The sequence below is a fragment of the Lepidothrix coronata genome, unplaced genomic scaffold, assembly GCF_001604755.1.
Source record: "Lepidothrix coronata isolate B3197 unplaced genomic scaffold, Lepidothrix_coronata-1.0 Scaffold53, whole genome shotgun sequence".
Taxonomy (NCBI): domain Eukaryota; kingdom Metazoa; phylum Chordata; class Aves; order Passeriformes; family Pipridae; genus Lepidothrix; species Lepidothrix coronata.
This window is the reverse complement of record NW_016690233.1, coordinates 2,387,804-2,636,727: the sequence shown is the minus strand read 5'-3', so window position 1 is coordinate 2,636,727 and position 248,924 is coordinate 2,387,804. Positions and strand designations below refer to the sequence as shown.

At 38.8% G+C, this 248,924-nt stretch overlaps 5 protein-coding genes across 15 annotated transcripts in view; 4 read left to right on the top strand and 1 right to left on the bottom strand.

Moving 5' to 3' along the window:
• Positions 1-26,496, top strand: part of CEP126 (centrosomal protein 126) — a 39,531-nt gene extending 13,035 nt beyond the window's left edge. The window contains exons 5-11 of one of the 4 annotated variants that reach the window (XM_017816060.1): positions 2,597-2,792; positions 11,144-13,265; positions 19,308-19,432; positions 19,720-19,807; positions 20,321-20,530; positions 22,772-22,835; positions 25,914-26,496. In XM_017816060.1, coding sequence (XP_017671549.1) covers positions 2,597-2,792; positions 11,144-13,265; positions 19,308-19,432; positions 19,720-19,807; positions 20,321-20,530; positions 22,772-22,835; position 25,914 — 2,806 coding nt within the window. In that variant the 3' untranslated portion in view covers positions 25,915-26,496. Of the gene's footprint in view, positions 1-2,596; positions 2,793-11,143; positions 13,266-14,457; positions 14,563-19,307; positions 19,433-19,719; positions 19,808-20,240; positions 20,531-22,771; positions 22,837-25,913 lie in introns of those variants that run through there. The other 3 variants (XM_017816061.1, XM_017816062.1, XM_017816063.1) reach the window with 3 other exon arrangements.
• A 27,439-nt stretch (positions 26,497-53,935) lies between these two features.
• Positions 53,936-75,320, top strand: CUNH11orf70 (chromosome unknown C11orf70 homolog). Of its 3 annotated transcripts, none has more exons than XM_017816057.1 (7): positions 53,936-54,079; positions 54,622-54,703; positions 56,320-56,392; positions 61,561-61,727; positions 63,904-64,076; positions 70,600-70,666; positions 74,948-75,320. In XM_017816057.1, the coding sequence occupies exons 1-7, from the start codon at positions 53,970-53,972 to the stop codon at positions 75,077-75,079; spliced, it is 804 nt and encodes a 267-aa protein (XP_017671546.1). In that variant the 5' UTR covers positions 53,936-53,969; the 3' UTR covers positions 75,080-75,320. The 3 variants fall into 3 exon arrangements, with proteins under 3 accessions (XP_017671546.1, XP_017671547.1, XP_017671548.1); XM_017816058.1 differs by lacking the exon at positions 74,948-75,320 and adding an exon at positions 73,484-74,792 and having other exon boundaries at positions 53,946-54,079; XM_017816059.1 differs by lacking the exon at positions 70,600-70,666 and having other exon boundaries at positions 53,946-54,079; positions 74,948-75,317.
• A 543-nt stretch (positions 75,321-75,863) lies between these two features.
• Positions 75,864-169,620, top strand: YAP1 (Yes associated protein 1). Of its 5 annotated transcripts, none has more exons than XM_017816049.1 (9): positions 76,284-76,457; positions 79,480-79,727; positions 126,844-126,959; positions 135,212-135,325; positions 152,794-152,975; positions 154,492-154,539; positions 164,416-164,546; positions 168,557-168,669; positions 169,315-169,620. In XM_017816049.1, exons 1-9 carry the CDS (start codon positions 76,353-76,355, stop codon positions 169,551-169,553), a joined length of 1,296 nt encoding a protein of 431 aa, XP_017671538.1. In that variant the 5' UTR covers positions 76,284-76,352; the 3' UTR covers positions 169,554-169,620. The 5 variants fall into 5 exon arrangements, with proteins under 5 accessions (XP_017671536.1, XP_017671538.1, XP_017671537.1 ...); XM_017816048.1 differs by having other exon boundaries at positions 152,794-152,987; XM_017816051.1 differs by lacking the exon at positions 154,492-154,539 and having other exon boundaries at positions 76,285-76,457.
• Positions 169,621-207,644: 38,024 nt separating this feature from the next.
• On the top strand, positions 207,645-217,778 carry BIRC2 (baculoviral IAP repeat containing 2). The gene is made up of 10 exons (XM_017816055.1): positions 207,645-207,774; positions 209,118-209,184; positions 210,241-211,198; positions 211,309-211,408; positions 212,587-212,665; positions 213,239-213,287; positions 214,251-214,493; positions 215,669-215,923; positions 216,077-216,118; positions 216,889-217,778. Exons 2-10 carry the CDS (start codon positions 209,143-209,145, stop codon positions 217,080-217,082), a joined length of 1,962 nt encoding a protein of 653 aa, XP_017671544.1. The 5' UTR covers positions 207,645-207,774; positions 209,118-209,142; the 3' UTR covers positions 217,083-217,778.
• Positions 217,779-223,025: 5,247 nt separating this feature from the next.
• TMEM123 (transmembrane protein 123) lies at positions 223,026-240,428 on the bottom strand. 2 transcript variants are annotated; one of them, XR_001875006.1, is made up of 7 exons: positions 240,322-240,428; positions 234,841-234,900; positions 232,717-232,782; positions 229,497-229,524; positions 227,752-227,943; positions 226,141-226,294; positions 223,026-225,047 (listed from the first exon to the last, which is right to left on the bottom strand). XR_001875006.1 is itself a non-coding variant. In XM_017816071.1 (6 exons), exons 1-6 carry the CDS (start codon positions 240,380-240,382, stop codon positions 225,023-225,025), a joined length of 558 nt encoding a protein of 185 aa, XP_017671560.1. In that variant the 5' UTR covers positions 240,383-240,428; the 3' UTR covers positions 223,030-225,022. The 2 variants fall into 2 exon arrangements, 1 of the variants encoding a protein (XP_017671560.1); XM_017816071.1 differs by lacking the exon at positions 229,497-229,524 and having other exon boundaries at positions 223,030-225,047.
• Positions 240,429-248,924: the final 8,496 nt, after the last annotated feature.

Genomic DNA, 248,924 nt, shown 5'->3' with positions numbered 1-248,924 from the left:
ATAACCTTGGCTTTCTAATCAATTGCAAGGATTATGGCTCTATTAAACATAGGTGAAAACATAAAGGATGGTTCTGTTGACAAATAACTGTATGTGCCACTTTGGATACACCAGACTAAGGGCATTTAAGGCCCTTGAACGAAGCTGGAGCCAAAAGACAGGATCAGTGTCCTTCACTAACTGTTCCACCTAGACAGTCTAGCATAGCTGGCAACCTGGCAATAGTTATACTTCAGAATACTAAAGCTTGATCTAGAACAAAGGTCTCTTTGTAACCTTTCAATACTGTGAGCAGAAAAGGTCTATGGCAGATTTTGGAACCCTTAGGTTGTCCCTCCAAGTTCCTCAAAATGATCATCTCACTCCATGAGGATCAACATGGCCAAGTCAGATATGACAATGCACTTTCCGAGCCCTTTCTAATAACCAGTGGTGTGAAACAAGGCTGCGTTCTCGCACCAACCCTATTCACAGTCTTTTTCAGCATGATGCTCCAAAGGGCCACAGCAGACCTCGATGATCAGGACGATATCTACATTCGATGGAAGTCTATTCAATCTAAGGCGACTGAAGGCCCACACCAAGACCTTAAATCATTTTGTCCAGGAGCTGCTTTATGCTGATGACGCCACCCTTGTCGCCCACACAGAAGCAGCTCTGCAGCGTTTAACATCCTGCTTTGCAGACACTGCTGAGCTTTTTGGTCTGCAAGTCAGCTTAAAGAAGACAGAAGTTCTCTATCAACCTGCACCTCAGGAAGTCTTCCATCATCCCCATATCACCATTGGCCAATCAGTGCTCAAATCAGTCCAGCAGTTTAATTACCTAGGCAGCCTCCTCTCCTCAGATGGTAAGATTGAGGGAGAGATAGACAACAGGTTAGCAAAGGCATAGAGTGCCTTTGGAAAGCTTCATAAAAGAGTTTGGTGAAATAAACACCTGAAGAAAAGTACCAAGATCAGTGTTTACAGAGCCATAGAGCTGTCTGCTCTCTTATATGATTCCAAATCATGGGTCATCTACCGCCACCACCTGTGACTCCTAGAACGCTTCCATCAACACTGCCTCCGTACAACCCTAAACATCCACTGGTCAGATTATGTGACCAACACATCTGTTCTAGAATAAGCAGCAATCACAAGTATTGAGGCCATGTTACTGAGAACACAGCTCCGTTGGGCAGAGTATGTCTCCAGGATGAAGGACCACCGCCTCCCTAAGATCCTGCTTTATGGTGAACTTGCCACCGGCTGCCACACGAGAGGAGCCCCAAAGAGAAGATACAAGGACTCCCTGAAACAACATCTCAGCCTTGGCCATATTGAACATAACTGGTCTACTCTGGCCTCCAGTCGGTAGGTCTGGAGACACACCATCTATAACGCAGCTGATGCCTTTAAGAACGCACGCAGGATCACTCTCAAGGAGAAAAGACAACACAGAAAGAATCGTGCCTTGCAGAATATACCACCTAAGGAGTCCTTCTGCCGTGTCTTTTGCAACCGGACGTGCCTCTCTCGTATTGGCATTTTTAGCCACCAGCATGCTTGTAACAAATGTGGTTAGAGCCCTCCCCAAATCTTCGTTCGCGAAGCCCAGCCATGACTAAAGCTTGATCTACCCACAAGCTGTGGGGTTTGGCATCTGGGTTATTTTTGCCTTTTTTTTTTTTTTTAGGCCTTCTTTTCTTATTGCTTAAAGCTACTTGTTTCTTGATTTTGTCATCCTTGATATCAACCCAGTTCTTGCTTCTTGTTTTCCAAAGCTTGGTTCTTATTCCTAGTGATCTTACCCAGCTTTGTTCCAGTTCTATCTGCTTTTTGTTCTTGAACATACCTTTTTACAAACTCCCTGCCTTCCTGGTCACCAATTGCACTTTCCTTGTCATTTGGCTTTGCATGTTTCTTGACTTCTTTCATTCCTGGGTGTCAACCTGTCCCATGGTTCTTGTTAATTCTCATCTTGTAGAAACCTGTGGTTTCCTCTGCCTTAATTTTGGCCCACCCTGGTCACAGAAGCCAGCTACACTAGCTACTCCAAAGGTGGGGTTTTTTCAGGCATCAAATACGTGTACTTTAACATACCACAATACTGACATTACACATCATCATTAGATTTGGGGTCTCTACATACACAAAGCTTTCTTGCTCTTTGAAGTAAGGGAACACCTGACAGCATGCTCTATATAAGCCAATTTTATGAAAAAACAAAGCCCATTTTCCTTGTTTTTTTATTTTCCTTGGGTTTTTTTTCTTCTTTTTTTTAAAAAAAACACAACCCTCCGTGTTCCATTTCTGCAAATTACCAAACTGTTGGCTGACATCTTCCATAATAATTCAGCCTGAGGCAGTCACCCAACAACCTAATCAGAAAAGTCTGACTATTTATAAATAACAGAAGAGAGGTCTTAAAATGGAAAGTGTTGGACACTTTTAGATACTACTAACAGCACCACCTGTAGTTACATGTAGTATGACTATCCTTCACTTGCCAGGCATTTATTGGTGGTATATACTTTCGGAAAGGGACGTATATAAAAGTGTACTGTTGACACATAAATATAAGATAAAGTAATAAGTTGCTTGTCTGCATCAAGCACCACAGATGATACATCCTCATCAGCATCTAGAAATGATTCTTTCCATCAGAAGCAGATGTCAACAATGTTTGGCTGTGATAAACCAATACAAGAGAGCAGTAGAACAAACATGGATAGTCACCAACTTCCCTTCCAGAAAAATCTGAAAGAAATGCAGCAGCTCCTTGAAAAACAGCATCTGAACAACTTGGAGGTATGCTATTTTCCTGTGATTCATTACATGATGCTTTTTAAGTGTGACAAAAAGTTTCTTGAGTGTGACAAAAATGAAAGGTCTGTTAAGCAGTCTTTACCAAGCAGACAACACAGCTGTACTATGCCTTACCAATAGATTATTTATAGTAAAATTATACATCTTTTGCAGTAAGAAGTCAGAGATCTTTAAAAATATTTGTAAGAATATTTTCATACATTCTTCAAAGATATATGTCATGTTGACTTTTTTCTCTTTGAATGTAAGATTTGTGTGTCAGACTTCTTGGCTCTGAAGTTGCAAGTCATTAGTCTCTCACAGGAGTCTTGTGCTACCTCCAAATTTAAATTGGTGGTTTTCAGTGCACAGTGAAGTTTCTGCTTTTCTATTGCTACAGCTCAGCTACTGCTATAGCAGTATAGTGATAGTAGGTCAAATGTTGGGGGATTTCTTTTTCTTGATTTTTTTTTCCCAGTGCATGGTGATTTGTTAAGAGATTGACTTCTAGTCTCTTGAGGCCCTTTTTTTGTCATCTTTGGAATAGCTGCAGGTGTTCCAGCAACAAGCTTTCTGTAATTTCTTCAGAATTACATTTTGCGGAAAGAAGAGGACATACTTTTATGTTTCTTTTATATATATAACATCTACTGATATCCAGAGTCGTGGTACCTGAAATGACCTGGACTCTGTGAAGCACCATCCCTCTATACTTGTGATGGGTAGAGACATGAGATCATTGGTGGCCATAAAGTAAGAGCTTTTTCTTTAAATACATGTGTATGGATAACTTTTGAAAGACTGTATAGAGTTCGAATCTACTTTGATATGGATGTTTTCAGGAACATTCATCTCTGCCTTTGTATCTACTTTGTTCTGATGGTTATTTATGAAAATCTTGAGCAGCTGTTGGCTAACACAGAAAACCTCACTCAGTTGAAGTGAGATTCAAAAAGGTTGAGAAGACAGAAAGTATAGTTGTACTGGCAATGATTAGTTTCCTTTCTTTTTTCCAAGCATAAAAAAAGGAAGAGCAAATGATAATTTATAGAAAAGAGATAATAAAACTGAATTCTAGATAACCACTTTAAAACAAAATACAAAGATGTCTAAGCTTTTTTTTTTTTTTTAATTAATATCACATTGTGCATTTCATTGGTATAGTGCTTGCAAATCCCTCTCTAAATGATGATACTGAATTTGGCAGTAATTGCATTAGGATATCTTAGAATTAGAAAACAAAATGCATTCTCTTTGAGAGAAAATGTATAAAAAGATTATTCTTAATATATTGTAAGATGTATATTGTAGTGTATTTTATCAAACACAGTTATCACTTTCTAATTGAATATTTGGAAAAATCTGCTATGAGTCATGAATAATTTTTTACTTGCAGTTTTTTCTAAATGTTATAGCAACTTCGGACACTGCATATATCTTGTGTTCACAAATTAATGTGTTTTTGAAAATATCTTGGTCCTGTAGAAAATTTAGCTTTTTTTTCCAGAATGTGTTTTTCTACTGCCACTAGGGGTTGCTCAGCTTCTTTCCTCTGATAAATAGTTTCAAAACGTAAATATTTATACTTAAGGCATTTGGACTTTCTTTCTTTCTTGAAATGGCATGTTTTGGAGTCTGTTAAGAAGAAAAGTCAAGAAAGCTATTGTCCTTGTTCCATGACCTGAGTTTGGGAAGTTTAATATTTAGATTCTGCTGGTGTGCATGTGCATTGAGAATTCCTGTGTTGTGAAATAGTATTTATAGTACTCTTACTAATAAGATTTATAATTTATAATTATTTGTAATACTCTTACTGAAATGAATAGATTTCATTAGTCTTGCTCCTACCTGTTGTCCAAAGTCATTTCAACAGTGCTTGCCTCTCTGAAAGTAAAGTATTTCCTTGTGCACATGCTTTGCAATCTAACTATCCACTGAGATCCTTTGACCTCTCTTTATTTCTGTTTTTACAGGCCCAGCAGGATTATAGAGATTCCTAAAATTCTTTACTTTCCTACAAGGGAATAAAGTTCTATGTAAACCTTTACTAGTAGATTTGCTGTGTTCCCTGCTTTACATCCCTAAAAATTTGTATAGATTCATCAGTAAGCCAAGGTTTTTAGTGACCCTTCTACCATTTTCAAAAAATTATTTTGCTTAAAATATTGAGAGCAGTAGATTTTGTTCTGTGCAACAGTTGCATCTGAGCCAGTATATCAAATTATTATTAGTTATATGTTCATGAGTATGTTCTGTTTTGAAGAATTTGATATTGTTAACTTCATTCACAAAAAAAGGATTTGTTGCACAATCTTTTCCTGGTTTTATTGTATGCATAAACAAAATCTTTAAGATGGAGATGATAGTATAGTCTTTGGCTAAACCTGCAGGCAGCTTTTTGCCAAAAGACATTAGACCCAAGTGCTTATCATTTTTCAAAATTATTAACTGATTATGTCCAAATTTTTCATTTCTGGTGCCTGCCTTGAACTGAATAATTTAGAAAATTCCCATTAAAATGGCTCAACTGTGACTAGTAATAATATTGTTCAGGTATCTTTTGTCTTTTTCTTTTGGCCACCTCTTTAATTTGGTGGCCATACAACATTGTTTGGGTCAGTACAATGTTTCTAGGCTCCTCCAGAAGAATACATTATGTTGGAATCAAAGTGATTGGCATAACGTTTTACCTCTTTGTTTCACTTTTTAAACAAAATACTTGAAGTAAGAGCTAATTCACAGACAAAATAGGTATGGATTATCACATGGAGGTTGTATTTTCCTCTTCCACCCTTTATGCGCCCATAATTAGGTTACTCAAGTGATATCCATGAAATCTAAATTTAAATCCCTTTCTGCTTGATTTGAAGCAGGATTTTTAGCTTGGCTCTCCTTTTCTTCCAAGCATATTGTCCAGCCATTGAAGTACTGAGTATCAGTCTTTCTATGGATTCCATTCCCCTTGGAAGAAAATACTTCAATATTTATTGAAATAGAGATGGAACATGGAACTTGCAATGCAAACCATGAACTCAGAAGGTTATTCTTATACTATCTCTAATACAAGAAGAATTTGTATCTTATTGTACTGTGTGTTCATGTGTGTGATGTGTAAAATCACATAAGTATCTGAGAAATAATGAAAAGTGTTTTCTAAGTGATGTTTCACTGAGTGGAAGCAGCATAGGTATGAACATGGCCTTCCTTGCCTGAGTTGACCTGTATGACTGTCAGCTGTTTGTGTTACTGTGCTTTTGAGGTTGGACAGTGTCTATGAGATGGAGATGTTTCAGGTAACTGATGGAAAAACTGTAGTATGACTGGAATGACTTAAACAAAGGTTCCTTATGCAAGGAATGTGGTATCAGTCTAATTCTTCAGAGGCAGAGACAAGACCAGCATGGAAAAAAGGAGGGCCTGTGTACAGAGTCTCTGCCGAGTATCAGGAACTTGTAGAATGCTCAGGGCTGGTTATTGGGAAAACAGATTCTGAAGGGGAGGGTTGTGATAAAATGGCATTGAAACAGAAGTCAGACTAGATTTTGTGGACACCAGTCAACAACTTGAAATAGGTTTCTATGGTCACCTTAAATCTAGAAACGTTGGCCACTTTTTACTTATAAATGGGAGTGTTAACATTTTTATGTTGATCACTTAAATTTTGTGATGGACTTAAATTATTTCTCTCCTTATTTTCCTTTTGGCAAGATCAGAGGGGTTCAGTTTTCATTGGCTTTCAACCAATATTGTGATATACAGCTATCTTCCACATTATTTCACTAATCCAAAATTCACATATGCTATAAAAACAATTTGAAATGTATCTCCAGACTAAATTATTTTTCCCATTTATTTTACTTTTAGATTGCCCTGTATGGAGTCAGGCTTTGGACTCAGTGATCTCTGCGGGTCCCTTTCAACTCAGGGTATTCTATGATTCTAAAAGGATTTCTGTATCTGACTTTTAGGAGTTCGTTATATAAATCCACGTTCTGCCTTGGTTGCTGCTGTGCAGTGCATAAGATAGAGTGGGAACATGTTAAAAACTGTTCCATCTTTACAATCTATTTACATTGTTATAATAAAAAATCATGTTTTGTCATAGACTACTAAAATAAATACAAGTGTTTTAGCGAATTAGATAGTTCTGGTAGGATAGTCTCTCAGTTGACCTAGAGATTATTTTAAAAGTTATATTCACACACTGTGATTCTTTCAGGAAGTGTGTACTAGTCAAACAGTATTAATTTATTCTTTCTTACTGATGCTACAGCTCCAGTTCATTCAAATCTGTTAACTTAATCATTAAAATGTTTATTAGTTAAGCACTTAAGAACTTCTACAATTAATATTTCATATGCATGCCAAATTTTTCTCCATGGCTATTTGCCTTATGATGGTTTTCATTTATGCAGTCCCATAATATTTTTACATGGCAAATTTGCGGGGTAGATGGTGCCTGCTCACCAGGTGCATAAATTTTTTAATGGGTTAGAAACAAAAAAAGAGACTAATTCATTATGGTGCACAGTGCCTCAACATTTAATGATTTACAAATTTTCATAGTATTTAAACCTAGCATTATGAGTTCTACTCCTGGAGCTGAATGACCAGGTTAGTCTGTGAGGGTTAGATACCTGGGACAGGGTACCTGAGAAACAGCACTCTGAGTATGGAGGTGCTAAAACAAGAGAGGGACAAGTTTAGCTGAAAATCTGTTTCCTACACAATTACGTACATTTACCTCAGGACTTAATAAAAACTGGAAGTCAGACTGGCACCCTGGCATTCAGTGTTCAGATCACTTTTCTTTTAAACTTCTCTACCAGTATGGTTTACTGAATTGCCCAAGTGCCCATGAAATTAGAAACATTAATTCTTTTTATCCGTAGAAGTTTGAACCTGCATTTCTAATATCCCGTGATAATTTTCAAACAAGTGAATCAGATCCCTTTAAATATTCATAGAATCATAGATATCTAGTTTCTGTATTCCAGGAAGCTTGGGGGAAGATCAGGCACCTAGGAGTTAGACTAGGAAAGACAGGAGTGTTGATAGTAAGATTTTCTTTGGTAATCTTACAGCTCCATAGCTTCTTTGGTGGGTCTGGCACAATAGAATGGATCTCTTGTGTAATGTAAGCATTAGAATGCTTTCTTAGTGGAATTTGCTCTCTTGAGTCTGCCCAAGTCTTCTGAGAAAGTAGTGCCAAACTCATATGGAAAAGAGATTATTAATTTTAATGGACTTTCCTATTCTGTAGTTGGTAAATTCAAAACTAATGAAGGTGTTTAGGTACTTCACTGGCTTTGAGAAGTAGTTTTGTATCTATATTGGTGTCTTTTACCTCAGAATCAGTTAGGTGTATAACTTTATATATATATGTATATATGTATGTATGTATAACAAGCAAAGAATATCTGTAAAAATAAACCACTTGAAATTATCAAAATAGTAAGTAGTGTGAGAGGTGAGGGGCCTGGGTTTTCAGAGTAGGTAGCATTTTTTCCAGCATTTATCTTCAGAAGAGTGTTCCCATTCACTTCCTGGAATTATGAACAGTCAAAACTTCTTTTGCAGAACATGTCAAATACACATATAGCAGCTCTTTGGTGTAATAGTGTTCTGACAGAGTCAGAACACTTTGGCAGAAAATTCACTTGTCGGGTTCCCTTAAAATTTCACTTGTTACAATGTTTCATTGGCCTCATGAAAGATTTATTAGGCTCATGTTTTCTCTTTGTTTTAGTGCTTTACTAAATTGAAATTTTTTGACACAGCTGTTCTAAGTCTTAAGGCATACAAGTGACCTCTTTAACTCCTCGGAAGTGTTCCCTTTCCTAGAATACCACATATGTGGACAGAGGGGGGGTAGATTTCAAACGTTAGAACATAAGATAATGCAGGCCACAGGCAAGGCAATACATCGTACTTATATAACAGAAACAGTATGCAAATACAGAAAATAACAAAATAGTACACTCTATGAACATTTTGTTTCCTTGTCATCCTATAGTATTCTCACAGATTAAATCAAATTAAATGATTGGGATTTCCAGGTTTATTTCTCTGCACTTATTGATCACAAAAATGGGTAATTGTTGAATGCTTTTTCTTTTGTCTGCAGAAGTAGTTCTAGTTACACATTTCTATGAGGAAACATGACATTCAGTTGCATTACGTGGTAGGTTAAAATGGGGAATGAAATATGTGAATATTTCAGTAAGAATGTTAAACATTATTGTGTGAAAGGATGAAATTGTATGCTGAAACAAAATAAACGTAAAACTAAAAAAAAATGAACTAAATTTGCATAAACTATGTAAAAGTAAGTATGTGTTTAAAGGAGGACTCTATTCTTTAGTTCCTAACATTTCTGGATGTTACCTCAACTGGGATTTTGGGTTTTTTACAAGGAGAGTAAAATTATATATATAATGAAGGATGAAGTCTTTTGTGCTCTGGAGCACAACCAGGTAGAATTTTTCTTAATCTTAATTTTTAAAAGTTGCAGATTTTCTTGCATCCTCCAGATTTATCAGTTTAAGCTGACCTGCTATCAGAAAGAGTGCTTTTTAAAACAATCCTTAGAAAATTTTTCTGCTGTCTAACTTTGTCATTTTAGAAACATGTATTTTGCCATACAGTTGCAGTTTCCAAATTAGACAAGGACTAAGCCCTAATTTCTTTTTACTGTTTTTTCTTTCCATCTGAAAATTTCAAAGCTAGTTCTTAAATTTGGCCTGGTATTGAAAACTCTGAGTAAATGCCTTTTCCTTGTTTGGTGAAGTTCAAGCAGAGGTTAACAATATAATTTAGCCAAACATAAAAGTTAATAAATAACTAAAAAAGTGTTATTTCTTTTTTTCTGTTAGAAAGGCACTGGTTTATATAGCTTTAGTTTGAAAATTTTCCCTAAAGGGATCTTTCCCTACACTTTGTTCTTTGTTCTTCTATTTAGTTTCAGTATCTCAGATCGTAACTATAATGGAAGACTGTACCAACCTCTGAACATACAGTGCAAGATAAGATTTAATTCAACCATAAAAATCTTTCAGGACTTACTAAGCTTTTTATTCTGCAATTTAATACATTTGTACAACTATAAAACATGCAATATTAAGGTATAACAATTTTATTAGAATAAAAAATGTTTACTACAAAAATATATTATTATTATTCACTAAAGAATTTTATGTATCCTTTGGTGAGTTTTCAAAATGCTAATTCTATGTTATTGCTAGGGGATATATATTCACTTGCCTAGGTTAACAGATTTTGCTACTTGAAACATTTTCCATTTGAAGTCACTAATAAAAAAAAAATCTTCATTGCATAAGTTGCATATCTAATTCAGCTTCTCTTAGTTTATCACACCAGTTTCTTCCAACATAAGTTTAACAATCACTTTGCTGCTAAGTTGTGTGAAAGTGAGTGTACGAGATTGTGAAAATAGTTGACATGCTTGTTATCCTTTATGCTTATGGGTATTTTGAAGTCTTGTACTTACAAAAGTATATATTGTCAATGATGTCAGCATCTCAGTGCTTGGATAGAGAAGTAAGAGTGAGGAAAATGCTTGTACAGTGCATACATTAAGTTGTCCCACTAATGTTTCAGATGGTACCAGTTCCTCTTATTCATCACTCCATTAAAATCTGATGAGAAGGTTGGGGGAGTAGATGGGACTCCCTTAGGCTCTTATACCTGATCTGTCCTCATAGATCAGATGATACTTTCTTCTTTCTGAAAGACACAAACAGAACAGGGAATTTCACTGGGGGGTCGGGAGCTGTTAGTCACTGTGGTTATGATAGTTAAGAGATTTTTCTGTTTGCCATGACAAGGCTTCACTCCTTATCACTTGTGGCTCGTTGTATGAAAAGAAACATATTCAGTCTAATATTATGGAAAAGTTCCAGTTTGGGGCAGATCCGCTATCAAATCTGCATTTTCATGGATTATCTTTCAATTTGTAAACTCACTTAGAAGCCTTACAGAGTATGAAAGTCATCCTGTATCATAGGGAAATCCATAAACAGTATTATTGTTTAGATAAATCTAGTTCCTTTTTTGATATTGCAGAATTCATATATAACTAAGGATTAAATTTGTTGAACTATGCAGCTCTCTCCTCTAAATTTCTTCCCAAATTACACCATTTTCTTTTGCAACTTCATACAGGTAAATTTTGACTTGGTGGAAACACTCATGGTGATGTGAACCCAAGTCATAAAAACATCAGGCTTAATATTGTTTGTATTTTAGTCTAGGCTCTCATTAATGAAAAATTAGTATCAGCAAAACCACATTTCTGATAAATCTAACAGTCTGATTCTTTGCCTGTATTTCAGAATTTTCATCAGGAACTCAATGAAACAGATGATTCAGAAAGCCTGACAAGCCTTGACAGTCTTGAGGCTGGAGGACAAAGTGGAGATTACATAACACCGAATGAATCATCTTTGACTGCACAGTGTGACTGTGCCCTGTATGATCCAAAAAAATCCCAGACTAGGAATAGTGGTTTACTTCATATAGATCAAAGTACTTCTAAAAATGCGCATCTAAATAATTGCTTGAGAAATGCAGATCCACACTACCACAACATACCTATTCATGATCTTTTAGCTAAACATAATGTTCTAACTCCTGCTGAACATGTGAACGCTTCAGAAGAGGAATCATCTGCTTCTCAGAGATCTGGAAAAAAACTTCCAGAGTTCTCTACCTCTGATAAGCAAAAGAGCTCTGTAATTAATACATTTAGTTTTCTGCAAAATATAGAAGAAGACAGAAGCAAGCCATTTTCTGGAATGGCTAGCACATTAGCCATTGGTCATCCTGTTTTCAATCCTAGCAAAGCCTGGGACAGCCCTGATTCTATTCCAGGAGAAAGAGTTCAGGATCTGATGCAAGATCAGAGTTTTAAAATGACTCCACAGAAGAGAACTATATCTGTGCAAGCATCCAGTCAACCTATTGCAACATCTATAATCTTATTTCCTAATCGGGGATGTTCCACTGGCATTCCCAGCACAGCTGATACATTACCAAAGGACAAAAATATCAGTACAAAGTTTTTAAAAAATACCTCAGGAAAAATGACTGAAACAAAAGAAGAAAATATTAAATGTATTAATGATACTATTCCAGGAACATCTTTATTTCAAGACATACCAAATGCCTCAGTTTGGTTGGAAGTTAAGCAACAGAATACCAAAGAGAAAGGAAAGGGAAATATAATTGACACTATGTCACTGGTGTCAGATACAGAGTTCAATTCTGGAATTCCTGCACAGGACAAAACCCTGAAAAGTAATATTCTTGAAAGAAAAAGAGCAAAGTTATTCAGAAGTATCCTAAAGAAGGATTCTAAATATGAAGCCAGTCCTTTCAAAACTGTGGTTATGAACCATGGGATCAGTTTTGGAACTCGATCCATGTCATCTATCAGAGACAGTTTAGAACTGGCAAAAATAAAAAAGAAAAGTGCAGAAAATGAAAAATACAATAGGAAGCTAAGATGGTGTGATCAAATTGACCAGATAATAACAGAAAATAATGAAAAATGCTATGAAAAAAGCACCAGTGAAATATCTTCTTCAAAGCTGCAATATGTTCAAACTGCAAATAATTCTCCTAAGAATAATTTAAGTATTGTTGCTCAACCTTCAAACCCCACGTTCATGAAAAATCATCAGGAAAATTCTCATATATCAAAACCAAATGTTAATACTGAACAATCAAATAAAGAATGCACATCTCAGAATATATTTATGTCTACTGAATACTTTTCTGCTAAAAAAGCTTGGATGGTGTCAAAAGATGAAGCAAGTAAACCCTCAGTATATAGCAATAATTCTAAAATTAATGAAGGTAATCAAAATAAGGCAAAAATAACTGGAAGAGAAACATTTGTAAGAGCCCAGTCAAGTTTTATGCCCAAGAGAAGAGGCACTATACTCCAACTGCAGTCAGCCACTGGAGCCAACGACACTCAAAAAGCTCCAGGGAAATTGCTAACACCTCACCTGCCTTCCCCACCTCTGCTGGGAAACAGAAGTGTCAAAAACGAAGCCAGCCCTGGGTGTCAGTCGCTGCCGCCTTCAAGCCTCCAAGCTACCACTACTAGCAGGAATGATTTAAATGACAAGCATGTTGTGCTAGCAAATTGGGGTTTAAATAGGAACGGTAGAGAAAACAGTGAGAACATTGCTTGTTGTTCTGGCTTGGCCGCTGTGATCTCTCCACCCGACTGCAGCATGGCCAAATATGAACCTTGGGCAAAAAATACTTGTTCTGTAAGTGGTGTTCAGGCAAGAGCCTGTCAAAATCATTCAGTAACCTGCACTGAGAGAAGACCTGTTAATGCAGAAAATGGATTACATCTCCATCATATCCCAGCAGCTGGAAAAACAAGCACCTCCTGGCGTGGAGCACATTCTGCCCGAGCTGCAAAGGAGTCTGCTACTGGTAAGAGTCATGTTTCTGGGTCTGGGGTGGGGGGATGTTCAGACAAAAGTCTTCTTCAATTACATCATGAATTTGTTTTCAGTTGAAACGTCCAACCTTTCATCCATCCACACAGTACAACCAGTTTTAACAAGCTTTCACCATTTGTCATTGTCATTTCTATTCTACTGGTGCCCAGAGGCCTCTCAAACATTGATCCTCATTTTTAATAGCTCTCTACAATATTAAATGAAAAGGAAGTATTTTCCCTGAGATTATATTCATGACTAATGAGCAGATGTGACAGGTGGTCTAAATAATGATATAGGAGGAAGTGACTAAGTTTATACAAGCAAGTTTTACAAGGTAACTGAGAGTCACAGCTTGTTGTTCAACAGTCACTGCCACATGACAGTGAAAGAAGTATAGATCTACTGTGTTTTTAAAATGTTGACGCTGAAAATGCCTAAAATTATTAAGACTTATTCCCAGTAATACAATTAAAGCTTAAAAAAAAAATTAAAGGTAGGTTAAAATTAAAGAGCTTCTGCCAAGCAAACTTTGCTCTGCTGCAAAGTATGTCTGATTTATGAAGAATTTTAAGGAATTTGATAAACAATCCTGCATTTCATTAAAAATTAACCTTGATGAAGAGATTGATTGGTAAGATAGAGGAAAGATGCATAAGAAATTTTTGGGTGAATAAACTTTCATCTCCCAGTTTTTACATTTCAAATTACATTTCATGCTTTTTGATTTGCCTTGTTTCTCCTGTGCAGCCTATCTATATTCTGTGCCTTGGGCACTGATGACATCCTTGTGCTTATAATTTCTATGTAGTTTGTTGGTTTGCTTCCTATTGAGGGCTACGGCAGGAGTTCCTGCAACTGTAGACCCTGTTTCAAGTATAAGCAGCATTTCAAACTGCTTCATGTACCAAGATCACCCCAAGGATTGGCCATGCAACTCAAAAATACTTTCTAGCAAAATAATTAATTCAGATAACTTAACCCCCCCCTACATTTCTAGTTTTATCTACATATATCTAGTATTTATCTACATTTATCTACATTTATCTACATTTATCTAGTAATATATAGTTTTAACTATGGAGTGATTCAAAACAGCTCTGTTATGTAAGGCAGGCAGGTGAATATTCTTGGCCTTAAGTAGGGCTGGGAAATGAAAAATGCTATCTGTTTGTCTATTCCAGTTCAAAGTCAAACAGATGAATTTAAGATCCGGGTGACTTAACCTATTTGATTTTACATTGGAAATAAATGAAGACTTGCATTACCATGCCTCGCCTCCAGCAGAGATTCTTGCCTTTTGATGTCCTTATCTGCACATCAGATCAATCAATCAGGAAATGTACTGGGTCAAAGTTGTGTGCACTACTAACACTGTCTTCACTGCAACTTTTAATGCCACATTCCCAATGTCACATACCTCCAGCTCTTTCAGGGGAAGAGCTGAGGAATAAATTTGGGTGGGTTGCCCTTTCTCAGTATCTGCTTAGATTTTGTGTTTTAAAAGTCTTCTTTATTTTAAATACTCTAGATAACTCTTACTGACTTGCTGTTATTTGTTCAATTGCCTACCAATTCACAAAGACACCATAGTCTTTGTCCTGAAGTGTTTGCTGTGAGATTGAATACTGCATTGCTCTCAAGTAAAATATCTGCAGAGTTCCATGAGGTTTGTGAAGACACTGTAGAAAATGTGATTTGTTGCAATGCTTGGCCAAATGTACCTAAAGTATAAGTGAGAAGAAAATGAACAAATAAAATTATCATCCATGAGGATCTTAATTTAATTTGGCTTCCAGGCTTCAAGTTGTATATCTTCTGCTGACACATACTATATTGTAGCTGGATATTAGAATTATTTTAAGACCTTTCTAGTTTAGTCAGTAAAAGGCTTTAAAAATGTGTTTGACCTTTAGCCTGTCACAAATATGGGGCTAATTACATGCTTGTAGTTGAACAGCTGTAGACTGCTTAGTATCTTGTTCCCTTAAAGATACTATTGCTTATTATAATTTTGTCTTACACGTCTCAAAGGAATCTTTCCCCTGGCATATATGTAGCATGTCTTGCAAACTAATTAAATTAAGTATTGATGCATCTGCATAGAGCAAGTTTGAATTTTATTTTTTTCTGAAAAACATCATGTGATCACTGATATAATCAGGGGTCTCTTGTTTTCTTTTCGTTTTCTTTTTTTTTTTTTTAACTTTCTGCCATATTCAATATAATGTTTCTTTTCAGGTGCTATTCAGCACCATGCATCATATTACAATAATTTGCACTTAACTAAATGGCAACCTTTTAAATCTAATGTGTCCCATGTTACTATTGATGGCAGCAGCCTGTTACAACCCGCCCCAGAGAAAGGGGAGGGGGGTAACCCAAGTTCTTAACAATAATTCCCTTGGGGTGGATTAGAGTGAAACAACACTGAATAATCAGTGTCTGAAAACATATTATTAAGGTTTATTTTAACAATTTTGTATCAACAGGTATGCTAGCATTTTGGGTGTTGTCATATAACAATGTGACATAAAGATAACCTTTGGGGGAGGGAGAAAATGCATAGGGGAGAGAAAGACAGGATAAGAGTAAGGGACAGTAAGGAAAAAGAAAAGCTGAGAGTGGACAAAATGTATAAAGTCACCGCCCACGGGGTCCAGCAATGACACTTGGTAGTTGCCGCTTCCATGTCTGTCAGTTGAAGCGGTGGCCTTGATCTGCTGGGGGTGAAGGAGGGAAGTCCCTACACTCCAAGAAGTTATGAGTTATTATACCCATGGTTAGTGTCATGGGCCACACCTCGAGCCTCCAAACTCTCCCTGGGCCTGCGCAGAGTTTCTGTGTCTGGCCTGGTTCCTGCCTTTCAAGATTGGCAGAGGGGGGGATGGGCTTTGATGGGCCATCAGAGGTATAAACTCGGCTCTTTCTGCCTTTTCAGGGCTTGACACTTAGTCAGGGCTTCAGCACTGGAGGGACCGATGGGCCCAACTGCCCATCAGAGGTCAAAAGCCTGCAAAAGTCTCCTGGAATGCATAAATCATTAACCGTTTCAGTCTCTGACACCTCGTGATTTATGCATTCAATAATTTTTCTTCTTTCATTGTTCTCTGTGAATCTTCTTTGTGGGCGGCGCTTTTTGTATACTGGACAGGAAGATAGGAGAGTAAAGGAAAGGAAGAGATAGGCCCAATGCACTGCAATCCCCCCCCCAAAAAAACCCCCAACTTTATAATAAAATAGTAAGCTAATTTTCATTAGCTACTCTCTCCACCCCATGAGTAGTCATAGGGGATGTAATATGATCTCAATAGCTACAATCAAATTTCCCAATATTAACAAAGGTACAAACATCAGGATTTAATACTGACACAAATCTAATTTTCACTAGCCACTGTCTCCACCCTGTGAGTAATCAGGGTATCCTTTAATGCGTAGTGGGTGTGAGGGATTCTATAATAATGTGTCTGTTAGAGGGGGGGGCAGTGTGTCTTGAAATTGTACTTGAAATTACACATCAGTTCTTATGCAAACACATTGAGTTACTTGGGAGTTGGTAAAAGGTTTTCTTATATTCTCTTCAGGTAACATTTTCTTTTGTTTTGTTTAGATTTAGTTTCATTTGTCAATATTTTGTAAAATTTAGCCAAATATAAAATTTGATGCCTTCCAAGGCAGAGGGTTAATGCATATAATACATATTTGTATGATTCCAAATATGCGTAAATTCTTGTACTAACTCCTAGGCTAAATTTGATTGAGTTTTTTGATTCTCAGTTGATTGAGACAGAACTATACACATCCAAAAGCCTCTCCTAAGCCAACTCGCCCCCCAACAAAAAGACAAAACAAACTTGGTAAAAACTAAACTAGCAGTACATAAAATGGCTTGTCTTACACAATCTTATCAGCGAGTTGTTCATGATAAAAACACAAATTTTGGGAGTAGAGGGGACACAAACACAATGTTCGTGGTAAACTGTTACATATTGCAAACTTACTGAGACAAAAATACATACAGACATGCATATTACAAAGTTATTAAGATAAAACCACAAACACATGTCAAAGAAGAGTATAAGTCTTCAGTCCTGTTGCTACTTCATTTTCTCATGGGATACTTGTAAGCTGATAATAGAAGCAGTTGTGGGGGCAGTTATCTTTTCTGCCCATTGCTGCAGTTGAAAGCTTTATTGGTCTCACGCAGTTTGATCTCATCTGCTGGCAGGTTCCTGCGGAAAAAAAAAAGAAATCTGGCCCACTACGGACCCATTATTAAAAAGAAGGAACTATCTATTTATCCAACTCATAGAATGCATAAATCATTAACCATTTCAGTCTCTGACACAGCCAGATGACTAGTTTCAAATATGCTTCAAGTATCAATTAATTGTTTTCTTTTTCTGGGAATGGTAGGAATTCTGCTTTGTTAATGTCACTGTAATAACCACAAAAGAAATAAAATTCTGTTAGAATCAGTAAAAGATCTGTTGGTGAAATCATGAAGTGTACATTAAACAGCACATGTAAATATTTATTAGGTAAATAAAGAGGTAATTTATCTTCCCAAGTATAAATCAAGTAACTGCATTTACAAGTCTAGTAACTGTGTTTACAAATGAGAATATAATATCTCCTTGGGTATGTAGATTCCTGAGTTGCCCATGAAAATGCTAATTTGCATCTCCGGTTTGTACACATAAACATTTAATTAAGAGCATAATTTTAATTTTGAAACTTGATGCTTTAATTTTGAAAATGTATTGCTACACCAGACAAAACTGAAATAGATTTTGGGGTACATTGTCTAGGTTAGACCTCTCTGACTGAGGGAAAATTCTATACAACAGTACTGTCATTACAATTAGTATACAGATGTATGAATTAGTAAGATTAACTACAAAATCCCAAGCTATAGAAATAAGGTTTAAAACCATGACTTTTAAACCTTACAACACTTGTGAGGCCCCACCTGGAGTACTGTGTTAGTTCTGGACTCCTCAGTACAAGAGACATGGATGTGCTGGAGAGAGTCTAGTGACTGGCTATGAAAATGGTAAAGGAACTGGAGCATCTCTTCTAGGAGAAAAGGCTGAGAGCTTGGACTGTTCATCCCAGAGAAGAGAAGGTCATGGGGAATCTTATCGATATCTATAAATGCCTGGAAGGAAGCTGCAAAGGGGACAGTGCCAGGCTCTCTTCTGCAGTGCCCACTGAAAGTACCAGAGGCAAAGGGCACAAACTGAAACAAAGGAGTTTCCTTCTGAATATCAAGAAACATTTTTTTTTTACTTTGTGACTGAGCACTGGCACAAATTGCCCCAGAGATTTTATTGAGTCTGAATCCTTGAAGATGCTCAAAAGCCATCTGAACATGGTCCTGGGCAAGGAGCTGTATGTGGACCTGTTTGAGTGGAGGTACCTGTTTGAGTGGAGGTACTGGAGACCTCCAAAGGTCTCTTCCCACCTCTACCATTCTTTGATTCTGTGAATCAAATAAAGTGTGAACTACCCCGTTTTCTGCAAACTGCTATGTAATCTTCACAGAAGTTGAATCCATTAAGATATACATTACAGCAACTTGTCAACAGGCATTTACTGTCTTAGGCAGTTAGACTTCAAGATTATTCTTTAAATACAATTTATTTTCTAAAACATTACTTTTTGGCACATTATTTGTTATTTTTATATCATAGCTCACCTTTCATTCTCCTTTTTGTTTGGTAAGACCACCTTGTATCTTTCTACTTACCATTTTTATTATCTGGGATTCAAAGTGGGGCTTCACTTAGCATGCTTATGTCCACATAGAATCCACACCTGTGTCTCATAGTCCTATACTAACATGAGGTAAAAAACACCTTAAAAGTACCTGTTTCTCTCTTTTCATTTTAAGAAAATATATTTAATGATATCAGATGTAAACATCTGAATGTGGGCAGAGATGTTTACTCATCATTATTAGTTTTGCTACTACTATCTTTATCATGGTTTTACACATTTTTGGTTTATTTTTGTCTGCATGTTATTTAAGGTTTTGTTCCTGTTACAAGACAAAATCACGTTCTTGGCAACTATGAAAATAAACACAGAGCTGTTTCGGAACACAGAAGACAAAATGTAGCATCTAAAGGATGGGAGCCTACTCATCATGCACAGGTTAATATAAAATACTACAAAAAATAAAAAGCTTGTTTATCTTCAAAATGGAAAGAGCTTTAGAAATATCAAAGATTTGTTCAGTGTCATGCAATTTTGAATCAGTATGTTTGCTGTCACTGCTAATGACAAGAATAAAACCAACCAGAATACCTCACTGAATTAGTATACACTAATACTTTGGCACTTCAAAACATTTGGTAATATGAAATAATAAATAAAACATGTTCAGAAGGTAGTGGTTACCTTAAATTATACTTAAAATATTCTTATAATATTTTTTATAGAATTCGTTATGTACTGTCCAGCTGAGTCCTGCTCCATCCACATTTGATCCAGTACAAAAGATGAAAAACATCTATAAATCTGAGGAAGGTATAGTAACACAACTCACTTCAATTCTTGGTTGTACATAAAGTAGAATGACCTAATACATCCACTGTGTAACATGGCTTGTGCCTTTTGACATCAGTGATTCTAAGCAGAAAAGGGTAGTTTATCTAGACCTAATTTTTTTTTCCTGGAAATGCAATATATAACCCTATCATGGTATGGGTGATTTTATAAATGCATTACAACACGTATTTAATTTTCATTCCGTGCCCGTTTGTAACTGTACATGTCATACATAACTGTATGATAGGGACAGGTATTGCTTGCTACCATTACATATTTCCAAACTCATTAGGACTTGCTCTGGTGCCAATTATAAGATGAATTAGTGTTCTTAATTATTTTATTTTCTAATGTATCAAGTTTCTTGATTTTGCCAATTGATCTGTCAATGTCTGTTTTATGTGTTTCACAGACATATAGTCATGAAAACAAGCAGTTTACTTAAATGTAAAGAGCTCTTCTCATTTGAAGTTCCCCCTGTAATCTCTTCAGTTTCAGAAAGCACTGTTCAGTTTCTAATGGCAGAAAAACTAGCAAATACACACATGGTGGAGGGTGAAATCCTGGCAGCTATGGACAGTGTGCAGCCAGCCAGCCAGCCCTCACTGCTTAACAGGGCTCCGTGTCCAGGCATGAGTGCACTCTCAGTAGAAGAACAGAGGATTTTCCAGTCTCTTAATTATCTCAGTCAGAGGCTACAAAGTAAGTTGGATAATAAATGATACATCAAATGATTAAATAGCTTTATATTTTGTTGCCATAGATTTATTTGGGTTAAAACTAGAAATCTCGTGATAGAAATTATTATTGTTGTTGTTGTTGTTGTTGTTGTTGTTGTTGTTGTTATTTACTGAATTTAGCAAACAGTAGATCAAAATCATGAGACCTTTCTTGAAGTCAGTGAGATTAATTTAAAATAACGGTGACCTTTTCTTGGTCAAAAATATGATTCAAAATATGACTGGAGGACATCTTCAGCCCAACTGTAGATGTTGTTTGCAACAGATGTTTGTCAAAAATGTTCTTTCAAGACGCATCAGGTGCATCAGCCTCACTTGGGAATCTGCTTTTATCCATCTTGATTTTTTTGCAATTATTTTTGCAAATAATTGCCTTTTATATGATATATCATATATTTTTTGCAAATATATCCCTTTATAATGAACAGCTTAACTTACTTAAGTATTATCTAACTTGTTCTTTCTCTATGCCAGGCTGATTTCTTACCTGCTTTATACTGGTGCTTTTTGTATGAACTCTCCAATCACAGCTTCCATTTTGCTGAAGAATGTGGGGAAAATGTCTATACTTGTTCTCGATAATTTTTTCCCCAGTGATTAATTAGCTAACATTTTCATTAGTCGTCTTATGATAACTAACACAGTTGTAGAATAAACTTACTTCTTGGGTCTGTTCCTTTATCTAATGGTTCGGATTTGCTTTGACCTATGTGGTCATACATGTCTTCCATAAAAGCTGTCATTAGTTTGGCATAGTTTTGGTATTTTGTGTGCTCCATCTTATATTTGAAATCAGTGGGGAACTTGTGACTTAGTCTACGTGATCTCTTCACTGTTTGACTTCTCATATGATTGAAATAACTTCTGCTTGCCATTTGTGCTGTTTGTGGAATTGCCAACTCTCTTGAATTTTACATTTTCCTTGGACTTTTTTCATACAAGATTTTACGTGTCAATTATTTGAGTTTATAAGAGTTTCTTGAAGTCCATTGATTTCATTCCACTACTTTTCCTTCTGCACTGCACCATTTCATGATCAGGTTACCCAAGTATACCTCCTTATTGCCTGGAGTCAAACTAACCAGGGCTTATTAAGCTTCTGCACACTATCCATACATTTTTACATCACATGGTGGATTGCATGACTTTGAGGAAAAAGGCTTCAGTTTCCTATAAACTGCACAGCAGAACAATAGATCTTTGCAACTGTTTAGAAATTTTCTGCAGCTGTAGCTTACAATTCCTGCTCCATCAAACAGTGGTTCCGAATTTCATTATATCATAACTTGTGGTTATTGCTTCCAGGCAAATGGAAATGAAGAATTCCATTTTTTACCAGAGAGGTGTTTTAGTATGGTGTGCTCAGGTTAGGAAAGTAGATATGAAAAGAGAAATACATGAATATAGAAACTAAATTGCTGTATAAGAGGGAAATTACAAAGAAATATAGGGAAAGGTAAATTCAGCAAAAGAACTGGGAGACAGAATGCTGAAGTTTGCAAACTGTGAACAGGAAAACTGTAAGAAAAGTATGTTAGTAATATGAAAGAAACAAAGAGTCATAGGAGTTAACAGATTGCAAATGAAGTAACTGTGAAAATTAATGTAATACATAGAGATACTTATGTACCTGGGAAACTTAATTAGCTTGCCTAATTATTTAGGGATTAAAATTGGTAATAGGAAGCTGGGAAATTTTACAGGTAGACTTACACGTAAGTAGGTACCTGTAAATCAGTAAGTAAATGGTTGTCTGCACTTATGTGTCATAAAAGTGCATTGCTTTTTTAAACTGTGACCTTTCTGCACACGTTTTTTTTTCTTTGTTTTCACATGTTAAAAAATTAAGTGACTAAAACTGTGTACCTTCATAGTGGTCTTTTTAATAATGGTCACTAACTAGTCTACACCTGGAATATTTGTTGCCAGCTTAGAGTAGCTGGCATTCTTTTCTCTAGCTTTAGATTTCTTTATTGACACTAAATCTTTTGTTCATATAATATCTAGATACAAGTTTTAAAAATAGATATATGGCCTATTACAGCAGCAGTTAATAGGGGAAATAAAACTAGTGTAGTGCTATTAAACTACATTTCCACAATCTTCAGAAAGTTCTGTCTTGAATATTTGACTGTGAATCTTATTTTTATTAAAGTATTTGGTTTACATAATATTTATTATATACTTTCATGCTTTTTTTTAGATGTTCAAGAAGCCATTACCAGAAACCCATTTGCTTCACATGTTTTACAGATAAGCACTCCTTAGTAAGTATTTAATTTAAATGTGTTCAGTTTTTTAATACCTACAAAGTGAACTTACGGCTTATATTGTAAAAATAGAATTGAAATATTGACATCAATCTGTTCATCTGGATTGCCATATTTTCACATTTCTATTATGCAAAACAAAGCCCCCAAAAATATGAACTTTATAGTACTGTAAACAGGCTTTAACAGACTGCCTCATCCTCTGGTTTCATTTTCATTTTGGGATCTGAAGACACTTGCCAAGTGTCTCTAGTGTCTTCAGGAAGTTCTAAGAACTTTTAAGGAACAGTAATTTAGTAGGGTCTATTTGAAGTATATATAATTAATAAATAATTTATATTTCTTAATAACACAGAGGAAAGGGGTAATTATGCATGGCAATGCATAAAATAATTGTTACTGCACTGAATTCTTACTTTGACCTGAAGATATACCATTTTCTATAAGTGACGGGTATTACCTTTCTTCAATAAGTGTTTGTATTTTGTTTCGTATATTCTAGATCTTGTCAGTTTGAAACAAATATGATACCTGGAATGCAAAGAAATGAATAGGCAGATGAGTGTCTGAAGTACAACATTTACATTTCAAATGTTCAGTTTATGATGCAGGAGTTAGTATTTATAATTCTGTATTATTGATCTTCTCCTTTACTATGTATTTATACTGAAGAAAAATTATAGACACATGACCATATACTTAGAATCATAGAACTGTTTAAGTTGAAAAAGATCTGTAAGATTAAGTCCAGCCATGAGCCCAGCACTGCCCGGTCCCTCCCTAAACCATGTCCGTAAGTGCCACATCTACACTACTCCAGGGGTGGTGACTCCACCACTTCCTTGGACAGCCTGTTCCAATGCTTGACAACATTTTCCATGAAGATAATCTTCCTAATGGCCAATATAAACTTTCCTGACACAATTTGAGGCCATTTCCTCTTGTCCTTGTCACTTGTTAGCTGTGAGAAGAGACCAACCCCTGCCTGGCTACAACCTCCTTTCAGGTAGTTGTAGAGAGCAATAAGGTCCCCCCTAACCCTCCTTTACTCCAGGCTAAACAACTGCACTCCCTCAGCCACTCCTCATAGGATTTATGTTCCAGACCCTTCACCAGCTCCATTGCCCTTCTCTGGACATGCTCCAGCATCTCAATGTCTTTCTTATCGTGGGGTGCCCAAAACTGAACAAAGGATTTGAGGTGCAACCTCACCAGTGCTGAGTACAAGGGGACAATAACTTCCCTGGCCACACTATTGTTGATACAGGGCAGGATGCTGTTGGCCTCCTTGGCCACCTGGGCACACTGCTGGCTCATGTTCAGCTGCTGTTGGCCAGCACACCCAAGGTCCTTTTCGGTTGGACAGCTTTCCAGCCACTCTGCCCCCAGACCATAGCACTGCCTGGGGTTGTTGTGAGCCAGGTGCACCTGGCACTTGGCCTTGTTGGACCTCATATAAATGGTCTTGACCCATCAATCCAGCCTGTCCAGATCCCTCTGCAGAGCCTTCCTGCCCTCCAGCATATCAACACTCCCGCCCGACTTGGTGCCAGCTGTAAAGTGACTGAGGGTGCACTTGATCCCCTCATCCAGGTATCAATAAAGATATTAAACAGAACTGGCCCCAGTACTGAGCCCTGGGGAACCCCACTTGTGACAGGCCACCAGCTGGATGTAACACCAGTCACCATGACTCTGTGGGTCCAGCCATCCAGGTAGTTTTTTACCCAGTGAAGAGTGCATCCATTCACACCATGAGCAGCCAGTTTCTCCAGGAGAATGCTGCGGGAAACTGTGCCAAAGGCTTTACTAAAGTCCAGGTAGACAACATCCACAGCCTTTTCTGCATCCACTAAATGGGTCATATGGACATAGAAGAAGATCAGATCAGTGGAACAGGAGCTGTCTTTCCTAAACCCATGCTGGCTGGGCCTGATCCCCTAGTCTTGTACATGCTGTATGATCGCACTCAAGATGATCGTCACATACTTCATATACTTTACTGGATAAACTGTTACCAAAAATGTTAGAGAAAATATTCTTTATTCATAAGGCTTTTGCAACTTACTGAATTTGAGACTGAAACACCTCAGGAATTATCCCAGCTCATAAAATCAAAATGGTTGCCTGGTTTTGAGGTGGAACTGTGAAAAGACCACAGGGTACATCATTACCTCTCTTGTGAACCTCAGTAATAGGTGTGACTTAGAATATCAGCTGCCTTTCTTCTGCCTCCTGTCTTATAAATTTAGTGGTTTATGGCTAAACATCTTTTAAATTTTGCATTTTTCAGCAGTTACCTTTATTAGATCTAACTGTGTTTTACTAACATATGTTTGATTTTGCTCTCTGGTCCTTTCTTCATAGTCTGTTCTACATTAAAACAAAACAAAACAAAACAAAAACAAACAAACAAACAAACAAACAAAAATCCCAGGAAACAAATCTGTTCCTCTCAGCAATGTGTTTTTCCTTGGCTGGCTGGTCTGTGACAAAGCTTCCTCCCACTAATTCTTCATCTACAAAATTTTTGTTTCGCAAATAAGATATAAACACTACATATTACTCAGGCTGTCCAGTCTCTGGAACTGTAAGTTCTCTGATGGACATTTAAGACCTTTCTTTCCCTACAAATATATACTTAAACATTTAAACAGGTGTCCAATTGCAGATAAACATTCAGATCTCAGCCACTCATTTAGAATTCTTCTTAGTGATAAGAGTGAACTGTTGAACAAGTAGCCATCTTCAGGAAAAGTACAGATGAATGAGATTTCATCAACTATGATAGGAGAAAGAAACACTGGGATTTTAAATTTTTGCTTACTGAGAGAACACCCTGCTTCAGCTCTTCTAGTTTCAGAGCACTGTAATAAAGTATGGATATTCACTCAGTAATTTCTGTGAAGGACATTGTACTCTGTAATACCAACCTCTAAATCCAGGTGAAGGTACACAATTGTTTATATAATGGAAAACATATCACATAATACCATCAAATGATGTTTCTTGAATGTTGTACATAATCACATTTCGATTTAAATTTATATCTCATTATTCTCCATTTCATTATAGAGTATTCAGCAATGCATGTTCTCCCTTTTGGTGAGCCCTGCAGTGACCTCAGAGCAGTGCCAGAGTGCCTCAGCTAGCAATCCATTGCAAATGTACAGAAGACACTGACATTATCTGCTACAGGATCTTGCAGCTTTTTGTGCTTTATATGCAGTGTCTATACTGTTTGACACTACAAAATTAGCAACAAAATAAAGAAGAAAGCAAAACTCAAATAACAAATTTAAATTGACTGGTAAGCATTTTTAGGATAATTGTCTGTTTTATTCTGCACTTGTCAAATTAATTTTAAAAAACCTGCCTGAGTTGTTATGCCAGTTCTAGATTAAAGGCCCTTTGTTAGTTAACCAGCATGATACCTAAATCTGTGAAGTTTGTTAAGTGCAAAGAAATGGTGACTTTTTAACTTCCTCTGTTTGCTCTTTCTCTGCTCTTTCAGTACAAAGTAGATAAACATTCACAGAATCATCGAATCACAGAATCATTTAGGTTGGAAAAAACCTCTAAGATCATTGAGTCCAATCTGACACCACCATGTTTACCATAAACCAAGTCCCCATGTGCCATATCCACACTTTTTTTAAAAAAAAAAGTTCTAGACTGGTAATTAGCTGCAAGAAGCAATAAAAGCAATTTACTAAATCTCTGGATTTATAACTTCCTCTTAGATGCCTGATTGTCTGCTCATATAAGTATACAGTAAGAATTGGGTAGAGTAGAGTAGGGTTTGTCTGGGGAATTAAGTCCTATACTTCCACCAGAGCTGTGGTGGAAGTATGGGACTTCCACACCACACAGTGTCATTGCTAGCCTTTGAAACAAAGAGTATGGAAACTTAGGAGAGCTTTATTTAAGGAGCTCCAGAACAGTGCAACCATGGGAACATGCCCCCTGAGGAACACTGGTATTCTCTAAGTGGAATGCATCTTCCCAAAAGAAGCTATTAAATGATTATTTGGCAGAAGTATTTTAAAAACTTTATTGTTCCCCATCATACTACCAAGATCATCATGCCATTATCTGTAAAAAGTGCTGCCATTGCTTAGGAGGGAACCAACCTGTAAGAAAAAGAGAAGAGGAGAACATGCCATCGTAACAATGGACAGTTTATCAGGGATTAGAGCTACCTGCTGGTATGTTGTGTCAACCAAGCCTAAGGTGAGCTACATATGCAAATAATAGTTAGCAGCTGAAATTTTACAAAGAAAGTTTAGGGAAAGATTGATTTCTTTTTTGATGCAATGTTTTGAAGAATGGAATAATAAATAACCTTTCTCCTCTAGATAGGCATTCCAACATCTTTGGAGGAAAAATCTGACAGGCTTAAAGGGGCTGACTTCGGTCTGAAGCCTCTTAAGATAAACTGTATTTAATCATAAAAATTTGAGAAACTTGGTGTCTTTTAATCACTGTTGCCATCTGTACTGACACTGCTGCCGGAAAAGGGAAAGTATAGCTGAAGTCCACATGTCTAAAAATTCTGATGTATGGCAGGACTTACAGTGTCTTGTGTGATCAAATACATGTAGAATTTCCAGCAAAAGACATGAAACAAATAAACAAAGGGCCTTCTGATTTGGAACTCAACATTTGTTCGCACTGAAATACTGAGCCCTGACATCTCTGTTTGTAAGCAGTATCCTGCAACATTCCAGTATGGTGAGGATTTCGTATTTAAATAGCAGAGGAAGGTTTCCCCACAGAGATTAAGAGAGGGGAGAGCAAATAATCCAAATACCAGAGACCATGTATCAAAAGCCTTCCTGATAGTCAGCAAGCCAGAGCACCAGCTTTACCAGGTTTCTACTCCTGTTAATCGGTTTAGGTGGCAGAAGTAAAGCCCATGAGTCAGCTTCCTCAATTACATGGAGACATTCTTTCAAAAACAATTTACATTTCTAGGAAAAGATTTTCAATTTAGTTTTTTTATTTAGGGTTACAGGCTTCAACTCAAAGATAATAGCCTTGTTTCTGAGGGGACTTTGGCTCTTTTGACAATAGTGAATTATAGGTTTTTGTTTAGGTGACCGAACAGTGTGACTCTCGGGCATCATGAATTTGCACTATGAGAGTGGGCCCAGGGGCAGCAGCTGGATTCTGAGCACTTGTGAAAAGCCAACAAGGTCTTTTGTTCCAATTAGTTGATGGTTATTCTTCTGATTGGTGTTCCCGGGCTTTTCTATGCAACACACAAAATTTAAAAAAAAAAAAAAAAAAGGCTTAACTATATTTTTCAAGTATAAAGAAAACTAACTATGGTAAAATCAACAAGCTCGATTTAGAAGTGAACATACAAAATGTGGGTACCTTCACTCCGCCTACCATTTTAACTGCTTTTTTAAATAAATTAATCTATATTGTTCCTGTGATAAAAATTTAGTATGAAAACCAATTTGACATTATGGTTTCCAGTACAAGCCTAAATTCAAAACACCCACAAAGTTTCTTTAAATTTGTACCTATGTACAAACTTGATTGAACACCCATGGTTTCAGGTGCAAGCACACCTTGGTACTTTTACAGAGAATGACATGGAAAGGGTCCCAAAAAATAATCACGTGCAAGCAAGCAGTAAGGCTCCCGGGTCAAATAAAGGCAAGATTTCAGCACGAGATGGCAGCTCCACAGCTCTTCTGTGGCACTATGTGGTGTGTGATGACACATCCATTACAGCTTAACTCAGGAAAAGTTACAGTAGTGGTGTACACACAGCATTGTCTTTTGCCATCAGCTCATACAAGGCAGTAGCCTGGGAGAATGTCCCAAATGGGTTGCAAATGGCAGCAGAGCAGAGCTTGATTAGAGTATGATTGACAAGCAGCTTCCTGAGTGCAGACATTGCCAGGAAAAGGCCAGGGTTAGAAGAAAGAGGTCAATGTTAACACAACCTTTATGCCCCATCAGGGGTTTGCAGGGTGTGAAAGTGCCTCTGACACGGTCCACCTTCTCCTCCATCGCCTGTGCAGCAGCCTCCAATGCCAGGAATAATATTATCTCCCTCCACATCTGGGAGGGCACCACAGCCAATAGCCATCATCCACTCCAGCACTTGCAGCTAGGTTCTAGGATGGAAGGAGTCAACAGACCTGAGGCCTGCTGCTGGCATGGGAGGCAGTAGTGACAGGCATAATAGTGCTGTGAATGTGAGGGCTAGGTGCAGCTGCAGACACATGGGGACTATGACAAGTCCTCCATGCTGGCAGGGACAGGCAGTGAGACAGGGATAGGCTGAGCTGCAGCCCCAGCCACAGCAGCCTGGGGATTGTGAACAAGGCTCTGGTTCTCCATTCTCTTCTGGAACTTTCTGCCAGCCAGGATCATAAGGCAGCAGGGTCCTTGCCTATGCTCATTGGTAAGGTCTTGGTGGTGGCAAGAGCTGCAGTGGTAATGGGAGGGAAGAGGGGGGCTGGGAGAAGCCAGAGACCTTCCTTCTCCAGCCACTGCTCCTGGCCAGTTTGCTTTCCTGGGGAAAAAGCATTTTCTGTAGCTACAAAATTCACAGACTAACAGAACTGTAGCCTTGTGAAGGGCTGAAGGCCTTTGCAGAGCCACTACTGACACCTGTAATTGATGCTTCAAGAATTTTAAACACTATTTTTTGCAGCCAAAACAGGCACAAGTAAACCTTTATGACATTGTTTAGGGGCAGCTAAAGTGTGTGTAGAATTTTTATTTTTTTTTTATTATTATGGCCAGTCTTCGCAAGCGAAGATTTGGGAAAGGTCATTAACCCTTCGAGCCTGCGCAGTGGATTTTTTAGGTGAGACCCAGCGTGCGCTGAACTGAGCCCACCCTTTAATCCTGAGGTTCATCTGCCGGGGCCAAGCAAGCTTGGACGGTGGCACTGAGGGTCTCAGGACGTAGGTTTGTTTAGAGTGACCTTCTCTTAGATGGATTGCCTCACAGGGCTGACAAGCTCCATCTGCCCGGGGGGCTGGGAATCAAACCCGGGTCGCAGCGGTGAGAGTCCTGCACCCTAACCACTAGACCACCAGGGGCCCCGTGTGTAGAATTGCAGCAGTGAATACTGCTGTGTTGTACAACCACAGGCTGTTAGGACTGAGGGTGCTTCAAAGCATTTGAGACTAAAGTGCACCCTCAAAATATGCATTTGCCTGTATTAGGCCAGTATATAGTACACAAGTCTTGAGTTGTGTGGCAGCAGCTGTGGTAAAGTGCTGCTGCTGGGAGGAGAACATGACTGATACTGTCAAATTCCGTAGACAAAATGGGAATGACAATGCACATTACAAAAGAAACTAAAGATGACTCCACAATGTTTTTGGAATTGTATTTCAAATCATAGCTGCAGGATTCCTTCAATATTGAATATAAATCCCAAGCCAGCAACAATGGTGGCCATGATCCAGACAACAGAAGTCGCTGTGGGTGACATGAATCTACATATAAAGTCTCTATTATTGTATATATTAATTTTGTTCTTGTTTGGAGAAGGAAGCAATTGTTCAACATTTTTATTTAATCTGTATCCAATAGTTTGTGCTCTTTCAGAGAAAAAGAAACAAAGAAGAAAATAAAAACAGAAAGGAAAAAGAAAAAAAATAGAAAAAAACAAGGGGGGGGAGGGAAGGGAGGGGAAGGGAAGGGAAGGGAAAAAGGGAAAAAGGGAAAAAGGGAAAAAGGAAAAAAGGAAAAAAATTACTTTCTTATGCCGTTTATCCAATTTTTAGCAATGTCTGTTCATATTTAATCTTCCTACCTGGGCCATGATGAGAATCTAAAAGATCCTGAATTTCTTTAAGGTTGTGCCATGCTGTAGTCAGGTAAAAATGCTGATAGAATGGACTGTTGTCTGCTATTTGATGGTCATTGAAGAGCTGTGACATTAAGCAAACAGAATAAATGAAAACATATATTTCTAAAGAAGGAAATGCTCCTGAAATAATTCATATTCAGAGTTTTGATCAAAGAAAAGAAATCAGAAAAGTTGAAATATTTCTGTTTGTATATAAAAATGTGACTTTTCACTTCAAGGTAAGGTTTTGAGACCAGCTTAATCCAATTAGTCAAAAGCTATGTGAAATGTTTAGTTTCAGGTCCACTTTTACCAATTTGGTAATTTCTTGCTTGTGGAAATTATTTCCCCTTCTGATTTCTCAGTTTGACTGTCTAATAAAAAGCAAAATTTGCACAATCAAGCAGCCTGAATTCTGTTCTCAGCTGTAGGCAAAGGGTTTGGCACTAGGGAACATGGCCTTTAGAGGTCATATGGTCAGTGTGCAGGAGTTATTTTCTCTTGGTTATTCATACTGCAGCACTGATCTCTGTGTTGTCCAGTGAACCCATGCCCATGGTCTGCCTTTGGAGAACAGAGCTATGTGGTGCTGCTTTGCACAGCTGCTGAGGCAATACCAACACAGATGTTTTCAGTAGCTGAGAACAGCACAGGGAGGTTTCAGCTAGTGGGGATTTGATGGGAAGGATGAGTATTTACACAGACTTTTCATGATATTGCTCTGAATAGCAGGAAGAAGTAGGGAAACAGAGCACAGGGTACTAAGAGAGAACCTCTTTCCCCTTCCTGTAGACTGAGTCCTACCAAAGACAAAAGGTGACTTGGCTGAAAGGTTGTGCATTTAGGTTAAGTATTTAATGAGTTACATTTGATGGAGCTGATGAGTGAGCTTGGGATCTTCTATACAGCTTCTGAGCCAGTAATAAATATAGTAGGTCTTTCCCCATTTTCTTGGATTGCTAGAAAGCTGGATGAAAATGTGGAAGCAATTATGTCCTTCAGAGCTCTTGAAATTACTGCACCATCCACACCCTGTGACTAAGTCCCTCTCTCTGACTGAGATCGTTAGAGGGGATCTTTCTTTCTGAAGCAGAATGTGCTGTGAGGTCTCATGGGATGGCAGAGGCTTCGCACACACAATGAGCCTTTGCAGACAGAACTAAACCTTTCAATTCTATGATCTTATTACACGTATGTGTGTTTGTTTTCTAGAGGGATGGAGATATATAGAATATACATAAACATATTCTTAATCTTTAGCAATGAGCACTGCTTCTGACAGTGCTTTTTTCTTTTGTTTCTAGATTCCAAGATGTGGCACACTATAATGCATGCTTCTGTATCTTTACTACAAAAAATACCCTCCTGCAAGTGGGGGGGATTTGTCTTCATTCAAGGGGGGGGGTTTTAGACCAAATATGGCCCAAGCCTGTTAGATAGTTCTCTCGTAACTGAAATGATGACAATCCTCTTGTGACTAGGAAACATTCCAGAGCCAGGGTGTAGGGTTACACAATGGTACAGTGTCTTGCCTCTGATTTATAATTTGAGAAGCAGATTGCGTTCAGACAGAATGTGAGTTGAACAATGAGGTTTCTAGTCCTGATCTCATTAACAGAGATTTATACCAAGGGGCTATTGTATCTTGTTCCTTTGGTTTGCCATGCCAGCAAACATTCATAAAGTTATTTAAAAAAGAAAGCTTCTGTCACACACTTAGGTCAGAAAGTTCTCAGGAAAATAGCTAGTCAAATACAGAGCAGTCTCAATCTGCACTTAACTAATGCTTATGTTTCTGGCCTTAGTAAGTCTCAGAATGATTAGTGGATCAAACATCACATTCAAGCTTATTACATGTAAAGGTTTATGGGGACATGGCTTAAAATGCCTTTTCACATATTTATGTTTGTTCATGGTTGAGTCACTCTAAGATGCTTACTATTTGCAAATCATACATAATCACCAAAAGAATGTTCTTCCAGTACAGAAGAACCATTAGAGGGTGGAATAACAATAACATCCTGAGAGCTACTTTCCCTCCTGTGGCCCTAGAGCCTCTGTGCTAAATGAAAGGTTAGAAAGACATGGCCTGGAACCTGCTCTTCATCAACAGCCTAGCAGTCATTGCACATCCCATTAATCAATATTTCAATAATCCTGCCAGGCAATTTGGACTGACCACCAGTAAAAAGAAAATGGAGGTTCTTTTCCAGACTCACCACTCACAGTGCTAGAAAATAGACTGGCCCGTCCACGTGTATTGACAACATAGCTCTGAAGCCTGCAGACCAATTCTGCTTCCGCAGCAGGAGGCTGTCTCGGACTGTCACAGCAAGAGACGAAGTCACCCAGAGCACAGCAAAATCCAGCACAACTCTTAGGAGATTAAAGGACAGCGTATCTGGAATACAGGAGGCATCTGGCTTCAAAGTGTCACACAGCTGTCATCACCACTTTCTCATACTCCTGTGAAACATGGACAGCTTGTCATTATCAAGGCATGTGACTTCCCAATTTCACCTGCACCAACTACTGTGTTGTTGCTGGTATAAATAAGCACACAGTGCAATTAGCCTGTTATTCACAGTCCCATCAAATGTTGAGTGCTGTAGTAATACTCCTGTGAGCTGTGTTCTCCGAGGCAGCTGATGCACATGTCGGATGAGAGGCCACTCAAAGCCAAATTTGATAGTCAGTTTCCACATATGAAACACCTGAGAGTATGTCAGGAGACAGGGCAGCAAAAATGTCAGGCAAACCTTCAGATGGCAGCCAGCTCCACATCATGGAAAATTGCTGCTAAATAACATCTCCTGTTGCAAAGAACTTGGATCGGCCAGATTACATATAGAAAGAGGGAGAGTAATGCTGTGCAGTGCAAGGGCATGGAGGAAAGTGGGTGTTGTAAAGATTAACAATAACTACCTTTGGTAGGTTCAAATTGTGCTGTGACAATGGGACACATTTATCCCTAGAAAAGACAAAACAACTGAGTCTTTGCATGTTGAGTGAACAGCCACAATCATCCTTAAATCCTGTGGTGGAACTGTACCTAGACCTTCTATTGGTCTCTGCCTGAACTCCTAGTAGAGTTTAAAAGAAGTGATACAACACACTCTCAACTCCTGGCCTCAGTATTACAGAAGAGTTGAACTGAATTTTTTACCTTAATTTTAAACCACATTTTGAAATGGATTCAGGTTATCTTAGCTTCGTATCATGTACCTTTGCTGTCTGGTGAGCCTGGGGAAATTGGAACATGTTGCTCATGTTTTCTGTACCCTTCATTGTTTTGCAAACTTTTTCCAGAGGAGTTCAGATTGTACTGCAATAGCAGCTTGTCTATCTTGCTAATGACTTGTTACTGAATGCCAGACAGCCCAAATATGGAATAATTAGGATAGGAATGAATGACATTTTCTAGGCAATATGTGAACGATAAACTTTAACTAACTTTGGTAGTCTTCTGCTTAATCCATATCTTTTTTCCTTGGGCTGAACATTTCGTGTTAAGTGACAGAAAAATGTGAACATTTCATTCTTTTTTTCCCCCAAATGTATTAACTATTCTTTATCTCCCACAACAGCCACACTTTCTGTAAAACTTATTCTCGATCAAGAAAGTTCTTTACAAGTTTCCTATCTAAGTGCAATTGATTTCTAGCATTTTTCACTTCCTTTATTATGAAAAACTGAAAGACACAATCCAGACAGTTTGTTTAACTCCAGTTACTAAAGCTCTGTCAAAGGGCAATGATCTGACAAGGCAATGCTTAAAGCAATGAAACCTATGTTAAATCTTTGCAGCAAAAAAACAGTTTTCAATTCCTTTCTGAGTTTCCCCTCTTGCTACCATCGCCATTCACACATTTCAACTGCAGCACTTACAGCAGGATCACCCAGTTTCCTGCTGCCCTTTCCATGTTTCTGAGGGCCTAGACCCAGAGTGGAAAAAGCAGGGCTGAGGCTGTGCAGGAGGAGGTTATGCTAGAGCTTCTAGCCTCAGCTTTTGAATCAAACTCCACAATGTGTCTTCTTAAATCATATTTTGTATTGATGAAATCAATATGAGAAAAGCCACTTTATTAGATTCCCACACTTTGATTTTTAAAAAGGTATATTTGACAGAAAGGGTCCTACTGTTAAGAGCAAACTCCCTGTCTGAGGGACTGTTCTGGGTATTAGACCCCTACACATGTCATGGAATTATTTATCCACTTAGATACATGCACATCCTGCTGAATCTTTCCAGAGGTTAATATCCTTCAGAGAACTAAATAGTTATTTCTTGCTTCTAGTCACTGTAACATGTATCTCTAAGATATACCAATAGTCATAGCAGTTGTGCTTTCTCATTATTCAACGAATTAGGACAGAGAAAAGGAATATAAAAGACGTCTCCAATCTTACTGAGCTTATGTCCTACTCTAATACATACAGCTGTCTCCTGAGTCTGCCTCCTGTCTTTGCAATGGTCCAGCCACATGGTTCCAATCTCAGTGCCATTGAACCCCTATTAAGCCCGTTGCTCACAAGGTCTGATAGCACATTTAAATCATAGGGTCATTTAGGTTGAAAAAGACCCCTCAGATTACCAAGTTAAACCATGGCCCAACATTGGGCCACTTGAGTCACAGACCTCATCTCTCCATCCTCCCCGTCTCTGGAGATTTGCATCCCCATGGTTCAGCTCTACTTCATGAACAGAACATGTTAATGAACACCCAGGGCTGGGACCTGGGACACCTCAGGGCTCTGACTCACAAACCTTGTCATGGACAGCACTGGAAGTAAAACACAAGTGTTTTCCAGGCTATCCTCAAGTCCTGTTATATGGGAGACATTCAAAGAAGGAGAAATTGGATAGAAAACATCTACTTGCAAAAGAGAAGAGCTCCGGGATGCTCTCAATACCCATTCACCTTCTCGTCTTGTCAGGAGTCTGGTAGATATTTTCTGCTCTTCTGACCATGACTGTATGACAGGAAAGGAGAGGAAATGACACTATAATAAGCACTGACATGTACCATTTCCAACAAGAAAACTGTACCTGGCACTGCATGTCAAGACAGTGGCTACACAGATGGGTCAATGGTGGCTACATAGATTAATATCTCCAGAATTTCTGACTGCAGGTAAAATAAGCTTGTTTTACTTTCGATTTAGGCCTATTTTTTATTTTTTTTTCCAATATTGTCATTAAAACCATTGCCATATCAATACCTATGGAAAATGGTTGCAAAGCCAGAGGCAGAAACCTCTGGATTCAAGTTTTGGCAGGCAGGGAAGAAGAGGACAAGTTTGAAACTGAGCTAGCTATGGCAGTACCATTCCTAGGAGACCCTGCAGCAAGGTGCAAAGCTTGCCACAAACCATTTGGGTACACGTGGTAATTTCAACAGCAAGATCTACTGAACTGTCTTCAGCACAGCTGTGATCTAAATGTACTACTTTATTGACTATGTTCAATGCAACTGTTCCTCATGCATATTAGTTGGACAGAGTATATTGCCCCTAATTTTGTATTATTTTTTATCGGCATTTGTAGCAGACTTAGTCCCTTCTCTTCTTTCACCTGAGAATGCTATGGGATACATATTTTTTGAGAGATTCTGTACCAGTGTGATAGAATCATAGAATGGTTTGGATTGGAAGAGACCTTAAAGACCACCTAGCTCCAAACCTCCTGCCATGGTCTGAGACCAGGTTACTCAGAGCCCCATCTAGACTGGCCTTGAACACTTTCAGAGATAGGGAGTCCAAAACCTCTCTGGACAACCAGTGCAAGGGCCTCACCACCCTCACAGTAAACCTGTCTAATCTAAACCTTACCCTTCTTCAGCTTAAGGCCATTCCCTTTTGTCTTATGGCTGCCTGTGGCTGGATATCCTTGTGAAAAGTCCCTCTCTGGCCTTCTTGTAAGCCACCACAGTTTTGCATTATGGTAACCTATATGATGAGAACATCATCAGGACAAACTTTGCCCGAATAATGTACAGAAAACTGTGCTTAAATTGTTTTAAGAGTGGTTCATCTCCATTCGTCATCCAATATACAAAAAAATGTTAAGATTGGTTCTAAGTTGCTCTGCATCTGCCATTAATGGAGTAACAGAGACCCCACACAAAAGACAACTCTGTACTTTCAACCCAACACCAGCACAGCAGGAAGAAAGTCAGTACCATCTTTCTGCAGAACACCTCAAGGGTCTATTTTCTGAGGTCCTGTCATCTGCGCTCAGTTATTCCAAGAGCAGTAAATACTAAAATTCTTTCATCTCTCTTTGCAAGTGACCCTTTGTGTATCCCATAGGATTTACACAAACAGGCCCCTCTGGGAAAGCACATTTCAAGTTTCCTATTGGTCATGCCAAAGATTTTCAAATAAAACTGTACACTGGACAAAATTTCTTGATTTAAAGTTTAGATGAAGCAGATTGTTGTGAGACACTATATCCAAATGGCCATTTGTGTAAGTATGATTACATTCTAGAATAGATTAGGTGTAATAGATCAGATGCCATGTGGGGAGTCAGATGGCCCTAGTAACTCAGCATGCTCATATCTCAGAATCTGTTACTCACATGTTTTTAAAATCTTGGGGGTGTACACCATGAGGAGGGGAGCATTATGCAATCTATTTTTCAATATTCTTACATTAGTATATAAAAATATGTAATAAGGACTATAGTGTATATATACTACATTGCATACATCTATTATTATATGTTGCTAATATTATCATTACATACCTAGTTTTATATTGGTGTCTTCTGCAAATGGGAAGCCAAGAAAAAGCTTGAGTTTTGTGGCTTACTGAATGGAGCTAGGAAAGTAGAAAACATAGCAGGAGACTACTTTTGTTTTGAATGTAAAAGCAAGATGATTCTGAAAAGTAGCACTAGTCTCTGCAAAATACTTTAATTTGACTTTTGTGCTATTGATAAAAATCAAAAATCAAAACAAATATGTTGCCATGAAATTCTCATCAGAAGTGCTTTTTTTTATCATATTTTTTTCTTCATTTTGCAAGGAAAGAAGGTGAAATAAAGTATTCAATATACTGAGATCAATAATTATTTGTACAATATTATAATAGTCCAAATCAGCTTCAGAAATTTTAGTGCCAGTTGAAGGCATAGGGTTCAAAGTTCCTGTTCATTTTAATGGAAATTCTGTGTCCACATTTTTTGGAAAGGTTTTTAAATCTCAGGTACTATTTATAAACCAAGTACAAAAGCATCTGAACAGCACCCAAAAAGAACAATAAATGTACAGAGCACATTGCAGCAAATCAAGGTGAATCCAATTGAAATGCGTAGTTCAGTTCCTGAATACCAAAGTGTAAATCCTTTACAGAAGTTTTGCAGAAAATACTTTAACAGATAACATAACTCTTAAAATCATACAGATATTCTCAGGGTGTCTGGGTCCAAGTTCTCATTCAGTGGTACGTAGCCACATTACCCTTCCTCTGAGAACTGACTACAAACACACAACTTCGTGGCACAGCGCTTATAGCCCTGAACAGTCCTATCAATTTAGCTTGGCCCTGCATACAACATCTGGCCCATAATTAATACAGCATTTTAAAATCTTTCCGGTACTATTAAATGGAAGATATGTTAAACAAAAGAAGTCTCAAAGTTACTCTTTTTTTTTCTTCTGAAGAATTAAAAAACTGAAGGGTTAGGGAAGACAGAGTTATTATATATTTTAAAAAGCCAGAGTACTAGATCTGACAGTTCCTCAGATCTCTTTTATCCTTAATAAGACAATACTCGCACATTGGCCTGTGGGGTATCAGATGGCCTTTTTGTGCTTATTCATTTCCTATAAAGAACATAACTACTGTGGCCGCTCATGTTTCCTTTGGCAGCTGAGTAGCCAGAGATTTAACATGCCATAAAGCTGCAGCTGTAGCAGAGCCCAGGACCCACCAGATCCATGGCCACTGTGTTTTCCATGTGCTGAGGAGGGCCCCCAAGGTACCCCCCTTCCCCGGGCCACCATGTGTCACCTACATCCCACTCAGGTCTGCGGCCCTACCCTTCACTGCCTGACCACCATGGGGGGACTGCACGTAAGCAAAAGCTATGCCTTGACTGACTACTGCTGCTGCTGTGTATGGATTTATTCAGAAAGTTCGAGGAAAATATTAAAAATTATTGTATGGCACCATTGTAGACTGAGGAATTAGAAGCTATGTATGTCTTCTGTAAATGTGCAGAAATTACGTGTGAGATGATTGCCATGTGATTCCTTTATAACAACTGGAGAGAAAGAGACAATTTTAAGGTATGTTTCACCTGTTCCTATGTATCTAAAATAGGACAGATTAATCAGTCCCTAAAACTACTTGTTCATTTCTAATGACTTGAAAGAGAGCTTACGGATGAGCTCAGATATAAAGCTGTGTAGAAGTTAGATGATATGCACGCCATTTTAGGCAGACTCAGAAGAGGTCTACTGACTTCTTTGCTTTCTCTCTTGGTGTATTGTGATGTGTTTTGAAAAACTAGATCTCAAGCTGAGATAACCAAAAATAGCTACAAAAGGATGTATAACATGCAGACATGATGCTCACCAATGTGTAGGCACCTATGGCATATTTTGGCCAAAATGGTTGTGTTCCTGTAGATACAACTTTGTTCGCTTGCAGCTAATTCTCCTTTATCCGAGTAACTGAAGTGTTGGGATTCCACAAGTAAATGAAAAAATGTGTTTCCAAACCTAAAATGAGGAAATTTGAAATCTCTGCATCCTAATTCCTAATGTGCAACGGCACACTGAGTGTTCAGAAGCTAAGCTGGCTCTGCATAGATCAGTTTGGCTACATCTCTATCAGTAAATAAAATGGATAAGAGCCAATTGTCTGCCCCCCAAAGCAAATGGCACACTACAGTTTGCAACCACACAGTGAAACTCTCACCTAGAGCAGGTGGCTCTGTTCATGTTGCATTTGGGAAAAGTCCCAGGACTACACCAAGCCCTGAGCTGGGCCTGGACTTTTTTTGGGAAAGCACTAGCTGGAACGTGCCATACCATGACAGGGACTATGCCACCAGTTAAACTTTACAGACCATTAACAGGTCAGTGCCTAAACACATCCTCTCTAATACCACGTTTCCAGCGTAGTTATAGAGGTTGTTTAGGAGTCTAATAAAATACACAGGCACAGACCTACTGCTCTGTGAATGGGAGTTAGGGTTTCCATCATGCAGACAGATCATATGCCTAGAACACAGTTTAACTTCAACAAAGATAATCTGGCCATCAATATGGGATGATTAGCTGTATTTTCAATATCATATCACCTTGTGAGCATATCAAGGGAAATCAATATATTGGAGTAGCATGTTCAATATTTAACAGGAGTGGAATTTTGATACTACACCTTTCTAGTCATTGGACTTAACATTTCAAGGCAGAAATTCAGTATTACCTAAGTAAGTTTTCCAATCCAACCTAACCAACTCCACTACAAAGGTCTGAGTTACTCTAGATGGAAGTTTTAACACAGGAAAAATGTGATTTCAAATTTAGTAAACACACAGTTCATCTATACTGTCTTGTTGGTGTCTGCTGGATTTTTGTGCTTAAGTGTTATCTCCTGATTGTCCATGCTACTTAAGTGTTAGTTCACCCTCAAGCTTAATTCTGGAGCAAGCTCAGTTGTTTATGGGCTGGGAAGAACTAGGCAGAGAGTAAGAGATAGTGTGTGCCAGTGTCCCACCCCCACACTGCATGAAGATACAGTACAAGTGTGACTCATGTAGGGCTTGGCTTCTGCCAGACTAACCAGTATTTCAGATGGCCTCATGTCCTAAGCCACCCTTGGTGTTACACAACAAAAAGATATATCTTGCAGCCTGCAAAGCAGCTTTCCAACAGCAGCCCAGGGCAACATCTTAAAATGACCATACTCAAATCAATGGCTCCATTGTTGGGAAGATTTCTTAGCAGTAATTTAAAATTATACTGAGTGCCATAGCACAATGTGGTTTTATTTTATATAAACAAGAGAAGTGCTAGTTGTATTTCATAAATCTATCTGTATATCTATGCATATAAATTTTGTCTCCCATATGTATGTGTGTGTGTGTACATACACGCAGAAGGGGTAACCAACCCTTGGGTGCAGGCAGGCACAGCTGCCTAGGCTATACCAAGGTGCATGTGATTCTTGTAAGCTCAGCTTTCAGCAGAATTCTTTGTGATCCATGACTGCTGTGACCATGATCTTGAGAGGCAGGTCTCTGCTTTGCTTCTCCAGACATGAATGTTACTGAGAGTGCTAGAGAGGAGGCCTCTTCCTAGGCTGCAACACATACCCCTAGAGACTCACACATCTAATGGATGCATTGTCACTGGTGCTCCAATCGCTTGTTTTTAAGTTTTCACAGCAACTGGATATCTTTTCTTTAGGGAGTATCTATACTGCTAAACCAAAGAGGACCAAGTAATGAGCTCAGGTATTCACACTTACTGTCACACTGCTTAATTCTTAGTGCTCTCCTTCACTCTGTTTTGGAGCACTTCAGCTGTCACTGAGAGAAGTCAGTTGTAGAGGGAGTTGACCTTGTGGAGTGTGGACACAAGCCAGCCAGTGCTATTCAGCCTCAAGGCTTGAATCAACTCAGCAGTATAAACACAGCCAAACAGTCTGTATGTTCAATGAGATGAAAAGGAGCAAACAATTCTGATTCCATTTAATGCCAATTTACGGCTCTTAACATTGCCTTTCCCACAAATCAAGCAGTTGTATTGTCTAGCTGAGGGCTTTTGTCCAATGACAGGATGAGAGTCTGAGAAATCTGTCTGCTCTGATAATGTTGCAGGGAGTGTTCACGTTTACTATCAAGGCTTCACTAAGACATAGTCAACATGTTGATTTTGCTAAAATAAATGTCTGGAATAAAGGACAGTACTAAAAATAAACATGATCCTAGGAAGGACATTCACTTTGTTTTTCCCCTGATGGGAAGAGGTACAGCATGCCAGCTTCCAAGTTGGTTGCTAACTGAATAATGAACAGGGATAGCTAACTCTATGTTTTCAGTTTCCTTAGGGAACTTGAAGCCAATGAGTTTGAAGGTTTTCTGTTAATGTCTGAATACTTCTGTGCAGTGGGGCCCTTTATGCAGCCCAGGATATGATTGACTTTCTGGACAGTGAGCACACATTGCTGGCTCATTGCATTTGGCCTTGTTGATCTTCATGAGGTTCATATGGGCCCACTTCTTGATCTTGTTGAGGTCCCTCTGGACAGAATCCCCTTCCTCAGGCATGTCAACCACACCACTCAGCTTGGTATCATCTGCAAACTTGCTGAGGATGTACTTGATCCCACTGTCTATGTTATTGTCCCTCAGTAGTTGGAGCAAGACGGCTTCATCAATAGGTTTCCCTTGATCAGGCGGTCTGAAGTAGAGACCAACCACAAGGTGTCCTTTGTTGTCTCAGTCTCTAATTCTTACCCATAAGCTTTCAAGCTGCTCATGGCTATTCTTCAGAGAGATCTCTTCACAGTCTATCACATCCAAAGCACTTGGTGTAGAGGGCAACCCCTTTGCCCCTCCTTCCTTGCCTGCCCCTCTTGAACAGCCTGCACTCATCAGTAGCTGCACTCCAGCCATAGGATTTGACCCACCAAATTTCAGTAATAGCAACAGTAATAGCACCTTACAGCCAGATAATTTGATAGAATTATGGTTCACAGGACATTTGGCATCATAGATCTAATTTATGACAAATAAATAGATATAAATATATCATTATGAAAATTTCTTCCTGAGATCCCTTGTTTATTCCTTGAATACTCTGCTGTTCCCTTAATAACTCTCAGTGCATTCTAAATCTAACTTTTAAAAGTATATTCTGTAAAATTCTGTATTAATATTGTAAACCTAATTATACAAAAAGAGTGATAAGTTTGCAGCTCGAGATACTCACATATGAATAAGATGGATGTCTCCAGTCCTTCTGCTGTTGAAACAAAGGCAGACATCAATAACTTTAGTGGAAGTAGCATATGAAACATTTTCAGGGACCTAAAATGGGGAAGACAAATGGCTAGGAAGGAAAGAAAAAAATAAACCTCAAAAAACCCACAAGCAGAACCAAAACCAAACAAAAACTGCACAGTAGCAAAGCTTGTTAATGCATCACTTAAATTTACCTTTAAGTAAACTAAAACAATCAAACAAGAAGTCTATAGCCAATTCCAGGCTTATCAGGCATCAGAAATTCTGCTAAAAGTCTTTTGGAAAAATCTTTGTATCTCTTTGTGCTTATGAAATAAGGAAATGCTGACAAGCCCTCTAGAAAATTAAATAATGCTTTCTGAAATGTGTGGAGATCTCTAGGTAGAACTGTAAAGCATCAGATTGTGTACAATTCTGAGTGCATTTAAGAGATGACTTTGTAAGCTCTGAAGGATTTTATGGGTTTATTAAGAGCACCTTAACCTTTCCCTACTTGTTTCTTGGATACAGGCTTGAAACCCCTTTACACTTCTCCTTCAAATTACAAACTCTTTTATTGTATGCACATGTCTGGCACAATTAATCTATATTTTGGCAAGGATCTCTTGGTCTATTGTTATATAAATAATTTCTCCAAATGTTATTTCTCTAAATGTTCTCTAAATGTCCCTTATCCATTTTTTTTTTCCTAAGAGGGTCTTAACACTCAAACATTTACCACTCTAGTCTAAATATTCCTCAGCTGAACTACAACATGAGTAGGAAGAGAACTGCAACATTAGAGAAAATAGCAAAACGTTCCCTCCATGAGCCAGATCAGGCATTGTAAATCATGCAACCTTGAGAAGAAAAGCTCACATCCTTCTGCCAGGACTTCTGACTATGAAGTTTGTAAATTGAAAACTTTAACAAATCACTTCTTAGCTGAAGCTCTAGGAAGGATAATTTTAATTTAAACATTGAAATACAGAAAATATTAAAATCAAAAGCAAAATATTGCCATTTCTCTTTCAGACTCATTGCTAGGGAATAAAAGCAGATTATTCATTCTTCATCTAACAGTTAAACAGAAAAGAAAAATCAGTTTCTTTTCCAGGAGATGGAATGGATTGGGTTCCATCAGTTTACATAGTTTGTAGCTCAGTTTGGCTTCTTCTTATTGCAAGTTAAAGGTATATATTCTCAGAAACACTTTAAGAAAGCACTTACATATCACTGTATTCAAATGAAACTGTGCAGAATAATAAATAAGTGAGACTCTTAACTGGCCCAATACTCAGAATGAGTTTGTAATTTCCTCATTGGGACAGCATTGCTTTAGTAACTGAGCCATACGCACTCATTTGGGAAGCTAAGAGTAAGATCTCTTTCATGCTTTCAGAATTCTTTCAGAATGGAGTCAGAGGGAAGCCAGAATTGATGCTGACATTCTAACTACACAGCACGATTTGCAGACCTGAGGACTGAAAGGAGATGAAAACACCTTGCGCAGAAGGATGGATTCTAGAAGAATATTTTGCACTTGCAAGAATACTATCCTGCTCTACTTGCTCCAGATCAGAGATAGGTTTTTATTCACTTTGCAGGTGCAAATTTATTCTCATAAGATAAAGAAGTAAACTAGTGTGCATATCCTCTTATCTTCGGGCATCTGTAGACAAAGTGATGAGCTCTCTGATTTGGTTTCCTACTGGAGGACACACACAATATTTAGGCCACACATTTCATGCCCATAAACAAGAGCTCCACACTTTCCTTGCAGTCTTGGACCTTCATCTGGGGAGAGGAATTTCTTCCTTCAACATGGATCCTACATGATATTACATACTACTGTCAGGAGATCACTATTTAACATTGAACAGCAAACCACACAGAAGCTTAGAAGAGAAAATAGAGAAGAAAATCACCAGCTGATCAAAGAGGAAGAGTTTGCAAAGATAACGTAGCAATCACATTCTCTGATATGTAATTTCATTCTGTAGTATAACTGGAAGTTTTGGAAAAGCAGGTTTTCATTAGATAATCTCAATTTGTATGAATCAAAACCAATTTCACCAAAACTCATGCAAAATTCTGCATAAAAGCCCTCCTAGTTTCCTGTCATCAAAAGAACTACTGCTTGGTAGAATAATCAGGAGCTTGGTCTTCCTTGATTTGTGAATTCAAGATAGATCTATTGTGCAGGTAGATCTGGATTCCTAAATTCTATATTGTTGTTCTCAGAGCCTAAAATTCCTAACTCTAATGATAACTTCACCTTGGCACTGAGGGAGAAACCTGGACACTTGGTGACCTCCATCATAACCTGTGGAATCAAAGTTTTGGATTTTTAGCTCTGCCCTGGGAGAGCTAAACTCCATTGGGTTTTCCTGACCAATGGAAACCCTGTAGACTTCTGCAACACTGACAAAAAGCCCTAGATTCACCAGTGGCCTTGAATTAACCACAGAAATCCTGGAACTTAAACCAAAATGGTTACCTATTTCCTGTTTCTTTGTTAGAAAATGTAGAAATGTCAAGTTTTTGTTCAAACCGAGCAACAGTTTTGTTTTGACACCACCAGTGTTTCCTAAATTGACCCTATATTTGACTTCAGGCTGTGCTGCTTTAATACACCCAAAATAGATATCCTTGACAGTCTACCCTCACTCTTCAATTAGTCCTGATTGCTATTATCTGTCTCATATGATGAGTAGAATAACAAGAACCCTTTGCTTCACACATTTACATGGGTGCCATTCTGCTCCCATGTACTTATTATCCTTAGGTCCCTAGAGATGTTTGTCTGTCCTAGTGTTGAATCTGTAGAGGTGAACTAGGACAGTCACAGTGCCTGGTGCTTAGCAAGGAACGCATTATCACCAGCTCTCTGGCAGAACCTTTATCTTACATTGAGCATGTCAAATTGCATGAAACATCTCTGCCTTTCCCATGGCAGGAGGTACAGGCACCACCTTGAGAAATAAATGTCTTGGCTGATAGTTTACTGGCTGCTGTGGATATCGTAATTGTGGAGGAAAACAGCAAAGTAGTTGGCTGGGAAATTCAAAAGAAAAAAAATCTCCCCCAAAACCCCTTTTCTTGGTATTTTCTTTATTTTTGTGAATAAGCCTACAACAACCTTGAACTTGACTTCATAGAGTATCTGTCCTACACCTAAATAGCATCAGGATTCAAAACATAGACTTTCCTCTTTCATGCGAATTCCCAAGCTCAATTCAGTAAGCATTCCCTGAGGTGTCCCGGCAGATAGAATCCTACATTAAACAAGAGAGACATAGGTTGTGTCACCCTTTTCCTTTCGTCTGTGTGGGTAAAGCTGGATTTTGCCCATAGAGGAAATGTGTATTCATGTATCACCTTTTATAACTTCCAGATCAGAGGGCAATATAGGACAGGACTCCATCAGTCTCACTGTTGAAAGTGTCTCTGCTTGGGTAGAAGTGTAATACTAGTTGGGCTGAAGAGCATAAAAATTACTGTAAAATTAGCAGCCAGAATATTTAATTGAAATCAGGGAAGCTTAAATTCAAGAGCATGCCATAGTTCTCACAGTTCATATGGAACCTCTCCTTTTGTCAAGTACTGGTTCCTTATGGCTAGTTTAGGTATCTTTTTGCTTAAAGTGAGGCTTTTTGAAGAGGTTGCTCAGACACATAACTTAGAATCTGGATTTTGATGGGCATCTCAGCCCAACAACACTACCTTCTATGCCTTTTGTGGATCTAGTGTTAAATGACTTGCTTAAATTCCAGTAAAAGCTTTGTGGTCACATTGGGAACTGATTTCAGTTCTGCAAAGCCCAAAACAAGCAATTCACAGTGGAGTTCATCTTTTCCTCACCTTTCTAGAAAGAATATAATAAACTAGGTTTCCTTACACGATTGAAAACAACAGCAAGAAAAAATCTGCATGGGAATTCAGACCAGTTTAATGGTTTCAAATAAGCTCCCAAACAAATAAGGTGTTCTATAAAGGTCAAAGAACAGTTGCAGTTCAGCATAAACCTCATAATTTTAGTAAACAAATCCAAAACCAGAGCAGTTTCTCCATCCTCCCAGACTGAATCAGGGTTTAGATCGCCACTCTCTCAGGTGGCCTAGATTAAGATTCATGATTATGCAATGAAGGATGGTTGTCAGACTGAATGGAAGATGACATTTGGGTACCTTATCTTATAACACTTCATAAGCTTTGTTTAAACAGTAAAAACAGCAGAAAAGGTAAGTTGATTTTGCAATAAAAGTTATTTTTATGAAAGCAAAAGTCACATGACCTCTTACCCAGCTTTTAAGAGAGCAACAGAACTTGCTTTGCCTGCCAGCCCTGAAAAAACCTGAATTTAATGTCAAAGACAGAGGTCTTATTAGGCAAAAGTGGTAAATTCCAAATCTTACACATTTATAACTTCCCTCCTTGTCTTAACCTCCCCCTCTGGATGAAAAAAAACCCCAATGGAGTTAGGCTTAGTGCCTCATAGCTCTCGACTTTACAGCAGCTGTGATCACCTTGATTTTTCACTCAGTGAATTTTTCAAAGTGAAGTATAATGATGCGTAGTTCACATACATGGCACATGTTAGTAAACATGCACTGCAGGAGGGAAATCAAGGTCTCTGTGGGTCCTAAATATCCTAATTCCAAACCACACGTGTCAAGCTACATTGAGATTTGTCACTGCTGTATCCATCTCAAAGTAAAATCAATATTGCAGGCAAGTCTTTGCTTGTTGCTTGCTAATTTCAACACATACACATTTCTCCAAAGTCTCCTTAACAATATTTTTGGTAAATATATCATGCTGGATAACCACACCCAGTTTCCTTCTGAAACGAAGCTTTCTTTTTCCTTCCCTGAAACCTTTAATAAACACCTCAAATGGAAACCCTGTAAAATCCCATGCAATAATAAGAAGAGCCAAGAAAAATCAAGGTGAATAATTAGCAGAATAAGCACCCAAGGAGTATACACTAGTGATCTGCTTAGAACCCATCTGTACTTCAGCAGACTGATATAAAATAAACAAAAAGAAGCTGTTTAAATACCAGAATAGTATTTAGCCCTTTTCAGAGAAGAAAAGGGGGTGAAAAATATAGTGGTGATATTTCTGCCCTCCCTTTGTAATGAAAGTGCCTTTGGTATGTACAGTGAAGGACTTGTGAGTGAGACACCAACGCCATGGCACAGGTAGCACCATAAGATGCAAAGAACCTGGAGGGTCAGTGCAGCAGAAGGGACAAAGTAACTCAAGGCTAGATATAATGTGCCAGAGTCAGGAGGGGGGGAGGAAGATGGGATCCTGTAGATAGCTGTAATCTGCTCATAGGTATGGGGGAGTGGGGCTAAACTGGGATGTACAAAATACTGCTGGGAAGGTAACAGTCAAGAGTGGAGAGTAAGGTGTACAAAGCTGAGAGGGATAATAAGTTTTAGATAGTAAATTTACAATAGAAGGAACAGTTGTGCTTTTTCAGCCACTCAGTCAGCACCTCCCCAGCTGGAATTCATCCCTGTTTTCCTAACTTTAGGTGCCTTATGGGTAGATGTGTACATGTAACATGTACTTCAGGTACACATGCAATCATACATTCAATGGACTTCGATTATGGAGCTTAGGATGTTTTGAGCTCACCTTATGGTAGACATCTCATCAACTGAATAAATCTGTTGCCTCTAAGGACAGTACTGACTTGGGACTCATTAGTCTTTCCAGTGCTAAAATACTATAAGTTAAGTCTGATGGAGAGCAAATTAAAGTCCACATCCCGCACCTTTTCTGTAATGAGGACTAGAACTACCCAGCATAGAAGGCACTCTACACTACAGTGAAGTTCAGCTCCCGCAGAAGATTTATGGGGTGTCAGTGTCCAATTCTAGGCACTTGCACTGATAAAAGACTCCAGATTCAAGTCTGTGAGAGAGACAGAAGCCAGTTAGAAGCCAAATACAAATATATCTAAACCAGTAAATTCCTCAGATGCTTCTACGTGGCCACTTAGATCCATCTGAGACGAAGTAGAGTATGGCCTTTATGGAGCTGGCAGATATCACTACTTAAGAGTAGACTAAGCCTTTAGCTGCCATTCCAGAAAAACAGAAAAGAGGTATCTGGGACAATCTGAAAGATACCCTGGGCATCTGAAATGCCTCTCTATGCAAATAAATTTACATCTTGATCTCCCTTGATGACAATGGAACTTGGCTGACCTGTAAAGACCTACAAGTAGACATCTAAAATTAAGTCTCTGAAGCTGAAACACACCCCAAGGTCTCAGGTCTCACCTCTATGTCTAGTGCTATTTGAAATACCCACCTGACCTCCAGCCACCAGTCTGGAGGAGCATAGGTCTCCTCTAGGTGGTGTGTCATATCTGACAGCCCCATGAAGATCTTCCAGCCCCTTGAGGGATTTTAAAGTTCAAGCAACTGAATTAAGCTTCTGGCACCTAGACCTTCAGTCACTCCTAAACGTACCCAGATCACTGTACAGAGAAAAACAGCACATCCAGTGGCTGGGTAGCCTGTATTCATGCACACAGAGGGAGAGGAACTGTTACACTTTAAAGGAATTTGTAACAGGACACCTTGCAGTATGGCTACACAGTTGTCTAAAAATAATAAGGAAAAAATTTAACTAGAATAAGTAAAAAACATTTAAAAAAAATTTCTAAAGAATTTGCATGCCTAAATCCAACATTACTTCAGTATTTCATATTAGCCAGGTAGTCACTGGATAAAAGTAATAAACAGCATTTGGAACTTGAACAGGCCAAGAGTTGGTTGTCCCTTCCTTCCTAAAGTCCCTAATCAAGAAGTTAGAGATACAAATTCATGTTTATGTTCTCCAACTACTATAATAAAACTTTAGTTTTTTCACAGGGAAACAGTTTCTGTGACACAAATACCCAGACACCTTGTAAGCTTGTGTAGGTAAACTGTGTAGGAAAACTATGTGTGCAAGTGCATGTTTGGCTTGTGGTCCTAGAACAAAGGGGGTATAGCACTGAAATCTCAAAGCATAAGGTGAAAAGCTTAACTTTGAAAATGGGCATCTCAAATGCTGTTTGCGTATATGAACAACTCCTGTATTGCTTGAAAACAGGATTAGTAGCTCAGAAACCCTTTTTTTTCTTCTGCTGGGTTTAAAATTAACAGCAATCCATATCTGATTTAGAGAAAGGGTGTTTAGCTACCAGCCTTCAGAGGAGAGCTTTAAGGCAGTGAATCTCCAGGGGAGAACGTAAATTGTAATGGCAAGATGAGACTTTAGTGTGTGAATCCTCTTTGTTTCCCTCTTAGATGGGGCTGGATGGTTTCACACACACTGTGTTGAGTTTCCTAGGCCTCACTCTAATTCTAGCTGTGCATCTCCATCATCTCATGTTTCTTTTTGGAAATCTAGGCATTGCAAAGCTTGTTGCTTTGATACCTAAGCTCATTTCAGTTAATTATCCTCATGTATTTCCTTACTACTTATCTCTAAATACTTTAAAAACTTGCAAATTGTAAATTACCTATATTTGCCTCACTTTTTGAATTAAGCCTCATAATAGTGCAACATACCACACTTCCTTTGGAAACAGAGGTTATTAATGGAACAGTCACTCATATATATATGAAGTTGATTAAACTTAAACAGACAATATGGACAAATCTGCCATAAACACAACCACCTTTTAACCAGTTGCTGTGTGTCAGGCAGCTGCAAGAGAGGGTTGCTCTGTAAAATTGGCTGAGCTGGCAGCCAAGGGTCACAGCAAAGTTGGTGGGGCAGTGCTGTCCCTGACACAGCCCCATCCCACAGCACCCTAACCAGCAAAGCAGGTCTGGTGACAGTGACCACATTCAACCACAAGTCCAGATCACCAGACCAGTCCAAACAGATGAGACAGGTTGAGTCTAAGGGCAGACTCAGGACCAAAAGGTTCATGGCCAGGCACGAGCATGCTGGCCACACAACTACAACAAGAAGCTGAGACAACAGCTGGGCCTGAAATGCAGCTCCAGAGCCAAGATGAGGATCCCATTGAGTGTCCTTGCAGCTCTGTCCCACCCTGCTGTCTGATCCAAGGTCACAGTAGAGCTGGCCTCGAGTACAGCAGCCCTACCACTAGGAAAAAGTGGTTGCTGAGTCTCTGCAGGATCCTGACACTGTGATCCAGAAATACACTTGCTGGGACAATGGCAGGTTAACTCAAAGGATGTGACAACAGCCCTAGTAGTTGAGGCACTTCAGATGTAAAAGCTCTGAGCTTGGACTTCCTCATGCCTAAAAATATTAAAATCCAGATTTTCCTCTTCCTGGGTGAGGCCTCCAGTTGCATGGTATGAAGGTGGTCATCTCAAGCCTGTTGTTTGTGTTTTAAAAGAAAAAAAGTTCTCTGCAAACAGAGGTGTTAATGCCTGCCCTCGCCTGAGGTGACTTCTGCTTTGCAACCTTCAGTTGCTGAAGAGTAACGTTAGAGGTGGCAGTGGAGAAAGGGGGAAATTCAGACATTCTACAGACTTTTCTATTTACTGATTTAGATATATTTGTATTTGGCATCTAATTGGCTTCTGTCTCTCTCACAGACTTGAACCTGGAGTCTTTTATCAGTGCAAGTGCCTAGAACTGGATATTGATACCCCATGAATCTTCTGCAGGACCTAAACTTCACAGTGCCTTCTATGCTGGGTAGTTCTAGCCTTCACTACAGATAAGATGCAGGATGTGGACTTTAATTTACTCTCCATCAGACTTATCTTATAGTATTTTAACACTGGACAGGCTAATTTATATCACAGATGAATATATATAGTGATAATTTTCCCTTTCCTCCTCCATTTGGCTAATTCACGTGGCTTAACTATCCCTCAGCTATGCTGAAGACTTCTGCAGGAGGGAGGGAGGGAGGAGCTGCCATTCAGGTTCTTCACTACCTCCCCCGACTGGAATGGGCTGCTGCTCTGTCACCAGCTGACCTTTGCCTTAAAGACTGATGCACTTCGAAAAGGTGCAACAGGGCTGGTCCTCTGTAATTTGATTTTTGTTTGCCATGGAAAGGCTGGCTTGTTTACTTTGCACTTAAGGCCTACAGATTATTCAGGACTTTAAAACTCTTCAAAATCACACATAAGTAAATACGTGAAAAACAAACAATGCTGAAAATCAGTCTGCTCAAAAGGAAGGGACTACTATTGCTTAATAATATATACCTACCAGACTTCATTCTATGGCAGAAAAATATGTTTTCCACCCTTCAAATGTCTTCTGTGAAAAGACAAAATCCTTAACATTTTAAAAAACAAGTTTAGTGTCTGTGTTTAAAAGAGTACTGTGCCTGACTTTTTACTTCAGGCTGTTGTTCATGACATCAGAGGATAATGAGGTCAGTGTTTAAACTGAAAGTCCCAGTTTAACTTTTATTGTTGTGTACTGCTTAAACTGGAACTATTGAATCATAAACTATGATAGGTAAATGGCACAGCTTTAAAGAAATTAATTCCACAGTTTAGAGTTTCCTGCCCTGATCCCTCTGGGCCAATCCTGAAGTCCTTGCTCATTTCCTTTCTCCTGATTCATCAAAGTGTTTAAACACTCTAGATTTCAGTGGGGTTTAAGCATGTGCTAGTTGATTCAACACTTTAACCAGAGCAAATCCCTACTAAAGTCAGTAGAATTTTTTGCCCACAAAGACCTAAAGTTTTGGTTGTTTTTTGTTTTCTGGTGTTTTTTTTAAATCTGTATTCGAAATTAAGAATTTATGTGTTTGGCAGTTGTTGCTACACATCACTCCCTGCCCAAACCAGTTCTTTCACTTTGGCTATTTAATCTCTGGCTAGCAGTATTAGTGGCAAGAGGAATTTAACAGATGGGGTAGTGCTGGAGTAGGTGGAGATGTGTTGAGAATAAGGTTATAGTAATTAGTTTCTGGTGCCACCACTCTATATCATATTTAAAAACTGAGAAGAAAGGCACACTTTTTCTTCATCCCTTCTTGAACTATCTCTACCATTTAAACATCCTGAAGTATAGCGTAGCTTTATTTTCTATCATTGCTTAGGTGTAAGCAAAAATTATCAGGTGAAAAAAATGGAACTTGGAAAAATGGGAAAAATGGGAAAAATGGGAACTTGGAAAAAACAGAATGGAGAAGATAGAGAGGAATGGCTCCTTAAATCTCACATACATAACTGCTACACAGCAATGTGATCTGCTGAACTACAGCTCGCTGCACTGTTAGAAAATGTAGTGAGTATGAAGTGAGCAATGAATTCTACTGAAACTATGTTAAAACAGGGCTCCTTCATAGGCTTATTATATCAATTTCTTCTGGATTGCTTTGGTACAAGCCTGTTTGATGAACATGTCTTACAAATTAAATCTGTGGGACATCTTTTAGAGGGCAATGAGACCAGGGTGTGTGTGGCAGCAGTTTCATCTTGGCTCCCCACTGTCGTGGCATGCTGCACCTTTCTCTTCTGCTTTCTAATCAAATTGAATGTGATTAAGTTTTTTTTTATTAGAAACCAACAGAACCACTCCTAGAGGTGGCGGGGGAACAGGCAGAGGGTGCTGAGGGCTGGAGTCATCACCACACCCTCAAGGCTCCTGCTCTGGTGATGGCGGGTCCGTGTTTCTCTCTATTCTGCTTTTTCTTTTTTTCCTTAGAAATGGGGCTGCTGTTCAGCCTGAGCAGTAGGTTAATGGGAAAACGCCATTTTTTGGAAATCTGCAGTAAAGCAAGGGCGGGTTTGGGAGTGGGTGAGCTGCTGAAGGATATAGCATGAGATGTGCAGCAACCTTAAACTCTCACTGCTTTCCCTGCAAAGGCCAGGAAATTGCCCAAACTTTGCAAGGTGTCCCTTGCTTTACTACACTTTAAGAAATATTTTCCTTAAGTAAGAATATGCTCTCCTTTAATTTCGACTGGGAAGAGTTCAAATGCACAGCTCTGCTATTCCCAAGCTGCTCAGCATCCTGGGAAGCAAGAAGCAACGCTGATTCATTAGAGGTTCATAATGCATAACTTTGGGCTTTTCCTAATAGGTTTTGGTCTTACGTTACTGAGGTGGCTTTGGCAGAGGCAGCAATGGCAGCCCCCGCCCCTGCCTGTTGGGCTCTCCCTTGGCAAGCCTTTCCTGGCGCAAAGACAGGAACAGAGGGGAGGGGGGAGAAGGCTGGTGTTGAACTAGTGGGTTTTATAGGTAAAAGCCAAAGAAAAGGGGGACGGCCGCGTCCGGCGGCCCTCGCGGGTGGCGGAACGCTTGTGAGCGGGATCGAGCTCCGCGCCGGAGCGGCGCCGTCTCCACGGCAACCGCCAGGCCGCGGGAAGATGTCGGCCGCGGGTCGGCGCGGCGGGGCGGGCTTCGTGTTCCGGGCCCTGTCACAGAAATCCTTCTCTTGCCTGCAGGACAGGGACATCGAGGATCGCCTCCTCAAATGGTGGGAGGAGGAAAGCCCGCTGCGAGAGGCGTCTGGCTAGGGGCAGCAGGGAGCGGCGGGCGGCGGGGAACAGGCAGGCGGTGCTGAGGGCTGGAGTCCTCACCTCGCCTTCAGGGCTCCCGCTCCAGTGGCGTGGATCCGTGTCTCTCTGTTTTCCTTTTTTGTTCTTTGAATTTCTCCTCCCGTTTATTCCCCCACTTCTTAATCTGAAGTCTTCTTGATATTTTCCAGGCACGCAAACCACTCCTTCTGAGGTGCGAGGCATCTGTCCTCGCCTTCCAGAGTGAGCCAAGATCTATTTCAGCTTCGCAGCGTTGCTCTGATGCAGCCTGAGCCCTCCAAAGTGTGGGGGCGGAGGGGATGGGAAACTCCTATAACTGAGAATGAAAAGCAAAACCAAAACAAACAAACCCCTACAATTATTGGTCAGAATAGGGCTTTATGTGGTTAACTTAACAAATTTGCAGAGTAGAGTTCTTAGTATTTGCAGAATGAGTTCTTAGTGTGTCTGCAGAATATTTAATCTCATTTTTCCATTTCAGGTCCATGCAAGGCAGGATCACAGCACAAGCATTCGGTTTTGACCAGCAGTTTAAGCCCTATCAAAAGGATGAATTTGTTATGGTAGCTCTAAGTCCTTTGTATTTTAAATTGACTTTTTTTTCCTTCCATGAAATTATAGCTAATGGAAAACTGCATAACAGGAAACAGTACCAGTGTTGCATGCTTTTGGCCTGCTCACTGTCTCCTTGAAAATAGGTGTAGTGCTCAAGTCTTACTTTGTGAGTTAACTGTATTGTCCAGTAAAAATATTTTAGTCTGTACTACTGTTACTCTGCTATAAGAGGGAACAATTTAGTCATTCAGGTTTCCCAAGAATGCAAATCTGAACTGGAGCTGATCTTGGCCACAGCATTTAATATTGGGAAGTCCACCCAGGGTGTGACTTTAAACAGTATATACACAGGTGGTACCCTTGCTCTCAGCTGCTATGGCTTTGTCACAGTAACTACACTGGGCAATTAGATGTGCATGTGCACCACATATCTGGAGATATAATTTTTTGAAAATTAATGGGTACCATTGCTTTATACTGGAAGTTTGAACTTTTAGCTTTTTTGAGACTCAAGTCTCATACTGATTTTGTGTCCTTCACTTCTCTTGTCTGCAAAATCAAATCTGTGTATCTATTTGCAGACAGAAAAAAAACCCTCAAAAGCACTTGTGGTTTTAATTTATTATACTTCTACTTTATATTGTTATCGTGAATAAAGAATTTAGCCTTTTTGTATTTTAAAGAAAGTCACACAGAAATGCACCAATATTTCATCTCCCACTGATAAAAATTTCAATTTATTGAACCTCAAATTATTGAAGTTTTCAAAATACACATTTGCCTTCTCAATGCTTGAATCTTTTTAATTAAAATGTAAAGATATCACTATGAATGGATGAAATCTGAATAGCTGTGAAGTAATTGGGGGGAAAAAGGATCATTACATTATATTGTCTGATCTCTCTGTATCCCTGAGGGGTGGTAAAGAGATTTGGTGATGCAGAGACTGAAAAATCCATCATTTTCATAGCAGCTTCTTCAACGATTATTCCCACTGCTTGTATACATGTATGTAAGTGTGGTTTTCTCAGTTGCCTTATCTGTCATTTAAACTTGCCAGCTACCAACATTTCTATGCATGTCTCCTTTCTTAAGTGATAATAAGATTGAATACTTCAAATCTTAATGTGGAACATCTTCTCCACACTATCAATAACTTATAGATCTCTTCTGTATCTGTTTAATAATTTTTGTGTCTCTACACTTCTCCAAGATTTGAATTTATTTGAAAAGTGCAAATTTTAAAATCCTACTTAGCATTTAATTTTTAACTTCAATGACATTGCATAAAGAGGTAGAACTGTCTCATCTCTTCCTCACTTTTCTGTACCTCTGAGAATTTCATACAGCTTTTTTGTGTATTCCTGGACTAAAAGTGCTTTACTGTAAAACTTTAATACTGCATATATAAATGTGCACCTGAATATATCTTGAATGTATAAAAGACACTGGCTACACAAAGTTACAAAAGCATGGATTTGGTGGCATCCAAACTGAAAGATCATACAGAATCTACTGTTGGAATTGGAGCCTTATAATTTGCTTTGAAAATGTTCAAGCCACTATAAATGATGATTTTATGTTTCATTTCATTAACTGGTATTCTCTTATTTGAATATTGTAGGCATTTTTTAATGATCAAAACGTGAACTCCAATTTAAAGTTGCTGTCAGCTTCAGGACAGTGGACTACATTGGGTAAATTTAGAATAAATTAGTCTTAACTAAAAAAGTCTGTGTTGTAACTATTTTGCTCTAATTTGCCATTTTCTAATAACAACAGTTCATATATGTGTATTCTCACCTGGTTCAAATACCTTAAAGAATGACTTTTTTACTAAAAGAAAAGATTGGTGTCTTGTCTGTTACTAAATTGTCACATTTTACTCTTTTTTTTCCCTCGTTCCCTGCATCATTCATAAACCAAGCACCTAGAACTGTTTCTGAATGGTCTGTGACATCTGGTTGACCTGACCACGTATCCAGACAAAATCAACTGCATTAATTATTCAGATAATGTTTGGAGAAAGGCATTTTTCTATAGATGCAACAACCTTACTGGACAGATCTGAGAGTATTGCTCTGTTACAAATTAAAGTTGAGAGAGGAGCGGGTTAGGTAGAGCACACCTCCGAGCTCGTGTAAATCTGCTGTCTGCACAACAGAGGTGATCAAGGCGCAGAAGAGCCCCATGTCATAGGTTGCTCCAGGTGCAGTCATGCCATGAGGTTGACTTCTAGTTTGTTGCCATATCAGAAACTACTTAAAACACTCAGTTACGTCTATAGATATAGATGAGACACTAAAGCAGAAAGGCTAAAATCAAATAGCAAATTTATGGCACCACTGTGAAATGTGTTCTTCGTTGTGTAAATAACACTTAAAATTTCACAGCAATTGCATGTGATAATGTAGTGAGATTTTGTGCATAATGTGATCTCTGGTATTGCCGAAGCAGTTTTCCATAATAAGAATATTTTAAAAGGGGATAGTGGGAAGTCCTAATTTCTTTTGGTTTGTCTGCAAATACTTTACTGTGTGTAAATATTTAATGGAGCTTTGGGAATTTTCTAACTTTTCCATTTCAGCTCTCTGAAATTGGCATAGATTTTTCCCACTATATACAATAACACTAGACATTGCCACCCTTTTGTTCAGTTAAAATCCATTTTCCAAACACTACATCCAACTGTTAAAAAATTGAAATAAAAAGATGCAAAAAATATCTCAAGTACCCCTTCAGGTACCTCTTTCTCACTCTGGCAAGCAGGAAAAAAATAGATATATTTCAAACTGTTGGGTAAACCTTTTCCTGCTTTAGGCAAGAATTTTTTTAGGCTATCTGTCTAGCCTATGACTTGCCAGTCCCTGCAGTGAAGGTCAGTAGGTTACATACCTTATGTTAAGAGGGTCACTTGCCAAGTATCTCAGCTTAACTCCCAATTCTGCTCAGTCTTCCTCTGCAGAAGTAGTGCATTTTGTTCTAAGGACTGGAAGGGTTCCCTTTCTAAATCCTGAACAGCTGGTATACCCCATTTGCTCTTAAAATTTCATCTTCCCATTCTTTGCCTATTTTTGGTGAGGAATGTTGGCTCATTCTTCTATACTTAGTCTTCATGTGCATTTTTTGAAAATATAGTAAGAATTTACTGTGAGTGGGAGGAGGTAAAAATCATCTTCTAGTATTTTCTTCTTCAAACATGCTGATATATTAATGCAGATTTATCATTTACTTATCACTGTGGAGTAACTCTTTTAAAAACACATTCCTGTTCCTGAAAAATGCTGGAAATGGGCTTATTTTGCTTTTTAGAATATCTGAGGAAAAATTACATAATCTAGGTTAATTGAGATACTGTATTTATTCTCTTGCAAACAAAAATGTTAGGGTTTTTTTTCAGAGGGGAAGTAGTTTGGATGCATAATATAAGTCAGGTCTAGATAGATCCTTAGAAACTTCCCTTCTCTCCTCCATGAGCTTGAGCAGCAAGTATTTATGGACCCACAGAAAGATGTCAGCATTATATAAATCATCAATATAACAGTAGTGTTTGTTTTCATAATAACTTTGTCTTTTTTGAGGATGTAGTCCCCTTGCACCTTCTCACTAAGAATGTGTTTTTTCCTGGTAGAATCCATAATTATACATTGTCTCAAGGACTCCAGCTTTAACATTGCTTGAAATAAAGCATTTTAGGTAAATTATACACAAGGATGTACTCTAGTCTGCTTGATCTGATCAGAAAGATACTGTCCTATTCTCACACCACACTTTTTGCCTCTTGTAGTAGGGATATTTTTCCCCTCCTCCTGGCTGCATGGCACAGTACCTGATCGTTCTGACATGTGCTTTAAGCCACCTCTTCATGGGCTACTGTGATATTTCAAAAATAGAAGCAGCTAAAGGAACAAATTTGATGCATACCAATTTATGTCTTGAGTCTTGTGTGTTTGAAATAGCTGCAGTGAGAACTAAATAGTAGTTTTTCCTTGGACGCATTGCTGGCCTTGCACCTGTCAGCAGTCTTGGGGAGGCAGGACTGTGTCTGCTTAAGCTCAATTAACACTTGAAAACTTATCTTCAAAGGGGTAGGGTTATGGTCTTTTTGTGTAAATAAAAATTTAGTATTTGCCTAAAAAAAGATTCTTGAGTTCCCATATGTACTTGAAGCTTCAACGATTTCTGTCTTTGGAATGGCTTTTTAAAATCTGAATTATAATCTTAAATCAGCAATATTTTAGACTACAGTTATAGGTTATAACTTGCCAACAAAATGTAGATGTCATTTGAACCTATAAATCATCAACCTGCACCTTTTACTTTTGAAATAGCCTATTTTTAATTCTAAGCACTGAACTTGCAGTATATATAACCTGTTTTGTAAACAGTAAATTGCAAGATGTTTTTCTGAAGTAAAAACCCGAGTTAGATTTTGGAGGAATTCTAAATATACCTAGTCCAGGGTTTGTCTGCCCCCTACTAGATATGCAGCATGTTCATTTAAAATTATATTGGCAACACTTTATAGATGCTCCAGAGCTGGCTGTTATAAGAAGCTTAAATGACTTCAGGACTTCTCAGCTCTTTGTTTTCCACTTGCAGAGTTGTCAAGGCATTTCTTCTTCCTATTTTATTGCTCACTTTTACAGCATTATTAAAACTAGTCACTCTTTTCTAGGAAATTTGGAATCTCCAATTTCAAATCTCACCTCTCAAATGGAGACTAGGTAGCTTCCAGTGTATTTAAACTTTTCCATTTATAGTTCAGTTTTCTGAATTACTGAACAGATTACAAAGCTCTGGATTTTTTTTTACCTGATCAAAGTTTTCATAAAATCTTTTTTCAGAAAAATCCTTACAATTCGAGGCCTATAAATAGTTCAGTTTCTTATACTTTTAGCTCAATAACTGGGAAAATGTAAGATTTTTCATTTTTCTCAAGTCATTTAACATCTGATTTTTATTAGTTGACTCAGTTTTTAATTCATAGGTATTTACAAAATCAGCCTGTTAAGGGCTGATTTGGCTCATATTAAATCCCTTATAAAATAAAAATTCTATCCCTGTGAAAGGAAGCTGGATAATTAAAAGTTAGAGGAAGCTGGAACTGAGGGGGTGGGAAGAAGGATGAATAAGTAAATATAAATCAGTTTGGTTGTTTTCTTAGGTTGTGAGGCTGTAATTAATATTTTTTTCTGACTTGTGTTTTTGGTTACATAATTTCATTATTGTTTGATAGTCACTACGTGGACAGGTAGGAGAATGTCCTAAACTTTTTTTCTTTAATAAAAGGTACTCTTTTTCATAATCTGTACATGTGAAGCCAAGCAATTAAATGTCTATAGCTGATTTTCTTTACATCACATTGGTATGGTAAAATAATTATAAAATTTCATGTCAGTATTTTAGCTTAAGTAGGCACATTTTCAAGCCATCAGCTTTTAACTTCTCTCTAATTTTTTTCCTAGTGTTGATCAGGTAGGTGGTACAGTTTACCTGGGTTTAGATATTAAAATGCCAGTCCTACTTAACCTATGAATAAATAGTCTCCATGTAAGTATATGGCAGAAATCCCAAGGGCTTTCTGGAACTGTGTGAGCAAGAGAAATTTTAGGTTATGCTATGCTTGCAAAGATGAGGGTCGAAATGAAATGGTAGGTGCTCTTGGAAGCATCCTGGTTCATACACCCCTTTTTGGCATGTTTCTTTTCCTGAAATACTGTCATCTAGAGGGAAATCTGGACATTTCCCAAATAGTAGTCCTTAGTGATCCTTTAGGTCAGTTTGTCAGGACACAACTGAATTTTATCTTTAATTGTATGGTAAAAAGCCTTTTGATACTGTGATGTTGTTGACCAGTCTCCAATGAAGGGAACCTACAGAGGAGAATAGATAAGAGTAAACTCATGGACAGCTGGAATGCTGTGAATATTCTGTCTGCTCAGACACACTGCCCTTGTGTTGCACCTCACTCACGCGCTCCTCCCCTCTCCTGTTCAGAAGCACTTTGCAGGGTGTTCAGGTGGACTTACGAGATGGATAGAGAATATGTTCTGAACACTTGGACTGTAGAGAGCACACAGAACTGGACTGAGTCCAAAGCTTCTCAAACATGGGGTCTAATGCTATTTAAGGTGCCATAAGTTATCCAACACCATGCATACAGATTTGTAGATGTAACACTGTATGTAGAGATGTGCCCTTCTAGACTGATACCTCATTAAGGAAAATACTGTAGGGCATCTCAAATGGTTCAGATGTCTATGAGCAACAGGACTGGCCTTGGATGACTTGCAAGCAAAGGGAAAAAAAATATAGAAAAATATATACCCTGCATTTAATGATTACAGAGATAATACTTCAGATTCATACGGGAAACATTGAGAGTACCTTTTTCATTTTCTGAAATAGCTGGTTAATAAAGCTTTTCACAAAGTTCAGATATAATACTTAACAAATAAAAAATTTGTTGGGGCTGTGTTCATTTTGGTTTTTACATTGTGGGGTGCTGTTAGCAGCTGTTGACTTTTGTACCTCATCATGCCAAATTTGGCAGCTGTCCTTAGATTCTTTAAGGGTTAAGCTGTGGAATATGATTTTTCTAAGGGTGTGATCTAACATGATGTTGAGTTCACAGTGTTCCATCTATTCCTAGTTTCGATTGATAGTATTTACCGACAGAGGGAGCAAACACATGAGCCTTAATGGAAGGTGGTATTCAGATGAATTTAATGTTTTCTTTACACTTGTTTTTTTCTTACCTTTCTTTGGCTTTTTGGAGGGTCTGTGTGATTGAGTCATACTTATGTGATCTGTGTTTTTTTAAAGCATATGAAACATGCAACCAGCTTCCTATATATTCCAGGTTCTAAAGTGACAAAAATTGAAGCTACAGTGGTACCTTGTACACAGATTTCCATGTCATTTTTTGATCGGCTGTACTGTGAAGGAGTTGTTAGAGAAACTGGAGATATTGTGAAATGTTACGATGACTATTATGATGATATTCTTATCTCTGATGAATTAAGGAAGGTCAGTATAGTAATGAATAATTTATTATAATTTTTCATACTCTGTTAGGTACCATAAGGTCACATTGATAGCCATGTTTTTGAAACAATTGAGGCAGTACATTGCCTAAATGTGTGAAAGCAGGGACTGTTTTCCAGGTGGGCCCTCTTTCCTTCTTATTTGGGAGAAAAAGGGAAAACCTGCCCACCTGTGTCTCAAGTAGTCAGTCCTTGGGTGTGTGTGTATGTGGGGAAATGTAGATATTCATTTGCTTAGGAGGGGGAAACAAGGGATGCCAAAGGGAAGGTTCTCTGATATTCAAAGCTGTAGGTTCACCCAGCCTTCCAGGTAGTTGATGAGATTGAGTGTATTTGATAGTTACATCCTGAAGCATTCTTGGCCAGGGGTGTTGACCATATCATATGTGAAGACATTTAAAGAAAGTCATCTTCATAAATTTTCACTAAAACGAAGAGGAAACTGTGAAAAAGGAAATTATTTTTCAGTGTAACACTGGAGGGGGACTAAATATAACTCCTGAACAGGCCTGCAATGTAAAAACTTTGTTATACTGTAGTGGAGGTGTCAGAAAGCAGATTATTCTGGAAAAGAATCTAGCAGTGGCATCAATGTATGTCTTTATTGTGTTTCTTTTGACTTCATAAACTAAGCTAAACCAATTTTTTAAACTTTAGTTTGTTTAGCATTAGCAAAGCATAGTGTGGGAGAACTGGATTTTGCTCTTCCTTGTATATATAATCAGCATAAGTACTTAATAATTATAGAGTTGCACTCATTTGCACTTGGCAAATCCTTTGAAGGCAATGTATTTGAACCAGTGACACTGGTTACAGGATGTGGCCTGAAATACTGGTCTGTCTTGTAAAGTTCTGGGAAAAGGTGAGAACTCAAGCTCATGTTTAAATTTCAGATGTGGTTTGTAGCCTAGCAGTTCAAAATACTATGTATTTACTTATAAGCTGGGTACATGTGAAATATTTTCTGAAAATTAAGTATATTGTATGTAGGAAAGTTAGAGGCAACATTTAAAATTAGAAATCATTGGGGTTTCAATGTCTTCCCATTTTCCTTCCCATGGAAGGGATGTGTGTGTCAGCATTTGCAAATTGAGGTTTTCACATTGGTTTGAAACAAATGAGATTCCTACTTGTAGTAAGACAGCAGAAAGAATAAGAGTAAAAATCTTCCAGGAATGACATCAAAACTTCAAATTAAATTAGCCAGGGCTCTAAGACAGAAGACTGTAGGGGGCACCAAACTGTCTCCTGGTGTCAGAGGGTGGCCCTCAGCTGCAAGGCTCCATGTTTCTTTCCTACCTGCCTTGTCTTCTCTTGCTTCAGCCAAGAAGGGGGTTGGGATATATATGAAGTGGCCATCCAGAACAGTTGTTACCCTGACCCCTTTTTACTCAGACTGTGTTATAAAGAGGGCCAGAGAGCAGTAGGCTCATGTCTAGCTTTGACCAGTTTGCCTGGGCTGGCATCTGCAGTTTGGCTGACATGACTCAAATGTCTTGTAGCCATTGGGATTGTCCTGTCCACATTTACAGTGTGCAGTGTTGGGACTAATTTAGCAAGTCCTCTGTGTTCACATAATATCTCAGCAAAAGGCAGGTGAGACACATAGAGGCAGGTGGAGAGCATGTCTGGTTAATCCAGCCTACAGATTAAGGCTCACTGGAGTCTGCAGTAAAGCATGATGTGAGTTTAAGTGATCTCCTCTGGGAGATCCTCAGGATTCTTTTACAAATATGAAATAACTGTGTCAATCTAAGAGTGAAAATGCAAGTGTTGGCAAAGTTACCAAAACCTAACTGTTTGGCAGTGGTTCACACCCCAAATATAGTTAGATTGTTTTCAGATTATTGATTGTTTCACTAGCATGACAAATAAATAATCAGTGAAGCAACAAGACGTGAAAAATATTCCCTTATGTCTTTTGGACACAAATCTGACAGTGATTCTGGTTTATATTTTATGTGAGAATTTTGAACATAATTGCATCACCGGAAGAAGCATTTATAGAGAAATATGTATTTCCATCCCTAGTTCCTATATTTTATATGGCCATAATTTCTGTGTGCCATACAGCAAAATAGTTGCATTGTTTATAAAATTAATCTCAAATAAGCAATTTTTATCAATTTGACTTCCTTGGTTTTTTCTTGTTCTACAAGGTCTTGCTTCTGGAGGATTCTGACCATTATGACTTATTCAGTCAATTGGATCGCGAGGAATTTCTGTTCTGTCTTTTTAAGCATTTTTGCATCGGAGGAACTCTTTGCCAGTTTGAAGATGTAGTTGACCCATACTTAGAAACTACGAAAGCTTTTTATAAAGACTTGGTGAGGTAAGTGTTATTCTGTTTTATACAACCGTGTATGTATGTGCTGTGCAGAGATACTTTGTGTCGATTTGTGTAAATTTATTGTGCACTGCTGCTTCAAAAATGGAGCTGTTATTTAATCCACCTGTAAGCTTATTTGGCTTCGACCATCAAAATACCATGTAACAACAGGATTAGTTCAGTGCAAAATATATGCAATTTTAATCACATCTGTCCCACATAAAAACTCTTTTTATATAACAGTTATGGACATAGATGGTTTATAATTCGCTGCCATTTTAAGGATACTTTTTTTTTGCAATCATCTATTGAAAACATGGCATGGTACTGGAAACAGATTGTATTCCCACTGTCATTGATAAAATATCAACAATTAAGTCTTGGCTGTCTAGTTTTAGACTACTTTCCATTGGACTGCTTTTGATTTAGAATTTAGAAATTGAAATAATTAGTTGAAAATTTTGTTTCTGTATATATTTTATTCCTGCTGATTTTTTTTTGAAATTTTTTTGTAATACACTTGGATTTTGGCCTTCCTAATTTGGCAAATACACTTCTCCCAGTGTAATGCTAAGGGTGATAGAATCTGGCTGTTAACATGACACAGTGGACTAACATATATTTTTTGCCAGGTCTGGTGTATGGAATTGTTTGGAATTTTACGTGAGGGTTTCTTTTCCTTGAAATTAAGGGTGGTTGTTCAGACATTCAGATTCAGAATAAAAAGGCAATTTTGTTTTCATATATCCATATGCTGACTTCTCCGATGGACAAAACTTGTTATTCCCTGGTTAGTGGGATACGGAATGTAGTTATAGGTTATGCAGACTCATTCCTAGTTAAGCAATGGGAATATAGAGATTGTCAAAGATATTACTAAATTTTTTATTAGTATGATTAGTTTTTGTATTTTCATATCATATATAGATGGAAATCAAGTGGGTTCTTCAGAAGTACTGCATGTGACAGAAAAATCATCCATGAATGCTTAAACGCTACCCTCCCTTTTCTTTTAAATTGCTCACTCTGCACTTGAATGAAGCTGCTTGTTACTTTAATCGTGGGCCTTAGTTGACTCTGCATTGCCTGCAGCTGTTTCTGCTCAGGTGTTGTTGAACTGATCTAGGACAAACTGCAAATCCAATCAGTTCCTTCCCTTTACTGCTTCCCTTTGCTGTTGAATTGTTTTATCCTAAACATGTTCAAGTTCTGTTCTAAGCCACTCATTTTCTTTACCTTCCTATCTCCTTAAATATCTTCCCATTCTTTTTCTTTTTTATGCTGTAAAATTTGATAAGGATGTCAAGTAGGTCTTGTTACTTAAAACAAAAAAAAGCATCTGCCAAGATCTTCCCACAGTTTCATCCTGCTTTCAAGGTGTACTTTTTCTGTATCCTCAACCTATTGACCCTTTATATATTTCTGTGATTTTCCTCTTGTGTGCTACTTCTGTCCTTTATACAATATTAGGAGAAAATATTTCAAGATCCATTCCTCTGCTGTTTGTTTTTGTCTTTTTTTTTTCTCAGTTGGCAGATTGCTTTCTATCCTCTGAAGTTTTGAAATACATCTACTCAGTTCATGTGAGATAACTGATCTTCAGTATTTATCTACCATGTGCCTCTCCATTTCTGTGCCTATAAATGTCTGCTGGTTTCTCACTGCCAGAGGAGCTGGTGTTAACACTCAATACCAGTTGAAAAAGAAATTTAAAATTTAACTAAATCTTTTTTCTTTGTCCTTTGATATTAAGTTCTCTGTCACTACCATGAGAGAAGTTTTTGATCTTGACATTTCAGACCTTCCCTCCCCCTTCACAATCATGGTTGTCTTTTTTTTGGTCTTATTTCTCCCTGTCCCCAGGTTACCAAAATGATGCTACTGTTTTATTTCCACCATCTTAAGAGAGAAAAAGCCACTGAAAGGCTGTGAAGATGACCACTAATGACAGTCTTGACTTAATTTCTAATTTCTAGTCCATGCTAGGCGCTGTGTTACTTCATTTTTGTACAAATTCACCAGAAAATAATGCAATGAAAATTACCTGCTCATAGCCTTTTATTTTCAGTAAACAACTGCTAATGACAGTAGTAATTGCTTAAATTGTTTTCCAAAGAGTTCACCTTCAAATTCCTGTTGAATACTAACTGTCCTTTAAATTCCTTTTTGACTGCTGTCCTCTGTCTGGTTTCTTTTCATCTTAGATTATGGTCACATTGGATACTTTCTACTCTTTTAAAGTGATATTAAAAACCTTTTGTGGTATTAAAAATTCTGTAAACTGTGCTCTCCTTAAGGTTTAATTTTGAATTTTTATATTTGAAAGCTAAGAAGGCTTGGTAAAAAACAAATGGATACTAAAATAATTATTAGCTGCTAGGTGATGTGCACTGAAAAATTAGCTGCCACAGATGAACTCAGACCAATAACAATAAGCTTATAGAGGTATAAACTACCACTGTTCAGTCCTGTAACAGTATTCCTTATGGAAAAGAGCCTTGGCATGAAGAGTTACACAAGTGTCTTTACTGCTAGGAGCAGCAGGCCTATGAGCTTTTCCTTACTTATCTTTATTACAACAGTTTTTTCTGGCCTTTCCTAAGTTCTAACTCCAAGGCACTGGCATTCGAAATAGTATCAAAAGGTTTGAGATTTTGTTTTATTAAAGCATTTCCATGTGTATAGCTTTATTATGAGAAAATGCAATAATCTTTTTGAAATTAGGAGATCTAGATATTTTACAAGTACTGCTAGGGACTTCCAGATACAATTATTAAATGGCAGATATTTTCTTCTTTGCAAAAAAAGTGATATTTTCTTACTAATGAATTAATGCACAACTTGTAGTCTGTTACTAATCCATTCATAAATAGTCTGTGACCAGTTGAATCCATCCAAAATTCTAGTGTTTAGTGTAATATCCTGTGTAACCTAAATGGTTCAGAATTTCTTGTAGTATTTTGATTTGGTTAAAGAATATACTTACACAACAAAAATTTGTTAATTTAAATAATGAATCTTTGTTGATAAATCTTGTCTTCTGTACTTAACCCCAGATTTTTCTGACAGTGTCTGTCAATGGTGACAGCTGCTGTGATATCTTGTAGTCAGTGTTTTCTTCTCCTTGCTTCATCTCCATCTCCATGCCCTTTCCCCCATAATGAATGAATGTATTTGAAGGCATTAAGTTGTTCTTTTATTATTTGGAGAGCCTAATAAAATACTGCTGGTAAGCTTAGGGTATTAATAAATCCCAAAGGGTATTGAGAAACCATGAAGATGTTTGCTCTTCATAAAAATAGAATAGATGCACATTAAAGTGATGAACTACCATATTCAATGAATAGTTTAGACGTTTAAATTTGGAAGAACGTGGGACTATTAATACTGTCCTCTTCAAGAAGACAACATGGTTTTTTCTAAAACCTTTTAGGGGAAAAAAAAAAGAAATGGGGCAAACGGGCTCATTAAAGGCAATGTCCTGGTTTCTTTCAAGTCAACAAATGAAGAATCTATCTGATTTTCACAGACACAATTTTTTGCCTTAAAAAAATAACCAAAGTGCTAGAAATAAACACTCATCCTGAAAAATTACTTACAGGAAGCTAACCACAAGGGGAAGATTTCTCAAGGCAGTGGAATAAATAGAAAAACTTATTCTTTGTCACCTCGTACTTTGATATCCTACATATATGAAACCAGAAAGTGGTAGCCTGATTTTCAGAGAAGAATCTGAAGACAGAGTAACTTAGAACTGTAGCTTTTGGGGGTGGTAATATATGGTAGAAAGCGATAACCCCACTAACTCTCTATATCTTGTTCTGAAAGTTGTCACTCTTTCCACAGAGATGGTTAAACAGTTTCTGAAATGCTGTAGCTTCCAGCCTAGTATGTTAGCATAAACTGACATCTATGTTAGTTTGTCTTAATATGCTGGTCTGTAAACTGCAGTGGTTCAGAAGCTGAGCTGTCCCTGCGAGGGACAGTCATCTCTGAAGGGCTGGGAAGGCAGACAGCTGGGGTCAGTACCAATTTCAGCAATGCTTTTCAATCCACTGTTGAGTATATCAACATAACAGATGCAACAGAAAGTTCTGAGAAAGCCTTGTTACTGACTCCCCACAAGGAAGATGATCTTCACAGTATGGGTTCAAACATGACAAAGTACTCCACAGGGGTCAGTTAATTGCAGAGTCAATTTCTTTTATTGGCTGGAGGGACTGAATCAACAAAGGTGATGTTGGTTGATGTTGCTCTTATAAAAAAAAGCTTTGCCGAAGCACTGGTAATAGGGGACTGCTGTCACAGCTTGGACCTGGTGTGGTGATTTCACTGGCCTGTGTTTAACATACATTCTAGTAACTTGTTTATATTGGGACCTTTCCCAGGGATGGAATCTGTTTGTGACAAGGCAGGTATTGAGCTATGCATTTCTTGGAAGTGTGTAAGTATGGAAGTTATAAGCCTCAACTATTCCATAGTGAGTTAATGTAAATAAGAACCTGCAAAATTAGATAAATTAATAGCAGTCACATGATCTAATTTCTGAAGAAATGTAAACATCACTTAAAGCAGAGCTGAGGAAAAATAACAAATTAAAAATACTTAAATTGAAAATATGTTGAGATGCCTGGATTCTTCGCAATGATATCTCAGTGTTTTTTGTAAACATGATGAAAGAAATAGCAGTCTTCATAACACAGACTAGAAATATAAAAATTCGGAACTAATCCCATCCTAAATTGCATAGCTGACTATGTATACAAAATTCCAAAGGAAGAAAAATGATCCTAAACTATACATACTAGTTAAAAATGAGCTAAAGACTGCATTTCTTCACCAGTACTGCTGCTATTTCTTGTGGTCTGTACTAAGATGCATTTCACTTTGCAGGTTTCTTACCTCAAAGAATATGTGAAAAGATTTTTACAAAATATTTAGCTGCATAATTTTTCATAGCTATCAAAATGCAAACTATACTGGAGTCATCAACATCTGGGTAATATTGCTGTGATTTATTAGTTGAAAACTGTGAAAAGTAGTGGGGTTCCACAGAGCTGCATTTTGGGCCCCGTGTTCTTCAACCTCTTCATAAATGACTTGGACGCAAGACTGGAAGGGATGCTAAGCAAGTTTGCAGATGACACAAAATTCAAAGGAGCTGTTGACTCCCTCCAAGTCAGGGAGGCCCTGCAGAGCAACCTTGACAAATTAGAGGACTGGGCAATCACCAACCACATGAAGTTCAACAAGGGAAAGTACTGGATTTTGCACCTGAGACAGGGCAACCCTGTATGTACGTACAGACTGGGGAATGAGATGCTGGAAAGCAGTGCCACGGTGAGGGACCTGGGGGGCCTGGTCGATGGCAAGTTGAATATGAGTCAGCAGTGCCCTGGCAGCCAGGAGGGCCAAGCATGTCCTGGGGGGGGCATGAGTCCCTCTCTGCTCTGCACTGGCCTCACTCATATTGTGTGCAGTTTTGGGCACCACAATATAAGAAAGATATTAACCTCTTAGAGAGTGTCCAAAGGAGGGCAACAAAGATGGTGAAGGACCTTGAGGGGAAGCCATATGAGGAGCAGCTGAGGTCACTTGGTCTGTTCAGCCTGGAGAAGAGATTGAGGGGAGACCTCATCACAGTTTACAACTTCCTCATGAAGGGAAGAGGAAGGGCAGGCACTGATCTCATCTCTGTGGTGGCCAGTGACAGGACCCAAGGGAATGGCCTGAAGTTGTCTCAGGGGAGGTTTAGGTTGTAATATTAGAAAAAGGTTCTTCACCCAGAGGATGCTTAGGCACTGGAACAGGCTCCCCAGGGAAGTAGTCACAGCCCCAAGCATGACAGAGTTCAAGAAATATTTGGATGATACTCTCAGTCACATGATGTGGCTCTTGGGGATGGTCCTGTGCAGGGTTAAGAGTTGAACTTAATGATCCCTGTGGGTCCCTTCCAACGTGGCATATTCTGTGATTCTGTGATTCTATGTCTAAAACCAGGTCAGTTTCAGACTAGATATACTCAATATTTTTCAGTAAAATGTCATAATAGCCACATTATCTAGCAATGGCCACATACCTTTCCATGGTCAATGTGACATAAGTTGATTTTAACTGTGGCACTAAACCTGCATTATATGGGAAAAACTGTTGTTTAAACATGTCTTAAAATGGCCTTTTGTGGTCTCTTTGCAAACACGTGTTTCGTGTTTCTTCTTCCCAACACCCCCAGGACAGGTTATCTCCCATGCAGGAATGTCCTGGGAAAGGTGTCCTGAGGTGTTTCCCATTGGTCCTTGTTAACCCCTTCCTGTGATTGGGTGTTCCTGTAAGCCCCTTGAGACTTCTAATTGGTTACTCTGTGATTCCTCCTAACCCTATAAATGTAACATCCCCCAACGATGAGTTTGACCTTCATAAAATTTGAGTGAGGACGCAGTGTTTAAAATGTATTTAATAAATGAAAGATTCTAATCATCAGTACTTACAGTGTATAGTAAGTACATATTATTCCCCTGTATTTCAGTGTTCAAAAGAATCCTGAAACAAAAGAAATACGTATTATTTCTACAGTCTTCAGAGTGTCTGCATATGTAAGTATTAATAATGTTTTGATACAGGATTTTACTGGAAGCTGCATGCACAGCATGAAAATAATGAATTGAAATTAAGACAAAGAAAACATAATATTCCATTGTAATGGGTTATTTTCCCATAGTTGTAATTTTTTTATTCATGAACTCTCTCCCTGATCTCATCCTGCTTTCTCATCCTCTAGACTAATTCTTCATCAGTAACTACTAACTAAAGGTTTGTTTGGTAGCTCACTAAAAATAGGCTTACTGGATTACATTTGAAGTCATAATAGTCATCCAGAAACTAGTTTATGGAAAAAAAAAATCTGAGTAATTCTGGGCTTAGATAATAATAAAACTTGAGATAGCAGTAAGGATTAAGAATGCACTCTTGACTTCATATATTCTGTTTTCAGAAATGTTGCTAGAGCTTTCTGAATAGCTTGCATTGCATCTGTTTCTCTAGAGACTGCAAGGAAGTGTAGTATACAAAAAGGCTGGACATGACTGCTAACCTCTTTTGCCCTCTCTTGTCAAGTCTCATTCCTCTTTGTTTCCCTTGCAAAATCATATATTTACCATCAAGATAAGTTTGAGAACTGGCTGCACGTTTACCAGTTTCAGCATATCTGTTATTTGTTACAGTAGAATTAACTACTTCAAATTCTTCTTGAGTAACCAGAATATGTAATAATTAAATGTCAGATAATGTACCCCCTTTCAACAGCAGTAACTGATGTCATTTCAGACTGCACAAACTTCCCTGTAGGTTGCCAGTAACCCAGTTGTTCATCTGTGGGTCGTCACCTTTAAGTACTAAATGTGATTCATAAAGACTTTCGAAAATAAACACTTTTTGGGTGTATTAAAATTTATCTTTCTACTAGGTTGCAGACTGTAATAAAAATAAAATAAAAAAAACAAACCCCTGATAACTTAATGTTCTTCTGTTATTACTGTTTTTTACCCACCTCTGAATCAAGTGCATTGATGTGAACTTTGCAGATTTCTATGTTTAGGTAGATGGGTGACATTAAAGAGTTCCCCTAACTGTCTTAGACATACATTAAATACCACTAGGGAAGAAAAAAAAGCAACTTTTTGTAAACAAAAATGTGTATGGACAGAAGAAAATCCAGTGTAAATGCAGAGCAGGCTATCCTCTTTGTAGCCTTGGAGGAAAATTGGGCATTGCTGTGCATTCTGAAAATTTGTGAGGTGAAGAATTCTGAAATTATGGTTTGTATTAAAGAACATCCTGAAGAATTTTCTCTTGGAATACAGAAAGGCTTAAACAGTATGTCTAGACTGTTTGATGGCTGTGTGGATCAAAACTATTCAAGTCAGCACTTACAGGAAAGACACTTACTGGAGCACAAATGTCTTATGCTTGTGATGAAAAGTTTCTTTCAAGGAGATAACTACATTTCTGCAGTAGATTTAGTTTGAGTTCATTTGCTAAGTAACTGTAGAGTGTGTTATTATAATCCTTATGCTGAGCTGACAGTTTTTAAGCCATGTTTTCTTGTTTTGTATCTGGAAGAAGGGGACTTATCCTCTTAGCCTGATATAAATAAATAAATAACTTTTAAAAAGCTGTTCTGGTAAAAGTGACTTCTGCAGACAAGAAGTTAGAAGAACACACATTTTTGCAAGATGGATTAACAAATGAACAAATAAATATATATGTGTATTTGCACTAGTATAAATGGAATGAGGAATTAAGAACTTTACATAACACCATCCGGACACCGTCCCTTCCTCTTTGTTTGGTTTTTAAGATGTGGCTAAGAAGCCCTTGTTTTGGAAACAATATCTAAAAAAGCACACTATTAGAGATGTAAATAGTTCAAGGTATTAAGGTGTAGTTATAAATGTCTGTAGAGCCGTGATTAGCAGCTGTGATGTTTAGCATCAAAACCTGATAGACGTAGACCTGGGCACCACAAGAGAAATAATTTTAGATCTTGTGACAAAGTACTCTCTTGAACTCCAAATACCCTTGAAAGCTTTGGGGCTTTGCATATAATGAAACACTGTTACAGCTAAAGTATTGGGATGCTCACTGATATTTTTGAACTTTCTTTACCTGAACCCAAACTGTGGCAGTGTTAAGAAATCAGCATAATGCAGAATTTATTCAAGAAGTATTTTTTAAAAAAACTTGATTAAATTATGCAGTTTTGAGAATGTTCAGCAGTATTTTTATTTCTGTATTATGCTGTGCATATGTATTCTTAAATCATCAGCTGATTATCTGTGTTGCTACAAAGAAAAAATACAGTACATCAATAAATCAATCATTACACCCCCTGGATGTCTGAACCAAAGTCCACACTGCAGATGGAATTGGTATGGTTCTTAATTTGTGTACATGCATGAATGTAAATTTCAGAGTCTTTGTGCTCAAGTATTTTAGGGTTTTTATGACCTCTTTTACTAATTAAAATAAATTTTAAAACCCTTTTCATTTAATTAAGTTATATTTATTATTTTCCTCATACCAAGTTTGGTATATTCTGGAGTTTCTTGAAATGCCTTATCACCAGAACTTAATTAGTTTTTGTTCTTGTTGAAAAAATTTTTAGTGGGCTAACACTGCCTTTAAACAGCCAAAACGTCAACTGGCATCAGTTGATTCCATAAGGAGTGCAGGAGTGGGATCCTTGGTAGCAATGGGAAAAGATTTTAGCTAGCAATCAGATCTTCATGTTGGTCTTCTCTTACTTTTTCTTCTTCAGTTCTGTGCATGAGCTTAGGTTATTTTTGGATCAAACTCCAAAGGCATTGTGATGAGCACTGTAAAATCTTAAAACTTTCTCCCCTTACTTGCAGATGAGAGTCCAGTGTTTGTTACATATGTATCCCTAAAAAACACCTGAAGAGAGCTAGGCATCTTACAATTGGAGCTACAGAGCTTGTATGCTGCGTTGGCTTAAAAATAGAATACTATTTTTAGCTTGTGGCATTTGACTACCATTGGAAAATGCTGTGAATAAACGTTATCAAATCTCTACCTGTCTTAAACAGTGCTTTTATGGTGGTGCTTAGCTTAACTTAAGGTTCAGGAGTTTGAATAGTCCCCCAAAGGAAGACACCAGAACATCTAGTAGGAGGTTCATCCTCTTTGAAATAGCAGGAGAAAATGAGGTGCCAGTAACAGCTAATGGATAAAATTCACAAATGGTCCTTGGAGCAGAAACAGGGACCCAAAACTTTTCCTTCTAACTTGACTGCCTTAACCACTGAGATGGATTATTTTATGCAAAGGAAGACAACTTCAACAAAAGAATGTGAGACATGTGACCCTAATCTGGAATACTCTGGGAGTTTAAAATTTTCCTGGACAAAATGGGCAATATATGCAATATAGCAATTTCCCTCAGGCAAAAAAGTGGAACAGAACTTACATCTCTTCAGCTCTTTCATAAAGATGTTGGGGAGCAGGAGGGAACTGTTACATGTTTTAAAAGAAAAGAGGTGTCCCTACATATTTATTGGTCTTTCAGATGTTCAATTACCACGTTGACTGAATAAAAAAAATCAACTCTTCAAAAATCCTCCCCATCTAGCTTCTGGATCCCTGCTGGGTTTGAAGTATGTGTCAAACTGTGCTGCTCTGTCAACACTGAAGCTTTTATTGACATGTGCAGACGTAGGATGTTAAACTGAAGAGCCCAGTTCCTGTGCTGATTGTCAGCTGAAAGTGTTTTTTCAGAATGAGTATTTTGAAGCTAGGTGCCTAGACTCCCTTCAAACCCTTTCTGAGGACTGGCACACAAAATGTTTTCAATAACAGTCCTAAATTGTTAAAAAGAGCTGTAATGCGGGTTTTGCTTAAATGCAAATATTTGAACCTGAACAGATGCATTAGCAAATGTTAAATGAAAAAAAAATTATAACAATGGAACAGTTTTATGTGTTAATATAGAGTCTATGATTTTTTTCTCTTTCACAGGAAACGTGATGGGGCTGTTGTAAATTTAATCATTTGTAATTTGTATAATTGTGTAAACACATGCTTACATGTTTATTTTTACATTTTATATTAATATCACATTTACCTCAAGGTTATTTGAAACATTCAGCTAGAACTACTGTGCATTTTGTAGTGTTGGGATTCTCATGGAGACATAATGCTGTTTCAATAAACTACGGTGTATTTGTTCTGTTTTGCTATGCAATAAGCTATCAATTGGAACAAATTATCAGTTTCATTCAGATTTTCTTAATTTTCTCATGGGTATCCATATTGTCCCTAATACTGCTTTGTTTTTTCTTTTTTTTACTTCCTCGCAGGATGCTAATGGCCTATGTTACCCTTCAAGCAAAAGCCACGAACAGACTTTTGCCTACTTGATTGTGGATCCCTGCAAGCGACACGTGAATACGCTGTATCACTGTTTCGGTGGAGGCGTATTTGCTAACTAGTTACGAACCCCAGTTTTACAATGGAGGTGGCCTTCTCTCTGCATGGATTCAGGTAGAAAATGCATACTTTTCTGACGAGGAACGATGTGCTCCTTGATTACAGGCTCGGAAGTGCTTCACGTTTACTCAGATGTTACTACGGAGTTAGTGACAAAAGTTTTCCTGTATTTATAGTTCTTGACGCTGTTTTCTTGGCAGTGCCCCCCTCCCTTCACCCGTTTTATCTAATAAAAGGCATTTCCCCAAAGGTCCCGTCCCTTTAATGAGCCAGACCCACGGCGCGTAACTGCGGGGCAGGCTCTGCGGGACCGGGAAAAAGCGCGGGAGGGGGCCGATCGGAGGGGGGGGGGGTGTCCCAGGCCGATGTCCAGTTTCGGGCCGGGGGAGAGGCGAGCACGGCCGCCCCTCCCCACCCCCTCGCGGAGCGGCCTCCTGGAAGTTGGATAGAAGTTAGGGAGAAAAAAAAATTCTGGTTGGCGGCACCGCTCCGTGTCGGCCGCAGGCGGGCGGGCGGCAGCCGGGAGAGGTGCGGGCGGGCGCACAGAGAGAGGCGGAGGGGCGAGGGCCGAACGCGGTCCGAGGCGGGTGCGGTGCGGGTCCGGCGCGGGGTGCGGGGGTCCCGGGCAGCGGGCCCGCGCCGGGAGCCTCCCATGCGGGAAGCGGTGCGGGCGGGCGCGCGCAGAAGCGCGACGAGGCACAAGCTGCCTCTGTCGGATACGGTGCGGGCGGGCTCAGGAGGGGCGGGGCCGGCGGCCGAGAGTGAGTGATTCGGGCGGGCGTAACTGCGAACTTTTGTTTGGTGTGTTGTGTGAGTTAGTTTCCGCCGCCGGGACAGAGGCGCCGGCCGGGCTGGGCCAGGCTCGGGGAAGCGCCGCACGGTCAAAGTTGTTTTGCCAGTTGCTGCGGCCGGGTCGGTCTCCCGACCGAAGGGTGAGAAAGTACCGGCGACAGAAGGACGAGCTGCGGCCCGGGGAGCGGGGCATGCGGGGCTGGGAATCCGGGCTCTGAGCCGTCGATCCCCGCCAGGGAAGTGCCGAGGGGTCCTGACGGAGCCATGGACCCCGGGCAGCCTCAACCGCAGCAGCCGCCGCAGGCAGCGCAGCCCCCGGCCCCGCAGCAGCAGCAGCAGCCGCCGCAGCCCCCGGGCGCGGTGTCGGGGGCCTCGGCCGGCGCGGCGCAGCCCCCGGGCGCGGGGCCCCCTCCGGCGGGGCACCAGATCGTCCATGTGCGGGGCGACTCCGAGACCGACTTGGAGGCGCTGTTCAACGCCGTAATGAACCCCAAGGGCGCCAACGTGCCGCACACGCTGCCCATGCGGCTGCGGAAACTGCCCGACTCCTTCTTCAAGCCGCCCGAGCCCAAGGCCCACTCCCGCCAGGTGAGGGGGAGCGGAGGAGGGGCCGCTCGCGGGCGGGCGGGGGCCGGCGGGACGGCCCGGCCGAGCTCCCTCTCCCCGCCGCCGCCGAGCGCCTCCCGGGAGGCGTATGGGGGAGGGGGCCGGGGCGGGAATCTGCGGGGCCGAGGGGGGCAGGGGGCGCCCGGCCGGGGCTGCCGGGGGGCTCTGTGCCGCCCGCCGGAGGAGTGTGTCCCCCCCATCCCTTCATTTGTTCTTCGCCAGGAGCGGGGGCGCCGCGCGGCCCCTGTCGCGCCTCTCGCGCTGGGACCTGGACGGGGATCCGGACGGGGACAGGGGCCGCAGCGGGCGGGAGGGCGGGCGCTGGCCCCGTCCCGGTGTCCGGCGGGGCCTCGGACTCCACATCCGCTCCTTGGCTTTCTCGGCTTCGCCGGGACCGCGGCGGTGGGGGTGAGCCCCTAAAACTTGGGAGAAAACGCTTTGCTTGGAAGACGGGGAGGATTTCTCTCTGCGGTCCAATTCCCTGCCTTCTGTGGAGGGGGGGTGATGAGGCGGTGCCAAACCTACACCCCCCCCGCCCCGTCAGACAATATGGATGTGGCTTTTCCACCATTTCGGCACTGCGCTGGGTAGAGTAGGATTAACCCTCCCACACAGAGACGCACGCACATCCGAAGTTAATTCCAAACTGAGCCAGACATCAGGTCTGACGGCGTCGAGGGTCCGGCCGGGCGCACCTCTCGCATCCCGGGAGTCGCTGGACTCGGACCTGTGGGGCCTCGGCCGTGCTAGCCCGGGGAAGGGAGGGAGGGAGCGATGCGGGGCAGGCCCGAGGAGGGAGCGGGGGAGGGATGCGGGGCAGGGCCGGGAAGGGGGGGGTGGGGCGGGGCGGGGCGGGGCAGGGCCGAGGGGGGAAGGGGCGATGGGAGGGCAGGGCGGAGGAGGAGCGCGGTGGGGGATGCGGAGCAGGGTCGTCCCTCGGCCTCCGGGAGCGTTTCGTCTTCGAGCGGAGGGACTTCTGTGCCAAGACCTAAATGCTGGTGTAAATACAGCTGAAAGTTAACTTTTAGGCCGCTGTTACCAATGTTTTGGCAGGAGGCTGTGCCTACCTACTCGAGTGTTATTAAGTAATGAACTTTGTTGCTAAGCTATAAAATAGGTTTTATTATTGGCTATTGTCACTTTATCTGTGTAGCCAGTAAAAGTGAAACTCGCTGTGTGGACTGTTGCCTGCTACCCTTGTTGTTAAGGGTCTGTCAACATTTCCATTATTAAACTTCTGTTTTGAAGGGTTTATAACTTGACTTCTGAAGTTCATTCCAGGCTGAACCTTGGCACGTTCTTTCCCAGCCTAGGAGTTAATTCATTTTCCAAATACTTGAAAAATCAGTCTGGCCTTCATATAGCAAGACTGAAAAGAAAATTGAAAGGAGTGGAGCTGAGTTGCTTCTGTAATTTTGCTAGCTTCTGAGTTGCAGACCTTTAATAACATACTGAATTCCAGCAAAGGAAAAGGATTTTATGTACAGTCTTTTTCCAACTTGAGCAAATCTTATCACAGTTCCATTGTGTACAAATCTGAATAGGTAGACATTCATCTAACACTTGGTGTTGTGTCTTGTTAAATACAGTAACTGCAGTTAAATAGCTATCGTGTTTGACATGCACTTAACGTCTGTGATGTTCCTACAGCTTGCACTTTTAAGCTTAGCCTTATCTTCTTTGTATATGTTACTCTTCATCTGCAATGCATATTTAGTTGGATCACTGTTCCTTGTACCACTCGGTGGTTGTTAAAATATAAACTTGAAGCCAAAGAATCATTTGCTTCACTGCGGACTTTTAAAATAAGACTATTTTCACTTTCCTTTTTGTTTAGTTGCGCCACAGAAACATTCTCTTTAAAGAAAAGGTCTTTCATTTTCTGCAGTTTCCCCTGATTCTCAGGAATCAAGATGCCACAAATTCAGTTGATTTGCTACTCGGTATTTTTTTTAAATGTAAATGCAAACTAATTCATTTCCAGTTGAATACGTGGAAGCTCACGTGTGCTTGCATACAGATGGACTGAAGCAGAATTGTCAGTCTCCATAAGTGTGTAAGTGGGGCCTCACATATGGTGCAATACCTTGTGTAGAGAGGTGTGACAAGGGCTGATACATGAATTTCATTATGGGTATCCATGTTGTTCTTCTGTATCTATAAAACCAGTTAATTGGCAAATATATTTTAAAAAGCCATTTTTACTTCAATCAGGTCTTCAGAGCTACCTTTTCTGTTCTATGGTGGATCTGTATTTACTACTGGCAAGGACATTCTTTGTGCTTGTAACTGATGGCTCCAGTGAATGGTTTTGTGAATCACTTCTGATTGACTGGTTCAACCATTTCCTGAAGCTTTGCTTTGGATAAAGTATGGACAGACTCTTTAAACCCTCGAAAGCGTGGATTGTTAGGAAATTCTGTGTTCGGTATTTTCGTATATGTTTTCTTTATGGTTGAATTCGTGAGTCTTCCTCCATTGGACCTCACTGCTGCCAGTTGGCATTTCTCTGTTGCTTTTCTCTTTGGATAATCTTTTAAACCCTACAGAGGGTCTGTGTGTGGGTGTACTTGAACCCCCACACCCCTCTTTCAAAAAGGGTGGGAAATTACCTCCTCCAGCAGAAAGCGGGTGTGATGGTGGTGAGTGGGTGCAGTCCAGTAATGAACCACTCTATAGTGTATGAGGTCTGCTGACTGCGGGCAGTTTTTTTTCTGAACCCTGCACCAAGGAGTAAGAGTTTTAGTTTTCAAAGTAAAACTAAGGGCGCTTAGCACAAACTTAGTGGTAATAGGTCTTGACTTACACTAGGGCTTTTGTGATGCTAATTAACCAGACTACTTGGAGGCTCTCTTGAAGGGCATCAACTGGAAAATAAGCAGAATTTAAAATGACTGACTTAAGAATTTCTCCTGAAAGGTTCATTTAAAGCGAAATGTCATTTGACAGCTGCATTTCTGCTGAAATATAAGAATTTTAATGGGAATAATTTCACTCCTGGCAGGCTAGCACTGATGCAGGGACAGCAGGAGCCCTAACCCCACAGCATGTCCGAGCTCATTCCTCTCCAGCATCACTGCAGCTGGGAGCTGTTTCTCCAGGGACACTTACACCCTCTGGAGTAGTGACTGGACCTGGAGCTCCATCTTCTCAACATCTCCGCCAGTCTTCATTTGAGATCCCTGATGATGTACCTTTGCCACCAGGCTGGGAGATGGCTAAGACACCATCTGGACAGAGATACTTTCTTAAGTAAGTAAAATTTCTTTTCAGTTAGCTGAATCTCTGGTGCTTGTTGGGATATATTTTATACTTTTTTTACAGTCTTTGAATTTTAGTAAATTTCATTGTGTTTAAAATATTCTAAAAATATGCTCCTAATTTGAAGTAGGAGAGCCTACCACTTTCGTACTTCTCTCTGCTGTATCTAAAAACTTTATGATACTCTGTGAATATTCATTTTACCTTAATCTTAGCTGAAGAATGTTATCGGTTGTATTGTCTACTAACAATCAGTGAAGCGCACATAGTGATTTTTAAACAATGTGACGTTTGGATTTGCTGAATCTTGTCAGAGTTGTCATGCAGGTCAAGATACATTTTACCTTATTTTTATAATACAGATGTAAAAATATAGAGTAACTTTAGAAACTGTTCTAGTGACTGTATATCAAGACTTCTTATCTCTTGATTTAGAACAGTTGTGTAACTACGCAATCAAAACGTTTTTGCCTACTCTCTATTCATGAGGAAATTAATATATGTGTTTGAGTGCAGTCTTTGAGTCTGTAACTTCTCTACATTTTCTGCAGTGAAATGGAAATTAACAGAACTTGTAACATTGTTTCATGTTCCTACATGAAAAAAAGCTGTAGCTTTTTCACACAGTGAAATTAGTATCATCTTTTCTATAACTGAAGAGAGGTTACACATGCCAGCCATCTGACACCTAATCCATAAGGGAGCGTTTTCTTTTATTCTGCGCAGTTTTCTAAAACAGCAGGAGCTTGTCCTTCTCTTTCTGAGACCATAATTTGCCCTCAAATATTTTGATTATATTTTAAACTTTTTATTTAACTGTAAGTCTCTAAATAACCCATTATATGTCATTTTCAGGGCCGGGATAGGCAACACTGTGTTACTTATATAAAACTTGTTTCAGCCAAGAAAAACATCTTTATCCCTACCTTTCTTGCGTAGACATTGTCATTTATATGTGCATCTGATTGAAGTAATTGAGTCTGTAGCTTCAAAAACAAACTTACATTGTCTGCAATGAAAGTGGAACTTGCAGAACTTTTTAAAAATGTGTTTTGTTCCTGTAGGGGTGGCGTTTCCATACAGAGAAATTAGCTTTTTTTTTTTCTTTTTTTTAAACAAAAAGAGGGTGCAGTAGTTGTCTGACATTTGAGTCTGAAGGTTGTTTTTTGAAAATAATCATTCTCTATTAGGAGCATGAAAATAAGCAGGAAGATGGGATATTTTCTAAAAAATCAGCATGTTCTAGAATGTGAACTTTTCAGTAGGCACAAGTAAAAGTTTTTTTTGAACTGTGTAAGTTTATGCCGTTTGAGAACTGTAGCTCATTGGACCTTGAGGAAAGAACAGACCGTGTTTTGAAATGAAAAGCAAACTTTGTTTTGACTGTTAGTGAGAGCTCTTAAAGAGCAGCTTATGAAGCACAAAAAATAGATACTTGATTTTTAGGTTTTACTGCCACAAGTGCTTGTTTTTGATAATGCTGTCAAATTTACAGAAAAATGGAACAGTTTAAGAGACGAAAAATGTCTTCATGCTCTTGTAATAAATTTTTTGAATTATGCTCATTCAGGTGAAAGCAGAGTGAAAGATGTGTTCTTGGAAAGCTTTTTCTGCAGTTTGATTATTGCCACAAAAAATCTTTTCCTTTTTTCTGCAAGTTTTTTTGTCCTTTCTTGGTGTCCTGGTATCCATTTCAAAGGGTCAGGTTTCAGAAAGAACAATAAAGAGCCTGAGAGTGGAAAGTACACACAAGTCTGGCAAACTCATCTGCATGAGCAAGATCGTTTGTTCTCAAGCAGACATCCAAAGTAAATGATTGAAAGAGCTGCTAGCTGTGAAGGATGTGTCTTGAAGGGGAAAGGAGTGGAAACAAACCATATTGTTAGGAAGAAAAATAAAGGCTGTACTTTTTGAACCTCTCCCTGCTGGGTCCTATGCTGACCCTGGGAGATTTTAAACAGTGTAATAGGCTGTTTTCTTTTGGCTTTCCTTGGGTGATACTGTGGTATGGGAGAGTCTAATGAGGACTGTTCACGCTTAAAGAACATGTGTTGTTCCTAAAAGGTTGCTTAACTCTATCTACAGGTGCGATCCACTGAGATCATTGGAGTTCATGAAGATTTGTAAAAAGCATTTCAAGTATTAGTAAAATGTTTGCTCTGTATGTGTAGGAAGTCTAAAGAAATGTAAAAATTAGCTTTGAGTAGCAAGTTTGTATATTAAAAGGTTTTTTCAGTGTTGAGTGATAAATTCTATCTCACATCCACAAGCCTGTTAAAAACTAACATCTTGCTTAATTATACCTTAAACATTTGCTTGGAATGTGAATACTAAGATTTCTGATTCTAAATACATTTAGAGTGGTTCCTTCTACCATATGCAGATTTCTGGTGTCTTTTCCAAGTATTCATCTTTTTTTTTTTTTTTTTTTTTTTTTGGGTTGGCTGCACTGCTTTTTGTTTCCATTTGCTCTGTTCTGTAGCCACTCCACGAACAGTCTGGTAACCAGGCTCTAGAAGGATCTTTGCCGAATAGGTAACAATGTTATATTTTTTCCAGATGTCAGTAAGCCTTATGGTTATAGCTATCATAATATACTACGGTGCAAACAGAATAAAATGAAATTGAGTACTGTACTTAATACACTTTGTAATTACAGTCACTTCCACTAATCGATGGGTTGAGTACTGCAAGCATTAGTTTGTGCAAAGAAATGAAAGTAGTGTATGTGGGAGAGAAAACATTTAATCGCCTGTGTGTGCATATATATATACACACACGCAGATACATGCACAGTTATTTGGCCACGTATTTTATGTACACACCCCACATATCCGTAAATATTAAAAGAGGGTGAGAGTGGTAGTGTAGGGTTTGAACCAGAGCTACTCTTATAAATTAGTCAGTCAGCTTAGATAAATAGACCCCCTTAGGTATGAATGCCCGACATATGATTTGCCAGAATTCCACTCATTAATGTTCATCTCACTGTTATGAGCAGTTCTGCTGAGAATAATTTTCCATTAGTGATGATTTTGAGCCATGAGTTAAGGCCACTACTATACAGCTGGTAAAACTAATCCTATTTTTTTACTGATACTGCTTCTTAAATTGAACTCATCAGTTAAGACTTGCCTAGTTAGTAAGTGGTCAGATCTGACTCATCCCGGCATTGCTGTGTGGTAGCTTTAGCCCATTCTTAAACATGCGGTATAAAAGCCGTGCTTGGTTTGTGTGGTGATGTCAATTGCATTGCTTTTTAACCGCTTCCTGTTAGCCAGCTGCTGGTTGACATTTTGGTGAACTATGGAGAAAGATAGGGGATCGCTCTCTAGGCAAAAGATAATATGCCATGGGAGTAGCAGGCAACTACTTGCAGAAAGAAAAAAGAAGTTTTGATTAATTTTAGAGTTACTCTTGTATCATTTTAGCTTGGAGTTATGCTTTTAATTCTTACAAAGCTTGTCTAATACCGCTTCTTATGTTGTAGTGTGAGGAAAAGTTAACTGATTGTCCAGCAAACAAGTCTTATAATTATTTTTCCTACAGGAAGTAGTTCTTGCAAGCAGTTTATCAACAACTTCCTATTTTTTTTTCCTATGAAGTGTTGAATGACTTCCTGAAGGAGGCCAAGGTGGTTTTCATTAGTATCTGTGGGTGTGTTTGAGGTGTTTGCCCATCTGGCAGAAACCTTAAAAATATATTTCTGTTACACATTTCTTATGTGCTCCATACAGAGGTATGGCTTTGGACACTATGAAATGAGATCGTTTAAGACAACCGGGAAGTTTGTTGCTGTGCTTTTACTTTTATTCTTTTTTTTTTTTTTAATTTCCTCATGTCACACATGAAAAATACCCAGTGCTGTTGTTAAATTTCTCTTTCATCCTGTTTTTGCACCTGACTGGAGCCACCCACTACACCAATATCATCTGCTCCCCTCCTCCTCCCCACCGCACCAAAGTAATCTTAGTCTTCAAGGACAGAAGATGTTTATTGGAAAAGCTGCAGCCACAGTTACTTATTTGATTGAATACCTTAATTTATTGGGGAAATGCATATTCAGATTCATCAGTTAATGTGAGTTCTTGTGTTTATAGTTCAGTCTAGTTGGTCAGTAAAATAGCAGTATTGTTGGAAACCAAAAATGCAACCACTGGTTTTGATGGATTTCTCCACTTTTTCATGCTTTTTGTACTGAAAAGCAGTTGAAGATGTCTGTTTCCTAAATTTTATTTGTAATATGTCAAGTTAGTTGCATTTTTATATTGATTTGACTGTTTAATGTAAGATTGAAGATCTACCCAAAAAAAGCCATAAAAAAATGGGCACTGTCAGTTTTGGAACATAGCTTAAGAAAAGAAATATTATTAAAACACTTTTGAAGTAAAGCTTGCTGTAATATAGTTTTGGCAATTTAAGGGGGGTTTTTTGTCTTGGAAGATGGTCATAGTACTACCAAGTGTATATTTTTCTTTCTGTCTCTTACTTTGAAGAGTCCTATGAAAGAACAGTAACACAAGCTATTTGGAATTTGCAGTTGTACTAAAGATTTCTTTGTTTTTAAAAGGGCCGAGAAAGAATAAGGGCAAACCTGCCTTATTTGTTTTAGCACTGAGACCGAGTTCGGAGGATGATGAAAGTACATACTCAGCCCAGTATGAATTCAGAGAACTTGCAGTCAGTTTGCTTGATGGGCATCAGTGAAAGCAATTGCACACAGTACTTTGCTTGGGTTTGGTTTTTATTTTGCTTAAGAAAAATTGTAAATTATGATATCCATGCATTCAATACCCTACTGTACAAGGTGATTTTATAAGGCTAATTCCAAAAGCAGTTTAATAGATGTTTTATAGATGTGATTTCAGGTAAGCCAGAACTATATCTTGTGGTTTTTGCTAATGTATTTTTCTCTTATTTATAAGCATCTTGACATTTATTATCTTCAGAGGAAATTAGAACTGGGGAAAATATAGAATCTCTGGCACTTAATTGGAATAATTAAATTATCTCTGAGGACTTTTTTTTTTTAAATTAGCTGTTGATCTGTACCCTTCTTTTTCCCACAGATTTTGTCTTTCATGTATCTCTCATAAAAATACTCTCTGTGCTTTATAGTGTCTGATTTTTTGTTTATGTTGTGAATGCTTCATGCGGTTTTATAGCAATGCTTTCCTATCTCATGAATCGAATTTGAGATCAATTTTATCTTACTGGTGGTCTGAAAGATATGGTATTATGTTGAAAGCAATAACTGTGACCAAGATTTATTAACTTATCTTTTATAACGAAAAATTCCAAAGTCTCTGATCAGTACTAAGAGTCTCTGGATACAGGTTTAATCAGAATTTCATGTTTTAAAAGATATACTTCTACCATTCTGCATATTAAATATTTTGTCAAGTTATATTTGGTTTTAAAGTATTAGCATCAAGCTCCGTGGGTGCAATTATGCTGCTGTGGAACCACTTTTGTTTTCTCAGGTCTTGACTTCTTCTAAAGACAAACAAGAATTTGACATTTCAAGATGTGCGTCTTCTGAACTCTTATCCTTTCGCCTTTCTTCTTCTGTATGCTGAGGATGGCAAAGAACTGTGGGTTTCCTAGTAGTCATCTGGTTTGTAGCATAGGGTAATCTATAAACCATCACTCACATCATGGAAATTCCTACTCAACAGAAAGCAGTAAAATAATAAAATGATGTTAATTTGAAAGTTCCCATGAAAGTAAGACCAGGCACTACCCCACCATTTTTTTTGCAAAAACTTCCTAATGGATAAATGCAATGGAACTGATCAGTGGCATATGTAAATAAAATCATACCCACTTTTACAAAATTCATCTCTCGCTGTCTTATCTTTCCTTTCTGGAAATGAAAAAAAAACAGTAGCTTTAAAATTCTAAATATAAAGCCTCCATTTACACTTTGCTCAGTTTCCTTCTGCAATTGTGGCACAACAGCTACAAAGTTTTAAAAGCTGACACAGCAAGTAAAGTGGATTTTTCATTCAGTTTATCAATTTTTAGACTAGACTCTCAGAGAAACTAACTTATTAGCACTGGTAATGCCGAAATATATAATTGCAGGACCTAAATTGGGTCACATATAAAATTAAAGCAGAGTTCTTAGTTTGCTCTCAAAGAAACATTTTCACAAATCAGACCTAAGCACTTAGGGGACAATGCCCAGGAGACCAAGATGTGTCGAGGTAGAAGATTAACTGTTATAACTAGTCTGAGTTACCAGCAATTTCTTTCAGGCTCTTGACACCTCCCCTCTGCAACCAACCAAAGAAAAAAACCAAAAATGAGGTAAACAGCGATAGAGATCTGCCTGCTAAAACTAGGGATGTTCGTCTTCTTTTTATATGTGGCCAGACCACTGCATGTGTTTATCTTCATAGCTGGGAACAAATTCAGATGATGTAATTAGAATTAGTTTAGCCTTTCAAAAGCGATAGCTCCTCAGTTCCCGTATTAATTTCTGTCCATGTGTTTTCGTACATTCCAACATATTTGCATTTATTTGTACAATTCACGTATCTGATTAGCTGTGGAACTGTCACTTTTTGAGTAAACACTGTTAACTTTTATAAAGTGTGGTTTTTTTCTTCTCCTTTTTTCTTCTTCCTTCTCACCCTCAACAAGCTGTGAGTGATTATGTTAAAGCCAATATTTACATGACTCAGTTTCTCATGTAAATGCTAAAGAAAATTTCACTTCCTTGAGTGCAGAAAATTTACAGATTTCTGTGAGTAGCAGTTCTCTGGCAAGTGCCCCTGGGATATGGTCAGGATACCATGTATTTTACCCAAGAGAGAGACAGAAATGTCCATAGGGGAAATGTGATAACATGGGGCTTAGCATAATGGGAAACAAATTCTTGGGAGAAGACTGTCTATTGGAATGTTAACAGGTAGATGCCATGTACTCACTGTACATACTCTCCCAAACAGCTTGTTAAACCTCATTTTGATGTCAGTCTCTATTGGGAAATTTACCACATGAACTGTATTTTTTGTTAAGCGTTTGAATAGGAATCTACAGTCTGGGGGAAGTTTGTCTTTAATATGAAAATGGTACCTCATAGCTATTTTTTGGTAAAAAAAAAAAATGGAGTTTTATTTGGAGAACGAAAATTTTTGTTAGGCGTGACTAAGCTGTGTTGCTGTTTCATGACCTCCTGAAGTGCTTCTTGGAGTCTGTTTTCTGGGATTCACTCTGCTGGTGTTTTGTTTGGCTTTTAACTAAGTTACTTCAGACTGTGTTTCAGGCAAGTATAGTTAGCTTTTCTGAATTGCTGGCTAAATCAAGCTAATAATATAAAGTTGCCTTGTAAAGTAAGACTTTTACCAGTATACTGCCTGTCAGTCATGCCAGTTGCCAAGGAAACAAAGCTGTCTTGAAAGCAGTCTTGGACTTTGCTTTAATTTGGCTAATGAGACTTTGCTGCATCATAGTAAAAGACTAGATCCCTTTTGTTGAGTCTCTGACATGCTGTTTGGTAACTTAGATTGGTGTTAGTGGCTCAGTGTAGTTACTGATTATTACGTGGAGGTTGCAAAGCCAGTTTTTTTTCTGCTGAACTGTTTTATAGGAAAGTCAGCTAAAGGTCATTTACTATTGCTGGTTTATCTCCAATGAGTTCTGATTTATTGAGAACTTTGTTGAAAGTCTGCACTATGCAGATTTGTTTAAATAGTGTTGCTACTTTAAGGATGCCTTTCCCTTTCTGATTACCTATTGCAATTGAAATGCAACTGAAGTGGCTCTCACTTCTCAGTTATTTTTTTCTAATTTGTTGTACCTACTTGAAAAGCTTGGTTGACAAGTCCTTTGCAATTTTTTTTATTCCAGCATTTTATGTAGTCTCTTTAGAATGGTGAAATACAGAGTAAAAGAGAAATTTCTTTCTGTGCTAACTATGCTGATGGTATAGTTGATATAGTTGATAGATCTAAATGTCCAATGAACTTGTAATTCAGTAGTGATTTTTATTTACAAAATCTTTGTCATTCTGAGAGCAGCTTTGGATGAGTTAAGGGTTTGAAATGATATGTACTTAAAAAGATGTGATCGGAACTATAAAAGGCTGTTACAAAATTACTTGGAAGAGTGTTCTGTGTCCAACTTTATAGGCCATTTTTGTATACGTATTTGAAAAATACCTATATATATATATATATGAAAAACATGTTTGTAGAAAAATGTGGTTTGATTGGAGTTTAGGTCTCTATTGACTTCTGTGATGGTCTTTGGGTCAGGATGAATTATACTCATTTAACAATAAAATGTTTTAAATCCTTCCAGTCTTCAGTGAAAACAGTTGATAGCACATTCCATGGTTACAGGGCTTTGTACACAAGGGCCTGACTAAGCTAAAAATGCCTGTGTTCTAGTTACTGTATGGATAGATTTTTGAGAGCTTTTTGTTATGCTGCTGTTGACATAATTATGTAACCAACAGTGTGGAGCTGTGTTTCATTTTCATGCCTTCTGTCCCTAAACACATGCACACTTAATTTCTATCTGTATGTATCACTTCTGGCCCTTTCATAATTGGTATGTCAGGTTTTCACTTTTTATGAGATTCTAATTCTAAAACTATTCTAAAGCAGACCCAATTTTTTGGAAGCAAAAAATTACTAGGTAACAGAGGGCAGGAACTTTCAGATTTGTAGTACTGGGAGAACTGTTAATATTTGTGCTTGTGGGGGTTTGCTGTTGGGCTTTTTGCTTGTTGTTGTGTGGGTTTTGTTTTTGTTTTTTTTCCCTTCTTCTTCCCATAATGACTAATAACTGGGAAAAAAAACCCCTATTGGATATTTCACAGCATCTTGATAAGTTAGGCATTGGTTACGCATAAGGAAGAGAAAATGTGAAACAGACCTTAGTATAAACAGTTAGTTAAGAATTAACATTTTAGCATCCTTGTTAACAAGGTCAAAGGAAGTCTTAATTACATACTTTAAAAAAATAGTTTGCAATTCAAATTGTCCCCATTTTTTATTATGCTGTCAGATGGGTCCAGACATGATCAACTTTGTATTATACAAATTTGTTGAGGAACTTGGACAGTTCATTGTTTTCTTAATGAATTAAATTTCAGTTGTATGTGGTAATATCTTTAGGAAAACAGAATCTTAATTGAGTTTCATAATTGTGGTATCCATTTTCCAACTTTTGTTTTTAAGGTTACATTGGAATAGGGAGCAGGGAACATAAGGGAGACTTGGTTTGTTTTTTTTTCTTCTGGTGCAACTATTTGTGTGGCTTTTGCTGAGGGCTACAGTCTGAACCCTGTTTATGCTGTGATGGTGGGCAACTCAGAGATTGTGTGTGAACTTTAATTGATTCCTTCGCTCTGCAGTCCTTTTGGAGTAGGAGTGTAGACTCTGGTTTGTGCCAAGCTTTGCCCTTTCAAAATGGCCTCAAATGCTTGCTCTGTGAAACTTACGGGGGAGGATTTTAAATGGTTTGCAGGCCAAGGTAACAGCTAACTTACCAAATAGTTGAAGGAGTTGCAATAAAGTGAAAATTATAATGGATAAATTTTATGTAAATCAGTTTATGGGAAGAAGTCTTTTATCCTTACAAGAAGCCACTGAGTTCTTGTTTTGTGCATGCAAACATGCATATATGTTTGTATGAAATTTATTTGAAATAAGGAGATTCTGGTGTTGATGCTTCTTGCTTTGCCAGGATCTGTGCATAGTTTGCCTATAACTGTGTAAAATTGTTTTTATGAAAGACATAAGCAAACGTACAATTTTGCAAATGTACGGCTCTTTTACTTCCTAACTAGTTGAAATACCTAACTTATCTCTGATTTCTACAGATAAATATATTTGATCATTGTTGCCCTTCCAGCAGCTGTGATATGAAGTACATATGAACTGAATGTAGCCATTCAGTTACATACCCACTGTCAACTAAAATTTTCCAGCTCCACCTACCATATGCAGGTGAATATGCACATATTGTCTCTCTTCATTTAGTCAAACTGCAAGACACACCTTTAGTAAAAGGTGTTCTTTTATTATATATAATGCAGTTCAGTTCCTGACTTCCAGCTAAAAATCTGTGTGTCGTGCAAGTTGCAGAAAAATAAGTAAGATACAAATTCTTGTAAGCAATTACTTAATCAAACTGATTACTCCAAAAAGTGCTACTAAACTAATATATACAGACTGCAGTGCAGTGGCAACTGGTGCTGTCACACTGTGCTTCATAGAACAGCCCTTTCGTTTGCACTTCATTAGGATTAATAGCTTTCCATTTAGGTTGATATAAATCTTGCATACCATTTGAGGCAGCATTTCTGCCAAAGGAAAAATGTTTATTTGTCAAAGCTATTAAGGTCATGCTCCTGCCCAGCTTTCTAGATCAGCTCTAGTGGATCCTACAGCAAAGCTGAACTGCATGATCAGATGATAGTGTTGTGTTATTTCATTTAGTTATCTTTCTGAGTAACACGTTTAAAGTATACTTACAATGATCAATTGAAGGAAAAAATTCAGATGATAATGTGAGGTTGATATGGAGATAAAAAATAGGAATACTGGCAGTAGGGAGGCAGTAGAAGTAGCTGTACTCTTCCTAAGTCTTCATCCGCTGTTCTTGATGAGTTTTAAAACCTGACAACTGCTGGGCAATGCCAGCTTTGTTTTTGTAAGAGAGCTTGTTAGCAGCATTGCTTTAAACTGCCCATACTGGTTCAAACCAAGTGCCTGTCCAGATCAGTATCTTGTTGCTTGCTGGTAGTGGTCTTGAGCAAATTTCTTGGAAAGACAAGAACAGGGCAAGCATATATGATATTCTTCTCCGAGAACTCTTACAACTGTCCTCCAAGACTTGTGCTGTCTCCCCTTGAGCCCATAGAAATTTCTAGCACCTGCTGCATGCTTTGACAAGGAGTCTCACTGGTTGTCTTGTCTGCTGTGTGAAGAAGCGCCTTTCATCTGTTCTAGGCTTGGCTCTCAGCAGCTGCATTCAGTGGTGCCCAGTTCTTAATTTGGAAGTGACAATAAATAGTTGGTGCATATTTGTTCTGCTCATGATTGATGTCTTTTCCTTGGAAAATTATTTATTTTGAAACTTGAGGAATCTTAACCTGCTGGGTCTTCCTGGGATAGAAACTTTTTTCAAATATCTCTGCAACCCTTCTTTTTCATATCATCAACTCATGCCTCTTCCAGTTTTTGTTATTTTTCAAATGAAAGGTTAGGAAATGAAAGGTTAGGAATTTTTTACAGCATTTGGCATTCTGAACCTTTCACCTAAAAAATACTCAAATTATTCCTTCTGCTGCTTGTCCTTCTACTCTATATAGCTTCCCTCCCCGCCCCCCCCCAAATCTTTGCAGTTAGGAGTTGACTGAGAGCAAATTTGTATTATTGGGAAACTGTGATGCTGCTGCTCCTCCTTCTTAGATAGATCCTAGTGCATAGGTCCCTGTGGAAGTTGACCAAAGTCCTACCTCAGGTGCAAAAGTTGCTAATTCCTCCCTCCTAGTGGTGTATTTTCTTGGTTTTAATTTCTTATTGGTAACTGTTCACGTCGTATCAGGACCTATGTTCATCTTGTAGCTGCCTTTTGTTTGTTGTTTTTCTTTTTTTTGTAAAAACCAACAATACTTGGTGTTCCTGATCAGACCTTGTAGTCATTGGTTTCTGGAACTTAATGTCTACTATGATTGCTGTGTCTTCAGAAGTTGAGCCTTCTGTATGAACTTTGGGATGCAAATACTTCTGCTGATGCATTCACCTTGAAAGAAAGAGGTCATTTGCACTTGCTTACTGCTTATATTTGGGAGCTGCTCCAACAACATGGAAGTATGCTGGTGTGCTAAAATGATGTGTATGCGCTTTAAAAAAAATCCTAGCGAGATTGATTTCTAGAACAAAATATGTTGTGGATGATAGTACATGTGTACACAGGTCTTTAATCAAATGGATATATGATTACAGAAGTAAGCAATGCCAGCATATTTGGAAGATGGTTTGTTTCTTCATATACTCAGTTCCAGTGATGCTGAAAGAATGTCCGTCTCAACCTTGTTTTGGAACTGTAATTTCATATTTACTAAGTTTTGTTACAAAATTTTTTCTGCCAATACCATGCTTCACTTCCTAGTATCTGAGTATCAGATGCTTACACTATATTTTTCTGTGTTGTGCAGCATATCTACATATCATAACAGTTCAATAACCGAAAGAAAAGTATTTGGCTCTCCAAAGTTGGGATTTTTTGAAAGTTTGTCAACCAGCTGTAACTGATTTTGTGATATTGTTTCAAATGTGGCAATTAGTTAATGGATAATAAGGGACAGTTGTCTGAGTCTGAAAAACACCTGAGTGGTTAGCTTAGTGGAAGCTTTCTTCTCCTACCAGTCAAGGCTGATTAATTAATTGTGCATAGGATCTTCAGGATTGTTAGAACCTTCAGCTGACTGGAAGTTCAAAGGACCATGAATTTACCTGGTGATCTAGATAATGTGTTTTCATAAACACAGCTGTTGGTGTCTTTCTTATTATCTAGCTGTCGTAATACTTAGTGAAGGTTATCCATCCAACCTTCTGCTGAAACCACAAATGTTGCTAAAGCTAAATCAATTCAGAATTGACTGTTGAGCCAAGTCTGAAAAACCTCCAAGGATGGAGATAACCACACCCTCCCTTCCTATTAATATACTCCTTCAGAAGCTGATTTCTTTGCAGCAGAGCAAAATATCTAACATTGCTCCTGATGGACAGCTCACACCTACTGATTTTGTAAATGGGCTGAAGTTTCTCTACTAGCCAAAAAAAAAGGAATGTCATGCTTTAGGTAGTTTTCTTAGGATTAAAAAAAAAAAGAGCAGTGAAGAAACTTGCTGTATTGGTTTGCATGTGAAGATTTTGGTCACGTGGAGGGACTACAGGGGCAGCTTCTGTGAGAAGTTACTAGAAACTTTCTCTATGTCTCACAGAGCCAATGCCAGCTGGCTCCAAGATGGACCTGCTGCTGGCAAAAGCTGAGCTCGTCAGTGACAGTGATAGCATTTCTTGGATAATGTGTTTAAGAAGAGGGGAAAAACTATTGCAGAAAGCAGTAGCTGGAGAGAGGAGTGAGAATATGTGAGAGAAACAACTATACTGACACAAAGGTTTGTGAAGAAGGAGGGGGTGGAGGTGCTTCAAGCGCTGGAGCTGAGGTTCCGCTGTAGCCTGTGGTGCAGACCATGGTGAGACAACTGTGCCCATGTAGCCCAAGGAAGTCAGCAGTGGAGCAGAGACCAACCTGCAGCCCCTGCAGGATCTCATGCCATAGCAGGTGGATGCCTGAATGAGGCTTCTGGCAGGACCTGTGGCCCTGTGGAGAAAGGAGCCCTGGAGCAGGTTTGCCAGCAGGACTTAAGACCATGTGGGGGACTCACACTGGAGCAGCCTGTTCCTGGAGGACCGTGGGAAGGACCCACACTGGAACAGTTCATGAAGAACTGCAGCCTATGGAAAGGACTCACGTGAGGAGTGAGTGAAGGACTGTGTGTCCCATGGGAGAGTCTGGATCCCTCTCCCCACCCACAACGTGGGGGAGCCCAGTTCTAGTTTCATCTCCATCTGAAGAACCATTCCGACATCTTGAGGGATGGGGAAAGGGAACTCCAGCGACAGGGTTTTTCAGGCCCCGAGCCTGGAGGGGAGAGGTGCCCTCCCCTCCCCCCAGCACCCATGTGGCCCCATGGCTGGTACAGAGACAGCACACCTGCGTGGAGAGGAGGCAAGAGGAGTTTATTGTTGGGGGGGTTACATTTATAGGGTTTAGGAGGATTCACAGGGTAACCAATTAGAAGTCTCAAGGGGCTTACAGGAACACCCAATCACAGGAAAGGGTTAACAAGGTCCAATGAAACACCTCAGGACACCTTTCCCAGGACATTCCTGCATGGGAAATAACAGTTGTCATGGGAGGTGTTGGGAAGAAGAAACACCTGTTTGCAAAGAGACCACAAAAGACCATTTTAAGACATGTTTAAACAAGTTTCTCATCAGATTTAGTGCTACAGGAGGGACCTCACACTGGAGCAGGAGTCCTCCCCCTGAGGAGGAGAGTGGCAGACACAGGGTGTGATAAACTGACTGCAGCCCCCCTTTGCCCTTGCACTGCTGTCAAGGAGGAATTAGAGAAATCAGAAGTGAAGTTGAGCCTAGGAAGAAGGAAGGGTGTTTTTTAGATTTTATTTCTCATTGTCCTGCTCTGATTTGATTGGCAGTAAATTAAACTTGTTTCCCTGCATCGAATGTGTTTTGCCTGTGATGGTAACTGGTGAGTGATCTCTCCCTGCCCTTACCTCAGCCCATGAGCCTTTTGTTATGTTTTCTCTCCTTCACCCAGCTAAGCAGGGGAGTGATAGAGTGGCTTTGGTGGGCACCTGGTGGCCAGCCAGGGTCAACCCACCACAGTTTCTCAGTCTGTTTCATATGCATAAGTTAGTCCTGTGTTGTGACATCCCATGTACCATCTTACACTGAGTAAGTTCTCCCAGTGACTGTGCTGTACTCTGCAGTCTTGCATGTATTCAGTAATTCATCCAGCGATTTGCCTTCCTGGAATACCTGGTTTATGTATATCAATTTTCTAGGTTATTGCTTGCTTACAGTTGTGATCATATTTATGCAATTTCTTTTAACTTGCATGAAGCTCTGACAGGCTACTGGATGTGCAATACAGTAACAACGTTTCAGCTAGCACATGACATGGTTTCTTAAATGATCTATACACTGAGTGTTTAGTCATAATAGCAGGGAATCCTATTCAAATAGAAGAAATTGCTGCTTGTATATGAAGTCATCCTCCATATTTGTACTCTCAGTGTACTGTAATTACAAGTTTCTGAACAGGATAGAACAAGAACAGAGAGGTAGATAGAATAGAGAGAAACATAATTCCATTGGGAAAGTGTGTCTTTTCATGTAGTTTGGTTTTGAAAAGAAGTCTTACAGTGCTAACTTCCCAGCTGATTTCAGTAGTGCGCCTATAACATTAGCTGATACACAGGTAGGGGCCTTTTGTCAGCAGTGGTACTCCCTGGCTCTTATTGCTACAGTTATTCTTAATTTTTCCCTGTAAGTCAGTCGTTGGACAACTTGTCATGGCACAAGGGGTGTGAATAAGTAAAGTCATTGGAAGACAGCAGAGCATGATGAAGTTGAAGATGTTAGAATAGGTTGCATTTGAAGAGTAAAAGCAAGCTGTTTATAAATTTTGGGGCAGCCTCTCTGAGTTTTGTAGCTGAAGCTTCGCTGGCATAGTTCCTGGGGTAGTTATGTCATAAGCCATACATCAGTTTTTTTCTGTGATGATGTTTTATCAGTTGGATTTGTTCTCTGATCCAGGTCATGGTGTGACTGCTCAGAGGAGGAAGTAGAGATAGACACTTCCTGAGAATTAATGAAGCCTTAATGCAGTGATGCCACTAAAGAGAGTTGCATGTTATTCCGTCTGACATCAGAATCTGTTTTTACTTTTTTGCCAAAACAAGCCACTATTCCATGAAGCATTTCTGATGGGTTTTACTATTGCTCATCTAAAATTCAATATAATCATAAACCAAATATTTTATGTTCTTAGAGCCTTTAAAATAATTTGTACAATATTGCTGACCTTTAGGAGAACTAGTAAATTATGCAATCATTTAATAAATATTATTTATTTATCCCTTCACATTTTTAGTAATATTTTACTAGAAGACCAAATACAATTTTGGAGCCCTTTTCTTTTACTTTTTCATATGCACTTGGGATATACTGAAGGGGATTGGGGATTTAGAGGAGTGGCTTGTTGGTTGTGTGGTAGGGCATGGTTTTTGGTTAGGGGTTTTTGGGGGAAGAGTGCCTGTTGTGTGTATTTTATATAATCTGTTTATTTTTTACATTTGCTGTCAATACCATTCTCTGCAGTTCAAAATCATATGGTTACCATTTCCTGTAGACAAATAGGTGGATTTTATATTGCTCCATTCTGGGCAGCGTCAGTCAGGATTTGATCCATTTGTTTTGTCTGCAATAAATATACTTTAGATTTAACTGACGCCTGTTTTTATTCTCTTATACTATTATGTACTCAAACAATATTTTGATGAACTTTATAGTGACTGAGTTGAATGATAAACCTATGTTTAAAGGAGAGACAATATAAACATTTTTTAAAAGCTTTATTGAAATGTTACTTTTCGATTCTTGAGTGAATTTTCTAAGCAGTTCACTGTGAATATTAAACAGTCATTCCAAGAGTAAGCCATTAATAAGGCATAACATTCTTGTCTTTCTTGAATCCAGATTCTGTTATGAACCTACAGAAAAGAGGACCTTAAGGTTTTTCAGTTAATCTTTGTACACATCATATTAGCTAAGTAGATGCTCAACAAATATAACAGTTCTTAATCTAAAATTCAGAGAGCTGATTGAGTGCAGTCCTCAAGAAGTTGGCTTAAGTGTACAAAATTTCACTGTTAAAATTACAGTTTGAGGTATTTGGTTTGAAAAACCCAAACAAAACAAAAAACCCCTTGTGTTTGAGCTCCTGTAGATATGTGATCAGCATCTCCTTCTGTTGTGGAATGTCCATGCTTGTGCTCTTTATGGAAGCACAGATCTCATTGAATGGAGTAGCAAACGTGTAAGATGGTCTTAAAATGCCAGTCTTCTCCTCCAAATATGTGGTACATCAGTGAGGGACAGAGGAAAAAGTACAGATAAGTTGGTATAAATCTTTGGTTTAGATGGGAATTTGGGGGGCTGGTCGTTGTTGGTGTTTTTTGTTCGGTTTCTTTTTAGTAAATAAACCCATGCATTAATGTGTAGCTCAATATGAACTTCACAGGCAGCAAGAAAATAATGGGGAAAACGAGTTCTTAATGACCCATATGGAGGGGGAAAAAAAAAATAAAAAGCATTTGTGTTCGTCTGGCTTGTAAACTTCAAGTTTTATTGCAGCCATCTGTGTAGAGTTACCACCTCCATTTTGCATAGAAACTGGACTAGGGTGACACACTGATTCTTCCAAGTACACCAATACACATCTTAGTTATTTAGTTACTTTTGGCAACTCAAAAAAAAAACCAACCTCAATCCAGAAAAAAAGACATACTTTATTGCTTGATAAGTATTATACTTGGCTGTGATCCAGTATGCATTCTGTAGCTGATGCATTGAGGTCTGAGCTTGGTTTTATTCTAACAGTATGCATAAACTTGGCTTTGCAGCAGTTACAGATCCGATGTGTGATCTTACTTCAGCTGAAATCAACAAGGGGTGTGTGGTGGTTTTGTGGTTGGATTTTTTTTTTTTTTTGGTTTGTGGTTTTGAGGTTTTTGGTTGTGGTTTTTTTTTAGTTAAAACTTGCACATTGAATTGAGCTGTTAGCTCGATGATGTGTTATGCTATCCTAGTTAATATGCTAATAAAGCTGTTCTGAAATAAAATAGTGTTGCCTTTGTATAGAATCTTCTGTTTCCTTGTAATTTATCAGAGTGAAAAACTTGTAGCTTAACTGGAATATCTGAAATACTGTGGGATTTGGGAGGAGTGCTGGCAGAAAAACAACTTGGATTTTTGTCACTGCATATAAGTGTTAATCTTTAAGCCTACAAGCATTTAACACAGTTCAAGAGTGAAAGTCCGTTCAAGCCTTTAACAGGGTCTAAAATCTTCACAAAACAAGAATTTTACTGTAGTTAACTTTTAGTGAGAGATCAAAATATTAATTTTACTTTATTAACAGTGTAAATTTTGTACACCTGGTATTAGAAAGTTACTGTAAGAAAAACATGAGCCGAACTAATGACTGACCTACAGGTGACTTTTAATCATGGAATCATTAAAGTTGGAAAGGATCTTTAAGGTCATCAAGTCTAACTGCTACAGTGAACACAGTGGTGTCAGGTTATCCCAAAGTGCCATATCTACATGTCTTTTAAATACTTCCAGGGATGGTAGTTCCACCACTTCTCTGGACAGCCCGTTCCAATGTTTGACAGCCCTTTCAGTGAATAAATTTTTCCTAATATCCAATCTAAACCTCACCTGGCACAACTTGAGGCCATTTCCTCTTGTCCTGTTACTTATTACCTGGGAGAAGAGACTGACCCCCACCTGTCTACAATATCCTTTCAAGTAGTTTTAAAGAGGGATATGGTCCCTCCTGAGCCTCCTTTTCTCCAGGCTAAACCACCACAGCCCACTTAGCTGCTCCTCATAAGTTTTATGTTCCAGACCCTTCCCCAGCTCTGTTGCCCTTCTCTGGACATGCTCCAGCACCTCAATGTCTTTCTTGTAGTGAGGGGCCCAAAACTGAACACAGGACTTGATGTGTGGCCTTATTAGTGCTGAGTACAGTGGGACAATCACTGGCCTGGTCCTGCTGGCCACACTATTCCTGATACAGGCCAGGATGCCACTGGCCTTTAAAGGCTTTACTGAAGTCCAGGTGGATACATCTACAGCCTTTCCCTCATCACTGAGTTACCTTGTCACAGAAGGAGATCAGATTGGTCAATCAGGACCTGCCTTTCCAAAACCCATGCTGTCTGGGCCTGATCCCCTGCTTGTCCTGCATGTGGTATGTGTTGGCACTCAAGATGATCTCCCATTCCTTCCCAGCACCGAGGTCAGGCTGACAGGCTTGTAGTTCCATGCATTGTCTTTCATCCTTTCTTGTAGAGGGACATCAAATTTGCTGACCTCCAGTCGACCAGGACCTCCCTGGTTAGCCAGGGCTGCTGGTAAGTGATGGAAAGTGGCTTGGAGAGCACTTTCACCAGCTCCTTCAGGACCTTTGGTTGGTTCTCACTTGGCCCCGCAAATCTGTGTGTGTCTTAGTGGTGTAGCAGGTTGCTGATTGTTTCTCCTTGAATTATGGGAGTTAGATTCTGGTCCCCATCCCAGTCTTCCAGCCTGGCTGAATACCTAGAAAACAATTGATTGTACTATTAAGAGTAATTTAGGCAAAAAAGGCATTAAGTACCTCAGCCTTTTCCTTATCCTTTGTCAATATGCTTCTCCTGTTTCCAGTAAAGGAGGAGATTCTCCTTAGCCCTCCTTTTGTTGCCAATACATTTATAGAAACATTTTTATTGTCTTTAGCAGCAATAGCCAAATTAAGTTCTAATTGTACTTTAGTCCTAATTTTCTCCCTGCATAACCTCACAATACCCTTGCAGTCCTCATGAGTTGACTGCCCCTTCTTCCAAAGGTTATAAACTCCTTTTTATCATGTCTTCCAGCCAAATCTCTATTCAGCCAGGCTGGTTTTCCCCAACAGCTCGTCTTTTTACAATGTGGGGATGGCCTGTTCCCACATGTTTCAGATTTCCTTCCTGAAGAATGTCCAGCCTTCCTGCACTCCTTTGCCCTTTAGGACAGCCTTCCAAGGGACTTTCTCAGCCAGGCTCCTAAACAGGCCAAAGTCTGCCTTATGTAAGTTCAAGGTGGCAGTTCTGCTGATGCCCCTCCTTACTATTCCGAGAACTGAAAACTCTGTCATTTTGTGACTTCTGTGCCCAAGACAGCCTCTGACTACCACATCACCCACCAGTCCTTCTCTGCTCACAAACAGCAGCTCCAGCAGGATGCCTTGCCTGGTTGGCTCCCTCACCAGCTGTGTCAGGAAAGTCTCTTCCACACGCTCCAGGAACCTCCTGGACTGTTTCCTCTCTGCTGTGTTGTATTTCGAGCAGACATCTAATAAGTTGAACAAGGGCTAGTGATGGTGAGACTTATCCCAGCTGCTTATAGAATATTTCACTTGCATCTTTGTCCTGGTTGGGTGGTCTATGGCAGACTCCCACCACGATATCTGCCTTTTTGGCATGAAACTGTACTCATTAATAATTTGATCAAAACATACTAAAAATAAAATGGTGTTGGGAAATACAAGTGTCTACAGAAGCAGAGTGGTTTTAGATCTAAAGTGAGGTATTGATAAATAGTTTGAGTTGTTCTAGTTTTAAGTGGGGTATTTAATGGTGAAACTATTGTACTTAAGCAAGACTTAGGTCTGTTGCAACTCTGACTGCTCCTGGCCTAGGTAAAAGCAGAATGATTATTTTCTGTTCTCGCAAGTTTTGTAAGTACACCTGTGCAAGCAAAAATCTCAGATGTTCTGATGGTCTATGTCAGTAGAATAAACCACAGAAAGAGCAAGCGTTATTAAGAAGAGTGAACACATAATGGTGTTCATAACTGTATCCACACCACACTCTTGTTTTTTGGTTGGTTTTTTTGGCAGTTTTGTTGTTGTTGAACATCTTGCAATTTCTTGAAGCACAGATACCAGCAAAATTCAAGTGTAGAACAAGGTACAAATTCAAACGGCAGGTAATTTGAGTCAGGGCTTAGAGTGGATTGAAATAGAAAAGAACTGAAAAATTATGCAGAATTGGCATTTCTTCATTTCTCCCTTGTGTTGAATAAAAGTTGTTCAACAAGAGCAATAAAACAAGTAATGATTTAACTTAGTTTTAAAGAGTAATGACAGTTTGAAATTATAATTGCATGCCTATACAATACAGTGTAGTATGCTTTTTAGTGACAAAATTAGCATGCTACTGCTTTATGTCCTATAGTAAAGTTAGGCTTGATATGGAAGCCTAAGAGGAGGGATAGGCTATTTCTTTGCTGTGTTTTTTTCTCAGAAAATACAGGTGGATGTTTTGTTTGCCATAGGCAAAGCAGGATGATGAAGAATACTGAGTGTCTGACCAACAGGAGTTGATGTAGGGAAACAAGAAAACAGGAAACGTGTCTCTACAGGTCTGCTACTGAAAGAATTTCTCATGGTTTGTTCTTGGAGGAACTGATACTAATAAAGAATTCAAGCCTGTACCATTGTTTTCAGATATTCTACTAAACATTTAAAAGTGTGAGTAAACAGTAGTATTTTTTAAATTTTCTGAAGTCCAATACTTTTCTAAAATCTCTTCTTTCTTGTTCCTTATTTAAATAGTTACTGCAGTTGTGGTTCATCTCAAACATTAGAATAAAAAATGAAGTTGTTCCTTTTGCTACACATGGCTCCTCTTTGATTTATGACTTGTTCTTCCAGTTGACCAGCTTGGTTTAACTGCTATGCTGTGTAAAACTAAAGTAAACTTTGAATGCTTTAATTAACTGTCCTACCATATGATGATAGAGCAAATAGTTTCAGTGTATGTGTTCATTACAGAAAGATGTATTCAACTTGTCTATGAACCTTTTATTCTCCCATATGTATATAATTAGATACATAGATCAAGATATATACAATTTGATTTTAACCAGAAGTCAGAATTGTAACACACAAACATGTTTTAGGAAACAAATGCCATTAAAATTCTTGATGCAGTGTTCAATACAGAATGTCAATGATTGACACATCCTTGGAATGAAAAAGCATAGCAGTGTTAGATATTTTGTGTAAATCCAGTCAAGGACTTTATATAGCATGTTCGTTCAAAGTAGAAATCATCAGATGTGCCTGAAATCTAAAGGTAGTAGTTCTGATTCTGGGAACTTTTTGTATTTGAAGTTATTTCAGGTTTTTACAGAGTAACTGTGTATCTTAACCAGTGTGACAAAATCAGAAATAGAGAGAATAAATCTCAGTTATGAGTTTTATGCACTTTTTTATCCTTTGGTTGTGAGCTATTTTTTGTTTCTAGTAGCAATAGGTATGCCATTAATGGTAATGTCAGCCAGTAACAACAAGAGAGAGACAGTAAAAATTAATTACTTTAATTTCCTTTTTTTAATACTTCTCTGTTTCAAGATACAGGCTTTTTGATTGTATGGTCAGCTGAAGCCAATTTACGGGTTTTTAGGCACTGAATACTGCCTTCTTTAGTGAATGATTTGGTATTAATAGTATTAAGGTTGGTTACCGGAAGTCTAGTATTTTAACTCTTTATTCAATCTGCTTCCATTTGGTGAATCCATTTTAATTCCAAGGTAATGTTTTGCTTCATTGTGAGAAACATATTGGGAACAGAGTAATGCAGTAATGCTTCCTCTGAAAGAAAAGGGGAAGGGTCAAAAGGATAACTTCTTTATTTGATGCTTACAGCGTGCTGTTCAGAGGCAAACGATGAATTTCTATTTATTAGGTGAATTCAACCCCTTGTAAAGAAAACCTTATAAAGAAAGTTTATACTAAATAACTTCATTTTTTTTGATATTGCAAGCCTTGGAACTCTTTACTGGTTGCTTTTGCAAATCACAATCACACAACTTGGAGATCAACCTACTGCTGTTTTTACTAGTTCATTGGATTTTAGACTGCACAAACAAATTCAACCTGGCTAAAAAATTAAATGATGCACTTTTAGACAGATGCACTTTCCAGCTACAACCAGAGAATTTGGAAACAGTAGAGATGTCTGTTGCCTAGTTTGACTTTCTTGATAAAGGCCAGATAATGTAATCCATGAATTTTGCTGTTGACAGTATGTGCATTTCTTCTTAAGAAATACTGGTCTATTTAAATGTTTACTTCCAGTGAAGTCATGCAAAGACCATGCAGGAGAAACTGTTTGTGCATGACATGGGGACAGGATTCTGAAATGAATTTCACTTTTGAGGGATCAGACAGGATACTGGATTTGTTTTATTAGAGAAATAAAAAAGTAATGGAAAATAATTGGAAATAATGTTTAACTCCTCCCTCTGTTGAAGGTATAAACATACTATTGCTTTTAGTCCTCAAACTTTGGAGAACTGAGTCTACTAAAATACAGAGACGACTTTAATTAAGAAAAAAAAGGTAACATAAAGCCTGAATACTTAAATGAAATTGAGATTTAATATTTTATTTTCTTTTCTTGAAAATGGTCAGAGAATATGTGACAGATAAAAATGAATCCCTGCAGTCTGTAAAGGCAGGAGCTTGTGTACTGACTTTGCTTTTCAAAGTCAATAAAGTCTATCTAAACACCTTATAAAGCCAATTTTAATTGGCATATAGGAATTAGTTTGAGACTTCCCCACCTTCTTGTGGTGTTAATTAATGACATTTAAACCAAAACCAAGTTAGTTACTTCACAGCTGTTTGTGGTAGAGAGAAGCAGTGAGTGGATTAAATTTGAGGCCTAGTTTTCTTGACAGGAATTTCATAACATTTCTCACACAGTACTGTACTTGTCTCAGGCTTCAGAGAAGTGTGTGTCTGTAGTTTCATGGCTTCAGTAATGACCTGTTTGCTGAAGCTCTGGTTTGTAGCTTCCTTTAGTGCAACTTTACAAATTCAAGAGGTGGGTTATGAAGTGGATTGTAGGAAGTAAAGCTGCACTGGTTTTACCCAGGTTTAGTGATCAGTAAACGTAATTGAGACTTTGGCAATGGTTGCAACTTTGTATAATACACTAAAAGCATGTATCAACTATATGAAAAGAAGAATGAGGTCTGTGCCACTTCCTGAAAGTGAAACTGGGACTGATGTTTAAAGGGAAATTTGGTTCTCTTGTAATTGTGCCAGTTTGATAGGCATGTAATGTTTCTTTCTTCTTAAGGGAAGCAGAGGAAAACAATCATATGAAGACATGTTTTAACAGTGTCTTGTTCAGCACAGCAGTAGTTAGCCATGTTTTGAAGCCTTCTGGGAAGCAAGGGCTTGGACATTATCTATGAGGCCAAATGATGAGAAATTTTGAATAAATGGTGTGGGGAAATACATGCTACATACTGAAATTATTATAAAACTTATTAGTGCCTGAGGGAACACTTCACAACGAAAGCATTAATTAAAAGCAGTATTATCCTGGCAAGACATGGAGAACAGGATCTGCTCTTATAACAGAAACATAATTGCAGTCTTGTCAAAATATCATTAGACCCTGTGGCAATTGAAAGAGTGCCTCTCCAACATGGCATGACTTTTTGGACTCTATTTTTTATGCTTTAAGTAATTTAGCAGTTTTCTATCTACATCTTTTAATTTTTGCAGTCGGGTAGAATAATGGTGTTTTTGTGAAGATCAGAAAAAAAATGAAACAAATGTGACCAGCTGCCCTTCAGCTTGTTATTAAAGGGAGTCGTACATTGTTTTTGCAAAGCTGTTTTATCCTCCTACAGTATAAACTTGGTGGCTTCTTGGTGTGGGAAAATTAGAAGGAGATGCTTTATAGAGGATAGACATGATGGTTGTTAATTTAATCCTCCTATGTTTTAGAAGGCTGTTTTCAGCTTGAGTCAATGAAGCATGAGATATGGGAGACTGTCTAAAACAGCTTTATCAGCAATGTGCTGCATGCAGCATTCTCAGCAATGTCATTCATGCTGCCATGTTATTCAAGAAATGTTGCATGTATGTAAATATATCCTTTTGAAGGCTGTGTTTACAGTGAAGCATTGCTGTTTAAAGGGGATGATTGTTCTTGTAGATGAGTGCTATCTTGTCGAGATACTAGCAACAAAAGAGAGAGTTCAAATACAATCTGCATTATATTAATTATAAAAATTTGAAAGGTAAACTCATTAAATGGCAGGTCTGTACAGAAAAATATATGCACATCTGTACACCTATGCCTTTAATGTTTATCTTGACTTTTAGTCTCTGTATTTTAGTAATTGTTAGGTGTATGTAGTTCTGTGGTTTATAGGCATTTAGGCCAGCTGATCACAATTGACTTAAAAAACTCAAGTGCTCCTGTCAGAGTTGCTTGGTGGTATTACAGATACTTCAGTTCTGCTAATTGCTTACATCTGGCAATAGTTTGAGACGGCATAGTTTAATTATTTTTCTTCTTTTTTATTTTTTCTTAAAGCTACTCAAGAGTTTTTGAGATTCAGTAGTGTTGTTCTCTAAGGTGTTTCTTTTCATCAATTTAAGGGGAGGGAGGAGCAGTGGTAATATTAAGAAATCAAAACGGCTCAGTGGGTCCTAAGATATAAAAAGTCAGCTTTCTGAAGCTGGTTGTAGAAGAGATTGAACCAATTTACTGTTTCAAATAATTAGTAATTGAATCACTTCAATTTCTAAAATTCAGCAATTATTTTCATAGTTGGTATGCAAATGTTTAAAAACATTTGCTCCGTTTCACTATTGAATTAATTCATAAAACTTGTTTATTGTGCAAAACTAAGGTAATCTGAAGGAGTTGGCAATCCAGTCTGTCTGCAGCATTCAGGGTAACTTTTGTTTAAATTGGTTCTTAATTGTGAACTTGTCAGACTTTAAACTAATTAGAAGTTCCCAAAACCTTACTCTTGGGAAGTAACTAGAAACACAAATACTTTATGAGGTGGCTTAGTCAAAATCTAGTGCAATGTGAGAGCTGTTGCTCCATGCATCATGTGGTGTACATTGGTGACATAAACCTGTTCATAGACTTTTTCTTCCTTAGTCCCTTCTGTCTAGGATGTCTGAAATAGGAATTTAAAGAACCTTCTGGCTCCTATGTTCTTTAAAATACTTGGACTTGATGACTCGGTTTGCATATGGATATATGAGTTTTAGTAGCTACCCCAATACATATGTGTGTCTGTTATGTGCATGTGTATTTTGAAGTTTTCTGATTTCAGAACTGCTGAAAAAATTAAAATGTATAAAAGCTTTCATGGTTTAGAAACTGTAGCCTGTAGGAAAAGATTAGTCTTTACAATGCAGCATTGTCTATTGAGTCAATTAAGCATGTAGGTTTAGCTAGCTTGGGAACAAGTTCCAGCATGTGACATTATAAATAGCACTCTCGCATAACAAATGTAAGCTTGGCAAGTGGGCCATAATTTCCCCTGCCACTTTACCAGGGTTTTTTAGTCAACTGTGTGGTTTTGGTTTGTTCTTTGTCCTGCTCTCCTTTCCTATTGGAAAACCTCTGTATTCTCTTATAACTTTATATTTAAAACAGTTGGAACAAAGCATTTTTCAGTTTATTTTTAATAGATCAGGTTTACCTCTGTGTGCATATATGAGGTTGTCTGGTGTAAACAATTAAATTGTGGTAAGATTGCTTTGGTTCAGTTGCTCTGGTGTAAAAATTTTAGAAGTTTTATATAGCACTTTTGTATGATGCCGGAATTTAAAATTCCAAGAACTATGGGGCACTTTTAAATAACATAGTGTTAGGTTTACTGGTGTTTATAGGCTAAATACAAAAAATAAAGCCTGTCACAGTTTAAGCTAAAAACTTAACTTTGGAGGTCATGTGATATTTGATGAGCCATCCATATTGCTGAAATGGCAAGTGTGAAACTAAATTATTTTGATCTGCATCCTCATTTTTATTTATATGCTTCTCCTTTCATGTTTTCTGTTAATTTATTTAATTTTTTGTTAATTTAGAAATTATAAGCTTATTGACCTGTTGGTTACATCATAAGTCATAAAATGAAATTAAGCTGAGGTTCTAATGAAATGTCTAGGGTTTTGCCATAAATGAAACTCTTTTCAATTCATGTTTTAAGAAAGATAGGTGTTTAGGCTGTTTTTACTAATTTTTCTGTAACTTGATCAAAAAAAAAGCAACATCTGAAGATCTTTCTTCTGTACAGTTCCAGGATTGATGTAGGGCACTTGGTCCTAATCCACTGGACAGATTCTTACATTGCTTGAGTCTTGTGTCAGGGAATTAGATTTTTCTTAAAATGTGTTTTTGAAGGGCGTTGCTTTCCGAAGTGGTCTTGAATGTTCTTCCCGCATTACGTTACATACAGCAGAAAGAAGAGGCTGGTTACAGTGCATCTATTCCTTGGCCCAGTTGTGTCATCCTTAAAACATTACAGCAATCTGAACCTTTAACATAAAAACTTACAAAACCGTAGTCCTAAACTTTAGCATTTTCTCATGTTACAGGTTTGGGTGGTATCTTGGCCTTACTGCTGCTTATGGAGAGTTTTTTGTTCATTTATTAGTGTTCACTGTTGGTTTTGATACTTTTGGATATTTTAGGTATTTTGGAGATTTTTTCTTTCTTCTTAACTGTGGTGTCTGTAAGAATACAGACACATTTTTCACATACTGAATTTAATTCCTTAGGTAGAAGTGGGTTAATGTAGTCGTGAAATAAATACCTGTCAGAAAATGTATTACATCAGCAGAGCCCCTCAGTGTGGTTTGGGTAGGTGTTGGCATAAAGAAGTATTGTCTGAGTAACAAAAGCAGGAGAAATGCCTTAGTGTTATCACAGCATATACCATGGGAGGCTTGTTTGCCTGCATAGCAACATCAGCCAGAAGGATGAAAATTTCAGTCCTATACCAAGGTGATTAAAGATGTGCCTGGTAGCAAAATAGCATATGTTATTGAGTCTTGACTCAATCCTTTCTCCTCTTGGGTTTTATTGTCATGGCAAGTTTGAAAGATAAGTGATCTGTTGGTGTTGTAAATGTTTCAGGTAACGTGGTGTCTGTGCTTTATGCTGGCCAGCACATTGTGTACCCAGCATTTGTATGGGAGTGGAGCAGGGCTTGAATTTGGTAGATGTTAACTGTGCTGGCCTTTGTGGCCACCCCCAAAGAGGCTTGAGAAGTTTGATAAGATTTTCAGTCAGAAGTGCTCTCCCTTATTATACCAGCTTAAAAAAAAAAAAAAAAAAAAAAAAATGTTGGTGATAAAGGCTCTCCTGGAAAAGAGGAATTTGGTATTGTTTTTGTTCTTTTTTAAAAGTTTCTCCATTAAATATTAATCATTATGAGGTGCAGCTCTTTTCTATATACTCTTTGCTTTTTGTTACGATTTGGCTATTGTATGGATTTCTCCCTGCATTTGCATCTGGACTTGTAGGTGAAGTAGTTCTGGAGGCCCCTTGAAGTGTCCATACTTTTTGTTATATCTTTTTACAGGTGAATAAATCGACGTAACTGGATCAAAATTCCACTTGCACTTCTGTGCTTTTATGTGAACTATGATATTCCTTCTTTAATGATGTATTTTATTGTTTTCAGTTTAAGGTTCTGGCATTCTCAGTAATTTATTGCTGTCTGCCAATACAGGGGGTATGTTTTCCTTGGTGTTTTGTGATCAGAGGCAACTGGTTAAGAAGAGGAAGCCTGTTGATTCTGCCTAGGAAGAAAAACCTGTAGTATGAGCCTCTCTCTTACTGGGTATTGTTAAATCTTGAGAGTACTTAAATTGATTGAGATGTCTAGTTAGTAGGGCTGTACAATTGACTCTTCTGGAAGTACTTTTGACACCTGGTAGGATAATGCACTCAGAACAGCTGTAGAGGTGGGTTCATCATCAGACACACCAATGGCTGAGTTTTAAATGGATTCATCTGTCCGAACATATGGGTGATGGCACTGGAGGCAGAACTTGACGCTTACAGTTACATAGAGAGGAAAGAGCCTGGCTTGACTTTCAGGGTGGTAAGAAAGCTTTTTGAGCAATGCTGAGAATCAGTTTTATTTATAAAGTAATATAAAATTGTGCCCCCAAAATATGAAGCCTCAAAAAGTTGCTTCTTCAATGTACAAAATTTATGCTGCTTTCTCCTATTTGGACCAACATTGAATCCATTTTCTAGGAGCAGGTGCTTCAAAGTGTCTAGAGCTTTCATTTTATACATTACAGCTTAATTTTTTTATGTATAAGAAAAACCTGAATAGTTGTGGCTGCCTGTGGATTGGTCAGTTTGAATGTATAGAAAATGTGTGTACTTAAAAAATTAAATTAGAGTATTTAAACAGCCATCTGAAATACAATGATTGTTTTGCTGGATATTCCAAGATATATTCATTACTTAACTTTAGGACCTAAAAGTAAGGAGTCTGATGCCTATAAATAAACTTTCATTTATTCTGTAAGATTTTTTAAATGTCTCTGGTGTGGTACTACTCTGGAGCTGGAAGGTGCTACAAATCTGAATCCTGATTATTTGGCTTCATTTCAGTCTTCGTTAAGATGGTGTGACCTGTAGGTTCCAGTTGATTAAGTCCAGGGATGGGGCAAATAAACATCTTAAACTTCTTCCAAACCAGTGTCAATCTGTTACTGTGCTAAGAAAAAGCAAACTCAGGGTTTTTTTCCTTTCAAGTTTTTGTTAAAAAGGGGATTACAGGCTCAATTTTTTATTGTGAGTTTTTCAGAAAGAAATATTTTATCATGCTAGATATTCAGGCTGCTCAAACAAGTAGAACTTCTGAGGATTTTAGAATGTCTCCATAGAAATTCTTTCCTCCCCCACCATGTTCTTTCATATTTAGTTTCCATAACCAGTGCACTGTTGTGAAGGAGGGGAAATGCAGGGTAACTGCAGGGAAGCCAGCCAATCACTCCAGCATCAGAGCAGACTCTGGGGCTTGTGGAGCTAACCTTTGTGACCTTCACAAGGGGCCTCTCCAAGGAGACCCATTTTTCCTGCCTTGTAATGGTAAAGAAAAAACTTGGCAACTCCTTTGATCAGCAAAGCAAAAACAAGGAGAGCAAGGAGCAAATGGGCAGCTTTGTGCACAAAACTGCTAAGTCAGTGCTGGCATTCTCTGTGCTGAGAACAGTGTTACCACCTTACATAGAGTACATTTCTGTAGGGTATTGGGATATTTGTTGCACATTTGGAAAACCCTTAAGTTCAAAACTAAGGGAAAACCTTGGTTTTTACCAGTTATGGTGAAGTAAAAATGTTTCATCTAATAATTTGCAATGTGAGAATGAGGAGATTTTTCCTTTCTTATTTTTTTGGGCAAGATTTTCAAAAGAGAAGGAATTGCACAACACTTTAAAAATAATTCTAACATTGAGAAGTGGTCATTTCTTGTATCCAGCTGGCATATATTTTTTACTGTAAGACTTATTGCTTTGCAGTTTTTGATGATGTTTTTTCTGTTTCTCAGTTGATGTCTACAGTACATCTCAGATGCACTCTTAAAGAAAGTAGTTTTGCTTTGCAAGTTTGTAAAGTTATTTTTTTGGCTTGTGCAGATTCAAAACCAGACAAAATCTGTTCTTAACATATCAGCTTCAGCTTCTTTTCTCCTTCATTATGTTCTTTTACTGTTCTTGAGCTGCTGATATACAAATGCCTGTATCCTTTTGTTACCGTTGCTAGTCTCTGATAAGTCGTGTTCCTCCTCTGTGATAGTTTTCTGCTCAACAAATTGAATTAGTTCTCCCCCCTGAGCTGAAGTGCTGTGTGTTCTTCCTCTGCCTGAGAATAGAAGAGGATTCATAATGTTTTTATTCAGTATTTCCTTCCACTCCAGTGAGAGTCTGCCTCCCAGTTTAATCTCCCAGACCAATATATTTCTGTCCAGTGAACTCAACAGTTCGTTCACTCTCAGTAAGAATTCTTCCTGTGCTGTGTAAATTTGCAGATTTCGACCTCCCTCCTTGGCTACTTCAGCTTCTCTTAGTGCAGCTTGGCTCCTTAGGAGATGTTGATATTACAAGATTGCCAGATCTCTCCAAGACATGTTTCTTCTTTTACACTTACACTGTTCACTTTCTTTTGATGTTTCATACTTTCCTCTGCCACTCCCTAATTAATCACCCCTAGTACTGTTCTGAAGTGGTTCACAGTGATTTTATTGTTTTTTACTTGACTGAAAATAAGTAACAGTTGTGGAGTCAGGTAAACCATGTTTTCACATCTGCAGTTTTGAAGTGTAGTGCCCTTCACTTTTATGAAAGTACAGAAATTTACACGAGTTTCGTTATCTCACAAAATAGCTACAGGTTTTCAGTAATTAAACAGTTTATTAGATCTTTGCACAGTTCTGGATAGGATGCAAAATAATTTTCAGTGGATGTGATTTATTTTTATGCTAACTTTTCTTCAGCAGCTTTCACCTGCAGGATACTGTTACTGTAACATATACGGTGATTTTTAGATAAGATGCCAGATAACAGCATCTGATGAAGATATCCAGGAAACATTTGTTTGAAGTCCCTCATTACCAATGATTTTGAAAGTATGTCATAGTAGAGTGATTCCATCAGCAGATTCACTTGTCTTGTGTGCACTAACAGTGAGATATGGTCTCAATGCAGTTACTGTATTTAAGAGATAAATCCAACATCTGCCTACCGCCTTCCCCATTGATTGCATCGACAAAATCAGCAAAGAGCAGTTCTGGCCTGCTCTGTGAGCAGGAGGAGTGATGCCTCCGGGCCCTCCTCTCCCATGTGGAAGCAGTGTTGGCAGCAGCAGCTTCCAGCCAACTCTGTGCATGCTCTAGCACAGAAGGTGGTATTTGGCTGCTTGAATGATGCTTGCTGTCCAAGCAGCTGTTCCCTGTAGTAGAGTAGGAGCATTATCAGATAGACTGCTAGATTACTGGCCTACTGCAAGTTAGTTAAGTAAGATTGCAGTCCTGATGAGCTCAGCACATAAGCAGTCAAGTCAGAGGTGAGGAGAAATGTAGCACAAAGAAATGAGCATTGTGAAATAGAGCCACTCAACTCCAGGGCCTTGTCGAGCTTCTCTGTTTCATATTAGATATTTTGGCTGTCTTCTGCAGCATATTCTTTGCCCTTGTTGTACTCTTAAATTTTGTTGTTCTTGATATACATGAAAATGTAAATAGGTTTCTTGTAGAGAAGCACGTTACATTGTCAGACCTGTAACAGTCCTTTTCAGTTCTCATGTGAACATAAATATTTTGTAACAATTTTCTGAAGAAATAGATTTTTTAAAATATATTTAAAGGATAACAAGATATCAGATAAGAGTGACTAGGGGGTTTAATGTCCCAGTTTATACAACTAGAGTCCTGGTATCCAGGAATAGATTTATTTCTTTCTAATGTACAGTTTACTTTTAAAAGATTTTGAGATAAAGTTTAAAATTATCACCTGTGTAGTGATATCAAATGATTGCAGAATAAATTTTAAGATAACAGTAAACACTGCATGTTTACTACTGGATTTTGAGTGATAAATTCTGGAAGGAAGTGCTGAGTAAGTACCTGGAACTATAAAGTGTTAAACCACAGCTTAGAAAGCATTAACCAAGGAAATGTTTACTTTTTTGGTTTATTCAAGCATCTTAGTTAAAAACTAAGAAACTTAGCCGAAGAGCAGAGTGGTTTGTTTCTTTCCTTCTTCCATAATTCTGAATGTAAAATTGATGTGGAAAAAAAGACATCTGTTACAAAAGCTTTCCGTACATGGTGACTAGAAACAATTGATTCAGATGGCTAAATACAGATCAGACGTTATATGGGAATGTTGAAAATTACTGGAGGGGGGCAGACCAGAAGGATTATATTAACTTAGTGTTTCATTTTAGCAACCTAATTGTGGGTGACTATCAAGGGTTATTAATTTAAAAAAATATGGAGAGTTTCATTCTCCTCTCAATATATCCTTCTTTTTTTGCCTGTAGGTACTGGTTTATGACTTCTGATTTGAAGATTACAATCTAGATTACAGAATTTAAAGGGCAAGAGTGGATAGATATATTCTGAAGTTTGCAGTGACAGTGAGTCACTGTGATGGAGCCATGTTGTAACTGTGTTCTCATGTGCAGTTTAGGCACTGTGCCCCAGCGGGTGTGTATCAGGTAGCCTATATAAAAGCTTGCTTAGTGAGAAGTTGACATGGAACTGGGATGAATATTGTTTCATTAGCTGTGTTCACTAATTTAATGCTTAAATTTCAGAAAAGCTTTGTCTTATTACTCAGCTGTTGAAATTACTGATGCGTGATAGCTCATATTGGCTCTTCTGTGATCAGTAGCAGTATATTTTCCAAACATGGGTTATGAAACAAATATGTTTTGTCTTTGGAATTTTGTATGTTAGCTACTGTGAATGAGCTAAACCCAAACAAATAGATAAAACCTAGACAACCTTTAGAGCTTGCACTTACAATTTTGTTTGAATTGAAAGTTTTAAAACAATTTTGGCTGCCTAGTTGTTGGGCAAAAGTAGTCCTGTAGAATGGTGATAAGAAGATCTGGCTATAGGAAACCTATCTTATAGAAAGATTAAAGGAACTCAGCTTGTTGAAGAGTTCAGAGTGACTTAATACTCATGGAAAAAAGCTGCTTTACTTTCAAGGGAGTTTGTAAAATAGTTTGTGAATTTTGCAGGCAAAAAAATAGAAAAGCTGGAAGCTTATAGTGACAGCATTTGGAACTGAAAGGGAGTGGAGGAAAGGGATGCATCATAGGGAAGTGCTGACTAATGGTCAGCAAACACTGTAAGGGAGTTCGGATATTAAGAACTGAGCTCACTTCCTAAAGAAAATAAACTCCATACTAATCAGAGTGGGGAAGTTTGGGCTGAGGAAATCTCTATACTGGACTATTAGAAAGTGGGGAGGGACTGTGCTGGAAGAAAAGTTTGATTATAATGATGTTAGCCATTAAAAAAGACACACAACTGACCTCTGGAACAGAAGTTAGTAGTGCTGCATAGTGTGCGACCTGTAGTCTGATCTCTTGTATAGGTAGGATGTGCTCTTATCTTTAGAGCAGTCTATTACGAGTATGATTACTAAACATGCTTTTAAATGCTAGACATATATTTGATGAGTACTTGTTTTTTAAAAATACATGCCCATAAGTAAATATAATGTTTTTCCACATATCTCATGGCAGCAGCACAGCCCCTTCACCACTCTCCCCTCCCCCAATATCCGAATGCTGATTTTCATAACTAGTAGATGAAGACAGAAGTAAATATAAATTTGGAATTAAGTTATGCTAAGTTAAGGTGATAATTTAAAGTTATTTAGGATTTCTTTGGAACTCCAACTCTTGTTATAAATCTCCTGCTGAAACTTACTGAAATTTGTAAATCTGTGATTTTTGCTTTGTGATCTGTTTTGACTAAACTGTTAATACTTTAAGAACTGTTAGTTATTTAAGTCATATGCTTTTAAATATAATCATGTGCTTAATACATTTTATAATCACTATTTCTAATTCCCTCCATACCAAAAGATACTCAGAAAGCAAATTAAATTACTGCAAGTCAAATACAGAAATGCTAAGCTATTGGTATTTATTATGATGATTTAAGGAAATAACTTAAATCTTTAATTGTTTCTATAAAGAAAGTAGTTTGTTTTGCTGATGATAATTTCACAGTCAAACTTTTAGTTTCTGTTCCATCCTGTACTTCCTGTACTATTCTGTTACTTGCTTGAACAGGGAGGTTGGACTGAATGACCTCCAGTGATCCCTTCCAACCTTACAGATTCTGTGAATACCCAAATTCTTAATAACAAAAAAAATGTAAATTAATATTTCTGGTAGATAACTTCTGAAACATGCGATGAAATTTGAGTTCGAAGTTAGTTTTACTTTCCTTTGCTTATTTTACAATGGGCCTCTGAATACTTTTTAAACTGATGCTCTTCAAATTCTTTGTGAATGGTAAAGGGAAATATAGAACCTGAAACTTGGAAATCCTCAAGTTGAAAGCATTCTTAGGTCACTTTTAAAAATAAATATAATAGGTATTGTATTTAAGTATACTATACATTTAAATGATAGCTATAATAATTAAAATTATATACTAAGTAACTTGATTTCTTCTCAGGCTTTTGCTTTGTATTTTCTTTGCCACTCTAGGTTAAATGGGTAAATAAAAATAACTTTTCAAAGCATAGCCTTTAGACAGTGTATTGTATCTAGGGTCAAGAAATCAGTTGCCTCTGGTGCATTGCAGCTTGGGAAATCTGTCTTCAGGGGGTTGAAGTGTGGGGGAGGAAAAAGAATAATCTGCTGGTGAAAAACAGAGTATGCAAGATGGCCTAGAGTTGACTGAGCAGGTATCTTACAAGTACTGACTGAGGCAGCAACTTGCTATTGGAAGATTTTCTGCTTTGTTTTAGGTAACAATCTGCAAAGTCTTCAGGGACGAGAGCAATTGCTTCCAACCTCAGCAGAACATAGTGTTTGAGTTGTAAAAGTAAAAAGCTCACCTGAAATGTGGTCATAAGGAGGAGCTGCTTTTAAACTAAAGAAACTACAGTCTCTTATCAAGGAAAAAATAGTCCACAAGGCTATTTGTGTGACTAAAACTGAGAACATCTAAACAGCTGATCGATTTAAGGTGTGAAGTGTCAGTTCTGAAGCACATATTTAAAATGGATGTCAATATTAATGATTTTAATGGCAAGAAGAACAGGTCACTTATTCTTTGTAGCAGAAAGTCACCTGTTCATTCATTTCCAGTAGGTCCTACCTAATGGTTTCTTAAAAGTCAGTTCATCCTGTCAAGGCCATCTGGGAGTGATCATTGTCTGAACACTCAAGCAACCAGTTTGAACTGCCCTCTGAGGCTTCCTACTTAAAGCAATAAGGAAACAACCTAAAGAATCTTTTTATCTTAATATTTTGTTTTCCTTAGTGGTAGTTAGCCTCAGGGTTAATGGACAGGATTGCTACAAACCCCCTTTACTAAGACAGCTGGCTATAGAGGTTTATTGCAGCGTGCTTAGGCAAGCCTCTCTGACTTGAAAACCTTCAGGCAACATAAGTAAGGGTGTATAGAGAGGGGCGTAAAATTGCCTAGCTTCTGTTCATGCAAAGAGGCATTTGATTTCCCTCTTGGTTTCTTTGTCTCCTTTTAAGAGCTAACTAGGGAGAGAGAAATGAGATAGAATCTCGGAGATAAAAGGACAAGAAAGTGATAAAGTATTCCATGGCCCATCACATCTGAAAGTAATCTGCCCTTCCCTTAATAAATGTGAGAGCTAGTGTTTGTGTAATCTTGTCTTTAGTGTTACAGAAGGCAAAATGGTTGCATCTTGAGGAGGTCTGAATTTGTTAAGCGGGGGTGTAGGAGGGTATCTGTAAAGTTAAACGAATATAGTAATTTCACTTAAAATAGCAACAGAGATGGTTCTTCCTTTAGATTTGCCCTCCTTGGTGATATATCTTTATCTCTTTCATTGAAAATTAAGGAGAGAGAAAAAAGATTAATTCTGCATATGGTTAAGTGACAGCCACAGGAAGCAAACTTCTTAACTTTGGGGGCAGGGTAGAGAAAAGAGAAGGTTTTCTTTAAAAGTAGCCTCTTTTTCTGCTGTGAAACTGAGAGGGCAAGTTTAAAAATTAAATCTCTCTGGTGATAGAGAATGTGATCACAGCATTTAGTCCTTTATGGGGTTTGGGAAACAATTGAACTGGTACAAAGACTGTAAGACAAGGACTTTTCTTAGTGTCTGCAATACTGCTATGTCTTACAGTTTTCAAAGTAATGGAAAGAGCCCTGGAAATGAAAACATCCTCATGCTCCTTTTTTGTTCCTGAAACCCAGAAAATAACTTCATTTTATTAGAGAAATCTACAGAGGAATCCAAGAATAATATTTTTGAGAACCCATTTAAAATACTTCTAAGCATTGTGATACTAGTCCTGTTTTTCTATATGAGGTCTTTGAGTGCGGGCAGGAAGAGGGGCAGAAGGAAAAGGAATAATAAGTGCAGAAATAAGCATATTATTGCTTCCAGTTTTCTTTTTACCAAGGGCAGTTGTTTCAAGAGCACATTCTCATAAAAGTGGTGCTACTTTGGCAAGCCTTTGAAAATCATATCATGTCTTCATCTCTTCTATTAATCATGCATGTGTGGTCAGACTGCCTACTGCCCACACATCCATTTTAGCGTTACACACTCTGAAGTGAAGACCTTTCTCTGAGTGCTTTCCTAAGAAGGGCAGTGCTGTTCTGCAACTTCAAAAGTGCAAGGTGTTAATACACAGAACAGGAAGCTTAGTTTTAAGTCCTTGGTGTATGTATTGTGTGTTGTCTGCAGGCAGGCCAGTGCTAATGAAGACTGCCTTTGAATACCTTAATATAAAGTAATGTGTTTTGTGTATCTGTAAAAGCTCTCTGTTCCGTGTATCAGTGTCCACAGCTCTATGGGCCATGCTTTCTGGAATTTCTGGTAGCTCTTAGCATCTTGCAATCTCCAACAACTTTAGGAATAAACTCCAGAGGGATTTNGAAGAGCTAGCCTGACCAGTAATGACTGCGTGCAAAAGCTGTTTCTTGACCAATTAGACTTTTATCAGAGGCATTTATGTTTCCCTTACTTCATAGTTCTAGTTCAGATTCAAACCATTAATTTGCTGAAAGAATTTCTGCTGCTTAAGACTGTAATTTTGTAGGATAGCATATGTGGTTCTATTTCATTAAGGGGCTTGAGCTCTGACAGGCTCTCTTCTCACCTGGTCAACAGAATGTTTGTGCCCACCGCTTTAGTATTTTTTTTTGCTTTTGTTCTATCTCAAAGTTATTCAAATCACAGTTTAGTGAGGACATGATCGGTGGCATAGACGGTGTAGTCCAACACAAGCTTTGTTTAGTTAATGCATAAAGACCTGTCAAGTAGAAGGAAGAATATGAAAAATTCAAAACCACAGCCGTGATGTGATGAATTTTAGAGGCTTTTTCTGACATTTTTGGGAAATAGATTAGAAAATTATGAATTTTACTGCCATGTGCTTTTATATATATTTGGCTGTAATAATCCCAAAAAAGGAAATATTGCAGGCTAATATGGAGAAGACAAGTGGAAACACAGTGCTTTCCCAAGCAATGGGTGGAATATAATCTCTCAGCAGATGACATTTTCGTTGCTGTGTGACTTGCTTTTTCTTTTGCTGGATTTTGTTGGATTTTTTTCTTTACAAAGCCAGGTGGAAAGCCCTTAAAGGATTTTGGGAACTTTAAGTGTGTATCCTTGTTTAATAGTAGTGCAAATTCAGGGAAGTGTTTATGGAGGACTGAACAGGTAGAGATAATTGCTAACTGGCTCATTTCCCCTTCAGGCTTTTCTCTGTACTGTTGCTGCTTAGAATTGAAATCTTCTCAAACAATGTATTCATGCTACTTAAGGTATAAATCTGTAATTTTGTTACACCACTTGCAAAGAAAAGTACTTTACTTTCCAGTCAGCTATGCCTAATTAAAAATGTCACATATATCTGAAGACTTAGTTTCATGTTTTACTCTTTTCCAATTCTTGAAATTCCCTAAATAGGATAAAAAGGGGTGCATGCAGAAAGAACGTCTTCTATCCTGGGGCGAAGCTGAATCCCACTCCATTGTGTGTGAATACTCTAAGAGCATCATCAGCCATAACCCAGAAGTTCTCTGCATGCTATACTCCTGTTTTTGAATGTCTAATCAAAGCAGCTCACATGGAGGCTGTTTATTCTCAACCTTTTTTCCTATCCCATTTCTAAACCAAACTATGGAAAATTTACCTGTGGGAATCCCCGTAGCCCATCTGCCCTGTCAGACTGATCTGACTATTGTCACCTTTCTTAGTAATATACATGCATTTCTATTCTTGAATTAGTAGGTACTGTCACAACTGCCCTGTGGTCAGACTACCACATTTGTTACTCTACTGTAGAGCTTAGGCCTCTGCAGAAGTAGATATTCTGGTTTATTCTCTGCCTGCAAAAATGACAGGTAGGTAGATATCTTGGAGGTACCCTACAGTGTCTGTACACAGGACAAGTCTGTATAAGATTGGGCAAAGGGGTTAGTTGATTTTTTTGTTTTGTTTTGGTTTTTTTTGTTTGGATTTGTTTGTTTGTTTGACAAACTATGCTAGTTTCAAGAGCAGAAATACTCAGTTTTTGCTGGCATCACCAGGAAAACTAAGTTTCAATATATACATCGAAACCTGACGTGCTAAAGTGTACTCGTGACAGCTCTAAAATAATTCTGGCATTTATGAGGAGATGCTTACTCATTACTAATCTTTAAAGTTAGTAGATGAACATAAATAAAAAGAGAAAACCTTTCAGAAAGTGATGTATTGTGTGGATTGATGAAACCAGCTGGTTCGGAAGACAAAGGAAAATACATGAAAGAGTAGAATCTATATCTCAGTTATTTAAGGTAAAATAGAATCATAGGTAACTTGCTTGTCAATGGAGCAGTTGACGTTTGGGATATAATGAAAAGTTTAAATTTCACACCAAAATTAGAACATAATTAGGTTTAACTTCATTGGTGCACTTACTTATGGTACACAGAAACTTTCCTATCTATCCCCAGAACAAAAAGTACACAATGCCACGTCAGCAGCTTTGGAAGGTCTGTCATGATGTGGTCAGTGGTATGTGACTGTGTTTTCCTTTTCTTAAAATATGATTTCCAGTGAATTCTTAAATCAGTCCCAAAAATCTGAAAACCGAGATCCAAGTTAGTAATCTCAAGTTCACTAGAGACTGAAAATAATTTTTTCACAGACATAAAATATGAGTCTTATCTACATTGTAAAACACAAGCATTACCTTATGGAGAGATGCTTGCATAGGTTTTATATTGAAGAAGAACTTGTCTTTCTGAATGTTTGAGACTAGTTTTCTGAAATGTCCTGTTATGAGGAGTCATGTCCAAACATACTGAGAAGCAGTGGATTATTTATTGTGCCGTGTGTTTATTCTTTTACATGTAGATCAGACCTCTTCAGCGCTGTCATACAGTATGTTCATCTGGTACTGAGGATTAAAATATGTCTTCATTGTGTTTTGCTTTTTTTCCTAATGTTACATTTCTATTACACACTTCAGTAAAACAGTCTTGCAATTCTGACCTGCCTGTGTTAGTATCTGTTCTGAGAAGATCCTTTTTTGTGAAAGGTCTCATTACAAATGATGTAGCAGATGTACACTGTATATAAGGTGACTTTGTGCTAATAAAGGTGAAAAAGGGGGAGAAAGAAACATGATTTTGTAATGACTCAGAATTCTGTTACACAAATGAAGTTCTCAGCTTACCTTGAAAAGTATACTTACCAATGGGGGCACTGTAGTTGCAATACGTACCATGGAATATCAAAACTGAAGGCCTCTTAGATACGCCTTTCTTAAAATGTTTAAGTAAGTTTTTGAGTGTCTTTTGTGTGTTAGTTCATTTCTGACATGGCTTTCAGTACGACAGTTCATGTCTTTTCAGTGCAGCCACCAGAGAACAAATGTGAAGATGTATTACACTTTGTGCAAAGGCAGATCAGTTGTTTGGTTTTAGGAGTGGTATTATTTTATTAGCCTATTAGGATCTAAAGGTTATTTTCAATAAAAAGTAATAACCTTTTTTTTTTTAATCTCTGGATCTCCTGCTTGTTTTCCATTGTATTTTAAAAAATCCCCAACGAACCAACCAACACCTAAATCAAAATCCCCAATACCCCTCTCCCTCCAAAAAACCCCCAACAAACCTGAACCGTGAACTGTAAAATTACGTTAGAATTTGAATCTGACAAATCTTCAGGATGTGAGTGATTAATGCCAATAAAGGTTTCTTGCAATCAGAAATTCACATTTTGTAGTAGCTGCAGAAATGGTCTTTGCATACATAAGATTAGAACATTTTTCTTTTCTTTAAAGTTGTTCTTCTCAAAATGCAAATAATTTGTATTTGACTGTAGAACTTGGCGATGGGTGAAGAGATGCAGCTTGTTCTCAATGCACAGCACTTTGAAAGTGCTTTTTGGTGGAGGGTGGTGGGTGATATGCCTTGGAACAGTCACTCTTCTTGGTACTAGAATTGACGTAAGTTTGCTAACAAATGTTTAGCATGTGGTAGGCGTTTTAGCTTTGTTTTTCTAAGGCCTGTTACCATAGACCTACATTTATGGTACGGTCTAAATTGATTTGCTTAGTTTATAGTATATTTGTCCAGTTTGACAAGGATTTGCTTCACCGATACATAAATGAGCAATAATAAATAGTGCCAGGTAGCTAGATGTTGGATTTGAGAATTTATTCTATGAAGCAAAATGTCTTACATTCCTTGATTATCCTAGAGATGTTGATTTTAATTCCAAGAGTGTTTACTCATTTTGCTCTGTTCACACAGTACAGAGCTGTGAGTCTTATTCATGAATAGGTAGATTTTAAGTTTTAATTTGATAATACATACTAAATAAAATGACTGATTTATAGGTTTCATTGATTTGATATAATTTGCTAATGTTTTTTAATTTTTTTTTGTGTTGACAGTAATTATTTGTTGAGATATGACTCAGATCATATAACATAGAAGATCTTGAATGTAAGCATTGGGGCAGTTGTCTCGTAATACAGCTACTACAAAAAAAAATCCACTTAGTGCAGGGAAGAATAATGTAATGTTGATGTCAGTTATGTCCATTTAGACAGTGCCTGAGCTGCTATTTAAAATAGAGGGAAACATCTTTTACCTGTGGAGAATGTCCTGTTTTAGTACTTAACTTGATAACTAAAAACACACAGTGTTTATAGTAAGTTACCCTGATGCACGTACTGTAGATAGGAACAAAATTAAGTCCTATATTCCTTCCTCTAGTACTAGGATTGGTTCCAGGTACTAGGTTCTAGTACTAGGATTGGTTCTGGTACTAGGATTGGTTCCTCTAGGTTCTGGTACTAGGATTGGTACCAAGCTGATGCCAGGCCAAACACAATCGTTTAGGCTTCAGTTCAACCACTTTGCCACAGAGTACAGCTGGGACCACTTGTATGTCTATGATGGAAACTCCATTTATGTTCCCTTACTGTCAGCTTTCAGGTAAGTCCCCCTTGGTAAGGCTCTTAATGATATTTTTAATTTAGAACCTGGCTTAAATGTGGCTTCTAACAGTGCCAGATATGTTCCAGGGATCCAAATATCTAACCCTGCAAGTACAGCAATATAGCCAGTGTGTCCTTTTGTGCAGTTGTCGTCAGGATAAACAATTAAGGAGTTGTTTTTTGCTGTTAAAATGAACAAATCGTGTCACTGCACTGTGGCATGGAAATGTTATGTTTTCATTTCCAAATCCTGGGTGTTTGAGAGACAGAAAAATTGAGATGATTTGGAGTGTAGGGTCCTCCTGGAACAGGCTCCCCAGGGAATGGTCACGGCCTCAGGACTGCCAGAGCTCAAGGAATGTTTGGGAAACGCTTTCAGGCACAGGGTGGGATTGTTGGGGTGTCTGTGCAGGGCCAGGGCTTGGACTAGATGATCCTGGTGGGTCTCTTCCAGCTCAGGATATTCTGTGATTCTGTGAAAGGAGAACACTGCCCCATTGATGAGCTTTGAACATGGATTATGAGTTAAACTTGTAGTGTGTCAGTGCTGACAGAAGGGAAAAGCCAATTCATTTTGGAGACACGAGGAGCTCAATATACAAATGTGTATGGATACACAGGGATCTCAGTATACAAATGTGGATGGATACATGTGGATCTCAATATACAAATATATCTGGATACACATGGATCTCAATATACAAATATATCTGGATACACATGGATCTCAATATACAAATATATCTGGATACACATGGATCTCAATATACAAATATATCTGGATACACATGGATCTCAATGTACAAATATAGAAAAGGTGGCCTAAACAAAGCTCATCTCCACCTTCACCCGGTTGGTTAAATACAGGCCAACGGGCATCTTCTTCCAATGCGGTTGCACAAAGATCAAAAGACTAAGGCATGCACCTGCCTCCAAAGGTGTACCTAAATTAACTCTAGCATGTTGGAACATCAGAACCATGCTCGATTCTGCAGATAGCGGACACCCTGAGCGTCGTTCTGCCCTAATTGCCCATGAACTGGCTCATCTCAACATTGACATTTCTGCTCTCAGTGAAGTTCACCTACACGAGGAAGGCAGCCTCAGAGAACATGGTGCTGGTTACACACTCTTTTGGTCAGGTAAACCCAGAACCGAAAAACAACTCTCAGGAGTCGGCTTCATGGTCAAAAACTCTGTTGTTCCAAAACTCGAAAATCTGCCGACAGGTCACTCTGACCGCATTATCTCCCTACACCTTCCACTAAACAACAAGCAACACGTTGTTATCTTTAGTATATATGCCCCAACTCTCCAAGCTGACTCTGCTGAAAAAGATAAATTTTACACTGACCTGCACCGCCTTACCCAAAAGGTGCCTGCAGATGATAAGATCATTATCCTTGGTGATTTCAACGCCAGAGTAGATAAGAATTTTGAAGCATGGAAAGGAATATTAGGCAAGCATGGTGTTGGAAACTGCAATGATAATGGTCAACTTCTGCTAGAATTTTGTGCGGAGCGACAGCTCACCATCACTAATACTATGTAACCTTTGTCGACCTCACCAAGGCTTTCAATACTGTGAGCAGAAAAGGTCTATGGCAGATTTTGGAACGTTTAGGTTGTCCCCCTGAGTTCCTTAAAATGATCATCTCACTCCATGGGGATCAGCATGGCTAAGTCAGATATGGCAATGTGCTTTCCGAGCCCTTTCTAATAACTAACGGTGTGAAACAAGGCTGCATTCTTGCACCAACGCTATTCACAGTCTTTTTCAGCATGATGCTCCAAAGGGCCATGACAGACCTCGATGATCAGGACGGTATCTACATTCGATACTGTACTGATGGAAGCCTTTTCAACCTAAGGCAACTGAAGACCCACAATAAGACCTTCAACCATCTTGTCCGGGAGCTGCTTTATGCTGATGACGCTGCCCTGGTTGCACACATAGAGGCAGCTCTGCAGCGTTTAACATCCTGCTTTGCTGAGGCTGCTGAACTCTTTGGGCTGGAAGTCAGCTTAAAGAAGGCAGAAGTTCTCCATCAACCAGCACCTCAGGAAGTCTTCCTTCATCCCCATATCACCATTGGCCAATCAGTGCTCAAATCAGTCCAGCAGTTTAATTATCTAGGTAGCCTCATCTCCTCAGATGGTAAGATTGAGGGAGAGATAGACAACAGGTTAGCAAAGGCATAGAGTGCCTTCGGAAAGCTTCATAAAAGAGTTTGGTGAAGTAAACACTTGAAGAAAAGTACAAAGATCAGTGTTTACAGAGCCATAGTGCTGTCTACTCTCTTATACGGATCTGAATCATGGGTCATCTACCGCCACCACGTGCGTCTCCTAGAACGCTTCCATCAATGCTGTCTCTGCACAATCCTAAACATTCACTGGTCAGATTATGTGACCAATACATCTGTTCTAGAACAAGCAGCAATCACAAGTATTGAGGCCATGTTGCTGAGAACACAGCTCCGTTGGGCAGAGCATGTCTCCAGGATGAAGGACCACCGCCTCCCTAAGATCCTGCTTTATGGTGAACTTGCCACCGGCTGCCGCAAGAGAGGAGCCCCAAAGAGAAGATACAAGGACTCCCTGAAACAACATCTCAGCCTTGGCCATATTGATCATCATAACTGGTCTACTCTGGCCTCCAACCAGGAGGTCTGGAGACACGCCATCTATAACGCTGCTGATGCTTTTGAGAAAGCACGCAGGATCACTCTCGAGGAGAAAAGGCAACGCAGAAAGATTCATGCCTTGCACAGTATACCACCTGAGGAGTCTTTCTGCTGTGCCTTTAGCAACCGGACATGCCTGTCTCGTTTTGGCCTTTTTAGCCACCAGTGCACTTGCAACAAACGTTCGCGAAGCCTAGCCACGATTTGATTTTGAGTACTAGGATTTATTTAAACATTTCATCCATGTGAATGGGGCTTTACCTACTTTGTATTCCATAAATTGGTGAGCATGTTTTGGAATTTGTGGAAAAGAACTGATCTGTCATGATGTGTTTTGGGTGGTTTCTTAGTATATAGCATTCAAACACTCAGGATATGGAGCAGGTAGATACATAGAAGGACTGTGATTTGATGGAAATTGAAGAGAAAGGTTTTGAGGGAAGGCGTAGGGAAAATGGATATGCAGGTCAGGAAGCACAGAGCTGAGTGGGAGGGGAAAAAAAAAGAGTTTGCCTTCTTGAAACAGTCATATAATTAGTATGATATTGATATAATCAGCTTACTTTTGAGACTTTTCTTTCATGGTTCTTTGCTCTACGATGACTACTGGTTGGAGTTTAGTTGGTCAAGTAAGGAACATGCTGACTTCTCTCAAGTGATACTCAGCTAGGGAAAAGCTTGAAGCTGCTGCTGTCTAAAATAGCTGTCTTTGTTAAAAACTCCATATGAACATTAACTATAAGCATGGTATGCTTAAGCAGTCTTGAGGAATTGATAATGCTCTCCTTGTGCTCAAATTGGAGGTACTTCTAAAATTGCTTCTTTTATAGTCCATTCATCTATCCTGTATTCAGATCTGTTTTGAAAAATTGGTGAATGTTGTTTCACTGTGTTCCGACAGTTAAATGCAAAAAATGGTTTTGTAGTGTAGGGAAACAAAAACTTTTCCTTCTGTTTCTTACTCTACACTCAAATAGCATATAAAAAGAAAAGCTATAAATTAAGTACCTTAGGTAGACATAAGTTCATAGTGTTACATGGATTTTTATAGAAGTTAAATGGAAATAAATGAATGTGTTATCATGGGTCCAGTGGTGTTTTCCCAGTTTCCACTATTCCCAGAATTGAGTTGAGCAAATATAACAAATCAGAAATGGAGGGGAGGAGTAGCACATGCTGGTACCATAATTTAAACACATGGTGTGTGAAACATTACTGTGCACTGTTTTTACATCTGTGTTATCTTTACCTGTTTTCATTGCTTTGCAAAATTGACCAGCAGAAAAGTGAGAAAGTGTTCTCCAGTATGAAGGTTTATGTATAGTCCAGTATATATAGGGCAGTCTTTATTATGCTGTTCCATGTTTTATAAATAAATAGGCTAAAAAAAAAAGAAATAAAGAAATCATGCTGTATGTGGCATGTTTCTCAGTGGAGCGGAATATTTGAAAACATACACAACCAGAGATGCAGTATGCTTACAGTACCTTGCTGAGGTTTAAACCCAGCCACCAAACAGTTAAAATCATTGGTGCAACAATCAGAGGGAAGTCACGTTCATCCAAAACATAGCCCAGTACTAGCCACTGGGCTAGTAGTGAAGAAAATTAACTCTCTTCCAGACAAAACCAGCACATATCTGTATTAAATGAGCTGTATTGTGACTCTACTACAGTGTGTCTGTAACTCTTTGACCTGGAATTGTTCATGTGCGTGTTTAGAGAGGGTAAAATATATATATCTTAAAACAGTTTTAAAAACCAGTTTGTGGTATGTTCTACCTTATAACAGAAAATACCTTCAGTGATTAGAATGCAATAAGTAATTCTGTATCAGTAATTGTTTTGGTGACTACTGTCCCATTTTATGTTCTTCTGAATTTAAATGTTGTGGTTTTGCTGAAGTAAATGAAAATGGGTGTTCCATGTAATCCAGAAAAACTTAATTTTAAGGATAATTAATCTAAGAAAAGAATGGTACTGAGTTAATGATGCATTGGATTTGAATTGATAAAAGAAATCTGAATATGAGTTTCAGTTGATACCACTTCTAACTGAATGGATAACCAACTTTGTTGTCAATGTTCAGTGTGTATTGGGAGTTGTATTTTTGTCAACATGTACTTCTCAGTGTTGCTTAATTACACAAAGATAGCATTGATGCTTGTTACGAATAACCTACATTTGTTGTTCGTTAGCAAAACATGCTAATCACATAGTCAAAAGGTGAAGTAATCATTCGTTACACATTTGTATTTTCATTGAATTGAATACGTTTATGAATGACAGTGCTGAATGTGCTTTCCATTTTTTTCAAAACAGAAAGTTGGGCTCTGCAAAGGGCTGGGTGGATTACTTGGCAGTCTCACTGTCCTCATCTTTTCACGTTAGTTGAAAGGCACATCACTTTTACATTACTGCTTTAGTGTGAATGATTTCTTAAATTGCCACAGAGAGATTGTTCAGTTCTTAGGGGTGAGGGGAGTAGTCCATCAAATAATCTGAGGACATGGTCTATGCACAGCAAGTTTGGGAAGACTAGTGGTTACTTACTAGCCAGCTCATTACCACTCCCTAAGCACTGAATATGAACTCATCATGCCAAGGTACTGGACTGTGCTTGAGATTCCAGACATAACTGGCTTTGTTTGAAAGTCTGTGAAGTCACATTTAAAAATGGCAAATAACTAATCAATGAGAAGAGAATGTTTAATTCAAGGATACAACATCTAGTTATGGTACAACAGTCTAGATTACGATATTCATGATGAACCTTATCTCCCGCTCTGATTGCTACAGCTGTTGGTTGGGAAAGTGATGGTAGCCAGGGTAAGGGTTTGAGAATCTGACATACAGTGATGCTTGGAGAGAATCCAGACGTTCTTGTTTGGTTTTGAATGTGGCTGTTGTTGGCAGGCTTAACTTTTTGTTGTTAAACTTTCTGTGTGAGCAGGTCATTGCTGTGAATGCATGACTGTCCTAACTCTCGCTTTGTTTTGTCTTAGTCATATTGATCAAACAACAACATGGCAAGATCCTAGGAAGGCCATGCTCTCCCAGATGAATGTTACAGCTCCCACTAGTCCTTCCGTGCAGCAGAACATCATGAACTCAGCATCGGGTAAGCAAAATCTGTATTTATGAAAAAATCATACAAATAAAGAAACTACAAACTATTGTAATTGGGGAAGAACATTTAAGAAATGTTCTTCTAGTTATCCTGGTTTAAAACTTTAAATTTGTTCATGTCTGATGCATCAAGCAAGAAGCTGATACTTGAAGTAAGAGATTTTTTATAATAATTGTGTTTATAATAGTCATGTTTTTATAATATTTATATTTATGCTGTAGTTCTTTGATTTGTGGGGGTTTTTTCAAATGAATGGTTCAAATTTCTAAGGAAGCAGAATTTTTGTCTAGTTTCTTCTGGCTAAAAATGCTGTTAAATTGATAAAGACCAGAATTTCCATTAAATTAATGTCAATTTACGTTAAAACTTTTGTGCTTCTGCACTGTTCTTCTGCCTCCCCTTACTCACTGACTGGATGTAGTATACTGCCATTTATTTACATTTCCTACATTTATTATGAACATCTCATTTTTTCCTGTCTTCTCTAAGTGCTTCAAGGGAACACCTAGAAAATCCTGTTTAGAAGCAGAGATGTTTGGGTTTTCCTCTTGTTTTTCTATTATTTCCAAAATCCAGTATCATAATGATTATTTCTATAGCTGAGGAAGTCTGATGTCTTTTCCTGGAATACAGAATTGTTTTCAGCTGGTCTGGGGGGGCCATCACTAGGTAGCAGTAAAGTGTTCTTGTTCTTGCTATAGAACCTGCTGTATGTTTTCAGAGCTCTCTTGTCCTTATTATGCAGACAGCAAGCAGATAAATTTGGTGCCATGCTAGTTTGAATGCTATGGTCTTTCCCTTGCTTTGTCACCTTCTGTCTGTCACGGAGGTTCATGTTATATTTATTTTCTCACAGTCTGATTGTATTTTGTGTATGTCTGCTGTTCCTGTACTACACAAAGGTTATTTCTCTGGTGCTGCTCTTTGTGGTCTGTTTAGGCAGCTTTGTTTCATGCTGCAATTCATGTGCTGCAGACAATACTGAAAGATTAACAGGCGTGACCAAACTGTGCTGTTCATGACTGAGTAGTAGAGGGGAAGTTAATCAAACTTTTTGCTGGCTAGGCCAGGAGGCTGGATTATCCTGAAACAAATGAGTCCTGTTCAAGTTCAGGAAGTCGTGATTCACAGCAATTAAGGTCTCAGGCTCTTATATGAAAATAAAATAGCTTGATTATTTTTTCTGTAAATCTGTCTCAGGAAATCTGCAGCAATAGAGATGACATGTTTTTGCAGGGACACTTTTGAAGAACAGAGAATAGGAGAAAGAAAACAATTCCCTTGGTCTATCTTGGTTTTTGGCTTATCTTGTTTGTGCTAAAACAAGGTGCTTGCTGTTTCAATATTGACATAAATTCTGTATTTTCAGTTAACTCCTCAAACCTTCAGTTGTACCAAGAATTAATAGGAAAAAATACTGATAGTAAAGTGGGATTCATTTTAGATACTTAAAAAGAAAGAGTCTTTAGCAAAAAAATTACCTTTAATTGTAACAAGGTAACAAACTAGAAGAGAACCTAGCAATCTGCACAGGAGGACTATATTTGAAAGAAAATAAAGAATTTACATGTAATTGCCTGATGTGTGTGAGTGAGTGGTGCCACATAGATATTGTTACTCATACAATAAAAAACAGTTCAGATGTTTAACTGGGTTGTCTTGTGATTTGAGAAAGCACTTATTTAAATACAGGTTTATTGAACATTTATTTTTAATTTCACATATCATACTGTGTTGAATATCAACTGAAAATCATGTAAAGTTTTTTTCTACCAGTGCTCTGAATTGGATAAAGTGCATGAAGAACTCAGAACTTCTCTGTATACTGAGTTACATCTTTACATGGTGTTAGGGTTTTTTTAAGCTTAAATCAGTTGAGGTTGGAACTGGCTCTTTGGATGCATCTGCTTACCCTTATCTTATTTGCTATTGACAAAAGTCTGCTTGGAATTAAATAATGATGAACCTGCATTTATTGGGTACAGTTCTTTTTCTGATACCTGATTTGGCAAATGTTTAGTACTAACTTTAAATTATGACTGTATATTTATTTTTCGTAAAGTCTCTTATATCTATTTTTGTTGTTTTTTACTACTGAGTTCATGGTAGCTTATGCTTCCATGGTGGCCTCTTAAAAAATCTTTGAGAGAAATGGAAAAATGAAGTAATTCTTGTACCATTTCAGCATAGTGGAACTTAAATCTTAGTGTCAACGTTATGGCTATAAGACTGCTTAATGTTCTAATTTGGATATTCATCCTCAAGAACTGGGAAATAAAGCTGAGACCTTTAAGACAGAAGTTTCCTGTTATGAAATATTGCTGGCAGTGAAACATGCCCTAGTGCTATGAGAGTCTTTCATGAAAGATATTGGGAAAAACTGAGCGTAAGTATTGTGACAGCTGGAGGTCACTGGCTTGCAAAAATAGGTCTGAAATGCCACAAGAGAGAATGTTTTCCTTTCTGTATAGACCTTGTATAGTGCTCGTTAATTGTAACCCTTGATCAAAGTTACTGTCCGAGTTTTAATGTACCACCATAGGAGCTTGTGAGTAAAGTTACTGTGATAAAACGCAAGAGAGATTTTTGGGAGCTGTCTCGAAAGTCTTTAGGAGCTTTAACTGTTTAGCCAGAATTAGAATTCCCATCATTAGCTAGAATTAAGAACAGGAAAACAAATAGAAGAGGCAGAGAGAGGAGACCTCTGAAAGCTGCCGTGTGCATACTGGAGATAAATCTGTTGTCTTTTTGGATAAATAGGGAAAGTAGAACCCAGAGAAAATGGGAAGAAAGCATAACTAGAAGGTGTCGTAAGGGTAAGGGCAAGTCAAAAGATTGTTTAAAATATAAAAATGGGAAAGATGTAGTTTAGCATAAGGTTGAAATTTTTAGGTTGTTTTAAGAAATTCCATCTCTTCACACACTTGAGACTGGATGAGAACCCATGTATCTTTCTGCATGTAATGTTCCTTTGAGGAAGTTAATAGACATCTGATCCAGCTTTATCTGTTCCTGGCATGATTTTGTGAATGAATTATTTTTTGAGTGTTAGTTAGCATGCTACCTTTACGAGAAAGCATCAGAGTGAAAAGTGAGGGTTTTTTTTTTTTTTGTCTCAGTCCTGCTGATCTTAGCTTGCTACACATAATCAACTAAAATAATTTGGGCCATATGTATGCAGAGAAAGCAGCCCAGTGCTCTTTTAGATGGCATTTGTTGGTTAATCTTCTGTGAAATACAATTGCATATTCACATCAATAGTGGGAAGGAAACAATTGTAAATATCCCACATGTATATAAAAATTGTTTGTGACTGTTCTGATTTTTTGTGTTGTTTCTAACCATTTTTCCCCTGAAGGTATTACAGAAGAAACTATGTTCTTCTGTCTTCATTTAAAACAAACAAACAAAAAAAAGTAATAATAATGGTACATTGTTCTTCTGAGGAACATCTCCTACACATCTCTTACTGAGGTAAAATTATACATTTGAAAATAAACAGTGTCTGTTTCTTACACAATTGCAGTTGATATAACAGAGGTGAGATAGTAATTGTAGTTACATACTTCGGTTCTTCAGATACTTTTACTTTCTGAATCATGTTTGACAGCACTGCTTACTTTAGCCTCTTCCGCTTGCTCATAGACTTTAGATAATTAGCTTTGGAGCAGATTACTTGTCTTTGTCCTCTTTTGTCTTCAGTCTTATGTGGCAGTTTTCAGTTGGGTTTCCCAATGAGAGTTTATTGACCTAGTGCAATTCTTTTGTCTCTTAAGGTGAGACTGTAGTGCCATGTTAAAGGTTGGTAGGAAAATGAACACTCAAATTCATAACTTATGGGTGATAGGAGGGTAGGAAGGAATATACCAGTAAATAAAACAAGTTCTAGCTGTTCTCTTAGGTTCTTGCTCACTTCAATTAGATGTTTCTCCTCTACGTAGCTAGTCTTACTACTAATTCTGCTTTGTGTACAGTCAACACTATATACGATCTGTTGTGAAAATCAAGTTTCTAAGTATTTCTGTGACAGTAATGTTCATTACTTTCTTCATCTGCAAAAAACGCCCCTTTTTAAATAGTGTCCATTTGTAATTTTTACTAATTTGACAGGATAAATATCTACTCTAGGTAAATTTTGTAGACTTCGCTATAATTTTAAAAAGTTTTGGTATTACAGTGTCAGTGCATGAAGGGAAAAATTTCAGCTGTCATAGAAAAAGATTAGGAAAGTTCTTGGAGATCACTGTTTGTATTAGGTGAGGTGATTCCTGTTGCTGAATATAGGTGTTCTAGTTCCTATGTTGTCTATACATATTCTTTTAGTATATAGATACAGCTTCCCTCTAATATGCATTGACCTTTTGATAAAATATGGCTTTATTTACATTCATTTTACAATTAAATCTAAGAAACTGTAGGGACTTGGAAGACTCCTTGTGTATCCCAGTATAGTTGGAATCTCTACTAAATTTTTTCTTTGTTACTCTTGCTGTCGTTCTCTGCCAGCAGCAAGCTCTACTTTGCATTCCATGTTTCATGGCATATGAGAAGGTAAAAAAAAATCTCACAAAATGTGGAGACATGCACCAAAGAGATATGTACACCAGCTTTTGAAATTACATGTTATTTATATTAAATTACACCATTATATGAATATTTAGTTACAGAAGAATGCCTTATCAGTAGTTATGTACAGATGGCTTACATTTGGAAATTGGAATTTAAATTTTTTATGACTTTGTCCTTAAAAGTACCAGAGTGCAGGGTGAGTTGCCTAGAAGGGTTGTCTCTTCCTTTGCAAATAATCTCATAGAATTGTAAACTTATGATTGCGATAGTGTTCTATTGACCTAAGAAGCACCAAACAGAACTGGTAGGAGCCCATGTCACAGGGATATTGTTGGTGGGCAGACTGGAAAAGTACTTGAAAGATATTTTGGTACCTAGTAAGCAGACAGAATCTAGTTCAAGGAATAACTTGAGATAGAATCATAGAATATCCTGAGTTTAGAAGGGACCCACAAGGATCATTGAAGTCCAACTCCTGGCCCTACACATGAATGTCCCAAGAATCCCCCCATATGCCCAAGAGCATTGGGCAAATGCTTCTTGAACTCTGGCAGACTTGATGCTTTGACCACTTCCCTGGAGAGCCTCTTCCAGTGCCGAGCATACTTGGAGGCCAAGAGACTATTCATAGCCTCTTTAGCTTTTAGGTCTATGTGTGTATCCAGTGCTTTATTTAAAAGTTTGTAGACTATGGCACTCACTAAATGGGCTGTTTTCAGTAACAGGATCTGTCCATCACACCAGACTAGATGTCTGGACTAAATGGACCTTTGGTTAGATCCATCATTGCTGTTTCTGGGCTACAGTAACTGTGGAAATTTAGTGAGAAGGTCTGAAGAGCAGCAATATAGGGCTTAGATAACTGAAGTCACAAAAGCTAGTGCTGGAAATTCTGTTCTTATTGAGCCTTTTGGGTGAAAAGGGACATGTAATTGTGAAGGAATTTTCCTAGATGCACTGGATGAATGTGCCTGCTATTCCTCAGCATGGTTTTCCGTCTTTCCTCTGGTACTTGCCTCTAATACAGTTTGTCAGACAACCAGTTAGAAAATCAGACTTCTAGTTTCACAGTTACTCACAAAAACCAAACAGGAATTACAGAAAGCAGTACTAATCAATTTTTGAACTACCATTTCAACATGTAAGGATGACAGCAGAAATATGAGAGCAGTTTGTTGTCCAAGAAGAAAGCAACGCTGTTAATGCCAAAAGTTTGTATAGAGAAAAGTTCTGTTTGTGCAGTCACTGATGGCACTTAGCAAGGAAGGTTTGCTGCTGTGACAGCCAGGTGAGCAGATGGACCTTTCCTGTCCTGTTCCACAGCTGTGCATTTTATTTGGAAGAAGAACCTTGCCCAGGTTTGTCTCCAGTAAGCTAGTGCTCATCAGATCACTGAATCTCATAAGTAGTATTGTTCCCAGGTAGGTGGACTGATCAGCTCTGGGCAACCTGCTTCAAAGGCATTTTATTCTTATTTGTCACGAAGGAACATGCTGGACCAGTATTGACTTCAGTGTTCAGCAGGACTGACACCCCAAGGCTGGTTTTGTTTTTCCTAGAGCCAGATGGGGGTTTTTGGCTTCGCAGTTCAAAAGAGAATTTCTTGCTGAGTTTCTCCAAGTGATGTGTGGCTTAGATGGACTCTGAAGAGAGTGATAGTGAGAAGGTCTGCCACATGGCTAGTGTGTTGGCTTAGCAGTCAAGGAGTGTTTTTGGTTCTTCATTAGCTTCTGCACTTAGATGATGGGGGCCATGTCACTGTGCTCCTGTGCCCCAGTTTTATAAAATACCATCTCACTGATTATCTGGCTGGTCTTTGGGTATAACAAAATGCAGGGTTCTTTGCACTGGAGCCTTCAACTCTGCATCAAAGTCCTTTTGTACAGTGAATATGTTAGGAAGTATCGTCATTCTTTCTTGCCTGTTCTGTTCACTAGCTTCTGATAAAAGTTGAGGTTCTTGTTACTTGTATGTAACATTTAAAGTTTATGAGCATTAGGAATGGGAAGGAAATGTCCAGTTTTCACTGTTTTTCCTCACTTGAAAACCTGTTGCTCTAATGGGTGGATTAGTGAAGTTGCTAGAGAAGGACATTGTTTTCTGAGCCAAAATGAAAGTTTAAATTAGAAATGTAGTTTGCAAGGGATCTTCAAAGACCACAAGAAATTCTTGTCCTGGTTATGCCTTGAGATATTACTGGAACACAATCAAATTATTGTTTTACTCTTTTTGATGTTTCTCCAAGAACATCTTTTGAGATTAAGCAAACAAATCTATCCTGCTCCCCAAGTCTCTCCCAGCTTTAGACTGAATTTTTCAGCAGGAGCACAACTTCAGGACAAAATGACAGTCAAGAGCTAATATAGTTTGAAGATGCATATAGGAGGTATTTATCAGATACATATATTTTTGTGTGTGTATCTGAATCTCATGTGTGAAATTATGATGTTTGTGCATACTTAGTGTATCTTATATTATACAGAATAGTCTGTTAGTCCAAGTCTAACAGCCAGATAGCTTTTGGTGGTGTATTACTGTATTATACTGAGGAAGTGTGGAAGGAGAGTTTGTAATAGGACAGCTTGCTGCTGCAGCAGGTTTTGTTCTAATTTCTTTTCTATCCTTAACATTGTAGTGGATCTTTTGTTATATAATTTTAGGATTGTACTTAAATCTAAAATGCAGGGAAGATATTCCTGTATCTAATTTAGCTATTTTTAAAAATAGTGTCTGTGTGAGGATAAGAATTCAAAACTTTTTTTTTTTAAGCACCTACCAGATGAGATGAATGTAACTTTAAGAATAGTTTTCAGTCTAAGCAAAATACAGATGAATGTACATATAGAGATGGGAATGAGTGGTTTAAGAACTGTGTAGGAATGAAAGGTGGTTTTTTGAAAGCTGCTGATTGGAACATAAGGGGAGCCCTCCTAAGGCTCTGTGTTCAGACATTAGCTGTGAACTCCACAAAACCATCACCTACCTCCCTTTTAGCATTTTCTAAAAGCAGTTTTCCCTGTGTGTGCCTTTCTGCTTGTAGAGGTGTGTAGCACTGCTGTTCATAGCACTGTGTCTCTGGCTGCTCGTGGTGTCTTCTTACCTTTGCTTTGTCATTGCTTGTTTGCCTGCCCTGTTCTTCAGGTTTGCCTGCTTAAGCCTTTCATGTTTTCACAGAAAGTTATGAGGTAAAGGGAAAATGAGTTTTGTCACTTTTTTAAATTGTTTTTGAAAGAGGAATATTTCAGAATCTCCTCAGTGTTATCGAATTGCTGCTGCTGTGCTTTAATCACTAGATGAACTTTCCTATGAGAAGTAGAATATGTTTATTCTTCTTTCTCCTGGTGCTCATGCTGGTTTCATTCTGGCAGGCTTGACTTATTGCTGGTTTTATACTATAATGCTATATCAGAAGGAAGTGTCAGAAGCATATGAAAGGATGCAAACAAGTTTTAAAACTAAACTCCAAATCCTAAATCAAAATGATAGAAGTGTTTTCTGTTCCTTGATTCCCCACTCAGCACTTCTTTGCCCTTATCCCAGAAATGTTAGACATGAGCTTGAAACTCTTCTGTTTCATGTACTGTTATATATGTAAAATGTTGAAATTTTTTTTAGATCAATTTCAGCTGGAGCAAACAAGAGCCCGCCATCAACTCCTTCCTTCTATATTGCAGGCCCACTCCCCGATGGATGGGAACAAGCTATGACCCAGGATGGAGAAATTTACTACATAAACCATAAGAACAAGACCACATCTTGGCTAGACCCAAGGCTTGACCCACGCTTTGGTAAAAGTTCATCTCAATTCAGAATTATTGATTTGCTTCAGTTCACTCAGCTTTAATTTTGCAGGCCTATTTTCAAAACTTCATAGTACAATTAAAATATATTTTAATTTGAGTTATAGAGACCTTATTGAAATAATAATTTTTTTTAAGATAAAAACTATAAGTATATATAGTCCTTCAGGACTGTATGTTACCCAAGTTTCTAATGCTACGGGTTGGTATTTTGCCATATGATCCATACAGTTCCCAAAAGGGGTGACATTCAGTAATTACTTTATTTAGAGACAGTTTCAGCCAAGCTCACTCTTCCCTTTAAAATTGCAAAACTTTACCACAGAAGAACCTTTTAATTCCCAAACAAATATTTGCTTTCCTTTGTGCTGTCTTAAGAGGGCATTGTCAAATAATAATTTATGCTGTTTAAATTCACTTGAAATATATACCAGCTTATAATTCCAGCTTGTCACAGTGATGATCATAACAAAACCTTCTGTTTTAAACAGTACGGTGAGAAATTAAACTAGTTTTGTTGTTTCTACTTTAGTAATCTTTTTGTGGGTTAAAGACTATGTAATATTGGAAATAGCAATAGTAAGTTAAGTGAAGGATCACAAAATCTAGACGTAGAAATTCAAAGAAACAGAACTAAAATGTAATTTTTTCAGTAATGTTTTTGATCCATATTAAGAGCAGAACTGCAGTCTTTTCAGTAAAATATTGGCACTGGTGACTATGAAAAGCAATCGTGTATAATATGAAGACTCTAAACTAGTTTCTTAGATTGTCCAAGTAATGTATTTAAAGTAGCATTACCATTTCTGTTTTTGTATAAAGCTGTGACCTGTATGTGTAAGCCTTATTAGCTGTATTAATTTGCCCTTGATTTGTTTTCCCAGTAACTTACTATTTTCAACTCCTTTGGATTGTAGTTATTTTTCCAGAGCCATGGAAAAACAGTAGGGGAAAAAAAAAAAAGAAGATATCATTGTGGTTTTCAGGCTTTACTTTTGGACTCAGTGCAGCCAAATGAAAACAGTGTGCAGATCACTGAGTAGGTCAGGCTGAGGGGATACAAAACCTTTGAAGCTTTACAGGGGTTGACCTAACAACAACTGTGGGCCCCTTTTGGGAGAGGCATTAACTCCATGAATGCCATATAAATACAGAGCTACAAAACTCAACAGTCACTGTTCTGTTTTGTTTTCTGACTTGACTGTTAGAAATTCCTGCATTTTTTTGTTTTTAGGCTTGAGTGTGTACTTAAAACATCCATTTACTCTTATGGAGAACACCAGATTGTCACAGTTTGTTTATAAACTGCTCACCGGTTTGTAGACAGGTTGAACCACTGTGCAACTTGAGTCCAAAGGTGGGGCGTCAGCTTTGGCAACTGTCCATACTGGCTTTAACACCAGCCAGAGCTACAGACCTGTTTGCGTGTTGCAAGAGGTGTGTGTGGGTAATTTGCAACTTCACAATTACTTAATATGTGAATAAGGCTGGAAAGGAAGCAGTCATTTTGAAAATCAGTGTTGCCTTTTGCAGTCAATTATATTTACTCAGGTAATCTTGCAGGGTATCTATTTTTCTTTACATGTATTACTTTATAGTTTCCAGTGATAAGCTGGAATTAAAAAGGAGTGTGAAAATGGCCTTAATTGACAGAAGTCATGAGTGAGATGAATCTTGCTTTTCAGAACTGTTTAGTGCTCCTGTAAATAGAGTAGTCTAACTGTAAGGGCAAAAGCTACTTGTCTTGTGCATACTGAAACTCCATCAAATGTTAACGCTGTGCAGTTAAACCGAAAGAAGTTAGAAATGTCCAAAAGACTGATTAAGGGTTTCTTGCTGCATAGCTTCCCTTTTTGGGCCCACTGCGTATGTGTATCCCAGAGCTCTTTATTTTGTGGTCGGACTTTTAATCTGTTCCAGACCTTTTCAGTCAAAGAGCTCAAGTGTAACTGAAAGGGGCAGGAAAGGAGAAAAAAANGAAGTCCAACTCCTGGCCCTACACATGAATGTCCCAAGAATCCCCCCATATGCCCAAGAGCATTGGGCAAATGCTTCTTGAACTCTGGCAGACTTGATGCTTTGACCACTTCCCTGGAGAGCCTCTTCCAGTGCCGAGCATACTTGGAGGCCAAGAGACTATTCATAGCCTCTTTAGCTTTTAGGTCTATGTGTGTATCCAGTGCTTTATTTAAAAGTTTGTAGACTATGGCACTCATTAAATGGGCTGTTTTCAGTAACAGGATCTGTCCATCACACCAGACTAGATGTCTGGACTAAATGGACCTTTGGTTAGATCCATCATTGCTGTTTCTGGGCTACAGTAACTGTGGAAATTTAGTGAGAAGGTCTGAAGAGCAGCAATATAGGGCTTAGATAACTGAAGTCACAAAAGCTAGTGCTGGAAATTCTGTTCTTATTGAGCCTTTTGGGTGAAAAGGGACATGTAATTGTGAAGGAATTTTCCTAGATGCACTGGATGAATGTGCCTGCTATTCCTCAGCATGGTTTTCCGTCTTTCCTCTGGTACTTGCCTCTAATACAGTTTGTCAGACAACCAGTTAGAAAATCAGACTTCTAGTTTCACAGTTACTCACAAAAACCAAACAGGAATTACAGAAAGCAGTACTAATCAATTTTTGAACTACCATTTCAACATGTAAGGATGACAGCAGAAATATGAGAGCAGTTTGTTGTCCAAGAAGAAAGCAACGCTGTTAATGCCAAAAGTTTGTATAGAGAAAAGTTCTGTTTCTGCAGTCACTGATGGCACTTAGCAAGGAAGGTTTGCTGCTGTGACAGCCAGGTGAGCAGATGGACCTTTCCTGTCCTGTTCCACAGCTGTGCATTTTATTTGGAAGAAGAACCTTGCCCAGGTTTGTCTCCAGTAAGCTAGTGCTCATCAGATCACTGAATCTCATAAGTAGTATTGTTCCCAGGTAGGTGGACTGATCAGCTCTGGGCAACCTGCTTCAAAGGCATTTTATTCTTATTTGTCACGAAGGAACATGCTGGACCAGTATTGACTTCAGTGTTCAGCAGGACTGACACCCCAAGGCTGGTTTTGTTTTTCCTAGAGCCAGATGGGGGTTTTTGGCTTCGCAGTTCAAAAGAGAATTTCTTGCTGAGTTTCTCCAAGTGATGTGTGGCTTAGATGGACTCTGAAGAGAGTGATAGTGAGAAGGTCTGCCACATGGCTAGTGTGTTGGCTTAGCAGTCAAGGAGTGTTTTTGGTTCTTCATTAGCTTCTGCACTTAGATGATGGGGGCCATGTCACTGTGCTCCTGTGCCCCAGTTTTATAAAATACCATCTCACTGATTATCTGGCTGGTCTTTGGGTATAACAAAATGCAGGGTTCTTTGCACTGGAGCCTTCAACTCTGCATCAAAGTCCTTTTGTACAGTGAATATGTTAGGAAGTATCGTCATTCTTTCTTGCCTGTTCTGTTCACTAGCTTCTGATAAAAGTTGAGGTTCTTGTTACTTGTATGTAACATTTAAAGTTTATGAGCATTAGGAATGGGAAGGAAATGTCCAGTTTTCACTGTTTTTCCTCACTTGAAAACCTGTTGCTCTAATGGGTGGATTAGTGAAGTTGCTAGAGAAGGACATTGTTTTCTGAGCCAAAATGAAAGTTTAAATTAGAAATGTAGTTTGCAAGGGATCTTCAAAGACCACAAGAAATTCTTGTCCTGGTTATGCCTTGAGATATTACTGGAACACAATCAAATTATTGTTTTACTCTTTTTGATGTTTCTCCAAGAACATCTTTTGAGATTAAGCAAACAAATCTATCCTGCTCCCCAAGTCTCTCCCAGCTTTAGACTGAATTTTTCAGCAGGAGCACAACTTCAGGACAAAATGACAGTCAAGAGCTAATATAGTTTGAAGATGCATATAGGAGGTATTTATCAGATACATATATTTTTGTGTGTGTATCTGAATCTCATGTGTGAAATTATGATGTTTGTGCATACTTAGTGTATCTTATATTATACAGAATAGTCTGTTAGTCCAAGTCTAACAGCCAGATAGCTTTTGGTGGTGTATTACTGTATTATACTGAGGAAGTGTGGAAGGAGAGTTTGTAATAGGACAGCTTGCTGCTGCAGCAGGTTTTGTTCTAATTTCTTTTCTATCCTTAACATTGTAGTGGATCTTTTGTTATATAATTTTAGGATTGTACTTAAATCTAAAATGCAGGGAAGATATTCCTGTATCTAATTTAGCGATTTTTAAAAATAGTGTCTGTGTGAGGATAAGAATTCAAAACTTTTTTTTTTTAAGCACCTACCAGATGAGATGAATGTAACTTTAAGAATAGTTTTCAGTCTAAGCAAAATACAGATGAATGTACATATAGAGGTGGGAATGAGTGGTTTAAGAACTGTGTAGGAATGAAAGGTGGTTTTTTGAAAGCTGCTGATTGGAACATAAGGGGAGCCCTCCTAAGGCTCTGTGTTCAGACATTAGCTGTGAACTCCACAAAACCATCACCTACCTCCCTTTTAGCATTTTCTAAAAGCAGTTTTCCCTGTGTGTGCCTTTCTGCTTGTAGAGGTGTGTAGCACTGCTGTTCATAGCACTGTGTCTCTGGCTGCTCGTGGTGTCTTCTTACCTTTGCTTTGTCATTGCTTGTTTGCCTGCCCTGTTCTTCAGGTTTGCCTGCTTAAGCCTTTCATGTTTTCACAGAAAGTTATGAGGTAAAGGGAAAATGAGTTTTGTCACTTTTTTAAATTGTTTTTGAAAGAGGAATATTTCAGAATCTCCTCAGTGTTATCGAATTGCTGCTGCTGTGCTTTAATCACTAGATGAACTTTCCTATGAGAAGTAGAATATGTTTATTCTTCTTTCTCCTGGTGCTCATGCTGGTTTCATTCTGGCAGGCTTGACTTATTGCTGGTTTTATACTATAATGCTATATCAGAAGGAAGTGTCAGAAGCATATGAAAGGATGCAAACAAGTTTTAAAACTAAACTCCAAATCCTAAATCAAAATGATAGAAGTGTTTTCTGTTCCTTGATTCCCCACTCAGCACTTCTTTGCCCTTATCCCAGAAATGTTAGACATGAGCTTGAAACTCTTCTGTTTCATGTACTGTTATATATGTAAAATGTTGAAATTTTTTTTAGATCAATTTCAGCTGGAGCAAACAAGAGCCCGCCATCAACTCCTTCCTTCTATATTGCAGGCCCACTCCCCGATGGATGGGAACAAGCTATGACCCAGGATGGAGAAATTTACTACATAAACCATAAGAACAAGACCACATCTTGGCTAGACCCAAGGCTTGACCCACGCTTTGGTAAAAGTTCATCTCAATTCAGAATTATTGATTTGCTTCAGTTCACTCAGCTTTAATTTTGCAGGCCTATTTTCAAAACTTCATAGTACAATTAAAATATATTTTAATTTGAGTTATAGAGACCTTATTGAAATAATAATTTTTTTTAAGATAAAAACTATAAGTATATATAGTCCTTCAGGACTGTATGTTACCCAAGTTTCTAATGCTACGGGTTGGTATTTTGCCATATGATCCATACAGTTCCCAAAAGGGGTGACATTCAGTAATTACTTTATTTAGAGACAGTTTCAGCCAAGCTCACTCTTCCCTTTAAAATTGCAAAACTTTACCACAGAAGAACCTTTTAATTCCCAAACAAATATTTGCTTTCCTTTGTGCTGTCTTAAGAGGGCATTGTCAAATAATAATTTATGCTGTTTAAATTCACTTGAAATATATACCAGCTTATAATTCCAGCTTGTCACAGTGATGATCATAACAAAACCTTCTGTTTTAAACAGTACGGTGAGAAATTAAACTAGTTTTGTTGTTTCTACTTTAGTAATCTTTTTGTGGGTTAAAGACTATGTAATATTGGAAATAGCAATAGTAAGTTAAGTGAAGGATCACAAAATCTAGACGTAGAAATTCAAAGAAACAGAACTAAAATGTAATTTTTTCAGTAATGTTTTTGATCCATATTAAGAGCAGAACTGCAGTCTTTTCAGTAAAATATTGGCACTGGTGACTATGAAAAGCAATCGTGTATAATATGAAGACTCTAAACTAGTTTCTTAGATTGTCCAAGTAATGTATTTAAAGTAGCATTACCATTTCTGTTTTTGTATAAAGCTGTGACCTGTATGTGTAAGCCTTATTAGCTGTATTAATTTGCCCTTGATTTGTTTTCCCAGTAACTTACTATTTTCAACTCCTTCGGATTGTAGTTATTTTTCCAGAGCCATGGAAAAACAGTAGGGGGAAAAAAAAAAGAAGATATCATTGTGGTTTTCAGGCTTTACTTTTGGACTCAGTGCAGCCAAATGAAAACAGTGTGCAGATCACTGAGTAGGTCAGGCTGAGGGGATACAAAACCTTTGAAGCTTTACAGGGGTTGACCTAACAACAACTGTGGGCCCCTTTTGGGAGAGGCATTAACTCCATGAATGCCATATAAATACAGAGCTACAAAACTCAACAGTCACTGTTCTGTTTTGTTTTCTGACTTGACTGTTAGAAATTCCTGCATTTTTTTGTTTTTAGGCTTGAGTGTGTACTTAAAACATCCATTTACTCTTATGGAGAACACCAGATTGTCACAGTTTGTTTATAAACTGCTCACCGGTTTGTAGACAGGTTGAACCACTGTGCAACTTGAGTCCAAAGGTGGGGCGTCAGCTTTGGCAACTGTCCATACTGGCTTTAACACCAGCCAGAGCTACAGACCTGTTTGCGTGTTGCAAGAGGTGTGTGTGGGTAATTTGCAACTTCACAATTACTTAATATGTGAATAAGGCTGGAAAGGAAGCAGTCATTTTGAAAATCAGTGTTGCCTTTTGCAGTCAATTATATTTACTCAGGTAATCTTGCAGGGTATCTATTTTTCTTTACATGTATTACTTTATAGTTTCCAGTGATAAGCTGGAATTAAAAAGGAGTGTGAAAATGGCCTTAATTGACAGAAGTCATGAGTGAGATGAATCTTGCTTTTCAGAACTGTTTAGTGCTCCTGTAAATAGAGTAGTCTAACTGTAAGGGCAAAAGCTACTTGTCTTGTGCATACTGAAACTCCATCAAATGTTAACGCTGTGCAGTTAAACCGAAAGAAGTTAGAAATGTCCAAAAGACTGATTAAGGGTTTCTTGCTGCATAGCTTCCCTTTTTGGGCCCACTGCTTGAGTACATGCCAAGGCTCTTTATTTTGTGGTCGGACTTTTAATCTGTTCCAGACCTTTTCAGTCAAAGAGCTCAAGTGTAACTGAAAGGGGCAGGAAAGGAGAAAAAAAAAAGCATGTGGGCTCTTCTGATCTAGAGTGATGGCAAATAGAGACAAGCTGCTAGCTGCTGTTGAGCTTGAAGAAGTTTTCCTTGAAAACTTAAGTTGTACACATTGTATTGTGGTTTATGTTTTTATCATTTAAGCCAAGAAAATACAAAATCTTATGCCTGTTGCTTTCTCACTTGTGACCTCCTTAAGTCACTCCAGTCATGAAGAAAAAAAATCTCTTTGACAGAGTTAACTTACTGGGCTTTGTATTTATTTATCATGTGGAGATCCTCGACAAATATGCGCTGTGACGCTAAATAGCATGCGAATGACTCAGAAGTTTACCTTTCTATGCTTAATATAGATTGAAACTCCTGTTGGGTTTTTCCCCCCTTTTCTGTCACTGTGTTGTAATGTAAGGCCTTGGTTTTCACTATTTTTTGACGAATAACGCTTTCAGAAGCAGAGTGAAATCATCTTTGTCATGTCAAAGCTTTTGGTTATTACAGTTATATTAATGTTGATTGAAAATAAAGGAGAAATTAATTTCTTTCTTGATATTACCACTTTCACCAATCTTAAGAACCATTGAAGAAAACAAACCTATTGAATGGCATGTGCAAACATACTCTTCTGTTCCCATATTCAAAACCAGAAGGTATGAAGAGTTTTTGCTCTTATTGCTTCTGAATTGCCAGCTTCCAGGGAGACAGCCTTTAGATCTATGTTCGTCATCAGATGGAAACTTTGCATTCATCTTTATTTTCTCTAGTAAGTGTGCATATACCTCTTTTTGAAACAGTGCTCTGAATTTTCCATTATTGTGGCTAGAAAAGAGAAAGGAAGGAGGATCAGTTTGAAAAAATTATTTTAGGTGGACTGACTGACTTGGTAAGGCAAATTTTGGTGTTGCATTCATGCTTTTAAGCAGAAAATAAAAGAATTTAGTTAATATGGATACTTTCTTGGAGCAGACTTTTAGAAATAAATCAGATAAGAGCCCCTGTCAGAATACCCAGCTGTGGAGTAGGCTAGGTCTAAAACCTAAATTGAAGATAAAAACTTTGTTCCAAGACTCAGGTCTAACATCTTTGAAATGAGATTGAGGTCTTCAGCTACACCACTTAAATGGCAGTGAAGTCTTGTGGCTCAGACGTTTGTCCTCCAAGTGTATGACATATGACTTAAAAGCAGTTTTGCATTAGGAGAATTCACAAACTTTAAAATCTAGGAAAGACCTGAGTATGAAAGAAGGGTCTTCTTAGCCAAGCACAGGCAGTCATAAAAGGTGACATGGGATCAAATGAATGGGAATGGGGGCGGGGGGTGGTCCTTAGGCCTGTGTCAGCAGAATTCTTGTCTAGTGGAGCATCTGGTACAAACATGCTGTCCTACCTTCTCAGTGCCTTTAGAGGTCTCAGAGTAAGGTGCTTCAAATTGCCTTTTTTTTGAATGTGGAAGGTGTTTTTTTTTTTTCTTTAAGGTAATTGAACTGTCAGATTGAGCTCGTGTTTTGGACTGTTTTGTCATTTCTGCTGTTGTTCATTGGTCATTCTTCACAGATTCTTCTGGATTTTTAAGCCTTCCAGATAACTTAATGCATTTTCTTGATAGTTGAAGAACATCTGNATAGGAGGCAGGTCAGCTATGCATTCTGAGTGGCTGGAGTTGGTGAAGTAGAACATCTGCTTTTTCTATAAAATTAAATTTCCTAGTACCAATTGAAGTTTGGAATCGTTCAACTTTATTGCTACAAGTTTCCAAGACTCGACTTTTTTATCAAATGCCGTTGAAGGGATTTTAACTGTTACTTAAGTTAGCAGATGATAGGACTTGGCTTTAAAATGCAACTTAAAATTTTTTGCCTTTTGAGGATACTTAATTTGTTAAATTCAAAGATGGAACGGCAAACTTGAAGTGGGAAAATTCTGGAAACTGACAGTTCATTTCTGTCTGAGTTGGGTTAAGTCTGGTTTAGAAGAAAGTACTCCATTAGAGTAGTCAGACAAGTGTCTGCAAGGATTGGAGTAAAGGAAGATACTGTTTCAGCTTCCTTGTTATTTTATTCCAGACTTCGGTTTTTAAGAGTTTGTAAGTAGTGATCATACCAGTGTTACACACACCCAGTCTTCTTCCTTCTGTCCTTTCAATTGTTGAAGGTGCAATAATGGGGTATGAAGCAAAAGATGTGACCTCAGGTTGAAATCATTGCCACGACTGACTCTCTCACTCCCACTTAGAGATTATGTTAATGTTCTTTGAAGTTCTGCATGAATTTCGGTTGAGGGGGAAGGTATGGCAAGTCAGTGTTTAATATTATTATGGAAAGTGCCATAGGGGCTCTCTGTACAGTAGGTGCTTGAACTGCACAAGTAGGAAATGGAATAAAACTGATGATGACAGTAGGACTATAGAGAACGCACATCAAGATTTTCTGCTTTCTTTTTTTATGTAGTGTAAAACCATTACACCTTTGAAACGATAAAAAGGGCTTTGTTTCAATTAAATATACATGTAATTGAAACGTATTTATCATTTCTATTTTTAAAAAAGGCAAGCAAACACACAGCAAGCTTGTAATTCACTTAAAAGCTTAAGTTTCAGAGCATCTGCTGTTTTTTAAGTATCAAAATTAGAAGGAAGTATTCCATAGTGTTGCTTTCTTATCCCTTTCCTGTCTAGCTCTTTGTTTAATATATGTGTCTTCAAATTGGTTTGCAGGAGCCTTTCCAGATGGAGATTTGTGGACAAGATAGAACGGGAACCCTAGACTGAAAAACTGGTTTTTGGCCTTTGTCTAGTCAAAAAGAAAACCAGCCAGACCTTGTGTCTGGTCATAGTAGCATTTCAGACTTTTTAAGTTCCAGATCTGCCTTCCATTTTTGCACAAAAAGCGAAGTATGAGCCACAAGTGGTTTTGATCTGCAAATGCAATGACATACCCTCTTTACATACTCCTTAAAACAAAGAGGATTTGACTTATCTAAAAGGTCTAGTGGTATTAGATTTTTCGTTTCCCTATCTCTGTTTTTGCAGAAGAACAGTTTCAGGAGATTATTTAGGATGGGGAAATGTCTTATTTATTTTGGTTTGTGTGTCAGAGAGTATGTACAGATGAAGCAGCATCAGTTTTCAGTGAACTTTCTGTGAAAGTGAGCCCGTTGCAAATCTGCAGAGATAGATGAAATTTCAGTGGTAAGCATCACTGGTAATAGGCAGATGCTGCTGTTATGGTAGTGATGATAAATACTTATTTGTTGTGCACCATTGTGTCAGACAGTGAAATCTTAGTTTGTTTGAAAGCAGGGTGCATTTATATCTCTTTACTCTTTATTAAATCTGTCCACAGGTATTATGTCAGGATGCAGTTACCTACTTAATGTAGAATATTTCTATACTAATAAAGAGGGGGAAAAACAGAGTTTTATTAAGGATTTATCAAGGTAGTAGGTTTATATAAGTTTATACCTGTTTTGGGTTTTGTTTTGTTTTCAGAGTAATTTAACCCTGTTTTAGAAAGGAGATTTATTGCTAATGATATCTGTGTGCCAGTAAAAACAATGCATGCTTCCAGTGTTGTGCTAAGCAGCTGTGATAGTAAAAGGAAACTGCACTCCTAATAGGTATGTTTTTTCCACCATATCCTTCTAACAGTACAGTTTGCACTTCTCTGTTAATGGGCATACTGTGTTAGAAGTTGAAGGTGGATCCTTTTGAACACATAATTTATTATATGTAATCTAAATATATATATATCCAATAATTATATATCTCTATATCTAATCATATATGATCTTAAATTCAAAGAAGCATCAGGTTTTTTCCTCTTTGAATCCAATCATGTTGAAACACAATTGCAGTTTCTTATATAGAGAAATGTTTCTTGACAAGTATACTGTTGATTTTATTTTTTTACGGTAGTTTTCACTGGATTTTTTAATTCCTATTTAATCATTTCTAATGGGTTTATGACAGAGATTAAAAAAAGATATAGATGTGCACGTGCATATACATAGGGTTTGTTCCCTTAAAACAAATTGAAGGAAACCTGCATTAAAAGAAAGGGTTTTGGCCTCTTTAACCCAGGAAGTATTATGTGGTGATTAACCAGTAAAACTGTTTGCAGCTAATACCCTTATGTACACTCCTTGCTGATTAAACTTTGATCTAAAATGTGGACTAGCTTTCATTAAATATATTTTTCCAGATAGTTTGACAGACATGGGGCCTTGGTGAGCTCAGATTCCTGCTCTTCTGCATTTCTTACATACAGTTTAAACTGAGATGACATTACATCACATTTTCTTCCCATAATCTGTCCAATGCACTGTCTTACGTAGTTCTCCTGTAGTACTAATACTTAGGGTGTCAATTGCATTCTATATGAAGATTTAAAAATAAAGTCAAATATTTTAAAAATCGTATTGCCTTTCAAAATTAAAATTGATTTATTTTTAAAGAGTGGAAAATGTTTTGTTTTGTATGTGTACACTGAGCAGAAGTTCCTAATAGCTACTTACTTTACTGCAGAATCTCATTTATATTTGCTTTTCTGGCTGGCATACATTGAGTGAAAGTCCTTTGTAAGTATTGCTATTGGGGAAAAAACCTGATACAGCATTTTACTCCAGTTTAGTTTCCAGTGTGTTAATAGTCTGTGTGCAGATGCTATGGAGTCTTAGTGGTGATCAGTCAATCCGCCCATTGCACCTCGACATTTTACAATAGAGACAGAATTTTAAAAACAATTACTTAAATTAATTGAAATTGTTTTAACCAGCTGGTGCAGTAGTGTTAGTAGAACAAAAAGAAAAATACTGATTTCATTTGAGTGCAAGTAAACAGTAAATGTAGAGTAACCAATCTGTAGTTTGGATATGCTTCTGGACTTTCATTGGATAGATCTTGTTTTAACCAAAATTCACGTCAGGAATCTGTGAATATTTCTTTTTACCTGACTAAGACACTAAGATTTGTTTGTACCCTTAAGAGAGCAAAATAAGCCCAGAGTCCGTTTCAGGTTTCCCCCAAAGTCTAAGCTCCAGGATTCTAAGATTAATCAGAGACCGAAAGCAATGGAATATTTTATTGTGCTAATTTTTAGGTTGGTTTATAACAGCGGCATTATGAAACTGCAACTGGGATTTCCTTGAAGTAAAATACAATGCATTATAAAGAATGCAATCCAGAAACATTACTTATATCTTGATTAAATAACAAATTTTTGTACCAAGCCTCTCTTAAAAAGTCACTTGGAACATGTTTTTATTACTTCTGAGGCTCACTCTTTCAAATCCTGCTGGTAATTTTTTTTCTTCACAGCTCTTTTAAATGTAATCAAAGAGAATTTTTTGCCTTTGTTGTAGTTGCAAACTAACACCATGTAAAACCCTGACCATAGCCAAAAATTATGTACAATGACAAAAATGGTATCTGGTTCCTAAATGAAACTGAAGTGGACGAGTTCTCTTTTTTAGTTCCCCCAGTGAAAACATTGATTCTTAATACTAAGGAGAGCCAGTTATAGTATGCTCAAATTCTGAACTTTTTTGTTGTTGTTTGTTCAACTAAACAATGTCTTTAATTTTGCAGATTAAAATTAGGTTTAGCTTTGAAGGGTGAAATTATAACGAAATTTAAAAAAATCAAACATTCAACTGTGCCTATTAATCATTAAGGGTGCAATCTCTGCATGGGATTCTCCATAGGGCAGAGAAAGTGTTACTGCAAGCTGTCACAGCCCTGGGACTTGCGATTTTCAGTTGACGTAGGATCTTGAGAGAGAATTAGCCTTTTATGTTTCAGTTGTTAACAAGCTGCTGGCCTTTTTTCTCTAGCAGCAATGTCTGGTAATAGTTTCTCCCTCTTGGTTTTGGTTTTTGGGTTTTGTTTGTTTGTTTCTTTTTTATTTTTCATGTAGTCTTTATCATTTAGACAGCAGTCTAAACTTGTTTTCAATAACTGTCAGGTATTATCTGCTGCAGTACAGAAGAGGCATTTTTGCTGTTGAGTTTGGACAGTAGAAGAACATTTAATGTGCAGCATTTGAAGACCACTCATTTTCTATTCTTGAAAGCATATTGCAGCACTTACAATGGACTATATCCTGCAGATTGTGAAGCTAAGCCATATTATAGGACTACAAGATCTTTTTTATTGTCATAAGTTGCCTGTGTTTTTTAACTTGTCTGCCCCTCCTCCCTCAAATCCCCCTCTTCTAGAAAGAAAGACTTGTTTGTTCCTGCTCTGCCTGTGAGGTCTTTGCAGCCTCCGCTGTGTGGGTGCAGAGCCCCTTATTTAAATGCTTTCCATAGCCATGGAACATAAGGAACAGGATGCATTAGAAAACTGGTAAGTCCTAGCTAATAGATAAAATGAAGCTCTTTACCTTTGAATTCAAAGTACTTAAAAAGAGCTGTGCATGTCAGTATCATCACAGACCCATGAGATGTGGAAAAAATAAAATGTCCTTATCTGAGATCACATTGATAAGCATGTTCTTTAGAGTGCAGATCTCTGCAGTTGCATCCGTGGTAAGTAATGGAGAATTGAGAATGTAAAAAAAAAAACAAAACCACCCACAAAACAAACAAATAAACAAACAAAAAACCAACTCCAAAACAACAACAACAAAAAGCTTTAAACCCCTCTTTTTTCACTGCCATTGAAACAAGATATGTTTCCTCTCTTTTAATTAAGTATTGTATTGGAAATGATAAAAATTACATTCTTCTTATCACCAAGGTGGCTGAAAATCACTGAGTGTTATTACTGCTGGGTTTTTGGTCACTGGTTCTTCACTTGGATATGTTAAATCAATGAAATTCAGTTAGCTGCATCTTCTTTTAATATCCTGACTTTTAGTTTATATTCGGGGTTAAAAATAGTTCACTCATATAAAAAACATCTCCATGATCTGTTCTGAGGACAGTTTAAAGTTTTATCAGTTTGAAGTCTTTTGCATTTTCATTCTTGAAATAATAAAATGTTCAGAAACATCCTTTTAATGGAGACCTGATCAATAATAATTTAGAAACTGGAGTTTTAGGTTCAGTTTCCGAAGAGTTGCCAAGTCATCTCATTAAGTTTTCCTCTAATATTTATTGATGAATATTAAGTACACACCAAAGTCTCAGTATCTTATGATATTCCAGTTTTAGATACGCTTTCAGTTACAAAATTACTTTAAAAATAGACATTAGAAGGCATTTTGGGGATCTAGGATGAGGGATTAAAACGAAAAATATCAGAGAAACATGATTTCTTTCTTATAGTTTTGTTGTGAAGTCAGTAGATGAGAAGAATGGAGCAAATAGTGGTCAGAGAGAACAGGAATAATACATGCAGCTGTCAGAAAGATACACTTATGTAAAATATGAAGCATTTGGTATGAGCAGGAAATTATTTACAAAACTACCTATTTGTGGAAAAGAGACCTAGGGAAATAATACTTGTATAGTGCATTCAGGAAAAACAAAATCATAACATATTGAAGGAATGTTACTGATACTGCACTTAAGTGTTTAAGGTTAGGCGCTTAAATTTTTATGAGGTTATCTGTAATATGCCTTGGCTGTGAACTATATTGAGGCAGGACTCCAAAACCTCCAAAACCAAGATATGATTATATCTTTGTGGACTAAACCATAAAGGCAGCCTTTTTAACCAAAAGAAATTGACATTTTTCAGCTTTGGTTACTTACTTTTTACAAAGTAGGTAGTCTGCTTTTAACTTAGATATGCTTCTTTCCGGTGATTGTAATTTTCAAACTTTCTTCCCTCTTGGCTTTCTGCTGTAACTGACCTTCCATCTTGTTTAATAACAGGGTTTGAATCCTGGAACTTCTGAAGGGTAGCACAGACTTCAGATGGAGTTGCAGAATTAACTAACAGCAGGAGAAGGCTGTTGTTTTCTGTTGTTCCCTACTAACTCCTTCATTACTGCTTTTAAGTTGAAAGAGGGTAAGATATATAAAGCAAAAGGCATGGTCCTGGTTCCAGACTTGAAAAGAGAGAAAGAAGGACATATGTTCCCCATTCCAGCAATGGCATGTCTAGCGTGTCTAGAACTGCTAGATGGGCTGCATTTCTTTTTGCATTGCTTTCTCTAGCTTCAACTTTGCCCTGATTTGGTAACTGTAGGTAGTCTAATTGCTGTCAGTCTTCCAGCCCAGTGGAGATCCTGGAGCATGTAATTAAAAGTTCGCTGCCCACATCCTTACAGGACAGCTGTTGAAGCTGTTTGAACTTCTGCTTAACATTTTCTGGTGTCTTGGGGCCAGTCTTCCTGTTGCTCCCTTAGAGACCACAGCTTGTATAGGAAATCTGGTTAATTAGCTGATTCTGGTCAACTTCTTCCTAAAGTTCAGTTCTGATGGGGAAGTGATGCTGGGTGTCTCGTCCATGCTGGATAAGGATGGGACTTGTGGGTTGGAGTTGAACCTCTGGCCCTTGGTATTCTTTTTGTTGTTTCTGCTTGGCATTGGAATTCAGTTTCTGTTCCTACTTCACTGGTTCGCTTACCTTTACAGGAAGTTTTATCTTATTAGTGATCATATGTATGAAGCTCTCTCACTAGTAACTGCATAAAATATTATTTCAAATTACTTCAAGCTATTTGACACCATTTAATTTTGACGTGACTCATGAAAATGTGCCCCATCTGCCCATTAGACTGTTGACTCTGTGCTAGACCAGTGGATTAGTTGAAAGTTGGACTGAAGAGTTGAGTCTGTAACTGGCTTAGTCTTTTTTTTTTTGACTTTCTGTTATCACTCCAATTAGTATATGGCATTTGTTCTTCATATATTACCTCCCAATGGAAAGGTGAGCTGTGGCAAGGGAAAAAGGGAGCAAGGCTTATGGACAGTTGAGACTGAAGGGCTTTTCAGTGAAAAGTTGATACCAATTCTTTATGAGATAGTTCTCCTTTCTTATGGCATTTATAAGTGCTAGTGTTCCAGAAATCCTCTATATGATGAGAACATTAAATCAAACTAATTCAACAGATGGTTTTCTTTGCCCCAAATCACCCTGTCATCCTGAAAGAAGCTCTCTCCTTTTTTTTTCTATGTTTCTATAAACTATAATCCTCATTCCCAGGAAAAAATATAAACCTCTACCATTCTCCTATCACTGCTTTATTCTGTAGCATTTTGTGAATGTTAACAGATTCAGGCTATTACAGAAAACACAATGGAGAGTTAATTCCAAAACTGAAAGCCCTTGAAAATGTTGTCCTTGCAATACAGTCAGCCTTTCCCAGCCCTGTGTTTCGGTATGGAAACTCCAGTCCCTCTGTTGACTTTAACCATACTGGTATCATATGAGGAAGAAATCTGGCCTGTCAGGTAGATGCATCCCCGTCATGCATTATTTTATAAAATAAAATTGTCTTAGACCTTGATTTTATGGGGGGAAGATGGGTTCTCATTGTCCATTAGGCATAGGAAGTGACACTTTTTCTTCTCCGCTCCCGAGAAAAGATGCATTGCATACTGCTGTGGGGTAAAAGAAAATGAAGCAAAATCTTTCCTATGTTGATGTCAGTAGTTATGGCTATATAATTCATCTGCCATTTCTGTATACCAGCTCTAATTTTGCCTGTCAAGAAGCTCTAAATAGAGTCTGTAACACTAAAAGCTTGATGTGACATGGATGTGAATGCTTGTTGCATGACCTGCACTGCAGTGGGAAGAATTTAACTTCCACTTAAATTAACCTTTAACTAGATGTAGTTCAGTATAAGTAGGATGACCCATTGTCATTCTCTGTGTTCTTGAGTTTAATGATTCTAAGATTTCACATGAATAAAAAATTATTTTATACTATTTGTGTCTAAAGTGAGAATAGTTTATTAGAAAGAAGAGAGATCCTTGTAATTCGACTTGAAATATTTTACTACCACTTTTGAATTTTTCACCAGCTTATATATTTAACTGTTCTCAGAAGCTTTTCGAACAAGTATGCATTCTTAAACAGGAGACTATTATGTTAATTTTACACACGTTGATTGCTCACACGTGAGCATACATTTCACACTTTGAACATCAGTGTAACTGCATGTTTTGCACTGTCATGGCTTGTCATATAAATTTTTTATTATATGCCTTTTATGGATAATACTTTCCTTGCATGTATTTGTTTGAGTTTCATTTTAAATGTTTATTGTTTTGGTTCCTTAGCCATGAATCAGCGAATCAGCCAAAGTGCTCCAGTGAAACAGCCACCTCCTCTGGCTCCTCAGAGTCCTCAGGGTGGTGTGATGGGTGGGAGTAGCTCCAATCAGCAGCAACAGATGAGACTTCAGCAGCTACAGATGGAGAAAGAAAGGCTGAGACTGAAGCATCAAGAACTGCTTCGGCAGGTGAGGCCACAGGTTAGACACCTACTTCCACTATTTCTTTTGTATGTAATGTTTTGATTTGCCTAAGTTGTTGTTTCAGTGAGTCTTAAAGACCTGTGACTGTACAAAAAGCTTTGAGATCTAGAAAGGTCTGAATTCATGCTCTTACTTATATCAGCTTGGTAGTGAAAATATCTGACTTATCAGACTGAAGGATTTTGCTTTCCTTCCTTGTTCCTCTCTCTAAAAGAATTCTCTGAGAACAGGTTTCATAAACCAAAAAGGATGACAACATGGACTGTTGGTGTGATTGGATATTCCTCTTGAGGATATATTTCATATTCATTGAGTTCCAAGTCATGTAAAAGGCAAAAAGTTGGTTCCCACAGCTGCTTTGGTTTTCCCTTTTAAGTGGAAGAAAGTCTTCAGTTTTAGAACCTGTTGTAGTCTGCAATATTTTGAAGTATTTTTAAAGTTCATATAAGATTCATTAAGGGGGACACCTTGTTGCCAAAATCTTGCCTGTTCAACAGTGGAGTGAGCATGGAACAACTGAATCACTGCTGCATTTTGAACCCATGGTTTTCTTATGCTGAAGAACTTCAAACTTCATAATTAGGCTACAAGCTATTCTTTTCAGTATTTTTCTACTATATGAATATAGCTGTAGCAGATGTTAAAGTGTAGGACTAGACTTTGCAGTCTCTGGATGTTGAATTCGGTCTTGACCTCCTTTTGACTCTAAGCCTTCTGCTTCGATTTTTCCATCTGAATGTTTTAAGAGTTGCTACCATCTGTGCTAGATACTTAGGGTATTCTTTGGGGTTTTGACACTGCCAGAGAAAGCACTAATCTTTTCTTTGAGGAAAACCTTCTAAAGTCTTATCCTTTTCACTTTGGGTGATGGGCCTTGTATCAGAAGAGGATAATATCTTAATATCCTCAAAGACAGCTTTTCTCTTTCTTCATCACCTGCAGTATTCTGTCCTGGATTCTGACTCCCGTTATCCCCTTTGTAGTCAAGGCCTGTTTTGTAGGAATCTTCAGCATCTCTTGGTGTAAGATGGGTCATCTTTACAGCCGTTACTTTTTATAGTACTCTAGGTAAGAATACATTGCAAAGGTGGTATCAGGACTTTCTCTCTGCTTAAGCACTTGGGCTTCTGCTGTTCCTGCTTTGCAATTAATCCACCAACAAACATTTTACCCTGTGCTAGCATGCTTCTAGGTAGGCCTTCTAATTGTCTTCTTGCCTCAGTTGTCATTGAGAACCTGACTAACTTTGGACCAGGTGACAGCTAGTTTTCTTCATGTTGTTCTCTCTAGTCGTTAAGCTTATCTGTCAAATACTCATCCTTGGTAAATCTGCGAGTTTTGTTTCACTGTGTCATGATTTTTATAGTTTCTTAACTCCCTTATCCTGTCTCATCTGGCCTGTCTTGGGGGCTTGATACTACAAGATGGTGTTTGTAAGACAGCCTGCATAGGTAAACCATGCAGCTAAAGTAATTTTTATCCATCTTATTTTTACTCTTAGGCATTGCGGAATATCAATCCCAGCACAGCAAATTCTCCAAAACATCAGGTAGGCTCTTAACTGGTGTTTCAGCATAATTAGAAAAATGAAAGCATTAAATTAGGCTAGCAGGGAACTTTTTGCTACATGAAGGCATTCTAAGAACAGAAAAAACATACAAACAAAACCAAGCTCTGCCATGCGAATTTTTGAACTACTTTTCGGGTCGTGACCCTAAACACTGTTTTTTAAGAGTGCTGCATTACCACAACTTTATATCAATATTTAAGAGCAAATGAGGAATTCATTGCACATTTTTCTGCATTGAAAACAACCTTCTTGTTTAGCATTCTTGAGGATACTGCTATTCCAGTCCCGTTGTCATCAAGATGTGTATTTAAAAGAAACTATCTAAGGTAGTAGTTAGTGACTTTTAAGTACTGTTCATATGAATGTTCTTATCAGTTTGTTTAAACAGGTATGATCTTAAAGAAGGATATCTGTAATCAGTTAATAAAAAGTCACTTGAAATATTTATGATTTTTAAACATGCACAGGTAACAGAATTACTTAATAGATTAGACTAACAAAATAATTGCTATGCAATTATATAATACATAATATGTAGTTATTCCATTTTGACATTTAGCAGGCTCTTTCACAGGTACATTTTCCAAATAGGAACAATTCAGAAAAGCCTTTCAAGTTCAGACCAAAACAAAATTGTTCAAAATGTGAAGCATAATAAACAGGTTAATGTGATCTTCTTTTAGTTTCTAAAGAAGTTGAATATGGAATGAATCTCTGAAAGGGTGATTTATATGTATATTCAGAGAGCTTCACGTTTGCTGGTGCTAACAGCATTCTTAATCTGTTAGTTCTTAGTACAATATTTATATTGGCTTGTATTGTACTTTGTGTTTTAAGAACAACTGTATGCACTAGGCAGGAAAAGCAGAATAAAAGAAATTATCCTGTGTTTGGAAGCCATGGTGTACTGGTGTACTGTTGCATACCACAAAATTTGTATGTTACTAGTTCGGAGAAGAAGAACCTCAGACCTTAGAAATAGTGCTGACATCCTGGAATAAATACTTTGCTTGGCAATACCAGAGCAGTTCTTAAACTGAAGCATTTTAATTGAGATGTAATAACTTGATTCCTTTACAGACCATTAACCACATAATGATCTTGTCAATCAATATTAGATACTATTCTAGAGGAGAAAAAAATCCTAAAGAATTGTGGATATACAAGAGAATAAACAAAGGAGGACACTCCTCCACACCAGTTGGAAACACCTTATCTTCTGGCATAATTAGGTCATTCAGAAGGATTCAGGAGGGATGTTTTTCTTACTGAATGCCAAAAGCGTATTCTATGTTGTCTTGTATGCCTGGAGCCCTGTCATACCATTGTTCATTCTTCCACAGTATCTTCTTCCTGTAGCCAACTCAGAAATATGCAGCAAATGGAGAACTTTGGTATCAGTTTCATACTTAACTCTATAAGATGAGATTTTTGGAACTTCTTGAAATTCTGGCTTTAAATCCTAAAAAGCTGCAAAAACTCAAAGGGCCTATACTGATAATTCATTAAATGCCTATGTAGTGGTCACTCTGCTTTGGGATAGAAACTGATGAAAGGATTTGTGTAAAAATCAGGATTGCTGTTATATTTAAACTAGTTTCATACCAGGCTCACCTATATAGTCACCTGCCTGGGATCAGTTTTATTAGTCTGCACTTGTTAATGAGTTAAGGTATGTTTTGAGTGATCTGTTGGATAGAAAAGTACACAATCATGTCAACTTATAAGTTCTATAATACTAGATTATTCATGTTGTATCATCTAAATGTATTTTTTGTGTTTTCGTGTGTCACCTCAATAATGTATTGAGCAGCCACAGGTGGAAGAAAGTGCTTAGAGAACTGCTTCTGGAAATTGTTCTCTAAATGCTTCTTGAGGCCTTGTACTATAGAGGCAGTTGTTGTCTGTCTTCTCCCATGATGCTATCTGTACATCCGATCAGGTCACAGATGACCTAGTGAATCTGTGAAAAATCTGTAGAAAGAATGAACATTTCTTCAGTCAACTTTTTCTTTCTGACAGATCCTTTCTTTTTGAATAAAGTTAATGAAGTCTGAAGGAATTATCTGCTTTCGTGATGATAAAGGTGTGCTTGATGACAGAATAATAGCTTCTCTTGCTAAATTTTAGATGTTCTCTTAAGGAATACTGAAAATAAAATCTTCATATGTTCAGTGCTCTTAATTCTGGGAAGACTAAAGTCTTTTGTTTGTAAAGAAATTTTGTGACACCAGCATTCTTAAAGCTTGTCTCTAATGAAATAACTGGCTTATGTGGATAAAAAATCCTTAACTTTTAATGGGATCTCTGAGCTTTTCTAAATCACAGAATCAAATAAATTGGAAGGGACAGGTAGAGGTCATCTAGTCCAACATCCTCTTCCTTCTTGGCATTTTTGTCCACGTATCCTGGATACAGTACCATGGGTGCATTGTTGTCTATGGTCAGGTTTTTTTGGTACTGAGTGATTATAGTGTCCTTGCCACTTTTTATCTCTCTGCTGTGATACTGTAGTGTACTGTAGTGACACTAACACTCCAGGTGTTATGTATGGAGGCCTTAGCACCTTCTGGAAGGAGTAAACAATTGCTCAGCTTCATCTGTTTTTAGCAAGCATTGTAAGAGACTTGTTTGAATGAGGATTTTATTGTAATGCTAAAAATATCCAAGTCAAAGGTATCTGTAGCAAAAACTGTAATTTCCAGACTTATCGTGTGTAAACAAGAACTGTCAATACATCCAGGAAATTTGAAAACACCAAGCATCTGTCCGGTTACTTACGCTCTTCATTATCAATTATTTATGAAACTTTATAGATGCCTATCTGTCTTAGTTAAAAGATTGAATGACTTGAGTTTATCTCCATCCCCAGTAGCTCTCCTTCCATTTTTCTGCAGTTAGCATCTGGTTGTCAGCAATGTCTCACCTAGAGCAGATGTCAATCAGCTTTTGTATATGTCATAAAATTGACCAGATATTAAGTAACAGATTCTGGTATGTGATGGAAAGAAATAGAGGCAAATAATGTCAAGGCACTGATGGCATTATTCTTAGATGATGTGCAAACGACTTTCTCATGCTAAGACTGGAAGAATTATTATTTATCTGCTTCTAATATCAAGATATTTGTTAGTAAGATCAGCACAGACATTTATGAGATAGGTTCCTATGTATATGCTTGCTCATTCTGTATCTACTGCTTGTTTCTAGCACTGAAATGATCTCTGAGAACAGCTCTGCTTCCCTGCTACTCTGTTCAGCTGTGCTTTCCAGCTTGGCTTTTGATTACCTCTGTGCTGCTTTCTTGGTAGTTCTGTATACCTGGAATGTGCTCTCTGTTGATTGTTTCCATTCTTTTGTCCTTTATATTGTATGAAGTACCTCTCATATTCTCTGTCCAGTTGACCTAAACTCATTTCTAATCAACTTTTGAGTGATATCCTGGAAATTTCCCTTCTCGGTATAGAATCTGCAGAGACATATGGCCAGTCTGTCACTCTCTGCTGAGTCACTTGGTTTTGTTTCATACTTTTTTTCATGTTTGCACTGCATAAAATATATGCACTTACAGTACTGAATAGTTACTGGGTTTGAAATATTATTTTAGTTTCCTATGGTTCCTGTTTTTTTAGAAGTTCATCTTGGTTGATGTTTGACACCTTTCATCAGCTTAGTTGAGAAGATTTTGAGTATTCCAAGTAAATATTAAATTCTTAGAATACTCATAAATTGTTTTACAAGAAAGAATTTTTTTTTTCAGTCACTTTTCATGCACACCAATACAAAGCTGTGTTACTGTCAGATTTGGGACATGTTCTAGAAAGAAAGGAAGATGTCATTTAAAACAAGTGCAGTCTTGAATTCTGTACTCTCTGAACTTCCATGATTAGTGAGGCTGGAAGTTTTACTGAAGACTTCAGGTATTATTTGTGACCCTTTTGTTCGGTTTTAATTGCTTGATAGCTCTTTTTACTAGTGCTAAGTTTTGCTTTATCCCTCGTGGTTTAAGTTTTGGTAGATGTTTCTTTAGCACAGTGAAACAGAGCGAGGACAGAAAGTTGGTACTCTCCAAAATCAATAACAAAAGTTACTAGAGAACTGTCATGAAGATAAGGGAGCCGAGCAGCATATATAATATCATAAGATTCCAAGGAAGCAGAAATCAACTTTGTATGCATTTATTTATCTCAGCTTTCATTGAACTGTTGGTACACTTTAGTTAACAGGAATATTTGACTTCATTAGGTAACAAATTGTTGTTATTCACTGGACTACCTTCCAAAAATCTTTGCAATTAATGAACTGATTGCTTTAGTCTGTGGCAGTAAATTCAGCATGTAATAACAGGTCTTAGCTTAATGTCTTAATATAGGCATCTGATTCTAGGAAAGCACTTGTATTTTAGGTAGCTAAAGATTAGTTCAGATAATCTGTGAAGTACCTGTCAGTTACTCAGCATCAGTTGCACAGAGCTTTGTTACAGAGTACCATGAAGCTTACACATAAGGCAGCACACCTATACAGTACCGTGACTTGGGAAATTAATTCACAGGAAGACTTAGTCAGCTGGCTAGAGCCATCCTAAACTGGGACTGAAGACTGCAGCTGAGGAGTTGTGTGGTATTTTTTTAAGCAAAATATTTGCTTCTTAATAAAATTACTTCTTGCTGAGAGGTCTGGTAGACATGCTCTGGCAAACTGAACTGCAGCAGTTTAAGGTGTTTAACTCAGCTGTCTGCCAGTGATTGCCTTAATAATAAGACAGCAGAACAGGATGTATTTAACGTCCTTTTTGCATAATCTATTAGCTGAAGCATTGGTGCGACCACACTGCAAGACAGATCAAATATCTGATCTGTCAGAAAAAAACATTTTTCAGCTTGATCTGTTTTCTGATTTGTCTTAGTGTATGGCCATACAAATGCTAGTTCCCAGCTGAAAGGAGGGTAAGAATATGCAGTCAAAGGCCATCTGTAACTATCAGTAGAAAATCACTTGGAGTTGCCCACTGTGTTGACCCACAGTGATTAAGAAATCGAGATCTTCCTCTGACTGACTAAAAAACTCTGCTGCTTCTAAACACTATGAAATAAATATGAAAGTTTTGTGAGAACATAAAGGATTTCAGCTTGAAGTGTGATGTCCTGTAGAAATTATGGAGATGTTCCTTGACCACATTATTGTTGAAGTTTCTGGTATTTCTGATGAGCATGCACTAAGGTACTGCTTTAAATACATGATTGGACATAAATAAGCAGACTGAGACTAAGTTGTTGAAAGGGTGTCCTGTGTGGCTGCATTTGTTGGGGGGCAGTGTATGCTGGCTGCCATCAAAGTATACAAAAGGTGGAATTCAGCTAGTTTTACTGCAAAAGCAACATTGCTGTTGTTCAACCATCTTGGGAACTAAATGCTTTAAATGTTATTCAGGTCCTGAAATAGTAGAGTAGCTTCATTCGTTATTGAAAACCACAGATCTGAGTGAAACTTTATTAGTTCATGTGGCAAGAGTTTGAGTTTCACACACTGTTGGTTTAAGTGGGAGCAGATGAGCAGCATTAGCTGGAAGATACCCAGTAGGAAAGATATTTGTATTATTTTAGTAATTTGAAAATTCAGAAGCTGTTGATTGGACTTGCAGCACCTAAGCTTTACAGATCAACAAAATAATTATATTGCTTACTTGTGAAAGTAGATCTTTATGGATAAACACCTTGTCTTGAAGTCTGTAGAGTAAACCAGAACTGCCTTCATTGCCAATGCCTCTCATTGCTTCAGGACACATTTTGTGTCTGCATAGGAGTTGTAGCTCTCTGCAGAGGGTTTCTTGTAATCACCAGTGCTGCTTGCAGTTGCAAAACTTAATCACAGAAGTACTGCTAAAGCAATTGGGCAGCAAAAGATACAAGTCCTGTTGACTGAGTATGAGATGGCTGTGAATAATAAGCGGTAGAGGGAGGCCATTCAGCTGTGCATGGCCTTTCTGATTGCTTACTCCTGCTGACAGGTACCTTCCTTACAGAGCTCTGAGACACTTCAGCAGGGCAGGTGTAGTGCTGTGGAGCCAGGAGTAGATAGATACTAAGAGGGTATAAAGCAATGGCTTTATACCTCAAGAGGAATATGAAGCAGGGGCACAGCAAAGGACTGCAAAACCAGACAAAGAAGCTAGACTTCCATTACAAAAGTCTGTTCCATTTTATGCTGCCCTATCTGTCCTTGTCATGCTCTACATAGCGTTGAGTTCTTTTCTAGGTGTATACAATAGAATTATCACTCTGTGAGTATCACCTCTTAAATTAATTTTGCTGATTTTCACAGTTGCAACACTGAATGGTATGTTTTCCCCTTACTCTTCACAAATTGCATAACTCATCATTGCTGAGTTCATTTGTCTTCATCTGTCTGTGTGTCTTCCCTATTTCTTTTGTATATGTGCTGTAACTCTGTGGCCATCACAAGAATGCAGACAGTTAATACGAGGAAGAAACTGGTGCTGTAAGTGTGTCCATAAGTGTTGTGGTCTTGTCCTTCCCCTAAAACTTCTCTCCCATGCCAGGGAAGCTTGTGGATAATTTGATAGTCAAGCAGTGGAGCAGTGGTTAGGGGCAGAAATGTTACAATTGGCACTCTTAAAGTAAATTTATAAAACCGATTAAAAGCATATATTAATTCAAATTGAGTAGCGTATCATATGTTTGATACAGTAAGAATATGATAAGTGAGTTGCACAAGGGAGTCGTCTGCCTTTCCTGAAAAGCACATGAAGATAAAAATGCTCTGAAAAAGGTATTTTTATAAAGTTACTTTATACATGGTGTGAATGACCTGGAACTGCATGTAAAATTTAATCTGTATGCAATTATGACAAAAAAACCATGGATAAGGTCAGCCAGATAAACTACACAGAGCTGACCTTATTTTTAAAATCACTTAAGGAGATGACAGATCATTTTGGTCTTTTTGTTATAACAAAAATTCAGCTTTTGTGTTACCAATAGGTATTAATCTTTTCTTTTCCCAGAGGTACTTAAAAAAAGTTTGACATACTTACAAAAATAGGATGAGATCAGGTTATAGAAATCTAAGCCAGGATTTTGTCATGGTTTTATTTTTGCCTCCAGACTTTAAATACTTCTAATAAAGGATATATTTTAAAGCATGAACTAAAAGCCTAGAGTTCACATTGCTCTGTTTGGAGCTGGGAGAGGCTTGTACCCTTTCATACATTTTTTTACATTTAGGAAGCATAAGTTTTTTTTATTGCAAATCAGTTTTATAAAGACAGAGAAATGAAAAGACCATTCTTCAAGCAACACAACTTCAGTTTCCATTACGTGGACCTTTTAGGAAAAATAGTCTTAATGGACTCTTTAGGGCTTGTAGGAAACTGCTTATCTTACATAATGATTTAAAATTGCTCTGTATTTGTTTCTGAGTAGTCCATCTTTTTGGGTAACTCCTTTCTCTTTCAGACTTCCAGAATGACATAAGTGTATTACTTAAATGACTAATGTAATAACATTCTTTCAAGGGGAAAGTGCTTCTGACTTCTAAATAAGTATCAGTAATGCTACTTATAAATAGTTAAAAATAGTTGTAGTTTTGCATTTTTAGCAGTGTTGTTGAAACAAGGGTAAAAGTAGTACTAATTTTAAAAATACTAGTTGGACTACATTGTACATGCCAAAGAATAGGCAAAATACAATTGTCTCTCCTGGCTTAATACAACTCTTTTTAGTGGGCCTTCAGTGAAATGTGGTAAACAGAAAAGAATTTTATGGCTTTTTTCTTTCCTGTTGTCAGTAGCTCTTGAAAAGGGGACATGTGTGGATTTCCTCTTCTCTCTTTTTCTCACTCTCAACTATTGAATCAGGAGGCAGTGCTGATTGGAAAGACCAGGTCTACCACACAATGAGATACAATGTCACTTTCATGCTTCATATACAAAAATGAGTCCATGTAGGTTTTGCTTTTTTACTACTCTTTTTGGCACTGGTATATGATTAAGCTTCTTCTGCAGTTTTGGCTCCTCCTCTTCATCCTAGTCAGGGACTGTAGCTCAAGGAAATAAAGATGCAATGTACAGATCAAACCAAGAAGGAAGGGGAAAAGGACAAAGCATGTGAGTGAGCCATCTCTGGGATGGCTGTTTTAAGACCTTCTGCCTTCTTCAGATCACTGTTTGGGAAGCATTCCAGGAACGAAAACCTTTTGTTTTTTTTCTAAATGGATTTAGTCTACCTGTATATCAGGTAATTCGTGACTGATACAAGTTTGTATACTTAGGTGTAAAGTAAGACCTCATTATATAGGCTTTCAACTTGGGTTTAGTACATAAACAAATGAAAATTATATGGATAAACCTTTATAAATTATTAAAAGGTGCCTAGCATCATGTGATCTGAAAATGAGGAAGGAGTATTATTACTATTTGTTAGAACAGTGGCAAAGTAAGTGGTGGTAAACAGGGGACTGGATTTACTTGAAGTAGGAAGTTGGATGTGATGAACACAAAAACCAGTGATATGTTTGTACACTTTCTGCAAAGACCTAATCAAGCGTAGCAAGAAAATCTTCTAGTGCAAGACATAAAACTTGGTATTAAAGGGATACGTAATAATAATCCACAGGAATGGGAGTGAAGCATATGAAGATGAGAAAAGTTAAAAAAACAGGCAGGAGGGAAGTATTCCAGCACAGTCTGCTGGAAAATAAAATAACCTTAAACTTTTTTTAAAAGAAAACACTAGAAGAATTGGAGAAAGGTTATTTTTTATATTTTAAAAGTGTATTAGGCTTGTCATTGAGAATGGATGAAGATCTTTCACTTTACAAGTGAGAAATATTGAGTATTGTCAAGACTGACAAGATTGGTTTTGCCTGAGGTTATCTTTCCAGGCACAACCTGGAAATGACATACTACTAATAATGGTAACAAGATAGTCAAAAGATTTATTTACCAGTCTTTACATTAACAAAGTTCAGTCATGGTGAGCCATTGATGATGTTTTAGGAGAGTTGCTTGAAGAAAATTATTTTTTCTTTCACATGTTTAACTCATTGATTACTTGTTTAAAAACGGGGAGAGGGATCACTGGAAATTGCATAAAGTGCTGCTTATTTCCATCCACCTTTAATTTCATGTATTTTATGTTAAAACTTATTTTCATTAATTACTAATGACAGGCTTTATGGATGGTTTGATTCAAGCTGGTGAACAGTCAGATGCGTAAAAATGTATATGTAATCTAGGTTTGTAACTTCAGAATAGCAGTGTCTTAAGTTTTATGAAGAAATTACTGGGGATTTAAAGAGCTTTGGGATTTATTTGTGGGACAAATCAAATAGATTTGATCAGTCAGAAATTTCAAAATACAGGCCTCAAACAGGAAGAGTGAATGGGGAAGACTTGAAACAAGAAAGGTACAAAGGAAACTAGGGAGTGAATCAGAATTTAAGAGAAACAGGGGGAAAGTGCTAATCAGTAGAGGTAGACAGACATATATTTGGGGTCAGATAGTATTAGCAATTCTTTTTTTGGTCTTAAGAATATACTTAGCGAAAAGATATTGAAATGAATTAGAAAATATTTATGTAAATATACAGATATTTGTATCCATAAATACATTTTTGGTGCAGTCTCTGTAATGCTGGGCATGATTTGGGGAACTTGCATTGTCATTGAAGCCAGGACAGATTCTTGCTTTGTCCTCAGAAACTTAATTTCATTTAACTCTTGTAACTGGAAGCAGTAAAAGCATCAATTATCTATAATGTCATGTATCTGTGTATCTGAAAAGTGCATTCAAATGCCTAACATGATCTCTCTTTTTCCCCCTCCTGCTGTTCTAGGAATTGGCTCTCCGTAGCCAGCTTCCAACAATGGAACAAGACGGTGGATCGCAAAACCCCGTGTCATCTCCTGGAATGTCTCAGGAACTGAGAACAATGACTACAAATAGTTCTGATCCCTTTCTTAACAGGTTTGTAGGAGTAGCTACTAGAGGAAAAAAATTTGATTTAAAATTCTGTTTGGTACATGTAATAGTTTATTTTGAACATCTGTCTGTGCCAAGAGCCACAGCTGTAAATGAATCTTTCCTTAAATGGCAAGTCTAGTAAAAGTTGAGGATTAAAAGCTGTCTCCTGTGGGAGGAAGTAGTCTGTTCAGACTTGTAGGAAGGTTTTTATTCAAAGTCATAACATGTTTGTCTCTGCATAATCTGTTGACTAACAGTCATTTCAAATTACTGACTCAAAGAATTTGTGAATAGCTCGCTGTGAGATCAAATGAACTGTGAGGCACATTTAGGACTACACCTTGAGGTTAATTTTAAAGTTTCTCCATTCACCCCTTCCTTCCACTTCAAGTATTTAGCAGTATTTTTACTCTCTTAATGTTAGGTTTGCAAATAGTGGCATGTTTCATTTTAAATGCTGTATTATTTTGAAGTGGGTATTTTAATTCAAGATTCAGAATTTTACAGTATACACTAGTTTTTAATATAACTTTTTCCTTAATCCCTCTGAGTTGGAGTGTTTGTTATGCTGGAAATACTGTTCAAATTACAACTTGCAAATGCTTCATACTAAACATTACAACTTTGGAAAAACTGCTGGAGCTTGAGATGAATGATGTCTGTATTTTGGGTAACCCCTCAGGAAGATTTATCTCCTACACAGATAAATATGACTAGAAAACTTAATTTTTTGTTAGAGGCATTATTCTCTATGGAATTCATCCTGGGATCTTGTGTGAGCTGCAGCTGTGCTGGTCTTGTCCTAAAGTATAGAAAGGACAAGAAATGTTAAACCTGACCTGCTCTCCTATGAGAAGGCTCAGTAGACAGATGATGGTCTTGATGTGTTCTAGTAACATACTAGCTTGAATTTCTGGAAGGCTGTTGCCATCATACATACAGGGCCTCACATCTTCAAAACCTGTTTTCTGAAAGAAATGCATCTTCAGGTTTCAAATGGCCACAGCAATGGGCTGATGCAGTTTATCCATTGTGAGTTTACATGCATGAAATACAAAGTGATGGATCTTTGCCATTAGCTACAAACAGGACAAAAGCTAGAAAGGGCAAATTCATGTTTTGTAATTTCATGGCAGGTTGATATTTACTGTAAAGTGCAGAAAGATACTGCTTGCCTAGTTGCATATAGGTTTGACTGGGTTTGTGGGCTTTTTTTGTAGCCCTTACTCCACGCAAAATATTAAAAATGTGTACTTGACTTGAGTTCAGAATATTTTAATTTGCATTTTGATCTGAGCATTGTCTCCTTCTAGGTTATTTTATGTGCATCACCTCATTTAATTCTATCATATGGGTATGGGAAAGGGATTTATAAGAAAGGACATTTGTGAAAATGCTTTGCTGTTCTGAATTAGATACAGCAGTCCAATAGTTTTGCTCTAAAGTTCTTGTTGATATTCCTTATGTTAAAGTTCAGACTTAGGGAAATACTTCGTTCTGTCTTTATAGGCTGTATATAAAGTTCCTGGTGAACTAATTTTAGGCCTAGATCCTAGTTTTAGGCCCTGAATTTGGATATCCAAAGTTTAGGTAGTCCACTGCTTGTATAATAGAAACATTAAAAAAAAAATATCTCAGAAAATGATGAGTACACTGGAGCAATTTGAGAAAAAATGCAGTAGTGTTTTCATGTACATAGTCTAATCTTCTGCCTGCTATCTTCAGTACTTCCTGTCATTGTGGCATATTTGATTTTTTTGAATGGGTCATTCAACAGTGCAGATTTTATTAGACTATTTCACTTTTAGATTTACCACGCTGTTCATATATTTTTGTCTACTAGATTTATATTGGTAGTGATGGTAATTTTCTGTTTAACTCCTAAACTGGTATTTCTTCTTTTGTATACACATATTTTAATAGTTATTAGTTGAAGAAGAATCCACTCTATTTTGGGTAATGCTGTTTAGTTCAATGTGGTAATTTTGGGTGGTATGACTACTAAATGAAGAAATCCTTGTGGAAGAAAGAGGAAATGTATATTAAGGAGTGATTTGAAGAGAAGTGCTGGACATTCCAAGTGTGAGAGCAGCAGCCAAAAAGCCTTCTCCACTAAAGTGATTTAGTTCAGCATTGCCTCAGTTCTGTTTTTAGTATTTTGTCCCATAAAGTAAACCAGTATCTTTTTTCACAGAAGTTTTAAATAGTTTATTTATTAGGATTGTGTCAAATGTGTGGTGATTCTATTCTTAAATCAATCTAAAAAAAGAGAAATATTTATGATTTAACTGTAAAGAAATGTTAGGTTCCTTTCTCGTATGGTAAAGATGTCCTCATGAAATGTAATACATATATATGTCTTATGTCATCCAATGTTGAATAGCTTTTCATCACCATTTTGGTTCTTCATTCTTAATAAAAAGACATATACTATATACTTCACAAGCACATTATGAGAAGTATCAATATGTCTTCAGATGCTAATTTGAACAGTAAATCAAGTTAATCTTCATTTAGTATGCAGGCTGGAAAATCAGTAAGGATTCTCAGCGAATGCTACCACAACCTGAAGAAATACAGATTTTGAAAATATTTTGTGAAAAGACTGGATATTAGGAAATGCAGGGGAAGGGAGGTAGTAGTGTGCTCCCGCAACTGCTTATGCAGGCCACTGCTCCCGCCATCAGACCTCCTCTGGCATGGGCTCCTTTCCACAGGCTGGAGCTCTTGCCAGGAGCCTGCTCTAACTTGGCCTCTCCATGGACTACAGCTTCCTTCAAGGCATGCCCCCCTGCTCCAACACAGGGTCCTCCAGGGGCTGCAGGTGGATCTCTGCTCCATCATGTTATCTCCATGGGCTGCAGGAGCACAGCTGCTTCACCATGGTCTGCACCTTGGGCTGCAGGGGAAATCTCTGCTCTGGCATCTGGAGCACCTGCTCCCCCTTCTTCTGCACTGACCTTGGTGCCTGCAGGGCTGTTTCTCTCACATATTCTCACTCCTCTCCTCTCTCCCATCTGTTCATCATTTTTACTCTTTTTTTAAAAAAATATGTTATCACAAAGGTACCACCAATGTCACTGATGGGCTCAGCTTTGGGCAGTTGGACCACTTTGGAGCCAGCTGGAACCAGCTGGGTCAGACGTCAGATCAGCTCCTGGTGCCTTCTCACAGGGTACATCCCTGCAGACCCCTTGCTACCAAAACCTTGCTATGTAAACTCAATACACTGGCCAGCTTCCCCACCCCATCCCAGATTTCCCACTGTGGCTTTCTTGGTTTTGCTCTCTGCGCTGGCAGTAAGATGGCAGTAAGAAAGTGAGTGCATGTAAGGCCCTATGCCATTAGTTTGGTTAACCGTTCTGTCAACAGGATCATTCTGAGCGGGGTTTGTTTACAGGACAGCTTCTGTACTAGTATTTGATTTATATTAGGGCACTCTGTTGCCTTGACGTGTGACTGAACAAGTAGTAATGCAGCAGTGGGAAGCAATTGAAGAATAGCTAAAGGAGTCCCAACTATTTATAACAGCAGTGACCTAAAAATATACTTCAGTGGTTGATTAAACATGAGGACATTAGTAGTTAGAAATATTTTTTTGTTATCCTTATGGAAGCCTGAAAGGATGAACCATCATTATTATTATTTTTATAATCATTACAGACTATCTCATATGCTTCCAATGGTTTTAGCTGTGGGTGGGTGGGTGTGAAAATATTAAAATTATGCAGAACACAAGTAGGCAGTTTCTTAAAGCTGCTTGAATATGCTCTCATCAAGTTAAATTGAATCTAAATAATATGGTTTTAATTGGAAAAGGTCTGCATAAAGTACAACCCAGGTGTCCCACCCAGACAAAGGCTTCAGTTTTTTTATCACAGCAGAGCATTTCTCAGGACAGCAATGTTTCCAAAGCTCTTGAATTGGTTGAAAACAAGCATCTATTTTATTTTCTTCTATAATCCTCTGTTTTTCTTCAAAAACCCTCATTTTTTTTCTTTCTTCTGTTGCAGTGGAACATATCACTCCAGAGATGAAAGCACAGATAGTGGACTTAGCATGAGCAGTTACAGTGTACCCAGAACCCCAGATGACTTCCTGAACAGTGTTGATGAGATGGATACAGGTCTGGTTTTGTGTTCATTTTTAATGCATGTTTTCCTAATATACTTGTATCCATTTGCAATGAAAACAGTTAACTCTGAGAAGCTGTGATACTTTTTGCATTGTTTTTTTACCTTTTTCTGTTTTTTCTGTTTTCCCTATTTCTGTAATAGAAATGTTATGGTTAGATTTGTAAAAAACGTATTGATAATCAACTGTATTGGAAGGATGGGAGATTGCTCATAAACAGTATCACTCTTGTTGTTATAAGGAATTTGAGTGTGTTATAAGGAATTTGCTTTTTAAAGTATATTTTTTGTTCAGAGCTAAGAATAATATCTCCTCCAGTGTTGTTAATACTACTCCAAAACTGTATTTGATTCAGTATTGTCTTTTTCCTTTAAGTGTAAAAATCAAATTATGCTAAATGACATCAAAGATCTGTAGAGATTTGGGTTGCGCAGATGAAAATTTGAAACAAAGACATGTTCTTTGTACATCTGCGTGCATTCAAGTTACCTTTGGGGTTTGTGATGGATTTTTGTGAATCACATTGTTTGTATAATGCAAGAGATACATGATTAACCTTTAACCAGTTGTCCTGTTAAATTATAGGTTTGGTACTTCCAGTATATTTAATATCCATCTTACTTTGTGTTATAACTAGGTGACAGTATCGGCCAAAGTAACATACCATCCCATCAGAACCGTTTCCCAGACTACCTTGAAGCCATTCCAGGGACAAATGTGGACCTTGGGACACTGGAAGGAGATGGGATGAATATAGAAGGAGAAGAACTGATGCCAAGTCTGCAAGAGGCTTTGAGCTCTGACATCCTTAATGACATGGAATCTGTCTTGGCAGCCACCAAGCTAGATAAAGAGAGTTTTCTTACTTGGTTATAGGGGCCTCAGGGAGACTGAATTCTAAATCTGTGAAGGATCTAAGGAGATTAGGACATCTGTATCTGAAGTTCAGAACAAGCCAGTGTGGCACACTTTGGCTTGTGTTCAGAAAAAGTAAATGAACAAATATTCAACAAGATTCTTTCAGTTTGCTCTTCCTTGTCCATCGCTGCTGTTATATATTGCTGACTTTTTTCCACAGTTGACTCTGAAGAACAGACATCTTGATTTTTTTCTATTGCTGTTGCAACTACTGTTCAAGGGGGGTGGGGAGGGATGATGAGCCTATTTGGATGACGAATGCCATTCCTTCTGTCCTAGTGTGCGCTTGCATATCATTTTATCTAAGTACTCAGATTTGAGAGTTAATTTCTGCATGTCACTGCTTGTAGTTTGCTTAGCTAGTTGTCTACTGCTGCCTGTGACAAGTGGTAAAACATGACATACTCGGGTGACAAGCCAAAAATGATGTATCTGGTCAAAAGAAGTCAATACTGATTTGGAGATACAACTTAAAGGAGGGCTGAAGACTGTTTGGCATTAAGTGTTTCTACTAGTAGCTCTTTCATTAGTCACGAAGTGCTCTTCTTCATATGTTATAGTAAATCATGAGTCATTTTACATAGAAACGTATATGAACTTTGATTGTTGCCACATACTCTAGCCTAACTTTTGTTTGTCATCAATACTTTGATTATTTTTGTTAGTTGGTTTAACTGTAGCTGTAGGATGGGAAGTAATTATAGGTGTTCTTGGTTTTTTTTTAATAGTGAAATCTAAGGGGTTTTTCTGATTTCACACAGTCTTATTTAAATCTGAATTGTCTGCTTTTTTATACTTAAAACATGCCTATTGTAGCCTGATAAGCTAGTGAGTACATAAATCAGTATGTTTTGCCTGTAACTTTTTTATTTTTTTAAAGGCTAGTTTTGAATGTAATCATTAGAATTTATGACCAGTGGCTTATTTTTCGTGTATATTTGCAAGATTTTGAATTAGAATCTGATAACAGCAATGTAAAAGTTAAAATACTGTGTTGTATGTACAATTTTTAAATGCATTTTAAAGTAGCAGAAACCATTTTAAAATTACATGCATCTAATCTCTCTTCTGGTTTTCAGTTTTGATCTCTGAGTTTAGATTTTAAAATCCTTAATGGGAAAAAATTGGTGAAAAATTTCAAGTTAGCATGGACAAAAAGTCTGAACCATTAATGTCACTGTGCGTTGCAATGAAAAGGCTAGAACACCAAAAAATCCTCAATTAAAACTTCTAAGTGTAATAGTTATCAAATTCTTTGGTGAAATTATTTAGTTATCAAATTATTTGGTGAAAAATAAGCCCTGGACGCTATATGTAGAAGAATGTAAAGATATGTGTTAGATGGTGACATGAGCAGGTAATGAATTGTATATTAGTAGTAGAGCTTAGCATGGGGTAGAGGTGAATATGAATTATCTTTATTTTAACAGGAAAAGATGTATCACTAAGTTGTCTGCAGGAGTTGACACAAGTTTCCAAAGAGTATTTTTAAATGAACAAAATGAGCATGAATCAAACTTTCAATATAAGCTATGAATTTTTGTGGGGCTTTTGGGCTTTTTCTGATGAAAAAGTGTCACCAGTTAACACCTCTATAATTAAGGGCCTGTCACCATTCTCAACATGAGCCTTTATTTTCAAGGGTGTATAACATGACTATAAAGATACTCTAGGCATGTAACTTGGTTTTGAAAAAAAAATCTCACTTTAGCAGGGACTATTCCTGAGGAGAGATTTTTGGGGTTTTATTGTTTTGCTTTTTAAGACATTGATTGTTTTTCAAGTTAGGAATGAATCAGCAAAACAGAGAAAAAAAAACCCCAGATATTATCACTGCCGTTTGGATTTTTTTTTTTATGCTTCAGAAATAGTTCTGTTTTAGGATGATGTAAAGAACGAAAACTCTGAACCAAGTTCATTTTAAAAACTGGAGCAGCAGAGGCAGAGATTTGAAATTTGCCACTATAAATGTAAACTTACTATTTTACGTAAGGATATTAGTGTTTGAAAAACACAAAATTTTGTGGCTTGTTATGGGATACAAGCAAGTTTTAAAATACTAATTTTTAAACACATCCACAATGACAAATATATTCTGCTACACCAATACTTCAGCGATAAATAGGCCACTTATATTGTGCAATGACACAGTAGCTCCTAAAGCAGTGTATTGTGTCCAAGATAGGGATTTTAGTAGCATTTTTGCAACTTTATTATGAATTCTTCTCTCTCACTCCCTTCAGGAGAGGAAAAAAAAGGACACTAAGTTGTTATAACTTGAATGGTCTGACATAAAACCACAACAGCAAGGAAAGTCAGAGTTGATTCCATTTCAATTGTCTTCCACAGTTGTATCCAGGTATCGTAGCTCATACAGAACCATATATACTGAGTATACTGAGTAGGAAGGGACCCATCAAGATCATGAAGTCCAACTCTTGGCCCTGCACAGGACACCCCAAAAATCACATCATATGCCTGAGAGCATTGTCCAAATGCTTCTTGAACTCAGACAGGCTTGATGCTGTGACCACTTCCTTGGGAAGCCTGTGCATGAAGAAACTTTTCCTGATATCTAACCTAAACCTCCCCTGACACAACTTCAGGCCTTTGGGTTCTGTCACTGGTCATGAGAGTGAGGAGATCAGTACCTGTCTCTCTACTTCCCCTCATGAGGATGTTGAAGACTATAATGAGGTCTCTCCTCAGTCTCCTCTTCTCCAAGCTGAACAAACCAAGTGACCTCAGCCATTCCTCATAAGGCTTCTCCTCCAGTCCCTTCACCATCCTTGTGGCCCTTGCTCTCTAAGAGCTTAATATCTGTTTTATATTGTGGTGCCCAAAACTGCAAACAGTATTGAAGGTGAGGCCCTCCCCAGTGCAGAGCAGAGCGGGACAATCCCCTCCCTCGACCAGCTGGCAATGCTTTGCCTGATGCCCCCCCCCCCAGGACACACTTGGCCCTCCTGGCAGCCAGGCACTGCTGACTCATGTTCAACTTGCCATGGACCAGGACACCCCAGTCCCTTTCTGCAGCACTGCTCTCCAGCCTCTCATTCCTCAGTCTGTACACACAACCAGATATGATGCACCGAGTGCAAACTCCTGACATGCTGTACCTTGCTCCAACAGAAATGAGTACAGAACAAATTTTCTTTCCTTGCTTTTGTGTGTTTGTCGCAGCTTTAATATTTGAATGTTTTATTCTCATCGTAGAAACACTAAATGGCTTATACTGTATTTGAGTAGCACTGCTTAGGGTAGATACTGACAAACTGGGAATCCTTGAACTGCTCTAACATTAATTATGTTTTGTGATACTTATTTTAATTGATTATAAGACACTTCCGTTCTCTCATTTATTAGGAAACATACCATAGAGATGCTGTACTGTTGGCAATCAGCATTAATTTGGGTTATTTTTTTTTTTAATTCTGCAAATGCATTGTTTTGATGAAGTGGTTAAAATTGTTTGAAATACAAAAGTTTTTTGGGTAGTATTTTATACTGTTGTATATATTGAAACAGAAATCATTGTAATAATTGTAATAGCTTTTAGTTATAAATACACTATATGCAGACAGATGGGGCTGTACAGTACTGTGCTGTTAACACCCGGGCAGGGCTACTGCTTGGAAACAGGTTGCAGTGTCAGTAAACCACATGGATCAAATATTGTACCATTCAGTGTTGGCGCTCACCAATGCAAAAGGAGAAGAGACGATTTCAACATGATTAACACTACATGGTAAATTAGTACTACAGTGACCTTTTCACTTACAAGCATGTTTTTTATACAAATTAACAGGTGTGCCTGTGTAAAATAATTTGTGTTCTGTATCTTGGAAAAAGTACTCTCCACATTTAGAATCACAGAATCATGTCGTATGTTAGAGAATTATGTCCAAAATTATATATATTACTTACCAATGTTATTTTTAGATACGAGCATGACTGTAAGCTAGGTACTTAAGTACATTCTGTTACATTATTTTTTCTTTATGTAATACTTTTTCAGTTGTTTTATTTGTTATAAATATATACTTTGTGCTTAAACTTCTTTGTTTGTTTTTAACATTCAGTGGTATGTAAAGATATGATTTCCTTCAGTAAGATGGATGCATTGAATTGTTGGAATGCCTTTTGTAGTGCGTCTGTTCTTGTCCCCCTTGTCACTGCTTTTGTAGTCATAAACTCTAATCCTGCAAACATGGTGTTCAAGCTCACCTGAGAGACAAATGAGTCCCACTAATGTCAGTGAAGGCTTAACATTAAAGTATACATCTCTGTGTCCTTGCAATAATGAAGAGACAGTGATTCTGCTGAGCGTCAGGCAGCTTGTGTAAAACAATTCTTTAATTGCATTCGGCACTATAGTGAGAGCTGGTAACAGAACATCTGATTGTCTACTAGAAGAAAGCATCCACTTTTTGCAGATATGCTTGCCATGTTCAGATGGCAGATACATTTTTGGCTAACTAAGTTTATGCATTAATTTGTGGCAGACTATCAATAAAGACACACTATTTTAATTTCCAAGTTTTGACTTATGAATTGGGAAATACGTAATGACATACCTTGAAAGTATATGAAGATTTTAGTTTAACATACCTTGACAGGATTCATTAATTTTGACCTTCTCTAAAAGAGAAATTCTGAAAAGTGGGGTTTTTTTTAATATAATGGCCAAAGTTGTACACTATTTGTGTTTAGCAGTTCCAGAGTTACTACTACTATTCAGCACCAAAATGCCCCAACCCTGTGAAATTCAGTCCATTTGTGTTTTGTTAATTAAGGGTCCAGGGCTTGATGCTTCTGTCCTTTTGTCTTGTACTCCTCATAGCCATCTTTAGTCACCCAGGTCCTTTAAATTTAAGCCTAACATCACACCTTGCACCTCGGATTAGAAAACCAGTGCCAGGGAAGGATAAGGCACGTATTTTATTTGCTGATATCACTCTCATTTATAAAGTAGTGACATACTGCAGTAGTTGAAGTATGAGTGACCTTCTGAGGCAACCATAAATAGACTGTATTACTGCAAAGCAGGATATTTACTCCAGGTGTTCGAGGCTCACTTGGCAATGCTCTTTGAAATATTTTCAACACTTAGTTAAAAATAAAAAGTATTAATTTCATTAAGTCAGAAATAGTACGCTTCCAAGGAGGCAAGTGCAAGTTATTAGCCAAAAAAAGCATTTTTCATCTTGGATCATTACAAAATAATGATTTGAAATCAGGCTATGATCTGTCTAGCACCTCCTGTTTTGGAGTTTCATTTGGACATTAAGTGGGGCCATTGATTTTATTTGCAGTATCAGCATCCAGCGTTTATATGTTCATGTTGAAGAGTAAAAGTGTGCTTCTTGTCCCTTGTCACCACTTCTTATTGCTAACAGTGGTTTTCTGCACCCTCTAAATTTAGGTGTCATCACAATAGGAAGACATCTGTACAGCATGAGAGATCTTGGTTGACATGAAATGGTAAAACCAACACTAACTGAAGAAACAAGTTGTCTTTAGAATATACGGTAGAGCTTATCCAGTACTTGATGCCTCTTAAAGGAAACCGCTGAGGTATTTTTCTCTACAGATAGAGAAAGTATGTTGAATGAGAAACGTATAAATACCAATACATCTGACAAATCTGCCTAATGGTTTTTGTGGAAAAATCATGATGTTTACTTTTCCAAACATACTCCTCTGTCTTAATGCAGAGGTTGTACCAGTGAATGCTACAGATAAAGGCTGTCACTGACTGGTATTATCTCTATGTGGGAATGAAGTTGGTCACTCTGATGACAGTATTTTCTATATTAAATTGGCTTGTATTAGAACATGAGAGGCAAAGTAATTTTATTAGATTTTCCTCTCTCTCTTAGCATGGGGGCTTGGTTTTTTTTTTTTGTCATTGTTTTTTTGATGGGGATTTTGTTGTTTGTTGGTTTGGATTTGCAGGTTTTTTTAAAGGGAGGGGTCAGGGGCAGCCCAAGAGGCTTTTTCTTCAATGTTCTGCAACAACCAAGTAGACCTGCATAAAAATGGTGCACTAGATCTTTCTCCTTTCTCCTCCTCCCATAGGTCTTATTTCTTAGCTTCTCTCATGTGTTTTAAATTATTTATTGTATTTCCCATATGTGAGTTTTGCTTTCCTAACACCTAAAAACTGGGATTGTAGTGTTAAGTGCTGTTCATCCCCTGAGGAGAGCAGAGTTCCTCCTCTCCAGAATCCAGCTGCCATCCTGTTTAAAGTCTGTAATATATAACAGAAATTACAGACTGACTCCAAACGTGCTGCTGCCCAACTCCCGTTACAGGATGGTTATTGGGAAGCATGATTTTTTTTGAATAATGGTGGTTTCCTGTTCTTGTTTGAGACTCGAAAAATCGGTTATTTTATTATTTTTGGTTTCTACAGCCAGCTGTCCTAGCAGGGGCACAGGGTGCCCCTGTGCCTGCTGGACGACTCCTACCCAGAACTTCAACCTGATGTTGACAGTGATGGGTTTTTTTTTAAGCTGACAGTTTGATTCAGTCTTTCTCTCATAGTTTCATGTTAGGCATAAAAATACAATTAGCTCTCTTGACTGACAAGGGACCCTTTTCAGAATTCACCAAGCAATGTAATCCTTTCATAGACATCATCCGCTGTTGACAAGTGTGACCCAGAGGCCTTTCAGAGGTTCAGCTGTAATCCTGGACTTTAAAAGTCTACAGTTGTAAGGAGATAACTGGTTAGGTATGTATATGACAAAATCCCAGACCCCCAGTGCTAAAAATGGTGTGATTTAGATGGTGATACCTCACAGCAAATGGCAGTAACTGTGAGGTTCCTTCTGGTCAGAACAGTGACCTTCAGCCTGAAAGCCCTCACCAATGTCTTTGTAGTCCAAGAAGTTGCTGGCAAAATCAAAGGCTGTGGGTGAGCGAGTACAGGAGAAATTCAGGCTGCTGCTGTGAAAAGTCAGTGCTACAAAAAGGTAACAACTGCTTGGCTTGTTAAAGCTCTGCTGCTGCTGCAGCCTGTACCTGCCACCCCCTTCATCCCTGCCCAAGGTGATTCTACCAACTGCTTTAAAGCCCTGGGATTTGATTTATACTCATCAGTGTATAAAACTATGTGACTTCCTTTATTTTTTAATTTTTGTTTTCACTTAAGAAATTACTTTCCCTTTACTGGTCTTTGTTCCTGTGAACAGCCTTTCAGGATCTGATTATCTTTCTATAGATAAATCTTCTTCTAAGTAATCTGAATGTGATAAGCACCAATAGATCACTGAGAAATACAAATTTCACTTTGCAGCTTAGTGGCAAGAATGCTAGAAAACCTGTCATCCAAGCAGTGATATCAGTATCCAAGTTCCTCTCATCCATGTACTAGCCATGGTTTGGAAAATAAGCTGGGTTTATGTGAAAATTCATGATTGCAGGAAGGCTCAGGTTCCTTACAACTGTCATCTGTGCTGATTAAGTTTACTGTTGTGATATGTGGATTTTGCTTTATCATCACATTGAAAAAAAAAGTAATGGAGTCTGGCGAGGTCCATGAAAATAGGAAGGAAGCAGACCTGTACTGATGCTGCATAAGGCCAGTGTTTCTTAGCTGCTCTTGGAAATGTGTCACTTCTAACCAAGTGAAGATATCTGGTGCACTTGTCTCTTCACATTTGCTTGCATTTAATTTTTAATGTCACTGATATCTAACAGACGACCACGTTATTCAAGTAAGTGCATTGGTGACAACTGAAACTGAAAAAGGATAAAGATGTTTTTTTAAATGTAGTCATGTGCAATCTACCTGGGTATGCATTGCCCTGAATAAAGATGACTCCCACCATGTGATGGCACATCTGCCTTTCTGCTGGACCTTTAAGCAAGGCTGTGTGCATGGTTTTACTTGTGTCTTGGGAGCACTGAAATGTTAATGTTTGCAAAATGCTTTGAGGGTAAAGCATTAAGTGCTTCCTATTGATTCACTCTCAGACTGTGCTATTCTGGGGCTCTTTTACTCGGTGGCAGCACCACACAGGAATATAATTTTTGCAATATAGTATAAGGTATGCATCTGATGCACATAGAAATGCATTATAGAAAGGCAATATGTTAGTGCATATCAAATGATAGTTTCCACTTGGATGGGGACACTCAGTAGGAAGGGTGAACTGACTTGAGTTAGCCCTTCTCTGCTGCTTACCAGTTAACTTGAATTTCCTTGTATTTGGTGGAAGACAAGAGTGCACAGTTACCACTGACAGATTAATGTGCACCAACTCTTCCTTCTCTGAAAACTTTTATGCCTAAGTCCTTAGGGTTTTAGCTATTTTTTAGATTAGGACTTTTTAATGATCTGCTGCATGGAAGCCAGAATAATCATTTAGGTATGAGAGTACCTTGATCACAAGTGTGAGGGGGGAAAACAATCTTGCATCACTGTATATATATGCAGGCATAGAGTAACGCTGCATGCATTTGTGTATGTGTCTATATATAGACACACTATATATAAACACTAATTTCCTGCCTAATGACAACTCAGTTTCTCATGAGCATTATATTTATTCTAGGCTTCACAAGGAAAAAAAAAAAAAAAAACAGTAGAAGTGCCATCTTGGTTATAAAGTCTGCAAAGTTGTTGCTTATTTTTCAATCTTCGAGTTTTTAGATGTGATGTAGAAGCATTTCAATCAGAAAAACAATTAATAATGTGAGAGAATATGAACGCACATGGTATTCCACTGTGCTGTCTCTCAAGAAACCAATTTTGAATAGTCAGCTTTTGGGAGCTGGGTAAGAGAAGTTGGGTTGCCAATCACTGCCCCCTGTGAGAATGCATCTTTAGCTTTTAAGCTGGGACAGATGAGGAGATGGATGCAGATCAGATTTGTCTACACTGAAGTTTACCTTCAAGATTAATGCATAATCCATGTGTGCATGTGTGCCCTCTGTAACTGGACAGTCATGCATGTGCATACACAAGCACAGATGTGTGTGTGTGGCTATGGAGACAGGGAACTGGTACGTTATGGAGCAAAGTGTTTACTCATGGCAGAGATTAAACACCTAATGGGTGCCTAATACAACTGAGTGCCATGTTCCACTGACAAGTAGCACATACTGTGCTACTTGCTTGAGTTATTCTTTTTAAATAGAGATTAAGATGTTTTTGGATTACTTCCCTATCCCCAAGATCCCATGACAGTTGCTGGGGTTTCTTTTGTTTTTGAAGATTTAAACTGCCTCCATGGGTGGGCCTACACTGCTTTAAAATGTATGAACATGTGGATTTATTCTGCACTTGAGTATAAGTATTTCTGTGCTCTGACTTTGTTGCTAGATATGCCTTTGTTAGAACAGCAGCAGTGGAATATAAGATGACGAGTTGATGTCCAAGCATTTGAAACAGATTCAGGGTGCTTTTGAAGCTAGAATTCTGGGGAGCATGGGTTTAGGAAAGGCAGGTCCTGCTTGACCAACCTGATTATCTTTTATGATCAGGTGACTCACTTCATAGATAAGGGAAAAGCTGTGGATGTTGTCTACCTGGACTTCAGTAAAGCCTTCAATACTGTCTCACGCAGCATTCTCCTGGAGAAATGGGCTGCTTGTGGCTTGGACTGGTGCACTCTTTGCTGGGTAAAAAACTGTCAGGATAGGAACCCCAGAGAGTGGTGGTGACTGGAGTTATATCCAGCTGGGGGCTGATCACAACTGGGGTTCCCTGCTGCTCAGTATTTGGGCCAGTTCTATTTTATATCTTTATTGATGATCTGGATGAGGGGATCAAGTGCATCCTCATCACCCCAAGGAAGTGGTGGAGTCACCATCTGTGGAAGTGTTCAAGAAATGACTGGGTGTGGCATTTAGTGCTGTGGTTTAGTTGACATGGTGGTGTCCAGTTAAAGGTCAGATTCGATGATCTTCGAGGTCTTTTCCAACCATAACAATTCTATAATTCTGGGACCTTAGATTTTGAATCAGCCCTTTGGACCTTGCATTGGACCTAGTCTGCTACTGGAAAAAAGAGGAAATTTTTATATCCCATAGTAGGCATACTGAGTGATCTAGCTGCTTCTACTTCTAGCACTGGTTAGAGTGGGTTTTTTTTGCCTTTTTTTTTTCTTTTATTTTTCCCATTATGTCATCTGTAGAAATTAATTTTATACTTTCTGTGTTATTCAAATACTCAGGTCTCAGCCAAGATGTTTACATTTTATGCATTTATATGCATTAATACACTTGCATATACTTGTGGATTGTATTTAGAAACACACGCACACAGAATTTGTAGGGGCTCCGAGTGTGCTGTAAGACAAGATCAGACAGTGAAGTGTTTAGAGAAAACATGGAGACAAACCAATTGAGACAGATAAACGAGCATGTACTCAGAAGTAGTCAGCTACAGGAATCAAAGATTAGGACCTAGTAGCTCAGGAGATAAAATTACTTTTGTGGCTCAGGAGAACATCACAAAATTCATTTATCTGTTATTTAACTGAGAGATAAATGCATATGCTCTTATGCACAAATGCAAATACAACAGGCAAAGAGGAATCCTATGCTGGTTCATATCAGTGAGCAGCTGCAGTGCTGGTCAGCCTTTTGGGTACAGCATTTGATGAAAGATAGGGACTGAACATGGTTCAGAGGAGAGCAGTGATGATAAGGAAAATGTGAGAGAGGAAGATTATAGTAGTTGGGTCATTTATCTAAAGAAAAGCTGATTAAATTGTTAAAGATGATCTTCGAGTAAAAAGCAACTGCTTCTATCAATCTATTATCCACAGAGCAGAAGATGAGAAGTTACATTGGAGTAAGGTAAACCAGGTTAAGAAAACCTTCTTTTACTCCTCTGAGTATCTTGTTGGGGTGTCTGAGGAGGCTGTAGTAGCTCTTACAATGTCAGAACTCAACAAGTTAGATGAGCATCTCTCAGAAATGGGATGGACCTGACCCAGCCTTGAGGGGGCTGGGTGATCTAGCTGAGCTCTGAGGTCCATTCCTGAGCACCAACTGTAAGAACTGGGGCCACTGTTACGAGTTCAAGTACTAGGTTAAAAAATGCAGGTTCCTAGAGTTTCAGATGAATGGACCCCTTCCTTACATCAACTGGCAACCCCTGTTGCTCCTGCAATTTGTTGTTAGCTAAGATAACCCCTTGGAAAGGTGAGTTTTGACTCTGTAACTTTGTCTGTTAATTCCTTACAATGGATGACCATACTGATGGTGTAAAAGTAAAATAAAAATAAAAAATAATAAGAATTTAAAACAAACTAACCAACAAAAACTTTACTTGTTATTTCCATTTGTTCAGTTTTGGTTTCCAAACACTGGCCCTTTCTCTGCTTAAGATGTCTTTTGGTACCTGCTTTTTTCTTCTATTAAAAATATTAACATTCTTTAATTAAGTTCAGCTGCTTTAATAAACTGGACGAAATGTTTCCACTGTGGTAAAGGGTGCTTTAGTGCTGTCTGTCTTCTAACTAAATATACTGCAATTTGTCTGTGAATTAACCCAGCAAGTCGAGTTTGACTGTGGCCAAGATACAATAGATTGAGCACAACTCCCACTTAGTAGGAGAAAAACCTCCTGCAGAGAAGTAAAATCATCCTGAAAATCATCCAGCCTTTGTGGAAAAGATGTATTTTTGGCTGAAACTCTAGGGGAACTACTGATGAGCTTGAAGCTAAGCCCAGATACCAGTCTTGGCAAAAACAAAAGCATCAAACTGGGTAAGAGGGGAAAAAATCCAGCCAAAGAAGTGTGTGGTCCTTTCTAATGGAACAGTCTTTTGCACGTTCTCTGGTACAGAGCAGTGTGGTAAAAATGATGGCCTGCAGACTTACACATCATTTGTTTACTGGTATATATTTCCCTTAAGGGAGTGGGATATTTCCCACCCCGTTCACCTCAAAACTTTCTCTTTACAATTTTTTTTTTTCTTTTTTCCCTGCTGAGAAAGGTATTCCTTGTAGCTGACTTTCTGCTGTTCACAATTCTGCCCTAAGCTTCATGAGACTTGAAAGAGAATTCTTTGGAATATAAACATGTTTGGGAGCAGTTTCAGTAAGTTAAGATGAAATGGTCTGTTTGGCTCAGGGTCATTAAACAATTCACTGTGCTTATTGCCAAGCAAGAACTATTTCATACATTGTTTTCCTGGCTAAATTCCAACCTGGGTATTTCATATGCCCACTTAAATTCCTCCTGTGTGTTTGAATAGAGGAGATGATCATCTTCACTTTCCTCTTTAACACACTTGAGCCCCATCTGGCCCATACAGCCTGCCTGCCTTCCACAGGTGCCTGTTCATGGGTGGGTAGGCGATAACTCCTATTATATAAAACACTGCAGGCTCTCTGGGGATGAAAGGTGTTAAATGTATGCAAGTCATTTATTATTTTGCTCAGAGCCTGAGCTGGAGAGATGCAGGACCTGTTCTGACTTTTCCAAAACAGGTTTTAATGTGTACTAAAACCACTTGCCAACACTCCTGTGCTGCCTTCTGTTTCTAAATTTACCCTATTGCACAGCTGATTAGGGAGACAGGAAGCAACGTATCTTGAAGCTTTCAGGAGGCAGCCCCTCCCTGAAGATGTACTTTAGTGACCTAAATGTACAGTGAACAACATGTGAGAGGTGGGGTTTCAGGCCTGGACATGCCGATTTTGCCATCAAAGAGTCTGTCACTTCCTTCAGAAGTTCACTAGCATTTTTTCTCCCTCTCAAATGATTTTATTTTAAAATTCAGGACAGATAATGTTGCTGTTTCTCACTACCCTGCACAGATAAGGTGGGACTTTCAGGAGTTTGTGATCAACAGCATCAGCACAGGAATAGGTAAAGAAGCATTTTGGTGAGCTTAAAGTAGAGCTGGAAGTGGGTTTTTTTCCTATCCCTTATCATTTTGGCAAATGCCTGAAGAAGTATTGTTTCTCCCTTTTCTATTTTTGGATAGAGGGATGGGAACGCTTTGTTCCTTTCAAGTAGTGTGCAAGTCCAGTTAGCAGAGAACTCCTTAGCACTGTGTCCATCCCTCTTGCACAAAAGACAACACACTACCTTTCTGAGGTTATTAACTGTGCAATACCCAGCCTGCAGCTGATGCCAGCAATCAGGATGTCGGATTTACAAAATGCACTAATTCTCTTGACTCACTGACATGGAAAATAGGAGATTAATAATATACTCATTTTATACAAGCAAGCTTTTCTAGTTTGCTTTCTATGCAATGACAAACAACAAAACCAGTCATTTGATACTTCTGACTAGTTAAGTAGTCACTCATGAGAGGATGGGCAGGGGTATTGCACAGGATCATGAGCCAAACCCTGAACTGTAATAGAGCACAGACTTCTGGCAAACCTCCTTCCTTTACATGTCTCACCTGTGAAATGCATACAGTTAATTTACAACTGTGAAGGTAACCTGCTTTATCAAGTCATTTTAAGGTTTCTTTCACTTTGCAATCTAACAAGTCATTCTTGAAAGGCATCCACAAAAAATATGTAGGGTTAAGAACTCCAAAAATACTTCCTGAAAGTTCAACTGCAACCTGGAAGCCTAGCTTGTCAACAGTATCACTTTCATGGGCTTGGCAACACTTGAATCTGCCACCAAAACTCTGGGATGCCAGAAAATTGCCCTGGCCAGCCTGGTATCTCCTGTTTGTACTAGAGGGTGCCTAAACTATGGTGGTTTAGAAGCCGTGCAGCATTTTCTATGAAAAGCAGGAGCAAAATTCTAGTAAGTCAAATCACAGGTGTAGAAATGAGTTGTCACAGGCAGTAGAGACCCTGGAAAATTCTCCCTGGGATATTCTTCAACTGCACTCACTGCTCAGTATAAATGGTTAATACCATTCTGTCCAGCAAGGTGAGGGAAACAGGAATGTGTAGTCAGGTTCAGGACTGAAGAGGGTGGTTGCGAAGGTGTCAGTGATCACGCAGTCCTGCCCAGTGCAATTACTTCAATGAGGGCACAGTCATTCATCTGTTATTTCCCATGAAGTTTACTAATCCTGTAAAGCTACCTTTTGATGAAAGGTAAATTGCTTGATTCATCCATTCAGAAGGTATGTGGAATCTCTACATCATTTACCAAAAAAGTCATTACATTACTTCTGCCGTGTTTCTTTAGTGGTGGGTGTGATGGCCCGGTATCAGAAACATATCCCATTCCCAGGGTGTAGTTCAATTATCAAAGCATGATCATAGTTAAAACTTAAGAAACACTGAATTAAGTGCATCATTCCAGAATGTTGATAGATGAAAGCAAACACAGAGCCCAGTAATCCAGCATCCTTTTGGATAACTGTTGCTATGCCATAAATTGCAAGTTAAGAATGGAATTGTTGGTTTGGGTACTATCTTATTTTTATGTCTGGGGGGAAAAAAATTGAAACACAGCTGATGGGGAAGTAGGACATACAGCCTCTAAAAGCAATTTTTCCATTTATCTGGATCTTTTCTGCTCATTTATAGTAGAAATTCATTCACATCCATTACTTTTAAATTGCTCCTTGCTTTTGGCTTAAAATTATGTAAGAGAATAGCTAAAGTTGATAACAGCAGAGCCCCCTTTCAACAGACCTTGAGCTTTCTCTATGCCAGTGCACTCACTGAGGCCACAGGTTTTTGTGTGGTTGACTGAATCACCCTGATCCTAAACACGCAAATCATACTTGTCTGCTACAACTTTAAATAAGTTTGGAGCTCTGCACAGAATAATTAAGAGCCATGGCAGGGAACTCTAAACATTACTTACAGCCTCCAGTAAATCACAGATCTGTGTACGGGATCTACAACAAACTGAATCCAGTTTTGCTTGATGAATACTTCCATGTTTTTAACCTTCCCTTTGCAGGGCAAATTCCACCTTTTCATTAAAAGATCTGTGAGGAATTGAAAAGTGATCCAAATGCTACAATGCCTGTCTGCTATGAACCATTTGTGTTCCTACCAGATTGCCAGATATTCCAACACCCCCCACCATGCATTGTACTCCTCTCAGCACAGACACCCCCCCCCCAAACCATGGGGGTCTATACATAAAAGACTGGGATCTCCTGTCTCACCAGTGATACGGTGACTCAGGACACAGCATTCTTGCCTGAGCAAGTCCTCCAAAGTCCATACATTTGAAAAATCCCATGATGATGGGATCAACCCATTAAATTCAGTAACAATGGGGATCCCTTCAAAAACCTGGGCTTCTCTGGCAGTTTTATATCTAGGAAAGTGAATTTTTTTAAGATATCTATATAGTTTTAGGAATATCTGAAAAGAAGTGTGTGCTCGGAGATATGGCTTGACGGGCTTGCAGAAGCCACTAGCTGACTCCCGTGAGTGAGATGGTCCTTGTGACACTGGTGCTGTTGAAATTGCCTGGAGACTGTTGCTCTCCAGCTGAAACTGATTTTCTCTATTTTGTGGCATTTGTGTGATTAGTTCATGGCTGTCTGGGAGAGGGAGCTCATAAACATCAGACTGGGGGTGAATTTTGCTGTGCTACCAGCTGGGAGAATCTGAGTTACTCACAGAGAGACACAAAAAACTAGGACTTCATTTCTTCTCCTCCTTCAGAATAAATGAGCCATCTGCTGATCATAACTGATTTTTTTTAATTCGCTTTTTGGCTCTTCCCATTTTTTCTTCTGACCTAATTCTGCTACTTTTTCCAGTCCAAAGGAATTTGAAATTGATGCAGCCAATCCTATTGGAAGCAGTGGTCTTTCCTCTCCTTCCCCCAGACAGAATGGCACCCTCAACCCACCTCTACAGAAAATTGAGATAAATAAAAACTGTCTCCAAGGAAAGAAGAAAATACTTCACAACTAATTTTTAAAGAGACAGAGTTTGCACCAACTGCTTACCTTAAAAAAAAAAAAGGAAAAACAAAAAGGAAATGTATTCTACGTATCATTAGGTAATGTGTCCACCAAACCATGGCCCTCGGGTGAATGACATGACCCCAACAGCAATTCAGAAGCTTTGGGGCTTTATAGAGGATTGTTGGTAGCAACAACACTAATTTAAAAAAGGTAATATATAAGCATGGACCTCAAATATACAACCTGAATATCTGCTTGCTGATGTTGTAAAAACTGGAAGAGATTCTTATTATAAATTACATGAATTGTGTTCTTGAATGATGTTTTTACAAAGTGTGGAATAAACGGTAATATATGTTTCTTGGTTTTCTTTAAAAACATCATAGTTCAATCAAAATTCTCTTATGCAGAGCAATGCTCAACTTCTGAACTGATTATGTCTTAAACTGAAGAATTTCCTTTGTTCTCAATCTTTTGTCTCCTAAAAAAATACTCTAGCCATAATAGTCTGTTGGGAATGCCCATTTCTAAATGCCAAATTGCTTCATAAATGCCCAATGCCAAACATTTGTAAAGGTCAGAATCTCAAACAGAAGAAAATATATAGATGAAGCATCCTAGCTTCAGTATAAATCTGAATACTGTTTATGATCCTGAAATAACTTTTAGAGTCAGAGCAAAGCAGGGGGTCTTTTAGCTTAAAATTTCCTGGATCTTAATATATTTGATTTCTGTTAAATTTAACTTTAGCTTCATTATTTTTAGGTTGTGTTTGCTTTGGAATGATTCTAGAATCCCAAGCTATTTTTTTATGTTTTTCACAGTGCATACTTACAAATTTAATGTGGTTACTTCAGCTTTTTTTGTTAATTGCTAAAACTTTCCTGCCACCAATGTTGAAACACCAAAAGGATGTGTCATTTGCAGTGATACAAAGATAAGTGTCAGCCCTGTAGGGCAGTTGATTTTTTTATGATAGATTAACTAAATCCTTGGCAATTGTCCTTTATTTTACAGTAGTAAATAAGGAAGAAATCTCTCTGGCAGATTTATCTGGATCTTCACCTGCTGCATCCCCAGAAGTGGGCTCAGTTTCCTCCTTCCTTCCTTCCCCCTGTTCGCTTGTATACAAAGAAGAAGAAGAGAATGAACTGGAGAGCGTTAGGAGATCCGCTTCCCTCCCAGCTCCCAGGCAAACCACTGTCTGGCCCTGTACAAAGGGGAGAAAAAGCCTTTGCAAGCCCCTTGGAAGGTGGGTGACATGCACTAAGGAGTACTATTCCTTCATGATAATGAGTCGCTGCTGAGACACCATGCAGAGTTTCTGTGCTTGATGTTGCTGCAGATGGATGCTGAGGGGAACCTGCAGAGCCTTTGCCTTCGGATGATGCTTTAGCACAGGGACCTAGTTACAGGACAAGAGGAAATGGCCTCAAGTTGCACCAGGAGTTTAGATTGGACATCAGGTAAAAATTCTTCACTGGAAGGGTAATCAGGTATTGGAACAGGCTGCCCAGAGAAGTGGTGGAATTACCAACCCTGAAAGCATTCAAAAGGAGTGTGGATGTGGCACTTGGGAAGATGGTTTAGTTGGTGAACACGGTGATTCTGGGTTAATGGCTGGACTTGATGATCTTAGAGGTCCTTTCCAACTTTAATGATTCTACAATTCTATGACCTTCAGGCTCTCCACTGCGAGATGTGCTTGTTGCCATTCTCTTTGGGCACCATGTCAGTTATTAAACCACCAGACTGAAAGACTAAAATAATCTCAAGAGATTATAAAGTCCTCTGTCAGCCTCCAGAGAAGCTGTGGCTGGATGTGACTCAGTGCACCTCAACAGCCTTGTCTCATGTGGAAATCTTCAGAAGACCTAGAAAAGTTTCAATAGTTTTTGATATCTTTGTAAAGTCATCGCAAGAGATTTGGCAGTTCCATTTTAAACTAAACAAAGATTTTGCACAATGAAAAATCATATTGACTGAAACTTTGTCACTCTGACAGCACCTGGGACCTGAATGGAATTAAAAAATAAATACATGCAGTAGTGTGTAGGCAATGAAAGCCTTACCATAGGATTATTTGGTTTATAATTTGTCCCACACAAAGAGCTATGTTAAGATTGCCAAGTTAGAAGTCAAAGGAATAACAGATTGAATTCTGCCAGGCAATCCTACCCTGCCTTCTCATATACATTATTTATGTATATGTATTCATTGTACTATAGTCTTCAAGTAAATATGGCTACAAATTATCTTCCCTACAGAAGCACATAATGAAAATATTCAGGGAATAAGCAACCAACCTATAGTATGTAAAAGAAGCTTGGAACTAATATTGATTTTTGAAAGATGATGTTACTTCAGATTTTCTTATTTCAATGCACAAAGAAAAAAAAAATTTTCTGTAGTAAAACTTTGAGAATAACTAAGATCAACTGAAAAAAAAAAAAACCTTAGATACATTTATCTATGTATTTGTGCACTGTGGTTTTGTTTCTGAATTTTGTTTCATGCTTATACAGAACTTTTTTTCCCCTAGAAAAATCTGCTTCCTGGAGCAAAGCTCTGCAGAGGCAGGTACCTTGCAGCTTGTTGATCAGGCATACCTGTTGATCAGGTACCTTGCAGCTTGTTGCCACCTTGCAGCTATGGCAACAGCAGAGAGGCTGTAAGGACTGGGAGAAACACATGCGTAAGAAGCTGTTTGAAGGCTTTGTCATTGACTGCACACTGTGAGTGTGATGTAGAAGTCCTAAATGCTCTCCTGACAGATGGTAAGCACTTCAGCAATCACTACTTCATGTGGCAAGGAGTTACACAGTTCTTTGCCTGATTAACTGTTGTGCAAATAGCCATCGCATCTCACTTGTCTTGAACTTGTTTCCTACTAATTTTATTTGATGCTGTCTGATTTTTGTAACAGAAGAAAGGGTGACAAGTAGTTTCCTGTTCACTTTATTCATTTTTATACTACTTCTTTTTCTTCTCAGTCCTCTCTATTCTTGAGAAGAAAAACTGTAGCTTGTTCAAGTACTTGTGTGAAATCGTTCTGAAACCTCTGAGCCCTTGTAGCCCTTCTTGGAGCCTTTCCATTCCCACAGTGCCATTTTCAATAGAGAAAACTGCCCAGGGAATTCCAGACATGAGCCCATCGTGGAGTTCTCCAGTGCATAATGTTGTTGCCTCCTCCATTCTCCAGCCTCTACAACTTTTAATCAACTTTTCTGGTCAAGCTGATCAAACTGGAACATACCTTAACAAAAGATATCACTTAAATGTATTCTAAGCAATGCCTAGCTGAGAATGGTGTATTCTAAGAACAAGGATGGAAATGGTAGAGAAATAATTCCTGGGGCTTTCCCTTATTTCTGCTTTTCAGTAATGCTTACTGCCCTGGCATTTCTGTGGCCAACTATGTTATGAATTTTTTCTTCACCTTGCTCTGAGACCCCAGCTCTTAATGGTCTGGTGTGGTGTGATATAGCATGGTATGGTTGGGTGCTGATGACATCGATCGGCCGAGGGTGCTGCTGCTGAGCCAACCCTCCCTGGGCAAGCTCACAGCACAGGATGCTCCCTGGAAATCTAAAATGCTGTTCTGGAGGACAACAAAGATTAGCGCTGAGCATGACTTAAGATTAAGAGTGAACACACAATGTTGTTTGGTGTGCGATCCTCTCAAAAAACTTTGTACGTCAACAAAGGACACATCTAAACTGAGCTAATTCTTGTTTCCACTTACACTGGCTAGAGAGGACACGATGCTTTTGGGGCAGTCAAAGGAAATATCTAAAGTGAGGTAGATCAGTGGTGCCCTAAAAGTATCTGCATTCACTTTAAAGGAAACTGATACTCACTGGATTGGATGCAGGTGTCCAAGGTCGGCTGGGGGGGACCCCAACCCTCGGGGCAGAATGGGCTGTATCTAGAAAAGACAAGGAAGTGTTGTGCTGTTTTGCTGGTGAGGTCTCTGTGCCCACCTCCCCTTGCATGAAGAGGAGGAGGCGGCTGGAGAAGGTGTTCAGGATGACACTAGGAACTAGACCTTGGGGTCTTGGGCAGCATCAGGGATAAGGAAGTTGTTGTAGGAATAAATCTGAAGGTGATCAGGGTCATTGGTGATGTGGGGATGAGTGGAGTGAGAGTGTGTAGAGGCTACAGAATAACAGGGTTTAATGCAAGAGCCAGGAGGGCTCCAGGGTGCTGTTGCTGGATTTGAGTTATTGGGAGTGTGCTGGGGTATTCAGATGATACTGGGGCTGAGGCCTAAGGGACAATGGTCACTGGTGGCAATGGTATTGGGAAGATGCTGAGGTGCAGAATTAAAACGCGCTGGCATGACTGAGGCAGAGGTTTAGTTTTATATTTATTGAAAATACTGGGGTGAGAGGCTGGTGGGGATGTGAGAGAAGACTGGCTGTTGATTTGGCTGGGGAAGAAAGAGATTGCTAATACACAGGATTAAAGACATGGTTAATGACCATTGCTTCTTGCCTTTCTTCAGTTCTTCCTCCATCACTGCTCTGTGCTATGCCTCAGGGCTGGCAGCAACATGTGGCTTTAGGGCCTTTTATCAACTCTGTGCAGCCCAGCCTAGAGACAGCTGCTCTTCTTTGCCCACCAAGCAGCAAGGAAGGGAGCACAGACAGCTAGTCTGGGTCTGTACCACCTCTCATTGCCCCTGCAGCTTTAGAGGAGAGCATGCAGCATGTATGACAGGTGGTAGAGATGTGTGCCCTGATCCCAAGCTGAGTTGCTCCACCATGGCAAAGTGCTAATGCATCTCTCTGGTGGAGAATTGAAGCTTTAGACCTAACCAAGGAAGAGGAGTTACAGGTTTTCAGCCAGGGTTGAAGACCCTGCAAGCAGGAAAAAACATACATGCCAGTTGACTTCCTGATTACTGTTGGGGTGACTTCAGCTCTACTGTGGGCTCTGAAAAGGACATGGTAACATTACCAAGATGTTTTTCTTTCCTTCCTCCTGACCACCCTGCTCCTCTTGTCCCACTAGTCACTCTGTTTAAGGTTCTGGGCTCTTTGTTAGGCTGGGGTGTTAGTACTTATCTTTCCAGTTTCTTATGTCATCACAACCTGATTCTCACTGTTTTGTAATCCAAGTGCCTTTTTACCTTGGAACCTCAGCCCCACTTCCCTGCTCACACCCTCCTCCAGCCTCAAGCCCCCCAGGATACCCAGAGGCAGGCACCTGCCCTGCTTAGGGCCGGTGGCAGCACTGGATGCAGGTAGCATCCAGCTCTGCTGTCTGATGGGGACAGTCCTGCCTGGACCTGGGAGTAGACAGTGGACACACTGTTCTCTGTGCTGACACAAGCCCGTGCAAATTCACCTGTCAGGCTGACAAGTCACTGCTAAAGTACATGAACTGAGATTTTTTAAAAACACATTTATAGCTTGGCTACGTCTTCTGGCATCGGGGTGACCTCCCCGCTTGTTTTGCCAAATTTCAAGTTCTTGCTCAAATAAACAGTTGCCTAATCTTGCCCTGGAAACCACAGAACCATTTTTACTGAAACTGCCCTCCCCCTTCCTCCTCTCAAAACAAAATGGAAGGAGAAAGAATCAGCCTGAGGCCAATCCTTGACAGAAGGCATTTCAGCCTGGATGAGTAACATCTAACAAACTTACCAGCAGTTGAAAGCGGGAGCTTGTAACAAGAACTGTCAGGAGGGGGTAATTGCAAACAATTCTACCAACTCTACCTGCAATGTGCATCACCCAGAAAAGGAGGGAAGTGCATAAATGGTAAAAATCATTTTACGTAACCTGGAGAATTGGATGCCTGCCTTAGAGTGTCTGTTTCTCATCCTACTTCATCTATCGTTATCTTCCCCTCATTGCTTCTCGCAGTCATGCTCTTCTTCCTCTGCAGCTCCTGCCATCTGGAGCAGAGCTCCTGTATTCTCCTATCAAGTCTCTATTGTCAGCTTTTGGTGACATTTGTATCTGGGATCCCTTGTCTTTTGCTCTCTTCTCATTCTGCTAATATTCATCTCTGAAACGGTCGGTTTACTCAACTCAGCTGAGAATATTTGGGGTTAGTTTTAAAAAGGGTTATAAAAAGGAGGTAAATCTACAATTATATGTAGATTATGACTAATTAACATTTAAGACACTGTTTTTTATTGTGCAACTTATGTAAAGCTGCTTCCTGATCATGAACCATTATTTACAAGAAGAAGGCAAAAAAATTGGTGAGGAAGCCATGGACATCTTAGGTTAGATTCCCTCCATCTTTAAAAGGTGGGACTTGTAGTAAAATACAGTCTCTTCCCAAAATCAGAAATAGTCATAGATGTTTCATTTCACTTCCTGCCTATTCTGTAATGACTTTTTTAAACTGCTGGTGCTGAGAAAAATCTCCACGGGACAAGCAAGGAAGAAGTATTTAACTTACAATTTAGCACAGGAATGAGCTTCAGATAAAGGCAACTAAAAAAACTGATAGTCTATAATCCCCATCTCTGGACATTATTTGAATCTCCTCTATATCATCTTCAGATATAATCTTAAAAATAAAATAATAGATATGAATGGCATGTTGAGGAGATATGTGGCTCACCAATGACACGGAATAAACTATATAGAGGTCAGCTTGCTCAGTCAGCTCTGGTTGGGATTCACAGAGGGTTAAAATTCTACCTAATCAGTTGTAGGAAGGCTTCAGCCATTTCACAGCTGTAAATCAGGACAGTTTTGTTATCTAATCTGATATTTTGCATAACACAGGCTGCAGGGCTTCCCTAAATTGATCTTTACTCAATTAGACCATAATCTTCATAAAAAGCAACACCCAGGCACTATTTTATGGTAGCTCTAGGTACTTCTCACACTGAGCCCCCAGGTATGAGCCCCCAGGTTTTGCATCTGTAATACTTTCGGGTTAACTGTGGGTGTAACTTATGAGCACTTGAAGTTACCTACATAGTTGGCGCCTGCTTAGTGGTGATGAATCCCTGTGATGTGGAGTTACCCAACTGCTGGGTAACACCACCAGTTTAATCAAGGCCATACAAATGGACATTATCCTGGGATGAGAACTGTTCCACCAACTCCAATTGTTAAACAGGAACATTTATTTCAAAAATAGTCTATTCCATTTCAATATCAGGCTCCTTTACAGTTATTTGCTGTTAAAATAATTTAAAGTCTACTAATCAATGCAAATACCTGGAATTTCTATTAGTGAAAATCTCTTTTCCCACTCACTTGAAACAAAGGAAGCACACTGTATTGAGGAGGTGTCTGCCTTTACACAGCTGCTGAATCCTGCTCTGGAGATGTTTGCAGATGTTGTTGGAAAGGCTAGGGAGACAGAACAATCAGAATTGCTGGAAATTCACATTTTTCTTTATTTATCAGGTTTATGATTCTAATCTCTACTTACATGGTTTACCTTTCTGGTTTCTTCATTCACGGTCTTCCAGAGAAAGCACATGTAATCAGGGGGTTTGGTAGGTGACACCAAGGATTAGAGGGATGTGGTGTGGTAGGATGGTGTGATGCACATGGGGTGTGGGTAGCTGCCGGCTGGATCTTGTCCTTTTTCCTTTCCATGTCTGTTTTCTGTTGCCCAGTTATTGAATGGTGTTTTTGAGAAACAAGCTCAGAATGAGAGTGGCTGACTGCTTCTTGGTACCTCCTGGGAAGGATCAGAGGGTCAGGAGAGGACAGGGTCAGATGCTGGTCCCCGGGCAGGGAAGAGACAGGGAAATGATGGGTGCCACTGAGCCAGACGGGTTTAGCTCTCTTGGCTGCATTTCCATGGAAGTTCAGTTGGGAAATAAAACATATTGCTACATCTCTGAAAAGCACTGCAGTAGGTAAGAGAGCCCAAGGGTTTGAGCTAGCCACATGGCAAGAGGTGTAAGAGAGACCTGATTTATATACTGTATCTGTGCTTTTTAAAACCCTTCTACTATGAAAATCAAGGCACAAACTCTTTTCTTTCCTTAATGTCATTGCCACAGCTGGGCCAGTTGGAACAAAATCTTCATTTTATTCAAATACCTTCATGGTTCTATTTGCATCCCTGTTACTGTGAGGTACCAGGACATCTGTGAGGAAGTACAATCTCTCCTTTAATCAGCCTTGTTCCAAGGGAGGCCTGGGAATTGCAAGGTTGCAGATGCCATCTTGTGAAACTGCTGAATGAACCGGGCAGAAGCAGCTTTGTTTACACAGAAAGCTGGTACACAAACAGCTGGGCAATGCACAATGAGGAGAGACAAAATGCAGGGCCTCTGCTCCAGCTAGAACCAAGATCAAATGTACTTTCTAAACCAGCTCTGTAATAGATCCCCCAGATGCTGAGAACCAGATGCAAAAGATGATTTATATGCTTATAAACTGAACGTTGCAAGGCTGGACTTTAAGGAGCTTCCCATTCTGAATAGAAGCTGGACCCTGCATTAGACAACCCCCTTTCCCTGTGTGCAACATTTAGGAACACTCAGATTGTCTCAAAGGGATCCAAAATGCCAACAGGTAGAGCAAGAGTTGGGAAGCCTCTTGGAATGAACCAGCAAGAAGTTCTAGGAACACACATATGTCAAAATACTGCATTTCAGGGATCTCGTTGCCTTGCTTTACTTAGAGTCCATAGCTCAGAGCCTTCCCCTCAGCCCAGCTATCTTTGCAACTAATTTATTTGTTTTAGAAGAGAGAAGGTGGATAGGGTGCATTGCATGGGATCGAACACACTTATTCCCCGTCCCTGCAGATTTTGAGTAATTTCTACATTCTTGTGTGTTCAGGTCTCCAATCCTGTGAGTTGCACAGTACCTATGAGCAAATAAGAAGTTGTGCTCTTGTGACTGCACATGTGCCATCAGCTGCAGAAGGTGAGGCAGCCCTGACATCTGGGGCACCGTGCTGATCCACCTGACCTAGTAGCCTGCTGCACAGCTTGTGTGCTCAGGATGAGGAGGACCAGTTGTGAATTCCCTCCTTACTAATAAGGGTTAAATGAGTACAACCAACATATCTGGGTTATAGATACCTTGCAATAATGCCACAATTTGCCAGTCTTCCTATAGATGCTTGGACTATCAAGCAGCCAAGGCTGAAGACTCAAGTGCCTTGTCTGGTACAGTACAGTGGCAGGTAGGTAGGAGATGGATTTTCCTCCACCAAACCAACTTAACAAGCAAAATAGCAGTCAGACTCCTTCTTGCTTTCTTTAGCCCCATGACTAGTTTTCTTGGGCTGCATTATTTTGAACTTAGGTGCTCTGGTGTATTATAAAGAACTGAGAAATCTACTGCCAGGCCTGAGTGAGTGTTCACTTGACCTTCAGACGTGTGTGAGTGGGGCAAAGGAGAAGTACGTGACAAAGATTAGCAATAACTACAATATGTAGACTTTGAATGTCTGAGAGGGATTTTTTTTCTCCTTCATTCAAAGCTGAGAGGACCTGAGGCGTCAGCTGTCTCTCAAATGCTTCTATTTTAAGCAGGCTGTGATAAGCAAGCAGCAAACATGCTGTTAAATGTGGAATTTGCAGGAAGAGTGTGCATAGTCTGCCCAGGAGCTGCTGCCAGGAGAGATCTGTTGGTTACAGCAGAGTATCCAAAAGGATACTCACCAGTAGTCCAAGTGTTAACCTTTTATAGGATGTATTTTGCGAGTGTTGCCTCTCCTTGTCTCCCACACCAACATGAAGAACCTCTCTTGGACAGGAGCCATTTCTGCCTACTTTCTGTCAGCTCGGTGAGGGAGGACACAGACCCTTTGTGGGGCACAGGGCATCGTGGGGGTCCTGCTGAGGAGCTGCTGGGAAGGCCAGAGTGGCTCATGCTTTCATTTTCTTCCTGGCTTATGTCAGCCAAAGGTAAATGCCTCAGCAAAGAGACAGTGTGTGCATTTGTGGCGTGGCACAAAGGGCTCTCTAGGCTGTACTGTAATCCAAAAAACAGATCCATAACAGACAAGTCCCAGGACATAGAGCTGGCCAAAGCTTTAGGCAGAAGTGTGCTAGTAAAGTACATAGAATATAGGTAGGGGGGTGCACACACTTTTATTTAATTCAACAAACTATCTTATCTGGTACCAGGGGAAAGCAGTTCTTGTGTAGCTACAGCTGCTACATGTCTTCATATATCTTCTATGAACAGCAAACAGCATTAAAAGCTGTCCAAGGCCAGCCACCCACAACAGTTACCATCCAAAAGCCTGTAGAACAGGTGGGGTGTAAGAAACGCTTTGAAATACTACATTAAGAGGTTTTTTTTCCCCCTTTGATTTAAGGAACAACCCACTTATTTACCTACTGGAGCACTGATTTCAAGGGAGGCAAAAAATGTCAGAAAATACTGAGAATTGTCTGAACTATTTCTGAGACAACTGAAATTCTGTATTAAAAATTACAGATTGTGTTTGTTTTCTATTTTGGTTCTATTTATTACAGATATTATGTTTGTATTTATACATCTAATGTTTTCTGAGATGACTTTCCAGACTCGAGGATCACATGCAGTGTAACAAAACCCCATGATTTAAGGGGTATGAGACCTTCCTGAGATACTTGTCAATAAGAAGAACAATATGGGTGAGGTTGAGGCATTGCTCAGGGCTCTTGCCCCAACATGGGACCACTGCCTGCCAGGACACCCATGCATCCAATCTCAAAAATGAACTTTTTTTCCTTTATTTGTCCACCCGGTGGTGCTAAAACACCACCAGCCCTTTTTTGGCATTTTCTCACTGGCCTGTGTCAGGCAGAGAGCGTCTGTGCTTTGTGGGGTGTTTAAGTCACTGCTTTAAAAAAAATACACCTATGCAAATCCAAGGGACAGGAAATCAAATTATCTCCCTGGGTCTCTGCTTTGTATCCTGTTGCTTCGTTTCCAATGGAATAGAGATAAGCAACACAAAAGACTTGTCATGCCTAATTACATAAGATAAGATTAGCAAATCCATGATATTTTTCTCTAATTTTGATTATAATTTAATTAACTTTGGATTCTGTGTTAATTTTAGAGAAAAAGTGAATGAGGCATGGTCACTACCAAGCTAGTCTTGTTTTCAAAAAGAGTTGACACAGAAGAATTAACTCTGCTAGGCAAAGTTTGTGGACAAAATAGTTTTTTTCAGTTAGTCAACTGATACAAGAAAAATGGGTGAAAAAACCAAAGTTTAATCTATTACACCCAGTTCTCTTCAGGTTCAATTTCTTTTAAACTAATGTGTAGGTGAGACTGAGCCTCAGCATCCAGCATCCAGCACAGAGCCTGTCCTGTGTGGATTGGCACACAGTGAGAAAGTGCAGGATTTGAACTGCCAGGAATGTTTCCTAACCCTAATTCTCAGAGTCAAAACTCAAAAAATGGCAAGTGGCTCAGTATGACCGAAGGGCAGGAGTCTCTGAAGTTAAAATCTGTGAGAAAAACCTATATAGCACTTGATGTGATTACAGAAAGTGGGCTTAGATTAGCTATTAGGAAGAAATTCTTTCCTGTGAGAGTGGTGAGACACTGGAATTGGTTGCCCAGTCCCAAATCTTCGTTTGTGAAGCCTAGCCATGATGGTTGGGCAGAGAAGTTGTGGGTGCCTCATCCCTTGAAGTGTTCAAGACCAGGCTGGAGATGGTTTGAGCAATCTGGTCTAGAGGAAGGTGTCCCTGCCTATGGCAGCAGGGTTGGAACTAGATCTTTAAGGTCCCTTCCAACCCAAGCCTTTCTACAATTCTATGAATTCTTGTAATATAACTCTTTGTAGACAATTGCAATTGTCTACCTCTAAACTCTGGTATTATGAAGAAACTCCAGGCACCCTCAGCACTTGGCACACGGGCCGTTAAATCCTTGCAGACAATGCTGTACTTTGTTCTCCCTCTTTATACCAGTTAACTTTAACTTTATACCCTATTAACTTCCTGTTACCAGAAACAGTGTTGGGGGCTAACAGCCTGAGTTACAGCCTATGACCTGCTGATGTGCACACACCTCTTAATCATTTAAATTCTTTGTGAAGAATGCTCCAGGAATGTGGCCACATGGCAGCAACATGATCTGCCCAGATTGTCCTTTGCTCAGGGTACCACACTGCTGCATGTCGGTGACACTGAGTCAGGCAGTGTCTGTGCTCTGCCAGGGCCGGATCTCTTCCAGTTCACAGGCTGCCCAGGAAACACAGATTTACCTGAAACCTGGCTTCTCCTGTGCTGTGAGTCAACAAGATCCTGTAACTTCTCTTTCAGGGATAGAGATAGCTGTTTCCATCTCTCTTTTGGGGCACAAATGGGGGAAGCATGACCTTGTGGGCTCCGCAGTGGTTGGGTGCAGGAGGTGATGGGGTGAGGGCTTTGGGAGTAAGGGGGATGCCAAGGGGAAGGCGATGGAGAGAGTGTCTGGCTGTGTTGCTTCCCTCTCTTCACAGTAGCTTTCTGTAGAGGTGTGTGGTCTGTAGCACTTATGATGACTGTAGCTATCCCAAGGAACCCCAGGGATGGACTTTCCTTGCTGAATATGTCTGCTGGAAAAGCAGATGTTCACCACAGAAACATTCTGTCTCTGCAGCAGCAGTGTGCATCGCTGCTCTGAGTCCTTGACTCCATAGGCTGGGGAGATCCATATTCAGACCATGAACTCTCACATCCCTTAATCCTCAAAGATGATTCCCACAAACTTTGAGGGTAATGCTGCCAAATATCCTGTCCCCCTGGAGAGTTTGTTTCACAGAAACCAATCTGAAAGCTCACTGAGGATTCACTGAAGCCTCTTTGGCAATAAAATACCATTGTCACACTGCATGATGGATCATACTCTGGAAGACACAGCCCTTGGTGGGAGCAGCCAGACAATTTTGATTATCTTGACTCCTTGTTTGTGAAATTTGGCCCCATGCCACATCTTGTAAGTATGTCAAAAGTTAAAAGTTTCTATGTGCCTGAACCCACCCCGTAGACTGCTCAGCTTTCCAAAATCCTGATGTGTGAAATGCACTGTTGTGCTCTTCTGCAGGACCACCCTCCCGAGGAGCTATTCATCCCTATACCTTCACTTCCCACCTCATTGCCCCAACAGCAGTCACCTCCTGCACTTTACGTGTTGAATGTACAGAATGAGGATGAGATGGCAGAACTGCTTCTAATGTGAGATGCAGCTGCCATGACTGGTGATTACCTGGATTTTCAAATTCAGATGTGGCAGTGGGAACAGTGGTGCCCTTAGCTGCAGGGAGGATTAGCCCAACCCAAGAGAAGGTGCTCACTGCTCAGAAGAGGCTTTTTGGGACCAGTGCATGTGACTAACAAGCCTGAGCCTTCTGGGATGGTGTTTTATGAGCTCAGGCCTGCCAAATGGACATCTACATATAGTTTTTAGTGTCCTACTAGGAATAAGTTATTGCCGTAGCTCATTCTGTGTAATTACACCAGTAAAACAAATACCCTTTCCCGATCATCTTCTAAAAAACCCATCACTCAGCAGTTCATTAAAAAAGAAACCCAAAAAAACTATTTCATGTGTTCTGATCCCCTGCCCCAAAAGGAAAAATTTCGGTTTCGTTTCTCTGCAGGATTTTTATCAAATCCTGTCCGTGATGAAACAAAAGTGAAAATGAACAGAAACAAAAAGAAAAATGTATTTGAAGAGCCGCTGTGTTTACCCATAATTTCCTGCTATAGAATTTCTTGTATCTCCTGTGGCTTGTAGAAACGGCACCAGAGTGCACCAGCCAGACTACAGGTACAGTTCATAAGAACAACTGTTGGGTTCCTGCCTTTGCTACATAAACCATGCACTAAAACATATATATATATATGTAGAGCAATCATGAACTCATTTATCATTTTCCCTAGTCCACTGATTATAGTTACATTAGCCTCCTAATGATTTTACAAAAATGTGAGATTAAAAACAGATTTGGTTTTTGTTATTTGTCCTAGTGGCCTCAGAACAGCCTCGCTAGGGCCTTAACATTCTCCTTAGAAATTAACAGAGAGAAAAAGGCACTTTGGGGTGGTGCATGTAATCCATTTTATGATTTAATACAAAAACACATCCTAAAGGCATGTTTTTCTTTTCATTTGACTATAAAGACTGACCAGCTAAGATATATATATCTATCCTATAGCCCTTATATGGTTTACTAGATGATTCTCTCTTGCCAATTGCATCATTGTAACCTTTGTCCCTCTCTTTCCTGACATTCAAATTCTGCACCCTTTTTTGGTGTTTCCCAAGAGTTTTGTTGGTCAGCAACTCTTTGTTTTCAGAGTTGCTGTAGCATGCCTGCCTTCTATAGCTCACCACAGTGCCTGCCATAGTGTTATATTACAGAAGACAAACACATATTGCTTTGCAGAGGCTTGTCTTTTGTTCAACTATTTGTTGAACAGAAGAAATTGGTTTATTGGTAAATTTTTTGGCTTATCTTTGTCTGTGAAAAAGCCATAGTCTTTCTCGCTGGGGCTGGGCAAGTATATTGTAATGTGGGAGGCCTGACAACCTGCAAACAATGTAGCTGACAACTTGTCAGCTGAGGAGTACTTGTGTGTAATAACTAAAGGGACAAAACAACGTTCGACAAACAGAATATTGTATAAATGTGCTCATTTTCCGTGTGCAGGAAATTAGCAGTGGCTAGAAAGGAAGTGACTGGAGGGGGAAAGAGAGATTTGAAAGGACAGAAACAGAAGAATAGCACTCACAATGTATAAGTATTTCAGTCTGCAAAGCTTTGGCCCACAGGTCTACATGTTTGGATGCAGGACTGAGCAGCTTCATATGTACATGCAATGTTCCATTTTAAAAGAAATAATTTTTTTAATTACTCTATAGGATCCAGCAGAAGGGAAATCACTGTGGTAACGCTGAATGTGCTAAGGTCTGAAGTATGCTGCATTTTTTATTGCAATTGCTGTGAATTGAGAAATTCAGCTTCAGAAGCAGTAACCTCATGAACTGCCCAGGCATGAATACCACTATTGTTTCCAAGTAAGAAAAACAGAATCACAGAAAACAGAAACTCCTACAGTCCTGGGTCAATGCCAAACTCTTGTATATTCTATCAGAGGCAGATAACCTGTTTAGTTTTGGAAATGTTCTCACAGTAGCTTATGTTGTTCTTATAACTGTGTAGCCAAGTGAAGGAGACAGTGTTCTGGAGACCTACAGCATTTGTTTGACAAAGTTCAGACACAAGCCAGGTTCCTAGTTAGATGTCCATTCAAAACTGTATTAGGAAGAGCTTTGAGATAGGATAAAAGTTAACTTTCTTTAAAATCAAACTAAGGAAGTCATAAGGAAGGGGCAAGAGGCCAGTATCTAGCCCCAAGGTACTTGTACTTTACTGAGACCCTTGCATTTGTACTTCTTAATGCTGGTGCTATAAATGATGCTGTATGCTTAAGGCTTCCACACACTGGATATTAAGACTTCTGTGCCAGACCTTAGATGGCAATTTAATCTTCGCTATTCCCAAGCGTGAAGCACCTTGAATCTCAGAACTGCTGGTCATGTCTTTTTTAAATACGTGATTTGCTTTCAGAGCCAGATAAAATCCATCTCATGTCAACTTACAACAATCATGTTGTTTAAAGTAATGACTTAAGGCCTCAGAGACTGGGGCTTAATTTTTCAGATGCTGTACAAGCATATTTTACCAGGTTTTTCTTTTTGTTGAAGACATGCTCTTATTGCTCTTGTGTGTTGGGAATGGGATGCTTTTTTTCTTTAATCTTGGTTAATGGAAGGATGGGAGAACCTTACTTTGTCCTTTCTCTTCTCGTTCTTTGATCTCAGTGATCTTTAAGACACTGCTTTTTCAGCTGAAAATGTTCTTTCTTTGCTGAAATTACTCAATAGATAAACAAAGGACCCTTTGCTTCTCCAAAGCTGCTGTATCCTGTCTCAGCAGCACTGTGGGATAATGAACTCAGCATCTAGCTCCTGCTTCCTAAGCCAGCTGTGTTTGCTGCCACTCTGAATTCCCAACCCAAGAATGCTTCAATTTGGATGCAAACTTTTTTTCCCCAAAAATCTTTGTTCATAAAATGAAGACTGAAGTGATCCTTTGATATTATCACAATTAATAACACTGAACTTCAGATGATAGGCCCAGATTATTGTATTAAAGGTTGAGATGGCTTTCATTATATAAACAGATTAGCTGATATCGGGATATCTGGTACTGGCTGGCACTGAGATAGATGGATTTTAGGTCAGTGCAGCCACTGCTTGATGCTAAATTAAGCCCTGTCAGTATGTTCTTTGTTTTTCAAGTTTGAGGTGGTCCTTCTAAGTGAGTGCACCAGGAACAGAGCAATTTTCCTTCCTACTCCACAAAAAACCTCCAAACAAGTGAGTATTCATCATGACATCTAGTGTGGTATTTTAGCCTGATTTTGGCATCTCATTTATGCAATAATTTTTGTATAAGAATGTATCTGTCTGTCCCTTCTACTTTTCAATTGTTTGAACAATTGAAGAGCAAATCTGTCACAATTTGACAGCAAATTCCAGCAGCTGGAAACCCAGTCTTCTAACCTTCTCACTAAATAGTCATTTATATTAATTTGATTAGCACTGGTTGCTCCTCCCATGAACCTCCTCCCTTTATGTGCATCCAGTGGGGACTGGTATGTAAATTAATAATCAATTTGTAGCTGCCAACCAGAAAATATTAGCTTAAACCCTTATCAAAGGCTTATCATCCTTCTTCTGCTTTCTCTATGTTTCCCCCCTAATATATTCTTATGAAAACATGAGAAATTTAATGTAAAATCTAAAGGATACTTCTTTTTCAATAATGCATGTTACATTACTTTTAATTTATTTACTCCTCTAAGTCCTAAGAAGTCAAAGGGTTTTAAGTACAACTATGATTTGTCTTATCTCTCAAAATACTCTTTAGAAACATGGTGTTGTGCAGCAGGATATTAAAAGAGAAAGCCCAGCTTCTCTCAGGCTGGTTTTACTACCATTTGGCAGTGGGATTAACCTAAGCAGTCCCTGCTCCTGTCATTGAAACCTGTGACTGCTACAACTGCTTGTGCCACCATTGTTCAAGTAGAGCTGATTTAAGGCTTGCTCAGTTTGCACAAGGGTTTTGTTTTGTTTTGTTTTGCTGTAAATAATAGATCAGTTCACCATTATAGCTGCATTGGGAACTCAGGCACAGAGCTCAGATTTCTGGTTTTGCTTACAGAATTAGGGCCTTATTTTGCATGTGGCAATAGAAGACTTAAGCTTCTCTTTGCATGTGGGTTTTTGGGAGTTAGTGAATTCCCATGTGCCATTCGAAATTGTGATATAGATACTTTGCAAAACTTCTGTAACCTCTAAAAAGACGATTTAATTTCTGAGGTAGATGGCCTTTTAAACAGAGTACTTTGTCAAGGCAGTGACCCATTTTGTAGGTAAAGTGTGATGTAATCACATTTAGCGTGATCCACAAACCACTTGTATCTTCCTGAATCTAGTAAACATCCAGTGTAGTCTTCAGGAAATTAAACAGTGTCACATCTGATTGTCTTTCAATTGAAGGAGTATTGAAAATCAAATTTGAATAAAAGATTCCTCAAGAATATGAACAGCAACAGCTGGTTCAACTAAAGCAAATTGAACACCTTAGGAAGGATCTAAAATCCACAGAGAGATGATGGGGAATAAATGAGGGAAATCAGATCTAGAGAAATTTTCATACTCTGACAGCAGGAAGTAACTTGGAGTCAAAGCAGCCAACCTGCTGTTTAGAAAGACAACTCCTTTGGAAGAACCAGAAATGTGGAGCTCTGAATTTACATAATTTGATGCAGTTGAACTGAAGCCTTTTGATTCCCTCGATATATAGGTGGTCCTCTTTCCACCTAAATGTGGTTCATTTTAATCCAGTCATCTCTTCTTTGGCATTCTTCATGCTTCTATCTCCTGTTGAATGTAATGTTTGTTATATCACCAGAAGAACAAAACAGATTTTCCTAGAAGCATACAATAAAACTTGGAAAAGTGATCAGATTCTCAAATCTAGAAAGATAATTGAACTCAGCATTTACCAAGATCTTCCTGCAATTCATTCTGATTATTTTTTATCTTCCAAGTAAATATTAATCAAAGAGAGTTTGTGACTGATTTAAAAGCCTCAATTTATTCAGTGTGACTTTGATACATTATTGAGGCTATTCATGGCTAATGGGAGAATTTATCTGAGCGCTAAATGTGAGAAAATCCACAACTGATTAAGGTAAACTTTAACTTTTGTACTCGTGATCCTTTGAGTAGGAGGATGTGGAAAACAAAACTCTGTCTGTGTGAAAAGGGAATGGAAACTTTGCAGACTGTGAATGTACTGACCTTCAGAAAGGGAGCAGCAAGATGTATGCTCTGGGTTTTGTTTTTTTTATTCTTGAACATTTTGAGTTATTACGATGAGTCATGGCTGCCCTTACTGTCTAGATATTATATTTGTTCCTTGTGAGTTTTATATTTCATTTTTTGCTATATGACCAAATGCAATTTAAAAATTCTCATTTAAAAAAAGAAAAAAGTAATCATTATTGCTGGTTTAGATGTAGGTGCCCTGTTGCTGTGTTCAGTCAAAACAAAGTGGGCAGTTTGCACCCACCTAGATTAACAAAACATAGTTTATCTGATCTCATGTTTACAGGATGTCAGAACTACTCTGCTCTTGGGACTTGGCTTCATTTGATAGGTAGTGCCACTTTATCTACAGTTAGTATTTTCTGCCTCAAGTTGGTTTTTCCCAAGTTTTCCTTACTATCTACTTTTTTCCTATTTCTCTCATCATTATCTTCCTCTTGTGTCCTCAAGGAGCTGATGAGCCATATCTTCCGGAGAAAATTCATTCAGTAGTTTTTTGTGAAATGCTAATCACCATCTTAGATCAGTTTAACAGATGAAACCTATCTCCTTGCTGCTGAAATGGCAGTTGATGCTTGCAATGAAATTAACACTCCAAAATTCAAAATAAGTAGATCATGTTCCATGGAGGCATTTGATACCTTTGGGAAGCTCAAAAATGTGGGCACTAGCCAGTGATAACTGGTTTTATGTTTTAATACAGGTTTTATAGGTGGGTTTAGATTTGTGGGAGAGCTGGTATGGGAGTCTCCCTCTATCTCTCAGTTCACTAGATGAGTTGCATGGCTTCCTGATGAAGCCTTGTGAGGCCTTGGAGAAATGCCAAATTTCCAACTCCTAAAAGCAGCTTGGAATGAAGATATTTTCTGTTATCGCTGTATATCAACAGCCAGGCAGGCTGTAGATACAGCTGAAGTAATACATTTAATGTTTTGTGGAGTACTTTTTCTTCACCCAACTGAATGCTTGTCCCTGCGACAAAAAAGCAACTATAGGTTATATTCTTAGATAGGTTTAAGGACCAAAGCAGTTTTACTGAAACTGTAGATAGCACTGACAAGATTAATTTGCTACTTTGAGCTAGTTGTATCTCCAGAAAACACCTGTGATAAAAACTGTGGTTAACCATTGTGCATTTCAGATTGTTAAGGTTGTGCATGCATAATTGGTAAGGCTGAATTCCTAGTAAGATATTCTGGCATTCCCTTACGGTGGTGAGAAACTAGGTTATAGTATTGTTTCTGTAATTCATGGGACAGAAGAGCAATAGTAATGGAAAAGGCAAATAACAGTGTGTTTTCTCCCTCTCTCCTCTCAATAGATATTTAGGTGTGTTACAGAGGTACAATTAAAGCCAGATGTTTTAACGTTGTGGAGGATGGTAAACGGGAGAAGGCACTGGAGAAGGATGACAGCTTGGGGAGACTGATATTTGTTAAGCCTCCCAGAGAAGACTTCTGGGCTTGCAGTTATATGAAGTACTTCAGGGGCTGTCTGTGTTACTTGATAGATGTGGCATTGATAATGCACTCATGCTGCAGGGGCACTGCCTTCCACCTCCAGAAATTTGCTCTAACACCTCTGCTGTTTCAGCCAACACTGCCGTTAAGTTTATTTTCATAAACACTGGTAATGTGGCAGCCACACTTTTATTAGCACTTTGACCTCTATGATTAGACAGGACTCCTTATGAAAGCAGTTTCCTTTTTTTGAGGACAGCTTTGTCTGAAGGCTGCCTTCTTCCCCCTCTCCAGAGCTAAAAGTCTACAAAGTAGAAGGCCTTGTTTCAGTTTATCAATGCTACTGGGTTTTAGGTCAAGATTGTGATCTTGAAAGCTTGTTGCAGCTGGTGAAAGGGCTGGAATAGGGAACAGTCCTTGTGATGTGACTGAGAATTTACAGAGAACCAAAGCCAAAGCCTGGATTTAGCTTGGGTAGGGCTTAAGCACCACTGCTGTCCTCTTCTTCTGCTTCTGAACAGTTACCCTGGTCCCAGGCTGAAGCCATACACAGACTACAGATGATAATGCACTGTTCCTCAGGAATTTCAGCCCATTAGTTACATTCTTACCTCATGTTCTTTGGGGACATCATTGCGGCTAAGTGAGGGAAGTTCCTTCTTATCTCTTTCTCGGAAAAAGCAAAGGAATTGCTGGGATTGGAGAAGTGGGGGAGCTGCTACTATACTGAAAGAGGCAAAGCAAGCTGAAAGAGCCTGAGAGCTCAGGGCAGCTACACATCTTTTTCTGCTATTCCAAGTATTTTAGTCTGCTTCTTAGTTCCTCCCCTCCCTTCCTCCTTATTGTGACATGAGGCTGCCAAGCAGAAAGGGAGAACCTGAAACCTCTTGCCTTGAGGCCTGGAAGGGGAGGAAATAGCAGTTTATAGTGCCAGATTAGCAGGAGACTGAAGGGTACAGAGGGGTAAGGGCAGATAGTGGCTGGGGGTGGAGTGGCATAAGGGAGGGAGGGATGCAGCAGAGTTAAGGAGGAACACTGGATTAACTAGGCTTGGGAGAATGTACGGTTAAAAAGTCAAGAATCTTATAACAGATTCAATGTAACTTCATTTGGAGAGTCCTGCTTTAAGTCCCCAAACTGGAGATAACCCATCAAAGTAAATCTTTAAGCACATGCACATACAAGTATGTTCCTTATGTGACATTAAACAGTTCCCTATGTCAAACAAAACTAAATACCACACCCCGTCACTCTTCAGATACAGTATTTTGAACCTTGACTTCCGTGTAAGCAACTTCCTTAACACAACGTATCAGTGATCTGACAAACATTTTAAACTTTAAAAAGTTTTTGACCTTTTTGGGATTTTTTTGTGCAACTGCTGAAATGCAAAGGTTTCTATGCCTATCATTATGTGATATTAAATGGTGTAACAGTAGCAGCTATACTGTACTGTCACCAAAGCTAGGTGGTTCAAATGTGACAGTATCCTTACATATGACAGATGTCATCACATATGACAGGAAATTTGTAACAGTTTTAGAAAATATATGAATGAGTCTCTTCCAAACTCATCTTACTGGAACTCTGCTACAGAAAATTACCCACTAGTGTCATAATGCTCTATCACACTTCCTTTATTTCTACTCTTCAGTTCTCAGTTGTGTAAACACCCTATTATCATTCTGTCGTCCCAAAAGGGGGCTTTTTAAAATTTTTTATCTGCTGTTTCTTCATAGGAAATGCCAGACCATAACTGTGCTGGGAGATTTTGAACTTTTGATCAGCGTTCTGGTAGCTGCCGTGGAAGTTTTTCAGATTTCTGTACTCAGAGATACTGCCTTAAACCTTTCCAGTGGAAATTTATCATCTTATTTCGTCTTCCTCTTGTTCTTCTTCTGTGACTTTCAGTGACTGGGGTCTTTCGCCTGTCACGTTGCTTCCCCTCTCGCAGGCTGCAGAGCTGCCTATATTAGGAAATGCGGCCGAGCTTGACACTGGTGTCAAGGAGCAGAGGTGAAAAACTGCGGGGTTTGCGGTGAGCCCCTTCCTGGCCACCCGCTCGGGACGGCGGATCTGTGTGTGCAGCCGAGCCTGGGCCGCTGCCCCCCCCGGGCGCTCCCCTTCCCGTTGCCGCGCCCGCCGAGCTGGAAATCCCCGCCAAGGAAAGCACGTTCTGCGGGCGGGTTTCCCCGCCGGCCAGCAGGAAAGTACCCAAGATCCCTGGTGCTGTCAAGGGCCGGGGCCTCCCTTCCCCTCAACGCTGCGACCCGACCGAGCACCGCCCCCGCGCCGAGGGCCCCGCACCGCCCTGGGGGCCGCTCCCGCCGCCCGGCGGCGCTCGCTCGCGGGGGAAGGGGAAGGGCAGGGCCCCGTCCGGCCCCGCCTGCGCCCGGCGGCCGCCGGGACTTCCCGGTGCGAAGCTGCGGCCGGAGTTTCCCGGGCGGGGCGGTGCCGGTGGGGGCTTGTTTCCCCCCGCTCCCTGCCAGGCACCGCATATAGGCTGGGGCGCTGGGGCGCGCTGCGGGGCCCGCCTGGAGGCCGTGAGTACTGGGGAGGGGAGCGGAGCGGAGGGGGGGGCGGGGGGGATGGGACGGGCGGGCCCGGGACGGCGCTGCCACTGGGGGGGCAGTGGGCTTTGGCTGCGCCTGTGCCTGTGCCTGTCCCCGTCCCCGGTGTAGCGGAGGAGCCCCGGGGCGGCTGAGGGTCCTATGCCGCCCCAGGCTGTGGAGGGGAGCGTGGCAGCCCTGCTGGATCCGCTCGGGCGAGGCCTGGCGAAGCCAGGGAGGGACCAGGGGACATGGGGCTGTGGCTGCTGGGGGTGCGGCCACGGACACGCCCTGCCGGGCGCCTTCAGGTGCTCTAGATGTGTGCCCTTAGCGCAGGGGGCTGTTTTCGTAGTGCTGTGTCATGATGACTGTTTTGAGCCTTTCCTGGAAGAACTTTTTAGGAACCGATGCTCCATACCAGACTGTTAAATATATAATTTTGTATTTATTCACATATACAAATATAAAACCTTTGTATTTGGCCTTACCTGAATTTTTGGCGAAGTTTAGATTTGCTGATGTCCTGTAAGTCAAATATAATTGGCTTCACGTAAATTAAAAATTCCAGTGCTCCTTAAGTCAGTGTTATAAAACTGGACCTTCACGTTTGAGAATCTGCAAGTTTAGACCAATTTAAATGGTTGCAGCTTTAGTACAGGATCTTACCTTTAATTATACAGCTGGTGATTAAGTAGACCAATTAATCCATCTACCAGAAAAATTCTGCTCGTGGATTAAACAGTTTTGCATGTGTGTCAGTAACAGGGAAATTAAGTGTGTAAAATCCACTCCATATCACAGTGTAATGTTGACTCCCTGAAACTTTCTAGCTAACATGACACAGGCTGAGAAAGTTGGGGCTGTTCAGCCTAGAGAAGAGAAGGTTGCATAGAGACCTCATAGCAGCCTTCCAGTATCTGAAGGGACCCTACAGAGAGGCCAAAGGTTCTGTCAGGAACTGTAGTGATAGGGCAAGGAGTAATGGGTACAAATTGAAAGAGGGAAAATTTAGGTTAGATATTAGGAAGAAATTCTGTACTGTGAGGGTGGTGAGACACTGAAACAGGTTGCCCAGGGACGCTGTAGATACCCCACCCCTGGCAGTGTTCAAGGCCAGGTTGGATGTGGCTCTGAGCAACCTGGTCTAATGGGAGGTGTCCTTGCGTATGGCAGGAGGGATTGGGACTAGATGATCTTTAAGGCCCATTCCAACTCTTAATGTTCTATGATTACAAAAAAGCTTATGTTGTTTTAATTTGTGTAACTTCTGTTTGCATAGACATTGCATGCACCTAATTTTGTATATTTTGAAACACTCCTCTCTTTCTTTCTTACAGATTTTGTTCCGCCTAAAAGAATTAGATGATTGAAACTACAGATTCTTACAATTTCTTCTTGAGAACAGTCAGTATCAATATGGAGGCGTAGACACCTTAATAGGGACTTCAGTCTGAACTCTGGGAGGTAGTTCTGTGCAGAAATAAAGAAACTAAGGCATCAATTTTATTATTTTTTTTAATCTGGGGGTTCTGTTTACTCTGCCATAAACATGGCGTGGAGAAAAAACTTAATTCAACTGTATAAAGCATCAGAATGTCCCGACACAAGGCATTTAATTTATGTTACATTTGATAACTCTGTACTTGTAACTCAGGCACCAGGTTAAAACTGAAATGATTTGTTAATTCAGTGTTGACACTGTTGTAGACAGAAAAGCTGGGGCGATCCCAGATTGTTAACAGGGAGAGTTCATCCTTGTCAGAGGCAGTGTATAGGATTTGTTTCTCTAATAGCTGAATATTCAATACACGTGGAGTTGTGTTTAGACTAACTTCTTTAGTCTTAACAACTTGTTACATCAATATGCAGAAGTTGAGAAGTTTTTTTGGGAGCCAGTAGTTGCAAATATACCAGATCAGTTCAGTAATGTCGGTTCTGGGTCTCTATTTTTTTGTATGCCCTTTGAACTTGATAAACCCTACTTTTCAGGTTCCTAATGAGGTTTTCAAACTAAAATCTATACGTGCCTATAAGCTACATATTTATCGGCTGTCTAGGGTGAAATCTAGTTCTTAAATCACTTAACATATGTTCTGGATAAGAACAATATTGTTTTAGTTGCCCCCAATTTTAGTTTCTTTATTGACAAAGGATTAGTAAACCCTTTTGAGGTTTTTCCTGTTTTGATCCCACCTCCACTAGCCTGACAAATTGGTACTGCTCTCCCAGATATGCAAAAGAATGAAAGCATGTGATGCTTCTATGATTCAAGGGAAATTCCTTTTCAACATGCTTTCTTCAATTGTTAAAATGGGATGAGGCAGCTTTTGCACTGAAAGCAGTTTTGTAAACTAAACTACAAGAACTTCCCAAATGTTAAAAGGCTTTTAATCACGAGGCAGATTCTATTCACTTGCTCATTTGAAGTTACACATTAAAGTATTTATTGCTTTTGTACAGGCGGGGATTATTCCAAATTGCCTTTCATGCACACAACTACCTCCCAGAGGAAGACTTGTCCCATTTTTCCAAAACCAGTCCATTATGAATATAGTGGAAGATAGCCCTTTCTTGGCTAGCATCATGAGGCAGAGTGCTGTGTGTGGTGAACTGAAGTATGACCTATCGTGTGAACTCTACAGAATGTCAACGTTTTCTGCTTTCCCCGTTAACATGCCGGTATCAGAACGGAGTCTTGCCCGGGCTGGGTTTTATTACACTGGTGTGCAGGATAAAGTTAAGTGCTTCAGTTGTGGCTTAACACTGGATAACTGGCAACCAGGAGATAATGCTATGGAAAAACATAAAGAGCTATGTCCTGGCTGCAGTTTTGTTCAAAGCATGCTTTCAGTTAACAACCGTGGACTGTCGTCTCGTTCTGCCTTTTTGCCCTCAGTTACAAACAGTCTCTCACCATCTCTGCGTTCCATAACGCTTTCTCCAAGTTTAGAACAAGTTGGATATTTCAGTGGCTCTTTTTCCAGTTTTCCTCAAGACCCAGTAACTACTAGGGCAGCTGAAGACCTTTCATTCTTGAGACATAAGCTTTACAATCCTTCTATGAGTACAGAGGAGGCTAGGCTACGCACCTTTCACTCATGGCCACTGACGTTTCTCTCACCCACTGATCTGGCAAAGGCTGGACTTTATTACTTGGGAACAGCAGACAAAGTTGCTTGTTTTACCTGCGGTGGTCAGCTGTGTAACTGGGAACCGAAAGATAATGCTGTGTCAGAGCACCGGAGGCACTATCCAAACTGTTCTTTTGTGGAAAACCTCACCCGAGACCTGCCAAGTTTCAATGTGTCAAATGTGAGCATGCAAACCCATGAGGCACGTGTTAAAACATTCATCAATTGGCCAACCAGAATTCCAGTTCAGCCCGAACAGCTTGCAGATGCTGGCTTTTACTATGTAGGTAAGAAAAACAGACTGCTCTGGTTTTATTCATGCAGCCATGTCAGCATTTACTTTTAGGTAAATTGTGTGAACGTTTGCCAGATATTTTGCCTTGTTCTTTTTTTAAAGGGCGCAATGATGATGTCAAGTGTTTTTGCTGTGATGGTGGGTTAAGGTGCTGGGAATCTGGAGATGATCCATGGATTGAGCATGCAAAGTGGTTTCCAAGGTAACTTGCAACATCTTTATAATAATTTGTTCACATTCTTAAATGCTTCTAATTTTGGCAGGTATGTACTGTTTAACTTCACCGTATGACGTACTCTTTCTTTTGGATGTATTTCATGTGTATTTAAAAGCTCTGAAATGCTAAGGTGGGCTTAATTAAAACATTTCTTCGTTAAACATGGTATATAATGCTTTCCACCACGTAATTAAAGGCCATGTGCATCCCTAAATCACTATTAGCAAGTGAGACTGCATTGTTAGTGAGCATATTCGTCTAAGAGAAGCAATCAGAAAGCAGACTGGGGAGAGCATAGGCTGTTGAGAAATGAAGTATGTGTAACTCATTTGTTCTAGATCTGTGCCCATGCTGAATGCTCTTGAACCAGTTTTTCTGCTTGTGCAGTTTAGTTTCCTACATGTGGAAGGGCTTGTGAGGAACAACTGGGTGTTTAATATGTCTCTATTGGAAAAATAACAGAAATAACTTTTTAATGTCACCCCTAATTAAATGGCAATTGCATACCTAATTTCTATCTGTGCTTGTGAAAATTGCCACCTACATTAATGGCAGAAATAGCTGCACTTAATTTCAGGAAAGCTAATTATAGTTTTTCTCATAGTAGATCTCCAACTAGGCTTTCGTGGGCAATTTACTAGCTACTGTTGGACTACATGATGTGTGTAGGGTTAAATGACAACTTTGTTTCTTACTGTGTAAAACCTGTCAGTAAATGTACAGAGGAGATGAAACTCTGAATTAGCGAAGTGGATCTGGCTTTGATAGTGGCGTTAACTTTTGTTAAATTATTTTGAATGATTTGAGTAGGAGATAAGAATGGTAAGATGCATGTAAGATAGAAACAGTTCATCACTGCACTTTGTAGTGATGCTGACACAGTATCATTTCTCATGACATGCAGTTTTGATTACAAGTGGTAGCAGAATGTAAAGTTGCTGCATTTATATATATAAGCCTACTGGCAGCTGGACATCATGGAAAAGTTTTATCAAACTGTCACCTGACACTAGGCTGTATCAAGCTTCTCATTGAGTACTCTTTCTCTTCTGAAGGAAGAGAAACATAAGTATTTAAGTTACACTGGATTTAAACTCCTTTATTCTTCTGTATTTTTTTCCTTTGGCAAGTTGAACGTATAATTTGATATGTCAATTTTCCAGATGTGAGTATCTGCTTCGTGTCAAAGGAAGAGAGTTTGTAAGTCAAATTCAGGCCAGATTCCCCCATCTCCTTGAACAGGTAAACTTTACTGTCCTGTAACTTTGCTTTTCCCTTGTTGAAGAGTGCTGTGTCCTTTTTGTGAGTTTGATCCATCCTTCTGCCTCATTTCTGCATATGTTTCTCCTAGGTTTCTAACATGATAAATGCTCTTCATGATCACGTACAAGAAACCAGTGCTGAACCATGGCTAGTCCTGGACTAATAGAGTTTAACTTTTACAGATTACTTGTGGAAAGTCCTGTGAGGCATGAGCTCCTTTATGTTAAGAGAGGGAAATTCTGTGTCACTGAATAATGCAGATCAGTAATTATTATTTCAGAAATCAGTCATGGACAGCCTGAATTATTTCTATCTGTAATTCTTATGGCAAAACTATGCCAAACTCCTCTTCATGGAAGTGGTCAGCACCAGCTTTATATTGATTATATAGTTGCACGAATTTGCAGACTTGTGTAACTGCCTGTAAAATATTTAATGGGTACCACTCAGGTAAAAGGCTTAGCGTGGTTTGTGATGGAAGACTGTGTTAGAAAGGTACGTAGAGGGAAAAGCAGTATTTTGATACTAATGTAGTTCTTTTCTGTTCCACAGCTCTTGTCAACCTCTGAGCCGCCTGTAGATGAAAACATTGATCCCCCAAGTATGTATATTAAAGCATGTTTTTACACTTCTTCAGCATTTTGCAAACTCAATGATTGCTAAGCAAATTAGCTTTGGATAGCCAATTCTTACATTTGTTCCCTAAAAGTGAGGTAGTTTTGATGTTGTATGGATAAAGTCCAAGGAAACACCTCTAAGAGATCTTGTTTTTTATTTTCCTTATTTTCATGCTAGCAGCTCATATTAAAATTTGTGGGTTTAAATGCTTGGCACTTGCTGCATTTGTGGTTTTTAGTTTCAGGGTTTCAGTTAAGCAAAGCAAGTATTGAACTTGGTGGAACAATTGCTAGAGGGTGTCATAACCATGCAGTTATGCAATTCCGTCTTTAGGCACGTAGCTGAGTAAATGCTCTGAGTTGAGCAGCAGAGGTTAAGGAAGAAGGTAGGACAAGCTGATAAAAGTGAAGTCTTTCTGGGCTGGATTCTAGTTATGGTGGAAAAAAAATCCACTCACCCTCTGGGAGGAGTTTATGCTGTCCTACTCCCTGCTGGTTGAGGACAATGAGTAGGAGTCCCATGTGTCTGGTGCTTACTGAGTGGAATGGAAAATACTGATCAAGACTTGGAATAGAGCAATTGTTGGTACTATAAACAGATTTCCCCCTTCTCTCCCCATTCCCTCAAGACATTTTTCAAGGCTGAAGTTAGAAATGACTAAGTATAAAAAAAGCTGTTAAGACACAATGGAATTCTCAGTGGTTTCTCTGGATTATCCTCGATTTTAGCAAAGGCATGACATGGATTGATGTTTATCTTTGATTCAATCCATGACTAAGTAACTGGCTTCCATTTTTAAAACTACTTTTAAAAAATTCTATTTAACTACTGAAACTTTTTACTGCCAGGTGTTCATGTGTGTAGGTAACGTTGATGTGTCCGACTTCTGGGTTGTATAGATATTTTATTCTTTATATTATACACAGTGATTTTCCTCTTTGATTAGTTATGCGTTTTGGCCCTGGAGAGAGTCATTCAGAAGATGCAGTCATGATGAACACACCTGTTATTAAAGCTGCCTTGGAGATGGGATTCAGTAGAAGGCTAATAAAGCAAACAGTGCAAAGTAAAATCTTTACAACTGGAGAAAATTACAAGACTGTTAATGATCTTGTGTCTGATCTGCTCATTGCTGAAGATGAGAAGATTGAAGAAGAGAAAGAAAAACAATTAGAAGAAGCGGCATCAGGTACATATAAGGCATAAATAAAAGTGAAATTTGAAGTGGTTTGTAATATGTATAGGTTTTCTTTTGTTTGGATTCACTAAGTGATTTAGTTTCATTGCTATTAGGATCAGCTTCTCTAAAAGCATTGTCAGGATATCTGTATGGAACTAGCAGTCTGGAAATTGTTTCATTCCCTTTTAGGAGAATAGTTCATACCAGGGGCCGAGGGTTCAAATCATCTCTTCTTTCCAAAGCCATTTTTCATTTGTGTGCCTTTATATTGCTGTTAATAAAATACTTGGCACACTCTACTAATTTTTTTTCCAAATTTGCCTGCTCTTTAAGCTGCTTGAATCAGTAAGCCACCATATCCACCTCCTAGAAGAGGCCATAAACTGCTGCAAATTCAGATTCTGTAAGATGGCCAAAGATATGCTTTACTGTGTCTGACTCGGCCCATGTACGTCAGCAATTTAGTGTTTATTTGATGTGCCTTTAACATTTCCTGTAGCTTCAATACCATAGAAGTTTTGCAGCCTAAAGAAATCCTTCTGGATTTGAGCTTGTGAAGCATAATGAAACTTCTTAATTATAAACTGACTTAAGGCTGCTTCTTTGCTAGTCTTATTTCTGTCAAAAAATTATGGATGGATTCAGCATTAAATCCTAATGGAAATTTTTTTATTGTTGTTTGTGGTAGACTTAAAAAAGTCTCCAGAGTCTGGTTGTGCTGTTGTTCTGGGTTTTTTTTGTACATAATTCTGTTGGACACCTCTTAGAAGAGCTTTCTTCTATGTAGAGACATGATTTTGCCTACACTGACTAAAGTTAACCTCTTGGTTGTCGATAAGTTAGCACTGGTGTTATGCAGAGGTGTTTTTTCTTTGCAATTCTCTGGAGAGTGTAAGTCTCACTAGTGTGGAGTTAGACAAGACCCCCCCAGATCATTTAACCTAGAGATGGGAGCAGGAGGTTTCCTGGGTGAAAGGGCTTTGGCTCAGAAGCTGCTTTTATGTAGTTTTCTTAAGTCTGTTCGTTATGTGAATACCACTGAAACTTACTGAGGGCTTTATTAATGATGTGTAATAAGCAAATGGTTCAAATAGAGTGTAAAGAATGTATCAGTTATTGTTAAAAAGAAGTGAAACTTGGAGTAGTGTATTCCTAACAAATATCTAATCCTCCTTATGTTGCAGATGATTTATCCTTAATCCGCAAGAATCGCATGGCTTTATTCCAGCGTTTAACATGTGTACTTCCAGTCCTTGGGAGTTTACTATCAGCTAAAGTGATAACAGAACCTGAGCATGATGTTATTAAGCAGAAGACTCAGACACCATTGCAAGCAAGGGAACTGATAGATACAATTTTAGTGAAAGGAAATGAAGCAGCCAGCATATTCAGGAACTGCCTACGAGATTGTGACCCTGTGCTCTACAAAGATTTATTTGGTATGTCTGTCTGGATTTCTTTTGTTTGTAAAAGATATAATTTTATAGAAGTCTAACCAGTGCTCTCATAGCAACTTGAAGAAAAAGAAACAAACAGATGCTGTTTCAATATAGATAAGTCAAATGACGAGGATTTTTTTTCTCCTGTTTCAGTGGAGAAGAACATGAAGTATGTTCCCACAGAAGATGTTTCAGGTACCTTAAATTCTGCCTTCTTATCTTAAAGGGTATTGTGGAACAAATAGCTAACATAAAAAAATTACTTTGTTTAAGAAGTAGGTTTTATGCTTTACCCTCTCCCTAATTCTGCTTTAGTAAAATGGACTGAAAAAGTTAACTAAAAGTTAAGTGCATGTGCCTTAAATATGGTTTTGCACCATATGATATAGAGCTTTCTGGAGCTCAACAATTGAAGCACATGCTGGACTTGATCCAAGCTCTCATTCAGGTATTTGGTAAAGACTGGAGAGAGGATAGTTGGTTAGCATTCTGCAACAGGGTTCATCTCTGCTTTTGCTAGGTGCCCCAACATCTAGCTTGACCCAACAGCTGGGTACATAAACACTTGTCAGACATAGGATTGAGTTTGCTCTGGTTCTTAGTCTTGTAGTGTAATCTGTTAACAGACTGCAGAAAAGTTTACAAGCCTGGATATAGCTCACTTCCACCAGTCAGGCTATGCTCTGTGTTTCTGATATCCAAGCAAGAAAAGTACAGCGTCTGCTCAAATGTAAACACTGGTTGGCCTCCAACCCTGAGCTGTCCATCATCTCTCAGAAGTGGAAAGTACAGACTGGTTCCTTGCATGCCACTTCTGAGCTCTGGAAAATGTCCTTATTTTCTTACTGCCATCTATATTTAGTGAGTACAGATGGGGAAATAAAGGGTATGGCTATACTCTAAATATATTTTGATATAATATATACACATATTCAGGCTGACAAAAAGTTAACTAATTTTTCCAGGTTTGCCTATGGAAGAACAATTAAGAAGATTGCAAGAGGAAAGAACATGTAAAGTTTGCATGGACAAAGAAGTTTCTATTGTTTTTATTCCATGTGGTCACTTAGTGGTATGCAAAGAATGTGCACCATCCCTTAGAAAATGCCCTATTTGCAGGGGGACAATAAAGGGTACAGTCCGTACATTTCTTTCGTAAAGAGGGAAACTTGCAAAATGTCTTTGTTCCTGTCATCCTCCAACTGCTGAAGCTTAAGCCAGCAGTGTCTTAAGAATGGAAAACTGTGGTACAGAAGGTGATTAATCAACCACCTAACACAGTTGTGTAATAGTCAAGTGTATCATCATTAGCAGCACACTAGGCCTTCGGTGCCAAAGGCTCTTTCTGTTCATAAAACCAAATCAATATAAGGCTTTTGTGGTGTTCCTTTCTGAATAGGGAAAGTAGATACACTAGTGTCGCTTTGAATAAAAAACTTTTTGCTGGAGTTCCTGAAATGGAGCTTGGCACAACTCTTCTCATGAATTTCCTCCATGTGGATGTGAGGAAATATATTAAGTTTGCTGTTATTAATAATTAATATTAACTTCAGCTACTCCTGTTTTGGCTTTCTTCTGGACTTGAGGAGAAAAGAGGCTAACTGTTGCAGGAACAGCAGGAATTTTAGAAGTTTTTTCATGTCTTGATACTTGTGTAATGTATATTACTAATAGTTTGTATGAAGACTGAATTAAATATTTCTACTTCTCAAAGGAGTGTTTGTTTACTCTTTTCCCATTGTTGTTTTTTCTCAGTAGACTGCAGTAACTAGAACGCTGTCTTTCCCTGACAAAATTTTGGGGTGGTTTGCCTCCAAAAGTACAATAAAACTTAATTCCATTTGTCTTTCTTTCATTTTTGAAGTGACCTTCTGTGCTGCTTGCTGATTCCCTCTTTATTTAAAAACCCCAACAGCATCTGGTACTTTCTTCTGTGTTGATTTTTCAAAGGATAGAAATTCTAGTCCTCATCACCTTAAAGATGAGGCAGAGGGTAGCTCTCCAGTCTTTGTGCTAAAGATTATTTGTAAAAGCTATTTTTCTGTGTTTGGAACTTTATAGTGATTGTGCAATTAAATAGTAGGATTTTCCAGCCCGCTCTGAAGTGTTGTTTTATAAGCTAGTAGTCTAGGAACTCCTGTTCTCTTACCGATTGACTCTTACTTTACCCTTTTCAACTTTGTATGCCTAGACTTGCATAGTAGATACCTATGAACACCTCTGTTTGTAGGTATTTTGCAAGGATTTCATGTCAAACAGTGGAATAATACTGCCAGGATAACGGCATCAGATCCTGCAGTGCTGGAGTCAGTTTGTCTGGCTCTAATTTAAAGTCAGTCATCTTCAGCCCACAGTTGTCCACATTTAATGTCTGAGTGGACTTCTCAGTCTTCAGACCTGGATTCTTTAACTGTAGATTGGCTTGCTGTAATTCTTTGAAATGTAGACTTTTGCCCAATTTTATTACATTTACATATCTTCCCTTTATTTTTGTTATTAAAAGTGTAAATGTTTCAAAACTAGCATGTAATTTTAAACAGCTCTGATTACCATACTTTTGTTTTTCTGGTTTTGAAATGTCATTAAAAGTATACTTTCTGCAGATTAAGATGAATCTGCAGGGGGAGCTGGAGAGGTCAGGCTCACCTAAAGAATGTGGAATTGTTAACAGGTAAGTGTTGTTTCTGAACAAGAAAGAGGACAGGGAAATATAGAGGATTGGTTAGAAATGCGAGGACATATGAACATGGCTAAGGCTATGGATGAGCTGCTAAAGTATAAGACGCAGTCTGACTAGGCCCATGAGAAAGTTTGAGATAGCAGGGCCATGAGAAAGCAGCAGTCCTTGGGTATTCTAAATTGAGCTCAAAAACAGGAGCTAGGCATTTGCAAAACAGAGACACTTAACGAGCCACCTGTGTAAACAATGGAAGGCATTTGAGATGATATCACCACCTAACTGGGCACCAATAATGAGCCGAATTTCTGTAATATTCATGAACCTATTATAGAATGTATATTAAGCTGCTGTCAGTCTACAATAAACGAAGTTCCTGGATTCTCACATTGAGGTGTCTAGAGCTTTCCGTCGCGACAGGGAAAAACATGGTAGAAAAACATAGTAGCAGGCAGACTTTTTAAACAATGCATTTTTGGTGTTTTTTTTAGAATGTAGGGAGTTAGAGTTTTCAGATGTTCCAGTTAACTACATATAGATCAGATTAGAGGATATACAGGGCTTTAAAAAGAAGCCCTCTGTGGTTCAGGTGTTCAATGTCATTTGTGATGCCTGAGAGTATCTCAGGGCCTGCAATATACCTCTCAGCCCTGGTTGATCAGTGTTTTACATGTCCTGGGCAGCTTCAAACAGCACTGCCTGTCTGCATCTAGGTACCTGAATCACTTTCTGAGAAGTGGGAGAACCTGATCTAGAAACTAATGGGTAAGACTCTTTGACCTAGTTTTGTCAGGAAGGCATATCTAGGGTATGGCTTTCTGCTACACCTCACTGTAATGACTGTGGCTTCCCTGCTCGATAATGCTGTACGTGTGAGCAGCTATGCTCTCTCCTCAGTACTATTCCAAGAAAGCTCTAATCAAGCTAGTTGTCTGTAGCACATTGCAAAAAGGACCCTGGCAAAACGTTAAACCATGGAGAACAGTCTGTTTAGTGTTTTATTTGGAGAGGATCAAGTGACAGAACCAGCTGACCGTGCTCACACTTTGTTCTGTGTCCACTTCCTTCTTTGAAAGCATTTTCCAGAGCTCTGACTGGGTTGAATAGCAATAAACAGCCCCCCTCCCGCAAGCACCCTCTGCAGCTGTGCTGACCAAGCAGCTCAAATTCTTGGACATCAGCATTTCAGGATTTCAGGTCCATGGCTTGTCTTGAGCTGGCAGCGTGTTGGCATTGCTTAGGGGGTGTAGAGGATGTGAACTTTAGTATCATTGGACTTCAGTGGTCAGACTTGCTGTAAGAGGAAGATAGAAGGCAAGGCTCCCAGCTCCCATAAAAGAGCAATTTCTTTGCTGGAATGAAGCTTACCATATCTGCAACGGATCTGGAGCAGTTGCAGTTTCTGATACTAGTTTGCAATACTGCAAGACACAGAGGTTTCCCAAGTGGCAGCTGTATGTTTTGTGAAGCAAGTGCCATGAAGCTTTATTGTAATTATTTAGCAGTTTCCTGAATTTTTGTGTTCTTTTTTTGACTGAATGCTTATCTTTCTCTTCTGTTTGCTTTTAAGCAGTGACCAGGAGGCCCAATGCTCTTCAAACTGAAGACAGCATGTAGTTCTACTACTGCCACCAGTCATAACAAAGCTCTGCTCTTACATGCTGAAATGAATTGCCATATAGGAAATACCTAGGAACTCCATTAGCACGATAAAAAAGAAAAATAGGATGATAAAAAAGAAAAATATTACTGCTTTTTCTGGCTGAGAGAGTGGTTGTCTAGTAGCTCCATAGTGCCATGCTCTCAGAACTTGGTTCTTTGCTATATTCCTCACAAGGCATCAGAAATGAAGCACATGAAAATTATAAATAGTGTGTTCATCTGCCTTAACTTCTGCATTGCGGCAGTTGCAGTCTATGAGGCTGGGGTGTGCAGTGTCACGTTTTATGTTGCAGATGGACTGAAGTTGCAAATTCAGTTTTCTAAACACCCACCTTGGTTTCCAATTACCCACCCCAGTTCAGGCAGGAGATGTATTCTGGACATAAAAAGGTATTCTCTGTTCTGTTGAACTACTTCACAGGTAATTGTTGTCACTCTTGCTCTGGAGGTCACCACTGCATTAAATCACCAGTCCTTTGGTTCTGTTCTTAGTTGAAAATGTGATCCCAACAGTTACTGATGCTCCAGCCCACCCTTCTCACTGATGGCTGCTGGCATGGGACCTTTGAAGCCTAAGAGTCTTGGGTATTGCACACATCCTGCGCAAGGAGGAGCAGCACTCCAAACATTTTCTGAAAATAACATAGCAGGATCTGTGAGGAGAATTATTTTCTTCTCTTTTGAGAGACCAAAATATGCTGGAGCATAGCAGGAAATTGTTTGCACAATAAGCAGTGTCCTAGCAGTGTCCTTCACATTTAGTTTTGGCTTGGTGAAATTTTTTTAGGGAAAAGCTGGAGAACTTGCCAAAACTTTCTAAGCCCACATGTTACGGTGTGTAAACTTAAAACAAAGATCTTCCTTTTGGATCAGTTTAGCTTGACTAACTGATGCTGTATTGTTTTGGGAAACAGAGAAGTGAAGTACTTGGTACTAACAGAGTCTAGGACAGGAGGTAAGGCTGTGATTTGCCCAAGGGAAGATAGTTTTAATTCTAAGGGAAGAACATAGTCTTTAGAAGAGTCATATATGCAACAATCAGAGTAAGAAAAACTCACTTGTACACACACTCTTTGCTTTTCTTTATGAACCCTGTCAAGGAAAATGAGTTACGGACTTTTTCTTCTAACACTTTAGAAGCACCCACCACTTCAGGGCCGGGCAGGTACAACACCTTGGTTTCCCAGCTACATTAAACTTGATATGGAGAAGGTCAGTCAAACAACAGACACGCTCAAAATTTTGAGTATAAGAGTGAGAATGTATTTCCTCTTGGTATTCTAAAAGAACACTTAAGAGCCCCCAGAACTTGGAGTCCCTTTTATTCTTTCAATTTTCAGAGTTCCTGAATTGGATGTTTTGTCGTATACAGATAACCTGACACTGAAAGATAAAATTAATCATTGTGCCAGTCTTAAGTAAATCAAACACTAAATTTTAAAGCAAGCTAAAGCTTAGACGCTGCGGTATCAACATGAGGAATTGCAAGTCCCTGGGTCTAGGCAGTTTGTGAGGACTGTAAAATGCAACTTCCTAAATTAATTTTAACAACTTTCCTGGTTTTTAAGGCTGCTGTCTCAGTCCTACATGAACTGGGTCTCCTTCAGTGTTTTCTAGAGAATGTGTTTACATTCTGTACAGGTCCATGCTCATTCCATCTGCTTCCACATCACAGCTGAATTTTTAACCTCTTGAGTTATCCCGGCAATTTCCAGTCTCTGATGCTGTTCCACTTTGCTTTTGGCAATACTGTAATTTTGTTGCTTATATCTTTTCAATAAAGCATGTTAAGAATGCTGTGTAAGTCTTCAGGGCAAAAACAGAGTGGCATGAATATGTAAGAGCTTTAACAGTCGCTAAACAAAAAGGAAAGGTATGAAAGATTTACAAATTTTCAAGTTATCACAGTAATGTGATCTTGCTTAAATAGGTTTTTTTTTAAGTAAACCCCAAAGAAAGCACCATTTCTGGACTACCTTGAAGCTTTTGAGACAGGGCCCCATCACTACAACTAAGCTGGAAGTACTATGATTTGGTACTGGATTATAGGCTAAAGGAGAGGTGCATGAAAAGGGAAGACCTGTGGGAGGAAGGCAGAATGCTGCAGCCCTGAGATGTGACTGTAAGGCTGATCTTGATGTGTCTGAAGGGCCAAAGTAACATTCATGATAGCTGACCTAAGGTGGCTATGTTCTGTAGCCATTGGATGACTTCCCCAGCCTGTAATATTAAATGAAATACATTTTAACATGAAGCACAAACCCATGAATTTTCAGGATAAAAAATGAGGGTAAGGGTTGTGTAAAAGAGCTGTAATAATTAATTGAATGCTGGTGATGGGCTTAAAATATGATACTGCAAATGCAGTTCTGTGATGTGTCACCAGAGGGGTTCCTAAGCAAGACAGAACTCTGAACTGCATTGCTCAGCCATCGGTACTAATGAGAAAACAGACACACAGTCCTGGAGAGGGGACGGACTAGAAACAAATCATCTTTACAGTATCAATAAATCCACTTAATGAAAGGCTGAGTGACTGTAGCATAAGTATACCTAGACAAGGTAAGGAACAATTTATGCTAAAAATTTGTTGCATAAAATGAATATGAACTTATGATTGAATTTAGAATAATTAAATCACCAGAGAACTAAGGGGGAAAGAGACTTCAATGGGGAAGGGATTCTGTCCAGTATCCAAACACCTGAAAGGAGGTCAAATTTTATATTTGCACTGACACCTATGAAATCTTGAGCACATACTTCTGCTTTATTGTAGTAATAGGATTACAAAATACATTAGAAATGACTGAGCTGGGCAAAAATGCACTAGGTCTGGTATTCTACTGTATAAAAGTATATACAGTGAACACTTCTTATTCAATGGTTATGACTGTGGAAAGGATTGAGGGAATTATGAAAATTCAACTGAAATTGATGTAGTAATTGCAAAGATTTAATTTTATTTATTCGTCTGTATAACAGAGGTGAGACAATCCCAGTAATTGAGTTGCACTTAATTGTCTTAATTTCTACAAAGTAAGAAATTACAGTTCTGTGAAAGAATTTTTTCTCTAACTCTTCAAGTCAAATCCAGTAATTTTCCAAACACCGCAATTAATAAAAACTACAAAAGTTACTTCAAATCACTCTTTCTCTCCCCCTGTACCTCAATCTTGGTAAAAAAATGAAACAGCCCTGTACGCCCTTTTTCAGGTGTGTAGCTGGTGCTAGTGAGATGACTCATTAGCCATGGTTTTTCAGATGGAGTAGTAAAAAAGGAAAAAATATCCATTTGGCCACTTTAACATTGCATGTCAGAATAAACTACTGCTTGACAAAAAAATTAACCTATTCCAGAGATGTACTCATATTTCCCCTGATGCACTGTTCCCCAGCCCCATGACAGACTTAGATGCAGTTCCCATTGTGACCTTCCTCACCTGTCACCACCTCCCCTCTGTGCCCTGCATGAGGGACTAGTGCTAGCAACCAGGACGGTCAAACCCCACCACACCAACCCTTTCACCAGGAAGGGGTCTACAAGTGGAGCCTGAGAAAGACTGAACAATTACTCAGTGACATAAGGAAATGCAAGCCTGTGTTTCCTGGTCCTTGTTCTAGTTTTCCTTACACCAGTGTAAATCAGGAGCCTATCTACTGAAGTCAGCGGATTTACCTCAGTGTGACTGCAGAAGTGATGTGGGAGCAGCACCAGCCATCCTGCACAGGACCCCCAATGCATTTGGGCCTTAATCTAAAGGTCCTCTGAGAGATGGCCCATTATCTTCAGTTGGACTTTTGACCAGATCTCTGTACACATGTGCCAGCAGTACCAAGTTCTGAACGCAGTTTTAAAAATGCAGTTTATAGTTTTCTAAAATGCTATATTATAGTTTTCTCCTTCTGTATGTAAGTTTCAGTGATTATCAAATGCTACTAAAACACTGCATACAGTTTTGTAATAATAAAGATCAAGAGCCAAGTGATTGCCACGTTCAACTTAAAAGCCAATTTTGAGAAGCAATTTTTGTATTTTTTTTTATTTATGATGGCACAATTACTTTTTTGCATTCTTATTTTATCTAATTTATCTAATTGCACAAGCTTCATTAGGACATGCTAGAAAAAAGCAGCTTTTAGAGAAAACAGTCATGGATGGATATCTCCAGTCTGTCCATGCTTCCTGCAGCTTGTCTCATTGTACAGCCTATTAAGGAAAGTATCTGCAAGTCACTGGCGAGCTAATGACTGACACTTAAAGTACTCATCACACCTTCTATACAGTTAGCTAAACACACCCCTTTACACTCTATTAAAAATTAACTGAGTTGTTCAAAATCCAAAATTTCTAAACTAAAGTTCACATCAAACTTCAAAATAAATACAATTTAATACAAAATTTTAGAAAAAAACCCACCTGAACTTACTTAGAATTGCAATGATGTAATCACCTGTGCTAGTAATTAGCTATTTCAGAGACCTGTGTGTGTACCTTAAAATGACTCAATATGTGATTTTGTTAAATCTGGCTACAAATACTGGAATAAGAAAATACTGTCTCTACAAAGTGCTGAGTTCCTCTTACTCTTATGAAAGCCAATGTAAAAAATCAGGATGTTTAAAAACGTTCTCAACATTTTGCAGGGTAACACCCACAGGTTTAGAGAATGTGATCATCTTTATGAAAGAAACTCTTTCAGAAGCAAGTTACAACAACTGTGACAGGGTGGGTTTCCAATGCTGTCTTCCCTGAAGTCTCTTTAAATGATGGCATCATGTTCATCACTGGAATAGAAACACGGTAATTAATGTTTTGCACAACAAGCAACAGTCAACATGAGAAAGAGCCACCTAGCTGCTGCTGAGGTCATTTTGTGAGCAAAGGCCACCTTGCTAAGAAGGGCAAAGGGCACATTGATCTGGGAGTTACAGTCCTTTCTGAGCCAAGCCTGAAGTCAACTGAACAATTTAATTTTGTCAACACTCCTCCAGCTTCAATGGCCTTATTAACATCTTGCCTTTCACATTTCATTCACGTATTTCTACATCAGCTGTTGCTCAGGCATGTTTATCCTATCTGTCTTACCTATACCCAGTAGCCACAGTTAACCAAAGACACTGTACAAGCTCAGCAGCAGGTTTTCTGTGTTTTAAAGACACTGTTGATCTGAAGTCTACAATATCCATTAACAAACACCACTGCAGGTAAACGTGCAGCAATGACTGATCTAATTCCATGACCGGTAAGCAGGAGTCAAGATGGAGAGAAAACAAAAGGCCTGAACAACATTAGCCCAACAATCTAATGACACCATCTCACTTAAAACAAGTTTTCTGACTGAGACAGATGATACTGAATAGGAAAAGAAAAGCAACCTTGTTCTTGAACTAAATGTGGGCAAGTATGGAAGCCTGGAAGAAAACTGAGTAGAGCTGAGTATAAATAGCAAGTGAGATGGTGCAATTTTTAATGAACTTCACTACAAAAAAAATAACAGCAAGAGGGAGGAAAACATTAAAGAATGGTGTCTTCTTGACACTAGAAGAAAGTGTCAAGAAGAACCAGAAATCTGTAATCTTGCAAATTACAGAAAGAGTTTCAATGAAATGTTAACTATTTGTGGAATAGCTAAAAGACAAAGATCCTTAAAAAAAATTATATAATACATCAGAGAAAAAACATCCACAGAAGAGTGGCATAATACTAATGAGGAATAGCTGAAATGGTGAAAGACAAATCATCACAGTTAAATCTCTTAATGATATTAATATAATGTACATTAACCAAATGTATCAGAGTTCATTCTGCCCATTCTATTTGTCCTATTCCCTTCAAGAAAGTAATAAATGGACAAGGGACAATTCCTTGTGAACTTACATGGTTCTGTACTGAATGCCTCTTCTAGAGTGATAGGTTTTGCATCCAATGTAGAGAATAACTAGGACTCCAAGAGTCAGCACAATGCCACCAACAAAACTGCCCACATCGAACCTGGAGGTTTTGGCTACGACAGCCTCAGATTTTGATGTGGCTGAAAAGAAGAAAACAAAAGGCACCTTTTAGAGAGCTTGCAAAATTGTGTTTTGAGGGATTCCTCTACATCCTGCCCTCCCCACTGACATATAATCTAAAGACCCAATTAGACAAATTTAACACAGATCACCTGAAAAGATACTAGCAGAGCATGCTGAAACCTAGGGCTCTGGTTTAAAGTACCACATTCTGGTGACGTGGGAGCAGCTGATCCAACTGCTTGCTGTCTCTGAAAGACTGATTACCACTTTTCCTCTCCATGTCCCTCTTTGCCCTGCCTTTTCTTCCCTCTGGTCTCCCCTCCTACACAAGGAGCTCCTGCCCTTCTTAGGGCGTGCTAGCGTTTTGCATACTGTCCATGAGCAAATTTAACTCACTAAACTGGCCTGAAATTAACACAAGCATAAAAGGAAGTTGCTTTTATTCAGATGAGCATACTGAGACAGCCTGCAAGAGGGGTCCAACAGCCACCAAGTCAGTCAGTATAGTGACACAGTGGGAGTGAAACACTTTTGGTGGCAATGAGCTGTTGGATTGCTTTACCTTGTCTCATGGAATTGGGAATTGTACTCTCGCTGTCCTAAGCGAGATCAACTCTGCAGCCTAACACAAGTATTGACATAGACAACATAATCACATAGAAGCAATAGCTGTTTCACTGTTAAAACTGGTTACATCTGCTACAAACTCCCACTGAAAGACAGTCTGTGCCCGTTTCTATTTGTACTTGCTACACAGACTGCTACACGGTCAACTAAAAGTTCTGCTGGTGACAGCTTCACCTACCCAATGATGCTCCACTGATATGTGTGCAACCCTAATGTGTTTAGAAGGGTAAGCAGGAAGTGATGTGAGCAAGCAGCTAACTGCAAGGAAATACTGAATTCTGTGCTCACTGGTTTTGTATTAAAGGGTAGTATTAAACTGTATTGGACAACTTTACATAAAGTGTGACTCACGCATAGTCATGCTCCGTCCTCTGTTAGGGATAAAATCCATTACATTGCTAATGGAACTACTGGTCTTTTTACCAAGCCAGTAGACATATTCTGAGATACAGGTCAGCTGTGAGAAAGGAAGTATTAGAGATGAGTTCAAGTTCAAACTGCAGAAAGGAAAGCTGAACAAATACAGAAGTTGCATTCCAAATCCAGACTTTCTCCTTAACATTGCTAATCTCTGTGCTAGTGGCTGCTGGTTCAGACCACTAGCCTGGGTTTTTTCCCTAAACATGTCAGGGCTCTCAGGTTAAGTGAATCTTTCTTTAAGTAAGCAGAGTGCTCAGAGCAACATTATTGTAGCCAACTTAGTAATGAAACCCCACTTTAGTCTTGTTTTTTCTACATGCAAATGCCATCTTTCTTCTTTTTGTTACACTACTGTAAAACTAACCATTCTACAACCTATATGAATGTGTGCACAAACCTTTATGAGCTTCCTGAACTGTGAGCTCACCTGTTACAGAAGTGGAAGAAATCTTGGAAGTGGTCACCACTGTAATATAGAGTTGTGATGATGTGACTGATGAAGCTGTGGTGGATCTTATTGTCTGGCTGGTTTTGGTGGGCTGAGTCGTCGAGCTGACAGACATATTGGCGATGGTGGGCTGAGTGGTACTGGTCAGATGAGTAGTACTGGTGGACACACCTGGGAAATTTTTATTTGTGATACCACATAGAAAAATATATAAAAATAATAAACTGCATACTCATGGAGTAAAACAACATTTATTGTGCCCAAATAGAACAATAGAGTAACAATGAAAATGCCACTGCATGAGTATCCAGGTTTGCATACAGACTTTGCTTTGGAAAGACCTAACTTCTGATTTCTGGCCTCAAGGTCATGAATGATTTAAAGAGAAGGCTGTAAAGAAAACCTGGATAACTTTTAGAAGGGTCATTTTTTTTTTGATAACACTATCCAATTCCATAGAATGATGCCTAATTTACAGTATTTTAAAATGCAGCGAACTTCTGGTCAAGAGTAACTTTCAATTGGAAGCACCCATTTTTTCAGACAACAAAGATTTTCTAACAGGAACAGATTTTGCATCAAAATTCCCCCCCTCTAATTTTAGTAATGATTTCATTTTTAATTTGCTTTTGAATGAAACACTAGCATTCTAAGGCTCCATATATATTAAAAATTACCACAAAGAATTCTGTATTTATGTGAAACTTAAGGTTCATGTTTTCCACACACGATAAAAGCTCAACTAAAGTCAATTTGCTGGCTTATATAATCTATTTAGTAGCGATCTGTCTTGTCAAGGTGAAAACAAAGATTGGAAAGGTGTTTCACAAGTTTAATGGACACTTAATGTCTTTAACTTTGCTTCCCCTCCCCTCCTCAGAAAGCATTAATGAACTGTTCAGAATAAAAATGCCATGATGTGAAATTCACAAATAATAGGGATTGATATTTATAGCAAAATCCTTAGAACCTTAGTGGAAGGCAGCCAGAAAGAATGATTTTAAAGCAATTTGTTATTTTTCTAAGAAGGAAGTAACAAGAAACGTGAGCCTGTTATGCAACTAACATTTCTCTAAGCAGACAGTATGAGGCAAATAGCTTTTACGTATGAAAGAGTTCTAGATAGAAAAAGCTCCCTTTGTAGCAGTCTACTTCTGCATTATTTCTATAACCTCACACAAGCTGAGTTCATTTTAAATGCCACAAAAGCTTTTTATTATGGACATTCAAATCTTTAATTATACTCAGGTTTTCTTACAATTGTATAAAACTAAAATAACTGAAAAAATAGATAGTTTCATCTCAATTCCAAAGTAAACTTGATATTCAATTTTTGGGTTTTTTTTAATATACAGTATCTAAAATGCTTCTATAGAATAATATTCTTGTAAGTGTGGTGTAAAACATGAGGAACTACATACAGAACTCTGTCTTTGCTAAGATTTAAATATCACAGCTTCCAGTACTGATATGAACATTAAAAACTTTTAAGAAAAACAGCTGTACAACAGTGTAAGCATGCAGAAAGGAACTGGCCTACACAACACTTCTGAGACATTCAGCATTAAAACTACTGAAACAGCCTACTACAGTCTCATTAGTAAATGTTATTTGTTTTCCTGGTCTTTGTTGCTGTAACTGCATTGTGCCATAACCCTAGGATACACTTTGAAATGAGCATTCATTGAGTTGGAACAGCTGGAGTACTATAGTCACGTACTTACCTTGTTACAATTAGGAAATTCAGTTCCTCTACGAAGCATGTGTAAAATACATCAGATAAAATTCAGGGCACATTTTAATAGTGACAGGTAAACTCCCCAAAGGCACAATGATCTATAAATATCAAATCGTTTCTCACTGTAGGAAATAAGCAATGAAATGTCTATATGGAAACCACCTACATTATATGACACGAAACCACACCTGGTAACTGCATGCCTAATATAAGCAATATCAAAAGAAAGACAAATCTGAATGCAAGTGTCAAGCAGCCAGTTTTCTGTGGGTTTTTCTTCCAGCCATGATTTCTGAGTGTCAAAGCAGCTTCTCTTTCTGAACAATGGCTAATTGTTCCATGCATAACATTATGAAACAATGTTACACAAAGATGGTAATTATTCCACGGGTATCAAATTACCCTACAGAAAACCTGAGTCATGACAAAAAATATCCAAACATCTATGAGGAATTTCAGCACATTTGCACATTACTTCTCCCCACCTTTCTTTCCTACTAGCAATCCTTTTTTTCTTATTTTATCAAGATTACTGTTAATGTTATATCATCGAGGGTTGTAAAGTTTGTTTAATGTCCAGACCTATCTTTCCTGATGTATTTAGGATCAGTCATTTCAAAACATCAGTGGGAGTCTATCTAAGGCAGCTGGAGAATTTGGAAAGCTGACATAAATCAGGCATCAATCTGTTCTTCTCTGTCTCTGAAAAATCTTACCCATACTATTTTACAAACAGAGTTAAGATGAAAGAATATAGCAACATCTGTCCTTTTATCTTTTATTTCCCTAATTACTCTTCCCCCAAAAGACCAGCTGGGCTTCATCGAACATCACACTAAACAAACCCTGACTGCCTGAGTTAATTTTTTTTGTTTAAAAAGGATGCATGCCAGTAATATAGTTCAGGTTTATGATGCTTTGTTTTTAAAAGAGACAAGTATTTTACTTAGTATGCTACCTATGTTTAAACAGTAAATAGCTATGCTATATCCATCAACCAAAATATATATATATATATACATAGCATATAGGTAAGAATTCTTAGCAGCATGCACTACTACTCCCTTAATGTTCTAGCTGAAGAATGAACACAAAACTCAGATTGCATAAGCACTGTGCTAACATACAAAATTATTATGCTCCTCCTAAAATAAACTCTCTTTTGCATGGAAAATGATTGAACTTCTGTTTCCGCCATAAAGAGCTCCCTCCCCACCTCTGCCCCTCAAAAAAGAATAATGGCAGAGCCTTTAAGCAAGAAGAGGTTGAAATGGATAATCAAAATGGATGAACAGTGTATTAAAATCTATGAGGTTTCTGATGACAAAATAAAAAAGACAGAGAAGGATGGGAATCATAAACCTTGTGAAGCAAGGCATAGCTAGCTAAGCTCTCTCTTAGCCTTATACTGTGCCTAACAGTAAAGGGCTCAGGCCTCTTTTTTCTTTTATTATCCAGACCTAGTAAAGTTCAGACCTCTAAAAGAAACCTGCAAAGGCTGGAGCAGAGAGCAGGAGAAATGGAGCAGAAGGTTGTTGAAACGCTGTGGCGAACTATGGCTTTGCACTTTTAGGGGAAGGCTGTAAGGCAACAAGTAGATTACAAAATTCTCACAACTTTCCAAGTTAGACATGCTTAAACTGGGACTCTGTAGGCAATGGAATGAGACACTGCACCACTTGCTTGCTATCTAAAGAAAGGTCCCTGCAAAGTTTTGGGTTTTTTTCTTCTCTCCTAGTGAGTATTTTATATGTAAATAGAAGCAACTTCTGAGTGTGGTAGCTCAGAGCTTATCTAGAGATTACAGGGACAGAAAGTAAGAGTTGTACTGGAAACGTAACGACATAGCTGGGACTTTATGCTTAGCGTAAAATTCCACAAGTACACAAAGTATCTTGTGGTAGACCCAGTATTTCTGCTCTGCTTTCACATGGTTCTTAGCACAAAGGGGATCCAGTTTCTAGAACTAGCTTCTCTCAGATGCAACCTTTTATCTGTGCATCACAGCCCGAACAACTGCAAGGCATTAACTCTTATCCAGTCCTTACTAATGTAGTGAAATTTGCCTGTGTAAGTTCTTCCACAACATGAATTTTTTAATTTCCTTTTTTAATAATTTCACACTTACATAGCCAACAGTTGGAACACTGCAAATGCAAGTGGATGAATTGTTTGTTTGTTCTACAAAGATGTGTAGAATGTTATTTATGTTGGAGCATCACAAAGGCAATATTGCTGCCTTGGGAAATAATTCTTACCTAAAGTTCTTTTGCCAGGTTGTGAAAGAAATAAGGTAGTGCTAGAACAATGCAAAAGTACCCATGACGGATTGTTCCATGTCTGTCACTTGTGTCTTGCTTAAAGGGTGCTATTTTGTGCTATGAGCTCTAAAGGGACTGCTTTCTATGGTATTAACTCCTATGAGACTGTAGTGACGTGGGGGTCAGTCTCTTCCATCATGTCTCAAATGCAAGGACGAGAGCAAATGGTCTTAAGTTGTGTCAGGGGAAGTTCAGATTAGGTATTAGAAAAAAGGTTTTCACTGAAAGAGTGGTTAGGCATTGGGATATATTGACCATGGAGGTGATGGAGTCACCATCTCTGGAAATGTTCACTAGGTATCCCCACTAGGCACTTGGGGATATGGTTTAGGGGTGATTATGGTGGTGCTGGGTTGATGGTTGCTCTAGACCATTTTGAACGTCTCTTCCAACCTTGATGATCCTTATGATCATCATGGTGAGTCTTACATAAAGGAAATAAAGGCTTACTCTTGAAACTCAAGCTCTCAGGATTTTATTATACCCTAAATCTGTTTACTGTGAAATAATATTAAACAGATACGCACTGTTTGCACAACACCCTATTCACCTTCCACGAAAATGGAAGAAGTTTGCTAAGAGAAAAAGAATGAACAGTTAAAAGACCAACTTCTTGCAATTCTTCCTTGAATTTTTATTTTGAATCCTGTGTTATAATGGCATTGCAAATGTAATTACTGATGAAGCATGCTACCTAAATTTGAAAAAACAGTATAGGTTCTTCTCAGAGTTGTTTTACATGTTGCTTCCCAGCCCTAAAATGATAATGCCCCTCTCTCAAATACCCACTTTTGATGTCCTGTTCTTTAGAATTTGGTATGATCTGGGCTAGGTTTGGAGCTAACTTCTAGGTTCGTAGTCATGGACAGATGAACAGATACATACCTCCTGCAGATGTTGCTGCAGATTGTGTGGATGACACAGAAGTGACATTGGATGAACTGCTATTGTCTTCAAGGAAAAAAAAAGAAAAAAAAGAAAATCAATATTATTCATTTCGATTTAACACACCATAATTAAAGTACCCACAACACAATACTCTCCTCAGGGTATCTGTGTTTGCAGACTACAACAGGAAATACGGTAGAGATTATTCCATCCCAAAGCAGACAGCTTTTATCCCTCTGCAAAATGCTTCCAGATCTCAGAGCAGCAGAAACATAGTTACACTCTATGCACAGCAGTGCCTGAATGGTCTGCATCTGAATTCTTTATATCTCCTCTATTTGCTCTCTTCCACTTCTATGTCATGTTCTATTCCACTTGCTGTAAACAGCCATACTATCACTGACTTTCTTGACCTACTTAAGCACCGTGAGGTTTTTTTGTAGTTTTTATTCCTCTACTTCAGTTCCATTTCCTGTCCCTCAATCTTTTCTTCCATTTTGCTGTATCTCTGTTGCAAACTGGGCTGATGCTGGGAATATACTGTAGTCAAGTAGGGACAAATCAATACTCTGTGAAACATCTTTCTGTAGACTTATGTTCTCTCTACAAAAACCAGTCCTAAGAAGGACTGTTTTCAAAGACGTAAAATACAAACCATGTTTCAATGATAGTGGTTTTGTTCTTCTCTCCTTGTTTTCACCTCTACTTTTCCAGTTCTCTTTTTCTTGCCCCTCCTTCCTCCTCATGTTACTTCTAGGTTTCTCAGGCACCCTCCCATTCTCACTTCTGTCCTCATTGCTGCATCCCTCTTCTGTATTTCTTACAGGTTAACAGTCTTCCTCCTGGCTAAGATCTACTGGGCTGTTCCTGGGAGTGTCACTGTCCATACTTTTCTCCCTTCATTCTGCACTGCTGTGTATGCCCATTCTGCGAATATTCTTTTCTCTGAAGTAACCGATGTTTTACAGCACCCTCCCACAGTGCTATGTGCCTTGCAGCAGCACTGCTGTTTTTCAGCATGGCTGAAAAGCAAAGCACATAACCTCAGAGATTGAGAGCAACACAGCTACTGCAAACAAGAAGCAGATATATAACTATTTCCCTTGAATGGATCTGCTGATCTTACCACTGGAAAAGTCTAGTCTAAAACAGTTTTGTCAACGCCTTTTGCAATTGCATACATGATATGAGCAAGCTCAGGTTTAAGAACAAATGCACCAAATTTACACCTTCATACCATGTACCAAAAAATGGGATTGTGGGAGGGAATTACTTTGCCTTTTCTTTGGTATAATCACAGCCAACTAGCCCCCCCTGCTTATGCAACATTTATACTGACATACCTGGGATATTAACTTGCAGATTTAATTGCCTTTGAGAAACAGTCTAGGATTGTACAATTACAAACACATTCTTTCTTGGATATGTTGATTTTTATACCAGCATAAGCCATGGAGATGCCTGGGTTTAAAGCTTTTCTACACTGGGCCAACACTGCAACCAGAACATAACTTTGCATTTCCTCCAGGTTCTGAGTGCTTCCTTCTGCAACCCTGAGACAACTCTGGATGTGGAGTGCATGTTCATACAGGTGAAAAGAAGCTACGTACACTGCCTGGAATTTGGGTGTGAGTCAGTAGTGCAATTAACACCAGCTAGAGTGAGTCAATGAGCAGAGTACTAGCTATGCACCCCACTTTCGGCCAACAGCAAATAAAATGAGCGTAGTAGTACAGGGCAAAAATTACTCAAATGAAAAAGTGTCTTGCCTTTATCTGAATTCTAGCCTAGCAGACTTCTTGGTTCTCCTTTTAACTGTAAATGGGTGTTGCCAGGTGTTTCTAGTTCCATACACAAAATTTTCCCATTTTATTTCTCCTCTCTCTGTTGCTCTGGGGTAACTAAGTATATGAGAACTGTGTTGTGTTCTGCTGTTCCTCTTAAATAACTTTAGCTGTCCCAGAATAGATGTGACAATCAGAGTACCTTCCCCCTTGCCCTACAGCTGTTCACAATTCAATAAAGGACAAATTATGACAGGATAGTTTAAGGTATACAATAATACATATTGCTTTTCTCGATGTTACTGAGGAATAGCAACAGAAATGTCAAGAGCATTACCTGGCAACCTCTGGCCAGAAATCGTAGTAAAAGGTGCAGTGCTGTTCATGTCTTCATTTCCTACATAAAAAAAACCCAAGAATAAAAAGATAGTTTTAGGCAAGTTATTACTAAGGAAAAAAAAAAAAGTACGTCATCTGTCACTTGGCTTTGGGGCATATAAATGACTAAATTATCATGGACAGGAATTAGGTATAATGATGATATAAAAGCACAACAGCCTGCTCTTAGTGCATCAAAAGTGACAATTTTTATATTACCCAACCATCAAATGAACTGGTACTCCTCCCATCCTCTATTTTATATTCTCCATCATCCCTATCCCAGGTTCTTGTCTTCCTTGAGACAAAATGAGGCCAAGAGGCAGAAAATCAGGCACCTTCCCTCAGTAATAATATCTGACCTGCACCACCTAGAGCAGAAGGAAAAGAATTTCTCACTTAAATCTTCTCCTGTGAGGTCTACAAGGCCTGTGCAGGCAGACAGGGGCTTGCTCTGGCCCTAAATGGACAACATGATAAGATAAATAGCTCCTAAGAAGTTGCACTGCTCAGTTTGAGACTAAAGGCATGTTAATGCATCCACTGGGCGTTTGGCAGGTGGGAAATGGGACTGAGAAGGATCACACTTCCAAAGAACTATCATCATACCCTAGAGACTGAGGCCTGACTACTTTATCCTCAAACCTGGTCTACAAACAGGTGGTAAAATTTATAGATAAACCACACAGAATAAACAGTCTGGCATTCACAAGCATACATGAGGATTGGTTGTGGATTCTGCCTTTGCCAAGCATAGTTTAGTTGTGATCACTTAATACTGTGATAAAGACAAGCAAATAACCTGAACCAAGTCTGACAGAAATAGGGCATTTTCTTAGTGGTTACAAAACCTTAGTGAAGATCTGAAAATGGTAAAGTCTGCAAATACAAATGGCAAAACCATGCAGTATCAAGATGGAAGGCAGCACTGCAAGATATTTTAGACTGTTTAATTAGGGAGCTCAGGGAAAACACACAAACAAACAAAGAAGGATGGGACACAGTTAAACTAAGCTTTCCCAGAGAGGTCCCAATCCTGCAAGACATGGTCAACATCAGAGCGAATGCCCCCCATTAAACAGTAATCTATCTGATTGAGGAAGCTAAGCCAACACAAAATTGACATTACACCCTTTCCAACAGCACACAATGTATTTTGCTGCATCAACCAGCAGAATGGACTCCCTGTATGATTAGATGAAAGAGAGGGGCAGGAAGCAGAGGTGGAAGGGAAGACAGGACTGTATTAATCCTAGGTCCAATCAGCTTGGACTGTACACCTTGAAAGACATCAAGGACCTTATTCAGCTTAAAAGATGCAACTTTTCTTTCTCCTCAAACAAACTCCAAACTCTTAATTTGAATCGCAAGCATTGGCTCTAGAACACAAATACAGCTTGAACAGGGTACTGCATAAGCATATGCCACATTGGAACACATTGCAGTGACTGGGACAGGTGAGAAAAAGAAAATATTAAAATTACACTATTCCCAAACTGGTCTCTATTGTCAGACTGTGGCTCTGGACTTAAAGCTGCACATATCACTGCAGTGACAAGCAGGAGACTTCAAACAGAAAGGCAGGAAGGACTCCTGATTGTTAAGCAAAGGGAAAAACACCATAGTTTTTATGCAGTGGTGGCTCTGACAAGTGGAGACTCTCATTCGAGACCACAGGCTGCAAAGTGCAAGTGTCCCAAAGCAAAACAGTGAAGGGTTCTGGCCCTCTCCAGGAAGCAGAAGTGCAAGGGTTAGAAACCTGCACTGACCCAAGTGTACACGTGCATGGGCGAGTACAGGAAGGAAGGGGGGAGAAAGCTGGCAGCCAGCTGCAGCATCCTGTGCACAGGAAGAAGCAAAGCTCTTTGGGACATAGCAGTAGTTACAGTATCAGGCCTACAAAATGTTGTGCTGATGCTTGTTCCCACCATGATCCAGAAGAGAGCGGAAAGAAAGAAAGGATCTCTGTGTTCATTTTCCATGATGAAATGGAACCAAAACAAGGATATACCCAATTTAAAATGGTTTCACAGCAACACATACTGGGAAGTAACAGGAAAGGGGAATCAACATTGTTTTTGTCAGACAACTCTGTTTTCCTCTCTTTAAAGTCGGGCACAGATGCAGCTAAAACCATGATTGTGTGTGGTTGGTTGGGGTGTATGTGAAGGCAAGTGTGCTTCCTGTGGAAGCCTATGTCACAGTTTGAGCTTTCAGGGCCTCTTGTGGTTTTGTTGTTCTAGTGTGTAAAAAGTCATGAGTTAGAGACAATTTGGATAAGCAAACTTTCAGAGGGGCAAAATCAGTTCAGTTCTTCCAGCTTTATAGCTGGAATTCGATTTTCCAAAGTGGCAGAGACAGGAGCTGAAGACTTGTGTTTCTGTTATACACGTAGATGCAGAGTGAGTGATAGCTCCAATACTTGTTGAAAATGAACAGGACAAGATGTTAAATGAACTTGATTTTGCTTGCAAAAATCAACACAGTGGATAACATTCATGTTTGAAATCCATAGTCTCTAGCTCAGATACATACCAAATTACTGTTCTCCATAGAAGAACCCTGGTAGAGGAACCCTACCCTAATGAGTGGCAATACTCATTCAACTCCCTGCATATGACAAAAATCAATTTGCCCACTCCCACCTTTACGTATAAAATAGACACATTTCTAAGGACTCACGTGCTTTATGTCTAGTGTAGCTAAACCTCACGGTGCAGGAAGATGCTGGTATATAAACTCTTATTTTTACTAAGCACAATTTTACACATTCATTTTGGGGACGTTTCAAAAGTCACATATAAATTTCTCTCTGGGCATTTTCCCTTTTCAAGTTTGATGCCTAGCAGACATGTAGTAGAGTTTTATGCCCAAGTCATTTGCTGGTTTAAACCAAAAAGAACAGAAGCACCAACAATGTGAAGTCCATTAGAAAGATCTCCCATTTGCTCAATAATTTTAAGCAATCCAGGTAAGTGACAGTGGAGGTGCTGGAATGGTTAAAGCAGAAATGTTAAAGCAGCAACATGAATATAACCATCCCCTAGATAGTCTCCACCATCAGCATACTCATTCTTCTCAGATGAAACGGCTAAGATTAAAATTCTGGAGACTGAAATAAAAGCAACTCCCTGACCTCAAATCCATTGTAACAGCTGCCAGGCAATTCTGAGAAACCATAAATTCAAATCCCTGCTTTCTGGAAACTTCATTTTCCCTTTGATTCAACAACGTCTTTTGGTACCTATTTTTGAAATTATGTAGTTGACCTGCCAAGAAGGTCTCTCCCAAGAGAGAGTGCAGGCATGATTATTGCAGCAACTTTTTGGACAGGTCCTCATACCTTATCATTGTGAAACTACCTCCCAGTCTTGCAAAGGAAAGCATAAACACCATTGCATAGGTGGAAACAACACAGACCCATGGAATCAGTTCTCAATCCCAGTCAATTTGAGACTGAAAAACTACACTCCCTTTTGCTGTCACCCAAAATCTAAGAGGTGGGAGAATTTGGTGAAATCAAAATACCATGCCTGTTTTCAGGTCTGGAGGCTGCTGCTGCTGCTAATTTTTTGTATTGCAATGAATTTTGTATACAGGTAAGCTCTTGGAAGATGTCACTAGCTATTTTTTCTGAGCCGAGCAGGAAGGGGGTGGGGGCTACTTCCTGACAGGCAATCTCTTTACTCAGATACCAGGAAGCCAGCTGGATTTTACATAATAGTGCGAAGGATTTTTCCTAAACCATAACAACATTTTGGTGATGTTTCTTCCACTAACTTGACCAACACCTAGAAGCAAACCGTTCAACAGAGTAAAAGAGCAGCATTATATTGAAATAACCAGTCTGCCCAAAAATCTTAATTGGAGTGAAGAGGACAAATCTACTGCCACTCTCACTTTTTGCAAATCACAGGACTCGATGGGTTTCACACTTTCTCCTGTAGCATTGATTAGATAATCACAAACTTTTGCTGAAACCAACACAAATCTCAGCAGTACTTTCTGGAAGTTTCTAAGTTAACTAGAAAAAAAGGTATTTCAACACATACATTGAACTGAGTCTTCAAAGGGCACAACTTCTCTCAACATATTGTAACAGGGCTCTAGACAAAAAATTTACATATACAGGAAGGACTACATTAGACTGACAAAAGTCAGATGAGATCATTGCTGCCCCAGGAGACAGCACTGACTGTACACTGCATTAAACTAGCACATGCACTCAGGAAGCAGCATGATAAAAAACAGATCAATGCAATCGTCTATCAAATGAAATGACAGTCTATTATTGTTAAATGGGGGCCAGAAGATCTTAGCAAAGCAATAAGTAGGTTACCTGTAAACTTTTTCTAAAAAACACTTGCCTTTTTTTGGAAGGGCAATTATAAAGGTGTTTACATTCCTCATTTTAATTTTTTTTTTTGTATCAACTTTACTACAACTTCGCCAGATTAAGCAACAGCACAGTAACACTGCTGGACTGACTGAGATTCTTCAACGGTATTCATGGCAGGTTAATTCTGGTACATATCTTCTGGCTTCTTTACTTTGGAAAATTGTGGGGCACCGTATGGGGCATTACAGTCTTCTGAAAAGGCAACCATGGCAGTTGAGACCTTTATATCTCTCGCTTTATTTCAGTGCATGTCAACGATTATCCCGACTCTGGTGTTCTGAGCTGAGCACGAGCAAACACAGCCTGTGTATTTGCTAGAACCAGCCATCACAAAGAGGCACTGCTGCTGCCAGCGCCTGACAGAAACACGACAAAGCACAGCGTCTGTCCCACCCGCACCGCCACGATGACCCCAAAGCCCCCGTTAGAAGCCCCTCGCCGTAAGTACCGCCCCAGAGAACAGCACCCAGAAGGGGCCGGGAGCATCCCCTTCCACCCGAGCCCGGCCTGGGACAGCGCAGCGCCCCGGGCTCCCCCGCGCCCCTCTCGCCATTCACCTGCCAGGCCCCGGGAAACCGGCGGGGTGCGGAGGCATCTCCCGCCGCGCCTCCCGCTCCCGGGAGCGGAGCCACAAGCGAGCTGGCCCAGGCGTGCCCGCGCATCCCTCCGGGAGTGCGCAGCCCGGACTCGAACCGCTCCTCGGGAGCTTCTTTTGTAATTGTTGCTCCTCCTTAACAAACATCCCGAATATTAACCCTTCCCCCCCGTTCCTGTCACAGTTTCCTGAAAAGCCGGCCGTGCGCGCGGTGCGACCTCGGCTCCCGCTCGGGAGGAGCGCCAGGGACCGCCGGCCCGCCCCGCTGCGGGGCACCCGCGCCAGCGGGCTCTCGGCGGGCAGCCCCCGCCCCACTCCCGGCCGCCAGCGACGGCACCAGGCCCGGCCCGGCCGAGGTGTCGCGGCAGCCCCCGGCCAGGGCGGCTGCGAGGGGAGTCCGCCGTGCCCGGCCCGGCCCGTCCCGTCCCTCCGCGGCCGCTACTCACGGGAGCCGGGGGCGAGCAGGAGTAGCAGCAGCGCGCAGGACGCGCCGCCGAGGAGCCGCATGGCCGCGGAGGGGCCGCCAGAGCTTCGCTGGGCGCGTCTGCCCAAGGCGGCGCGACGGGCCGGGCAGGGGCGGGGCTGACACGGGGCGGGGGCCGGGCTGCGACCCCCCGCCCCCGAACGGGACGGGGAGAGGATCAGCGAGGGGGGCGCAGCCCGCGCTTCTGCGGGGTGGCCGGCGGGGTTGCGTCCTTCCCGCACGCCGGGATCCCTCTCTCCCTTCCCCTCTCTCCCCATTTTCCTGCAGTCTGGGCGGCAAAGCGTTGTGTACCCGTAACAATAACGTAGTAAGCGGCGGGATGTCCGCACTTCACGGGGTGCCCGGGGAGGTGAGCGGCGCTCTGTAGGTCTGCGAGCACCCCTGGAAACGGGGTCGAGCTCCAGGAGCGCTGCCTGCGAACAGCGCTCATGGCTGTTGATGGAAGGCGGTCCGCTTTCCAAATGCCATTTAGCATCTCCCATCGGAGCCCCAACAGCGTGGATTTATCCTCCTTTTTAATAACATCCACCTGATCGACAACAGGGTGTCAATACTCTGTTCGCAGCTCACTGCGCACACCTTCCCAAGGTGTCAGTACTCACAGCCCGTGTGCGTCGTGCTGCCTGTCACACAGCCTCAGGTTGTTTTAGGCTCTTAAGTCACCAGAGCCAATGCCGTAGAGCCATCCTGGAATTTCCCGATGTACATAAAAAACTGTGAAACCGACTACAAAGGTGATAGGGAAAAGTGAAAGGGAATAGCCATGCTCAGTACTTTCAAAACTTCCATTATTACTTCTAACATAGAGTTGATGCTGGGAATTTATTTTCCAAGGGGAATTTGTTAATATATTCTTAAGAGTGAAAACAACTTGAAAAATATTTATCAAAGGAAAGAAAACTACGTGCTGATATGAATTGGTTTCTAGTAAGTTAGAGAAAACTATTTTTAATGTGGGTAATTAAGAATCAGCAGGAAAGTTGCAGTGGAATATTTCACACGTGTTACTACATTTATGTTTGCTGCAGCACAATAATGTTCCCATGCAAAGTGACGCATTTGAGCCACAGAGGGAAAGTGACTGGCCTGAGAGCACACAGGCGGGTGGTGAAACTATACGGAGGAACTGTGTGAGACCTAGCTCCCTTCCCTACTGACAGACATGCATTTACTCTGTAAATCTTAGCGAATGGTGAACTAAAATATTGAATAAATATTTTTCTTTCAATTCTAGCCTAATCAGACCCCACAGTTTTGCATTCAGTGAAAACAGGTGCATGTTCCAGCATTTTCTTATGCCTTTGTTCCGCATAGCTTCCTGTGCAGTTCTCATGACTAAGGTACCTGAGGACCAACATGCATCTTTTTACTGCGAATTTTCTGAGATGATCTTCCAAATCTTTTCTTTTGAAATAATGATTGTTATAGGAATACTATTTTCAGGTGGCCTAATTCCAGTAAAGCTTAGAAATACTAGTAATCCATATGTTACTAAGTATAAGGGCCTCTGTTTGGTTACAGAAGTAAAGCTTCTGGTAAGAAAAAAAATAAACATATTTTACTAAACTAACATATATTTAAAGGATATATTTGTCAGTATAAGATATATCTATATTTTTAAGATGTCTGTTTCAGCTCTTGCACAACTCCAGTGAACGTCAGGTTTAAACCAGACTGGAAATTATTTATTTTGGAACAGCGTAATTAACGTTGCTCAACTTGAAGGGAAAGAGTAGTTAAGCTACATGGAACAAAGAGGAGTAATCGGGTTGTGGGAAATAGCTAAGTAACTCCCATAGAAGTGATGAGTTAGCAGGCACTGAGACATTTTGCAACAATTGGCAGGCTCATTACTGTGTAAAGACAGAGGCGTTGGAAGTTCTTGTGTTAATTGCTTTGCTGTGGTCTTGTTTCATCTGGTGTTTGTTCTGTGAGAGGTGAATTTCTGGCAATGTATCAAGGTGGCTGGAAGTTGTTCCTACGCTAAGGAAACATTCTGGGAAAATTTAGTGGAAGTTATCATCCACTTTTGGTACATGGTGTAATGAATGATTTCCTATACAGATTCCCACATAAAAATATGATTGGTGAGAGTTTTGTGGCGTTTTTTTCCTCCCAATTTTGTGTGATATCCAGTGTCAGAGAGCAGCAAGAATGGATGCTGAGGTTAACCACAGGAGCTCACCAACCAGGGTGCAGTCCCACAGGACCAGAGCAGGACGAGGTAGTGATAGTGACAGGGGCCACCAGCAGCCTTGCAGAAGTCAAGGTGATGAGTCTGATCCAGGGAGTCCAGCTGGGAGGGAACAGCAGGAGATGGCTCAGAAACAATCCTGTGTCTTAGGTCCAATGTCAATCCAGAGTACATGATATGAGGCTACCATCTTTGTCAGTCTGTAGTCCCTCCAGCAAAACCAGTCTCTAAATCAGGGCAGCTGGAGACATGGTTGTGGGCAGGCACAGGTATGTTGCAGCTCAGACAGGGACCAGAGCCTCAGGCAAGAGCTTAAATAGAGCTATTGGATGAATGAGTGGAGATATGTGGATGGAGGTCACAGGTGAGGTTGGTCAGGGCTTGTTATTACCAGTTAAGGCTTGCTAGAGCATTCAGAGCCCTGACAGGAACTGCCTGAAGACAGTTCTTTCAAAGGTACAATCTGACCTCTTAGAGAAATGTCCTTGATCCATAAAAGTTGTTCTTGTGTTGTTGAGGTAAGTATGTAACTGCTAGGACATTCATACAAGTGTTGCAAATTGAAGTTTCACAACAGAATTGTCAAAATCCATGGATCCTAAACATAAGCATTTCAGGTCCATTTTATCCATGAGATATTAAAATGGCTTTGTGGAGATGGTGTAGGTGAAACCAAACAGGTCCAGCATAGGGTTAACTCAGAAAGACTATCAGTAAAAAACCGGAAACAGCCAGCTGGAAGAAGAAAAAATTCTTTTTATTCACATGTGAAACCTGATCCTCAGGAAAGACCTACAAAGGCAAACCTGAGATCCCGAAGTACCAATCCCACTCAGTGTTCAAAACTATGGACTCAGTATTTGCTCAGTAAAAATTTTATGACCACTGTAGTTTTCCATACTCATCAACTATTAACTAGATGTAGTCTCATCAACTATTAACCTATAGTTTTCCCACAGAAGTTCACTTCTATAGGATGTCATCTCTCCTAGTTGTCATACTTGATTAGCTGTCTTCCTCTCTTAAGGTGTTTAAAGAATATTAATTTATGTAATAACCAGAACAGTAATTCCTAACCTGTACTTAGCTTGATGCCTGCTCTGTACAGATCCAACTTGTAAATCCACCCCACAATGTCTTATTCCAAACATAACAGATGACACATTGCTTTACAAATCATGTAATTTTTATATTCTTAGACATCAGAGTTAGAGCAACACTGCTAGCTAACAGCAAAGTATTTCTAATCAGGAAAAGACAGGAACATGCAACATGTTTTGCTGAAATACTGGCAAGCTTTAATTCATGCTTCTTGGCAGTGCAACATTAACACTTGAGCTCTGTAGAAGGAGAGATAAGAACACAGGTTGACCAAACTGGCAATCTTCTTTATCCAGGGCATTAGCAAGTCTGCACTGGGTTTCTTCATGCCTATTTTTTAAGAATAAGGAATTAAGTTCTAAATTACATTGACACAACCAGGATTAGCCATATTTTGTTAAGCACCAGTGCCCACATCATCAGTACATTGTGGTGTCCATTGCTAGAAGTGCCCTGATTTTCTTACCAATCTATTGATTTGCTTTGCATTATTACAGTATCATCAGATCAAAAGAGCCCGAGCCCTAATTCTGGCCTTTGTAGGTCATGCATGACTGCTGCTGTTGCAAGTCGTATTTTGCTGTCTTGTTTTTGTATGGGCGCTGGCTTGTGCTCACTGACTCTTTCTCATTTTTGGCTTCTTCTATTGTGTTCTGGAAGGAGGAGGATCCTAGTGCTCTCCTTGTTTCCATTACACATTCATCCAGGCCTGTTATGAATACATTGATGTGGTAAATTTTATGAACAAAGATTCCAGAGTTAAGTACGATCCCATATAAAACTAACATTTGAAGAGATGGTGGTTCCAGAGGCACTAATCTGACGTCATTGAAAATCCAGTAGAAAAGAAATGCCATCAAGGACATTTACTGAGTAGAAAAAAACCCCAAAATTAATAATTAAACAGAAAATAGTTTAAAATAAAGACTGGAAGAAAGTACATAAAAATTATTCTTGCTTTATATTTCTGTTTATAGGATATTCGGGAAAACAAGATTTGTCCTTTTTTCTTCCATCTGTATATTGTATCAATCATGGTGAGGATTTCTACTTTTTCACTTTTTGAGCAATCAGACACATAGGTTGAGGACATAATAAATACAGTAAGAAAACATTATAATAACTAATAACAAAGTAATATTAATTGATGATGATGTTTCATAGAAAGAAGTGAGGCAAGCAGTTTTGCTGTTCTTGTCAAAGTCCAAGGGAGCTGGATAGCACAAATGGGTTCACTGGACTGACAGGGTGGCCAGGAAAACTCTGCTTTGGGATGGATACTCTTAGTTGAATATGATGAAGTCTCCCTGCTACTGCTTCTGACCTCTATTTTCACTGATCCTAATGACAAAAATCCTGAACCCAGCACTTGTTAGCTCAGACTTACTAAGAGCTGTGTCTGTGTGTCATCTCACAAGTTGGCATGTCCTTCCACGTAAAAAAGTAAAAAACTGTTTCAGAGTATGATTTGGAAACATGGCTAATATTTTCTGACAGACCTTTTTATAACAGTCCTCCTATGTTAAACCAACCTCTTTTCTCAACACTTTGACTATCATGAGGATGTCACACTTTGCTTTGCAAAACATGACTTTTATATACTTCCTTTCCATGCATTGACATTTCTGGGAGAGGTGGCTTGTAAAATCAGAGCAGAGGGCAAGGAGAGCACCACAGATGTTAAATTCCCAATGCTGTGAGTCCCCTCTAGGTAGTATTCTCTTCCCACACAGTAGTTGCATTATATTATCTCATTAGCAGTCTCTTTTATTTTTTTTCAAATATTTTTATTATTATTTTTATTCAAATAATAATAAAAATAATCATAGAAAGATGATGAATGAGATTCAACTAAGCAGGAATTAAAAAAGTGCTTGCCAGCTCTCATGACATAGTCTACTGCACAGACATCTGAATCATAAAAAATTGTCTTACGTGCTTTGACAAAATTTAGGTTGTACCATGACTTTGGGAAGTTACCAAGATATTTATAAGATACCAGTGCTGTGTTATCATCATTGACTTAGATTTATGAGTTTATGAGAATTGGAGGGGGTTTAAAATCTATATAATGAAATATTGGGGAAAAACTCTTTAGTAATCAAGTCTGGCTTTGATTTGATGCACGATATGGTAATACTGTAATTAATAAATCCAGAATAACAGCCACATGAATCTTTAGATGAATCTGTAGGGAATTCCATTGCTAATGGATGTTTTCTAGGAGACAATAGGTGAGACAATGAAATGTTTTTCTTTAACAGCATCAGATGAAAATTCACAGAGACAGAGAACAGAATACAGAACTTGAATTCAATCCCCAGGCCACAATTTCCCACTTAAAATTTTGAATCACTTGCACATTATCTACTTTGCAGTTCTGCAAACCTACCCCCTCCTAATGTTAAGACAATCAGGATTATTAAACTGAACTCTGTATTTTTTTAACATGAAAATGGTGGAAAAAAAAGAAGTTTTGAGTCAAATTGTAATATTTTTATTTCATTTCAGCTTTGGAAAAAAAACCAAGTTATTAGAAATTTTGCCATAGTGGGATTTTTTTGTTGTTTATAGAAACGCTGGCCATGTACAACTGAGCTCAATGATGCAACATGATAAGAACTTGACCCTAGTGTAACAAAATTTTTCATCTTAAAATATTTTTATCATGTTTTTAAAGTTTTGTAGGGATGATGCACATAACTTAGACAATTTATTAAACATGAGGATTTCTAAAGCAAGAGTGGATTGTTTACCATAGTGTTGTCATGACAGACACGTGTTTAATCAAGCCTTCTTTCATTCACTTCTTGATCCTTTCTGTCTTAAATTGAATAACTAGCACAGAATAATAAACTTCACGTTTTAAAATTTGCAGAAGTTGTTACAACTTTTTTGAGTTGGTTATTGTTTGTTTGTTTGTTTGTTTTGATTTTTTGGTTTTATTTTAATCCATCAGGCTTCAAAGAAGTTTTTCTGTTAGAAAAGATAGGATTGGGTTCACAATTGTGGCTATGGCAAATCTTTGATGAAAATCTGCCTTCGGTTTTGCTTTACGTAGGTGATTCTTTCATCCAAGTCTGAAAGCAAGTCTGGAGAAATAAATAAAATCAGCAGGTCACCTAGAACTGTGAAGGTAGCATCTATTTTTTCTGACAAGAATGCCAAAATAAATGAATATTTACTGTTGTTCAAATTTTCCATTCATGATCATTGCTAGAAAGTAAATCTTACAAATATTTGCTAAAATATTTTTAAATAAAAAGTTCATCAATTGAGGTAATAAGAATAATGAAAATTGGTTATTTTAGACATAGTATCCTGTTCATTTTCAAAGCAGTTGTACATAATCTTCTGATGTAACATTTAGAGTTTGTTTATAGAAATTTCATGGTATATAGACAAAGATGGAGAGACCACTAACAGACAATTAGCTGGAGAGTATGTGTGTTTTTCTATGCAATACTTTTGGAAACACACAAGTGCCTAAATTTTCTAATTTCATCTTTTTAGGATACATTCTATTTGAAAAGAATAATAAATCCTTATATAATATTGTTTGTATGTCCAGTAAATTCTTCACAGTCCTATCTGATAAGCTTGCTTTGCAGTCCTTTTGCTTCCTTTAAAAATGTTTGCAGATTGGTAAAAGATGTAATTGTTTCTATTGTTAAATATCCAAGCTTTCTAGATCAGCTTCAAAGAACTCTTAACCCTAGACTTTATTAATTTAGAGCCTTGCACTCTGTGATGGTATATTGCAATGAATGCAGTGTTCAGCAGGCAACTTCAGCTACAGGCCTGCCCAAGTTTTATTCCTTTTAATGATATTGAATATCCTGAAATAAGATGGGTATTCTAGCATGTTGCATATGTGTTCTTGTTTATTCTTATTTCTCTTTATGAAAAACAGAAGTGGAGGCAAGTGAATCAGTCCTGATGTATAAAACACAAACCAAATTCTTTCTGGAAGCAAGAAATACTGTTAATGATTTAGCAGCTAAAAAATCTGTAAATTATGTCTGTCATGTAGTTCCATTCTTTTATTATTGATAGTCTTAATATGTTTTCATCCACTTTAACTGATACTGTTTCCAGATAGTAATTATGATTGATGTCTTTTAAGCAAAGACTAATGATATGTTTGATGCTGCTGTGAAAATGCATGTATACTAGGTCACTCCTGCAATATGCTGGAATGTAAGTCTTCATTTGTAAATGTTTTAGATTCCAGAGGATTCTGCTTCAGTTTCTGCTTAAATCTACCTTAACAGTAAGATGAAATATTTATACTGGAATTAGTTCAGTCAGGCCATCATTTTGTTTGGAAGATTAGGTCACCTTTTTGGGAAATAACGGTTTGTGAGCTGCAAAGTCATTTGGAGTTTTGATACATTGCTCATTGTGAGCACCACAATATTGGCATATATGGGCCAATACTGTAACAGTGACACAAAGTAGCTGGAAAGCACATTCTCATAAACCAGTGAGGGTGAAATATGAGACTTTGATTTGAATAGAAAAAATGTTCTGCAGGACTCAAAAAGGCAAAAAACCAATATCACAAGAAATTGTTTTGCATCAATAACTCTTCATACTTTGAGAAAGCTTTTTCAGATATCTGAGCTTCTCAGTATGTTTGCCTGTACGTCCATCTTCTCTTAATCTGATTTTTTTCGTTTGAGTCATTTGCTGACAAAAATTCCTGGGAATCCTCTGAGGTTAAACGACAACAATCCTTTTTGTCACCCAATGCGGGGCTCGAAGGATTTGAGATAATGACTTATTTCATTGGAATGTGCAAGATTGAATTTATAGCTGTTCTTGCTATATAGCTGTTAATTGACAGACTCCTGCACTTGCCATGGGACTTGCTTGCCTGACTGTACATTAGAGCCCAGTGCTTATTACTGGCCACTTTTTGCTTTCTCTGCTCGCTGCAGTGCTGTGATGCTTATCATCTGACTCTGCTATGCCTGGGAACCCTTTGATAACAGCAAGGAAATGTGTCTGGGCTGGCAGATGTCCAGAGAATCACTGCTGTTGTACTGGACAGGCTGGAACTCCAGTGGGATCTCGAGTCAAAGGGACTGTGACCTGTGGATGAATCCACTCAAAAGCAGGACATCCCAAAATACTTGTAGCCCTGGCTAAGTCCTCACCAGAACAGAACACTCAAAGTGTCTATGGCCATGGGTATGGAAGGGATTGTGGCCCAAGGATAAGTCCATGCTGAAGAAGGTACACCTTGAAGCATCTCTGGCTGTGCA

Bases quoted from the DNA above. Each gene is read 5' to 3' on its own strand.
- YAP1 (XM_017816047.1), top strand. From the start codon at position 76,134: ATGGACCCCGGGCAGCCTCAACCGCAGCAGCCGCCGCAGGCAGCGCAG. The intron at 164,547-168,556 runs GTTTGTAGGAGT...CTTCTGTTGCAG, and splicing joins TCTGATCCCTTTCTTAACAG to TGGAACATATCACTCCAGAG. The intron at 168,670-169,314 runs GTCTGGTTTTGT...TGTTATAACTAG, and splicing joins TGTTGATGAGATGGATACAG to GTGACAGTATCGGCCAAAGT.
- BIRC2 (XM_017816055.1), top strand. From the start codon at position 209,143: ATGATTGAAACTACAGATTCTTACAATTTCTTCTTGAGAACA. The intron at 211,409-212,586 runs GTAACTTGCAAC...TCAATTTTCCAG, and splicing joins CATGCAAAGTGGTTTCCAAG to ATGTGAGTATCTGCTTCGTG. The intron at 216,119-216,888 runs GTACCTTAAATT...TAATTTTTCCAG, and splicing joins TCCCACAGAAGATGTTTCAG to GTTTGCCTATGGAAGAACAA.
- TMEM123 (XM_017816071.1), bottom strand. From the start codon at position 240,382: ATGCGGCTCCTCGGCGGCGCGTCCTGCGCGCTGCTGCTACTCCTGCTC. The intron at 234,901-240,321 runs GTGAGTAGCGGC...TTTTTTATGTAG, and splicing joins CCTGCTCGCCCCCGGCTCCC to GAAATGAAGACATGAACAGC. The intron at 225,048-226,140 runs GTAAGTTCACAA...TTTCTATTCCAG, and splicing joins GGCATTCAGTACAGAACCAT to TGATGAACATGATGCCATCA.
- CUNH11orf70 (XM_017816057.1), top strand. From the start codon at position 53,970: ATGTCGGCCGCGGGTCGGCGCGGCGGGGCGGGCTTCGTGTTCCGGGCC. The intron at 56,393-61,560 runs GTAAATTTAGAA...TATATATTCCAG, and splicing joins AGGACAGTGGACTACATTGG to GTTCTAAAGTGACAAAAATT. The intron at 64,077-70,599 runs GTAAGTGTTATT...CCTGTATTTCAG, and splicing joins TTTTATAAAGACTTGGTGAG to TGTTCAAAAGAATCCTGAAA.